The sequence below is a fragment of the Leptidea sinapis genome, chromosome 2 (genome assembly GCF_905404315.1).
Source record: "Leptidea sinapis chromosome 2, ilLepSina1.1, whole genome shotgun sequence".
Classification (NCBI taxonomy): Eukaryota; Metazoa; Arthropoda; class Insecta; order Lepidoptera; family Pieridae; genus Leptidea; species Leptidea sinapis.
In genome coordinates, this window is record NC_066266.1 from 23291908 (window position 1) to 23580265 (window position 288358).

Here is a 288358-nt window from a genome sequence, read left to right on the forward strand (position 1 = left end):
AGCCATTGTATATATCGTGTGTCTTTTTTGTTTTAGATACAACTACAGTGTTCTTTGCGGTAAATGATCTCAGCCGTTAAAAATGCTTAGTTTTTGATCAAGGCATTGTTCATTCACGAAATCCGCTTAAATAAAAGTGTTGATTAATATACACTCGTAATTGGTGAAATCTAAAAACGCCATCAAGCAAATAACAATGACAACAAGCCTCAAATCAATACTGTGCAATGCCAAAGAAAAAAAAAATATCAATTCTCAAAAGTCAACTGTCAAAGTCAATAGTTAGCTTGTAATAGGGTGGAATGTTGTTTATTGCGTTATGTGATAACTAAATAATTAATTTTAACGTGATTACAATATCCTGTACATCACCATAATCAATCAAACAAAATATAAATCCAAAGCTAGTGTGATGCTAACAAATACGAGATTGCTCGTATAATACTGTTACTGTTTACTTATTTGGGTGTGTTCTTGTGAGACTTGAATCATGTCTGTGAGTGAAAAGGTGTCTCTTTCCGATGCTTTGAGCAATGTGGATGTTCTGGATGAGTTGACTTTACCAGGTAACCAATATATAACTTACAACATTCTTGATAGATGATAATATATACTCTCCATGGGAAATAGTTTATGACAGGTACATCCTGTAAGCTAATTGTGGACGGAAAAAAGTAGAAACTGGTGATTCAGTATTGGTGAATTGAAAAATGAAAAAAAAAAAAACTTAATATTTAGACAGAACCACCAGAACTTGCAATTGACACAACTTGTTTTTTTTTGGAATTGAAAATGACCAACTGGTCAATAAGTATCTATATTATATGGTAATGCAATTAGCAAATTGTTTAAATATATTTACTAACCATATTGCCATAATTTCTCAGAACTTTTTTAAGTTATTGAACCAGACAAATATCACCATTTTAGCGAAATTTTATTGAAAAATTTAGTAAAATTATCCACTTATATTCAATATCTATCTTGTTTAGTACATAATTAAATTTTCCTTTTTAACCTTCTTGTTATGGTAACACTCAGGAGGTGCCTTGCAAGTACAAGTTCTGTCAATGTGTATTATTTTACATGTATTGATTATAATTAGGATGATTTGAGTGAATGAACACATAGTTCAACGGACAGATGCCGACCACATACCGGAAGGCACAGTGTTAGTAGGCGGACCACAAGATGGACCAACGATCTGGTCAAGATTGTCGTGGAAATCTTTGGGGGAAGTCTTTGTCCAGCTGTGGACATCTTGATGATGATGATGAGAAAAAGTAATGATGATGAGAAAAAGTATCAGAAAGCTAATGATATAAGCTATAAGACCATGCAAATAAAACATTTTAAAAATGTAATAACGGTCAGAACTTGATGAGGGAGTAGGGTGCCATACGGCACACTTGGTTTTCGTGTATCTGAAAAATATAATGCTCTGGGGCACTGCCAATTTCGGAAGGTTAATAATTATCATTGGAACTTTAATTTACACTAAAGTATAAAACTCTTATTTAATATAATATATTGGTAAATCCTGTGTATTTCTATAGACTTGTTAACATTTATAAAAATTACAATGTATTCTGTTGAATTTCCTATTAAATAAGTAAATAATGATAATTAACCAGTGGGAGGCTCTTTTGCACAGGATGCCGGCTAGATTATGGGTACCACAACGGCACCTATTTCTGCCGTGAAGCAGTAATGTGTAAGCATTACTGTGTTTCGGTCTGAAGGGCGCCATAGCTAGTGAAATTACTGGGCAAATGAGACTTAACATCTTGTCTCAAGGTGACGAGCGCAGTTGTAGTGCCACTCAGAATTTTTGGGGGTTTCAAGAATCCTGAGCGGCACTGCATTGTAATGGGCAGGGCGTATCAATTACCATCAGTTGAACCTCCTGTTAGTCTTGTCCCTTATTTTCATAAAAAAAAATATCTTTCTGTGATCATTTTCAAATGAAACTGCATTTTGTTCTCTAGAACACCACAAATTACATGTTTTGAACACCACATAAATATGTTTAAATTTAAAATCAGATATAAACTATTAGAATATTCTGTATGTAAAAGGCAAATAAACTCTATTCAGTTAGGCTTAAACTAAGCACTTTTGAATAATCACTATATATTTCATTTAAAATTACTGAATCTACCACATTTCCAGAAAAGAAGAGCTAGTAAGAAGAACATACATACTCAATAGCCATTATTAATCAATAGAGTATTTTACTTACTGCTGTAATATACATAAGAAATTAGTTTGTGAGGTGCTGCATCCAATGTATGAATCATGTTTACAGTTTAAAGTGTTTTACGGCCATTCCCAATATACTATCTACAGATAGAGATAAATTACTACCTTCTACTGCCAGTAATAAGCTGTCAATAATGTGAAGTTGTCCCAATATACCTGATAAGTCATTCTTATCGCCTTATATTAGGACGCGTGAATTGCAATTCCCATACAGACTTCTATCGCTGGTAAGCTATATGTTCTCCTATGGACAGATAGTGTGTACTGATAAGGTGAGTTACAGTCAATAAGTTTATTGGGACAGAAAAGTCAATGATAGTTACGATTTTTACGTTTACGATTTCTTAGGCCACAACCAGAGAAAGAATATTGGGAACAGCCGTTAACCTTCAAATATTATATATATTCAAAGAATTAACTGTATAAATATAAATTATTGTTTGTGTAAGAATGCTTTGTGAACATGATGGTCGTTAACTGACTGACATAATTAGTAATGGCACCCAACAAATAGGTACAATGATTTATCTAAACTAATATCATTAGATGAATTATTATAAACAGGAGATATTTGTGGTTTTGTAATAATTTGTATTGTTTTCACACAAAAAAACTACTAAATTGATTTCATAAATGCTTCCACCATATAAAAACTGCATCTACACTGAGTGACATAGGCTATATAAATAGGGATCCCTATTAAAAATGCAATAATATAACTCAAGGTGTGAAATTTTTGTCATAAAAAATCTGTCATCTCGTGCACTGCAGAAACTATTGATGATAGAACCAAAAAAATGTTCAACAATATAGAGCATATCAATATCTATATATATGGATGTGAGACATGGGCACTCAACAATGAGCACCGAGACAGGCTTAAGTACTGCCAAAGATCTATGGAACGAATTATGACGGGAGCACATAGTCAGAGAGTCAAGAGGTAGCACACGGAGCCAGAGTAGACCTCGAACAAGATGGGAGGATGAACTGAAACTCACAGCGGGCCCAAACTGGATTAGAGTGACCCATGACAGACTTCAATGGAAAGAGCTAGAGGAGGCCTTTGCCAAGCGGCACACTGAGTTAAGAGACATACTCTAACTCTGAATAAAAACGGCTTAATAGATAATAATAATATTGACACACTTTCTACACAAATTATCTTGCCCCATTCTCTCTAGTTAAGCATATATAGCCTGTGTTTGTGTGTGTCATGTAACCCATTTACATGACAGTGATATATTTAATACAATATACTTACTTAAACATACATATATTCATATAAACATACATATATACATTTGAACATCCATGACTCGGAAACAAACATTTATATTCATCATATAAATGCTTGCACCTACCCGGATTCGAACCTGGGACTTCTAGCTTAGAAGATAGGATCGCTAACCACTCGGCTATACAGGTTGTCATAGATAATAGATAGATATCAATATCTACAATAAAGTCCCCTATACCATATGTCCAACTACTGTAGTTATGCCACTATAACTATTTTTTTACATTTGAAAAGTTGGTGCGGAAATTATTGATGATCAAACAAAAAAATGTTCTACAGTATTAAGGTGCATATCGATATCTACAATAAAGTCCGCCATACCATAATTTGTCCAACTACTGTAGTTATGCCACTATAACAATTTTTTTACATTTTAAAAGTTGATGAAAGTGACAACAAAGAATAAACCATATTATTCATACCTTTGTATTAATCCTTATAGCATTATATGATATTTTTTAAAGATTGTTTTGAAACCTGTGAAATAATTTTTAAATTATTAAAATTGGAAATGTCAATTCTGTTCTATTCTATTCTTCCCACTGTGGCTTCTGTGGAAGTTATACGACAAGTGTGCCAATGTCAGTTTAAGGTAGACCACCAAGCTTAGAGTATTAAAATAATGACTACGTGAACTAAAACTTTTAATTTAACAAACAAAATAATACATATAAATATAATGCAATAATATAAATAGATTAATATAAAATAACTAGCTGACCCGGCAGACTTCGTACTGCCTGAATGGATAAATAAAAGACCTAAACTGTTGTATAAAATAAACAAAAACAAACAAAACGAATCCTTTTCTTATTATTTCAGTCCGAGCATTTTCAAATTTATTCACTTTTTAAACCTTCTCTGGACTTCCACAATTAATTTTAGACCAAAATTAGCCAAATCGGTCCAGCCGTTCTCGAGTTTTAGCGAGACTAACGAACAGCAATTCATTTTTATATATATAGAAAATAATATGTAATGTTATTGTCAGTCCCTATAATAAATAATAGATAAGTAATCATTTTTCGTACTTTTAAATTAACATAATGAAAAGATACGACAAACCTTCTATTCTATTCTTTTAAGTGTGGCTTTTGTGGAAAGGTCGCCACAATTGAGCCAATGTCAGGTTGTGGTAGGCTACCAAGTAACCAGTAAAGGTACAGTGTTGAAGAGCATTCCAGTTTTAATGGTAATAAACAAAAACAAAATGGCACGTAACCGAAAATTGTGAGGATTTGCTATAAAATTCTCTCAAGCTACGATAAAGAAGTTTCACTTCAATAAATCTATAGTCTGACTTAGTAGACTTTCCTCCGTGAAACCGTGGGACACTGGTAGTTCACAGAGTCATAAATTTGATTGTAATTGAAGCCATCATCATCAGCCGGAAGTCGTCAACTGCTGGACAAAAGCCTCCCCCAAAGATTTCCACGACGATCGGTGCTGAGCTGCCCTCATCCAACGTATTCCGTCGATCTTCACCAGATCGTCGGTCCATCTTGTGAGGGGCCTACCAACAATGCGTCTTCCAGTACGTGGTCGCCATTCGAGGACTTTACTGCCCCAACGGCCATCTGTACGTGGAACTATGTGCCATGCCCACTGCCACTTCAGTTTCGCAATCATTTGGACTATTTCGGTAACTTTGGTTCTTCTACGGATCTCCTCATTTCTGATTCAATCTCGCAGGGAAACTCCGAGCCTATAAATATATAATTGAAGCCTTATAAGCGAAATAAATAACTTAATTATATTTCCAGATGAACAGCCCTGTATTGAGGCAGCACCCTGCTCTATCCTATACCAAGCGAACTTTGACACCAATTTTGAGGATCGCAATGGCTTTGTAACTGGTATTGCCAAATATATCGAGGAAGCTACAATCCATGCTAATCTGGTTAGTACTGGCTAGAATTAGTTTGTTACGTATCATTTACTAAGGTTTTTTTTATCTGCTTAATGACTACTCTCACAGAGGGACTTCACAGGTCTTGGATGGTTAGCACACCTATGAACCGAGAACACCCTATCGCACACGTGGTTGCATATTCACACACTCTCCATGTAGTTTAGTAGACATATGAGTTACACGATGTTTAGTGTAGCTGAAGTATGATATAAATAGTTTTGTTGACCAGCTAACGTCAGGGTGTCGAATTTGCGTGAATGAATTTGCGGCGAGCGCGCGCATCTTCCAGAGTAAAGATTTCGTTTGAGATTTGCGTCAATACGTCTTACAGAACGAACTGCTGGAAGAGGGCAACGCTCATGCAGTGATGCTGTACACCTGGCGGTGCTGCAGTCGCGCTATTCCTCAGCCCAGGTCCAATGAGCAGCCTGACAGAGTCCACATATATGAACGGACAGTCCAAGTGCTGGCTCCGGAGGTGGATAAGTTGCTGCAATTCATGTACTTTCAGGTATGTGCTTTTATATCTTTACGTTACTTACCAGTGGGAGGCTCTCTTGCACAGGATGCCGGCTAGATTATGGGTACCACAATGGCGCCTATCTCTGCCGTGAAACAGTAATGTGTAAGCATTACTTTGTTTCGGTCTGGAGGGCGCCGTAGCTACTGAAATTACTGGGCAAATGAGACTTAACATCTTACGTCTCAAGGTGACGAGCGCAATTGTAGTTTCGCTCAGAATTTAGGGTAGGGCATATCAATATCCATCAATTGAACGTCCTGCCCGTCTCGTCCCTTATTATCATTAAAAAAAAACCTATATCGCATGTATACCTGTTGGTCGGTATTTATATGGCAGAGATTTATTTTATTTTTTTATTTAGTAGGAAGCCAACGTTGTATTCAACTCATAAATATAATATATTATTATCTAACATCGTATACCCCATTTAATTTTTTAACCGACTTCAAAAAAGGAGGACGTTCTCAATTCGTCGGTATTTTTTTTATGTTTGTTACCTTAAAACTTTCGAATGGTTGAACCGATTTTGATAATTCTTTTTTTATTTGAAAGCTGGTGCTTCCCGTGTGGTCCAGATCTGACAATGGCATCCATGAGAAAACCATAAAAGTCATAAATTTGCTATACATTCGTATGTAGTGGATGATAAATTTACGAATAACTCAATATCGCGCCAACCGATTTCGATGATTCTTTTTTTATTGGAAAGGATATACTTCAAAGATAGTTTGGTGAGAGTACCTACTATAACATGCCACAGATTGGAAATGGAGCGACCGCCCTCAGGCTATTAAATAATAAGTTTAATTGTACAATATTACTTTGTAAACATTTTTTTTTGATTAAAAAAAAGCACGCTGAGTTTGTTGCGCCCGTTCTTCTCAGGCCATAGGCATTCATTTTGGAATGAGTCGTAGTTTTTTTTTTTGACTTTCAATAAGTGATGTCACATCCTGTTTTGAATGAAAATATTTGAATTTGGAAATTTCTCGTGTTTTAGCGTAAAGCTATAGAGCGCTTCTGTGGTGAAGTTCGTCGTCTGTGCCACGCAGAGAAGCGAAGAGACTTCGTGTCAGAAGCATATCTCCTGACACTCGGCAAGTTTGTGAACATGTTCGCTGTACTCGACGAGCTAAAGAATATGAAGAGTTCTGTCAAAAACGATTACTCTACGTACAGAAGGTGAGATGATAATATTGACACGAGAGTGGGTCTGGGATTGGAATAATAACTGTGGGAGGGAGGTGGAAGGCTCCTTTGCACAGGACGCCGGCTAGATTATGGGTACCACAACGGTCCCTTTTTCTGCCGTGAAGCAGTAATGTGTAAGCATTACTGTGCATCGGTCTGTAGGGTGCCGTAGCTAGTGAAATTACTAGGCAAATGAGACTTAACATCTTATGTCTCAAGGTGAAGAGCGCAGTTGTAGTGCCGCTCAGAATATTTGGGGTTTTTCAAGAAAGAAAGAAGGGCGTTTCAATTACCATCAGCTGAACGTCCCGCTCGTCTTGTCCCTTATTTTTATAATAAAAACTACGCTTACGGCCCCTCCCAATATTCAGTCTATCTCGGGCTGTGACCTACTTGAGATAAAATTTGTAACTATCATTGACTTTTATGGCCCAATAAACTTATCGACGGTAGCTCACCTTATCCGTACACGCTGCCTGTCAATATGAGGACGTTTAGCTTACCAGCGATAGAAGTTTGTATGGAAATTGCAATTCACGCGTCCCAATATAATCCGATAAGAATGACTTATCGGATATATTGTCAGTAATTTATCTCTATCTGTATTTATAGTATATTGGGAAAACCCAAAAAATTCCATACACTGGTTGGTATATCGAACCCGGGTCTACAGCGTCTGAAGTAAACACTTTTCCGCTGAGCTACGAGTATTATTTATTATTATATAGTACAGAGTATTTTTAATACAGTGTATAATCTAATATTTTTATTTATTTATTTTTTATAACCCATACATTGTTAGGTTCAATTCAGTTCAGTTGTTTGTTTGGCCGCTCACAGGGTAAAAGACTGCTCCAAAATTTACCATTTTTCTATATCCTAAGCAATATTGAAACAGTTTTTTCCTGCTGATCTTTTCTAGAGTTGCATCTCTTTCAGATTGGCCCAGTCCATTTTGTTCTTCCTAATGTCCATCTTTTATCTCGTAATCTTGCTAAATGACCTGCCTTTATTTTCATTTAAGTTTAAGACAGTGTTTTAGTGCATCTGTGAGTTTTGTTTTGTGTATCAATATTTTTTAACCGACTTCAAAGAAGGGGAGGTTCTCAATTCGACTGTATTTTTGTTTGTTTGTTACCTCAGAATATTCGACTTGGGTGAACCGATTTTGATGATTCTTTTTTATTTGCAAGCTGATGCTTCCCGTGTGGTCCAAATAAAATTTGGTCCAGTTCTGACAATGAAATCTATAAATAACCATAATTGTAACTAGAATTAGATTGTTTTTTACTTTTTAGTGCATATTATATCTATTTCTTTAAGTCGGTTGTTTTTTTTGTTCTTCTTAGTTTCAGGATACTTCTTGCGATTGCATCAAATATTTACATATTGTTTTTACACAGGGCTGCCCAATTTCTGAAGGTGATGTCTGATAGCCAGAGTCTCCAAGAGTCGCAGAATCTGTCCATGTTTCTGGCCACCCAGAACAAGATCAGAGACACAGTCAAGGATGCTTTGGAGAAGATTAATGGTGAGATCCCCAATTTTTTTGAAAACTTAAAAAAAAAGATCATCGGTACCACAACGGCGCCTATTTGTGCCGTGAAGCAGTAATGCGTAAACATTACTGTATTTCGGTCTGGGCGCCGTAGCGAGAGCAATGAGACTTAACATCTTATGTCTCAAGGTGACGAGCGCAGTTGTAGTGCCGCTCAGAATTTTTGGCGTTTTTAAGAATCCTGAGCGGCACTGCATTGTAATGGGCAGGGCATATAAATAACCATCAGCTGAACGTCCTGCTCGTCACGTCCCTTATTTTCATAAAAAAAGTACTCGCTTTGCTCACGATTAAGCCCTTTAACATTTATTTATCACAATAAAGTTATGCTACAGTATTTCCCGCAAGTTGTTACTGGGATGTGCAGCCATCTTAGCAAGTGTTCGCGATGAAATAAGAAAGATTTGGATATCTTCTCAAAGATGTTCTATTAACAAAGGTAATATTGTATTGTCATCGGCACTTGATATGTGGAAAATTTTCAAGAAAATTAAATTTATTAAAATAATAGTTTAAAAAAACTAAAAAACACGCTTTTTATAGAAAACCGAACTATAACATAGAAAATAATTTTTTTTATTTTAAAAAAAGCGTGGGGTGCATGGTGTTAATAGTTATAAATATTTTATTGACAGATATGAGTAGAGTGATTATCATTTTGATAATATTTTAAACAGCACCCCACGCTTTTTTTTTAAATAAAAAAAAAATATTTTCTATTTTTTAGTTCGGTTTTCTATAAAAAGCGTGTTTTTTAGTTTTTTTAAACTATTATTTTTTTATCAAATTAGTGTAATGTCATCGGTCCTCGATAAATCTAAAAATTTTGAACGAAATCTAGCCGTTTAAAGTGGGTCAAAATCGCGCCCAAAGAAGTCGGTTACAAACATACAGGTGAAGCTAATAAAAAGCGTATAATGAGAGTAGAGTATTAAATCTGTAGATCATAAAGTTTAAATGTATACCTATCATAATATGATTCAGAAGACGTCCACTGCTGGACAAAGGCCAAAAATCTCCACAACGATCGGTCCTGCGCTGCTCTCATCCAACGTATTCCGGCGATCTTGACCAGATCATCTGTACATCTTGTCTGCCTATCAACAAAATCAAATATTTTTATTCAAAATAGGATTCAAATTCACTTATTGAACATCAAAAACTACCACCCATTCAAAATAGACTGCCTCAGACCTGAGAAGAATAGGCGCAAGAAACTCGGCGGGCTATTTTCAATACTTCGTCTCCCGGTACGTGGTCGCCATTTGAGGACTTTACTACCCACCGGCTTTTGTCTGTTAAGCTATGTGCCTTGTCCACTGCCACTTCAGTTTAGCAATCATTTAGGCTGCGTCGGTGACTTTGGTTCTCCTACGGATCTCCTCATTTCTAATTCGATCTCACAGGGAAACTCCGAGCATAGCCCTGTCCATTGCCCTCTGAGCGACCATGAGCTTTCTCATCAGGTCCCATAGTTTGCGACCACGTCTGAGTACAGTGAACCTTCGTCTTCAGACACTGGGGTATTTACATATAGAATATTTTACGGAGATTCCCGAACGCTGCCCTGAATATAAATATACCTATCTCTACATATAATAATATAGCCTTTATTCTTAACTAACATAGATAACTAACAATACTCTAAAACAAACATGAAACACTAGAAACAAAATAACTTATTCTAGTATTTGTATTTTTTTATAGTTTGTGGATCTGTTTGCCAATCGGCAAAGGCCTCCTCCAACCGTTTCCATTCGTGTCTTTCTTGAGCGACTTTGTTCCAAGTTATTCCTGCCACTTCCCTGATATCGTCCTCCTATCTTTCTGGGGTCTACCTCTTTTCCTTTTCCCTTCCCTGGGATATCGTCTTGTCATTTTCTTACGTAGTTAGTCGGATCCAAGAACTTGGCTGAACGACAAGGGCTGACTGACATAAATAGAGGAATACACCTTTTTAGGATATTGAAGGATTGGCGAATAGGCTTAGTTCTGCAGCATATGCCTATAAAAGAAAATTACACAGTTAACTGACATAGATACGGTGCGACTAGTTAAGACTAGACTTAAGATATTTTCATAGTATTATGTCCAATGGTATATTGGTATGGGGCAGTGCGGCCGATATTAATATTTATTCTTTGTGCTGCAGAAGAGGGCTATTCGCTTACTCCATTTGTCATGTTCTCTTACCATGTGCCCAGCCCATCTCCATTTGAGTCTTCTTATTTCGGATTTATACATATATAATTACTTAATTCTTCAACAGGTTACGAAGATCTGCTGGCAGATGTCGTGAACATATGTGTCCAAATGTTCGAGACGAAGATGTATCTAACGCCATCTGAGAAGCATATGTTGGTTAAGGTATCATTTTCTATTTGCTTTAGATGTCAATCATTGAGATAACTATGTCCTGGCCTGAGGAGGTTTAGATGTTATTTTTTAATGAAAATAAGGGATGAGACGAGCAGGACGTTCAGGTGAATGTGGGCCAGCTTGAAGTATTGCCGTGCTCTATTTTGACAATCCAATTTGGCTTTACCCTCCAGATGACCGCGGAATGGGCAATCGCTCGAAATTTCGAGACCCAGTATTCCGATACTAGGGGAGACTGTAATAGAGCATGAGCCCATGAACCCCAGACCTACGTTATTTTATAAAAGCTTAAAGTTTGTCAGCGCGTGCTCACAACACAGGTAAGAATGGTGGACCTTTATTGAGTTTGGGTTACAGTACCTTTGGCAGGTAAACGGTAGTAAAGGTGTGTAAAATACCGATTTAAATATATCAAATAATAACGGTAAATTTTCGGTATTAACTTCAGAATATTATTAAAAATCAGGTTATTCATTGCCAGACACTTAACATAGTGGCAACCCCTTGCCAGACACCGTTAATGTTTATGAAATTATATATTACGTCATAAAAGCTGATTTTATTATATATAATACTTGGGTAATAAGTAGACGATGTTTCCTCATTAGCCTGACACTTTTGATAGTTCCAACCCCTTGCCAGACAAGCATTGTAAATCGTATGAAGAGATTCGTGATTAGAATGACTTGTCAATAAACTTTTTGGCGCAGACTTATATAACTGATAGTCTATGTAAATTTTGAAAACATTCTAAGAAAAGACATTCGCTGCTACAACTACCTTAAATTTTTTATTTATTCTGTCAATAACAGCTTTAAAAAAAATATAATATAATTAATGAAAAATTAAAAATGTGTTTATATTACAAGTTATTATTATTATAAAGGATAAAAAAATAGATTGATGACATTACATATTATTTTAAAATTAATTCACATTTTTTCAATGTCTCGTCAGAAAATAATGTTATTTTATAACTACTTTCGTTGCAAATAATATAAATTAATGTATCATTCATTATACTTGTTTTTTAAAACAAACTCACTTTTATTTACAAAGTCACAGAAACAAATTGAAAAACATATAATCTACGTATCATACAACATTTATATTGAATTTATATTATAGTCTTTATATATTCGAAATATTTTATATTGTTAACTTATAATGAATATTTGAACTTGAAGTAACACAGTAGAAATAACAACTGGGCAGTGAGGGACCGCGGTAGACTTTACTCGCCATCTCACTCGCACTCACCCATATGCATACTGCCTCGCGCTCTCATACCCTACATGCTTGTCTGGCAAGGGGTTGGAACTATCAAAAGTGTCAGGCTAAAGAGGCAACATCATCTACTTATTACCCAAGTATTATATATAAAAATCAGCTTTTATACTATGACGTAAGTGAAATTATAATTTCATGAACATTAAGGGTGTTTGACAAGGGGTTGCCACGATGTTAAGTGTCTGACAATGAATAACGTGATTTTTAATAATATTCTGAAGGTGCTACCGAAAAATCGCACGTTATTATTTAATGTATTTAGATCGGTATTTTACACACCTTTAGTGCCGTTTACCTGCCAAAGCCACTGTAACCCAAACTCCATAATGGTCCACCATTCTTACCTGTGTTGGGAGCATGCGCTGACAAACTTTCAGCTTTTATAATATACCGTAGGTCTGGGGTCCACGGTCTCTTAGACCATAAAGGAAGTGTTATAGACGTGAGGGCTGTCTAGAGAGCCTTACATAAAGTGTCTTTGAGAGTTCTTAAATAAAATGTATTTTTATTAGGTGATGGGTTTCGGACTGTTCCTGATGGACTCCGAAGCCTGCAACATCAACAGGTTGGATCAGAAGAAAAAGATCAAATTGGACCGTATTGACAGGATATTTAAGGTTAGTTTTGTTTCGATAATCAAAATTATCTATAATAATAGCCTTTAATAACAATCTTTACAAAGTTTAATATTTGCATTTAGTTTGCAGTAGACATCGGCACAGATTGTTTGCTTTCGCATAGGCCTCCCCCAGGCTCTTCCAGTGTTCTCGGTCATGAAATGATCTGCTCCACGTCATACCAGCGGCATCTTTTAAATCGTCGCTCCATATACGACTTGGTCTTCCAAAATTATCTATACTCCAATATAATTCTGTGTCTCTTATTACATTTATTTGTAAAATTTTGTAATAAATAAACGTTTACGGCTGACTGACACCCATTGTACCATTTATGTTTGTCTGTATGTCCTTGCACGATCTTCGAAATAGGTGTCTAGAGAGAGATGATTTGACTGATTAATAGGTTATCTGTTACCCGCTACTCCATCCGTTTAATTATCACAATCCCGCATTTTCGGGAAACTGTAACTATTTCGAGATATCATATACCCTATGCCATTTCCTACCCATTCCAGGGCTTTTGCTAATCATAAAAATTAAAAAATATCAGAGAAATCAAACAATATTCAAAAGTCAAAATTTTAGTGTTATAATAATTTATTTCAGAATTTGGAAGTTGTGCCGTTGTTCGGTGATATGCAGATTGCGCCATTTAACTACATCAAGAGATCTAAACACTACGATCCTAGCAAGTAAGTGCTTAATCCCACTTCTGATACATAATGTTGTTAATTTGTATAACTTTTTGTTTTGTGGTTAATATCGCTACCTTTTAACTAAAAGTGTTGTATAATATTTGGAAACTTCACTGGTGAATGTGCTAGTTTTAAGTTCTGTTAATATAATAATTATTCTTGTAATACTATTTGTTTCCTATACATAAATAAATAATAAAATTTTAATCGCGATGTGGTGATGGCTATGTACCACAAATACCTTTCGTATTTACAATTGAAGGCCATTTGTAATACGGCCGGTGGCTTATCACTTTTCATCAATTATTGAGCTAATTTAAAAACCCATCCCACTTCTGATGAAAGCACTCACTATCCATTTTTAAGAACATTACCAGCATTGAGAATCCTATTTATTGAACAATCTCAATCCAAATATAAAAGTTATGCGGTATATTATGCTCTCTGTTAAGTAAATTTAAATAATCATTACATATTATGCATGCCCTGTTATTTTTTTTTTCGGAATAATTGCAATATATTGTAAATTATCTCTACTGGCTACTATGAATTCGTAAGCGCGCTTTTCACTCGCGGTGCAAAGGCCGCGAATACACGAAAAAGCTCCCGATTAGTGTCGGTTTTAGACCCGCGACAAAGGAATTGCGCTTGACTCATAGCGCGTGAACGCATCTACACTAGATATGATGAATATAACCATCAACAAATAAATTGAACTGATATTTAAAATCAACCATTATATTCAATAAATAAATTTAACATTATGGAATAAAAATATCATATCAACTTCAATCAATTCAAACTGGGTTTCCGAATTAACTAAATTTAATGTTTGGAAATTTAACCATTAATATCTTAATGTTAAGCATCATTTTCGTACGTTCATATAATATTTTGCTACCCGACCGAAGTATACCTATTAATTATGTTAGTTTCATTCCATTGTCGTCCTTACTATAGTCACTATAGTGTTTGAATTGCTGATTTGCTGTATGCGATATTTATACTCGAAGCAAAATGAAATGATATTGTTAACAAATAACTATACTGCGATTAGTGATTTGCTGTATGCGATATTTTTAATCGAAACAAAGTGAAGTGATATTTTAAACAAATAACTATTGTGCTATTAGTGATTTCCTGTATGCGATATTTATATTGGAAACAAAATGAAGTGATATTTTAAACAAATAACTATTGTGCTATTAGTGATTTCCTGTATGCGATATTTATATTGGAAACAAAATGAAGTGATATTTTAAACAAATAACTATTGTGCTATTAGTGATTTCCTGTATGCGATATTTATATTGGAAACAAAATGAAGTGATATTTTAAACAAATAACTATTGTGCTATTAGTGATTTGCTGTATGCGATATTTATATTGGAAACAAAATGAAGTGATATTTTAAACAAATAACTATTGTGCTATTAGTGATTTCCTGTATGCGATATTTATATTGGAAACAAAATGAAGTGATATTTTTAACAAATAACTATTGTGCTATTAGTGATTTGCTGTATGCGATATTTATATTGGAAACAAAATGAAGTGATATTTTTAACAAATAACTATTGTGCTATTAGTGATTTGCTGTATGCGATATTTATATTGGAAACAAAATGAAGTGATATTTTTAACAAATAACTATTGTGCTATTAGTGATTTGCTGTATGCGATATTTATATTGGAAACAAAATGAAGTGATATTTTAAACAAATAACTATTGTGCTATTAGTGATTTGCTGTATGCGATATTTATATTGGAAACAAAATGAAGTGATATTTTTAACAAATAACTATTGTGCTATTAGTGATTTGCTGTATGCGATATTTATATTGGAAACAAAATGAATGATATTTTTAACAAATAACTATTGTGCTATTCATGTATTCCTGTATGCGATATTTATATTGGAAACAAAATGAAGTGATATTTTTAACAAATAACTATTGTGCTATTAGTTATTTGCTGTATGCGATATTTATATTGGAAACAAATTGAAGTGATATTTTTAACAAATAACTATACTGTGATTAGTGATTTGCTGTATGCGATATTTATGCCGCCGAATTCCACCTTCGCACGACACGCCACAAGTTAGGACGTCATCCCCACCATTTGGATGTGTGGCGGTCCTCCACAGTGCGGTTTTCAAGGAGCTTTCTTCCTCGTACTACAAAGCTGTAGAATGAGCTTCCTTGTGCGGTGTTTCCGGGACGATACGACATGGGTACCTTCAAAAAACCGCGTACACCTTCCTTAAAGGCCGGCAACGCTCTTGTGATTCCTCTGGTGTTGCAAGAGAATGTAGGCGGCGGTGATCACTTAACACCTGGTGACCCGTACGCTCGTTTGTCCTCCTATTCCATAAAAAAATTATATTGGAAACAAAATAAAATAAGTGATATTTTAAACAAATAACTATTGTGCGATTAGTGATTAATTGCTGTACGCGATATTTATATTCGAAACAAAATGAAGTGATATTTTTTACACATAAATAAACTGCGATTAGTGTTTTGCTGTTTGCGATATTTATATTCTAAACAAAATGAAGCGATATTTTAAACAAATAACTATTGTGCCATTAGTTAATTGCCGTATGCGATATTTTTAATCGAAACAAAATGAAGCGATATTTTTAACAAATAACTATTGTGCTATTAATGTATTCTTGTATGCGATATTTATATTCGAAACAAAATGAAGCGATATTTTAAACAAATAACTATTGTGCCATTAGTTAATTGCTGTTTGCGATATTTATATTCTAAACAAAATGAAGCGATATTTTAAACAAATAACTATTGTGCCATTAGTTAATTGCCGTATGCGATATTTATATTCGAAACAAAATGAAGCGATATTTTAAACAAATAACTATAGTGCGATTAGTAAGTGACTTGTTATTGTTAATTTTTTTTTCAAGTCGTTGTTTAAAAAGGAAGGTAATCGTAAAGCAAGTGTATCTTATAAAGTGTTCAAGTATGAAGAAAAAATCGTTAAATTTTATCTAATAACATTTATATTATGTGATTTAATTTGATAATATATTAAACTTCATCAACATTCACATCAACCATTAACCAAATGTTGTAATTGTCAAATAATAATGTGTAATATTTACAACCAATAAAATAGCGTTATTTTTTATCAATTAACTGTTAATTAATATGAAATATTCAACATTTACCCCCGAGGTGCGAAGCTGCCACACCGCGCGTGGCGCACGTGCCAATCGTGTCTTACCGACGCCAAGGTCAACGGGCTCGGGTTACAAAATAAAATGTATTGCTCTTGAAGTGTTTGGGCTTGGTTATAAAAACGAAAGTCGACGCTTTTGTTTTTAAACAAGCTAGCGGTTTGTTAGATAACATAAAGCTTAACCAAATGTTATAACTGACAAATAATATGAACTAATATTTTCAACCAATAAAAATATCAGTTAACTATTAGCTAATATAAAATTTCAACCATAATTGACATCTGTGATGTACACTTGCAGCTTTTCGCAGTAGCGTAAAATACGCCCTCGCGAGTGGTTGTGCGTAGGTTTGTTTATTAAATAGGTACGAATAATTAACTTGAGCTAACACTGGTTGAGTGCTATGGCAGGCTAAACGCCACAAAATTCCACCTTCGCACGACACGCCACAAGTTAGGATATCATCCCCACCAACTGATGTGTTGCGGTCCTCCACAGTGCGGTTTTCAAGGAACTTTCTTCCATGTACTACAAAGCTGTGGAATGAGATTCGATACGGCATGGATACCTTCAAAAAAGCGCGTACACCTTCCTTAAAGATCGGCAACGCTCCTGTGATTCCTCGGGTGTTGCAAGAGTTTGTGGGCAACGGTTATCACGTTACAGTACCCTCGTTTGTCCTCCTTTTCCATAAAAGCACCATAATAATAATAAAAATAATATATATATATATATATAATGACTATATATATAGATAGTAGATAGTATATAGATAATGAATATATATATATAGATAGATATAAGATATATATATATATATATATCTTTTTTTAAATAAAGATAATTATATACACACAGCGTCACATTAGCACAAGCAATCATGTCGTCATTCATTTTCTTTGAAGTCCCGGACGAGACTGCGAATGTTTGTGGTACTAAAAATGTGGTACTAAATTCTTTACTCGGTATCAAAGATGTAAATATCTGGCTCTGTGTAACTGTCTTTTGAAATTCAGGTGGCCATTGTCGTCCAGTCCAAATCCACCATCTCCCCAGGCCGACCTGATGGTGCACCTGCCTCAGATCAGGGAGGAACACCAGAATTATATATCAGAACTGTCGAGGTACAGCAATGAGGTAAGCATAAATCGCAGTGAATTCAAAGTGTGTATTGTTTTTAATGAAAATAATGGACGAGACGAGCAGGACGTCTAGCTGATGGTAATTGATACGCCCTGCCCATTACAATGCAGTGCCGCTCAAGATTCTTGAAAATTGCCAAAAATTCTGAGCGGCACTACAATTGCGCTCGCCACCTTGACACATAAGATATTAAGTCTCAATTGCTCAGTAATTTCAGTAGCTACGGTGCCCTTCAGACCAAAACACAGTAATGCTTACACATTACTGCTTCTCGACAGAAATAGGCGCCGTTGTGGTACTCATAACCTAGCCGGCATCCTGTACAAAGAATCTCCCAATGATAAGCGGGAGGCTCCTTAGCTGTTTGTCTAAACCATAGTTTCTCAACCTTATTTTACTCACCGCCCACTTTGAGAATATGTTTTTTTCTAGAGTATTTTCGTGTTATTTTTGTCTTTTTAGACTATATTTTTTAATCTACCCATGCCCCATCTGCGCCATCTCAATGTCCTCTAATTTTCTCTGGGTCATCTACGGGGGGCCACCCCGAAAATCTCAAACGCCCACAAGGGGGCGTTATCGCCCACGTTGAGAACCTATGGTCTAAACTAATATTATATAAAGCAATCATTTGTATATTTGTATGTATCTTTGTAATGTTTAAACAAAAAACTACTGGACCGATTTAAAAAAATCAGAAAGCTGCATCTTCATTGAGTGACTATATTCCATTTAATAAGAATAGGAATCCTTAATAAAAATTCAATAATATAACCCAAGTAATGAAAAAATCTGTCATCGCCTGCGCTGCGGAAACTATTGATGATAGAACAAAAAAATGTTCTACAGTATTATAGAAGCTATTGGGCTGTCTCTGCGATAATCTCAGCTGTCAAATGACTATAAATATTTATCCAATGATTGTTTTAAGCTTAAACTTAACTAAGCAATAATATAATAGTAATATTGACACACTTTTACACATATTATCTTGTCCGAAATAAGGCATAACCTGTACTATGGGTACAAGACAACAATATATTTAATACAATATACTTACTTAAACATTCATAAATACATTTAAACATCCATGACTGGGAAACAAACATCCATATTCATCATATAAATGATTGCACCTACCGGGATTCGAACCCGGGACCTATCTAGCTTAGTAGTCAAGGTCACTAACCATTCGGTGGGTCGTCAAGTTTTACGATAGTAGTAGGTATCTTATACCAGTTCCCAATATACTATCTACAGATAGAGATAAATTACTACTTCCTACTGTCAATAATTAGCTGTCAGTAATCTGAAGTTGTCAATATACTCGATAAGTCATTCATATCACCTTATATTGGGACGCGTGAATTGCAATTTCGACAGACAGCGTGTACGGTGAGTTACCGTCGATTAGTTTATTGGGACAGAAAAGTCAACAATAGTTACGATTTTCATCTCAAGTAAAAGATAGACTGAATATTGGGAAGGGCCGTTAGTGCGCTTGAAAGATCTCAGTCTGAGTTTAATGAATTAGAAGTCTGTTGGGAGTATGTAACAGTTGTATTCATTCGCAGTACTTAACAAATATGTATTCATATGGTATTTTAGGTGACCACAACATTCAAAGAAGCCGGTTCAGATTCAGAAAACAAGGCCGTAACAGAGCTGTGCCTTCGAGGACTCCATCTGCTCTCTTCCTGGTGCTCAGTCCTCACAGAGCTGTGCTCGTGGAAGCTGCTACATCCCACAGACCATACCACCAACCCGAGGTGCCCTCCCGAGGCGGAGGAGTATGAGAGAGTGAGTTGTCCAGATACATGTAATATCATATTAATATTTTTTAAATGAGAAATCAGCACGATTCTTGAGAACAGATGCTCGGAGAGAACTGACAGAAACAGTCGGAGAGAGGAAGTGAACTGGATGCTAATTAAGATGAAAGAGGATTGCACTCTAAGTAAACAGATAAAACATTTTAAACTACCATTTCGTAAACATAACAGCATATATATTTCTTTTTTTTAATATTTTATGTACACACACGGCACGCTAACAATTTTATTATATGCTGTCATCGACCCTACTCCCAATACTTATATATTCGCAATGCAAATAATTCTGTCAAACAAAATGGTGAGCGGGTGCGGGGGGAATGCTCATTGGTTGCTCATTGCTTCTGTGGATTTATATAACATTTATTAACTTTTTCTTATTTTTAAGATTTGGTATCTTATAGATCGCAGTATCTGAAACCGGTTACCTTATTATTAAGTGTCTATGGCTTCTAATGTCGGTCTATGTAAAACATATTATTGGTCCTTCGAGCCTGAAATTGTTCTACATGAAACATTTTTATTTTACTTCCCAGGCAACACGATACAACTACTCATCTGAAGAGAAGTTCGCTATGATCGAGGTGATAGCCATGATCAAGGGTCTGCAGGTGCTCATGTCTCGGATGGAGACAGTCTTCACGGATGCAGCGCGCCGGTCCATTTACGCTGAGCTGCAAGATTTCGTTCAGTTGATACTGAGAGAACCGCTCCGAAAAGCAATTAAGAATAAGAAGGATTTGATACGGAGGTTAGATTTGCATTTTTTTTTTTCACTGATGAATACTGCAATAAATGTTGTCAGTAACAAAATTTTCCTCAAAATTGTTTAGACGATATAAACTTTCGTTGTTACACACTGCGGTAACTTCCATTGAATTATTTTGTAGGCTTGAACGTGTCTGTAACTCATCAATATGTTATGTTTTTAAAGTGATAACCTCACTTTTAGGATTAATACACAAATAAAATTTGAAAAACATAATTTTATGATCGATGCGGGATTCGAACCCACGACCTCCGGCGTTCCGTGCCGGTGCTCTAACCAAACGAGCTAATCGTTCACGTCACGTTAAATCGGCACGGAACGCAGGAGGTCGTGGGTTCGAATCCCGCATCGTTCATAAAATTTAGTTTTTCAAATTTTATTTGTGTGTAAACTCATCAATTATTGTCTCCGTGCGTAGAAATTTTGTATGTTGCCGTTTAGACTTGACTCTTGATTTATTTATTTATTTTATTAATTATTAACGCCTATCTTGAGCATGTCGGTGACGTGAACCCATAAGATTGTCCCTTATCAAAAAGAGCCCATTACGGCTAAAGAAATTTCCACTTCAAACATAAAGCAGCAATGTATCGTTTACAGTATAATAGTGTCAGTGCGAGAGACATGTGGTGACTGGGCGAGAGGTTGCGAACCCCAACAGGATCCAGCTTTACGGGGCAAGAAGGACGCAGAAGCGAGCTTCACCATCAAAGTGCCCCGAAGGAACGTGGGTGAGTTGTAACAAGGAATTACTTAACAATTTATAATTTTAACTCTGTAATGCCAACAAGTCCCGCGCGCCTGCAGAAACCATATTCTGCGCTGTTTTGGCGCGAACCCCGGTGAAAACCGGCAAACAAAAATCATAAAAATCCCTTGATAGCAAATATTTGTAAAACAAAAATCATTGATTTACCACCTACCCCACTGCCACCCAAAAAAGTATGCCCCAGACCTAAGAAGAACTCAGCGGCCTTTTTTTTCTCATAAAATATCGTTACAATGTAATATTTTAATAAAATTTATTATTTATTAGCCCACGGGCAGTCGCTCTACTCCCAATATATGGTTTTATTAAGAAAATCATTTATGTTATGGCAACCTTTAGCACACAAACGGTTTTCAACAATTCTTTTGAATTTCGTAACACATTTGTTTTGTAAATTTTCTGGGATCATGTTGTAAAATTAAAAGCATGAATTTTGCGTTGATTAAAGCTATTCTCAAACAGACAGCGAACCGAAAGCGTGGCGAAGCGTTTTCATTTTGTTATGTATAGTATCGTTTGAATATAGTCACATAGACACGCGAAAGCGAACCGAATTCGTGGCGAACAGGACAAGCTAAACGCGAGCGCGCAAAGCGAGGCGTGACCGAGATAGTTGTATTAGCTGGCGTCGTATGACCGACGTCAAACAGAGAGCGAATGCGAGACACGAAGCAAGAGCGACGGTTATTTATATACAAAACATTGAAACGAGTGGTGTCCCGCAACGCTTCGCTTTCGTCTCGCTGTGCCTACTGTGTAGTTTGACGTCTCAGCTTCGGTTCGCATTCTCCATTCTTTCAGATTGGTTCTGTTCGCATTTATGTTTGACAATAGCTTAACTGAGCCAGGCTTATCTCACTCCCCGTGTAGGTATCGAAATCGTAAGTACGTACGGCGGCCTCTACAGAGTAGGCCAGTCAGTAGGGACTCACGAGCGATACACACGCGCATACTTATTTGTCACCTACTTCACAGATCTGACCGATATTTTATAAATGGAGAAACATAAATGAAGCAAAGCATGTTAAAGGTCATTGCGTTCCAAATTTTAATTTTTTAAGCTTCGCTGAAACAATCTAATTTAAAGTTATTACTATGACATAGATATTACCGTTCATGATAGCTACCTATTTATTTCCTTTAAATTAAGGAGGCTTGATAACGAAAGAATATTGACTTAAAATTACCTATACCTATTTATATTACAGAAAAATTTTTTTACTATTTTTATAAGATGACCTTATACTAGGTAAGGTACATTAATAGGTAAAGAAGTCAACTCTAATATATGGAAGAGGTAAAAGTCATGCGATAGAAAGAGAGGCAACCTCTAGGTGATTCTGTGCGATCTGAATTACACCTTATTGTGTGACCATAAGAGTCCCTATTTATTTAATTGATTTTGCAGAGTGAGACTTCCATACTTTGTACTATCATAATATATTCTGTCACTGAGCTACGAATATAGCAATTTTAGTCAGTCATAGTTTAAAATATTTGTGATTTTAATTTTTTTAGGTCCATCGTCCACCCAGCTGTATATGGTGAGGACGCAGTTGGAAGCGTTGATATCTGACAAGTCGGGAGGTCGACGAACTCTACGCAAAGACCTGGATGCTACCACACTGCAGCAAATTGAGGCTTTCCATCGGCAGAGTTTCTACTGGACTTACCTTCTGAATTTGGCCGGTGAGATTGCATAGAAACAAATAAAACTTTTCTTTAAAAAACCACGATTAAATTTTCTTTGTTCAAACGAACTTGGACTTAAATGTTTTTTATTCGAAAGTAATTAATTTACATGTCCCTCGTTCGTATACGTATGGGACAAAATTTATTTATTTGTTGCATAAAATCATTTTTAATTCAATAATGTATATATACCCATATGTAGGCGCGAGGTTTCGTCCACGCGGCGTTTAAATGAACGATCCCTGTTGCCCTCTTCACCACGTTGCATACTTAAGGTTAATTTCAAGTAATAACACGAAATGAGTCTTGTCGGCTATTTAAAGGTATACTTAGTTTGAATAATTAGACTCAATAATAGCACACTATAGGTACGGAGGGAAATAGATAAAACTTGCATTGAGTTCAGCGTGCGACTTCGCCGAAGGCCTTAACACGACTAACTCAAGTTCCAACCTGTTGACTAGGTCTGTCATCAATTATAAACGTCACTTTTGACGTCTTTAACTTAGCGTCATTGTCAAACGACATGACACATGACGTATTGTGCGGAACCGGACACAGACCTTCCTCCAACGTTATTTCTGAAGGAAACAGCTTTGACGCCCTTTAAGTATCGACATCTATCGGGTATTATTTATGTTATCGGGACCTTCACTCTCTCGTCGGTGGATCACGCGCTCACACGCTTGCACAGCGCTCCGCGACCCGCGTCTTCAAGTAATGTAATGGCGGACGCGCCACCTTACTTACCTCATCAGTGACTAAGTGACCTAAACACCAAACACGAACTAAACGAAGAAAAAAGGATTTATATACCGCTTTGATTCCCCCGGTGGCTGCAGAGGAGTACCAGCATTCACCACGTCAGTTCCCTCTATCCCTGTATATCTTTCCTCACCAGTACATCTAGCTTACAATATCTAACATGAAACGAGTGTTTATATTTTGTAGAAATAATGCTTTTGCGAAGAATATTTATTAAAATACACTCGACATTATTCATTTAAAAAAGTAAATACCTTTTTTTTATTAAATTTAATTTAATAATGAAATTTTATTCCAGATTTTCTCTCCAAATGCTGCGATCTGTCTCAACTGTGGTATCGGGAGTTTTATTTGGAGATGACAATGGGGCGAAAAGTTAACGTAAGTAATAGCGTGTCCTAGATGGAACAACTGAAGTAAAATAAATGTGATATATCAAATTCTCGTGTCGCGGTGTTTGTAGTTAAACTCCTCCGAAACGGCTTGACCGATTCTCATGAAATTTTGTGGTCTGAGAATCAAACATCTTTTTTTCATCACCCTAAATGTTGAAGGTAGTCCACCCCATTATACTTTTTTTATTTTTATTTTATTATGGTTCAGAATTGAAAAATACGTACAAATTCAAATTTTTGCCCTTCTACGATCGACAACTATTTTTATATTATTCCGTTCCATCCACAAAACCGATATAGGGTTGCAAGATGGCAATCGAATACAATAATTGTAGTACGATATATATGGTAGGTCTGAGAATCGGTCGTCATTTATTTCTTATACCCCAAAAATTTTAATTATTGATTTGTTTTTATTACTTTATATGCCAATACAACGTTTGCTGGGACACAAAAAATTTATCTTCTTTTTAAATCGTTTTTTTAATGTTGTTCAGAAATGCACAGTGAGACACAACCATAACGAGGAATGCAACGACCTGATCACCATGGAGAAACGGATCCAGTTTCCGATCGAGATGTCCATGCCCTGGATCCTCACCGATCATATACTGAAGAGCAAAGAGCCAGCCATGATGGAGTAAGTTGCCTTAGATATAGTACCGAAATATACAGCCACAAGTCATCTGCTAACGACGACGCTAGTTGTTTGGTAAGTTGTCGCTAGATGTCGCCATGTCATAAGATGGCGTGCATTAGTAAGGTGTTCTTTCTAAATTTCACTTAGGGGGGAGGGGGGTATTGGAAAATATCACCTTATTATTATTTTTCTAGCAGAAACCGGTAATCAAATGTGAACGAGTCTGTATAGACTGAATTTGAATTATTATTTTCCTATTTTTTGTTAAGGGACGAGGCGAGCAGGTCGTTCAGCTGATGGCAACTGATATGCCCTACCCATTACAATGCAGTGCCGCCCAGAAATCTTGATAAACCCAAAATATCTGAGCGGCACTACAACTCTCGTCACCTTGAGACATAAGATATCAAGTCTCATTTGCCCAGTAATTTCACTCTTTACGAGACCGTCCAGACCGAAACACTGGTAGGCTTACACATTACTGCTTAGCGGCAGAAATAGGCGCCGTTGTGGTACTCATAATCTAGCCGGCATCCTGTGCAAACCAGCCACTGGTAGGAACGAACTTATCATAAAACGGTTAATATTTTAAAGCCATTTTTTTGGAATGGGTGATAGTTTTTGACTTTCAATGAACAACTTTTGGGATGTCATATCCTATTTTGAATAAACTCGAGCGAGGGGAAACTCTAGCGAGGCTAATAGGGCTTTCATAGCCCAAAAGAGATGCTTAAGAGCTATGACAGGAGCTTTTTACTTAGATTCGTGTGAACCACTGTTTAAAGAATTACGTATTCTTCCATTTCCCTGTATGTATACATATATACGAAATATGTATCTATGTCAAACAAAATGACCATTTATTTACAATAGCAAGAGATATTTATCCGAGAAATACAAGAAACGGTGACAGACTGGTGATTGCACACAAACTTCATAATGCATCCTACGGAAAATGTAGCTATGTCATGTGTATTACCAGACCTAGTAGTAACCTAATATCATTCATTACTGATTATATACAAATAAACTAAGTATTAATGAAACAATTATTTATTTTAGTAGTAATTTACATTTTGTATAGTGCAATAATTAAAATTTACTCGAATATTCACTTTTTAAAATGAATCGCTCATTTTTTGTAAACAAAACAATAAAAATATCGAAGAAAAATGGCGGGGATCGAATAACCTACTTTTTTTTTACGGCGCGCGGCGTTCTGGTAGTGTGGAACGCGCGTAAACGGAAATGTTCTTTTTTTGAAATTCATACAGATACCACGCATCGAGCAATAAGAATGTGGCTGTTTGTTAAACCTCTTTGCGCATGAAGGAATCGAAAAAAAAACATAGGAGTGTTGTTATGAAATTCAGTACAACATTACAACACTCGTTTGGATGATGTAATGGTTATTAGAACATTGGGTGTTATAATGTTGGCAATAAGCTAACTATTTCAGAATCTTTAATAGAGGATTTAAAGCATGGGTGTACATAAAACTATTTACACCCATTGTTACATGTTTTGTAGCAAAATAAAGGATTTATTTATTTAAAAATATTTAAATTTGAAAGTGGTTCTGTTGCGTAGCGCAATTGCCCGTGTAAGATTCGCGTAAAAAATATCGTGAAGAATAACTAAAACCATTCATTTTTCAGATATGTGCTGTATCCGTTGGACTTATACAACGACTCGGCGCAGTACGCACTTACTGTGTTCAAAAAGCAGTTCCTCTACGATGAAGTCGAAGCTGAAGTCAATCTGTGCTTCGACCAGTTTGTCTACAAGCTGTCGGAGCTGGTCTACGCGCATTACAAGCAGTTGGCTTCCAGGTGAGGTTCTCGGAACTAATTGCAGTAGAACTAATTATGTGTGTGTATTAAGCACCAGGGGGAGGACTAAGGGAAAGCCAAATGGGCTTCGAAGAAACTGGGTTCTTTTTACAGGAAGGGACGTGACGAGCAGGGCTTTCAGCTGATGGTAATTGATTCAGGATTCTTGAAAAACCTAAAAATTCTGAGCTCTACATAAGGTATTAAGTCTCATTTGCCCAGTAATTACACGGCAGAAATTGGCGCCGTTGTGGTACCCATAATCTAGCCGGCATCCTGTGCAAAGGAGCCTCCCACTGGTAACTGTGATAAGGGAGCCGAGAGTGTTATGGTTAATACACACACTCGAGAGGAAAAGGCCTATTATAATGTGAAAGTTTATTTGAATGATAACTATATAGTTGGAATTAATGTTTCTAACTTTTATTAATGATCATTGTTTTATCCACATTTGAATATTATTGTAACTTTTGTAATTCATTCTGACTTGCACTAAATCTTATATATAAAATTGTCGTGTCACAATGTTAGTTACCTTACTCCTCCGAAACGGCTTTACTGATTTTTACCAAATATTATATACATATTCAGTAAGTCTGAGAATAGGCTACTATCTATTTTTCATACCCCTAAGATTTAATATTTTATAATTATGATTCGGCAAAAAAAATACGTACAACTTCAAATTTTCACCCATCTACGATCAACACCTATTTTTGTATCGCGATTTTTATATTATTCTGTTCCATCCACAGATCAGCAATAGGGTTGCAAGATGGCAACTGAATATAATAATTATTGTAGTACGATAAATTCTATGTACGATATATTTGGTAGGTCTGAGAATCTATTTTTTATGCCGCAAAAATTTTATTTATTACATTTTTTTATTACTTTATTTGGCAATACAACGTTTGCTGGGTCAGCTAGTTACTTATAAAGTTTTATTTTATTTTGGTATCAAACAGTCGCAAAATTACAATTTTAAAGTTATGTACAATAATGTTATAACAGTGAATAAAGATTTTTTTTTTTAATTTTAATATACAGTATGCTACTTGACAAACGTTACCGGGCCGAGTGCGCGGCTCGTGGGGCGAGTACTGGATGCGGGGCGGGGAGGTATGCATCCCTGCTAAGGCAACGACACGTGGCTCTACTGGGGCGACACGTCGACCTGTGCGCACTCGTGAGTATAGCACATATAGTACAGTATAGTACTGTTGGGTTTGTAGGTACACATTCTTATTGATAATTTACTATGTTTGAATTATGTACGTGTGTGCATGCGGAAACGCTGCACTTCATATTATGTGTGTGCGTATTGCACGGAGGCCCGGTTAATTTTTATGATTAATAAATTCAAATTCAAATTTCTTTATTGGTACCAAATTGAGACCTTCTTTTAGGTGACAAAACCTGTGTCAGAAGATCCCGCTCTTCCATACCTATAATCACTAACGGCCGTTCCCAATATTCAGTCTATCTCTTACTTAAGATAAAAATCGTTACTATCGTTGAATTTTCTGTCCCAATAAACTTATCGACGGTAACTCACCTTATCGGTACACGCTGTCTGTCAATGGGACGACGTATAGCTTTCCAGCGATAGAAGTTTATATGGAAATTGCAATTCTCTCGTCCCAATATAAGGCGATAAGAATGACTTATCGGGTATATTGGGACAGCTGCAGATCATTGACAGCTTATTACTAACAGTAGAAGGTAGTAATTTATCTCTATCTGTAGATAGTATATTGGGAACGGCGGTAAGTAGGTACCTACTTAACACTATTAAGGTGTGGGTGTGTGTGTATGGGTGCATTTGTGTGATTAAGTGTGTATGTGAATGTGTATTGTGTAATAAGTTTTATAAATAAATAAAGAATAAAGTTCTTAAGAATTTATTTTGTCAATTTTTTTGTTACAAATAATAAGAGTTAATGTAGTCATTAATACATACTATAGAGTAGGCAGATGTAAACTATTTTTTTTGTTGCTTTAAAATACATAAAAGGGAGCTCCGTCCCCTCATATTTTTAGGTCATTATCCATCTTGTTTAATTTTTTTCACAGTCATAATAATTTTTTTGTGTGTTTATTAATGTTGTAAAGTCATAAAGTAATAAAAAACCCATAAAGGCCTTAACCTCCAAAGGTTTATTGCCGATTCACCTTAATACTTTGAAAATCTCTAGAATTACCTCACTAATTACAACACCAACTTACAAAATAGTATCTTATTAACAGGTAGACATATTTGGACGCTATCTATATATATATAAAATGATAATTGTCTGCTTGAGGCTCAATCACGCCTAAACCACTGATCGTTTCGACGAAACTACCACCATTCGATGCGAAATTTATCCTAGATGGCCACTTATTTTACGAATTCCAACGTTCCTTCATTTTATATTGCTGTTTTACTTTTAAGAACATATTCAAAGGAAAATAATAAAAATATCAGTATGAATAAAAAAATAAAAATTATGAATATGATTTAATTTATTTCCTTTTAAATGTCCCCCAGCCAAGCGGGCGGGAACGGCTAGTGTTAGAATATTAAATAATTAACGATTGCATCGAATCCGACAAACATTAGAAAAAACAATGAATTAAATCAATTCATGTCAGAATCTGTCCCGCTCACACAGTGGCAACATTGCCGTGAGTGCAAGAAAACCTTAATTGACTTAAGGTATAACTTTATGTACTGTATGATACACGGCTCCAAGGACCATATTTCTTATTACAAATCAGCGAGACAAAAGAAAAGAATTAAAATAATCTACCAGGTGATGATTACATTTCACAGTCTCGCTCACACAGTTGTGAACATTGTCGTGTGCGCTAAAAATATTGATTGACTAAAGTTACAATTTTACTCACTGTATTAAAAGTCGAAACGGCTCGAAGGACCATATTACTAAATACAAATCAGCGAGACAAAATAAAGAATTAAAATAATCGAACAGGAGGTGATAACATAGATAAACTACATATTTTTAATTTTTAAGATTATATTTTTATAATAAAATTCCGTATTCTTTCGTCTCACTCTCTTACTGTGGTTTAAATAATAGCTGAATTATTACTCTTAATCATTTCTAAAGTAAACTTTACATTCAGAATGGGGAATAAAAGTTGAAGGCGATGTTTTGTAATAAGGTTTTCTGTTTTAGGTTGCGCAACGGATTAACTCGGATATGCATCGCGCCCTCGACGCAGCGGTCGCAAAGTTTGAAGCCGGCGATATCACTGGAGTTGTGGTAAGTAATGATATATTTTTGTAGTTTATTGGAGGCGCCCGGTATGAGAATAATATGGAGAGTAAAACCTACTCATCAAATGGCATAGTAACGTTTTTGGTGCGCATCATTTCTCGCGCGTCTTTCACTTTCTTGTATTTTGAAGCTTATTCATATACTTTCATAAAGTTAAGTGAAAATTCTATAAATTATGGGAGAAAGTTGTGTAAATAATAGTGCCGGAATATCTGATAAGCACGTGGGTACTAAGTATGTCACAATTCATACATTAATATGACATGTATTGTATATATAAACATGTGTGCTTTGTATTTATTAAATACTAGGTGACCCGACAGACGTTGTTCTGTATATTATAATAAATAAAATAAAGTTTTTATATGAATTTGTCAATAATATATCATAACATCAAAAATTACTTCGTAAAATATGCACCCTGCTGTCGTAATAAAATTGTTTCACAGCAGAACTGTCAAACCGTGCGTCAATAAATTCTCTCATAGAAATTATGTATGGACACATCAAAGGAAAAACAAATTTGTTGTTTTTTTTTAAGCAGCATTTTCCTATTTATTCACCTTTTAAACCTTCTCTGGACTTCCACAAATTTTTCAAGACCAAAATTAGCCAAATCGGTCCAGCCGTTCTCGAGTTTTAGCGAGACTAACGAACAACAATTCATTTTTATATATTTAAATATTGAATTATCAATATAGTTCATATACATTTATATATGATGTCGATCTTTTTTAATTAATACGCTTTTATTAGCTTCTGCTGTATGTCTGCTGTATGTCTATGTCTGTTTATAACCGAGTCCATTGGACTTGTTTCTGTTTAGTACCTGTTCAAAGACATTCGTTCTTGAGGAGTAAACTCCAGTCGTGCGTCGGAGCTGACACACACCTTTATTTGTTATTTCATAACCATATTCTAAAGGAGGATGGCGAGAATACATGTATTTTGGAACCCACTGAAAAAAGTGGCGTACATCATGGAAACCTATAAATAATTATAGAACGTAGCAAAACTAAGAAAAAGGCAAATCATAAGTGAGTCTAATAAAGTGGGAGAAAAAAGATATACCTAAAAACAAAATATAACTTAAAATTATTAATCATTATCTATTGTTCAATCAATAATTTGTATCTTATATCTATGCCTAATTACTGTCTGATAAAAGATAATATAATATATATTATGTGGAAGGTTGCCATAAGCTAATAATTGAGGTATCGAATCTTTTAACGATACCTACTGATTTTAGTATCAATAACGATAATAACCTTATTGTGAATTACTACTGAATTAAACCGACTCAAATCGGTAATTAATAATTAATATTATCATTAACTATCTAGTTTGATGGTGTCGGAACATCCTAAAAATGATCCTGTCATATCAATTGCGCAAAACGTTCCGTTAGTACAAGATGACTTATTTTTTAATATATTATAATAACTTCCTTCTTTTGACCCCCGATCTTAGCGCCTCAATAATTTTTGTATAAACTTAATATAAACTTATACTTGTACGATGCTTTCTTAATTTTTAAATTATGTGGGTCCATTCTTGTCATACTCCTTTAGTGGACTGTTTGTTTTATATGTTCTCCAAAAGAAATTTAAGGGGATGAGACCGATAGTACAAACAGTTACTATGAAGTCTGCGTTATTTTGCGGGAGATATGGGCGTGGCGTTCATTATACAATAACGAATCACATAGCTTCCCGCCAAAAGCGATGTGTCCCATTGGCGCAATTTATATTATACTACTAATTTCTATGATAATTGTCTTGTGGATATGCCCAGAAGCAGCGACTGTTATGATTTTATAGTATTAAACACAATAAAGTAAGTATGATGACTTACGGTACACAGACGTGGTCGCTAACTATGGGCCTTATGAGAAAGATTATGGTCGCTCAGAGGGCAATGGAGAGGGCTATGCTCGGAGTTTCCCTGCGAGATGAAATCAGATATGAGGAGATCCGTAGGAGAACCAATGTCACTGACGCAGCCTAAATGATTGCGAAACTGAAGCGGTACTGGGCAGGGCATATAGTTCGACGAACAGATGGCCGTTGGGGCAGTAAAGTCCTCGAATGGCGACCACGTACCGGAAGACGCAGTGTTGGTAGGTCCCCCACAAGATGGACCGACGATCTGGTCAAGATCGCCGGAATACGTTGGATGAGGGCAGCGCAGGACCGATCAAATCAAATCAAATCAAAATCAGTTTATTCAAGTAGGTCACGAAAATGACACTTATGAATGTCAAAAAAAAAAATAAAAAAAAAATATTTTTCTTATTGAATCTACCGCTACTTCGTAAAGGGTTGAGCTAATGAGAAGAAGTAGCAAGAAACTCATTGCCACTATTTTATATCAAGATTTACAGATCATTTCAATTACAATGTAAAATGATGCAACAAACACACTCAAACGTCAAATAGTCATTGTCTTACATGAGTAAGTCAAAAAAATAAATGTAAATTAATACAAAAGTTATTGAGTACAGTAGCTGTATCATCCACATACACAATAAATCAATAAAGGTATTCTGTGAGCATTTTATAAGCGATTATAAATAAATAAACATGTATATATCCATACATATATATATATATATATATATATATATATATATATATATGTACAAAATAACTTTTAAGAATCTGAAACCGAGTCCCCGGCAACAGGTTCATCCCGCCACCACAAGCAGCGCCCGTTCACGAGCATGAAGCATGAGCCAGCCATCGCCTCCCTCAACCATATTTTAGGGAAGGGGACGACCCGTCCCATGTCGCCGCCACAAGCAGTGACATTTAAGCGAGCATGATGAAACCTGTTACGACAACTCAGCAAACAACAATAAAATAATCCTAATACATCCATATAATCCTACATATCATGCAATACTCACCAAATACCTCTACTTACAATTTGACAATTCTGCTTAAACTTGTAATTAATATTATATTTTTAGTAACAGTAATCAAAAGCTCAATCCTTTAGGGTAATCTAATCAAAATCACCTTATTCAGGCAGATCAAGGAAATGACTTTTCTTTTTATATCCACCTCCTTTGAGGGTTGAGCTTTAATAAGAAGTGGCAAGAAACTCTTTGTGGCAATCACTCACAAATCATTTCAGTTACAATATATGTAAAGTGATGCAGCAATAATACTCAAACTACAAATAATCAAAAAAAAATGTAAATTAATACGTAAAAAACAAGAGCTATTGAGTACATTCACGGCCGACTACTACTGTATCAACAATAATACCAGGCCATGGTACAGTAGATGCATCAACTCACACATACCGTAAATAAATAAAGGGATTTAGCGACCATTTTATTAGAAATAATGAAAAATATAAAAATTTTAATTTTAAAACCATGAGGTGGAGTTTCCGGCTACAGTATCATCCTGCACATAACACAGGCTATATATGCTTAACTTGGGGCAAGATAATTTCTGTCAAAAAGTGTGTCAATATTATAAATGTTTTTTTTTTCAGGAATTAGAAGGTCTGATCGCGGTTAACAGACTTTGCCACAAACTGTTAAGCCGCTACTTGACCCTGGATGAGTTCGAGGCTATTCTACGGGAGTCGGATCACGGGGTACTGGCTCCGTACGGCAGGGTTACTCTCCATGTCTTCTGGGAGTTAAACTATGACTTCTTGCCAAATTATTGCTACAACGCCGCTACCGATAGGTAACTAATTACCGTACTTATTATAACACTAGAAATATGGGATTGCTTGTAACTAATTCTAGCAGGCTACATAAGATACATAATAGCTTTAAGGGTAGATGTATACACTTTTATAATAAAGTCCCAGCCACTGTTCAGGAATTAAAAATAAATTTAAATGTTTTATTAAAAAATCTCTGTCGTAACTCCTACTACTCCACAGCTGAATATCTAAGTGATCGGACAGCCTGGGACTAGATTATGCTTATTTTATAGCAATAGCAATGACAGTATAATATTGTATATTTTTATTGAAAAGAGCGCAAAGAAAGAATACTGGGAGAGTTTCTTTCTCCGCTTCTTCTCTCTCAGAGCGCCATTTCTTTCGGAAGCAGTAATGGTATCTAGTATATTAGAAATGACATCAAAAACAATTCTAAAGGAATCAATTTTGAGAAAATAAATGCCTTTTATGCCTTTTTAACATTATTAATAAATTGTTTAGTTTTTGTATATATCTACCAGTGGGAGGCTCCTTTGCACAGGAAGCCGGCAAGATTATACGGCGCCTATTTCTGCCGTGAAGCAGTAATGTGTAAACATTACTGTGTTTCGGTCTGAAGGGCGCCGTAACTAGTGAAATTACTTGGCAAATGAGACTTCACATCTCATGTCTCAAGGTGACGAGCGCACTTGTAGTGCCGCTCAGAAGTTTTGAGTTTATCAAGAATAAATTACCATCAGCTGAACGTCCTGCTCATCTCGTCCCTTATTTTCATAAAAAAAAAACCTTTGTATAAATTAATGATATTTGTTGGAGGTGTCGGAAAATAAGCTGTCTGGGAGCTTTCAAGGAAAACGCTATCTGAGCCCTTTGAGATATAACAAAATAATTTATGGTGGAATTGTGCATCTTATATAGGACTACAGATAGACATATGACATTACATCACATATCACTATATCCATTGTTCCCATCCAAAAACGATAACATATTTTCGATGGCTTTAGACTGCTATATTCCCGAATTCTTACATCATATTTTATTTCTTTTGACAGAACAGCGACTCGGGTCAGCTAGTAATAAATATTTCATTTCATTTCCAATTTTTACCCACCAGATTTGTGAAGTGTCGCGGCATCCAGTTTGCGGCTGGAGTCCAACGGGAGAAGCCTCAGCAGTATGGGCATGCGATGCTGTGGGGTTCCAAGCAGCTCAGCCTCGCTTACTCCGCGCAATATGCCCAGTACAACGGTAGGTATACCTTCATAATATAATAATAATAATTATATTTTTAACCGACTTCAAAAAAGGAGGAGGCTCTCAATTCGTATATTCTTTTTTTTATGTTTGTTACCTCGAAACTATGGACTGGGTGAACCGATTTTGACAATTCTTTTTTTATTTGAAAGCTGGTGCTTCCCGTGTTGTCCCATTGTAGTTTGGTCCAGATCTGACAGTGGCATCCATGAGAAAACCATATAAGTCTTAAAATCCAAAAATAACAATAATCGTAACTAGAATTAGACAATTTAATTATATTGTATAAAAATACGCAATTATTTTTATACTATTCTGTATATCTATCCCCTTATTCATAATAGTCTGCTAACTTAAAGCATTGCTAATTCTCGCTCTGTCTTCTTCTATTGACCTAAGTCAGAATGAGAGAAAACACTCCTAAGCGGCTGTTTAAAGTTAGCGGACCATTATGAATAAGGGGGCTATTGTTTTAGAATTATATCGATCAATTGAATATTTGTTTTCATTTTTATTCAGGTTTTGTGGGCCCTCAGCATCTGCACGCTTTGGTGCGTCTGCTTGGCTATCAGGGTGTCGCTGTGGTGGTTTCCGAACTCCTGGGGGTGGCAAGGGGCTTGCTCCACGGAACCCTGGCACAGTTCACACGGGCCCTCGCGGCTGCAATGCCCAGGCACTGCAAACTGCCGAGATACGACTACGGTTCCAATGGTAAGATGTAAAATCGACTGTTAGGCGGGGTTGCAAAAACTAACTTTAGAAACAGGGATTAGTAAAAAAATAAAGACTCCGTGTCACCTAACATTGTTATGTAACACTGTTGTGTAGCACCAAAACAAGCCGATTAACGTGTAAATACATAGCCCCACGCACACACTTACACTACTACAGGCCGATAGGCGGCCATTATGACAATTGTCATCGTCTGTGACAGATCAGTTTGCGTCTCAATAAAATATTTTAAAAATGCCGTCGTGCGTTGTGAAAAAATGTAAAAAACGATACTATATAAGTATTTGTGGATATATGATTATTTAAGGGAGAAAAAATTGTGTAACTAGTATCCCCCGTAACCGCACACACACTAGCATAACGGTGCTTCACTTGCTAATATCACGGCGTGGAGTCCTACTTTTTTTACTCGTCCGTGTTTAGCAATAACAATCATGTGAAAGTACAGATGATGGACTGATGAGTTGCACCAATTGTAATTTTTTTAGATGACGTCTCAACTTTAACTGCGAACCGTAACCGTTCAATCTTCGCCGGTTAAAGCTATCATTATCATCATCAGCCGGAAGATGTCCACCGCTGGACAAATGCCTCCCCCAAAGATCTCCACAATGATCGGTACTGCGCTGCCCTCATCCAACGTATTCCGGCGATCTTGACCAGATCGTCGGTCCAATCCGGTCGGTCGATCTGCGAGATCGAATCAGAAATGAGATCTGTAGGAGAACCAAAGTTACCGAAATAGTCCAAATGTTTGCGAGACTGAAGTGGCAGTAGGCAGGGCACATAGTTCGACAGACAGATGGCCGTTGGGGCAGTAAAGTCCTCTAATCACGGCCACGTACCGGAAGACGCAGTGTTGGTAGAACCCCACAAAATGGACCGACGATCTGGTTAAAGCTATATCTATACTAATATTATAAAGCTGCAGTGTTTGTTTGTTTGTTTGTTTGTTTGAACGCGCTAATCTCTGGTACTACTGGTCCGATTTGAATGATTCTTTCAGTGTTGGGTAGTCCATTTATCGAGGAAGGCTATAGGCTATGTTTTTTTTTTCAAAATTAGGGATCCGTAATAAAATTGCTATTTTGTAACACAAGGTGTAAAATCGAAAACCTATTTTTGCGTGCGCTGCAAAAACTATTGACAATAGAACAAAATGATGTACAGGCTATAATATAGGCAATATTTTATTACTTATAAAACTATCGCGTGAATTATACTTTATATTGCAAAACAACGTTTGCCGGGTCAGCTAGTAACTAATAAATATTCGATATTAACTTTATATTTCACTTTTTAATTTTAACTATCCCAAGGAATACGGTGGCGCAACACATTCCTCAGTCTATGTTCACCAGTGGGAGGCTTCTTTGCACAGCAAGCCTGCTAGATTATGGGTACCACAACGGCGTCTATTTCTGCCGTGAAGCAGTAATGTGTAACCATTGCTGTGTTTAGGTCTGAAGGGCGCCGTAGCTAGTGAAATTATTGGGCAAATGAGACATAACATATTATGTCTCAAGGTGACGAGCGCAGTTGTAGTGCCGCTCAGAATTTTTGAGTTTTTCATGAATCCTGAACGGCACTGCATTGTAATGGGTAGGGCGTATGAATTTTCATCAGCTGATCGTCTTGCTCGTCCCTTATTTTCATAAAAAAGTTATTACTGTTATTATTTTACAGTGGCCTTCGAAGAGATTTTACCACTCTGTGTAGTCCCTTTCGAGCCAACGCTCCTGTGATTTCTCTAATGTTGCAGGAGAATGTGAGCGGTGGTGATTATTTTTCATCGGATGATCCTTACGTTCGATGGTCCTTCGAATCCGATTTTTAAAAAAAACATGCATGTTTGTTTTGAACACCTCTATGACTTGGTGACATACTCTTGTTTTCTAGCTCAATATACTCTGCAAAAACCCTGATTGTCCATTTTAGTCTGTGTCAAAATTCTTATTAGTGTTGGCATCGTTGCTTGTAAAATCCACTGTAATTACATTATGTAGAAAAAAAATTGCGTGCGTACAAAGTACACATGTCAGAAGTGAAACGTGCATTGTGAATGAACCTCTGTACTGCATATGAAGTCCTGGTATCTGTTGCTAGGATGATACAGGATTTCAACCGCTATGAAAGACATTACTATCACCGCTACCTTATTTATGTTGTTTTGGTGTCTATGTAGTAATACGCCGTGCGCATGACCTCGGAATATATTAAGGTATACTCTCGTCATACATAAGACAATCTCTTCTCCAACTATGATCGCCTGGTACCAAAACACTGTATAATGCTTTCCATCCTATTTTGTTCCACCTTAAATCTTATGAATTTATGAGTCTGTCTCGCTTCATCGACTTTCAAATCATAACTATGCTAAAGAAGCTTTCACGTCAATAATTTATTTAAAAGTCAAGTTCATCTATTGATGAAACAAACTCTCTCCTGGGTCTTCCGTGTAGGCCCTCACGGGCATCTGGGTTACTGTACTATCACCGCTACCTTATTTATGTTGTTTTGGTGTCTATGTAGTAATACGCCGTGCGCATGACCTCGGAATATATTAAGGTATACTCTCGTCATACATAAGACAATCTCTTCTCCAACTATGATCGCCTGGTACCAAAACACTGTATAATCTTTCCATCTCATTTTGTTCCACCTTAAATCTTATGAATTTATGAGTCTGTCTCGCTTCATCGACTTTCAAATCATAACTATGCTAAAGAAGCTTTCACGTCAATAATTTATTTAAAAGTCAAGTTCATCTATTGATGAAACAAACTCTCTCCTGGGTCTTCCGTGTAGGCCCTCACGGGCATCTGGGTTACTGTACTATCACCGCTACCTTATTTATGTTGTTTTGGTGTCTATGTAGTAATACGCCGTGCGCATGACCTCGGAATATATTAAGGTATACTCTCGTCATACATAAGACAATCTCTTCTCCAACTATGATCGCCTGGTACCAAAACACTGTATAATCTTTCCATCTCATTTTGTTCCACCTTAAATCTTATGAATTTATGAGTCTGTCTCGCTTCATCGACTTTCAAATCATAACTATGCTAAAGAAGCTTTCACGTCAATAATTTATTTAAAAGTCAAGTTCATCTATTGATGAAACAAACTCTCTCCTGGGTCTTCCGTGTAGGCCCTCACGGGCATCTGGGTTACTGTACTATCACCGCTACCTTATTTATGTTGTTTTGGTGTCTATGTAGTAATACGCCGTGCGCATGACCTCGGAATATATTAAGGTATACTCTCGTCATACATAAGACAATCTCTTCTCCAACTATGATCGCCTGGTACCAAAACACTGTATAATCTTTCCATCTCATTTTGTTCCACCTTAAATCTTATGAATTTATGAGTCTGTCTCGCTTCATCGACTTTCAAATCATAACTATGCTAAAGAAGCTTTCACGTCAATAATTTATTTAAAAGTCAAGTTCATCTATTGATGAAACAAACTCTCTCCTGGGTCTTCCGTGTAGGCCCTCACGGGCATCTGGGTTACTGTACTATCACCGCTACCTTATTTATGTTGTTTTGGTGTCTATGTAGTAATACGCCGTGCGCATGACCTCGGAATATATTAAGGTATACTCTCGTCATACATAAGACAATCTCTTCTCCAACTATGATCGCCTGGTACCAAAACACTGTATAATGCTTTCCATCCTATTTTGCTCCACCTTAAATCTTATGAATTTAAGAGTCTGTCTCGCTTCATCGACTTTCAAATCATAGCTATGCTAAAGAAGCTTTCACGTCAATAATTTATTTAAAACTCAAGTTCATCTATTGATGAAACAAACTCTCTTCTGGGTCTTCCGTGTAGGCCCTCACGGGCATCTGGGTTACTGTTCGGGGCGATGTCAGTGATATAATAATAATCGCCGCCTGCAACTACAGGTGGGGCTCTGGGTGGGACCAGTTGGTCCGTAGTGTCCTATCCGTGATGTCATATCCGGTTGTATACTGCTGCAGCAAGGTCGAGCCCGCCTATAATGTACAGGTGAGGGCCCATCAGCCAGCGGCGAGGAAGCAGTCGTGTCCTAGGAGACTAGGTCACGTGGTAGCCCTCCTATGTCCGCCGGTCGTCGATGGTATGGCGCGATGCCACGCAAATGCTGGGATCACGCACGATGAATCAAATTTCGACAGCTCGTTGCTTATTTAAACAATTTATTCACTTTGGTAGCGTGTTTTAAATACATACATGGTCCGCCATCTAGTAGCGGACACCGAAACTACGTGAACAATCATACATTACCTTCAAAATTTCAGGTGTCCTGGGCTATTACCACGCGCAGCTGACGGACATTGTGCAGTACCCGGACGCGAGGACGGAGCTGTTCCATGCCTTCCGAGAACTCGGCAATATCATCCTCTTCTGCATGCTGATTGAGCAGGTAAATGAAAATGTTGATCATATCAACGTGTGGCAATTATACAAGTATATTTATTTTTTTAATTATTAATTTATCGCGTGCACCGGTAAGATTTTCCCCTGCCAAACTGGATACGCCGCTAAACTTGTCATATTTAATTTTATATAGCCATACTGGCATAGCAGTAATAATTAAAAAATCAATAAATATATACATACATACACATGCAGTCCATCATTTTATTAAATATGTACTTAGCTTAAAATTCGAAACGGAACGTGCTGCTCTCAAGCAAGTTATTACAAATAATAAAAGTAATATTTGTCGTAAATTATTAGAAAAACACAAAATGTACCAAAAGAAGCTTACACATTAATTAAAAAAAATTATGAAATTCGTGTGAATAATGAGGTTCGTGAAATCAAATGTAATATCAGGTACCTACACTCGCCACGCGTGACTTTGAGTGGTATAGCTTCGTCTGGGACCTAACAATCCAAGCGGGCAGGCACCGACTTAAACCCTATCAATAGGTAGCACATACAAATAATAGTACCTTATTAAAAGTTATAGTTTATACTTTTGAGTTTTAGAAGTCGGTTTTTTTAAACGTTGTTTTTTTTACTGAAACTATTAACTCGCCTCTCAGATTGTCAAAACTTGCAGAATTTTCAGCGAGGGACTGAGAAGTCAACTCAATCTATTAATTCACATCAATTTCATCTCATTACATTTGGGCCCAATTAAGTATGCTTAAATTAAGGATTGGTCTCCGCTGCGCTCTCACTAGATACCGCAGTACCTAAGAATTATAGCTTTTCTATTATTGTAACTTTATATTGCAGTATTGTCTATTTTATCTATATCTATATTGGCTATTTGTAAAGATATTGAGGCTTGTGTGCATGACATCTTGACACTCAACCTTTAAAGTTTTGTAACTTATATACGCTTTTATGAAATTAACAAAATACAAAATACTTACTGATGATATGTGATCCCAGTGTCTTTCTCATTTCTTGTAGTATTATTTTTACAAAGTTTTACTACGCAACCCGGCATTTTAGTTACAATTATAAGCAAAGTTAAACAGAACATGTGGCACGCCAACGCCACACATTGTTCGGGACTGGCTCGAGTGCGCCCAGTTGGGCGTAGTATTAGTTGCTGCACTTTGCGACTACGCCTGCGGTATCTAGTTGGAGCATAGCGAAGACCAACACATAATCTAAGATTGTAACCCTGATCCCAGGAAATGTTCAAAACAAAAGTATTACGTTATTCAAATGAATTGTTAAAAATCGTTTGTGTGGTAAAGATTACTATAACATAAATTACTTTCTTAATGATACCACAGATTGGGAATGGAGTGACCGCCCTCAGGCTATTAAATAATAAGTTTAATTGTACAATGTCACTTTGTAAACATATTTTTTGTTGAAAAAAAAAATAGCCCGCTGAGTTTGTTGCGCCCATTCTTCTCAGGCCTGAGGCATTCATTTTGGAATTGGTGGTAGTTTTCTGACTTTCAATAAGTGATGTCACATCCTATTTTGAATAAAAATATTTGAGTTTGAATCGTTTCCGTCTCGTTTGTAGTATTTGATGCATGTGTAGTATGAATTGAAGTCTGGAGTTTTAAACGATACTATTTCTCCTCAGGCCCTCAGTCAGGAAGAGGTGACTGATCTCCTCCACGCTGCGCCCTTCCAGAACATTCTACCGCGTCCATATACAGCTGGTAATGTTATCATATTAACCTAAAACCTTAGCTTTTATTTACGAAAATACGAGATGAGCAGGACGTTCAGCTGATGGTAATTGATACGCCCTACCCATTACAATGCAGTGCCGTTACGAGTAGGAGGCTACTTTGCACAGGATGCCGGCTAGTTTTATGGGTACCACAACGGCGCCTATTTCTGCCATGAAGCACTTATGTGTAAACATTACTGTGTTTCGGTCTGAAGGGTTCTGTAGCTAGTGAAATTACTGGGCAAATGAGGCTTAACATCTTATGTCTCAAGGTGACGAGCGCAGTAGTAATGCCGCACAGAATTTTTGGAGTTTTTCAAGTATTCAGAGTGGTATTGCATTGTAATGGGCAGGGCGTATCAATTACCATCAGCTGAACGTCGTGCTCGTCTCGTCCCTTATTTTCATAAAAAAATGTACCGCTCAGGATTCTTGAAAATCCCCAAAAATCCCCATTCTGAGCGGCACTACCACTGCGCTCGTCACCTTGAGACATTAGATGTTAAGTCTCATTTGCCCAGTTATTTCACTAGCTACGGCGCTCTTCAGACCGAAACACAGTAATTGTTATACATTATTTGTTCATGGCAAAAATAGGCGCCGTTGTGGTACCCATAATCTAGCCGGCTTCATGTGCAAAGGAACCTCCCACTGGCTGCTGCTAGATAACCGATGAAAACAGGCCACGTTTATTATTTTAGTGTGCGTGCATTGCTCAAAATATAGGTTAACAGTAAACCTCAAGTTTTCACAGATGTCTGCCTAGACGTATGAATGATCTTAGCATGAGCGTTATAAATATCTGAGCCGCCATCTTTGATGTCGGCCATATTGGATTTAAAATGGCTTCCCCTAAGCATAAAACCTAACTTTTCGATACTTCTTTAAAATTTATTTTCCAATAGTTGTATATTATATCGATTGCCAATTCCGCGGCCATCTGGAGATCAAAGCCAAATTAACTTCAAAGAAACTGGTCGTCATAAATAGAGCACGGCAATACTCCAAGCCGGCCCACATTCTAGCGCTCTACAAAGCGCAGGTCCGGCCACACATGGAGTATTGCTGTCATCTCTGGTCTGGCGCACCCCAGTATCAGCTCGATCCAATTGACCGCGTGCAAGGCAGAGCAGCTCGAATTGTCGGGGACCCAGTGCTCCGTGAACGGCTGGACCACTTGGCGTTGCGTAGAGACGTCGCTTCATTGTGTGTCTTCTACCGCATTTATCACGGGGAGTGTTCCGAAGAGCTGTTCTACCTGATTCCTGCCGCCGAATTCCACACGCCACAAGTTAGGATGTCATCCCCACCATCTGGATGTGTGGCGGTCCTCCACAGTGCGGTTTTCAAGGAGCTTTCTTCCACATACTACAAAGCTGTGGAATGAGCTTCCTTGTGTGGTGTTTTCGCGACGATACGACATTGGTACCTTCAATGTTACTTGTTGCTACGGAACCCTTCGTGGGCGAGTCGGACTCGACTCGCACTTGGCCGCTTTTTTGCTTACACAAATCACATATTGAACACCAAAAACTGCTACTGTATATTTTGTTAAAAAGAGCGGAAAAAAGTATGCTGGAAGAGTTTCTTCATTCATTCATTCATATGTCCACAGAAGGAGAAAAGCCGGAGACGAAACAGAAGCGACTCGAGGCCAAGTACTCCGCACTGCAAATAGTTCAAAATGTGGAAAAGTACGGAACTGCCAAGGTAAGATTTACTATTGAGTTCTTTTGACGTACTATAGACAATATGTTATTTTTTTAAAGTGATAACCCTCACTTTTTTATGATAATAAGGGACGACACGAGCAGGACGTTCAGCTGATAGTAACTGATACGCCCTGCGCATTACTATGCAGTGCCGCTCAGGATTATTGAAAAACTTAAAAAATTCTACAATATTTGTACTACAATAATTGCGCTCGTCACTTTGAGATGTCGATACCTTTGCACAGGATGCCGGCTAGATTATGGGTACCAAAACGGCGCCTATTTCAAATGACAGGGATGAAATGACAGGGCAAATGAGACTTAACATCATAATTCAATCACTCAGAATTTTTGGGGTTTTTCAAGAATCCTGAGTGGCACTGCATTGTAATGGGCAGGGCGTTACAATTACCATCAGCTGAACGCCCAGCTCGTCTCGTCCCTTATGTATATATATAAAAATGAATTGCTGTTTGTAGTCTCGCTAAAACTCGAGAACGGCTGGACCGATTTGGCTAATTTTGGTCTTGAATTCAAATTCAAATATTTTTATTCAAAATAGGATTTATAATCACTTATTGAACGTCAAAATCTACCACCCCTTCAAAAGAGACTGCCTCAGACCTGAGAAGAATGGGCGCAAGAAACTCAGCGGGCTTTTTTTTTATATAAAATATGGATTACAATGTAATATCGTACAATAAACATTTATAATTAAAGAGCCTGAGGGTGTTCGCTTTAATCCCAGTCCGTGGTGTCATTAAGAAAATCGTTTATGCTATAATAACCTTTCCCACACAAACGTTTTTTAAGAATTCTTTTAAATTTCGTAACACATTTGTTTTGTACATTTTCTGGGATCATATTGTAGAAGCATATACATCGCTCAACAAAAGACTTACTAACACGACCCAACCGAGTAGTAGGCATAACAAGTTTATGTTTGTTCCTCGTGTTAACATTATGAATGTCACAGTTTCTAGAAAATTCCTCAATGTGCTTATGAACATACAAAACATTATCAAAAATGTATTGAGAAGCAACAGTGAAAATGTTTATTTCTTTAAATTTTTCTCTTAATGATTCTTTAGGACCTAGGTTATAAATCGCGCGAATAGCCCTCTTCTGCAGCACAAAGATAGTATTAATATCGGCCGCACTGCCCCATAACAATATACCATAGGACATAATACTATGAAAATAACTAAAGTATACTAATCTCGCCGTATCTATGTCAGTTAACCGTCTGATTTTCTTAACCGCATATGCTGCAGAACTAAGCCTATTCGCCAATCCTTTAATATGGGGGCCCCACTGCAATTATTTGTGGAAGTCCAGAGAAGGTTTAAAAGGTGAATAAATAGGAAAATGGTGCTAAATTAAATAAAAACAACAAATTTATATTTCCTTTCATGTGTCCATACATATTTTCTATGAGAGAATTTATTGACGCACGGTTTGACAGTTCTGCTGTGAAACAATTTCATTAAGACAGCTGGGTGCATATTTTACGAAGTAATTGTTAATGTTATGATATATTATTGACAAATTCATATAAAAACATTATTTTATTTATTATATACAGTACAACGTCTGTCGAGTCAGCTAGTTTTCAATAAAAAAAAACTTTTTTACAGCACATAGTTTAACTTTAAAAATTTTGTTTCAGCAAAGCCAGTTGTCTCGCGAAGGTGACCTGCTGACTCGAGAGCGGCTCTGCTGCGGTCTCTCTCTGTTCTCCGTGGTGCTGAGGAGACTTCGCGCTTGTCTGGTGGCGCCCCAGTGGCCGGCACCTCCCACTTCACACCACGCGCCTCTGCATACTGACGACACAACTGAGTTCCACAGGTGATCACCCAGAAATAAACTAGGTCAAAAAGACTAAAAAAAAATATTGAAGTAGGCGTTACTTTGCGGAAATCCATTATTATCCAAATATAATAATAATATTGACACACTGTTTACACAAATTATCTTGCCCCAAGTTAAGCATATATAGCCTGTGTTATGTGTTACAAGACAATGATATATTTAATACAATAAACTTACTTTAACATACATAAATACATTGAAACATCCATGACTCGGATACAAACATCCATATTCATCATACAAATGCTTGCACCTACCGGGATTCGAACCCGGGACCTCTAGCTTAGTAGGTAGGATCGCTAACCACTCGGCTATACAGGTCGCCAAATGTTTTGAGTTTTTCTTTAGTGTTAATTCCGCCAATATATGTCTTTTAAACAATTCAACACGTGTTTCGCCTCTACACGAGGCATCCTCAGGACATGTTGACTCGCCAAAATCTGGCACGAGACAGACAACATAGTTTATTTGACATCGTGTTTTATAAACGGCTTAAAATGCATTTATTTTTTCAAAATTGATTCCCTTAGAATTCTTTAGCATGTCATTTCGAATCTACTAGATACTATCAGTGGAGGCTCCTTTGCACAGGATGCCGGCTAGATAATGTGTACCTATTTCTGCCGTGAAGCAGTAATGTGTAAACATTATTGTGTTTTTTGATCTTAATTCGCTGGATTATGACTTATGGTCAGTTTTAGAGAGTACGGCTTGCACTAAACGCCATGATAATTTGGAGTCCCTGATACCATCCGAACGATTCGCAATGAAGAATTTTCCCATGGAAAGAGTGCGTGCCTCAACGTTTAAAGGACTGTATTGCAGCCAATGGAGACCAACTCGAATAAGCTTTTTATATATTAAATTGTTTTATATTTATTTATAACTCTAACACACTGTAAAAGTAATAAATGTTATTTTTTTATGGAATAGGAGGACAAACAAGCGTACGTGTCACCTGGTGTTAAGTGATCACCGCCGCCCACATTCTCTTGCAACACCAGAGGAATCACAAGAGCGTTGCCGGCCTTTAAGGAAGGTGTACGCGCTTTTTTTGAAGGTACCCATGTCGTATCGTTCCGGAAACACCGCACAACGAAGCTCATTCCACAGCTTTGTAGTACGTGGAAGAAAGCTCCTTGAAAACCGCACTGTGGAGGACCGCCACACATCCAGATGGTGGGATATCCTAACTTGTGGCGTGTCGTGTGAAGGTGGGATACCCCAGAAAAGGAGCGACGGGCAGCCCGAGCGAAAATGCTCGGGGAGGGATTAGAGCCGGTACCCTCCCGGGATAATATCTTTTGTAGGACCGCTCCCATATTTTGTTTGAGGGGGAAGGGATGGCCTCTGCTCCTCGACTCTAACCTATGCGAAACATAACGGCACTAGGCCGCTACTTCACGCCGGTATTCTGTGCGAGTGTGGTAAGTAACCCGGACGAGTCCTATTTGCAATAGAAAATTGTTTTTTTTTCTTTGTTTCAGTATTTATGGCAAGACAAGGTAATTATCTTAACATGTTTTGTATCTTTCAGGCTCTGGTCCGCTCTGCAGTTTCTGTACTGTATCCCGGTCGGCGACACTCAGTTCACCGTTGAGTAAGTACTGAGCTTTATCACGGACTAGTAAAAAAATAAGGACTCCGTGTCACCTTACATAACAGTGTAGCACCAAAACAAGCCGATTAACGTGTAAATACATAGCCCCACGCACACACTTCCACTACTACACTACAGGCCGATAGGCGGCCATTATGAGAATTGTCATCGTCTGTGACAGATCAGTTTGCGTCTCAATAAAATATTTTTAAAATGCGTCGTGCGTTGTGAAAAAGTGTAAAAACGATACTATATAAGTATTTGTGGCCATATATGATTATTTAAGGAAGAAAAAATTGTGTAACTAGTATCCCCCGTAACCACACACACACTAGCATAACGGTGCTTCACTTGCTAATATCACGAGGCGGAGTCTTTCTTTACTCGTCCGTTAGCTGTATATTATAATATGTTGCCAATGATATAGGAAAATCAACGCGTAGGCAGATGTGTTTCGACCGCGCTTTGAATACAACGCCACGCATTGACAAAGTGTTCAGTGATATACTGTCCTAATAACAGCGTATCCACACTTAAATAGGATATAGTGTTGTATTTCAATTAGGGTGCTTCTTTAAATTAACAAAATAACTTAACTAACATGACATCTTTAATCAGTTTGCTAAATGCTAAAACTAAATACGTCGCCGACGAAATGTGACTTTGAACATTACTGCCACGAAATAAGGTGGTAATTTGAATGAATATTTAAGTATTATCTGTATAAGTTATTATGTATATACAACGCCGCTTGGACATTTTTTGACGACCTTTTAATAGGAGTTTTGTATCTTCTACAGCATTTATCACGGGGGGTGGTCAATTTATTTCTTACATGTTCCTAATAGTTAATATTATGGCCGGTACGATATTATCTAATATAAAACAATCTAGAAATATTATGATCTCTATTTAACTAACTTCACTGTTTTTCAATTTCTTTATAAGATACTAACTGACCTGGCAAACGTTGTTTTGCCATATAAATTATATATGTAAACCTTCCTTGAGCTTCAAGGAATCTATTACAAAAGATATCATTGAGATCGGTCGAATAGTTTTGGAGTTAGTAGGGAACATACAAACATATATTCACTTTTATATATATAGATAGATTCTATGTTAGATTATATTATGACCGGTACGATATTAAATAATATATAACAAACTAGAAATATAATCTCTATTAAACTTTCTGTTTGTTTTTCAATAGGGAGCTGTTTGGCGAAGGTTTGCACTGGGCTGGGTGCACCATCATCGCTCTTCTGGGCCAGCAGAGACGATTCGAGGCTCTGGACTTCTGTTATCACATCCTGAGAGTTCAACGGGTCGATGGGAAGGATGAACTTGTTAAAGGGATCGTAAGTAGTTATTTAATTAACCAGTGGGAGGCTCCTGTGCACAGGATGCCGGGTAGATTATGGGTATGTGGTACGCATAACGGGCGCCCTTTTCTACCGTGAATCAGTAATGTGTAAGTATTATTGTGTTAAGGGCGCTGTAGCTAGTGAAATTACTGAATAAAATCAAAAAAACATTGAGGAATTTGCTAGGTTCCGTAACGTTCATAATGTTAACACGAGGAACAAACAAACTTGTTATGCCTACTACTCGGTTAAGTCGAGTTAATAAGTCTTTTTTTGGGCGATGGTTAAAAAAACGTTTGTGTGGGAAAGGTTACTATACCATAAACGATTTTCTTAATGATTCCACAGACTGGGAATGAAGCGAACACCCTCAGGCTCTTTAATTATAAATGTTTATTGTACGATAAAACATTGTAATCAATATTTTTATATATAAAAAAAGCCCGCTGAGTTTCTTGCGCCCGTTCTTCTCAGGGCTGAGGCAGTCTATTTTGAATGGGTGAAAAATAATTGAATTTTGCAATTTAGAATTTTTATGTCTCTAGGTGACGAGCTCTATTATATTGGGTTTTTCAAGAATCCTAAGCGGCATTGCATTGTAATGGGCAGGGCGTATTAATTACCATCAGCTGAACGTCCTGCTCGTTTCTCATAATAAAGGATTATTGTTATAAAAAATATGATTTGTGCCACTTTCAGCCCCTGAAACGCATGGTGGACCGCATTCGTCGTTTCCAAGTTCTCAACTCGCAGATCTTCAGCGTCCTAGCGCGCCATCTGGCTGCTGTGGATGAAGACCGCGGCGGCGTGGAACATGTCCGGTGCTTCCCGCCGCCTTCCACCACCCAGCATGTTGGTTAGACGGCGGAGATTACCCTTGAACCGCTTGTCAGAACCGGCAACCAGATTCCAGAGCAATTAAAGTAAACAGGCCGGTTTTATGCATGAATCTGTCAATCATATGGATGTAGTTCCTTAAAAACGTTCCAAGCCACAAACATCACATTTTATGTCATTCGTGTTTAAAGTTTAATAAATATTAGTGAATTCCATACATGTGGGTTGAGCTGCTAAGTCATGATGCCATTTAAAGAGTGACAGTAGGACTGACATTTTTTGTCAGTCAAGTTATTTACATAATTCTGTTAATTTTTCTGGAACGATAATAATTATACAAATCCGACCCATATATACCATAGTAATAGTAAACTACTATTTCTATGGTATGTATAAAGAATTTGTAGCTGCGCCCGTCACAGATACAATGACACATAACAAGGAGTCTCTTCTTTAGGTTTATATAATAAATCATTTAAATATCACTTTTCACTTAAAAATAATAAATCGTACGATTTATAATATAAACTTCACTTCTGGGATTAAATATGCAAATTTCAATATTTTAAATTAAATATGAGAACGTACCAAGATTTATGGATCTTTTGTCATAATGGACGGTTGGCTTAAATGGTAAGAGCGCTGAAACATATCCCAAGAGGCGTGGCTACGAATGTCGCATCTTCCATAAATTTTGTTACAAATTACAGATGTGAGGAATATCGCTGAATAATAATAAATTGTTTTATCTGCTACGTCGTCATGTACAGAAAAGACAATTTATCGCCCGTCGCGTTATACTCGAAGGACAAAACTATCGGAATTAAACTCGCTAGCTCATATCTATTTTCTATCTCAACTCGCTTCGCGTTGATCGCCAGCGGTGACATTATAATGTATGTTAGTAAATACATTGGCAATATTTATAGACAACTAGACTCCCAATTGCTAATTAAAAGGTCGTCAAAAAGTGTCCGTGCGGCGTTGTATATACATATACATTAACATATACAGATAACATTAAAACATTCATTCAAATTAACACCTTATTACGTGGTAGTAATGTTCAAAGTCTATTGTATACGCTCATTATAAGCTCGGACGCGAACACGAGTCAAGAACATTTTGTTTTAGCAATTGAAATTTATTTTTTTTTTGCAAATTGATTAAAATTGTCAAGTTATTTACATAATTTTGTTAATTTAAAGGGACACTTAACTGAAATACGACACTCCATCCTTTTTTAGTTTGGATATTCACACTTTGTTATTCCGCGGCGTTGTATTCAAAGGGCGGTCGTAACATAACTGAACGAAATCTCTGCCTGATAGACTATATAGGCTATATAATAACAACAGTTTAATTAAATATTTTACATGTTTGAGGAAAATTATTATTCATAGAAATAATGCATTTATTGGATATATTTTTAAGAAGACTTAGTATTATGTTATAATAATAATTCTTTGTAGTGATAGTTTTTAATGTATGACGTATTGAATATGACATGAATGAAGTAGTTTTAAGATTTTTAAGGACATTCCCATAGCAGTTGCTTTTCTAGATTTAGCTCTCAACTAACTATTAAATTAATAACTGTCTCCCAAAATGGTTCTTACACTGAACATACAAGCTTTCTCTCTTATTTGTACTTCTTCATAGAGACACTTGCTGCTAGACAACCGATCAAAACAGTCCAGGTTTATAACTTCAGTGTACGAGACAAACTACGTCTTACACTCGCAATTTGTATGTCACTTTGTGTAAGTGTGCGTTGTTAAAAATAGAGGCCAACTGTCAACCTCAATTTTATTCGACGTTTTGACAGCTGTCACTATCTAGAGGTAGTAATGATCTAAGTTATCTCTAATACTCTTGACGTCCACTCATCTGACAGTGACCTTTGTCGTATCAGCTGATATGACAGAATTTCAAAATGGTGGATTATTTGCTTTAACAGTTTTTCTGCTATAATATGAACACTAAGGGTGTGTTCCGATATGCACTGCTGCATATTTGACGCAGCATTAAAATGAGTGTGTGAAAGTTTTCTAGTTCATTAAAAAAAACTGTTGTTGGGGTACAGTCAAATTAAAATTATTTGGGATTAAACTGTATGTATTGTTAATTAAACGTAAAGCGCTCGGAGTGGTTTTGACTGATCACGTGATCAAGTGCTCGCAGTGCATATCGGAACATACCCTAAATATGTAATGTGATTTGGCTCTAGATGTATAACAAATATTAACCGTTTTAGACAATTAGTTGCATCGTATTAGCTGTTATAGTGAAGGTTTAAGTCAAATTTAACGTTAAATGTAACGCTGACTTTAACATAGACTGCGGAATGTGTTGCACCATCGTATTACTTGGCATAGTTAAAAAAGTGAAATAAAAGTGAATATCGAATATTTATTTGAAAGTATTGCCGGCCGTTTTCAATTACCTATCTATCCTTAGTTTAAATTAGTAGAGGTAAACAAATCTATCTTTTTACGCTTACTTACATTTCAATAACCTATCGACATATAGCATTGGACTGTAAGTATATTGAACATAATTATGGATAGATAAGATCTTCTTTAAACGGTGACAACAATGTATCCGTAACTAGAAATACGTTATTGTAAGCCACCGTAAATCGGTGTTATTTGAACAGTTACAGGTAAACAGCTAAAGTTATGATGTCATCTAAAAATTGTCAATTGGTGCAACACATCATTTACTTAACCGGTATTTTAACATGTTTGTTATTGCTAAAGTTAGTTGATGCAGCCTTAAACAATTAGAGTCGATATTAACAGATTTAAATTAGTTTGAAGAAGTACAGGTACTGTAACTTCAACTTGAAGAAATTCATTTTTAAGGTCATAAAGATGTTTTGTGTCAACTTTTTTCTGGTCTATTTAGACCAGAAAAAACACTTTTGTGTATTTAAATACGAATATAATATAACTAAATCATTGATTATTATAAGGTGTAACTTATATTTACAATTTAATTATGTAATCTATTATGACATGTATTTTTTATTGCAATAAAATCATAGATGATATTTTTACTTTTATTTTGTAATAGGAAGCTGACTTTCCTTTAAATTATTATTGTAAATAAACTTATCGACTACAGTATTGAGTTAGTCTAATAACAACATGGCGTGTGACAGAAAATGGAATGAATGAAGAATTTTTTTAATTTATTAATAATGAAATAAAACCCAACCCCATCATTTTTTTTAAAGATATTCAGTAGTAGTAGGGTGGCTGTTATAAGTGGGATTGTTTCCAAATCCCGAAAGTGTATTGAGAAAATGTGCTTATATAAAAAGTATCTATGATTCAGCCTATATATTCTTTGTGAAAATCCTTGGTTGAATGGATTTTTTAAATCAACTGAATCGCTTTTTTTCAAGTTGTAGTTTTACCAGTGGTAAGCTCATTTGCACGGATGCCGACTAGATTATGGGTACCACAACGGCGCGTATTTGTGCCATTAACAAATAATGAAATAACCATTACTGTGTTTCTGCTTAAAAGGCGCCGTAGCTAGTGAAATTACTGGGCAAATGAGACTTAACATCGTATGTCTCAAGGTGACGAGCGCAATTGTAGCGCCGCTCACAATTTTTGGATTTCACAAGAATCCTTAGCGGTACTGAATTGTAATGTGTAGGGCGTATCAGTTACCATCAGCTGAACGTACTGCTCGTCTCGTCCCTTACTGTCATAAAAAAAGGGAAATTGGCCCCGAATTTCTAAATATTGCCACATTTAATGTCTCCGAACTCCACTCTCTCTAGTTGACAATGTCTTTCGGGATTTTATAGAATTTCATGTGTGTCGTTTCCTTCCATATCCTAGCTCCATTAATTATATATCGCTTTTCACTTATATGACGAGGTCTTGAATACTTCTCCCGATTAAATCTACACTTGGGTCTTATTGAGCCTTAGGTATATTCTTGTCTAGCCTGTCGCTGCCAGTTTTTGTTCACTAAGAGTCACCACTGTTATATGTCTCTTTTAAAGTAAAAAACCTTTAGAGTAAGAAAGAATATCTATGGACCTAGGTTTTCTACCAGTACTGTTATACCCAAGCTTTAGGGCTACTTATGAAATTGTTAATTTTTTTATTTTATGTAAGAGGAGGATAAAGGACCGTACGTGTCATATGGTGATAAATAATCACCGCCGCCCACATTCTCTTATAATACCAGAGGTATCACAGGAGCGTTGCCGCCCTTTAAGGAAGGTGTACGCGCTTTTTTTCAAGGTACCCATGTCGTATCGTCCCGGAAACACTGATCATTCCACAGCTTGATTGTACGTGGAAGAGAGTTTCTTGAAAACCGCACTGTGGAGGACCGCCACACACAAATGGTGGGGATGATATTAACTTGTGGCGTGTCGTGCGAAGGTGGAATTTAGCGGCAGGAATCACATGAAACAGCTCTTCGGAACACTCCCCGTGATAAAAGCGCTAGAAGACACACAATGAAGCTCTTAAGTAGAACGTGCCAAAAGCGTATCTGGTCTAGCCAAGGTTTTTCCAACCACCCATTCCTTTCACATATTCAAAGCTCATGAGTTTTCACAGAAAATGAAACAAATAATATGTCACGCTAAGCCTTTATTAAAAAACTTATTTAAAATGCTTTACCCGTCGCCTATATTACTTAACGATAAGTTCATACTTGCAAAGCGAACTAAGTATTCTATGTTAAATATGCACCACAATTTAAAAACATTTCCAAAGACAAACTTTTGACATGACCATTATTGCCTGTGCAGAAAAAATTTGTCCTTGAAAAATTATTGCCGACAAAAGTGACATTATCTATGGCTTACGGTAAATATTCCTTAAATCTAAAAGATCTATAAAATAAAAAAGACCTTTTAAATTATAACATACTTAATAAGATCTGTTGTGTATAAAATTTACAATTATAAATTTGTACTTGTTTGCTATTTTGCAAGAAGGCGACTGAAATTTTCCAAAAAAAATCACTACAACAGATTTTTTTAACAATTACTCTACAATATACATAAATAAAACGCCTACAGAAAATATATTACATTAAAAATATTGCAACGACAGTGTTGCCCGACGCGTAACACATGTTATTTAACACTGGCAACACTAAACTCTTATGAGAACTAAATAAACTAAATCGAAAATGGAATAGTTTTCTATCACATAGACATTCAACCAGATAATGTTGTCCGCCATTTTGATTTCGAATTGGTAATTTTGACAGCGCGTTTTAACCTCACAATCATAAAGGCGTATACATACAAAGAAATTATATCACGATTACTTTTTTTTGTTATTTTTGTTTAATTAAAAATAAAGGTTTAACAAATAGGCGCCCGGTTATGTCTAAGGCACCGTATTATTGTTAAATTGAAGCATGAATTTGATAAATATTAAATAAAAGGGGCGCGTACTCGAAACCTAGATTAAATAAAAAACCTTAATGATAAGTTATACGTCTTGACTTTAGATAGGATGTAATCCTGCTGTTAGGCAAAGCAAGACAACAGGTCGGGTTTATTACTTTAGTGTGCATGACAAGCTACGTTTTACACTCGCACTATGTAAGTCACTTTGTTGTAGTGTGCGTGCGTTGTTGAAAATAGAGGCTAACAGTTGGCCGCTATTTTTTTTTATGTATTCACAGCTATCGATCTAGACGAATAAATTATCTAAGTAAAAAAGCATTCTAAAATCTTAAAGCAGATAAGAAGTAATTGCTTTATCTACTTAAGTACAAGGTCAATATAATATGTTGTGTTATTTATTCTTATTGGTTATCTAAATGTAGTAACAAGTCGTAAGCCACGGGAACAACAATTTTAAAACATGTTCTTTCTTGACAGTAACTTGATTTTTTTAAAGTGGAATAAATGAGGAATTAATAACAATATTTCCAGCTTCCACAATAGTTTTATAATATCAATGAACGGTCGTGGCATGACAAATATAGTGAGCGGTATTACCGATGTTGTCTTCTCTCTCGCACTCACTCCTAAACGAAAGACGAGTGACCGCTGTGGCATAGCGCAGTAATCTAGATCTGTTTTTGCAGCTTGTATGAATTGAAAATGGAAATAGAGATTTTTGATTAAAAAAAACATATTTGCATCAAAAGTTGCTTACATTCTCATTTAAACAATATGTTTAATTTCTGGTCGGCTGTGAAACTTCACATTGAGATCAAAAAGTTTGCGGCAAAAATCATTTGTGACAAAAAAAAAATTTACAATAATGGATGTCACAGAAATTTATTTATTTCACAAAATTTGCAACATTTTCTATAAGGTATGGTTGACCACCGGGGCTAATGCGGTACATTACTTTGAATAGCATATTTATCCGATTATAAAAAAAGTATAATGTATAAACATACATAAGCACATACAGTGTAGGGTATTTCATCTAATTTCATATTTTAATACCAATTAGTGGTATTTTACATAACTTTTACATGTATATGTTTTTTCTATGAAAAATAGGACTTTTAGGTGCAATAGACGTAGGGCAAAGGCGTCTTTTGTTAGTATTTAAGAAAAGAAGACCTTTCACGCCATCTATTGATGATTTTTGGTACTTTATGTGCCAAAAACAGAAAACAGATGGCGTGAAAAAGTATAACATACGCACCTAGCAATATAATTAAAATAGATTCCTTAGTCCCAGTTGACCTTAATAGAAAACAGATGGAGCATGACAATCAATTAATTTACAACGATATAATAATAAATAAAAATAGGTTAAACTTTTTAAAATTTAAATAATGAACTTTCTATCAATCGATTAAAGTAAACAATATATGGATAATAATAACTGGATTCGGCAAGACTCTTGAGCGGTTAGCGACATTAATTGCGCATGTTTTATAATAATCTTTGAAAACTTCACCAAGCGAACTGAGCACTTTATTGTATGGGTATTGAACAAGAGTTAGCCGTCAATGTTACACTCGGTCGAATAAAGTGGCTCAATATATTAAGGGACCGCGATCATTAAGAATAAGTAAATAAAAATGTAATTTATATACAATTACAATAATTTTATATAAATGTATTTCGGATTTATGATGATGTTTTCGCTCGTAGATAATTTATACATCTAGACAGAGCAGGCCAGGTTTATAACTTTAGTATGCGTGACAAGTTACGTCTTACACTCGCGATTTGTGTTAGTGTGCGTGCATTGCTCAAAATAGGGGTTAACTGTCAACCTCTATTTTATTATTCGACGTTGTGAGCTGTCACAGTCTATCTAGACACATAAATGATCTGAGTTTTGTTTTTGAAAATAAATAATTTGCAGGGTGGAAGACCCGCTTGGTACCATTTCCATATAGCATAATATGGTCCTTCGAGAAATGCAAACAATCTAAAATTAAAACAGTAATTTTATTTTATTTATTTTCTTCAATATATTTCTTACAATATATTTCTTATTACATTTGTTAGCTCCGTCTACAGTTTAAAGAAGTTACGACTACAGTTTAAAGAAGACTATTCACGTTTCAAAGTCGAGCCCAAAATCAAAAAACACTGAAGAAAAAAGCTTGTTTTAATTTTTTCCTTTTAGTAAACCCTCTGATTACCATAACATGAGCACTTAGATAATATATACGTCTCTTTCTGTGCGTGCATTGCTCGAAACAGAGGTCCACGGTCAACCTCAAGTTTTTTGGACGTTTCCACAGCTGTCACAGTCTATTTAGAGGTATGAATAATCTATCTATCATTAGCGTTATAAATAACTAATCCGCCATCTTTGATGTCGGCCATATTGGATTTAAAATGTCTTCCCCTATGTATGCAACTTAACTTTTCGACTGACGAATAGTCTTCTTTAAAATTAATCTTCCAATAGTTGTGTATTTAACACATGGTTGCTATTTTTAAGCCTACATTAGCCGCTAACGCACGTAGCAGTAGTTACGGTATCGCAAACACCTGCGTTTATCGCTTTATAAGAGGACGTAGTGACGCGATTTGACCATACATACATAAATTACGTCACACATATTTTAGGGACCGTCGCCCCCGCTTGTCACATTTGTGAAAACTGCTGTGACGTCACTTTTTTTTCAATTTTATTTTAAAGCTATTTTTAAACTTTTTCTATAGATAGGACAGCGAAAACCTACACAAAACTTAAATAGGTTGCATCATTTTACATATAATATTGTAATTGAAATGATTTGTAAAACCATGAAAATGTAAAAATTTTATTTAAAAGATTGGCGATGAGTTTCTTGGTACTTCTTTTCATTAGCTCAACCCTTTACGAAATACCAGTATATTTAAGTTAGTAATATATGAAAAATTCTGTAAATGAACTACATGAATAAATTGATTATGATTTAATTTGAATATTTCTTAAAAAATATTGGTTTACTTTCGAATTCCAATATTTTTCATTTTATGTGACGTCACAAAGCTATTCATACCCCCTACTTTTTTTTAATTTTATTTTTATAAGTAATAAACTGAATAAAGGTATTTTTAATCTTTTTCTATAGATAGGACAGCGAAAACCTACAAAAACCTTAAAGATTGAGTTAGTAATATTTAACTTGTCACACTATGTCACATTTGGTGAGCGCGATAAATGTGACGTAATTTACGGATGGCCGCTTCTATTTTAATAAAGATTTAATGGAAAATGATCACTATTATTACGTTTGATAGTTATAAGAGATTCTACATCGTTTACTCATCATTCGACATACGGGTGCGTGATGTTTAGATACCGTACCGGCGTGCCACGAGCGTTGTCGGCTAGTGAGTGGTTCAGACGGTACTTATATAACGTGTCGCAGGTTACTCCTGGTACCAGCGCGGCAGGAGATGTCACTCATAATGCTTCTTCCTCTCCATATCCTCGTCTGTAGTTCGATTCATGCCGTGATCTGAGGATATAAAATATCTAATTATTATAATAATAATATTTAGTAATTACATTGTGTTCGCGATGAACAAAATAATGATTGGATATCTTCTCAAAGATGTATATTTTGTCTGTCTGGGTGGGTGTCGTGTGTAAGTAGTTGAAGTAGAATAGAGTGAATGAACGTTGTATTTCACAGTTACATATGGTTATTGATACGCCCTGCCAATTACAATGCAATGCCGTTCAGGAATTTTGAAAAACCCAAAAATTCTGAGCGGCACTACAATTGCCTTGGTCACCTTGAGACATAAGATGTTAAGTCTCCTTTGTGTGGACGGAGGAGAGAGTGGGAGGCGCCTTTACACAGGAAGCCGGTACCACAACGGCGCCTATTTCTGCCGTGAAGTAGTAATGTGTAAACATTACTGTGTTTCGGTCCGAAGGGCGCCGTAGCTAGTGAAATTACTGGGCAAACGAGACTTAACATCTTATGTTTCAAGGTGACGAGCGCAATTGTATTGCCGCTCAGAATTTTTGGGTTTTTCAAGAATCCTGAGCGGCACTGCATTGTAATGGGTAGATCGTATCAATTACCATTAGCTGAACGTTCTGCTCGTCTCGTCTCTTTTTTTCATAAATAATCAAATAAAAAAGATATTAATTTTGATTAAGCATCCCTCTTCTGATTGTATATTCAAATTCTGAACGTGCTATCTACTTTAAACCAATATTCCATTAAAATTGTGTATAATACTAATAACTAAGTAAAATGAATAATTCTGAGTGCGCATTACAATTCTGCTTGCAGGGATTCCCTGCAGTGAATTAAGAATGATTTAAAAAAATCTTTCTATTAGAAAATAATATAGTATTTCTGAATAGTAAGATTTGAGTGTATACCATAATTTCTAATTAATACTTTAATATCAAATTTCACAAATATAAATTCAGCTGACGACAAACGATACGACAAAACGCTATTTAGATCGGATGTGTTGTAGCTGGTTCTATAGGTGCTTCACTTAAAATGGCGAATGGCTCCATTTTTCAAATAAATGTATTTTGAGAAAAATATTAAACATTTTTCATGCATTGTTTTTGACTTGATTAATAAAATGCCTATTCTAATCACTACCATTCAAATGGAGACTTTAATGTTCCAGAGTCGAATACAATTTCGATAGTATCTAATCAAGAATGCGCATCCCATTTCTGATTCTGATCAATAATGCCATTTTGATGGTATAATCCAATTCTAATCCCACTTCTGACCCAAAAAAAAATCTGTGCGCAGATGCAAATTCAATCATAATCGCCTACAGATACCCACTTAGAAGTGAGACAGTAAACTTAATATTATGTTATAAGTGTCGAATGACTGTATAGCGATATCTCACCTGAATGTTGTGGCATCTTCGGCACCAGTACCACATTGCCGTCCGCTGCTTGTTGAAGACTGTACTGCGCTGATGACATCGGCCTGCCTTCAGGATCTCGGAGGTTCTGTCACAACAACACCATTTATTTAAATCAAATCAAAATCACTTTATTACTCTTCAATTCAAGAAAATGACTGAATGTTAATAGTTATTTATGCAACTGTTGTGTAATAAGGGGTATTAAAACACGAATGTGGGTTTCATCACACGAGGCGAAGCCGAATGTGATAATAATATCATATCGAAGTTTTTGACGTTCAATAAGTGATTACTGCTAACATTAAAAAAGTCAGTCCTAGTAACCATTACATCATCCAAACGAGTGTTGTAATGAAAAAGATAAAAAAAGATTTTTGTTTAAAGGTAAAGTGATAGAACAAAAAAACTTCAAACAAATAAATTTCAGTATGTGGAATGTGGCAATATTACTTAAATAAGCTAAAGTATTATTTATTTTATTAATGTTTTTGTTCTCTGCCATTATGTAAATATTATGATTGTTGCAAATAAATATCTATATATATAAAAATGAATTGCTGTTCGACTCTTCTGTTCTGACTCGAGAACGGCTGGACCGGTTTGGCTTATTTTGGTGTTAAATTATTTGTGGAAGTCCAGGGACGGTTTAAAAGGTGAATAAATATGAAAATTCTCGGAAAAAAATTAATATAAACAAAAATTTTGTTTTTCCTTTGATGTGTCCCCCGTCGTTCAGAAATCAAATTGAAAGAATAGTTTAAAATGAATAACTAATTAGAATCCTTATATCTTTCTAACCTTCTCAGGAGGTAAAAACAAACTTTAATATTTATTATTGATTTTTTCTTATTTATATGGCAATACAACGTAAGCTGGGTCAGCTAGTACATCTATAAAAAACGATCTCCGCAAATTACTCACTTGAAATACGTGCCGATAGAGTGCTGCAAAGTGTTCCTTCAGCCTCTGCCGTTCAGCTAACAGCGACGAATGATCGCGTTGCGTACGAATTTTGCGATCCCGTACTGTACGTACTTCGTCCGCAAGGGATGTGATCTGGTCCAATTTGCGTTTGCGGCAGTTTTGCGCAGCGACCTGTTTACCGCAAAAACCGTTATTTTATATTAGGTGCGACCAACGTGAATATAATAATGCAATCTTTTGTAGGAAAAAGTAGAGTTTGAATCAGAAAGGTTAAATAGAGAATACAGATTGATAAAAATGTATATAATGAAACTCTACCAGCATTATTTTTTGCGCTACTTTTAAATAAAATATACAATATTGTACTGTCATTGTTATAAAATAATCATACTAAAGTCCCAGGCTATCCGATCACTTAGATATTCACCTGTGGAGTAGTAGGTTTTACGACAGAGCAATATTTTTAATAACATATTTAAATTTATTTATAGGTAATGCCTGAACAGTGGCTGGGACTTTATTAAAAAAGTGTATACATATACCCTTAAAGCTATTATGTATCTTATGAAGCCTGCTAGAAATAGTTACAAGCAATTCCGTATTTCTAGTGTCTTAAAATATCCAAGTATAGTCCATGGTCGGACCATCGAACGATCTGGTGGGCATGGGTAGGCGCCTGGTACCAATTGGTCCGGACGGTAATAATAATAATTCTCTGCTATAGACAATGCGACATCTATCGAATATTTATTTATTTATACTTTAATAAAACGGCGTAAGCCAATTACAATATTAAAGTAAGAATTAATTACAAACTAAACATATTACACAAATAATAGTTAATAAATACAAAGTTTACTGTAAATAACTAACAATTAATTAACATCCAAATACCGTTCATCCATTCATTTCACAAAAACGCAAGCACTCTGTTAAAATCTTCTGCCATCCATCCGCAAATAAATCACAAGCAGGGTTGGCTTCGAGAAGAGCGTTGAGAGCAGAGAGAGACCTCGGTATAGGTGAGTTGGTAAATGGATAATAATATTAATATAATTTGTAATATTAATAATTTTTAATATGGTCAGGTCCGGACCGCGTCCAACGGTATGTCCAGTCCAAATCCGACCATATGTTTAAAATATTATATTGATATTCGATAAACGAAAAAGACAGATCTTTTATATAATAATATCGGATGTACTAGTCACCTTATTCTTCCCTCTACGCCGAATGTCTCTTATGAGCGACAGCTGGGTCTCGCTCAAGTCGTGTTTCGACAGTCTCTCGTTAAACTCGTCCATGGGCAGATTGATAATGTCGTGCACTTCCATGGGAATACCTGTAAACAAGCAACCAATAATCAAAGTGGTGAGGAAAATTAGTTCCCGCCCGCTTCGGTGGGCGAATTTTAAAAGTAAGGAACATTGGAATTCGAAAAATAACCCTTTCACCCTTAAAACTATTATGTATCTTATGAAGCCTACTAGAACAATTCGTTATCTTTTAAGTAATAAAAATAAATTTATGAACGATGTGGGACTCTGACCCGCGACCTCTCGGGTTGTTGCAACCAACAGCCTCGTGTATGATGAGCAACTTGGCTCACTTGCATCATAATATACTATTACTACATATATATGTATATAGGCATACGACTCTTTAAGTCTACAATTAATTACTTAGTAAGTAACTAAGCACTCGGTTTAAAAAGCCGAGCGTGAAAAAACATTTTCACTCTCCGTTTAAACATTAAAATAAAATAAACTAATTCTGTTCACTATTCGCCGAGAGTTGATAAGTATTACGAAACAGAGCGGATTAGAATCCGTCGCAAAATTATCGCAATCTGTATGACGACTGTCGCTTATCGCTGCGCGCTATGCGGTTTGTGGTACGGGGGCGCAGCTGTAGTCAAGCGCAAGACTGGCGTCAGCATCATCCAATTAATATTATTACCGTAAATTGAAATGAGTCTATCTTATTTTTATCAATTCTAGGCGAATAGAGTTTCAGAGATTAATAATTCAAGAGCTTAATAGACATCTGAAATAATAAAAGACAATATTGTCAAGTATTGAATAAAACCGCCCAAAGCCCATAATTACAAAAGAAAAATAAATAAATGACGTACCGAGTGCTTTAGCCCTTTTCTCGTCCCTAGTCAAGTGGTGATTCGTCCCGCCGTCCGGGTTACTGCTTTCCGTAAGTCGACGCGCTACGAAATTATTATAGACTGTTAAATGAGGGTATATTTAAATATATATAAATATGTGGGTAAGATTGAAATTGCATAAAAGGTTTTTATTTTCTCAAAATTGATCAATTTAGAATTCTGTTTGTTATCACTTGAAACACTACAATCGCTTCGGAAACAAATGGCGCTCTGAGAGAGAAGAAGCGGCACTAAAACTAAAAATATACAATATAGTACTGTCATTGTTATTTCTATAAAATAATTTTAAACTAGTCCCAGGCTGTCCGATCACTTAGATATTTAGCTGTGATTTAGGAATAATTAGTTAGAACTAAGTTGATATCACAGCTTACATTAATTTATTATTACGTTAATATCAAGCATATTGATATGGACAAATGTGAGGGTAGGCAGAATTTTTTTTTACGATACTATTATTATATTTTTGTGTAAGTAAACTAAATGAATAAAAGCTAATTTTTTACACGAAATTAGATCATTTTTAATTATATATTATATGTATTTTTAAAAAATAATGCAAAGCTAAAAATCAGATTATATAATTCAGTTTCAAAGTACAGAGGTTTCATTATACAAACACACATTATTTATACGTTTAGATAGAGCTGTTATACAACCGATAATAACTGGCCAGGCATACTTAAGTGTGTGTGACAAGCTATGTCTTACACTCGCGATTTGTATAACAGTTTGTATCAGTGAGCAATTCATGCAATTGCTCAAAATAGAGGTTAACTCTAAACTCTTATTTTTTTTCGACATTTTCACAGCTGTCATAGTCTATCTAGACATATAAATGATCTAAGGATGAAAATTTGATAAATATACAGAACAGTGAGATATGAGAGGTTTGTGTAGTACTTAGATTTTGACCCGCCCGGCTTTGCTGTAAAAGCCTTCAGGGCATCAGCACAGAGGTTTTTAGTCGGTACCCGAGCCCGACATATTGGCCCCGTTTCGGGGTCTTCAATACGTAAATGTATTTTACTCCTCCCGAAAAAAAAACTTAGATTTTTGAGAAGCAGTGTAAGAAGAGAGTGATGGAGTTGCTTTTAATATGAGAAAGGGCCAGTGACGAAGTAGCTCAAAAGCAGTGGTATCTTTGAGGTGACGGATCGTTCAGGAGAGTCGAAAGAGTGCAAAAAGATTCTAGAATGGCAACCTTGGGGGGAGAAAAATCTAAGAAGATCGCAAATGCGTTGGAAAGGTGAGATATAATTGGGGCTGATTGGATGCATATTGTCCTAGATACATGGCACCAGCTATAGGAGGCTTTCACTATTGGGGTGAAAAAGGCTAAAAAGAAGAAAAGTGTAAAATAAGTCAGGTAAGAAAGTCAGAACCATGGAAGATGTGGCAAAACTCTCTATTGTACACGGTCACATGGTTCGAGTATCAGACTGGGACGTACTAGATGAGAGCAATAAACGCTTGAAAGGCGTTTATTATCTCAAAATTGATTCCTTTAGAATTCTTTTTGATATGACATATTATGTGACCTGCCGGGAGGCTTGAGGTATTAATGTTCCTTCAAGTAAACTGGCTTTAAAAAAAAATGGCTCTGTCGGAAATCCTATTACACCACTGCAGGATATCTAAATGATCGGACAGCCTGGGACTAGATTATGATTATTTTATAGTGATAGAAATGATTGTATATTTTTATTGAAAAGAGCGCAAAAAAAGAATGCTGGGAGAGTTTCTTGTGCCGCTTCATCTCTCTCAGAGCGCCATTTGTTTCCTAAGCGGTAGTAGTATCTAGTAGTTATTAGAAATGACATCAAAAAGAATTCTATAGGAATCAATTTTGAGAAAATAAATGCCTTTTATGCCTTTTTTATGCCTTGCATTCCAGATGACCACAGAATTGCCAATGTCAATGTCAAAATTTCAAAAAGACCGCAAATTCGCTGGAGACACAAAACGGGGGCTAATTTAATACACATAGCCCAATATATATGGCACCTATAGGAGGCCGTCACTTTTGTGGCAGAAAAAGGCTAAAAAGAAGATAGTATAAAAAAAGTCAGGTGGCAAAAACTCTCCATTGAAAGTGTTCTGATGGTTCTAGTATGAGACTAGGGTTAGTGTTTGGCTTACCTTATAGAGCGATAAACTGTGGTCTGGCTTGAGGTATTAAAGTTTCTACAAGTAATTTTGGATTTGCCTCCCATATGACACACCAGAATTAGAAATTGATTTAAATTGCAAGGCTCAAAGAAAGATTCAAATTCAAATATTTTTATTCAAAACAGGATTTAAAATCACTTATTGAACGTCAAAATCTACCACCCATTCAAAAGAGACTGCCTCAGACCTGAGAAGAATGGGCGCAAGAAACTCAGCGGGCTTTTTTTTTAATATAAAATATGGATTACAATGTAATATCGTGCAATAAACATTTATAATTAAAGAGCTTGAGGGTGTTCGATTTATTCCCAGTCCGTGGTGTCATTAAGAAAATCGTTTATGTTATAATAACCTTTTTTAACAATTCTTTTAAATTTCGTAACACATTTGTTTTGTACATTTTCTGGGATCATATTGTAGAAGCATATACATCGCTCAACAAAAGACTTACTAACTCGACCCAACCGAGTAGTAGGCATAACAAGTTTATGTTTGTTCCTCGTGTTAACATTATGAATGTCACAGTTTCTAGAAAATTCCTCAATGTGCTTATGAACATATAAAACATTATCAAAAATGTATTGAGAAGCAACAGTCAAAATGTTTATTTCTTTAAATTTTTCTCTTAATGATTCTTTAGGACCTAGGTTATAAATCGCGCGAATAGCCCTCTTCTGCAGCACAAAGATAGTATTAATATCGGCCGCACTGCCCCATAACAATATGATATGATGTGGTGGAAGAGCGGTGATACGACTATATTTTTTTTTTAATTTTGTGTGTATTCAAAATATATATACCTCGTTTGTCCCTTATTGGTTGTCTTTGATCTGCCGGCGGTAAGGGTGCGCTGTAGGTATGGTTGTGTCTCACTCTATCGCCCGCGACGAACCCGAAACGATTCGCGTTTGGACTTGGAATTGTACCCTGGGAACAAAATTATTAATGTTACTAATTTTACGTATTTACCAATGAATACATAAAAGAATACAGGCTGATAAACTAAATAAACCGTAAATGACAGAGTTGTCAGTCAGTATTGTGAAAATAAAAAAAAACAACATATATAAAATTCTCTCATAACATATACGCCGATGAAGAAGTTTCACTTAAAAAAAGTACTCTAATTTATGTCGAGCAAGAATGTCGAGCTTTTTAAATTTGCAAAAAGAAACAAAATGTCAAAAACGACACCATTGGTCAGAGCGAAAATAAGAACTATGACGTCATAGTACATGCGCTCCAAAATCGCCAAAATGGCTGCCGTTTAGTGCCCGTGTCGGTTGTCTATTGTAACAATTTCTCTAAATACTAGTACTATATCGATTTAAAATATATTTTTAGTAATAAAATAGCGACAAAAACTAAAAATATTTAAATAAATTATGTTTTGGGTCTTACCTGTAGTAGGGAATGGCTGGCATGTGCCGTGTTGAGATCTAACGCGGGCTGGAGTGACGTCACATGGGGAGGGGCTAGTTGAGCCCGTCCGTAGTCAACTGCAAATGTACAGACATGCATTACCCATCTGATTTTTAAGCAGTTAAAATTATTATAAAAAAGGCATCAAAGGAATTTATTATCTCAAAATTTGTTCCTTAAGAATTATTTTTGATGTCACTTCTAATACTACAAACGCTTCGGAAATAAATTCAATCCTAAGAGAAAGCGGCGCAAGAAACTCTCCCAGCATCTTTTATGCGCTCTTTTTAATAAAATATACAATAATGTACTGTAATTGTTATTGCTTTAAACTAATCATAATCCAGTCCCAGGCTGGCCGATCACTTAGATATTCAGTTGTAGAGGATTTACGACAGAGCAATTTTTACTAAAACATTTAAGATTATTTATAGATAATGCCTGAACAGTGACTGGGGCTTTATCATTAAAGTGTATACATTTACCCTTATAGTGATTATGTAGCCAGTAACAGTTAGGCTATTGCCAACAATAAAACACCCAATGTCCTAATAACTATTTCATCGTCCGAACGAGTGTTGTAATAAAATTACAACACTCGTTTGGATGATGTAATGGTTACTAGGACTGGCTTTTTAAATGTAAGCTATGTTTTTTAAAATCTTTTATAGAGTATTCATATTTAATAATTAACAATTATTTATATGATTAGATATTAAAACACTCATGCGATACTATTATCACCAACATTCGTGCTTTAATACCCCTTATTTCACAACAGTTGCATAAATAACTAACTAATAACAAATAAACAATATACTTACTGTTGTTGAGATGCATCGGCTCATGATGGTAGGGTTGCTCGCATTCGTATTTGACGATGCCTTGAGGCCGGGGCAGGACCGGCTCTATGGGAGTAGGTGGCTCCTGGAATAAAACACTTATGTCTTGAGAAGTGAAACGATGCGAATAAGACATCTTAACATTCAATATGCGTTAGGGTAAAATCATCAGAGTTAAGCGCACCGTCACGCAAATTCGACACCCTGACGTTAGCTGGTCAACTAGACCATTTGTATCATACTTCAGCTACCAATTGTAACTTAAATGTCTACTGAACCACAACCAATGGACAGTAATTAAAATAAATGAAATTTCAATTTATATAAGTTACTGGCTGACCCAGCAAACGTTGTATTGCTGATATTAAAATCGCGATACAAAAGTAACTGTAACTTGAAAAACTACACTACAATTGCGCTCGTCACATTGAGGCATAAGATGTTAAGTCTCATTTTCTCAAAAATTTCACTAGTTACGGCGCCCTTGAGATCGAAACACAATAATGTTTATACATTACTGCTTCACGGCAGAAAAAGGCAGCGTTTTGGTGGTAAAGGCTATTCCCACTGAATACTTTTCGTATTATTATTATCTTTCGTACCTGGAAGCATCTCTTGCCGAACATGTGGTGTTTCTTCTGCGGCGCGTGGGCCCCTCTGTCGCGAGGATAGGCGCCCTCGTAAGGCCGGAACTTGGAACTGGCGAGAAAATGTTTCATTAGATTCGCTACTCCAATTATAAATATAATTTGACTTGTAACTTGACATCAGAAGCAGAACCCGATCACGAGCTAACATCGAGGGTATATTATGCGAGGAACTGGCATAGATACGGCGCGACTAGTATTATGTCCTATGATATTTTACTATGGGGCAACGCTGCCGATATTAATACAATATTTGTGCTGCAGCAAAGGGCTATTTATAACCTAGGTCCTAAAGAATCATTGAGAGCAAAATACAAAGAAATTAACATCTTGACTGTTGCATCTCAATATATTCTCGAATAATGTTATGTATGTTCATAGGCACATAAGTGAATTTGCAAGAAACTGTCATAACCATAATGTTAACACCACGAACAGACATAAGCTTATAATGCCTACGACTCGGCTAAGTCGAGTTAGTAAGTCTTTTGTGGTGCGATGTATATGCTTTTACAACAAGATCCCCGAAAATGTTTAAAACAAAAGTATTATGTTATTCAAAATTGTTAGAAAACGTTTGTGTGGTAAGGGTTACTATAACATAAATTACTTTCTTAATGAAACCACAGATTGGGAATGGGGCGACCGCCCTCAGGCTATTAAATATTAAGTTTAAATGTACAATATTACTTTGTAAACATATGTTTGATGAAAGAAAGAAAGCCCGCTGAGTTTGTTGCGCCCATTCTTCTAAGGCCTGAGGCATTCATTTTGGAATGAATGATAGTTTTTTGACTTTCAATAAGTGATGTCACATCCTATTTTGCATAAAAGTATTTGAATTTCGTCGTTCAACGAACTGTATAGCCGAGTGGTTAGCGATCCTACCTACTAAGCTAGAGGTTCCACGCTCGAATCCCGGTAGGTGCAATCATTTATATGATGAATATGGATGTTTGTTTCCGAGTCATGGATGTTTAAATGTATTTATGTATGTTTATATGAATTTATGTATGTTTAAGTAAGTACATTGTATTAAATATATCATTGTCTTGTAACCCATAACACAGGCTATATATGCTTAACTTGGGGCTAGATAATTTGTGTAGAAAGTGTGTCAATATTATTATTATAAAAATTTGAATGAACGCGTTCAGTCCAGCAATGATGAATTCCTACGTCGCCCTCACGTGAATCGTATGTCCGACGTACGCGCTATGACGCTAAATTTATACGACGCCGACTAAGCAACTGACCGTACGCGCGTGTTTAACAACGTAATCAAAAATAGCAGCCTATTAGACCAGCCATCTGTTTTTTTAATGAAAATAAGGGACGAGACGAGCAGGACGTTCAGCTGATGGTAATTGATACGCCTTACAATGCAGTGCCGCTCAGGAATCTTAAAAAATCAAATAATTCTGAGCGGCACTACAATTGCGCTCGTCACCTTGAGACATAAGATGTTCAGTCTCATTTGCCCAGTAATTTCACTAGCTACGGCGCCCTCAGACCGAAAATACAGTAATGTTTACTGTTGTGGTACCCATACTAATCTTCCCGTCGTAGATATTTGAGGGAAGGCGACCGGTACTTGACGCCGCCGCAAATCTGAAATCGGTTACGCAGTTTCTTACCTGTGGTATTCTTGAGCAGAATCACTGCCGTCGCACCATTCGCCATCAGACAGAGATGGGACTCTCTCCGATCCCATTGAGGAGACTGCGCTGTCTGACGCTGAGTCTCTTTCTGAAAAGCCAAACTAAAATAAGTACCACGTTTACTTACATATCTCACGAATTCCATTTCAATCAATATATTCACAAACATATCACGGACGAGTAAAGTAAGAAGGACTCCGTGTCACCTTACATAACAGTGAGGCATCAAAACAAGCCGGTAAACGTAAATACATATACATAGCCCCACGCATACACTTACACTAATACAAGCCGATCGGCCGCCATTATGAGATTTGCCATCGTTTTTTTTTTTATGAAAATAAGGGACATGACGAGCAGGGCGTTCAGCTGATGGTAATTGATACGCCCTGCCCATTACAATGCAGTGCCGCTCAGGATTCTTGAAACCCCCGAAAATTCTGAGCGGCACTACAACTGCGCCTATCACCTTGAGACAAGATATTAAGTCTGATTTGCCCAGTAATTTCACTAGCTACGGCGCCCTTCAGACCGAAACACAGTAATGCTTACACATTACTGCCTCACGGCAGAAATAGGCCCCGTTGTGGTACCCATAATCTAGCCGGCATCCTGTACAAAGGAGGTCCCACTGGTAAATATCGTCTGTGACAGATCAGTTTGCGTCGCAATAAAATATTTTAAAAATGCCGATGTGCGTTGTGAAAAAGTGTAAAAACAATACTGTATAAGTATTTATGGATATATGATTATTTAAGGGAGAAAAAATTGTGTAACTGGTATACCCCGTAACCGCACACACACTAGCATAAAGGTGCATCACTTGCTAATATCACGGCGCGGGGTCCTTCTTTTTTTACTAGTCCGTGATAATAGTATATTAGGACACAAATGAGTTAAGTTTTTTTTATGACGCGCAGTTTTCAAGAAACTGTGGAATGAGCTTCCTTGTGCGGTGTTTCCGATACGAAATGGTTACCTTCAAAAAAAATAGCGCGTACACCTTCCTTAAAGGCCGGCCACGCTCCTGCGATTCCTCTGGTGTTGCAAGAGAATTTGGGCAGGGGTTATCACTTAACACCAGGTGACCCGTACGCTCGTATGTCCTTTCTTTTCCATAATTATAAAATCGTAACAGACAAGGTGAGCAGGACGTTCAGCTGATTGTAATTGATACGCCCTGCCATTACAATGCAGTGCCGCTCGGGATTCTTGAAAATGCCCAAGGTTTTAATTACACACGAGGCTGTGGGTTGCAGTATTCGTAAATCACCCGAGTGTCTACTGAGCGATAATTAGAAAATAGAAAAATATTGCCGTGAAAAAAAAACCACAAAAAGTAATAAAACACCTCAATGCACCTCATACAAAATCAAAGTCGAAACATATGCCATAGCATATGCCACAAATTACTTCGACTGCTATGTCTACACATTTCTGATTCTGTCCTTTCATCTGTCCCATTCTGACAAGCGGGTCTTGTCTGGGGACTTGTCAATAATATTGTACCATATTTAATGAAATAAATATTCGTTTTATTAAATTGCTTCCGCTTTTTGCATATCAATATTATATAAATAAAATAACCTTACCGATGATAAGTCACACCATCTTTTTTTGAGTCATTAATGTATTATTTAAGCACTTTTTATAGCACACTTATGCTTGTTGATTGACACACACTTGACACACTACTAAGAAGAAAAGTATGCTTACATTGGCTTTAAGCACACTTTTGCCGTTCCGTTATCATACTGCGAATGATATGTCCATATGTATAGAACGTTATTGTATAGAACTAATCAATTGGATTTATAACTACGCTTCTTGTAAGTCCTATGATTGAGACGTGCGAACTTTAACACGCGGGCACCGAGCCTTTGACATTATTATATTATCTAATTAGTCTCGTGCCAGATTTTGGCGAGACAACACGTCCTGAGGATGCCTCGTGTAGAGGCGAAACACGTGTCGAATTTTTTTAAAAACAAATATTGGCGGAATTAACACTGAAGAAAACTTAAATCATTTGTATAATTATGGATTTCCGCAAAGTAACGCCTAATTCAATAAATTTTAATGTAAGTAAGTGTAAATGTTACGTACCAGTCGCCATGGGCATGTGCGGTTGTGATTGGGGCACATGGGAAGATGCACCCTCCAGCATTCGCATGGTATACATGCCTGAAAACAAAACAATAATTTATTATACCTGCATGATATATGTAGAATAGTAATTGTTCGCCGATGGGAGGAATTGTAGCGATTCCTGCAAGTTTAATTTATTGTTTCGCAAGCCTGTTACGCTTCATCAAAAAACTGCTAGTGTAGATAACGTTTGAGTCAAGCGCGTGAGAGAATAAGTATGTGTATATCATATCCCCCTTATTCATAATGGTCCGCTAACTTAAAACAGCCGCTAAGGAGTGTTTCTTCTCATTCTGACTTAAGTCAATAGAAGAAGACAGAGTGAGAATTAGCAATGCTTTAAGTTAGCAGACTATTATGAATAAGGGGGTAAATCTTTAAGCGAGCAATTCTTGTGTATATAATCTTAATATATATAAATTACGTGACAAGGCGATCCTCCACAGTGCGGTTTACAAGGAGCTTTCTTCCACGTACTACAAAGCTGTGGAATGAACTTCCTTGTGCGGTGTTTCCGGGACGATACGACATGGGTACCTTCAAAAAAAGCGCGTACACCTTCCTTAACTAATGAACGGATTTAAATGGGGATTACTTCATGGTGTGCAGTTAGGTCCAACTTGAGAGATAGGATAGTTTTTATTTCGATTTGGGACCCATAATTATTTTTTATTCCAATATTTGTTTCGTATGGACATTTTTGCTATGAGAGAATTTATTGACACACGGTTTGACAGTTCTACTGTGAAACAATTTGATTATAACAACTGGGAGCATATTTTACAATATTGTTCTTGATGTTATGAAATATTATTGACAAATGACGACTGCTATTAGAATTTCGAATCCATAATTTGTATTAATTTTTTTCAAATAAAAATCTCGTCTCGAAGGCCTTACTTATATATAGATAGGTATAATTATGTATACGAGTACAAGGATGTAAATTTTTTTATAACCTTAGCTCTAAAACTTAAGTTTAGTTTTAAAACTTTTCGGAACTGCTCGGCTAACTTCGTATCCAGACGTGTGCGTTTTCGAGTCGCGTCGTAAAACTAACAAGCTTGTGCGAACTTTGCCGAACCTGGCCGATCTGTTCCGAATCCACACTGTGTTAAGCTTTTGACAAACAGAGCGCGTTCTTAGCGCGCGTTAGAGCGCTAACCTGTCGCGGCGCTATGGCCGGTCCTACATTGGAAGCGGACTCTCTCCGAGGACCAGACTGTCTGGTCGGGACTGAACAATACAAGCATTACACAGTGCCCCCTCCTACACTGAAGCCAGTGCTCGCTCCGGGGAGGGGGAACAAGTCTGAACTGGTTTGTCAACAACCAACCAGGTTTGTTTTTCGTCTAGTCCAGACTCCAGATAATATCAACACCTTTCCTCGTCGAGAGTTCACACAGTACTGACTCTGGATTCTGACTGGTGAGTCCGCTCCTATCTAGCTGCAGTGTAGGAGCGCCGAGTCTGGCCTGGTCTGGTCTGGCCGGGCCGCTTCCAATGTAGGACCGGATTATGACACCTAGATGTGTTGTACTATGCGGTAAATGTACTTACAAACAGAGCCCGCCCGTCGCGGCGCTAGGACGCTTCAACTTCGAGAGTTATATTTTACAAATTTTTTTTTAGCGTCCGACTGAATTCGTGTTAAGTTTTGCATAATGACAAAGGATAATTCTAATAAAAACATTATAACAATTAAGTCAAAATTGAGGAAAAATTCAGAAAATAAATAAATTTTATTATAATATGTAGATTATTGTTCAGATTTACAAGAGGTACATCTCAAGTCAATTTCCTAGTATGCAAATATTGGGGTTGAGCGGGTTATCAACTGTGAAGTAGATCCTGTTGATGAAGCCACAACCTGAGAGTTGAAAATTGTTTAGTATAATTTTTAGTAGTAGACATACTCTTTTTTCTGTGACCATGATAAAGCATAATATAAAAGTAATAATTCGTCCACATCTGAATCACTCGACATCTTAATAATGAACAAACTCACAAACACTCCCGCAGCGGGTCTCTAGTCAATTGGTACCTAAGACATGAAAAGGACGCGACGTTAAAACTCGACGTTATAACGTACTGTTTGACAAGGCCTTTAAGAAAGTGTGACGCGCCAGTATCACGCGCCGAGCCCCACACGCCTCGTGTGTTTTCGCGTAGTAAGGCCTCGTCTTTTCGTCACAGTAAACATAATACAGGAATCCGTTATCAGCGAAAAGTGCTGTTTCACTTATCACAGTGGCAAAGGTTGGTATCATTGCGATTGTCGAATGATAAGCCGGAGGTTATGAAATGACTGACGATTTTTATAAATCTTGTCTAGAGTTTTTATTTTATTATGAAAATAAGGCATGAGACAAGCAGGACGTTCAGCTGATGATACGCCCAGGATTCTTGAAATACCCAAAAGTTCTGAGCGGCACCACAATTGCACTCATCACCTTTAGACATAAGATGTTAAGTCTCATTTGCCCAGTAATTTCACTAGCTACAGCACCCTTCAGACCGAAACACAGTAATGCTTACACATTACTGCTTCACGGCAGAAATAGGCGCCGTTGTGGTACCCATAATCTAGCTGGGATCCTGTGCAAAGGAGCCTCCCACTGGTAAAATGAGTGAGGAGTTTAAGTGTCTGTTTTTAAATCATGGAGACCATGTCAAACTAGTGAAAAACATACGGCTATGTGGTTGGGAATACCCAGCACGAGTATGGTTGAGCTAGCAGAAGATAGGACTGGAAAAAGCAAAGTTTGTTGCCTTTTGGAGCTTCTAGTAATTTTTTGAAATTCAATTCATAATTGTCACTAATGACTTCTCACTGGAGGAGGAGTCTGAGCCTTTACTCGGACTCATTTATATAGCTGGAGGGTTGGACACGCCGAGGGGAAGTACCTTAGCACCAGGAGTTCCTAGAGGATTAGCGGGGGCGCCTCAGAATCTCAGGTATGTCGGCCTATTGTTTAGCCATAACTGATTTTGTAATTCTAATAACATAATATTATGTTTTCCTACGCACGCGCGAATACATATATATAATCAAAGATCCGGTCAAACAGCTTGTCGAAATACTCCAAATTGTGTAAAAATATACGACAAAGAATGACTTTCGAGAATGAAATGAATTACAATACATCAAGCCAACTGAGCATGTGTGTTTACTTAAAATTTCGATAAGCGAACCAAAATCGACATAATGACACGATGATATAACTAAAACTTAGAATGACTCGCATATTCATAATACAATTATCATAATAAAATATAATTAATTACCGTTATCAATTTTAACATAACGCGCGACATTGCGAATGTACTTCGCATGGTAACAAACATGGTTTTTTAATTAGAAATACCACAATATGCAGTTAAACAAGATAATCTTAAAGACAAGATAGTCTCGGTGAAAGTATTGACTGCACAAATTTATGGAGGGACCATTGTTTAGATCGGTGATGTATTTGAATACTTATAAAAATATGAGTATATCTCTATTATCTCTAACATATATTTTCTAAATATTTTTGTTGAGGAACAATTATTCCCTAATTGCAAGAAAGCGTGATGTGTTCTTATCCGCTTCTTTGTCCAGTGTTTGAAAATAAACTCTATAGAAGTTTTTTTTATGCAAAACGAGGACAAACTAGCGGTCGGGTCATCTGGTGTTAAGTGATCACCGCCACCCACACTCTACTGCAACACCAGAGGAATTACAGCAGCGTTTCCAGCATTAAAGGAAGGTGTACGCGCTTTTTTTGATGTCCCATGTCATTTCACAAGGGAGTACTTTCCGCAGCATTGTAATACGTAAGAAACTTCCTTGAAAACATTCAGATGGTGGGTGATGATATACTAATTAGTGGCGAGTCGTGCGAAGGTGGAATTCGGCGGCAGGAATCGGGTTAAACAGCTTTCGTGTCGCCACTCCCCGTGATATATGCGGTAGAAGACACACAATAAAGCGACGTCTCTACGCAACTTTGGGATTTCTTACAATCATAGAGAATCGCAACCCAAAGAGTTTGTACATCTTAAAGAGTGTGGGTAAACGATTGCTGAAACTGATTCGAAAGCAGTACCAAACTTTGCGATGGGACCACACGGATAACTGTCTCACGGACCAAAGACAATCAACATTGAACTGCAACTGCAGACTTTACGAATCGGTGGTAATAACGCAAGCAAAAATAATTGCCCTGTAAAATTCTAATAAGACCTTATCTAAGGTTTCATAGCAATCTGTTGTAGACAACAATATGACACATGTCCGCCCGATAAATTCGATCTGGTTGAGGGATTTGACGTGGCGAGAGAATTCTAAATTAGTCTTCTTAAGTCCTGACGTATCTATCCATTAGTGTTGTAGTGGAATACTATGTCTTATCAATCGCTTATAGCGTAGACTTTTGTCTCCACGAAGTCGGAATGCAAGCTAATTTTAATAGTTTGCAAGACTTTAAAATTGTACTTGAAAAACCCCTGTACTGGAATTTTCATCAGGCGGAAAGTTTTCGATGAAGCTTGAGAATAATGCTTTCAGAGCAATATAATACAAATTTGTGCAGTTGTTTTTAGCTGTCAAATCAAAATAATCTATTCCTTGTTTGTATTTTGGAACTTACCATCGTATATCTTGTAGTAGTTAAATAGTTCTCGATCCGGGTAAAGGGCGTATGGCCGATTGTAATACGGCAATGAGTAAAATGGCGGATACGTGTAGTGTAGAATAGACATGTTCATTTCAATCTGAGATTATCTGAATAATCCTTCAATACTTCTGATGTATCATACAATAAAATTATCACGAACTATATGCATATGTTGTTCGTAACTATATTACGGTTATCGGTATATCTAAAGCACTGTGACAAGCCAAAAATGACTCTAATATCATTGTCCGAAAGTGATATTGTATCATTCGATAACGAATCGCTATCGTTTAGATCTTCATCAACAATATATTCACGTAGTTATACACACATATGCTTCTCTCCAAGTTTTTAGAGACGCAATTAAGTACGTTTATTTGTCTTTCAAATCCCTCCGCAGTCGGTAAGGTGACTTTGTTAAGACGTCAGTTATCGCCTCACAGCGATTGTAATGAGACATAGCCTTACTGACGGGCGCATTGCTTCAATCTCTAAACTTGAACGACCACAGACAAAAGTTGTATGTTTTCAGCACAAAAACAGGAACCTTAATCAGGGAATCACAGGTTGTCCTAGGCCTCCTTAGGGCGCAACAGTAAACGCACAGACACAGGCAATTATCGTTAGAATGCACCTTTCTACTCTTCGTGCGTACAAACAAAAAGAATGGCATAAGTAGGCTTTTCGAACAACGAAACACAAAATCCCACAGCACTGGAGCGAGCGCTTAAAAAGTTACACAAACACACGAGCGAACAGTCAAAATACAATCACTTCTTTACGAATAATCTGTAGACGTAGGTGAAAACTCCCATTTTGTAGAAAAAAATACGCTTGCAACAAATATTTTGCCAATGGATTCCACCAAAGCGTCTGACAACGTTGGCTTCGCGCGATTAAATCATGAAAACATCAAACTTATCGCCACAGATAAGATATAACATGTACTCTTATCTGTAGTCACTAGTGTTGACACATGGCAGCAAAACATTTATTAATTATTTATGCTAATTTTTGCCTAAGCGTACGCGGGCGTCCATGTTTATCGGTTCGCGATTTTGGCATGACTAGTGTTATGTCAGTGGGTCAGTCAGAGGCGATAAGATAAGTTTTAAGCGATAGTGTTATTAATTTTGCGTCGGCCAAAAGTGGAGGGGGGACCTTATCGAGAACTGGAATGATAATAGCACGACGCGTTACTAAGAAATCGAATCACAATGTGATACATTTTTACAAATAATAAGAGGGATTGTGGATTCAAGTTTGGGTCTCGCACATAACCAGCCTATGGCAAGGAGACATTATGGATCGAATCGAGGAAGCTCGAGGAAACTCATTGTCGCTCAAAGGGCAATGGAGATTGTTAACCAAAGTCACACAAAATAGCCCAGTTGGTTGCAAAACTAAAGTGGCAGTGGGCAGGGCACCTGATGGCCATTGGGGCAGTAAAGTCCTCGAATGGCGACCACGTACCGGAACACGTAGTGTTGGTAGGCCCCTCACAAGATGGACCGACGATCTGGTCAAGATCGCCGGAACACCTTCGATAAGGGCAGCGCAGGACCGATCGTCATGTCGATCTTTGGGGGAGGCCTTCGTCCAGCAGTGGACGTCTTCCGGTTTAAATAACGATGATGATGGATCGAATAAGTATCCTCACACAAACAAATGAAATACAATCAAAATCCAATCGCTTCTTTATTAATAATCTGAAGACCTACGTGAAACCTCCCACGTTGTCTAATAAAAAGCCTTAAAAACAATATACAATAGCACTATACAAAACAAGATATTTGAACAAAACTTTTATATTTATTTTTCCGAAACGACCCGATACCGATATGCTACCTGTATACCTATATACTATTTACTGTACATCTAATAAAACTGTCTATGAAGAATAAGATAACACAACAAAATTCATTTATTTGAAGTACAGTAAAGTTATTAAAAACGTATTTTTTTAAGCTTCGTAATGTTTTGCCAACAAATTGGAAATTTTTTGGGTATTTATTTTAAGCGCCTGATAGCTGTACTATTAGACACTCCAGGATATCCATTCTTTCTAGGACATCCTGTATATACCGTGTAACGGTCCTAAATCTGACACTCTCGTGTATCGCTAAAATCTGACGCTTGGCTCACTTAGAGAGCCAGCACAGCGTACTGCCCAAAGTCTGTATAAAAAGTTCGCGCCTTGTTCATACATGCATACAAGATTTATAAACGTGCCGTCGCTCGAACGGTTGGCTCAGTTGCAAGAGGGCTCGCGCGGAACGCGAGAGGTCACGGGTTCGAGTGCCGCACCGTTCATAAATTTTATTTGTGTAAAATAGTTGATAGTCGTATTAAATATTGATGTTGAGGTTAATTTCTCGATTTTCTCGCAGGTGACAGCCCTACTCAAGGCCACGCGTACTGCGTATCGCTATATTTGCATAAACGACAGTTAAACAATGTATACATTATTTGCACTGCATTTTATAGATATAATAAGATAGCTTGACATTAGCCCGTCTTTGTTTACCACTTGAGAGGCTGATAGTAGTATCAACGATGATAGTAATAATAAAGAATATAAAAGATTTACAATTGTGATAACCCTCACTTCTGGGATTAAATTTCTTAAAACAAAATTTTATCAACGATGCGGGACTCGAACCCGCGACCTTTCGCGGTCCGTGCGAGCGCTCTTTCCAACTGAGCCGACTGTTCGAGTGACGTATCGTTTAATAATCTTGTAATCTAATCTCAGGTTGTGGCTTCATCTACAGGATCTATTTTACAATTGATAACCTGCCCAATATTTGACTATTAGGAAACTGACTTGAGATGTCGCTCTTGCAAATCTAAACAATTTGTTATGTTTTAAAGTGATAACCTTACTTCTGGGATTAATTACGGAAATAAAACTTAAAACAAAATTTTATGAGCGATGCGGGAATCGAACCAACGACCTCCGGCGTTCCGTGCCGGTGCTCTAACCAACTGAGCCAACCGTTCGAGTAACGTATCGTTTATAAAATCTAAATATTGGGGTTGACCAGGTTTATCATATCATTTAGCAAATCGTAGGTTAGATAAATTTTAATATTTATAATTCAAAATAATTTCATTTCTATCTAATTATATAGTATCTAATAATTTAATGATATTTAAATAAACATTATTTAACTAAATTATTTTTTTATTTTTATTTTATTCGGGAAACAAACAGTACAACTTAAAACACTTAAAAATAAAACTTAAAATATAAATCACTGACCAATAAAAGATTCCACAACTAAATAGTACATAGAAAAATGCGAGCAAATTAATTACAATTTAAAAGTACCTATTTGTAATGAAAATAATAAATATTAATTAATTATATTGAATTTTTGCGTTATTATAATATTTTAATGGTTGAATTTAATACCTTATTTATTACAATATTGTTTTTACCCACCAGGAATAATTTTCTTATTCAATAATAATTTCTTGCGTGGGTACACACACTCACTTCATTTTCTGTTCTTTCACAGGCTAGGGGCTCGCAGACATTTAGAAACTTTAACAAAAGCGAATATTGATACACAAGTTTGAGAAGTCTAGTGCGCGGTACCTACCTTCGTTCATTGCCATATCCATGAGCTGCAAATCCTCATCGTTCAGAATCGACTGCAGGAAGCCGTCTTGATTCGGCGGCACTTCCGATGTCGTGTTCTGCAAATGAAGCGATTATTTACAACTAGATCTTACCCGTGACGAATACGCATCAAATACTTAGTTTTTATTTTTTAGGTTAATTTTAGAATAATACACATACAAACTCGTCTTTCCGCTGCTGGCAGGGCTCTTCTATGATACAGTGCGTATCCCTTGTCATTGTGGACAGTTTACGGCCGTTTTCGATAAAGTATCTCTAGTTACGGATACATTGCTGTCACCGTTTAATGAAAAGTTTCATGGTTTTATCTTCGATAGTGCAGAATTTCCATACAAATTGCCATCCCCTTTTTTAACCCATAGCATTTAGATTTTTGCAATAAAAGGTAGCCTATGTCCTTCTTCAAGCTCTAGTGTATCTCTGTACTAAATTTTATCAAAATCGGTTCTGTGGTTTAGGCGTGGAAGCGTAACAAACATACATTCACATTTATAATATAAGTAGGGATTGCAGTTCTCAGTTTTATCAAATAATTGCATATTGCATAATTGCATAACAAACATGTTAAAGTACTGGTTAAGGAAAAAATGTGTTGCACTATTTGACAATTTTTATACGACGCTATAACTTTAACTGTTCACCGTAACCGTGCAATCTTCGCCGGTTAAAGCTATTGTTAATGTTTAACAGCTATATAGCGATCTTTCAAGTTTCAAATAAATATTCGATATTGACTTGATACTCCACAAACGTTAAAATTGACTTAAACCATAACTTTTACAGCTAATACGATGTAACGTACTTTTGTAAGAAAATGTAACTTTTAAATGGATTAAAAGGTGTGTCATTGTAACTATATTTTACATTAGGTTTTACGCTTAAAAGTTCATCTGTGGGAGTTACATTTTTTTTATTACAATAAGGGACGAGACGATCAGGACGTTCAGCTGATGGTAATTGTTCAGCCCTGCCCATTACAAAGCACTGCCGATCGGGATTCTTGAAAAACCCAAAACTTCTGAGCGGCACTACAATTGCGCTCGTCTCCGTGAGACATAAGATGTTAAGTCTCATTTGCCCAGTAATTTCACTAGCTACGGCGCCCTTCAGACCGAAACACTGTAATTTTCACACATTACTGTTTCACGGCAGAAATAGCCGCGCTTGTGGCACACATAATCTAGCCGGCATCATGTGCAAAGGAGCCTCCCACTGAAATAATCAATCACAGGTACATCTGTGGAAGTTTCCTATGCACACTTGAAAATATAAAATAAATGATACTCTTTTATGTTTGTCCGTACTCTTTAATTGCCTCCTTTGAAATCAGATATACCTACTCTGACCAGTAGGAGGCTCCTTTGCACAGAAAGCCGGCTAGATTATGGGTACCACAATGGCGCCTATTTCTGCCGTGAAGCAGTAATGTGTAAGCATTACTGTGTTTCGGTCTGAAGGGCGCCGTAGCTAGTGAAATTACTGGGCAAATGAGTCTTAACATCTTATGTCTCACGGTGGCGAGCGCAATTGTAGTGCCACTCAGAATTTGTGGGCTTTTCAATAATCCTGAGCGGCACTGCATTGTAATGGGCAAGGCGTATCAATTACCATCAGCTGAACGTCTTGCTCGTCTCGTCCCATATTTTCATAAAAATAAAAAATACATAAAAATCATAAAATATTTCTTGTAATGAAATTTCGCTACCCTAAGCATAACTGTTACATGGAGACACTGGGACATGAAGGGAAAGTACCTTAAATACCGTAGATAGGGTATTTTACTGAAAGAAGACTTTATCTTATTTTTAAAATTTACTAATTCTGCATTCAAAGATTTTCTAAAACTTACTTGCCTCGTCTGGGAATCGAACCGACTTAAATGTAAAAAATAAAAGCACCCCTACTTTTATGATGCCAATCGAAAGAATAGCCAAAAACTAATAACTCTTCTTATGTAACATAGTATTTTAAAACAAAGGAGCAACGTAAAATGTTTGAGTCAAATTTCAAGAAAGTTATTTACTGCTGACGCCGACGTTCACGAAAAGTAACGATATTATCATTGATTTTTTTTAAATCCTGGAATGCAGAATTAGTAAATTTTAAAAATAACATAAAGTCTTCTTTCAGTAAAATACGCTATCTACGATATTTAAGGCACTATCCCTTCATTTCCCATAATTTTGGGACGCCCTGTATAACAGCGAAAAGCTGGTGAATTACCTGGTAGTATATGGCATCGTGTTGCTGTGGATGATGAGCAGACTCCACCTTGTAGGAGCTCTCCAGGGGCGCTGCTGCAGCACCTGTTCATCATCAATAACTTAAGTGAATTTTCGGTGATTAATAACAAACTATTTATCTACTAGTGAATTATTGGTGATTTGTTTTAGTATTCACTATTATATTAATAATAAGACTAAGCAATTTTATTATTAGTTTCAAATTCAAATATTTTAATTCAAAATAGAATTCAAAATCACTTAATGAACGTCAAAAACTACCACCAATTCAAAATAGACTGCCTCAGACCTGAGAAGAACGGGCAAGAAACTCAGCGGGCTTTTGTTTTAGTAAAAATATCGTACAATAAACATTTATAATTAAAGAGCCTGAGGGTGTGTAAAAATACACGAGTAGGTAAATTAAAAAAAAAGTTTATGCAAATTATAAAGTACAAATAAGAGTTATTGAGCACAGCAAAAAGATATAATAAAATGCGTAAAAGGCACACAGCAATAAGAGACGCGACTGCTTAAGTAAAAATTGAAATTAAGTTTACAATGAACCGTGCAGTGACTTAATATAAGTTTGAAATAATAGTTATTACAATATTATTGCCAAAGGAATATAATACGGCTAAGTTTGAAAGCGCACACTTGCTTAAAACGTAGTGGACTTCGGCTCTCTCCGTTTTTCTACAAGATTACAGCCGTCATCTGTCAATCTATCAATGACTGCACGTTTCATACAATCGCTTTGTTTCTTAGAGAATTTCGCTAGGCTGCAGTAAAATAGACGCATTAATAGAAAAACACCGTAGATAAATAATACATTACAAATTATAAACAATAATTTTCAAAAGAGAAGTTTAGCAATTATAAAATTAGGTGAGACACAAAAAACAGCATTTAAATAATTTTGTCAGCATACAAATAGTTTGTTTGCAATAAAAAACATCAGACAGCAATCCGCAAATAATTTAGAAAATGGTCAAAAATTCAATTGTAAATAGTCGGCGTACAATATCATGAGTTTTCATAATAAACATTCATCCCCTTATTCATAATTTAAACAGCCGCTTAGGAGTGTTTTTTCTCATTCTGACTTAGGTCAATAGAAGAAGACAGAGTGAGAATTAGCAATGGTTTAAGTTAGCAGACTATTTTGAATAAGGGGGTTAGTCTTCAAGATTTCTGAATATGTTTATAAAAATTGGTTAGGTTAGGTTAGGTTATGTTAGAAAAGTTAAAACAACGCACGAGCCGAGCGTAGCGGGCCGCGGCAGTAGCCGGCGAGTGCCAGTAACGAATTCTAGGCGTTAAAATGAACGCTTATGAATGAGAGCTTACCAAAATTTTATTTAGCTCATTGAAACTATTAAAATTAATATGCTGTACAAAAATTATTACTGAGCTTATAAACACTTACCGTAGGGTTCCGCGTGTTTTTCAGGTACAGATAGGGACGGGTGGTAGTTTGTTGCGTAGCCCGCCGCACCGTGCGCACTAACAAACATAGAAATAAATACTTTAAACTTATACCCAAATTGAAAAGAATACGTTCCAGCATTAAAAGGCATAAAAGGCATTTATTTTCTCAAAATTGATTCCTTTAGAATTCTTTTTGGTGCCATTTCTAATATACTAGATACTACTACCGCTTCGGAAACAAATGGTGCTCTAAGAGATAAGAAGCGGCTCAGAAACTCTCCCAGCATTTTTTTTGCGCTCCTTTTAATCAAATATAGAATATTGTGCTGTCATCGCTATTGCTACAAAATAATCATAATCGAGTCCCAGGCTGTCCGATCACTTAGATATTTAGCTGTGTTTTTAATAAAACATTTAAATTTATTTATAGATAATGCCTGAACAGTGACTGGGACTCTATTATAAAAGTGTATACATTTACCCTTTAAGCTATTATGAATCTTAAAACTAAGCATTCAAATAAATTCACAAAATTCGCATTCGCAATGACAAAACCAATTCAACACGTGTTTTGAATCAACGAGAGGCATCTTCAGGAGCATTGGCTCAGCAAACGCTGGAACTAGAGAAATGACTTGCGTAGAGGCGGAACCCGTGTCGAAGTGATTTTGTGAAATTTAGCGCAATTAAATATTATTATTAAAGTTAATGCCTTATTCTATCCATAATCAATTTTTATTAACATCTTCGCAGTGCCGCTCAGGAAAACTCAGGCTCTTGAAAAACACAAAAAATTCTGAGCGGCGCTCGTCACTTTGAGACATAAGATGTTAAGTCTCATTTGCCCGGTAATTTCACTAGCTACGGCGCCCTTCAGACCGTAACACAATAATGCTTACACATTACTGCTTCACGGCAGAAAAAGAGGCCGTTGTTGTGCCCATAATCTAGCCGGCATCCTGTGTAAGGCAGCCTCCCACTGGTAGGTAAATGCCCAAGACGTGTCATCATCACCCTTGGTCCTGGGACTTCACCATATGTTTTTTTATATACAGTGTTAACCCTGGCCTAAATGCTAACATACCTGATGTTGTGCGGATGGGAATGCGGATGCGGATGCTGATGCTGATGCTGATGATGGTAATGCGGATACTGCTCCGGGGGCGGCGGGATCGTCAGCAACGACGCCAGGTCCTGCCAGCGCTGTTCCCCGGACAAAGATCGCATCAGTGACTGAAATGCACCGTCGGGATTATTTATTCACAACATATTATACAAATTAAATTTTTAACCAAGATTTTCGATACATGCGTCACTCGAACAGTTACAGGGGCGTGCATTGGTTTTCTACTAAGGTAGGCACTGTGGATCTAACTTTTCATAGTTGAACTTTGGAATATGAAAAGATTTCTTACCGTAGGTATTTAGTATCTAGTGTAAGGAAAAGATTTATGAGTAAATGTTAAATAGAAGTGTAGTTATAAAATAAACTAAATTAACTTTAACACTAGTGCTGTATTTATATAGGTTCGTAACAAGTTAGGCACTGCCTGCCTGCACCTCTGCTCAGTTGGTAAGCACTCGGACGTAACCCGAAAGGTCGAGGGTTCGAGTACCGCATCATTCATAAATTTTGGTTATAATTTAAATTTGTATAACTAATCACAGAAGTGAGCGATATCAGTTTCAAAATAACAAAATACAACAGAAATCTGTACAATCCGCGTGCTACCGCGAAGATATAATTTGAAAATTACCTACAGTTTATAGGAAGCGTCGGCAAAATAATCGAACAAACCAATCGAAAGCTTCCAGACCATTTTTTATTTTGTTGGCTAACATTCTGGAGTTAGGCATCTTTTTTTATATATTTACTAGCTGCCCCGACAGACGTTGTTCTGTAGATAATAAAAAAAATACTGTTTTATAGGAAATTGCCAATAATATTTCAAAACATCAAAAATTATTTCGTAAAAATGCTCCCTGTTGTTATAAAGCAATTGTTTCACAGCGGAACTGTCAAACCATGCGTCACCAAATTCTCTCATAGAAAATATGTCCATACAAAACAAATATTTAAAATAAAAATAATTATGGGTCCCAAATCGAAATAAAAACTATCCTATCTCTCAAGTTGGACCAAACTGCACTCCATGAAGTAATCCCTTTAAAATCCGTTAATCAGTTTAGGAGTCCATTGCGGACAAACAACGTGTCACGTAATTTATATATATTAAGATGTGAAGATAAATTGGTTTATTAGGATTTATTGCTTGAGCGCATCATATATTTACTGTAGGAATAGATATTGATACTCTCAATCATCAATCAAGTATCAATATCTATTTATAGGCATTTTACTTCAGCAGCAATAATTATTCCTACAGTTAGTGGCGTTCATCGAGTAAGTCAAAATTGCCGAAGAAAACATAAAATTTTTTGGAGATGCTTTCGCGAACTGATCTAAGCGACCACCGCCGTCTTAAATACTCAACAACTGGCCTTTCAAGTTTTACAAAAAATATCATCCGTGAAACTAGGCATAATCTCTGCTAGACAATATACTTACTTAAATATATATAAATATCTATGACTGGGAAACAAACATACATATTTATCATATAAATGTTTACACCTACCGGGATTCGAACTACCGTAACTCTAGCTCAGAAAGGAGTAAAACCAACTTAATTAGACAAAATTAATTGTTCTTGTTTAAGAGCGAGACAGAAGTACAATATGAAAAATTCATATGCATTTAAGATAGCTGATATTTTCAAACACAAATTGTATTAATATGTGTAGATGCAATATTGGCACCAACTAACTATTGAACCCAGTAACGCGACCATCGAAAAATAGAACTTCACACTCGTAAAAGCTTTCACCGCCTACTACATGAGCTACCGGTAAGTTCGTTATAATCTATGGCAGTTTTCTAGACGCGCTTTCTAGGTGGTCGCTATGTTAAGGCGCGATCCTCACCGCTGAATTGTTTTTTTCTTCTAATTCAAATATTTTTATTAAAAATAATAAAATAATGAAAGCATTCGAAAAAGTCATGCCCGCTTATGTATTGTATGACAGCTTATGTCAAATTATAAACATGGCTAATTGGACTTTTGTATGTGTCAAAATACGCAACTTAAACTGAAAAAGTGTTTACATTGCTGCCCATCCATTAATAATATTTTAAACTACTGGAGTAAATGCAGAGATGTATAGACACAGCAGTCAAAGATTATTATGGTGTCATTTGTAGCGTGTGTGATATTTGATTTCGTATGACGTGCATTGTCTATATGTATAGAACGTCATTAACCTTAAAGAAACTTAAAAAAAAGCGTGTAAACCTAATATACTAACATCTCTGTTATTCCTCTATTGTCTTTTAGAATGGTATTCCATTACTAAATCGTAAGATATATGAAATAATAGATTTATTATGCGTTGCCCAACGCCTTTACTTATCTTATTGTTTGTTTGTTTGGATTGAATAGGCTCCGAAACTACTGAACCGATTTGAACAATTTCTTTCATTGTTGGGAAGCTACACTATCCCCAGGTGACATAGGCTATGTTATAGTATAAAGGCCGGGGTATTCTGCTAGTCAACAAAAAAAAGGTAGTCGCGAAATTTAAGCGCGTACAAAATCGCATAACGGTCTGGCACGCGCCTTAAGAAAGCACAAACGACGACCAACGTAAACATACGTACACGTAAATATTGACGCGGTAACGGTGCGCGTTGCCGGTAATCCGGTTTTACGGTTTTTTACCGATTACGGTTTTCACGAGCATGTGTGATCTACTACTGTTTTACTGTAGCCGTGAGAGGGCGAACATACTATAGAACTGTGTCCAACACATCGTAATACCTACTATGACCGTGTAAGAAACAAACTCGCACTAAATAATCTTATTTTAAGTAGTAATATGTATTACTTACAGAGATTTTTTTATGAAAATACAGTAAGAGACGAGCAGGACGTTCAGCTGATGGTAATTGATACGCCCGCCCATTACAATGCAGTGCCGCTCAGGATTCTTGAAAGGAAAGTCCAAAATTTCTGAGCTGCACTACAATTGCGCTCGTCACCTTGCAAATTTCACTAACCACCGCGCGGTACCCATAATCTAGCCGGCATCCTGTGAAAAGGAGCCTCCCACTGGTAAAAGTATCTATTTTCTTTTTTATTGGGCTCGAACAGGTTTTAACCTGTACAGTAGATACTGTAGATGAGGCCACAACCTGAGAGTTGAACAAGTCATACTAAGAATTTTGAACGATACATCACTCGAACGGTTGTCTCGGTGGAAGAGCGCACACAACGCGGGTGGTCGCGGGTTCGAGTCCATATCATTGTCATTGTTTATAAATTTAATTTGTGTAATTTTGGCAAGAGTTAGTGTCTCCCTTTAAAAAAAATAATAATAATTTCTGTGTATGAATGTTTCATTTATTGTTGAAATAAAGAGTATATCCCAAAACCCGTAAATTTAAAGTAAGTCCAACCTGAGCCAACCGTTCGAGTGACGTATCGTTGATAAATCTTGTATGCTTTGTTCAACTCTCAGGTTGTGGCTTCATCTACAGGATCTACTTTACAGTTGATAACCTGCTCAACCCCAATATTTGCATATTAGGAAATTGACTTGAGATGTCGCTCTTTCAAATCTAAACAATTATGGATACAAATTTAATTTGTATGACTAATCTCAGAAGTGAGGAATATCAATTTTAAAATGACAAATTATTAATTGGTTCATACACGACGGACTTCTAAAGTAGGTGTTAAAAAAATACACACTACGACTTACGGCCGTTCCCAACATACTATCTACAGATAGAGATAAATTACTACCTTCTACTGTCAGTAATTAGCTGTCAGTAATCTGAAGCTGTCCCAATATACCCGATAAGACATTCTTATCGCCTTATATTGGGACGCGTGAATTGCAATTTCGATACAAACTTCTATCGCTGGTAAGCAATACGTCGTCCCATTGACAGACAGCGTATATGGATAAGGTGAGTTACGGTTGATAAGTTTATTGGGACACAAAAGTCAACAATAGTTACGATTTTTATCTCAAGTAAGAGATAGACTGAAGACTGGCAACGGCCATTAATAAGCACATCTTTTTATAAAGTCGGTTAAAAACTATCGAAATTTATAATCTTTTGACCTTATAACGGAACTCCTAAATTTTCGCCAGATCACGCAACACTCAAGCATTTCGTTTTCACACAAAAACAACTCAAATGAAAACATGCAACATATTAGAAAACAACTTGGCTGTACCGTATATATACCTTCGGCTTGTTGGTGTTACACTTGAAAAAAAAAAACTTGTCTATATTTACTCTGTGGCACGCGCAAACGAGAGCGCAGCTACCGTTCGGATGTTTGATTTTTTCCAATTTCGAATGTTTACTGCTGTCAAACACTGAGGATGCGTTATGTCAAGTGTTTTATGTTTGTCTATGGTCGATTTACTTTTCAATCCGTTGATTACTTGCTTATTTTGTAGCTTCTACATAATTTTCTACAGAAATGAATTGAGGAATTTTCTAGAAACTGTGACATTCATAATGTTAACTTGTTATGCCTAGTTGGGTCGAGTGAGTAAGTCTTTTGTTGGGCCATGTATATGCTTCTACAATATCATCCCAGAAAATGTACAAAACAAATGTGTTACGAAATTTAAAAGAATTGTTAAAAAACGTTTGTGTGGGAAAGGTTACTATAGCATAAACGATTTTCTTAATGACACCACAGACTGGGAATGAAGCGGCTCTTTAATTATAAATGTATACTATATTACATTGTAGTCCATATTTTAATATAAAAAATAAGCCCGCTGAGTTTCTTGCGCCCATTCTTCTCAGGTCTGAGGCAGTCTTTTTTTGAATGGGTGGTAGATTTTGACGTTCTATAAGTGATTTTGAATCCTATTTTGAATTAAAATATTTGAATTTGATAGCTTACGCAAGAAATTATTCTTCTTTAGCGCAATAAAACGAAAAATTCTTAAACCAAATTACCCCTACTGCTATTTTTATTTTACGTTTGTAGTAAAAAATATATTGTAATAAAGAAGGTATAATAATATTTTCATTGGTTCTAATACTACTGAAAATATTATCATACCGTACAATTTAGTTAAATAGCGTCCATTTAAATATAATAATAATAATATTGACACACTTTTCACACAAATTATCTTGCCCCAAGTTAAGCATATATAGCCTGTGTTATGGGTTACAAGACAATGATATATTTAATACAATATACTTACTTAAACATCCATAAATTCATATAAACATACATAAACACATTTAAACATCCATGACTCGGAAACAAACATCCATATTCATCATGTCAATTCTTGCACTTACCAGGATTCGAACCCGGGACCTTAGTAGGTAGGATCGCTAACCACTCGGCTATACAGGTCGTCTATATAAATAAATATAATACCACTTTGGAAGTGTCTCTCGCGAAAACTATTCAGTTTAGAAAAAAAAATATATTAGAAACCTCAATAAAATTTTTGAAGACATTTTTTGAGTTTCAGTTCTATGTAACTAATAGAGTCAACAATCTAAATTTAAATCTATTTAACACTGTCTCCTCTCTAATTTCTTTTGGTAATTTATTCAATATTTCTACACACAGCATGACAGATTTTCGTTACAAAGTGGAATCCTAAAAATCACAAGAGTTACCGATTACTGTCAGTAAATTTATTTACAGTGTGTTGTGTCTATCAAATCCAAATAAGCGGTACTTTTAATTGTTTGTTTTGGACGTGACCTAACCGAGATGTCATCCTGTGCCTACTGCCTATCTGATATCGCTCGGCGATAGTAAACTAATTAATATCACGCACAATTAATAGTACATAAATTAACTTTCGTTTATTAGCACTCGATTGAGGAATGTCACACCGTGCTACGAATTAATAGCGGTAAACATCAATAATTCTATCGCACAATTTGTACCTACGTGGAAGAAAGTTCCTTGAAAATCACACTGTGGAGGACATCATATGTGCCACACATCCAATTAGTGGGAAGATAAACTTAGTACACCAGTGGGAGGCTCCTTTGCACAGGATGTCGGCTAGATTATGGGTACCACTACGGCGCCTATTTCTGCCGTGAAGCAGAAATGTGTTTCGGAGTGAAGGGCGCCGTAGGTAGTGAAATTACTAGGCAAATGAGACTTAACATCTTATGTCTCAAGGTGACGAGCGCAATTGTAGTGCCGCTCAGAACTTTTGGGTATTTCAAGAATCCTGGGCGTATCAATCACCATCAGCTGAACGTCTTGATCGTCTCGTCCATTACAAAAATTTGGTTTCGTTTTCCAGAAAACCACGGAATTAGCAATCGCTCGAAACTTAGGATACCTAAACCAGGCGAGGTATTAAGGGAATGTTTTCGTGAAGCGATGATACAAAAAATTTTTTTTAGGGCTAAAAGGCGCAACTTGAGTCTTCTTGGGGTAAAATTGGACATGGTTAGAATCGAGTGATTTTTAAATACAATTGTGAATCCATAATACTTGCTCAAGTTGCTACCGAAGCCTCTAACTATCCATATCGTCTAAGAGGCACCTAAGCACACAATAAGCGACACTTAACTAAGCACGCATTCCGTATCGCGTGCACGAAATTGCTATGAACCTGTATGTTATAATTTTCCACCACCTTGAGTCGATTTCAAGGCTGTATATATATTGTTATGTGTGACATTAATATTTGTATCTCGTTTTAAAATATCACTCTATATATTTTTTTATATACGAGGGGGTAAAGGGGCAAAGGCTCATGCGATGGGGAGAGGTGAGATAACCCGCCATTGACATCCGCAACAATAGGGATCAATGTGTTGCCGGCAACCGGCTTTTAAGATGGGAGTATGCTTTTTTCTTGAAGTCGTATCGATTCGGGAAAACAGCAGCCGGTAATTTATTCCACAAAGTGACTATGAGAAGCAAGCAATCACTCTGAGCACTCACCGTGTTAAATAGAGTAGAAGATACAGAGATAAACCCACATGTCTACGCAACAACGGTCGGAGTTTTTACTATATGGAAAAAGACGGACAAACGAGCGTACGGGTCACCTGGTATTAAGTGATCACCGCCGCCCACATTCTCTTGCAACACCAAAGGAATCACAGGAGCGTTGCCGGCCTTTGTGGAAGTTGTACGGAGATGACTTAATCGATCCACTCTTCATTGTATGCCGTCATTTTGTATGTGGTATTTACTAAAAAAAAATCAAATGATACTTTTGCAAGGCCGCCATTTTGATATAACTGCAAATCTTAATATAATATATAAATCCAGTGTACCGATGTTTGTTTCCAGTGAACTCCTAAATTAATGAAGGGATTTTAATTGGGATTACTTCGTGGAGTGCAACATAGTCCAACTTAAGATATTGGATAGTTTTTATTTCGATTTGAGACCCATCATTATTTTCATTCCCAATATTTGTTTCCCAATATTTTCTGTGAGAGAATTTATTGACGCACGGTTTGACAGTTCCGTTGTGAAACAATTTCATTATAACAACAGGGAGCATATTTTTTCGAAATTATTCTTAATTTTATGAAAAATTATTGACAAATTAATAAAAAAGAATATTTTATTTATTATCTACAGAACAACGTCAAGCTGGAGACCCCGGTTCGAATCCAGATGTCCTATTAGTTTTTTTGCTCAAGTTCTGTACATTCTTAAAAATCCGAGCAAGGCTCGATCGTCCGGATATTACATATAACACGTCTTATTGAATCCGCGCTCGACGAAACGTATAATCAATACACACTATACGACAATAATGCGGTCAGGTAATCTTTACGCTAGTATACGCTAAGTATATGGTCAGGTCTGTGGCTAACGGAAGTTCGTAAATCACAAACAATTTTTTCCTCCCAGCCTTGATAAATGCGGAACATCTGAATACGTTGCGAAAAACAAAAAGCGTAAAGCTCGGACCGCATTAGAGCGGCGTTGCGCGGCGCGTAGCTTTACGTCGCCCGACGGTACTTATCGCATTACAACTAGGAATTGGTCATTATTTCTTTATTGTGTGCAGAAAAAGAAGCAATTTCGGAAAAGATAGAGAATAAGAAGAAATGGAACGCTCACACACCAGGGTCGCGCTATCTAGAAGGCAAATATTACTATTTATTTCGTCGCCTTTTTAAAAACTATGCACAATTTCACAGTTACTTACAGAATGTCTAAGAAAAAATTCTATAAACCTAACAATAAACAGTAGTTGGTAGGCCCCCACACAAGATGGACCGACGATCTGGTCAAGATCGCCGGAATACGTTGGATGAGGGCAGCGCAGGAACGATCGTCATGATCTTTGGGGGAGGCCTTTGTCCAGCAGTGGACGTCTTCCGGATGATGATGAATGAATGAATGAAGTACTAAAGCGATGCGCCGCTTGCTGTATCGTTCCAATGCGCTTTAAAATATCAACGATGCGTATCAACGCACAGTGCAGCACCGCTCTAGTGCGACATGCACTATACGATTGATATACTATAAAATTGAAATAATATTTCGCCGCGCAGTGACGCTGTAATGCGGTCCGGCCTTAATTCTCAAACAACCACGCTGTAGCTAATTGAGCGATTATCTAAAAGCGAGATTATAGACGCAGCCGGGATTCGAACCGGTGACCTTGGAACGACCGCAGCAATTGTGAACGTGTACTAAGTAATTGTCGGTTGATTTTTTTTCGGCAGTCCGTAGTTTATTTATAATTTACACTTCTGTTTGACCCGGAGTCAATAATTACTTTAACATTTTGTGAATCATCAATCATTTATTGATTAACGTCTGGGATTCGGTAGTTTCATTACTAAGACTTGGTATTAAAATGTAGCTGAGAGTAAACCAAGACTATGTAAAATATTTACAAATAGACATTTTGTTTAGGATTGTTTTATTATTTTATTTAATTTTTTTTATATATTAATTTTGTTTTTCAATTTTTATTTGTGAATTAATCCTAGAAGTGAGGGTTATCACTTTGAAAACATAACAAATTGTTTAGATTTGCAAGAGCGACATCTCAAGTCATTTTCCTAATATGCAAATATTGGGGTTGAGCAGGTTATCAATTGTAAAGTAGATCCTGTAGATGAAGCCACAACCAGAGAGTTGAACAAAGTATACAAGATTTTATGACGATACGTCGCTCGAACGGTTAGCTCAGTTGGTTAGAGCCCTGGCACGGAACGCCAGAGGTCGTGGGCTCGAGTCCCGCATCGTTCATAAAATTTTGTTTTTAAATTTTATTTGTGTATTAATCCTAGAAGTGAGGGTTACCACTTTTAAAAACATAACAAATTGTTTATGATTGATTTTTGCGGTCGTATAACGTTACCTGCGTTTATTGCATTTATGTACTGTATTGAATGCATTATATTGATATTCTATTAGTATTGTTATATTTGCATATTCTTGGTTTATTATCAGGTATAACTTTATACCAAGTTTATTTGTAAACTGTATAGCTTAAAATAAGAAAGCCTTATACATATTTCCTTTTTTAGAGTTCGGTATCTCAGACGGTCGTAGTCCGTCCGTCTGTCTATCAAGACCTATTATCTCGTGAAAGCGTGGAGGTATCGAGTTGAAATTTAAAAATGCTATACTTAGGTCCACCGTCTCTTGAAGCTGTGAAAATACTAATAGTGTAAGTTAACTTGAAAAAAAGATACGGCCGTTTACGCCACAAAAATACGTATATTTCGACACTCTTAAGTGAATCAATCAATCAAATTTATAGAGTATTTTCCGTTGATCTAGAACTATGAAATTGGGCTTGCAAATCCGTTTTAGAACTATAGGGAAAAATTTGAAAATATATAAATTCTAATAAGAGAAAAATCTGAAAATAATATGTAGTTTTAATTTAATTAAAAATAAAATCCAGACAAGTTATAGAGCCGGACAAAATCCGAACTAGAGTCTAAAAGTCCGGACATATCCGGATTAATCCGAACGGATCGTAACCCTACTCGCGTTCTTATTTAAAATTTTAAATATGAAAAAAATACTCACTTGGTATTCGTGGAAATCCATTTCTTACTCAATAACTTAAACTTAACTACACTAATATTGCACTTAAAACGACTGTCCACAACCGTGGTAATATTGCACAAAAATTGCCAAGATCAGGTACTGTGGCGAGATTTATTTAAAAAAAAAAACAATCACATCGTCCACGCCTAACTACTCTACGTTTTCAAAACAGCGGGCTGTCAACGTCACATTTTCGCGGCGATCTCGCGTTCCATTTTCGAAACGCGTGTGCGCGGGCCGCCGGACATTTCGAACTACGCGGTATTGCAAAAAGCGGCCAGTGTCAATATGGCCGACGCTTACCGCTAACGGTACGCTGGCTTTCTTTAGCTTTTGAGACCGTAATTAGAAACGAGTGTGTATGTCAAAATTGAACGTCAAAAGTGTTACGCCGCGCATTACCGTGTATTTAAAATGGCCGTACGGCATAGAGGCTTTGCTGTGATGATTTCGATTGGGCTCTACGTATGTATTGATATATGAATTCATAGACAGATCGACTAAACATTAATTACAACGTTACGTCAACTCCGAATGTAATTTGATATGGATTATTTAAATAATAAAAAAAACAATATGTTATGTTTTTAAAGTGATAACCCTCACTTCTAGGATTAATACACAAATAAAATTTGAAAAACAAAATTTTATGAACGATGCGAACCCACGACCTCCGGCGTTCCGTGCCATGAAGCCACAACCTGAGAGTTGAACAAAGCAAACAGGATTTTATAGCAAGGCGTTAATCAACATTACATTGACATGGAGTGAAAGAAGAAGTGATATGGAACTCTCAGACCATCTTTTAAACATGTTATATAACAACTTAGCCTACTTAATATAATATTTTACAATTTTAAGTGGCCTGCGCAGAACCAGACAAGAACCATGCATTAGTATCCTCTATACAGGGTGGTTTTTTGAGCAGGGCGGTGATGGCCAAGTCAAAAATTACGACTCAGAGAAAAGTCATAACAATTTTAGTGATACATTTCATTGCAAAGATTTCATATATAGATACAGGTGATTTCCGTCAAAAGTTCAAGAAATTTAAAAAAAAACTAAATATGCAGTTATTGGTTACTTATAAATCGAGGGCATGACTCCTGTCACGACTTTTCTCTGAGTCTCGTAATATCGGATTTGGCCATCACCGCCCTTCTCAAAAAACCATCCTGTATAATCTACTATTAAAGTATAGTATAGTAAGCCTTATAAGAAATAACATGTAAATAAAACGAGTACACCGGTCGTCCGCTCCGTCTATGCGCTGCTAGGTCTATGTTCATACAGTTACCTTGCTCTTGTCGTATCGCTATACAACCTATCATTACCCATCCGAAATGTTATTTAACATAACATTTTCTATAATTCCCGCGACCATTTTAAACATGTACCCACCGATTTTATTTACTGTTATTTTATTACTGCTATTTACTTCATTATTCTTTTTTTTTATGGAATAGGAGGACAAACGAGCGTACGGGTCACCTGTTGTTAAGTGATCACCGCCGCCCACAATCTCTTGCAACACCAGAGGAATCACAGGAGCGTTGCCGGCCTTTAAGGAAGGTGTACGCGCTTTTTTTGAAAGTACCCATGTCGTATCGTCCCTGAAACACCGCACAAGGAAGCTCATTCCACAGCTTTGTAGTACGTGGAAGGAAGCTCCTTGAAAACCGCACTGTGGAGGACCGCCACACATCCAGATGGTGGGGATGATATCCTAACTTGTGGCGTGTCGTGCGAAGGTGGAATTACGGCGGCAGGAATGATTATCATTATCTATGACTTATTTGAAATATTTATTAAAAATCTATAAAGTTCATGTTTGGCATTTATTTTCTCTAACTTGATTCCTTTACAATTCTTTTTGATGTCAATTCTAATATACTAGATACTACTACCGCTTCGGAAACAAAAGGTGCTCGGAGAGAGAAGAAGCAGCGCAAGAAACTATCCCAGCATTCTTTTTTTGCGCTTTTTTTAAAAATTATACAATATTGTACTGCTTTCCGATCACTTAAATATTCAGCTGTGGAGTAGTAGGATTTACGACAGAGGCATTTTGTAATAAAACATTTAAATTGATTTCTAGATAATGCCTTAACAGTGACTAGGACTTTAATTTAAAAGTGTATACATATACCCCCTTATTCATAATGGTCCGCACTTTAAACAGCCGCTTAGGAGTGTTTTTTCTCATTCTGACTTAGGTCAATAGAAGAAGACAGAGTGAGAATTAGCAAAGCTTTAAGTTAGCAGACTATTATGAATAAGGGGGTTACTCTTAAAGCTATTATTATGTATCTTATATGAAGCCTACTAGAATTAGTTACAAGCAATCCCTTATATCTAGTGTTATAATAATGGAATACACTATTAAGAAGAAAAACATTACAGAGGGCTAAAGAGTATCGAATAAATGCCTCAATCAATAATTGGTTAACTAGTGACAACTCCTCCTACCCGTTTATGCATGCCTGGTAACGCATATGCTATAGAAATAGAAATAAATTTATTTATTTACCATAGGGAGTGACAATAACATAACATATTGCAAAAACACTTAGTAAAAGAGATGAAGCTACACCAGTTCGTAGAGGGGCTTTGACATGAGAGAACTAAAAAACTCCCAGCTTAGCTTATTCAATATCTTAATACATATTAATTGGGGTCGTGATTTTTTTTTTATGAAAATAAGGGACAAGACGAGCAGGACGTTCAGCTGATGGTAATTGATACGCCGTGCCCATTACAATGCAGTGCCGCACAGGATTCTTGAAAAATCCCAAAAATTCTGAATGGTACTACAACTGCGCTGGTCACCTTAGGACATAAGATGTTAAGTCTCATTTGCCCAGTAATTTCACTAGTGACCGAAACACAGTAATGCTTATACATTACTGCTACACGGCAGAAATAGGCGCCGTTGTGGTACCCATAAGCTAGCCTGCATCCTGCGCTGATGTGCCTCCCACTGGTGAACTGGTGTTTGTTTCCAGTGAACTCATAAACTAATGAACGGATTTTAATGGAGTTCACTTCATCGAATGCAGTTCAGTCCAACTTGAGAGATTTTATTTCCCACATTTGTTTTTTATGGAAATGTTTTCTATGAGCCTAACGCCTCTGTGATTCCTCTGGTGTTTGAAGAGAATGTGGGCGGCGGTGATCACTTAATATCAGATGACACGTACGCTCGTTTTCGTCATCATCCATAAAAAAAAACCATCCAGGCCGAAAAGTATCACACTGTCTCTGACAACAGGGTAAAAGACATAAAAGGTAGGTATTTATTTCCTCAAAATTGATTCCTTTAGAATTCTTTTTGATGTCTTTTCTAATATACTAGATACTACTACCGCTTCGGAAACAAATGGCGCTGACCTTCGATCAACAATAGGGACTGTTGATCGAAAGCTCTGAGAGAGAAGAAGAGGCGCAAGTAAAAAAAAAAAACGAACTTCCGCGGAGGTGTGGTGTAAAAATAATTTTCACTTTTCGTTCTAAGTAGGCACCACAGCTCATCTGTACGGCTTTCATTTCGCGCTAGCAACACATAGACAGCGCCGAATTAATATGATATATTATGAGTTATAGCGGTTATTAGTCACCAATACCAATTTAGAAACATGACTGCGTGACAATTTCCTAATAAATTGTACTTTCTAATGTCGGTGATGGATTCCGTAGGTACATTGGGCGCAGGTTTCGATTTCGAATCGGAGGAATTTCTACATTCCTGTGTGAGTAAATGAGAGTGACGCGTCACGCTCGGCATGTAACGCTAATTTGACTAAGATAATTTATTGTTCTAGGCGTTATTTATTATTTAAAGTGTTATAAATGATTTTCTTGAGCTCTCTCTCGTTTCAGCTCTAAACCGCGTTTAGTGTTGCCAGCACAACAATGCGTTTACTTAGATAATTTATACGTCTAGATAGACTGTGACAGCAATGAAAAAGGCGAAACAAAATAGAGGTGAACTGTTAGCCTCTATTTTCAGAAACGCACACACTAAAACAATGCGTAAAAAATCTGTAAATTTTAAGTCACTTAAAATAAATATATATACACAATTTATTTAACTGGCATTAATGTTCTGTAGTTAACGTACCTACCTAGATTTAACTCTTTGTTAGCATATATTACAAACCCGTGTGCTTTTCTGATGTAAACTTTAAGTATTTTCTTATGTAAACTTTAATGTAAATAAATAAATAAAAATAAAAAAATAAATGAGGAGATGTGATCACCCACCATTAAGTAAGACCCCACGCTTGTCTGTAAATGACTGTCGCAAGACAACTAATAAATTGTACTTTCTAATGTTAGTGATGGATTCCGTACCTACCTTGGGCGCAGGATTCGATTTCAAATTACTACATTCCTGACCAATTTTTTTATGGGTGCGCTAAATGAGAGTGACGCGTCACGCTTGGCATGTAACGCTCATGTAGACTAAGAGAATTAAATATTCTTGGCATTATTTACTGTCAACTGAAATATCATTACAACTACACCGTAAGTATTATACTAGTTGTACCGACAGCAAAAAATATATATATATATATATATATATATATATAATTTCCTCGTATAAACACCTCATTGTCTCGCTAATGGCAAACGATCCATGCATTATTACAATCGATCTTTTTGCCGGACATTCTTATCTGCCACGCGACTTAATGACTTTGTCAACCCGATCCGACCATAGATAGACATACTTACAGACGGAGCTCTGAATTTTATTGTATTAGAAATGGTTGCCTGGAAGAGATCACCGTATAGTGATAAGGTCCCGGGTTCAAATCCCGGTAGGTGCAAGCATTTATATGATGAATATGGATGTTTGTTTCCGAGTCATGGATGTTTATATGTATTTATGTATGTTTAAGTAAGTATATTGTGTTAAATATATCGTTGTCTTGCAACCCATAACACAGGCTATATATGCCTAATTTGGGGCAAGATAATTTGTGTAAAAAAAGTGTGTCAATATTATTATTATTATTATGTTATTATAAGGTCGCCATTTGCACCATATTATATTATTATGTATGTCAGTATTTAAGTTTATTTTGTTAACTTGTGGTATCAAAAGAGTGTAATAAATGATTGGCAGCAGGATATGGCGCCGCTGATACCCGAGAAACCGACATCCTGTAATAAGGATCATTCCAATAGTAAACTGAGTATTAAAAACGTTAAATTTTTCTAACGTTTAAGAGCTTAAAAAAGTAAGTTGGATTGCATGAGTTATATTTCTTTTCGTTGATAGCGAGCGATGTGATTAATTTTAATTAAAAAAATAATCAATCAATAATTCATATAAATTGCAAATAAATCCACGGGTAAATTGATTCTAAAATATTAAGTAATTCATTTTAAAGAATTTTTCCAGTAGGAGACTTCTTAGTACAGGAAACTGGCTAAGGCAAGTACTAGCCCCCCACAAACTAACTAAATAAAAATATTTAAAATATTATTTAATATCACTCTTTGCGTAATGCACAGAGCGAGACAAAGTCTATGGCTTTATTGGTCTATGGTAAATCATATGGAGTAACGGAACCCATTCTTGTTATAATACTGTAGTCTAATTCATATCGGACATATAAAGCAGCAAAAATACTATGCCTACATCTAGTATGAATATAATATTATGTAGCCTATATACAACATCAACCTTAAAACGCGCGGGTAGGGTAACGTAACCGAACATAATTAAAAAAACACGTGTGGCACTCGGGGACTGCCGCGGTAAAGCTATTGCATAGCATTTTTTATCAACTTATGCAATTATAATTATTTATCTATTTTATTTATGCAGTATTTTTTTTTAATAAAATTAATTTAAAAAAAAAGCAAACGGGAAGTGAGTAAATATTTACTTGCAAGATTTGATTACAGACAGACAACGGGACAGGAGAAACTAAATAAACATGCTTGTCATAATAATAAATAACAAAAAAAAGTGATAAAAGAAAGTAAAGAAATTAAATAAAAATCAAGACGTACCCCAGGCTCGAACCTAGGACCTTCTCTGCACAAAAAGCATACGTGATAACCGCTGTTCCACGGCAACTGTAATGACCGTGGCAAAATATCTATATAGATCTAGTAAGTACGTGTTAGGTTATTTACGTTACGGAATTTCTGGATTCGGTCTCCACACTCAAGGCCCGCGATAGAAGCTATGCAATAGCTTAAAAAAACATTGGTACTTGTAGACTGCCGATAGAAGTGAAAATTTAGATATGTTATGTTTTTTTTTAAAGTGATAACCCCCACTTCTAGGATTAATACACAAATAAAATTTGAAAAGCAATTTTTATGAATGATGCGGGACTAGAACGGTTGGCTCAGTTGGTTGTAACGCCGGCACGGAACGCCGGAGGTCGTGGGTTCGAGTCCCGCATCGTATTTGTAAAAATTTAGATCTTTTAGTATTCAAATATGAAATTAGATGATGTTTAAAAACAATTAAATTATTAATTTCAATTGATTTTAAAAACTTTACTTTCGATAATATATAAATTAAAAAAACACACACACACAATTTCTACAACACTAATGTTACACAATACGTCAGCTGTATAGCTACAGATACACTGCTATAAGCATTTCGGTGACGCGAACTCACAACATTTCACCTATCCAAAAAGTATCTAACTATAAATATATATATTATTTAATTATTTATTTATCGCGTGCGTAGTGAAGAGCATGTCGGTGACGCGATCCCATAAGATTTTCCCCTACAAAAATATCAATTCGGAATAACTGTAACTGATGTAGAAGAAGTACGCTAGTGTAGACAATGCCTACTTGCCCCCACGCTGAGCCGTAGCAGTTCAGAAATCGTAGGTTGTATCGTAGTAGATATAAAAAAAAATGTTTTTTAAATATGTTCAAATTCAAAATACAAATAATTTTATCGAAAATAGGATGTGGACATCACTTATTGAAAGTCAAAAAACTACCACCCATTCCAAAATGAATGTCTCAGGCCTGAGAAGAATGGGCGCAACAAACTCAGCGGGCTTTTTTTATTCAAAAAATATGTTTACAAAGTAACATTGTACAATTAAACTAATTATTTAATAGGCTGAGGGCGGTCGCTCCATTCCCAATTTGTGGTATCATTAAAAAAGTCATTTATGTTATAGTAACCTACAACACAAACGTTTATTAACAATTCTTTTGAATAACGTAATACTTTTGTTTTGAACATTTTCAGGGATCCTGTTGTAAATGCATATATATCGCACCACAAAAGACTTGCTAACTCGACTTAGCCGAGTAGCAGGCATTTTAAGCTTATGTCTGTTCCTGGTGTTAACATTATGGTTATGACAGTTTCTAGCAAATTCACTTATGTGCCTATGTACATACCTACATGGGTGTACTACTCGGCTAAGTCGAGTTTGTAAGTCTTTTGTGGGGCGATGTATAATAACCTTTTACAACAATATCCCAGAAAACTGTGGACTTTGTTGGTTTGCAGTAATGTAGTATGTAGTAGTTGTTAGCGAGATTAATATTCAAAATACTAATTAGCATTTGCCAAGCGTGGCTGACTGTTTACGACCTGTCAATCAAAAACGGTTACAGTAACAAAATTCGCTTTTCTTTTCTATCTTGTTGTTTCCCTCTCACATTCTTCGTTATATTGCAATACTATGATTATCCTCTAACGGCCGTTCCCAATATTCAGTCTATCTCTTACTTGAGATAAAAATCGTAACTATCGTTGAATTTTCTGTCCAAAATAAACTTATCGACGGTAACTCACCTTATCCGCACACGCTGTCTGTCAATGGGACGACGCATAGCTTACTAGCGACATAAAGTTTGTATGGAAATTTCAATTCACGCGTCCCAATATAAGGCGATAAGAATGACTTATCGGGTATATTGGGACAGCTTCAGATTACTGACAGTAGAAGATAGTAATTTGTCTCTATCCATAGATAGTTTGTGAACGGCCGTAATTCGATTTATCTCTCGACCAACGGTACAGTCAAGAGTCTAGAGATCGAGGCAACAAAAAATTGCACAAATACATACACGAAATAATTACACGAAAGTTAAATATAATAAGAATACAGGCAAAAATCGCCGTTAAATGTCTGATGTAAATATAGATAGCGCTTTGTATTGAAACATTCGTGTAAAACTATAAACAGTTAAAAGAAAGTCTACAAGTGGACAGAGAGACGGTGTTGCGGTCATTGCTGCACGTCAAGGCAAATTGCGAAGTGCCTAATTACATCAACATTACTTTTAAAAAAAGCTGTTTGATTTATATATACTTCTCATTAGCCAGTCAGGTGACATAAATGGTGTTTTGAAATACATCTACAATTGTTGACTTTTTTTTTAAATATTACAAACACCAAGTCACGATTTAAAAAAAAACTTCGATACTACTTTGTTTTAGTATAGAAAAAAGCAATAACTTGAAGTAAACATATATTTCACAATCTTGTACTATTCTACTAAGTTGACGAGGAAATATTTTCATTAATTGAAAAAATGCTGTATTATAAGCACTCATATAAATGTGGAAACTTTTAAGTAGCCTTCATTAGTTTTAATTATTTCATAAGTTACAATTGTAAGCAAGCTGTAAGTCTCCCAAATATTAATAAGTAAAAAAATAAAAAATAAATACAAATTACTTTTGGCATTAAATCTCTTTTACCTCAACATAGTCATGGGCATGTATTTTTTTATGTCATTCATTAACACTTTCAACAACTTTTAACATTTTATTTCAAGAGACATTCACTAAATAACTGCACTTCACAGGCCCATAAACTCGTGAATTAATAATATATTTAAAAAAAAAAGGCAAAAAAAGGTATAAATTCGCTTTTAAATCGCACTGCAAGAAAGGCTTCACAGCAACACACAATAGTAACACTATGTAATTGTTTTAAAACTTTTGCAAAAAAGGGGGCTTTAGAACAATATGTAAAAAATTTAAAAAATTGTATTCGCCACAGTGTTCATTAATATTTTTTATGATTGCAGCAATAACAGTAAACATTGTCAAAATTTCAGAATTTAATTTAAGCTTGCCTTCACCACCACAACAATAACAAAATAAGTATCGAAGGATTTTTACTATTATAATACCAAAAGTGATTTTGAATAACACATCGCTTCAAGTGATGATTGTTGGCACATGGGTTTCGATGTACTTCAAGAGGTAGCATAATACTTTACAACATGCTATCTATAACTTGGACCAACAAATCACATTGGTATAAAATAATATATATCATAATGTATATTTAATACTAATTTTATAAAATATAATAATTTCAAATACTACGAGTATGTAGTTATTAATAATGCACCAGTATGGGAGGCTAGATTATTAGTACCACAACGGCGCCTATGTCTGCAGTGAAGCAGTAGTGTGTAAGCATTACTGTGTTTCGGTCTGAAGGGCGTAGTAGCTAGTGAAATTACTGGGCAAATGAGACTTGACATCTTATGTCTCAAGGTGACGAGCGCAATTGTGGTGCCGATCAGAATTTTTGGGTTTTTCAGGAATCCTGAGCAGCACTGCATTGTACTGAGCAGGGCGTATCAATTACCATCAGCTGAACGTCCTGCTCTTCTTCTTGTCCCTAATTTTCATAAAATAAATCGTAGAGTATTTCCGTACAGAGATTCAACACTAAACCAATTCTAGTCGCTTATTTTCATAAAAAAAAACCTAAGCACATTAGACTTTTTGATAGCTTTCAATTCTATTTATAACTTTCTTACAAAAAATTTCCTTGACATATAAATTTGACACGAATATTACTGTATTAATAAAAAAAATTTGCAAATTTTGTATTGCTTAGTTTATAATATATACTTATTCGTTAGGTTGAATATCGAATAAAATAAAATTTTATACTACTTACATGTATTTGCATGCCTTGTTAGTAGAATAAGAGAAACTTTAATCTAAAATAAGAGCGATTGTAAAACTGACCTCATTAAAATGCAAATAAAGATTATTATTCATTATTATTTATCAAAGATCAGTCATGCCACAGAGACTGGCATAGACTTCTAAAGCCCTTAATTGAAGTAGACACATCTCAAACAAGCCGGAACCGCATTGTGACCGCAACATCGACTCAATGGCACCGTAATTGGCGCGGGTGACCCCACGAACCACGGAGATCTATAGATCCATCGATCGATAATTGATATGAAAGTTACATTCGTATCTGTATTGAATTATTATTGTATGTCTTGTAATTACGTTGACGTCGTCACAGTGGTATTGCGTGGGTTATTTTAAGACTCCATTTGCTATATTTCGTGGCATTAATTTTCAAAATATATTGTTTATGCCCATAAGAAGCTCGGACGCGAAAACGAGACAAACACATTTAGTAAGAGCAATTAAAATATAATTATTTAGAAAAATGATTAACACTTTTTCATTATTGCGCGGCATTGTAATTAAAGCGCGGTCGAAACAGGCAATTTCTCATCACGTGATGTCTCAGTAATTTAACCCACACTCAAAAACACGAGAACAATTTTTATTATTTAATTTTCAAAAGAAAATGAGCGTTTAAATACATGGAGATTACAGTTCGGTTTTGATCTCTATTTAACCAATATATTACAGCTTTTGGTTATTTCATTTCGGCCGTTTTCAATAACCTATCTATCCTTAGTTTAACTTACTAGAGGTAGACAAATATATCCAAAAATATGTCCAATATTGGACATATTTTTGGCCAACTATGGATAGATAAGATCTTGTCATTAAACGGTGAAAACAATTTATCCGTAACTAGAGATACGTTATTGAAAACGCCACTAAAAAGTTATACCATCTATCTACATCACCGAGTAATTTGACACGATTTTCAAATCTAGTACATTTTGAGCGAAGCCTGCTAAAAACTTGACAATATTACGTACCGTCAATAGGAAACCTAAATTAGCAAAAATGAGACTTAACAACTTATGTATGGTATGTTATGTTCGGTATGTTAGTATTTAAAAAGAATAGGCAATTCCCAGAACCAAGGGTGTCGTAAGAGGCGACTAAGGTCTTTTACCAATGTGAGGCTTCTTTGCACAGGATGCGAGTTAGATTATGGGTACCGTAACGGCACTTTTACTGCCGTGAAGCAGTAATGTGTAAGCATTATTGTGTTTCGGTCAGAAGGGCGCCGTGGCTAGTGAAATTACTGTGCAAATGAGACTTAACATCTTATGCATCAAGGTGACGAGCGCAATTGGACGTATTTCCTGAAAAACGTTCCAAGCCACAAACATTAGATTTGTGTTTAAAGTTCAATAAATATAAGTGTATTCCGTACATGTGGGTTGGGCTACTAAGTCATGTTGTCATTTATAGAGTGACAGTAGGGCTGCCATATATTGTAAGTCCGTTAATATAAATCACGTGACCAGTTTTGTGTTCTTAACTCAATTTCGCCATGATTGTGGTTTGGAACGTTTTTCTGGAATAAAGTCTAATTGTAGTGCGCTTAGAATTTATGAGGTTTTCGAATCCTGCGCGGCACTGCATTGTAATAGGCAGGGCGTATCGATTACCATCAACTGAACGTCCTGCTCTTCTTGTCCCTAATTTTCATAAAATAAATCGTAGAGTATTTACGTACAGAGATTCAACGCTAAACCAATTCCCCAAAAACCGTTCCCCAGAGGCTCGAGTCCCACAAAAAAGCGGCGCGTCTCACCATCAAACCATTTGTCAAAACGTTTCAATATGTCGAATTTCGTCATAATTCCTACCAAAGGACACCGACACTGGGGGATGACTGGACACAAATTTGAAGACAACTATAGAAATATTGGAATGAAACCTCTTTAGTTCTAAAGAGCCCGCTTTTGTTTTTTTTTTTTCATCACGCGACTAGCGGGTGAAAACCGCCGTTTGTAGAGCTCGGTGCGATTATTGAGTTTCAAATATTAACGTACAATAACTAGCTAGACTCCCAATCGCCTATTAAAAGGTCGTCAGAAAATGTCCGAGCGTCGTTGTATATACATATACATTTTTTTTTATGTGAATAAAGGGCGAGACGAGCAGGACGTCCAGCTAATGGTAATTGATACGTCCTGCCCATTACAATGCAGTGCCACTCAGGATTCTTGAAAAAACCCAAAAACTCTGAGCTCGTCACCTTGACATAGGATGTTAAGTCTCATTTGCCCAATAATTTCACTAGCTACGACGCCCTTCCGACCTAAACACATTAATACTTATACATTACTGCTTCGCGGCAGAAATAGGCGCCGTTGTAGTACCCATAATCTAGCCGGCATCCTGTGCACAGGTGCCTCCCACTGGTACATTAACATATACATTAACTGATACAGATTACATTAAAATATTCATTCAAATTAATACTTATTTCATTGCCGTAATTTCGAACATCTTCTTATTAGCTTTACAAATTCAACTTTATATTCTTCCCCATGCGATTCCTGTCCGCTCTCGGATGTTGCGCAGCCAAGACTTGTTCCTACCGACACCTCATCTTCCGGACACCAATGCTGAACAAGTCTAGAGTTACCATATGTCCGGATTAATCCGGATATGTCCGCACTTTTCAAATTACTAAATGGCAAACATTAAACAGACTCTCATCCATCTGCCTCCATAGAATCTCAGAGTTCTTGGACTTATCGCCAGAAAAGATGCCCACAACCTCAAGGTTCAAACAACTGATGGTTATTGGGAATGTAGACGGACGACGCCCCATAGGTCGCAGCCCTATAAGATGACCAATATAATACTACAAGAAATAAGAAAGACACTGGGATCACATATCATCAGTAAGTATTTTGTATTTTATTAATTTCAATGTAAAATAACACGAAGCGTATCTTACAAAATTTGAGAGATGCCAGTGAGAGTCAAGATGCCACGCACACAAGGCATCTAATAGTTGCCGTAATAGAAAAGCTACTGTTCTTAGGTACTGCGGTATCTGTACTGGAGCGCAGCGGATACCAATCCTTAATCTAAGGCTACGCTACTAAGTGTCGCGATAACAAAATATTATGTTAAAAGTGTTATTTAAAAAGAAATGTAATGTCACGTCTCTCTACTGCATGCTGTTCTGTGTGTATGCGGACGAAGTCGCGGGGTTATCAGCCAGTGTAATAATATTTTGGCTAGGAACGGATAAAGGTTTGGTAAATGTAACTTAATGTTTTATATAATTCAGGGAGTTCGGTCTTAATCGTCAGGTTCGCTTATCGCTGAAGATTTTAATCTAACACTTGCTTGGTATATAAACAGCCACATTGTATTTCAAGCCAATCGAGTAATTCCTTCTATCGATGTCTGATTTGCTGTTCATTTCGCGTCTCAGTGCTTCATTCAAACAAATGTGGTAAGAAATTTTTCGCTTATATCTTTTTGTGCGATTTGTATAACTGACAGCACGGGTCTGTCATTTTTTTTTATGTTTAACCGTCTTGAAAGGAGTTTTTAAGTAGTATTTATGTTTTCTTTTAAATAAATCGCTTTTAAAGGTTTAAAACGTGACAGACAAGTACCACCTCCGAGGAAATAGATGGCGCTAAACTTCATAATGACAACTATGACAAAAACTATTGCGACTCATTTCATCTGCAGTCCCCCTGGAAACGAGATGAAAGGTCTTGTAACGTCGTAAAAGTCTAAAATAAAAATGTAACGTTTCAATCCTTAAAAAGTGTTTAATTTAATTATTTAAATGTGTTACCACTCGCGTTAATCCTTCTATCGGTGTCTGATTTGCTGTTCTTCTCGCGTTTCTACTAAAGTTTAATTAAAGAAATAGGCCATAGGCGTTTAATAACTTATATTTAACTTAGTAACAATTAATTATGTTTTGGCTAGACACATTTTTTTCCCCATTACCCCCGCGGTGTGGTGACAAATTATGCGTTGACAAGCGGCGGTTTGAGACGCAGGTGGTTCATTGTCTGGCGGGACCATTCGGGATTGTGTTTACTGATGGCTTTTGTATGGGAAAACAAATTGCTTTTTATTTATATCTTACATTTTATTGGACAAACGATTATTAGAGTTGTTACTTGATGGTAAGTGATCACCACGTAGGTTACAATACAGAGGAATAACAGGCGTTTGTAACTCCGCGCTTTATTGTACAAAAAATACCTACCGGCGAGCGGAAACCTCGAGGCAGTCATTCAGTAGGTTGCTAAACGAGCTATAAATCATTCAACTATAATCTGCATCGCACAACAAATTTATATTTTTTCTTAGTTGACCCGACAGACGTTGTTCTGTATATTATAATAAATAAAATAATGTTTTTATATGAATTTGTCAATAATATATCATAACATTAAAAATTACTCCGTAAAATATGCACCCTGCTGTCGTAATAAAATTGTTTCACAGCAGAACTGTCAAACCGTGCGTCAGTAAATTCTCTCATAGAAATTATGTATGGACACATCAAAGGAAAAACAAAAAATCGATCTACGAATTTCGTAGGCTGATTCCGATTGGTTCAGTAATTTTGCGTATTTGCGCCTCAAAAAAACAAGTCATTTTCAATTTATTACACTAAGTCACATAGGATTATCGTAAATCAACTAGCTATTAAATTAAAATATATCGTGGTAGCCCTATCCAGCCAATCAGCTCACAGCCCGCATCGCTTCAAATAGCGGCGACATGAAACGAACAGATGACACGATTGTAATTATTAGACCAATCTCGATCTACTCGGCTAGGGCTGTCAATGGAGGAAATTAGAAAATTTTTCCTATTTTTTTTTTTCTTTTTTGTCCTATGACACATCGTGTGAGAATATCAGCATGTTTCTTCGACTCATTAGTCGAAGCCCCGTCTACCGTATAAACTACCAGCATCATTAGCGGACCAAAAGTAAAATATTAACTCTTTTAAAAAAAGGGTTGTGTGGTTTTATGAAACCACTGTAAAAGAGAAACTTTTTATCACATTATAGACATTTAACTCGAAATTTTAAAACATTATTTTTGCATAGACATGTAAAACGACGAATGACAGACGATCTGCCGGGTAGACACCCGGCAGATCGCTAGCAACTATAATTATAATGTACCCACTCAATCAATGCAAATAAACGACTTTTGATTTGAAGGATCTACTTCACAGTTCAAAGCCTGTTGAACCCCAAAAATTTTATATTTGGAAATTGAAAATTCATTCTTCGTCAAAAGTTATGTCAGAAACAACCGGATATTTTATTCGCAGGAGCGCGAGAAATTACTCAAATAAAAATCGAATAAGCATTACTGTTTGGAGGTGTTTATTTTTGAAGAAAACACTAATCAGTCACCTAATCTATCAAAACAATATTTTGTTCAGACAAAAAACATATTTACAAGAATAGTACGAGTGACAACCCTAACAAGTTCGTCATGTATAAAGGAATGCCATTGTCTCTCTGTTCGTACATGATTGTATCTTGTTACGGTTAGAATTTTCGGTAAAATCAAAAATATATATTCATAATGTGACGACCTGTATAGCCGAGTGGTTAGCGATCCTACCTACTAAGCTAGAGGTCCCGGGTCCGAATCCCGGTAGGTGCAAGCAATTATATGATGAATATGGATGTTTGTTTCCGATTCATGGATGTTTAAATGTATTTATGTATGTTTATATGAATTTATGTATGTTAAAGTAAGTATATTGTATTAAATATATCATTATCATGTAACCCATAACACAGGCTATATATGCTTAACTTGGGGCAAGATAATTTGTGTAAAAAGTGCGACAATATTATATTATATTATTACAATGCAGTGCCGCTCAGGTTTATTGGAAAACCCAAAAATTCAGAGCGGCACTACAACTGCGCTCGTCACCTTGTGACATAAGATGTTAAGTCCCATTTGCCCAGTAATTTCACTAGCTACGGCGCCCTTCAGACCGATATACAGTAATTCTTACGCATTACTGATGTAATAGGCACCGTTGTGGTACCCATAAGATCTAGCCGGCATCAAAGGGGCCTCCCACTGGAAAAATATATATATCTATACTAATCTATACTAATATTATATAGTTGCAGTGTTTGTTTGTTTGTTTGTTTGTTTGAACGCGCTAATCTCTGGTACTACTTGTCCGATTTGAATGATTCTTTCAGAGTTGGGTAGTCCATTTATCGAAGAAGGCTATGTTTTTTTTTTTTTTCAAAATTAGGGATCTGTAATAAAATTGCTATTTTGTAACACAAGGTGTAAAATCGAAAACCTATTTTTGCGTGCGCTGCAAAAACTATTGACAATAGAACAAAATGATGTACAGGCTATAATATAGGCAATATTTTATTACTTATAAAACTATCGCGTGAATTATACTTTATATGGCAAAACAACGTTTGCCGGGTCAGCTAGTAGTGTATATATTTAAAGTAAGTATCATTTTCCTTTTTCAACTGTACTGCAATCGCTCGCGTCTTTGTTGATTATATTTGAAATCGGCGAGTGGATTGCAACTCGTGTGGGGCGTGTCTATACTCTGAAATACGCCGCGTCATTCGAGTCAGGACCTGCCGGATTGACAGGCAATTAACCGAACGAGCCTCGCGCATGAAGGGCCAAGATGCCGGAGATATAACCTCCTTTGTGTGCAGGTTTACATACATACAAAACCTAAATATGTTTTTTTTTAATGACAATTGGAAATAAAAATAATTATGGGTCTCAAATCGAGTGTCTCAAGTTGGACTACACTGCACTCCATGAAGTAATTAATCCCAATTAAAATCCGTACATTAGTTTAAGATTACACTGGAAACAAACATCAGGACACTGGATTTATATATACTTAGATATCAATAGGGTACGAGACGAGCAGGACGCTCAGCTGATGTTATACATATAACTCTCATTTGCCGAGTAATTTTAGTAGCTACGGCGCCCTTCAGACCAAAACACAGTAATGTTAACACATTACTGCTTCACGGAAGAAATAGGCGCCGTAGTGGTACCCATAATCTAGCCGACGTCCTGTGCAGCTGTGTAACTGATTAAAAATGATTTACAAACCGTTCACATGTTTACGTATGGACGAGCGTTCGTCTCCATCGCACATTTTTCGCTGTCGACCCGCAAAAAATTACATTTTTACGACCATGTCGATATTTTAATCAAATATGCAAACGCATATTTGATTAAAATATCGTTCACCGACCATCATAACAGATGTAAAGTACCAGTTGAGTCACAATTTAAATTAAAACTTGGAAGCAACATTCCTTTCACCGTCGTCAAAGTGAACCCCACTCGAGACACGAACGCCTGGTCTCAAGTGCGGCCTAAGTCAACATGACATTCCAACGCGGAGGTGGGTACGGTGACATCACTAGTGATGCGGTAACTATAATACCGATATCGATAACTCCATCTTCTTATCTAAATACAAAGGGCGTTGTGTAATGAGTCATCGTAGTCAAATCGGGTAGCCTACAACAAGGTCATTATGTGACTTTTAAGGTTTTACCCGAAGTAAAACCAATGGGTAAACTGTTACCGAGGCTCCGCTCTCAGTCCATCCGTGTCAGTTGGCGGTATCCCCCAAACAAAATTATATAAAAGTGACCATTATGAAATTAGCCATCATGGGTTAAATTATTCGTTGCTACAGCAGCAATCTAAAAACACACATACAAATAACATCTGTCTCTCTATTTCAGCTAGTGAGATAGAGCCCAGAGACAAATGGAACGACGGGCAGCTCTTATTAATAGGATACTCGTTGGTTATACGAAATTAAATTATATTTCTTTCGTGTGCAGGTGTGAGTCGCACTTGGCCGTTTTTTTCATTCGATGAGATGAACATTGACCGTAACACATGACGGTAACAATTATATGTTGACTATTACATTTCAGATGGCGCAAGTGATACCGTTTAACATCTTGCGGTGATAAATACATGTACGCAGTCATTAAGACCCTTAAAAAAAATTACCAGACTTCTTGTGGTTCTCATAAGAGACTTTTATAGTCTCTCATGTGATATTATCCCCCGGTTTACAGAACACCAATACACTTTTAAATAAGGCTTTTTTATCGCGAATTATAAGAAATCGCAATGATATATAATATAGGAGTTAAACTGAACAATAGCAACTAAATTGAATATGTACTCTCAAACTTATTTGCTTATTTAAGTTTGATTTACCTGAAGCAATTCTCCAATATTAATATTGCTACATACCTACACGTCTATCTTAAGGAGAAGAGGGGTAAGCTGATCTGTTTCACTGGCTTCGTACATAAAAAGCTCTATTTCATTCTTTTTCTGTATCTCCACGATCTAGTCGTGGAATGCTCGACCTATCACAACATTTCCATTCACAACGTTCTATAAAATTGTGTTGTCAGTCTAAATATTTCCTTTTCAATAAATGCTGATAGATTCTTTAGCTCCAAGGATATAGATATCGGGAATAACCACATAAATATTATATGTAGATATGTCTTTAATACTTGGTTCTTAACCTATTATTATATTTTAATCTACTCATAGCAGCTTTAGTTAAAATATTTTTAACGCAGACGTCGGAGATTGTGTTACGGCGTTGTACGCGGCTATTTAAGTAAAAAATACTGCACACATTAAAGATTCTAAGTAACACCCCCGCAGATTGTTCACACCTCACAGAAAAATGTTAATGAATAAATCTACATAATTAGTTATCTTGCATACTGATTCCTACGCAACAATATATCGAGAATTGGAATAACTAGTCATTGTTTGAAGAATAAATTTATACAAATATATTCATACGCGCAGAGTTCGGTTATAGCACGCTCCCTAGAGAGCTTAAACAATTTCTGGACAAAAAATTGTATCTAAGGGTGATAGAGATCATGAGATCATGCCGCTTGCATCACCAGAGGATACCTATGATAATCAGAACATAATTTTTTTGGAAAATTGCCATTTGTCACGAGATAAGGACATTCAAGCGTTAGATACTCAAACTTCATATTTACACATTTTCATCGAGATATTTCATCGATATATGTAATCTTACATTCACACCCCTACACTGCAGCTACCGTATTGAAACATATTTATCACTAAAACCATTTCAATCACAACCAAAGTAAACACAATTGACAGATTCCGGATTATCGCTACAATAATGTTATTTTAAAATATTCATAATTTTTATGTTTCATTGTCATGTTTAATTTATCGCCGGTCATTATTACGTGAAACGATATTTTCGATACATAATTCACGTGGTGGCACTTGTAGTAAAATGTATACAGCTTAAGACACGGACGAGTAAAGAAAGAAGGACTCCGCACCGTGATATTAGCAAGTGAAGCACCGTTATGCTAGTGTGTGTGCGGTTACGGGGGATACTAGTTTCGCAATTATTTCTCCCTTAAATAATCATATATAGCCACAATTTTTCATTATAGTATCGTTGTTACACATTTTCACAACGCACGACGGCATTTTTAAAATATTTTATTGCGACGCAAACTGATCTGTCACAGACGATGGCAAATCTCATAATCGGGGCTGATCGAATATATAACATCTAAGAAATAAATTGACCACCCCCTTGATAAATGCTGTAGAAGATACAAAACTCTTATTAAAAGGTCGCCAAAAAATGTCCAAGCGGCGTTGTATATACATAATAACTTATACAGATAATACTAAAATATTCATTCAAATTAACACCTTATTTCTTGGCAGTAATGTTCAAAGTCACATTTCGTCGTCGACGTATTTAGTTTTAGCATTTAGCAAACATCTTTATGTCATGTTAGTTAAGTTATTTTGTTAATTTAAAGAAGCACCTAATTGAAATACAACACTATATCCTATTTAAGTGTGGATACGCTGTTATTAGGACAGTATATCACTGAACACTTTGTCAATGCGTGGCGTTGTATTCAAAGCGCGGTCGAAACACATCTGCCTACGTGTTGATTTTCCTATATCATTGGCAACATATTATAATATATAGCTAACGGAGGAGTAAAGAAAGACTCCGCCCCGTGATATTAGCAAGTGAAGCACCGTTATGCTAGTGTGTGTGTGGTTACGGGGGATAGTATCCCCCGTAACCAAACCAACCCCGTTACACAATTTTTTCTCGCTTAAATAATCATATATGGCCACAAATACGTTTTTAGACTTTTTCACAACGTACGACGGCATTTTTTAAATATTTTATTGAGACACCAACTGATCTGTCACAGACGATGACAATTCTCATAATGGCCGCCTATCGGCCTGTAGTAGTGTAAGTGTGTGCGTGGGGCTATGTATTTACACGTTAATCGGCTTGTTTTGGTGCTACACTGTTATGTAAGGTGGCACGGAGTCCTTATTTTTTTACTAGTCCATGAGCTTAAGACTGCAACTTTGTATTAACTTGATTTCACTTGATGTATGCTTTGCATGCTACGCGATTTAAAAATACCAGAATGTGCCTGCGTGACGTGCTTCTAGTCTAAGCTAGATTTATATTTATAACTAGGTGACCCGACAGACGTTGGTCTGTTAAACATCTTATATCTTTAGACGAGCAATTCTTATATATATATAAACTGAATCTCGGAAATGGCTCCAACGATTTTCATAAAATTTAGTATACAGGGGATTTCAGCGGCTATAAATGGATCTAGCTAGGTTTCAATTAAAAAAAAAATAGTTTTATTCGTGTTTTAATGAGAAACACCTATAATAACATTAGAATACAAAGGTAAATTTCGCCACTATATACAAGACTGTAATAGCTCAGATGGGATATTGGGTGATCAGAAAAGCAGAACCCCGGTTATTAGTTTTTTTTTTGTTCAAGTTTTGTACATTCTTAAAAAACCGAGCAAGGCTTGGTCCTCCGGATATTATTAATAATGATAACAGTAAGCTATGTGACGATAAGAGAAATGTAACAAAATTGTTCAAGCGTTTCTAAAGTTATAGAACAGACATACAGACAATCGAACTAAATTATAAAATACTAGAATTTGTATCAGTAAATTGTTAATCTCAAATTTGGCAACATAAAAAATTACATAATACACATAAAGCACATACAAATAAAAGTATTTTATTAATATTAAAGGTAAAGGTTTGCATAAGAGGCGTATTAAATTAAATTTTTAGTTATTTGATACTTTTCAGTTTTTGAAATCGGTGTTTTTGAACGTAGTTTATTTTTATTTTTTTACGTTTTAATGTCATTTAATAATAAAAGATAATTAACCTGAATGAAAACTCCAAAAAAAAGCCGTACACAGAAAGCAGGTAGACGAAAATTTACATATAAATGTTCATAAAATGAAAACTACTGGGCCAAACTATGTAAATTTTTATGGGACCAAATGGCATCTATTTCGCATCAAACAAAAGAAGAATTACATAAATCGGAACATAAATCCCAGAGAAATCCTAATATACATAAAAAAAATACCGATCGAATTGACCTTTAGAATTACATGTTCAACCATATTTTATTCCAAATTAATAAATCTGAAACAATGTATCGTTTTTGATTTATATGTACTGTGCTCGAGGAAAAATACAACAATCATAGAATCTTAATGTTCATCGCATTGTGCCGTTATTTGATTACCAAGATAACATTTCCCACAATGGTTGTCATACAAATAAATTTACAACAGTATTTAAAAAGTACACAGTGTGTTATCTTGTACGCTGGTACTAAAACCTTCGTGTATGAGTTTGACTTACACTTTACCGGTTCTATTAATTGCTATCTGTCGCCCGGGGCCTTGGAAGGGCAAACTTAAATCTACTTTATTGATAAGAAGTGACAAGACTAACAAAACGTTTACTCGATAAAAAGGCTTTAAATTCTGAATGGTTTTTCCTTTAGAATTCTATTTTAAGTCATTCAAAACTCTACCATCGCTTTAGTGAATGAAACGGTACAGGTATTCACCAGAGGGAGGCTCCTTTGCACATGATTCCGGCTAGATTATGGGTACCACAACGGCGCCTATTTCTGCCGTGAAACAGTAATGTGTAAGCATTACTGTGTTTCAGTCTGAAGGGCGCCGTATCTAGTGAAATTACTGGGCAAATGAGACTTAACATCTTATGTCTCAAGGTGACGAGCACAATTATAGTGCTGCTCAGAATTATTGGGTGTTTCAAGAATCCCGAGCGGCACTGCATTGTAATGGGCAGGGCGTATTAATTACTATCAGCTGTACGGCCTGCTCGTCTCGTCGCTTACTGCCATAAAAAAGAAATCTCTTTCACAGTATGTCATTGCTATTGTTATAAAAACATAAATCAGAAATTAATAAGCCTTGTTCACTACAACAGTTGGTATCGATTAAAGAATTTTTTATGCTTGGAAGACAAACGAGCGTACGGGTCCGTACGCGATGCTAAGTGATCACCGCCTCCTATATACTCGTGCATCATCAGGAGAAATCACTGAAGCGATGACAGCCCTTAGTCTTGGATGCATCGTCAGCTCGTGCCAGTTTGGTTGTACGCGAAAAATGGAACACTCAAAAATTTAACCACCACCTAAGACATAAGATGGTATGTCTAAACGCATAGTCAACTCGTAGCTGGCAAACCCAAAAGACACAACACACGCAAATTTCCACCATGTTTCGATATCGATAAAGTCCACAGTTCCTCATCACTATTAACCCGTCGCGGTGTGTGGCCAGAAATAACCCGTGTGACACCCAATTCATTAATCAATATTAATTCCTCCATAGCTTCCAGATACAGATAGGTGTTTGATACTGCCCCGCCGACGAGTTTTTTCTGAACATCTGATCCTTGAGTGATCGTTGTCGCTTGGTACGTTGTAAATCATTTTGTTTAACAAAATAAACTATTAAATGCCACTTTGGTACAAATTTAAGTGAATCAGAAAACCGAACATGTTTTTTAGGTTTTGATACAAAATTGTGATATAAAAAATAGCTGATACAACAAATTAAGTAACCCGCGCCTGCTCATAGTATGAATTATCAGTGACTGAATCATTTGTATTGCGAATATATTACCTATATATATATATATCTAAGTTAAAGAAATGCATATTGTAAGCCTGTTAAGAATATTATATTGAATTTGTTGATTAGTTTAATAAACTTTTATTTACCCACGCGTCGACAAGGTTATACAAATTAATTTTCTAACATCAACATTTTGTTGCATCATTTTAGATTTTACATATTATATTGTAATTGAAATGATTTGTAAATCGATGTAAATGTAAATCTTGATATAAAAGAGTGGCAACGAGTTTCTTGCTACTTCTACTCATTAGCTCAAGCCTTTACGAAGTAACGGTAGATTTTTTTTACATTCATAAGTGTCATTTCCGTGACCTACGTGAATAAACTGATTTTGATTTGATTTAACATAATAAGACCTAAATTGTTTATTGCATCTTTTTATCACATAGTAAGTTATTATGTTGTATGTGTGCAACTGTGTTGGGGTATTAAAACACGAATGTGGGTGATGATAGTATCACATGAGTGTTTTAATACCTAATTATCAACAGTTGCATACAAGACTTTATCTTCACCCATAATATGACTCCTCTATAAAAGATTCTGAAACAGTTAGCTTACTGCTAAAGTTAAAAAAAAGCCAGTCCTAGTAACCATTGCATCATCCAAACGATTGCTGTAATGTTGGACTGAATTTCATTTGGATGATGTAATGGTTATTAGGACATTGGGTGTTTTAATGTTGGCAATAAGCTAACTGTTTCAGAATCTTTAATAGAGGATTTAATGCATGGGTGTAGATAAATTTTATTTTGTATCGTCAATCAACAATACAGCTTCGAAGTGGTATAAAGTATGTAACCCAATTACAGATGAATCACAACGAGTGGCCTAATAGACCCAGGTGTACAGTTGGGGGTTAAAATCATAGTAAGTGCAAATGTTTATAATTAATAAGGACGCTTGTTTTCGAGTCATACATTTATATTGGCTGAGCTCCAGTTATTATAGCCAATAGCTTTGCCTGGTTTGGGGCTTGAACATTAACGTTGTGCATTTTTGAATATTTTGGAATGTTTAGGGAAGAAATTTTGCGTGAATTGCATTATTTATTTGTATAAAAGTACAAACATTTGTGTGGATAAATACAATATTCATTTATTGCGCTATCGTACACAAAAATGACAATGAATGATATATATTACATAAAAAATTTAACACTTCAGAACTATTACAATTACTTTACATTAAAAAATTTATCTCTCTTTCATCCATAATAAACTGTAAAAATATTTCACGGCTGAGATTCGATCCCTCGACCTCGCGGTGTTTCGGCTTCGCAATCACAATGATTCAACCACTGGTCCAATGACCGTATGATCATTTAGTTGAAATAGCCGAACTATGATCAGTTAGAAGTATAAATCTTTCATTCATGATTTCAACGACTGTCTTACGATTTTTTTTATGAAAATAAAGGACGATACGAGCAGGACGTTCAGCTGATGTTTATTGATACGCCCTGCCCATTACAATATAGTACCGCTCAGGATTCTTGAAAATCCCCAAAAATTCTGAGCGGCATTACAACTGCGCTCGTCACCTTGAGACATAAGATGTTAAGTCTCATTTGCCCAGTAATTTCACTAGCTACGGCGCCCTTCAGACCGAAACACAGTAATGCTTACACATTACTGCTTCACGGCAGAAATAGGCGCCGTTGTGGTACCCATAATCTAGCCGGCATCCTTTGCAAAGGAGCCTCCCACTGGTAAGTAAATTATCGTTCAGGTTACGTGTCCTGACGCGAGTTTAACATTTTATACCTTTCCCAATAAAAGTGCTCAACGCCGATAAGGAAGTTTCACTTCAACAATAGAGTATCTAGGGTTCCTCAAGACTTACGGCCGTTCCCAATATTCAGTCTATCTCCGATAGTGGCCTATTTGTGATAAAAAATCGTAACTATCGTTGACTTTTCTGTCCCTATAAACTTATCGACGGTGACTCACCTTATCCGTACACGCTGTCTGTCAATGGGTAATGGTAATGTATGGAAATTGCAATTCACGCGTCCCAATATAAGGCGATAAGAGAGACGTATCGGGTTAAAGTATATTGGGAACGGTCGTTAGTAGCTATGGAGCTCACCTGGTTGTGGTAGTGCGCCAGGGGGTGATGCGGCATGTGCCGCATTGCCGGATGCAACATGTTGCCCCCACCGCTACTGCTGCCCTCTACCGCCTGCGGACAAAAAGACTTACAGACAATAAGCAACTAAATTCTATACTCACAATCAACCTTTCCGTTCCGGGAAACTCTGATCGCGCGGTATGCCTGGTAGACGAGATTTTGGAGGTTCTATCAATGTGTATTATTTTACGTGTTTTAAAAGATTGCTTTTAATTATGATGATTTGAGTGAACGTATCAGAAAGATATTTAAACAAAGTATAAGACAATGCAATATAAACCATCTTATAAACAAAACACGGGTCAGAACTTGATGAGCGAGTAGGGTGCCGTAGGGCACACTTGGTTTTGGTGTAACTGAAAAATGTAGGCCAATTCTTTAAAGACCGGTGATTCCTCTGGTGTTGCAAGAGAATGTAGGCGGCGGTGAGAACTTAACAAATATACTGTCGTCTCCTTTTTTATATAAAAAAATAGATGTACGAGTACATTAATTCCCTGCTTTCTTCAAGAGCATCTCACCTCAGGCTGTTCATCCTTGGTCTCAGCCTCGTCACCAAGTTCCACCAGTTGCAGCGCCTCCTCGAGCAGGTCAAATCGGGACTCTTCGGTGCTCACCAGGTCGCCAGGCAACTCTCCTTGGATAACGTATTCACCTGGAACAAGGAGATAGATAAACACATGAAAAGTCACAAACAAAAGCAGTCTCCGCTGCGCTCCAACTAGATACCGGAGGCGTAGTCGCAAAGTGCGGCAACTAATACTACGCCCAGCTCTCGAGCGAGTCTCGAACAATGTGTGACGTTGACGTGCCACGTGTTCTGTTAATTTTTGCTAATAATTGAAACCAAAATGCCGGGTTGCGTAGTAAAAATAATACTACAAGAAATAAGAAAGACACTGGGATCACATATCATCAGTAAGTATTTTGTATTTTATTAATTTCAATGTAAAATAACACGAAGCGTATGTTACAAAATTTGAAAGATGCCACTGAGTGTCAAGATGCCACGCACACAAGCATCTAATAATTGCCGTAATAAAAAAGCTATTGTTCTTAGGTAGTGCGGTATCTAGTTGCAGCGCAGCGGAGACCAGTCCTTAATCTAAGTGTAAAATTATGTTAAGTTATTATTAAAAGCATTGAAATGTTTAAGCCAAATTATTTCAATGTCTTCCGATTGTAAATCATTTAAAACCGCTACCAGTTAAACAAAAACCCAAAACCCCTTTGGACACGTCAATCAGCCTTATGGCTTCTGTTTTGATGACTACAGAGAACCCAGTGGTCGTTCAATCCGAGATGAATGCCCAAACAGATTAACACTTAGACTTACCATTGTGGGTTTTTGTATTCAGACAACTATTGTAATACTGTTATAGGCTTTGCATATGGTCAAACCAGGGAACTAATTATTTGAGTATCGAGCGCTCGAAATGTAAGACAACCAGAGTTGACAATAATTATTGTCAGAATATTATATCATAGGATTATTCACCATCATCATCATCAGTCAGAAGGGGTCTACTGCTGGACAAAGGCCTCCCCCAAAGATTTCCACGTCGATCGGTCCTGCGCTGCCCTCATCCAACGTATTCCGGCGATCTTGACCAGATAGTAGGTCCATCTTGTGGGGGGCCTACCAACACTACGTCTTCGGGTACGTGGTCGCCATTCGAAGACTTTACTGCCCCAACGGCCATCAGGTGCCCTGCCCACTGCCACTTTAGTTTTGCAACCAACTGGGCTATTATGTGTGACTTTGGTTAACAATCTCCATTGCCCTTTGAGCGACAATGAGTTTCCTCGAGCTTCCTCGATTCGATCCATATCCATAGGTCGCCATTCGAAGTACTTTACTGTCCCAACGGCCATCTGTGCGTCGAACTATGTGCCCTGCCCACTGCCACTTCAGTTTCTCAATCATTCGGGCTATGCCAGTGACCTTAGTTCTCCTACGGATCTCCTTATTCTTATTAGATCTTGCAGGGAAACTCCGAGTAAAGCCTTCTCCATTGCCCTCTGAGTGACAATGAGCTTAGAGGATTATTCATGCAGAAATAAAATTTGAAATTAATAAATATTAAAGGTCGCGAATCGAAACTAAAAGCATCCAATCTTTTAAGTTGGATCAAACTGTCCGCAGTGTGCTCAATTTGATTAGAATCGATTCAATAGTTTAGGAGTTCATCGCGGGCAATATGAAACGAAATTTCTATATAAAATCACTAGCTGACCCGACAGACGTTGTTCTGTAGATAGTTAAAAAAAAATACTGTTTTAAAGGAAATTGTCAATAATATTTCAAAACATCAATAATTATTTCATAAAAATATCCCTGTTGTTATAATGAAATTGTTTCACAGCGGAACTGTCAAACCGTGCGTAACTAAATTCTCTCATAGAAAATATGTCCATACAAAACAAATATTGAAAATAAAAATAATTATGGGTCCCAAATCGAAATAAAAACTATCCTATCTCTCAAGTTGGACTAAACTGCACACCATGAAGTAATCCCCATTAAAATCCGTTCATTAGTTTAGGAGTCCATTGAGGAAAAACATTGTGGCACGAGATTTATATATATTAAGATTATGAACGAATTCATTATTTAGATACGTTAGTTAGCCATTACGCCATTTCGTTAAGTAATTATTTATATTAGATAGATCCTCTTCGTCAAAAAAATTGAGGTTAACATAATATATTTTGGGCAATTCACGCACACTAACACAAAGTGTGATACAAATCGCGAGCGACATAGCTTGTCGCGCACACTTAACTAATATTCCTGTCCTGTTTTTATCAGTAGTCTAAAAGCGAGAGAATCTAGACGTAATTACCTAAGATTTTCAAGCTTAATCATGAAACAAAAACACAATTCTTATATTAATGTTATTTATTAAATATAATTTAATCTTTGTATAAAAAAAAGAGTGCGTGTACTTATGTACCTATGCACGCAAGAAGTTATACTTCTTTGGCCTAACAAAGCAAAAATCCTTAAAATTATTAATTCCTCGTGCTATTCTACGTTTGCAGAAAGAAAGAATAATATTGTAAAAATCTTGCAACGATGGCTTTAAAAAGTAATTATTAAATAACTAATACGGCCGTACGGGCTTGAACCCTTTGCCTACCCTAATTATGGATGACCAAACAAGAAAAACAACGAATGTCGCGAATGTCGAAAATTTTAATTACCGACTTAGGTCAGGTTAGTAGAGGTCAGCTAAGAAACCGATTTTCCAAAATTCCATCCGCAAGATTTATTTTATTATGAACAGAACAAAGTCTCTCGCGTCAGCTAGTTATATATAAGTGTTTTATTTAAATGTGTAACACTCGCGTTAATCAAAGAGCGAATGACGCAAACGTCTGATTATTTTAAGAACCAACTTCAACCTGTTACTTTTGTGTTACAGTGATGCGCGCGCATCTTAAAAGTTCACTCTGGCATTTTTTCATAACGCGCCAAAAGAAGTATAACTTCAAAACTTCTAATCTAAACGACAATATTTTATTTCTAACCACAATATAACAGAAACAATAAAACCAAACACCTCCGTAACCGCAGAAAGAGACAAATCCCAAAATTGCTTCACAATAGTTTAATCCCCGCGACAAAAACTCCGACTACCCGCATAACGGCAGTTCACAAAAGGGTTTCACAAAGGGACACTTTGTGGCTGCCAACTGACTGACCGACTACCGTTCCTGTTGTTTTATCAGCCCTAATGGGATTAGCCCACGGGACTCTCACGCCGGGCTTTTAAAACGTTTCGAACGGTTAAGTATTGTTGAGTAATTTATGACAGGTCGTTGCAAAGATAATCATCAAACGGTTAAGGACATATTTTTTGTCATGTATTACATTCTGAATATTATGAGCTTAGATAACTTAAAGATGTGAACACGTCGAAAAAAATTGCGGCGAACTGTTAGCCTCTAGTTTCAGCGTAGTTAAGAATAGTGACGTCCCAGGCTCAAGGGTGTCGTAAGAGGCGACTTAGGGCACACAGGATGCCGTTTAGATTATGGGTATCACAACGGCGCCTATTTCTGCCGTTAAACAGTAATGTGTAAGCATTATTGTGTTTCGGTTTGAAGGGCGCCGTAGCTAGTCAAATGAGACTTCTTATGTCTCTACAAATTAGGATATCATCCCCATCATCCGGATGTGTGGCAGTCCACCACAGTGCGGTTTTCAAGGAACCGTCTTTCACGTACTACAAAGCTGTGAAATGTGCTTCCTTGTGCGGTGTTTCCGGGACGATACGACATGGGTACCTTCAAAAAAAGCGCGTACACTTGCCTTCAAGTCCGGCAACGCTCCTGTGATTTCTCGGGTGTTGCAAGAGAGGGCGGCGGTGATCACTTAACATCAGTGGAACAATCGTATGTTACATAAAAATAAAGTAGAAGACAAACAATGAAGTAACTTCAAATTGGTATATAAACCTTTCAAAATTCCAAAAAAAAAACCAGCAACTTTGCCTTCAACCAACCATCAGATGGACACCATTTTCGATGTCTGCCACAAAAAACCACATTAATTACAACCTAAGTGTCCAAAAAGGGATGCAATCAGCAAAAAACGTCGAAACAAAACGACACACCGAGCCCTGCGATTGGTCGGCCGTGAAGGACGCGGCAAGATGGCCGCCGACAGAGGAAAAAACAATCTAATTCGGGCACCGGACGGCCCGTGGTAATCAAATTGGTTTCGTTGTTTTTTAGCCGAGCGGACGATGAGGAAAATACATGGGTTTTTGAGTCACGTGCGGTTTGAGGATGGTTGTACAATGTACATACATACCTATATGGTAACATATATATATATATATACTAGCTGACCCGACAGACGTTGTTCTGTACATAAGAACCAAGATTATTTTGTAAAATGCCCTGCCTGTTAATGACGTTCTATATTATGTATAGAACGTTATTCCTGTTGTTAACTATAATCAAATTGTTTCATAGCAGAACTGTCAAACCGTGCGTCAATAAATTCTCTGATGAAATAGATGTCCTATGGGTCCCAAATCGAAATAAAAACTATCCTATCTCTCAAGTTGGACTAAACTGCACTCCATGAAGTAATTCCCATTTAAATCCGTTCATTAGTTTAGGAGTCCATTGCGGACAAACAACGTGTCACGTTATTTATATATATTAAGATATATATGTTTATATATAACGTACTGAATCTGATAGGTAGTTTGGCCATGTACTTAAACAATAAAAACATAATCGGATTTGGTACGGCCGAACCATCGAACGCGCTATGGTAGCGGACCATACGAATATGATACGTCGCGTTGACCATCTCACAAAATTATTATTATTATTAGCGTCCGGGCCGTACCGATACCGCACCGGATGCCGGCTAGATTATGGGTGAAGCAGTAATGTGTAAGCATTATAGTGGTTATGCCTGAAGGGCGCCGTAGTTAGTCAAATTACTGGGTAAATGAGACTTAACATCTTATGTCTCATGTTGACGAGCACAATTGTACTGCCGGTCAGAATTTTAGGGTTTTTGAAGAATCCTGAGAGGGATTGCATTGTAATGAGCAGGGCGTATCAATTACCATCAGCTGAACGTCCTGCTCGTCTCGCCCCTTATTATCATTAAAAAGTTCGACGGGTTCGACTATGTGTTTAGGCTATTAGAATAAAATTAGATTGAAGACACAGACACATACCTACTAGAGAATATGGATGAACGTATTAGGATAGGTCATCGAGTTGATTTTAAAGTTCTGAGCGATCGAGTTCAGAGACGACAAAGAGAAGCCGAGATGGATTGTAACTCACGACATTAAGTCACGATTTTTTTTCTTTATAATATTTTTTTCTATAACAATAAGGAACGAGACGAGCAGGACGTTCAGCCGATGGTAAGTTATGTGTTCTGCCCATTACAATGCAGTGCCGCTCAGGATTCTTGAAAAACACAAAAATTCTGAACGGCGCTTCAATTGTGCTCGTAACACATAAGATGTTAGTCTCAATTGGCCGGTATTTTTACTAGACGCTGCCCTACAGACGGAAACACAATAATGTTTACACATTATTGCTTCAGGGCAGAAAAAGGCATCGTTGTATTACCCATAATCTCGCCGGTATCCTTTGCAAAGAAGCCTTTCACTGGTAGATGCCCTTAATCGCCTCTTACGACACCCTTGGGCCTGGGACTTCCCTATTATTTTTATGGCCCCGGGAAGCACAGGGGTTTTCGAGCGATCAGCATACCAGGAGGATCTTAGTCAATAGAGGGTAGTCCGACATATGGGCCCCTTTTCGGGGTTTAAATACGTAAATGTATTTTCCTCCTCTCAAAAAGAAATGGGGATTGACCACTAGACAGTTTTGACCCATTTGAAAAAGGTATAACAAATAAGATCATATATTTGGGTGCCACAAGATTTCACTGAAATTTCCTTAAGGAACGTGGATTCATTTGAGACTCCTTATCGAGACGTTAGTTTTTCGATTATTGAAGTGTTTTATAACTGGTGATGAAAAGTGGATCGCGAAGGACAAGGTTGTGGTCGTAGGTCAGGCAGAGCTCACAGCTTGTGCCAAGACACGGGCTGACTCGCAATAAGCTAATGCTGTGTGTATTGGAAGGTTAATTTTGAGGGCTATGCTCATTCCGAGGATCTCTGCGAACAACTGATGAGATAAAAGGAAGAAATTGAAAGAAAGCCGACAGAATTGTAGAATAGACAGGATCTTATCGTTCATCAAGAAAGCTCACATCTTTAGCGAATCAGTCACTCGCTTTCCGCCGGGAAGTAAATCGAAACAGATCTTTGCGAACAACTAATGAGGTAAAAGAAAGAAATTGAAAGAAAACCGACAGAATTTTAGAATAGACAGGATCTTATCGTTCATCAAGAAAGCTCAAATCTTTAGCGAATCAGTCACTCGCTTTCCGCCGGGCTGAAAATCCAATCGGATCTCTGCGAACAACTGATGAGATAAAAGCAAGAAATGGAGAGAAAGCCGACAGAATTTTAGAATAGACAGGATCTGATCGTTCATCAAGATAGCTCACATCTTTAGCGAATCAGTCACTCACTTTTCACCTCTTTCGCTCACTTCAGACTTCAAGCAGTACCAGTTTAACACCAAGAGCGTACTGCCAAAACTATGTATTGACTTTATTTGCATCAGAAACCGCAAAATTTCTTCAACAACGGAATCATGTTCCCTACCGAAAAGATGATCAAAAGTCATCGAACAAAATGGCACATATTAACTGTAATTAAATGTAAAAGGTTAAAAAAAATGCTCGATTGCACAATCACGCATAAAAACGTGTACTTATTTTCTTTTAGTTTTCTTATTTGTACTATTTTTCAAACCGTTGGAATTATTTTAGTTTACTTCAACTGTTATCTATATAAGTCGTTAGCCACATCCACTCTTTCTTCTGCCGTATAAATATAAAATACTAATTGACCCGACAGACGTTGTTCTGTTCATAGTAAAAAGAAACTCTTGCGGATGGAATTTTGGAAAATCCGTTCGTAGCTGACCCCTAAGTACTCGGTGAAAAGAATATTCCTACTAGATTTCAAGTCTTTAGCTCTAATGGTTCCAGAGATATCGTGATGAGTGACTATATACGTTGAAATCTCTTATATATATATAGATATTAATGTTGTTTCGTTGAGCAATTTTTATGTACCCTCATTTTTTGTAATTGTTCACTTTGTTTCTTTTGCATGCTTAGTCATTGAAACCTAAAGTAAAATTATATTGTATATTTATGTACAATTCTCATGTAAGTGATTTTATGTTAAATTTTATGGGAATAAATATACTTAAACCAAAATAGACTTGAGTTTTCATATAAAACACAAAGAGCCTTTTTGCCCAAATGCGATGTACCCGCAGTTCCGGTGCGACTCCGGTATGGTGTACAAGTACCTTTATAGTGTACTTGATGATAATAAGATGATATTACTTTTAAAACTGATAGAAATAAATAATCCAATGCCAAGGTGTGTTAGATAACTCTTTTACTCACGGCCTTGTTCGCATTCAATACCACCGGTGGCGAAACAAGCACAATTGCGGTCATTGAACTTGAGTTATTGTTATTCTTTTTTTTATAACATTACATTCTTAATACTTTTTACATTGACAAATATTAAAACATCTTGGTTACGTCACATACGTTTTATGGATTTTTAAAACTACCGTGCTTTTCACATGTATTCAATTTAATTTAATATTATATAACTAAATAATCGATTATAGAAAGATCTATAGATCGGACATCGAGCTGACACTCACCGATGACTTAAGCCTAATCTTTCTAATATATAAAATTCTCGTGTCATGGTGTTAAACATTGAACTCCTCCGAAACGGCTTGAGCGATTCTCATGAAATTTTGAGTGCATATTGGGTAAGTCTGAAAATCGGACAACATTCATTTTTTATCCCCCTAAATGTTAAGGTGGTCCACACGAATTCTTTTTTTAAATTTGTTTGATTATGAGTCAGCATTAAAAAATACATACAAATTTAAATTTTCACCCATCTACGATCAACAACTATTTATGTATAACGATTTTTATATTATTCTGTTCCATCAATGTTTAGTTGTAAGTCCTAATAGTTTAGATTAAAGTAAGTAGTAGTTAAGTATGTACACATAATTAAATGTTTTTTAAGCGCATTAACTTGCCAACAAACTGTTAAAGTTTGGCAAGACATATTAATAAGTTAAATGTGTACTTATTTAATTTAAAATGAATAATAAAAAGAATCCACCAAACCGATATAGGGTTGCAAGATGGCAGTCGAATACAATAAAATGCATCATTAATAATTGATTTTTTTAATATGTTATATGGCAATACGACGTTTGCTGGTCAGCTAGTAGGCATATAAAAAAATAAGGACATTTATTATTAATGAGCCTGAGGGCGATCGCTCCATTCCCAATTTGTGGTATGATTAAAAAAGGTATTTACGTTGTAGCAACCTAATTGCGCCCGTTATTAAAAAATTCTTCAAATCAAATCAAAATCACTTTATTCACAGTGGGAAATGACGCTTGTGTCAATAGTATTCTTTTCTTTCTAGGTATATATTTACCGCCACTTCGGAAAGGATTGAAGAAGTGCCAACTAACTCGATGCCACTTTATTAAATCAACATTTAAATCTTCATCTTTATACAAATCATTTCATAAAATATTAATCTTTTATATAGCTGATTAATTGTTTTGTATATTTTCGGGGATCATGTTGTAAAATCATATTTATGTATATATATATATAATGTTTATTTATTTTCGTGGTGTTAACATTATAACTATCACTAGGAAATTCGATAATTTGCTTTTAAAACACATAACATTATCAAGAATATACTTAGATGCAAAAGTTAAAATGTTTATTTCGTTTAAATATTTCTTTACAAATCTTAATTCAATTCGTTTTAAATATGTTGAACGTCCATAACAAAAAGCCAATGTAGCTGCGTTCATGAAGGTAGATGAAAGAAGTGTATGTATTTGATTGATCTCCGCTGCGCTCCAACAAGATACGCGCAGGCGTAGTCGCAAAGTGCGGCAACTAATACTACGCCCAGCTCTCGAGCGAGTCTCGAACAATGTGTGACGTTGACGTGCCACGTGTTCTGTTAAACTTTGCTAATAATTGAAACCAAAAAGCCGGGTTGCGTAGTAAAAATAATACTACAAGAAATGAGAAAGACACTGGGATCACATATCATCAGTAAGTATTTTCTATTTTATCAATTTCAATGTAAAATAACACGAAGCGTATGTTACAAAATTTGAAAGCTGCCATTGAGTGTCAAGATGTCACGCACACAAGCATCTAATAGTTGCCGTAATAAAAAAGCTATTGTTCTTAGGCAGTGCGGTGTCTAGCTGGAGCGCAGGTGAGACCATCCCTAATCTAAGTACTTATACACGCAAGATGTTATACTCCTTTGGAGTAAGAAAACAAAAATCCTTATAAAAATTTATTCCTCCGCATATTTATTTTACGTTTGTAGAAAGAACAATATTGTAATAAAAAAGGTGTTAATTATAAATTAAAATAATAATATTATACCGCGTAATTTATTTAATAAATAAAATTAATTTAATTCTCGTCCATTGGTTGTGGTTTAGTAGACATATGAGTTACAAGAGGCTTATGATAGACGACACAAATTGTCTAGTTGACCAGCTAACGTCATGGTGTCGAATTTGCGTGACGGTGTGCGCGCGCATCGTAAATTTCATTTTAAAAATACGTATAGTTTTGAGCGAGATCCCAATGGAATTAAAATAAGTATAGACTGCCGTTCCATAGAGCACACACAAGAGTATTCAAGATAGAAATCGCAAACAGATCGGGTTCATTTTGACAGCGTCGCGTCAAACTTTGATCGATCGGTGCCTCGTGACATTTGTGTGCATAATCTGTGTGATATCGTCTGTCAAAGCGTGGCAATCGAATTCAAAATATCGATTAGTAACAGGCTTACAGTGATATTTTTTTTTATATTTTACCAGTGCGCTGCTTTACACATGATACCGGCTAGATTATGAGTATTACAAATGACGTGAAGGAGTAATGTGTAAGCATTACTGTACATTATTATTACTGTACATCGGACGCCGTAGCTAGTGTAATCACTGGGCAAATGAGACTTAACATCTTACGTCTTAAGGTGGCGAGCGCAATTTTAGTGCCGCTCAGAAAATTTGGGTCTTTCAGGAATTCTAAGCGGCATTGCATTGTAATAGGCAGGGGCTACAAATTCAGAATACTAAGCTAGTATACTAATTTTATGATTAATATCGGCTGCATAAATGCTGCTTATATAAAAGTAAAATAACCTTCAACATAAACCGGGTCCTAACATAACACACCTTCGTCGGTATTTCCATACCAACATAATATCGAATACAAATGCAATCGTTGTCAGAGACTAATAAAAAAAAAACAAGTGCCTCGACACTTCACGTCTGTCCGTTTTTGTTGAGAATACTTTTGTCCGACGCATTGTTTGTACGGAATGTTTTAATAAGCGAACATCAACTAAATTCAAATTAAAAATTTAATTCGTATACCTACTAATATTACAGAGGTAAAGTTGTAGGGGGTAATATCTGGATTTACTGAACCGATTTTGAAAATTCTGTTACCAATAGAACGCCATATTATTTGTGAGTTTTATTTTATGGAAAAGGACAACTAACGAGCGTCAACACCTGGTGTTTAGTGATCACCGCCGCCCACATTCTGGTGCAACACCAGAGGAATCACAGGAGCGTTGCCGGCCGTTGTTGTACGTGGAAGAAAGCTCCTTAAAAACCGCACTGTGGAGGACCGCCACATATCCAGATGGTGGGAATGATATCCTAAAATGTTGCGTATCGTGCGAAGCTGGAATTCGGCGGCAGGAATCAGTCGAAACAGTTCTTCGGAACACTCGCCGTGATAAATGCGGTAGAAGACACACAATGAAGCGACGTTCTACGCAACGCTAAGTGATCCAGCCGTTCACAGAGCACTGGGTCCCGACAATTCAACGAGAGCTGCTCTGCGTCGCACGCGGTCAAATGGATGGAGCTGATACTGGGGTGGACCAGACCAGAGATGACAGCAACTCCACGTGTGGCCGGACCTGCGCTTTGTAGAGCGCTAGAATGTAGGCCGGCTTGAAGTATTGCCGTGCTCTATTTATAAGCCCAACTTCTTCGAAGCCAATTTGGCTATACCCTCCAGATGACCTCAAAATTCGCAATCGCTCGAGACTTCCGTGAGTAGGTATTTCGATACTAGGCGAGGCTTTAAGGGAGTTGTTGCCGAAGAGCGGTGATAAGACGTCTCTAGACCTCAATAATAAAGGCTATTTTTGATTATTTTTATTATTTAGAAGAATAGATTTCTGAATAGAGCTTGCAGGACACACTATTAATGTTAAAATGATAGGCTTTTTTTGATGTACCTATCGGGTAGGGACAATTTTTTTATCTTCTGTTTTAAAGCATAATTTTATGTCTTGAGCATACCTACCTATACTAATAGGCATAAATTACTTTATATTATTATTATACACCAGCAATCGCGTAGTGCTTATAAAAATTGTTGTTTCTTAAAACTGTATACCAATTAAATGAATATATCGCAATTTTTTTTTAAATAAATTAATAAATTTTTAAGGAATAAATTAGAAGACTTAATTGATATCTATCCAGAAGATTTCCCTCGATGCGCGCACAAATGGACATTCTGTTATTTCATTTATAAAACTCTGACTGACCCGACAGACGTTGTTCTGTAGATAATAAAACACAACATATGCTCCTTGTTGTTATAATGAAATTGTTTCACAGCAGAACTGTCAAACCGTGCATCAATAAATTCTCTCACGGAAAATATGTCCATACAAAACAAATAATGGCAATAAAAATAATTATGGGTCCCCCGATCGAAATAAAAACTATCCTATCTCTCAAGTTGGACTAAACTGCACTCCACGAAGTAATCCCCATTAAAATCCGTTCATTTGTTTAGGAGTCCATCGCGGACAAACAACGTGACACGTAATTTATATATATTAAGGTTTATCATATGTATATAATACCTATGTTGTACCAATAGCTGTAAGTTATTATTATTATAACCACCATCTGGATGTGTGGCGGTCCTCCACAGCGCAGTTTTCAAGGAACTTTCTTCTATGCACAGACTGTGGAATGAGCTTCCTTGTGCTGTGTTTAAGGAACGATACGACATGATACCTGTAGAAAAAGCGCGAACACAGTCCTTAAATGCCGGCAACGCTCCTGTGATTACTCTGGTGTTGCACGAGAATGTGGGCGGCGGTGATCACTTAACACCAGGTGTTTACGCTCGTTAGTTGTCTTTTTCCACGGAAAAACGTTTATTTTGACAAGAAAATAAATCAAATGGTCTTTTTTTAGGAATTTAATAAAACTGTACATTTCTCTGTTTCTCTTAACTTGAAATATTAAATGGCGTTATGTCATCAATTTAACGTATTAATGACGGTAATACATAGTTTTTCTTTATCAAAACGCACTCATTTTCTTCCTGTGTTTCCCCGGGGCATAAAAAGAATAGGGAAGTCGCAGGCCTAAGGGTATCCGTAAGAGGCGACTTAGGGCATTTGCTAGTGGGAGGCTTCTCGAGGATGCCAGCTAGGTTATCCACACCACAACGGCGCCTATTTCTGCCGTGAAGCAGTAATGTGTAAACATTATTGCGTTTCGGTCTGAAGGACGCCGTAGCTAGTGAAAATACCGGGTAAATGAGAGTTAACATCTTATGTCTCGAGATGAGCACAATTGTAGCGCCACTCATTGTTTTTGGGTTTTTCAAGAATCTTCAGCAGCACTGTAACATTGTAATAGGCAGGGGCTACAAATTCAGAATATTTGTTTTTTTTAAGAATCCTGAGCGGCACTGCATTGTATTGGGCAGGGTGTATCAATTACCATCAGCTGCACGTCATGCTCGTCTCATCCCTTATTGTCATAAAAAAACTAAAAGCGGACTATGCACTTCTATTTGCGTAATCAACATATTGTTCACATAAAAGACATCAACGCGCTGTGCCGCCGTCGCGCGGCGGCTAAAAATCGCCTAACGGCCGTTCCCAATATTCAGTCTATCTCTTACTTGAGATAAATATCGTATCGTTGACTTTTCTGTCCCGATAAACTTATCGACGGTAACTCACCTTATCCGCACACACTGTCTGTCAATGGGACGACGTATAGCTTACCAGCGATAGAAGTTTTTATGGAAATTGCAATTTACTCGTCCCTATATAAGGCGATAAGAATGACTTATCGGGTTTATTGGGACAGCTTCTGATTATTGACAGCTAATTACTGACAGTAGAAGGTAGTAATTTATCTCTATGTGTAGATAGTATATTGGGAACGGCCGTAAATTAATTTAATACTAGGTAGCTGTTACCCCCGACTTATCAAGTTTAAAATAGACAATTGCTTGTTTCATTTTTAGCTCTCATACATTGAACCGGTGACTCTCACCATGGAGCCACACAGCAGAACTGTCAAACCGCCAATAAGTTCTCTTATAGAAAATATGTCTATACAATACAAATATTGAAAATAAAAATAAATATGTGTCCCAAATCGAAATAAAAACTATCCTATCTCTCAAGTTGGACTACACTGCACTCCATGAAGTAATCCCCATTTAAATCCGTTCATTAGTTTAGGAGTTCACTGGAAACAAACATAAGAACACTGGATTTATACATATCAAGATTTCAATAAGGGACAAGACAAGCAGGACGTTCACCTAGTGGTAATTGATACGCCCTGCCCAATACAATGCAGTTCCGTTCAGGATTCTTGAAAAACCAAACATTCTGAACGGCACTACAATTGCGCTCGTCATCTTGAGACATAAGATGTTAAGTGTCATTTGCCCAGTAATTTCACTCGCTACGGCGCATTCAGACTGAAACACAATAATGCTTACACATTACTGCTTCACGGAAGAAAGAGGCGCCGTTGTGGTACCCATAATCTAGCCGACACATTGCGCAATTTGCCTCCCACTGTTAAATGCCCTAAGTCAATGTTTAATATTTAATAATATAAATAATTTTATTTGTGTGTGTCCTTTATAGTCTTAACAGTATCTAGGTATATTTGTTTCAGGTATAAAATAAGAAACAAAAAACATGTTTCAATATTTAGCACCGATCAATACCTATATAATAAAAAAATACTCTATATATATAGAGTATTTTTGGTCTACTGTAACGTGATATTGGCTCACCTGGCATAGAAGGAAAGAATAGAATAGAATAGAACCTACAAAGCCTTAAACATAAAATACATACCCGCTCAAAACACACACAACAAAATGACACACACACTTAATATCCTCAAGTCCAGATACGCGGAGCACTCAAAAACAGGACTTAACCACGCTAAAGTCAGGAATATAACTGGCTGGTGTTCCCTATAACCGGTTCAAACCGGCCCCTTTGAGGCGTGGCTCTTGTTGAGACATATAGCGCGCTCGCTCTAACTGAGGCGATATCGGCCGCGCGATAGAGACGGCGGTAGTGCGTCAGGACTATTCCATTCCCGGTGTTTGTTGCGAGGCAGGTTTTACTCGCGGGTAAAAAATGCGATCTCGCTGCGAGGAAACTGTACGTCTATATGTTTTGTTGTATATATTTGTGCTTTCATGTGCTTTGATCATGTAGAGACGATGGATACCAGTTGATGGTAGAGATTTAATTATGTTTTTTGGTAGAGTAGGACAAAGTAATAATTTGGTAAGGAGGAAAATTAAAAAAAATATTATGAATGTTCATTGTCAGTAGGTACATTAATGAAAATTCACTACGCCAAATAGTGATTTTCATTATTATAACACTAGAAATAAGGGATTGTTTGTAACTATCTAAATCTAGTAGGCTTCATAAGATACATAATAGATTTAAGGGTAAATGTATACACTTTTATAATAAAGTCAAAAAGAATATCTAAGTGATCGGACATGACAATGGCAGTACAATATTATATATTTCATTAAAAGGAGCGCAAAAAATAATGCTGGGAGAGTTACTTGCGCCGATTCTGACATCAAAAAGGATAAAAAAAACATTCTAAAGAAATCGTGTTTGAGAAAATAAATGCCTTTCATGCCTTTAAAGGAGGTTTGATGTTAAGTGATCACCAAAGTTACGCCATGGCGTTTTATGGGCTTTTTTGGAGGCATCCATTTCGTATTGACCTGACAACACAATGAAAGATATCTGATTCCACAGTTTGCTTATAGGGAATAGATTATAACTGAAATATTAAATTCTTTTTTTTTATAATAAGTTATATATATATATAAATATGTATGTTAGATTATAAGGTATTTATTTTATGGGCCCTGTAGCCTGAAATAAAATGATTCATTTATTATTATTATAAAATAACACAAAATGTAATCTAAAAAACACAGTTAATTTTGATATAAGTGTGTGATTTAAATGAAATATTTTTGTTCACAAAAAGGATATGAAATGTTTTATTGAACATCAAAAACAAACACATCAATTCTAAAATATTATGTGCCTCAGACTTGAGAAGAACGGGCGCAAGCATCTCAGCTGGCTTCGTTTTTAACTTCTCGCTTTAAAATATATAAAAATCGGTAAGTTACTCGTTTTACCCCGTTGGAATAGTTTTAAAACGGGTTTACCGATCGACTGAAAACTGCGTGAAAATCGGTTTATTCACTCAGAAGTAATTGTTGTTTAATTTATTTTTTAAAATAAGGTATGTAGGATATATCATATACACACATGCACACAACACTCACAAAAACACACAGTATCGCACGCACACACACACTCACACATAGGTACATAGATACATTTACCATTTATGTTTATAATAATAAAAAATACCTTACATGTTCTTTAGGAATTAAAAATTGTAATTGTAAATATATGTCGCTGTAATTGTAAAGGTGTTCAATAAATAACTTTACTAATATTTAAATTGTGAATTTATATTTTATTATTTCACCACCATGCCAATAAAACTTTAGTTAAAAATAACACATTACTGAAATGGAAGAGCGGTGACACCTGGTGCAGGCATTATTTGCCTAAAAGGTAACTCCGGCCACAAGCTGCTGTAAAACCTTTGTTTTTAAGAGAAATAAATTATAATTATTATATTATTATTATTGTTTTATCAGAATCGTCATAAGTACAATTTGCAGGGATGGCTTTTAAGGTCAACCGTTTTCCTAATTTAATAATATAAAATTCGTTGTAGGTACTATAATATGGTTGTCAGACTTGGTCGCCTACGCAAAGACAGATTAAAAAACTAGAGACTTGCCAAAGAGCCATAGAGAGGAGTATGCTGAATATTTATAAAACACATAAAGTTCGAAACACAGACTTAAGGCGAAGAGTAAGCAGAAAACACGCAAACATGGTGTATTTGAACTACCACTTTTCTTTGAAGTTAAACAAGTTTTTTGGCATGGCGTGACGCATTTTTTGGTATTTCTCTCAGAAAAGTTATTCTTATAGCTTGTACTTTTTTGTGTAGGTCCATATATTCAGATTAGTGCACAGAGTACTGCACTGTGGAGGACCGCCACTCATCCAGATGGTGGGGATGATATCCTAATTCATGGTGTGTCAGGAATCAGGTGAAACAGTTCTTCGGAACACTCCCCGTGATAAATGCAGTAAAAAACACACAATAAAGCGACGTCTCTACGCAACGCCTTAGCTTAAAAAACAGGCGCATTGTTGAAAAATTGGAAAATATTTCTTTCAGATACAAAAATGGTCCAAACATAGTACTGGCTGTGATCGTCTATTACTTGAGGAACACTAGTGGCAGAGGGTACACTCTTCCATTTCAATTAATATTAATAGTACCTAAAACTGGTTTCACAATTTAAGTCTAAAATATTACTATAGGAACAGGATATCTGTGTGTGTGTGTGAGTGAGTGATTGTCATTTTCTTGTGGCACAATTTATTGTTTTATTTTATACCCACTTGAAGTTTTAAGAAGGTTTTAAAATTGGCATAAAGTTATAACTAATCATAAACCAAGAAAATGCAAAATGTTTACAAATAGACATTTTTTGCTTACGATTGGTTTGTTCGGACGTATAACGTTTCCCGCGTTTATTTGCAAGGCAGCTTGTCATTCGGAAAACTTCAGAATTATTATTAGTATTGACAGAGTTGTCAACAATATTGTAAACATTTTGCATATTCTTTGTTTATGCTTAGTTATAACTTTATACCAAAGTTAAACATGCGTTGAACACTTATTTAAATAAAGTTCTATTATAAATCTGTGTCTTTCTGTTGTTTAGCGCTAAACAATGTCTGGACGTTGCTAATGTTTAAACACGAGTCGAAGCTTGTCTAACGCATAGATCATATTCATATGGAAGATTTAGATTATATAATGACAGATGACAGATGTTAAAAATTGCGTTCAGTTTCTTTAATTGTTCATGCACAACTCAGTTTATGTTCTCTTTAACAACGTTTTCGATAAACGACAACCAAACACTGTTTTGTACCTAATAGAAAAAGATAAACTCCATTTTAGACGTCGTTATAGTTAGGTCACTGTTTAACAAAACACGTGTCTAAGCCATGTTTAAATTTATTTTTTTGTAATATTCCGGTTCCCTAATCTGTATAGTTAAATAGCTCTTCCGTTTCAACATAATTCATTGATTTCAACCAGCTAGTAATACATCGTCTACATTCCATTTTGTTTAGCATAATATTGTATAGATTTCGAGGAATGCGATATATAACTCTTTGAGTGACTTTAAAAAAGCCTAACATACCTGCTGTCTGTCACAAAACGTATTGGGCGGTAGCAAAACCGTCAGATGATCCCCTTAAAATAAACTTTAACCTTTCGAAAGTATGGCTTCAGTGCTGGCCACTCACGTACACGCCCACAAATTTGAATAACACAAATCATGTTCGGCTGAATAATTAAAAACAAAATCCGAATCTGTCACAAGAGCATTCCAATTTCGAACTTTCAAATTTTCGCGCGGTTTTCACTTTCGCCGGACGCGGCGACATCTCGACTCACGGTGACACAACAAGATGGCCGCCGCGTCATCATCGATCAGCGTTTTGCGTTACAATGGCCCCGTGTGTCTAGTGTTTGCCGAATGAAAGTGTTTACGTTGATTTGGTGGATCAACAATTACATTTAAAAGTGGTGTTCATTCCGCAGACATAAGAAACAGACTAGAAAATTACTTTCTACCACAATAATTACAGTTTATCACTAAATGTCATTTTTAATGGAAGAAAATGTCAAATTTGCGTACACCTGGTGTTAAGTGATCACCGCCACCCACATTCTCCTCGCTTTTCTTGAAGTACCCATTTCGTATCGTCCCGGAAACACCGTACAAGGAAGCTCATTCCACAGCTTGATTGTACGTGGAAGACGCAACACATCCAGATGGTGGGGATGATATTCTAATAAGCGGCGTATCGTGCGAAGGTTGAATTCGGGGGTAGGAATTAAGTCAATTAGCTCGTCGGAACACTCCCCGTGATAAATGCGGTAGAAGACATAATGAAGCGACATCTCTTCGCAACGCCAGGTAATCGAGCCGATCACAGAGAACTGGAACCCCGACAATTCGAGCAGATACTGAAACTGGGGTACGCTTGACCAGAGATGACAGCAATATTCCACATATGTCCGTATATGTCTTCTACGGTCTTTATGACCAGCAATGTTTTAAAGAGTAGTCTGACCTGAATCTTTGCCACTAAATTCCACCCCCGCAGCACGTCTCACAAATTTAATTGTCATCCTCATCATCTGAATGAATGGCGTTCCTCCACAGTAAGGATTGGTATTTGCGCGGTATTTCCTGGGCGATTATGAGTGTAGGCAGTTTTGATCAGGTTCCATCAGATAAGCCGTATTTCTGCCCCTCTATTTCAAGGAAAAAGTATGCGTAGTAAACAAGCCGCAAGACCTTCTGATGTGTGAAGGTATGTTGTCAACTTATCACTTTTAGTTATGTTCTTTTGCAGCGTGGGTTGTCCTTTACTTATGTAGGATTGCGACAGAAGACGGACCAGAGGCTGGAGCTCTTTCAAACTGACTGCAGATAACGAAGAGCGGCTAGAATCATCGACGATCCAGTCATCTCCGATCTACTCGGACCGTTAGCGTGGCGTGGATATATATATGGGCACGGTTCGTAGTTGTTCAGGTTAAAATCCGCATCTAAATTCCAACACCGGATCCTTGTCAAAATGCGAAATTGTTTCGTTTGGTATACCAAAGCCACTTATTTCGCATGAAACATTGCCTCGTACAGTAAATTTTGAGGTAGGTAATCTACTGGATACGGTTTTTCCCGAACCAATATGACTGTCATTATGCGACTGATTTCGGAGCAGGTTGGGCAACTAGTTTTGATGTTCCATTTGGTTTCGGTTCGTCCATTTGCCCTTTCTAATATAACAATGCGCAAGCACTTACGGTAAAAAAGGCGAAAGAAGTATAAAAAAAAGTAAATCCATTCGGACTGTGACTTCATATGTGACCAGCCCTAGACGGCCAATAGGCTTTCACTTATTGAGGTAATTCGCTAGCCTGTTTGACACACATATAAGCTATATGGGGCTGAAGTTTTGTAAAAAACACTGAACTAAGTTACCAGTGGGAGGCTCCTTTGCACAGGATGCCGGCTAGATTATGGGTACCACAACGGCTCCTATATATGCCGTGAAACAGTAATGTGTAAGCATTATTGTGTTTCGGTAGCTTGTGAAATTTCTGGGCAGATGAGACTAAAATCTTTTGTCTCAAGGTGACGAGCACGGTTATTGTAGTGTCGCTCATAATTTTTGGGTTTTTCAACAATCCTGAGCGGCACAGCATTGTAATGGGCAGGGCGGATAAATTACCATCAGCTGAACATCCTGCTCGTCTCGTCCCTTATTTTCATTAAAAAAAATGTCGTCCAAGTAATCACATACTTACAACAAAAACAACCCGACGTTAACAGAGATGAATTCTACGACCAAACATAAAATGGAAACCGCTGATAGTCGATGACGCGGCGGCCATGTTGTGACGTCAGCGTGACGTAGGCGCGGCCAAAACTACAAAGCGGCATGATTTTGTGGATCTAACCACCTGGACTTTTTATATTATAAATAAATGAAAAGCATCACTGTGAGTTAACCTATTTACATAGGTATTTCACTTTCAGAAAGCTAAAGAAAACGAATTCACACTACGCGGTAAGTACCACAAGTAAGTACTGAAAATTCAACTTATATATACCGCTTTGACACACAAGGATTCGATAATTCATGAATACTTTTATACGCTTCATTATTTAAGGCTGTATTTTTGATCGTTAATGTAATAATTAATATAGTCAGCCCCATTTTTCTTATCAGCTAAGCGATTTTTTTTATATCCAAAACCCGGTATAATTTTTGTGCCAAAGACTAGAGTCGTACTATACTACTGACTATAGTTAGGTTCAAATAACTTTATTCTCATCAAGACCTATTGTCACTTACATGAGAAATAAACATTTTAACAATTACTGTAGGTACTTACAAATGACATTGGTTAGTACAGAATGCAATACAATGTTAGGCACATAGATAAGAGCATAAAACAACCCACTTATGTTATTGCAAAAAAAATTGAGTATATGCCTTTGAAGGCTCGCCTTAAAATAAGGCATTTATTATTTCTGACGGCAGGTTGCTATATAAATGAACTCCCTTAAAGGATATTGTCTATTTTAAATAGAAATAGAATAGAAACACACTTTATTAGCAATAAAAAACACTCACACAAAAAAACAATAATTTACAATATGAATTAAAATATTAAAATACTAAATTATATAACGTAACAAATATTATAAAAAATTAATAATATTCGTGATTCCCTGCTAAAAGGAGCTTACTCAGTATATTGTTGTGTCAGTGCAGAAGACACCAACACAACACTGGTTTTCAGCAGCCCCTCGTGACATTTGAAGTAGAAAGTTCCTTTAGTCTTCCCATTGCAAATTAATTTGCGTAGGTATCAAAGTAAGTAGTGTAATAAAATAATTTCCATAATTTTTTCCATAATTACTTCTCACCATTGGCTGCTCGATGTGACTAGCTCTCCGTGTAACAATTCTGGTTGAATCCTTTTTTTTTAAGGAAGGATGTGTTAGTGTGAATTATAGTTTACGCGTGCTAATTCGTTACTAACGAGATTATCATCGTTCTGACACGAAAAGAGTAAATTACTCCGAAATTTCTAGATCAATCAATTCAAACATAAGCAAAGATAATGACGCTGCGTCGAATGCCGTCACAAACAAAAATTCTCAAAGAAACAGTCAGTCACTCAGTCACAGTCAGTCAGAAAAATTTAAAGAAATAAATATTATGACTGTTCATTGTCAGTACATTTATGAAAATTTAATATACGTACACAAAAATCGTCACCTTTTTGTTCTTAATAGTGATTTTCATTATTATAACACTAGGAATAAGGGATTGCTTGTAATAAGTTTAATTTTAAACATCTACGTAACAAAATATTATTTAATTACTTAAGTAGTACCAGTCCCTCTGAAAACGTGATCTGGAAAGGTCTTGAATCGTCGGATCAACTAAAATAAAAATGTAAAACTTTTACGCAAAAATCTAATGTAAAAACAGTTACACATTTTACGATATTATCGGTCCTAACCTTACTCTTAGTTGAAAATGTCAAAAACGAATATTCGAATTTCACAAATAGTCAAACATCACTTTTAGGACAATCTCAACGACACCTCCTAGGCTGTCGTTGCTATTATCGTTTCAAGTTGTATAGATATATTTGCCATACAATATACATACTTAATAAAATAACACACGTTTTAATCCCTTTAAAAGTGTTTTATTTAAATACTTTAATTCATCTTTTTTAATGTTATTTATCTAATTGTGTTTTATTTGGTGAAGGAAAATTTAGAAATGCTGGTTTTTCTAATAGGTTTAGTTATTGTTAGTAAGGCTTTGTAGACGACTAATCTAAAGGCAGGCGAAGTCAATTTTAGTTCTCTGTTTTTCCACTGGGCGCTAGTAGTCAAATCAAAATGGCGTCAGCAGCTAAAACCGCGGATATTTTAATGTTTATATATTTTTAGTTAGGTAACTAGTTTTTACGGTTAAAATAACCTAACTCAACGAAATATGTAATTTATCCCTTTTTTAAGACAATAAGCGGCGAGACGAGCAGGACGTTCAGCTGATGGTAATTGATACGCCCTACCCATTACATTGCAGTGCCATTCAGGACTCTTGAAAAACCCCAATAATTCTTAGCGGCACTTCAACTGCGCTCGACGTCACCTTGAGACATAAGATGTTAAGCCTCATTTGCCCAGTAATTTCATTAGCAACGGAGCCCTTCAAACAGAAACACAGTAATGCTTACACATTTCTGCTTCACAGCAGAAATAGGCGCCGTTGTGTACCCATAATCTAGCCGGCTTCCTGTGCAAAGGAGCCTCCTACCGGTAAACTGCGTGAATATCAGTTTATTAATTTAAAACTAATTGCGGTTTCAAAATTTATAAAATAGTAATCTATTTAACTTTTAACGTGCAAAATGTGGGTTGCAATTAAATAGGCCATTTTACGACTGCAAAAGCCAAACACACAAAAGCGTCCTAATCCGATGTCTAGATAAAAAAAAACCCGCAACTTCACGGAGATCTTGTTCGACTCATTAAGATTGAGGACCATTATGTCGACAGGTAGTTATACTCGAGTGTCACAAAGGCTTGTAATTATTGTGGTTAGAGGTTCTAATGACTTTCGGGAGCCATGGACGAACAAAAAAAGAAGGACTCCGCTCCTAGATATTAGCAAGTGAAGCACTTTTACGCTAGTGTTGTTTTTATGAAAATAAGGGACGAGACGAGCAGTGCCGCTCAGGATTCTCGAAAAACCCCAAAAATTCTGAGCGGCACTACGATTGCGCTCGTCACCTTGAGACATAGGATTTTAAGTCTCATTTGCCCAGTAATTTCACTAGCTACGGCGCCCTCCAGACCGAAACACAGTAATGTTTACACATTACTGCTTCACGGCATAAATAAGTGCCTTTGTACGAAGTTTTGTACATACTTACTATATTAAGCGATTAGTTACCAATATAAATGTACAGGTACGTGATATTTACACCATTCTTTAAATCATATAAATGATTGGTTCATGGTACAGAATTACTCTGTAGGTACTTAGATACCCACCATAGATAGTAAAGTTCATGCAAACGAGTGTTACCTTCTTAACAAACTAATCTAACATTACTTAAAAATTATTTTTGAAGTAAAACTTCTTTAGGCGTGACTTGAGGGTAACTCGAAATATTTTTCTGACGGAAGTAACGTTAGTACTTCCGTCAAAAAGTCAATTGAAACAATTTTTAACCATTATAATTTAGTGGGCTCTGAAATCTGCAACGATGGTTCTTGCAAGGGAGAGATTCGTCGTAGGATCGGCATGGCAAAAGGCGCCATGTCACATTAGAGAAAATATGGAAGAGTAGAACCATCAGCATAAAAACCAAGACCAATCTTGTGCGTTCACTGGTGTTTTCCATTTTCATATATGGCGCTGAAACATGGACTTTAAAGAAAGCCGACCGAAAACGAATCGATGCCTTCGAAATGTGGTGCTGGAGAAGGATGTTGGGCATACCTTGGACAGCACACCGAACTAATGTGTCGATCCTGAAACAGCTGGGCATTGTGACTAGGCTCTCTACCATCTGCTTGCGTAGGGTCCTAGAATACTTCGGTCACATCGCCAGAAGGGATGAAGACAACCTGGAGACTGATGGTAACAGGGAAGGTGGAGGGAAGAAGACCAAGAGGAAGGAGCCCCATGCGATGGACCGATCAGATTCGCACTGCCCTTGAAACCACTGTCCACGACGCTTTACACTCTGCTTCCGACAGGGGCAGAAGGCGGCAAATAATACGCAAAAAAGTACTCTGTCGAGATGATCACGACCCTCAGCACTGAGGAAACCGACGCGATGAGGAGGATAGTTTAGTGGTTTAAAAAATTGTTTCAAATTACTCACTAATATCTTCTGAAAATCTCCAAGTGTATTTGTACATGACTAACTACTTCGTAATAAATAATAAATAAAAATTCTTAGTCTGACATTTGCAACATTCGATAATTTTTCTTCGTCCATTGGACAGGCAAAAGGTCCGAGCCCATAGAGCCATATTCGTCAATATACAATAACAACGTTATATTGACATGTGTGATATTAATTATTTAATTATTTTTATTCAATTTAATTAATGTAAGTACATAGGTATTTAATGGTATAAATGAAATCTTCTTGTCTTTCAACTTTTGAAGAATATTAGTTATATACCTACTGGATGTCCTAGAATAGGTGGGACAAACAAGGGCAAACTAAAATAACATATTCCCGGGTTCGAATACCGGTAGGTGCAATCATTTATATGATGAATATGAATGTTTGTTTCCGAGTCATGGATGTTTAGTTGTACCTATTTATGTATGTTTAAGTAAGTATATTGTATTAAATATATCGATATCTTGTTTATACCCATAGTACAGGCTATGCCTAGTTTGGTTCAAGATTTTTAATTGTGTAAGAGTGTGTCAATACTATCTATATCTTATTATATTAGGTATGTATGTATGTACGAGTATTTACGCAATTAGCCTACTTTTAAATATGAACTTAATAAACTTAGGTAAGTCAATATTACGCTTTTTATATACAGCATTTTCACATATTATTTTACAAAGGCGTTGCGTGGAGACGTTGCTTCATTGGGTCTTCTACCGCATTTATCACGGGGAGTGTTCCGAAGAGCTGTTCCACCTGATTCCTGCCGCCGAATTCCACCTTCACACGACACCACCATTTGGATGTGCTCCATTTGGATGGATCCTCCACAGTGCGGTTTTCAAGGAGCTTTCTTCCACTTCCGCTTTGTAAGCTGTGGAATGAGCTTCCTTGTGCGGTGTTTCCGGGACGATACGACATAGGTACCTTAAAAAAAAGCGCGTACACCTTCCATAAACACCGGCAACGCTCCTGTGATTCCTCTGGTTTTGCAAGAGTGTGTACCACCGCCCGGTGATAACTTAACACCAATTGACCCCCAATTCCATAAAAAAAAGGAAACTTAATTTCTTCCGCCATGTTTTATATAAATTACCAGTTAGTTTAGTTAGTCTTATATGGCAACAATTGATATGGCTGTAAAGAAAGGTCAAAGACACATATTATGAAGATGGACAATAAACCATTGCCTATTCTAATAATTAAAAAAAATACCAACGACTATAATTGCCTTGCCTCGCTACGGCCGGAACATTAAATAATCATCTCTCAAGACAAAATGCAACTTAAAATTCAATCCATAAAGCCAAAAATTGCGTAGCGTACATATTTGAATGTATTTTAAAACAAAGGAACGCGAACACAAACGAAACACACGCGTACATATTACACAATAAAGTCGACTATTGTACAAATGATAAATATAATTTCTCCGTGCGCATTAGAATTCGTAATTCGAACGCCTTTTCGCGCTTACAATGAAAGACACTTTATATTCAAGAGCTTAGAGCTCAGAATTGCAATAACAGAGTTAGTATGTTAAAGCTTTTGGGTATTCAGTTTGAAATTATTGATTAGTTACGAACGGGCCAATGGGAGGCGGGCGAAAAGATGGCGGCAAAGGGTCCACAGATAACTTATACCCACTAATTTATTACGTATTGTGAGGCACCGACATTAATCTTTTCCCTTTTATTAATGGTGCCTGTTTTATTTTAGCGCGGGAAACGCTCGTCCGCCATTTTGTTCCATGGTATTGATTTTGCTTTTTACGAATCCGGGGCCCGCTGCGATTCCATTATCGCTAATGTAATGGAAAACTAAAAAAGGATATTGTTGTGTATTCAAAACAATGTTCCGTTGAGATTTTTTTCATAATTAATTTTCAAAATGGCATCCAGATGAAATTACTTTATACCTTAGATAACTTATACATTTATATATAGCCTCTTGTTTCTAGACAACCGATGAAAACAGTTTTATTAGGTAATTTAGTGTGCGTTACAAGCTATGTCTTGCACTATGTGTTAGTGTATTGCTCAAAATAGAGGTTAGCTGTTAGCTTAAATATTTTTTCGACGTTTTCACAGCTGTCACAATAGATCTAGACGCATAAATGATCTAACGCGAATATATGAATTCAAATATTTACAGAACTAGCTGACCCGGCAAACGTTGTTTTGTCATATAAAGTATAATTCACGCGATAGTTTTATAAGTAATAAAATATTGCCTATATTATAGCCTGTACATCATTTTGTTCTATTGTCAATAGTTTTTGCAGCGCACGCAAAAATAGGTTTTCGATTTTACACCTTGTGTTACAAAATAGCAATTTTATTACGGATCCCTAATTTTGAAAAAAAAACATAGCCTACAGCCTTCCTCGATAAATGGACTACCCAACACTGAAAGAATCATTCAAATCGGACCAGTAGTACCAGAGATTAGCGCGTTCAAACAAACAAACACTGCAGCTTTATAATATTATATATAGTATAGATTATCCTAGTATACAGAATTATCCTAGTTTTCCCAATTTTTATAATAAATATAAAGTAAATGGGCAGTGTCTGATGGAAAGTAAATCAAATCAAATGAAAATCACTATATTCGTGCAGATCAAGGGAGGCTCCTTAGTACAGGAAATGACTGTAGGTACAATATTGTATATTTTTATTGAAAAGAGCGCAAAAAAAAAGAATGCTGGGAGAGTTTCTTGCGCCGCTTCTTTTCTCGCAGAGCACCATTTGTTTGTCGAAGCGGTAGTAGTATCTAGTAGTTATTAGAAATGACATCAAAAAGAATTATAAATGAATCAATTTTGAGAAAATAAATGCCTTTTATGCCTTTTAAAGGCCATCCCTACAGCTTCCCGCTAATTTCTAACCTTATGACGACTTTGAGCTCAAAAATATATCTTGTGTTATTTTGAGCTATTCGAGCTCAAATGTCTGATTGAAATTAAATAAAGCCTTATTTTATACGTTTTTAAACCGAAATTACTTTTGAATGAATAAACCGATTTTCACGCAGTTTTCAGTCGATCGATGAAGCCGTTTTAAAACTTTTCTAAAACAACCACATGCCAACCGCGTAGAAATTGGACGAAAATTATAATAGGTTTACATCCATACACACACACACACACACACACACACATCCTAGTTTCGACCTGTTACGCAATACCTGGGTTGAGGTCCTTACGAAGAAAATTAAGGCAGAGTATTGGCGACTAGAGTTTTTGCGACGGAAGTTCTGCAGGAACTCTGTCGGTTGGAAAGAAAGCAGTCGGAAAACAAACCCCGTGACATTAGCACGACGGAAGAGCAGGGGAGAAGAAGAGGTTGACGACAGAGGAGGTTTTTTAGTCAGTATGGGTGTAGTCATAACATCGTGTCCGACTGGGCCCTGATGACACGTAAGAGTATTTTTTGTCTAAGCCTCTGGGGAAACAAACACAGACACAGACACATACACGCACACAAACATACAGACAGGGAAGCTTACTTGGAACTTAAAACGTTGAAATCGGATGAAAACTCTATATTCGAAAAACGGGGTAAAACCAATAACTTCCCGATTTTTGTAAATTATCGCAGTAATTTGGAAAAATCATTCTGAAATCATGTCTGATAAAAATTAATAAAAGGCTTATGTTTTGTATTTTAAAACGGCAATAACTTTTGTATAAATGAACCTATTTTCACTTTGTGGCGGCATTCGACGCATTATCAGAAAGAATCCCAACTTGTAATGAGTAATATCAGGATCTACTGGTTCCAATAGAAAGCCAGATTATTTGCGAGTTTCATAGCCTATATATTAACCCGAAAAATGAAATAGTAGATTGTTAACTGAGGGTCGAAAGAATCAATTCCCGAGGTATTTAGACGCCCGAGCGCAGCGAGTGCGGCTGTAGTCCGAGTAGGAATTGATTCTTTTACCCGAGTTAAACACTCTACTTTTCATTTCGAATATGAGGAAAATAAAACTAGTTATTTATCAAAACACAGATACGTATCCCGCCTATTTATGTCGACTTTTTAAATTTCAAATATGGAACCTACCGCGTAATCGTTGCGGCTTGTTTCGCTCAAAGAAGTTTGCGCTAAGTTCACACTGGCTGTTTAGAAAGTCACATGGCCGCAGTATTTTTTTAAATAGTTCTTTTTTACATAAAACTCTTCACAGCAGTTCTATTTTTAAAGTTCATTCCGGCCCTTAGGTGGGAAGAAATTTGTATGAGTTTTACCCTCTCTATGGAGGGAAGCAGCATTTTCCACCCAATAATCAGGTCAACAATACTTTCCGAGTATGAGAAATGAAAAGACTTTTTCGTGGTAGTCGAATTCGAAAAGTCGGAGACACACGATCGAACGAAAATAATATTTTTAAGAACACTGCTATAGTAATGATGCCAGACTCAAAAGGCTCGCAAAATACATTTATTTATTTACATGCTTTTTATTAGCTTCACCTGTATGTATGTTTGTTTGTAACCGACTCATTTAGGCGCGATGTAGATCCACTTTAAACGGCCAAATTTCATTCAAACTTCGTACATTTATCGAGTACCTACTGATGACAATACGAGTACATTATTTTAATCAAATTATTCCATTTTTGAACGTGCAAATTAAGATTTTCGTTAATTTATATAAATTTCGTCTATAAGGCAGGAGTTGATGTTAATTCTAAATTTCAACCATTATCTTTGACCGATTTATCTATTATTAGGAAATTTTCGAATACCAAAGAGGATTTTTAATTTAACAATGCAAATAATAAATATATAAAAAGTAGGGAATATTTTCAACGTTTTAGTTCGGTTTTTAGTTTTAGTTTTTTTTTAACTACTATTTGTTTTACAGTATTAATTTACATTTACTTTTTTGACTTACTCGTGTAAGACATTCGACGTTTGAGTAGCTAGGTATGTTATGTTGCATCTCTTTACATATACTACCTATTTGAATGATTTAAATGATTTGTAAAACGATGGAAATATTATGTAATCTTCATTTAAAAGAGTGGCAATGAGTTTCTTGCTACTTCCTCTTATCAGCTCAACCCTTTACGAAGTACCGCTAGTTTCAATACGAAATTATTTTTGTTTTGATTCATAAATGTCATTTCCGCGATCGACACGAATAAAGTGATTTTGATTTGATTTAAGATATATGATTGCTTTGTATACTAATACAACATCTATAATGGTTACACTAAATGCGGATTATGTCGCGTGTAAGAAGCCAGTATAGTATACGTAGGTACTAAACCCTTCCTGTGATAGTATTCCACCTTCGCACGACACGCCACAAGTTAGGATATCATCCCCACCATCTGGATGTGTGGCGGTCCTCCACAGTGCGGTTTTCAAGGAGCTTTCTTCCACGTACTACAAAGCTGTGGAATGATCTTCGATGAGATACGACATGGGTACCTTCAAAATAAGTGCGTACACCTTCCTTAAAGGCCGGCAACACTCCTGTGATTCCTCTGGTGTTGCAAGAGATTGTGGAAGGCGGTGATCACTTAACAACAGGTGACCCGTACGCTCGTTTGTCCTCCTATTCCATAAAAAAAAAAGTACGACCCAAACTTGACCGGTTTTCTACTCAACGAGGTACCTACGGAACCCTGAAAGACAATCGAGTGAGCCCTATTCTCGTGTTAACGTACACCGCCGTGTTTAGATGACATATCAGATTATTTCACCGAGTCACCTAGAATTAGAAGCATCATGCTTTCGAAGCGCTATTCAAGGACTTGTGTGCTTTTTTCAGAGTTCAAAGTGCAACTACCTCGTGGGTAAACAGCTGTATGATTTTTGACGAGACGAGCAGGACGTTCAGCTGATGGTTATTGATACGCCCAGCCCGTAACAATACAGTGCCGCTCAGGATTCTTGAAAAATTTTGAGCGGTACTACAATTGCGCTCGCCACCTTGAGACATTAGATGTTAAGTCTCGTTTGCCAAGTAATATCACTAGCGAATAGCGATAATTTTATGACAATAAGGGACGAGACGAGCAAGACGTTCAGCTGATGGTAATTGATACGCCCTGCCCATAACAATACAGTGCCGCTCAGGATTCTTGAAAAACCCAAAAATTCTGAGCGGCACTACAATTGCGCTCGTCACCTTGAGACATTAGATGTTAATTCTCGTTTGCCAAGTAATATCACTAGCGAATAGCGATAATTTTATGAGAATAAGGGACGAGACGAGCAAGACGTTCAGCTGATGGTAATTGATACGCACTGCCATCTTATGTCTTATGTCACCTTGAGACATAAGATGTTAAGTCTCATTTGCCCAGTAATTTCACCCAGGCACCCTTCAGTACGAAACACAGTAATGCTTACATTACTGCTTCACGGCAGAAATAGGCGCCGTTGTGGTACCCATAATCTAGCCGGCATCCTGTGCATAGAAGCCTCCCACTCGTAAGTGGTTTATGTGTCTATTATTGAAGCAAATATAATCAAAATCAAATTCGAAGTTAGGTATGAATGATGACTTTGTTTGGATTTCCATACGAACTTTCATCTCCACACATATCAAATATTTCTAAAACGCTAGACAAAATATTTATTTATACCTTATCAAGTGCCTTATTACAAAGTTTCATGGTGTCATCCTCCATAATGTCGAACTTCCATACAAACTGCCATAACCTTCATAATAATTGCACATTCGCACGACACGCCACAAGTTAGGATATCATCCCCACCATCTGATGGCGGTCCTCCACAGTGCGGTTTTCAAGGAGCTTTCTTCCACGTTCTACAAAGCTGTGGAATGAACTTCCTTGAGCGATGATTCCGGGACAATACGACTTGGGTGCCTTCAAAAAAAAGAGCGTACACCTTCCTTAAAGGCCGGCAACGCTCTTGTGATTCCTCTGGTGTTGCAAGAGAATGTGTGCAGCGGTAATCACTTAGCACCAGGTGACCCGTACGCTAAAAAAAACCTTCCATACAACCTTTAATTTCCACACATGTTAAAAATTTCTAAAACGCTGAAAAAATATTTATTTATATCTTATCAAGTGCCTTATTACAAAGTTTCATGGTGTCATCTTCCATACAAACTTCCATAACCTATTTCGACGCCTCAAAGCCTATTTTCGCGATATAAGGTAAGCTATATCTTTTCCCAAGCCATAGTCTATCTATTAACCTACTGAATTTCATCAAAATTGGCTCAATGGTGGCGTAAAAGCATAACCAACAAACTTACATTCACATTTATAATATCTGTAGAGATATACAGTGATATGTAGTGATAAGCCTCAATAGGTGTTAACGGCCATTTTCAATAACGTATCTCTAGTTACGGATACATTGCTATCACCGTTTAATGACAAGATCTTATCTATCCATAGTTATGTCCAATATATTTTGTTATTATTTACGGCCGTTCCCAATATTCAGTCTATCTCCTACTTGTGATAAAAATCGTAACTATCGTTGACTTTTCTGTTCCAATAAACTTATCGACGGTAACTCACCTTATCCGAGCACGCTGTCTGTCAATGGGACGACGGATAGCTTACCAGCGATATAAAGTTTGTATGGAAATTCACTCGTCCCAATATAAGGCGAGTATAAGAATGACTTATCAGGTATATTGGGACAGCTTTAGCTAATTGACAGCTATTTACTGACAGTAGAAGGTAGTAATTTATCTCTATCTGTAGATAGTATATTGGGAACGGCCGTTATAGTCCAACGCTATCTGTCGATAGGTTATTGAAATGTAACTAAACATATAAATATAAACGTATATCTATATATATAAAAATGAATTGCTGTTCGTTAGTCTCGCTAAAACTCGAGAACGGCTGGACCGATTTGGCTAATTTTGGTCTTGAATTATTTGTGGAACTCCAGAGAAGGTTTAAAAGGTGAATAAATAGGAAAATGCTGCTAAATTAAATAAAAACAACAAATTTGTTTTTCCTTTGATGTGTCCTTCCTTTTTTTCTATGAGAGAATTTATTGACGCACGGTTTGACAGTTCTGCTGTGAAACAATTTCATTACGACAGCAGGGTGCATATTTTACGAAGTAATATTTGATGTTATGATATATTATTGACAAATTCAGATGAAAACATTATTTTATTTATTATATACAGAACAACGTCTGTCGGGTCAACTAGTAAAGGATAAGTTTGTCTACCTCTAGTAAGTTAAACTAAGGTAAGATAGGTTATTGAAAACGGCTGTTAGAGACCGAATGTTATGACCCGCGGGCGAACCAGCGGGTCATACATAGTATGTACGTATATAAACAGGGCCCCCAAATGCATTGGCAGTGATTAATAGTCGTATGGGACGTCTCAATCCCGGGGGAACGCGATCATTAATAAGGCTTTGTTGCATCGAAATCAATTCAGCTATTGTGTAGGTATGTGCTTAGTATGTGCAGCTTTTGAATGGGACATCACAAGCTGTTTCTGTCTGATATCATTTTATTGAAGTTATAATTCTTTAGGTGCGTTATGAAAAAATGCAAGAGTGAAATTTTAAGATGCGCGCGCATCACTATAACACATGAGTAACAGGGTAAAGTTGTTTCCTAAAATTTTCTGACGTTTGCGAGATTCGCTATTTATTATTTTCTTTGATTAACACGAGTGTTACACATTTAAATAAAACACTTATATATAACTAGCTGACCCGACAGACGTTGTTCTGTTCATAATAAAAAAAAACTCTTGCGGATGGAATTTTGGAAAATCCGTTTCTTAGCTGACCTCTACTCGGTGAAAAGAATATTCTTACCAAATTTCAAGTCTTTAGCTCTAGTGGTTCCAGAGATATCGTGATGAGTGACTATATACGTGGAAATCTCTTATATATATTAAAATTATTAAACAGCGTGTAATTGTAACTGTTTTTACCTATTTTGACCTTTCCAGATCTCGTTTTCAGAGGGACTGCAGATTAAATGAGTCAAAGATAGTATTTATCATAGTTGTCATTATGAAGTTTAGCGCCATTTATTTCCTCGGAGGTGGTATTTGCTGTAGACAGATGGTTTTTGGCAAAATTTACTGGCAGTGTCCTCTTCATTTTTGGTATGTGTAGTTATGAGTTTTAATTTAGAGATTATTGGATCCCAGGTGTTAGATAGATTTTAGACCATCTTCTCTATTGAAATTTGGTCAATCCCCATGATAAATGCGGTAGAGGACACACAATGAAGCGATGTATCTACGCAACGCCAAGTGACCCAGCCGTTCACTGAGCATTGGGTCCCCGACTGTGCTTATAATGTTGTTATGCACATAATAAATAAAATACAATTTTTTTATTAATTTGTCAATAATATTTCATAACATCAAGAATTATTTCACACAATATGTTGTTATTATGTTATGTTGCGTCAATAAATTCTCTCATAGAGAATATGTCCATACAAAACAAATATTACAATTTCGGAGCTAGAATTAAACGGGTTAAATACTTTAAAAAGTATTTTATTGAAATAAAAATGTATATTCGCGGACAAAGCCGCAGGGCGGATATTTTGTGTAAAAAATTTAATTAATAAATTGAACACGTTTCATACTCTATTAGGGCCGATATTTTAAAACCTGAATAATTGTAATACCCTCACTGACATCTCCATAAGGCATAGAAAAGGCATTGGTATTGACAAATACCGAATCCATTATTAGGAAACACAATTGCATTAATATATACAGAGCGATCGATTCCCGGCGGAAAGGAGAGTATTAATCATAGGGAACGTCGCATGACTGGCACGAAACGGACCTAAACTATTATTTTTGAATTTCGAACGCGCTGTCACTGCGCGGCCATTATAAGTCGAGCCGCCGCCGCGCGCGGACGCGTATGTAACCGCTCTGCGGCAACGTGAGGGTATTTCCATCAGGTGTCACGTTTAAATGGTCGTTTCCGATCTCATTATTGGATAGACGCCGCCGAAAACGTGTCCCACTCGACGTATCGAAGATAATCGACTTTATTATTACGTTTTTTTGTATTTCCCTTTGTTGGGCCCGGGATTATAAGTCGGAGTTTTAACGTTAAAAGTTATTGGATTGCTGTTGACGCGGCCTCTATATAACAAGGGCTTCTTAATTGACTTAAAAATTGTTTTAACTTCCTAAAACTTACATAATCCCGCCTGTTAACATGTACTTTATAAAATTTTACATTTCATATGAAAAAAATAAAATTTGGTGGTTTCTTCGTAAAGATAGTTTTGTTTAATATCAATGACAAATTCAAATTTCGATAAATTTAAATACACATATAATATGTCTATATACCCACATATATATGTATGCATACAATAAAGCCCATCCCCTAAAAGACATTTATATTCTGAAATTTGATTCCTTTTCAATATTTTTTGATGTCGTTTCTAATATTCTATATACTTTTTCCGAACATATGGTTGATTCAGTAATTTAAAAGAAATATTTGTAGTGACCATTCAAAAGCGCTTAGTTTAAGCCTAATTGAATAAAAAAAAAATGTATTTTATTGTAAAAAGCATGTGAAGCATGTGATAACAGATTATATATATATATATAATCTGAATCTCGGAAACTGCTCCAACGATTTTCATAAAATTTAGTATATAGTATTTAAGGGACCGATAAATCGATCTAGCTTGGTTTCAATTTACAAAAATGTAGTTTTATCCGTGCTACAATACAACAGCTACAATAACATTAGAATACAAAAGTAAATTTCACCACTATATATAGCTGAGATGGGACATTGGGTGATCCGGAAAGGAGAAGACCCCGGTTCGAATTCAGATGTCCTATTAGTTTTTTTTTGTTCGAGTTTTGTACATTCCTTAAAACCCGAGCAAGCTTCGGTCGTCCGGATATTTATATTGATAAACGTAGAGTAATTTTGAAGACAACTTAGAATTAAAGATATCTCTTTACGCGCACACTCACGTACTTCTGTTTTGGCACAAACACACTACTGGGTATAAAAATAATGGGACAGCTCTTCAAAATTACTGGATTTACATCAATCCTTGACCAGTGTGCGAAGTTTCAAATTCAACTGGACGTTTAGCAGGGCAGATAAAGAAAATCCTAGATTATGTTGTTCGAGTCGTAGTTGAGTGTGAGTATCTCACATTTTCGTTATAATGGAGATGTGGTAAAATTTTTAAACAAAATAGAACAAATTATAAAGTCTGTTTTTGTTATTAAATAATGGTTCATCATAATCATCATCAGCTGGAAGACGTCCACTGCTGGACAAAGGCCTCCCCCAAAGATATCCACGACGATCGGTCCTGCGCTGCCCTCATCCAACGTATTCCGGCGATCTTGATCAGATCGTCAGTCCATATTGTGGAGGGCCTACCAACACAACGTCTTCCGGTACGTGGTCTTCATTCGACGACTTTACTACCCCAACGGCCATCTGTCCATCGAGCTATATGCCCTGCCCACCGCCACTTCAGTTTCACAATTACTTGGGCTATATAGGTAGCTTTGCTTAATTATAAATATTTGTTTTTACTATCTAATGATGAATATCAAGGAAGAGAAATTTGTAATTTTATTTATTTCTAAGTCAATTCAATTTGGAACAATGTTTTGCAAACGACGTATACTTAAGAAATATCTCATCAGGCTTGTTCAACAAAAAAGCGGTCTCTATTCCAATGTACCATTCCATTGCAATACCCAGTCGAAAAGAGGTTTTATAGTCTAGGGAAATTCAGAAAATTTTCTGTAGAAATCCTTGTAAGCGATAACGGCCTCAAAGTCGATTATCGCTTCACCTGGGAACTTCATGTATGGGTTACAAATAATTAAGAGCTATTCTAAATAAATTGTATATTCCTAAATACAAATTTCCTTACAGGACGCTAAGATTACTTTACTTGAACACTGACAGATTCGATAATTGACTACGGATTAGGCAGTTATTGAAAACTTATCGACGGTCACCTTATCCGTACACGCTGTCTGTCAATGGGACGACGTAAAGCTTACCAGCGATAGAAGTTTGTGTGGAAATTGTAATTGACGCGTCCCAATATAATGACTTATCGGGTCTGACAGTAGAATGTAGTAATGTATCTCTATCTGTAGATAGTATATTGGGAACGGCCGTTAGTCTTTTATTGGCCGTAAAATCTTCTTTTACAACATGCTCCCAGAAAATGTACAAACCAAATGTGTTACGAAATTCAAAAGAATTAGTAAGAAACGATTGTTTGGTAAAGGTTACTAAAACATTATGTATATCTTAATGATACCACAGATTGGGAATGGAGTGACCGCCCTCGGGTTTTGTGGAAGCTTTTTGACGTTGAAAAAGTGATTTTGAACCCTATTGTGGATAACAGTATTAGAATTTAAACATTATGTTATGTTTTTAAAGTGATAACCCTCACTTCTAGGATTAAAACACAAATCATTTTTTTATGAACGATGCTGGTCTCGAACCCACGACCTCTGGCTCTACAGAGCTAACCGTTCGAGTGACGTATCGTCATAAAATCTTGTATGCTTTGTTCAACTCTCAGGTTGTGGCTTCATCTACCGGATCTACTTTACAGTTGATAACCTGCTCAACCCCAATATTTGCATATTAGGAAATTGACTTGAGATGTCGCTCTTGTAAATGTAAACAATATGTTATGTTTTTAAAGTGATAACCCTCACTTCTAGGATTAATACACAAATAAAATTTAAAAAACAAAATTTTATGAACGATGCGGGATTCGATCCCACGACCTCCGGCGTTCCGTGCCGGTGCTCTAATCAACTGAGCTAACCGTTCGATTACCGCCTCGTTATAAAATTCTGTTTGGTTTGTTCAACTCTCAGGTTGTGGCTTCATCTACAGGATCTACTTTACAGTTGATAACGTGCTCAACCCCAATATTTGCATATTAGGAAATTAACTTGAGATGTCGTTCTTGTAAATCTAAGCAATATTTGAATTTGAACATGATGAAAGTGAAATTAGGCTCCTGGTATTAAACCGAACAGGACGTTGATGGTAGGACAGCACATCCGAATTATTATCACATGTTAATAAGTCCCAGGCCCAAGGGTGTCGTAAGAGGCGACTAAGAGCATTTACCAGTGGAAGGTTTCATTGTACAGGATGCCGACTAGATTATGGGTACCACAACGGCGCCTATTTCTGCCGTGAAGCAGTAATGTGTAAGCATTACTGTGTTACGGTCTGAAATGGTCTATGTCTCACGGTGACGAGCGCAGTTGTAGTGCCGTTCAGAAGTTTTGGGTTTTTCAAGAATTCTGAACGTCCTTCTCGTCTTGTGCCTTATTTTCATTAAAAAAAATCGCTCTCCATTCCTACGAGTAATCTGATAATAAGTGTTTTATCCCGCTCACGATAACAACTCCAAGGGAATTATAAAAATCGTAAATTTTTAGCCTTTTCTCTCGCCCTTACTCCCGCAACATTTAACAATAAGGTATATATTTCGCCGAGTCATCCTGCCCGCTGGGTTGTGGAGGTATATTTAAATTCAAAGTAGAAAAACGCGCGGGGAATGCGGCTTCGTTGTCAGGGTCGTGGGTTCGATTCCTGCTGTGGTCTGTTGAATTTTTTTAATTGGATTTATTTTGGTTTGAATACCAATGACGTTTATATACACGTTTAAGGACGTATCATTCGCAGTCTGATAACGGAACGGCAAAAGTGTTTTTAAAGACAATTACGGCCGTTTTCAATATACTATCTACAGATAGAGATAAATTAATACCTTATGCTGTCAGTAATTAGCTTTCAATAATCGGAGGCTGTCCAAATAAACCCGATAAGTCATTCTTATCGCCTTATATTGGGACGCGTGAATTGCAATTTCCATACAAACTTCTATCGCTGGTAAGCTATACGTCGTCCCATTGACAAACAGCGTGTACGGATAAGGTTAGTTACCGTCGATAAGTTTATTGGGACAGAAAAGTCAACAATTGTTACGATTTTTATCTCAAGTAGGAGATAGACTGAATATTGGGAACGGCCGTTAGTGGTAGCTTTAAATACAGTGCCTCCAAATGATGGAATGATTTGCCGCCACCTATTAAAGATCAAAGAAGTTTGTTCTTCTCTATTAGAGAAACAAAAGTGTTAAGAGGCATAAAATCCAAAAATAATAGCATAAAAAACATGTCCTATTTAATAAAATTAAAATAAAATAGAAACTCGCTTTCGAATTCAATCTGACCGTGTAGTGTATAAGACTATTACTCATTCCAATTTTCCAAGTATAAAATATGATAAAGCGATTTTTATACCCTTAATGGAATATTATTCCAAAAAATTTTAACTAAATGTCTATAATGTGAAAGAATGTTTCACTTTTACCGTGGTATCATAAAACCACACAATCCTTTTTTCTATTATTTTAGACGGTCACTTTTAAGACCTACAACAATAGGAACCGTGTTGTCTACAGCTGAGGTCGACTTGGTCCTACGACAGGTAGTACCTACTGAAAATCAGTATTGGAAATCAATTCCAAAAATGCTGAGTGGGTGTCCTTTTCACGACGTCGTATTTTTTATTTGTAAATTTTACTATGAAATCATGTGTCATCCTAGGAACATGTACCAGGACTTCATATGCAGTGAAGAGGTTCATACAAAATTCCAAAAATGCTGAGTGGGTGTCCTTTTCATGACGTCGTATTTTTTATTTGTAAATTTTACTATGAAATCATGTGTCAACCTAGTAACATGTACCAGGACTTCATATGCAGTGAAGAGGTTCATACAAAATGCAGGTTTCACTTCAGGCGTTTTATGTACTTTGTACGCACGCAATTTTTTTAGATGACGTCATTGCTATACCTTACTTGCTATTTGTAACTGCTCTAGACTTTTTATCTGTTTGTACGTCCGGGCAAAACACAATACAACTATCATATAGGTATACTATACACATTGTATTCCTATATCATTCACCGAATTCAAACAATTTACATTTCAAACAGAAATACATGTTTAAATTGTGTTGCGTACAATTCAAGGGCCCTTTATGTATAGTGTTGTCATGAATAAATGTATACTTACTTACTTACTTCCTTACTTATATAAGCACACTTTTCTCCTTAGCCGTGTGTCAACTGCCAATGTCCGAACAATCAAATTTAAACTGAATAAGTGCAAGTTTTACATTGCTGCTTATTAACCAAGAATATTTTAAACAACTGGAGTAAATGCGGCAATGTATAGATATAGCAGTCGAAGTTTATTATGGTTTAGTTTGTGGCGTGTTCCATATTCCGACTTTGTTGAAGTGACAACTTGTTACGGATCGTTGTAATTTCAAAGATACGATGAAACGAAAAAGCGAGACAGTAAAAAGAGACAGACACGATTTAGCGTGGGAGAAAATGAGATAGGAAGCATTTTTTTTCTATGAAAATAAGGGACGAGACGAGCAGAACGTTCAGCTGATGTTACTTGATACGCCCTACGCATTACAGTGCAGTGCCGCTTAGGATTCTTGAAATACCCCCAAAAATTCTGAGCGGCACTACAATTGCGCTCTTCACCTTGAGACATAAGATGTTAAGTCTCATTTGCCCAGTAATTGCACTAGCTACGGCGCCTTTCAGACCGAAACACAGTAATGTTTACATTACTGCTTCACGGCAGAAATAGGCGCCGTTGTGGTACCGAAGTAATAAATGTGGTTATTACATTACCTATATTATACAGTGTATATATTATATTATTATTGTATTATACAGTTCTTTTGTAGGTACCAGGCGATCATAGTTTAAGAAGGGATTGACTTATATATAATGCGAGTATACCTTAATATGTCCTGACGTCATTAGACACCAGCAGAACACAAATGCAGTGATAGTAATGTATAGCGGTTAAAATCATGTGTCATCCTAACAACATGTACCAGGACTTCATAAGTAGTTAAGAGGTTCATACAAAATGCAGGTTTCACTTCTGTCATGTGTACTTTGTACGCACGCAATTTTTTTATATGACGTCATTGCTATACCTTAAACGCTATTTGTAACTTCTTTTGACTGCTTATCTGTATGTTCATCCGGACAAAACACAATACAACTATCATATAGGTATACTATACACATTGTATTCCTATATCATTCACCGAATTCAAACAATTTACATTTCAAACAGAAATACATGTTTAAATTGTGTTGCGTACAATTCAAGGGCCCTTTATGTCCCCTCCGAGTAAATAACGCCGCCCCTGTATATGGGTAATGGATAGTCGCAATTGTATACGGCCAATGCTGGTACGGGGGATTGGTAATTTAGATCTACCCTCGTTTTGACGATCTCACAGAACGATGTACTTTGTTAGTGTATTTCATTTTATATTTATTTGGTTAATTTTCAGCTCATAACAGATACAAATAAATACATGTCAGTGTCCCTTTACGAACTGATGTAGCTTAATTTAAAGAAATAAACATCCTGACTGTTGCTTCTCAATATATTATTGATAATGTTATGTATGTACATAGGCACATAAGTGAATTTTGCTAGAATATGTCATAACCATAATGTTAACACCAGGGACAGGCATAAACTTATAATAACTACTAGGTTCACGGCTAATTCGAGTTGCGGCCGTTCCCAATATACTATCTACAGATAGAGATAAATTACTACCTTCTCCTGTCAGTAATTAGAGCTGTCAATAATCTGAAGCTGTGCCAATATACCCGATAAGTCATTCTTATCGCCTTATCTTTGGGACGAGTGAATTAAAATGTTCATATAAACTTCTATCGCTGGTAAGCTATACGTCGTCCCATTGTCAGACAGCGTGTACGGATAAGGTGAGCTACCGTCGATAAGTTTATTGGGACAGAGAAGTCAACGATAGTTACGATTTTTGGTGGTATAATTTGCAACCACTTATTTAAAGTTGACGTCGAACCATGTCATAAAATAACATAGTTTAACTGTGTATGCTATTTAATTACACATAATAAATCACTTAAAATGACTGTACATACCTGTTTCAGTATCAACCGTGTACGAGAGGCCGGCCCACGGGTCATCCTGCAATAAAACGAGAAACTTAAACCCTTTTTTTTTAATACATATAATATTATGTCGTAGTCCAGAACGCCGTGCCAAGGAGCTAGTGCGAAGATGATTCGGTATTCGTATTAGTTGGGGTGTAATCGGTGTGCGGTGTGAGTGCGGGCGCCGTTATTGATACATTGACAGATTTCGGTTATAATCTTATAAAAAAACGGAGATAGTCGAAATCGACTACGTTTTAAACAACTGTTCGCTTTCAAACTTGGCCGGATTATACTACGTCGCCATATTATAATTACTATTTCTACTTATGTCAAATGACTGCAGGTTTCATATTAAACTAAATTAAAATTTTATAGGCAATCCCGCCTCTAATTACATAGTATTTACATCCTCTTTGGTCAGTGAAGGAAGAACTTTACATCCTCTTTGGTCAGTGAAGGATGAACTGTCGAGCGCGGCGGTTGTGTCGCGCGCGCATTCCGGGACCATGTTCTTATTATGTAATCGTAATTGCTTATTTAAAAACTTACGATTCACTAATTATAATGCTTTAATTAAAGTGTGATTATAATACCGGCAAGAGGCGCCTCTTAGGGGGAGTTATGATGCAAAATCAAGATCAAGCAGCGTTGCCGGCCTTTAAGGCGGAAGTATCCTGTGGCTGTATGCTTGAGGGTCCCTAAGACATGTCGGTTCCGGATAACTGAAGCCGGTTATTAATTCCACAATGTGCAGGGCAAGAAATTTCATGCAAAACGCGCGGTTGTGGAATTCCAGACGACAACGTGATCCGGGTTACGGAATTAAAACTTGAAATTTGCAAAAAAAAAGGCAATAAATAGATATATAAGCACAGTATTAGAGTGATTAATTAAAGGTTTCTGAAACACATTTCCACAATGATATATTTTTATCTATACTAATATATAAAGCTGCAGTGTTTGTTTGTTTGAACGCGCTAATCTCTGGTACTACTGGTCTGATTTGAATGATTCTTTCAGTGTTGGGTAGTCCATTTATCGAGGAAGGCTATAGGCTATGTTTTTTTTTTTTTCAAAATTAGGGATCCGTAATAAAATTGCTATTTTTGTAAAATCGAAAACCTATTATTGCGTGCGCTGCAAAAACTATTGACAATAGAACAAAATGATGTACAGGCTATAATATAGGCAATATTTTATTACTTATACAACTATCGCGTGAATTATACTTTATATGGCAAAACAACGTTTGCCGGGTCAGCTAGTATTAAACATAAATATGGTATTCGGTAATATTGGAGGAATGCGCCATCTATTTGTACTATACGTAAACACGTTGTCATTATATGTAACGACAGAGACGTGATGCATAAAATCTACCACAGATGGCGCTTATCTCAGATTCCAACATAGAATATACTACCGTTTAGACAACCTGACAGCCCGATAATGCTTGAAGAATTATTTTGGTATTTCAAAGTCTGCACTTGCTAGTGTTGCTGTATCTTCGTTAGTGATGCTCTTTTCATTTCTAAAGTGGTAAATAATTTCTGGTTTTAAGTGATCACCGCCGCCCACTTTCTATTGCAACACCAGAGGAATCACAGGAGCATTGCCGGCCTTAGATTAATGTGTACGCGTTTTTTTGAAGGTAACCATGTCGTATAGTCCCAGAAACACCGCACAAGGAAGCTCATTCCACAGCTTTGTGGTACGTGGAAGAAAGCTCCTTGAAAACCGCCACACATCCAGATGGTGGGGATGATATCCCTACTTGTGGCGTGTCGTGCGAAGGTGGTAATCGGCGGCAGGTATCATGTGAAACAGCTCATCGGAACACTCCCGTGATAAATGCGGTACAAGACACACAATGAAGCGACGTCTCTACACAAAACCAAGTGATCCAGCCGTTCACGGCGCACTGTGTCCCCGACAATTCGAGCTGCTCTGATACTGGGGTGCGCCAGACCAGAGGAGACAGCAATACTCCATAGAATGTGGGCCGGCTTGAAGTATTGCCGTGCTCAATTAACGACGCCCAGCTTCTTAATTAATAATAAATTAATAAAAATCTTCACTTACCGCATTGTTGCTGGTTTCGAGAAGGGACGCCTTCACCTTCTCAATTTTCTCATTCTCTTCTAGAATCTTCTTCTCGTCGTGTTTTGGGTCTATGTCACCCTTCGCGGCGGTAACTTTCGTCGCTTGAGGTCCCTCCTGAAAAATATAATGGGAAACTATAATCAAATTTATTGCATCAGAGTTTTTACACTTGGTAGCAGTTGGGAGTCTAAATCTTCATTATCTCTGGACCTCGCTGGAACACGAAGCCCACTCCCGTTTCCCTTTCAGCCCCGGGACGAGCATGACGTTCAGCTGATGGTAATTGATAGGCCCTGCCCATTACAATGCAGTGCCACTCAGGATTCTTGAAAAACCCCAAAAATTCTGAGCGGCACTACAACTGCGATAGTCACCTTGAGTCATAAAATGTTTAGTGTCATTTTCCCAGTAAATTCACTAGCTACGGCACCCTTCAGACCGAAACACAGTAATGCGTACACATTACTGCTTCACGACAGAAATAGGCGCCTTTGTGGCACCCATAATCTAGCCGGCATCCTGTGCAAAAGAGCCTCCCAGTGGCTTCTTTCGAATGTCTTCAGCTTGAGGCATTTATCCGAGGGTTGTGCAGGTTATTTGGTGAAGTAGCGGCAATATACAAAATAAAAGATAATTACCGGCTGCAGTGGATCATCCAAAGAGTAGCCCATGTCCACATCCTGCTTCCAGAGTACTTCTATCAGGTCCATATCCTGGAAAAAAGAGAGATTGTTTAAGCACATAAATAAAATACAACCAACCCACAAGCAGTGGATTAAATATGGAGAGCTTTCATAAGCCCCAATTATAAATATAAAAAAAGTTGTTTTCAAATAATCTTCTTTAGTTTAATGCACTTTTTAACCGACTTCAAAAACGATGAGGCTCTCAATTCGAGGGTATTTTTAAGTTTGTTGCCTCAGAACTTTCAACTGGGTGAACGGATTTTGATGATTCCTTTTTATTTTCAAAACTACACAGCAAAAATGTTACTACATTATATGGTCGTAACATTTTGATTGACTTTTAGGTATTTTAATATTTTTCATTGAATTTTATCTAGGAGAACTCAAAAATAAGCCGATCATTGAGTTTTAGAATAATACGCAATTATTTAGTGCATATAATAATGTTTTGGAATAGTTTTTTTGTTAATTATTTTTATTTTTATCGATGATGTATGTTTTAATAATTGTTATTTATTTTATTTATTTAAAAAAATCAACCAATTGCTTTTGCTTTTCAACAATAGATGGCGATCAAATCAACAATGTCGCTAGTCACCTACTCATTAGATATTATTATAATACCTATTAATTTTTGTTAATGAATATTCGTAGCAATTCTATTTAATGCGCGTCATTTATAGTGTAATTAGTGATCGTAGATCAAATACTAAATTTGACTCATAGAAACTTAACGGTGATGTTAGTTATTAGCGCCATCTATCCATCAACACTAATACTAAATTAATGAAGCTACTCATTACTAGATGCCGCTCACCAGACTGGCATCCTGTTAGATGTAGATACAATATGCTGGTTGATAATAATGATAAGATAAATACTAAAAACAATTTATATGGATATATCTTACACGAATAAGTCGTGACGTTTGAGTAGGTATTTTGTTGCATCCCTAGTACAAATTTCAAAGGATGTCCAAATTCCGAGTTTGATCAATTGAAACTCAATGATTTTCAATGGGGCTCAAAACACTACGTCGAATGCCAAATAATAATCTAACCTAATCTTATCACGAAAATCGGTTCATGTATTCAAAAGTTTTTACCAGAATTTTGAGTTAGATGAGCTCAAAAACAGAACAGCTAACTCTATTCGCCATAAGTAGGTACAATTTGAAACGGTTAGGTATTTTTATAGAATAACAAAAAATGTTTATTTAGAACATGAAATATAATAAATAACATTGTAATATATTATACCAATTATGTAAATGATCAAAACACCGAAGTATTTATAGGCAATACAATTATCCAACTACTTTGTGGTGTGAAAATGCAACGTTTCGCCTGACGCCAACAGATGGCGTTATAACAAAACGACCCATAGAACGATGTTCTATTAGTACGATTTTGACAAGGTCGCGAACGGTCAAGGCGACGCGAGGTTATTGACGCAACGAGCGAAAATATATCTTCAGATTTCAATATTTACATAGATGAGTGAACACTGGTTTCGAGCGATATTTACGACGCGGTGTAAATGCACCCACAAATACAATAAAATCTTCTTTGGGAAGGTCATTTCTTTAATATTTTCATGTAAACCAGTTTTATCAACATTAATTACTTCTTTATGTGCATTGTGCGGCCGGAGTATTGCCAACAAACATATTTGATACCGAGATTGGCTGCGTAATATACCTATCGTATATTATTGTAGATTACGTAGGCCAATGAAATATAATTCATATTTTTTTTAAATACAGTCCATTATAGAATATTTCATGTGATTTGTTCAAAAGAGTCGGCAGCCCAATATGTTGAACCGTTGACTGTCACCACATAGCACCCGGTTCGATCCCTGCCCGCCACGAACCAATGTGCTGTCAGTTTAATAATTCATACAAACTTTTACCCGCAACTTTGTCCACGTTCAATAGTTACTTTGGACAGCCTTAATACACTCGCTTTGCAAATAATACGCATACAAACAGCTGTGGTTAATAATGTTTTATAAGATACTAACTATAGAACTATGATCCCCATTTTCATCACCACACAGGTCTAAATTTTAAAAACCCATTCCAAAAATATATTAATTAACTTTTAGTTTAGTGCCTAAATACAAAGTTTCATGGTGTTATCTTCGATAATGACGAACTTTCATACAAACTTCCACCCCCTATTTCAACTCAGCCAAGCCTTTTATTAAAGTTATCCTATGTCCTTTCCCAAGCTCTAGTCTATCGCTGTACCAAATTTCATTAAAATCAGTTCAGTAGCTCTCGCGTAAAAGCGTAACAAACAAACTGACATTCGCATTTATAATATTAGTTGGGATTATGTACAACACAAGGCCAGCAACGCTCCTGTGGTTCCTCTGGTGTTATAAGACAGTAAGGGCCGCAGTGAATTTAGGAGACCTAAAGAAGGCACGGCATTCGTTTCTCATTCGCCTCGCAGAGTTGGGTCTCATACAAAAAAATCTTTTTTCTACTAACGTGTAAAACTAAGATTTTTATGAACAATGCGGGAGTCCAACCCGTGACCTCTCGCGTACCGACTGTTCTGAAGCCACAACCTGAGAGTTGAACAAAGACATCCAAGATTTTATCAACGGCACGTCACTCGAACGGTTGGCTCAGTTGGGAGAGCACTCGCACGGAACGCGAGAGGTCGCGGGTTCGAGTGCCGCATCGTTCATAAAATTTTCAGTTTTCAGTTTTATTTGTGTAATTAATACGAGAAGTGAGAGTTATCACTTTAAAAACATAAAAACAAATAATTCAATGTTTGTTAAATCGGACCTTAAAACAAAGAATATGACGTAATAGTACAAGATTCAGAATAACACAAATAATTTTAAAAATGGAAAAGATATTTTTTTAATGTTAATTAGGGACGAGACACCTAATTAATACACCTTGCCCATTACAATGCAGTTTAGTGGTAGTTTATTTTTATAAAAATAAGGGAAGAGACGAGCAGGACGTTCAGCTGATTAATTGATACGCCCTGCCCATTACAGTGCAGTGCCGCTGAGGATTCTTGAAATACCCAAAAATTCTAAGCGGCACTACAACTGCGCTCGTCACCTTGAGACATCAGATCTCAAGTCTCATGTGCCCAGTAATTTCACTCTCTTCGGACCGAAACACAGTAATGTTTACACATTACTGCTTCACGGCAGAAATAGGCCTATAATCTAGCCGGCCTCCTGTCCAAAAGATCATCGCACTGTTAAAATTTTTAGTCTGTGGCGCATCAGCCGTCAAAGTCGATCTCGCCCGCCTGATATATTGATATTGAGCGTACAATAAATGATCCACGTATCCGACTATATACATAATATTACACTCTATATATAGTAGTGCATGTGCCACTTTCGCTTGCACGTGTTAGATAGCTGTTTACGAACGACTCCGAACAGCTATAAATTTGTCGCCGACTGCTCTTAATTACTAAGTAAATACGCACTACATAGTAATAAGCAGAATTACATCAATACATAATTAAATATATGTACTTATATATAAATTACGTGACACGTTGTTTGTCCGCGATGGCGACTAATGAACGGATTTTAATGGGGATTACTTCATGGAGTGCAGTCTAGTCCAACTTGAGAGATAGGATAGTGTTTATTTCGATTTGGGACCCATAAAATTTAATTTTATTTCCAATGTTTGTTTAGTATGGACATATTTTGTAATATGTATAACAACATGAAGCATATTTTACGAAATAATTCTTCATGTTATAAAATATTATTGACAAATTCATAATAATAAAACAGTATTTTATTTATTACGTACAGAACCACTTTTTTCCGAAACTATAAGAACTACACTGTTGAAACTTGGTAAGTAGATGTATTCTGTGAACCGCATTAAGATTTTCACATGAAAATTAAAAAAAAAAAGAAAACAATAAATTTTGGGGGTTCCCCATACTTAGAACTGAAACTCAAAAGTATCTTTTCATCAAACCCGTGTAAGTATTTATGGATAGGTCTACAAATTTTATTCAGGTTTTAATATCATTGTTTTCTAAATAGTTTTCGGGGGAGACACTTCCAATGTGGTAAAATGTGTCCCCCCTCTAACATCTAAGAGAATGATAAAACTAAAACAAATATAGGTATTCTGATGTACATTACCAGGCAAACTTCCACCAAAAATTGCTTTGAAGGAGATCTAGTAAGTAGGATTTTTTTTTAAAACATCGATCAAAGTTACAACGAACTCCAAGAACATTTATATTATGTTACTTGCTGCTACGGAACCCTTCATGGGCGAGTACGACTCGCACTTGGCCGCGTTTTTAAAGTCCGTAATCTTTATATACCTCCTTTGAAATCAGATACACTGTATTTCTTCTAATAATAGTAAAAAAAAACCTAATTGGAACACCAACTAGGTACCTAATATGGTAACACTGAAAAAACAGACAAAGTCGCTGGTAATAGTTAATTTCCATTGGGTAGGTAGCTCGTTAGTAGAAATACTTTTTCAAATTCAAATAGTTTTATTCAAAATAGGACATGACATCACTTATTGAAAGTCAAAAACTACCACCCATTCCAAAATGAATGCCTCAGGCCTGAGAAGAACGGGCGCAACAAACTCAGCTGGCTTTTTTGTATCGAAAAAAAATGTTTACAAAGTTATATTGTACAATTAAACTTATTATTTAATAGACTGAGGGCGGTCACTCCATTCCCAATCTGTGGTATCATTAAGAAAGTCATTTATGTTATAGTAACATTTACCATACAAACGTTTTTTAGCAATTCTTTTGAATAACGTAATACTTTTGTTCTGAACATTTTCTGGGATCTTATTGTAAAAGCATATACATCTACTTATGTAGGTATATCTGTGTCTAGACACTGACGAATTAGTGCATCCAATGTCTGACTGGAGTGGAGTGGAGCTGGAGTGCATTGACCTTGTCTTCGGGAAGAAGCGAAACATTAATAAGATAAATAATACTTAAGGAAAAACCTTATAGATATGACCTTGAATACAATGTAAAGATTAAACATAGAATCGTTTTTACACGCTTTCTATGAGCTTCACCTGAATGTATGTTTGTATGTAACCGACTCGTTTGGGTGCGATTTTGACCCACTTTTAATTCAAATTTAAATATTTTTTATTCAAAATAGGATGTGACATCACTTATTGAAAGTCAAAAAACTATCACCCATTCCAAAATGAATGCCTCAGGTCTAAGAAGAACGGGCGCAATAAACTCAGCGGGTTTTTTTTCATCGAATAAATATGTTTACAAAGTAATATTGTACAATTAAACTTATTATTTAATAGCCTGAGGGCGGTCACTCCATTCCCAATCTGTGGTATCATTAAGAAAGTCATTTATGTTATAGTAACCTTTACCACACAAACGTTTTTTAACAATTCTTTTGAATAACGTAATACTTTTGTTTTGAACATTTTCTGGGATCTTGTTGTAAAAGCATATACATCACCCCACAAAAGACTTGCTAACTCGACTTAGCCGAGTAGTAGGCATAATAAGTTTATGTCTGTTCCTGGTGTTAACATTATGGTTAACACTTATGTGCCTATGATATAAACGGCCAGATTTCGTTCAAACTTCGTAGATTTATCGAGGACCGATGACAATACGTTAATTTGATAAAATTATTCTATTTTTCAATTTGCAAAATAAGATTTTTGTTAATTATATAAATATCAAAACATATTTAAATTTTTTAGTTCGGTTTTCTATAAAATGCGTGTTTTTGTGCATAGCTAGCTAGGGTTAAGAACTCCATCTTACTCTTTTTCTTGAAGTTTATGGCCTTTAATTACCTTCTTTGAAATAAGATATACTCTATTGCCTCTAATAAATTATATAGCTGTGGTATTAATTATATTTAAATCAAGTATAAATAGACAGGGCTAATTCAAGTATTAACATTTTGCGTAAAGAGTCGAAGGTTAATTTGCCAACTGTTAAATTTTTTTTTTTTCATTGTTCGAAATGTTGTCTATGTATTGGATCACCGGCCATCGAACCGCTGCTAATGAATCAAATAGAGCTCAACAAATGGGAATACTACTTTGAAGCAGCAATGTGTAAACATTACTGTGTTTCACTCTGAAGGGCGCCGTAGCTAGTGAAATTACTGGACAAATGAGAGTTAACATCTTATGTCTCAAAGTGACAAGCGCAATTGTAGTGCCGCTCAGAACTTTTTCATTTTTCAAGAACCCTGAGTGGCACTGCATTGTAATGGGCAAGGCTTATCAATTTCCATCAGCCGAACGTCTTGATTGTCTCGTCCCTTGTTTAATTAAAATGCTCTGCTATCCATATCACGGACGGTATAGTACAGTAAAACCCGCTTAAGGCTGCTTTTCCACCAGAGATGTGCGTGGATGCGTAGCGAGGAATGTGTTTATAAAGGACCAATACTATCGCAGCTCTGAACGGCTCAGCGGAGCTAGATTTTTGCGCATACAAAACAAGCGAGAGATGTGTTGCGAGGTGTTTTTTTTTTATGAAAATAAGGGACGAGACTAGCAGGACGTTCAGCTGATGGTAATTGATACGCCCTGCCCATAACAATGCAGTGCCACTCAGGATTCTTGAAAAACCTTAGAAATTCTGAGCGGCATTACAACTGCGCTCGTCACCTTGAGACATAAGATGTTAAGTCTCATTTGCACAGTAATTTCACTAGCTACGGCGCCCTTCAGACCGTAACACAGTAATGCTTACACATTACTGCTTCGCGGCAGAAAAAGGCGCCGTTGTGGTGCCCATAATCTAGCCGGCATCCTATGCAAAGGAGCCTCCCACTGGCTTGTAACATACTGTACCTACCAGCCAATCCATAGAGGGAGTTTGTTGGAAGTAAAAGTGCGCAAAATAGATATGGATAATTGGAAAAAGAAGGTACTTTGATAATTAACCATTTGCAATGAAGAAATGGAAGCAGAAGATACAGAGTTTATTAGATCTATAATTTCACACCTTCGTAACACATCTTCACAATACATTTTCCTCGCACAGCTTTGGTGGAAACCTGCTCACATTTTCCCAGAACAGCTAGACATCCTCGCAGTACACATTTCCCTCTCCATTTCACTTTACATCTCTGGTAGAAACGCAGACTTAGGCTGGGGACGGAGCCAACGGCCTTGAGGATACGAGCGGAGCTAGGTTGCCTCTCTCGCATAAGATCGCCATTGTTTTAATTCAGAATTAGAAGCATTTTTAATTTATAACAAACATAATACAATTATCTACACAAAACTATGTCAAGTTAAATAGTATTGGTGTACAATTAATAAATTTTCGTACAATTTTTATCTACATTGAATGATTAGTATGGCCCCAACTGTAAAAGTTGATATTTTTCGCACTGCCTATAAAATATTGAAATGTTACGAAACAATAAATTATCTTCTCATATTGTGAAGATAATATATACACGGACTAGTAAAAAAATAAGGACTCCGTGTCACCTTACATAACAGTGTAGCACCAAAACAAGCCGATTAACGTGTAAATACATAGCCCCACGCACACACTTACACTACTATAGGCCAATAGTATCTAAATAATATATAAAAGAGATTTCCACGTATATAGTCACTCATCACGATATCTCTGGAACCTATTAGAGCTAAAGACTTGAAATTTGGTAGGAATATTCTTATCACCAAGTTCCAAGAAATTCCAAGTTTTTTTTTTTATTATGAACAGAACAACGTCTGTCGGGTCAGCTAGTATTTTATAATATGGTAATACAACGTGTTCTCGGTCAGCTAGTACTTATATAACAAAACATTTACCTTTGAATATATATTTTGTTGAAATCATTTAAATTTATTGAGTAAGGCGTTATTTTGCGGAAATCCATAATTAGATAAATGATTCGACTTTCCTTGAGTGTTAATTCCGCCAATATTTGTCTTCAAACAATTCGACACGTGTTTCGCCTCTACACGAGGCATCCTCAGGAGATGTTGACTCGCCAAACTCTGGCACGAGACACGAGAGTTTGGCGAGTCAAATAATGGCAGAATTAACACTCGGGAAACTCAAAACATTTATATTGTGTAAATATCACAAAATTTGTTTTTTACACACTGAAAAAACAGGGTGTGGCAATTCACTAACCTCCTGCGTCAGCTCGTCTCCCGTGTGATGCCCTTCATCCGGCTCCATCTTCACATCGGGCACATCGGTCACAGACGACGCGTCCATCTCACTCACACCACTAGAGCTCGCCGATGTGAAGCTAGTGCTGGCTCGCTCCCTCTTCACGTTCAGCACCAACTCCTCCTCGAAGATCGGCGCGAGCTCATACACCTCGGCATCAAGAGGTGTATTCTCCAGCAGATACTTCTCGAGGTCCTCCTGTTGTTGCTTCACGTCCAAACCCTCCAGGTCGTTCTTCAGCTCCTTGCCAAAAACGTCACCGTATTCTTCCAAGTCTGCCAGATTCTGGTGGAACACCGAATTAGGCTCTGCAAGCTCGAACTCCTCGGCTTTCGCGGTGAAGTAGGGCACGTAATCGTCAAAAGCATTATCACTGTACAAGTCATCTTCTCGCTTTAGCCTCACGTCCAGCAAATTCTGCTCAGCCTCCTGTTTTATCTGCATATCAGGCGGAACCAGGAACTCATTGACATCGAAAGACCTACTCGCTATTTCAGCGAACACATCAGACTCTGTTCTGTTCTCGAAGAAATCAGCGGACAGAGTTATGACAGCATCGGGCTGACTGTTTTCGCTGCCCTCCTCGGCTACCTTGACTTCCTGGGCGACATTATCGTCTGCGGACACCGGGTCTTCGCTTTGCCCGCTCGCCTCATCGGGAGTTACAGACACTACTGTGCTAGTAGCCACGTCGTTCAATACATATGCATGAACAGCCCGATTATTCCATATCCGGTCATTGTTCTCCAAGTAATTATTATAGCGACCAAGAGAATTGAGCTCCTCAAACAACTGGCTTTCATAATTGATCAAAATGTTGTCCAGAGATTTCGGGTGGACAAACCTTGGCCGTATCAGGGTCCTGGCTTCCTGCTCCAGCGACCAATCAGATCCGTTCGATATATTCAAGCCAGATAGCATCTGGGTCTCGTTCTCTAGATACTCGGGATGAGATTTGAGCAGGCTTAAAACTAACGCGAGGCGTAAAAGCTCGTCGCCGTATAACTTCTTCAGTGCGATCATTTTCAGTCTTTATTTGAGCACTAGAATACTGAGATCAAAAACTGCTTCTAATTACAAGTCCTAGGTTTGAAAACGTTGAGGTTCCTCCGTTTCCGTTTGCTGTGAGGCATCATTGTGAACCCTCAAGACCGTCGCCAATTCACTTTCATACACACGTAGTGAAACATTGTCACAATTTGGTCAATCGCCAACTATAACTGTTTATGATATTTACCAGGCAGTCTTGAACAAAGAAAAAAACAATAAGAAATTGCGTACAAAACGACTAAATTTAAATACAAATGAATGCCTCCGCGTGAATTTAATTAACACATGACTTTTTAAATGTATAATTAATTAAGCGTACACGATTGAAAACAGTTTTGGCGTTGTAAATTTAAATGTTTACCCAACCGTCGATTGTGAACTGTTCGAAATTAAATTGTAAATAAATTATAATATAAACAGTCAATTTATATTCTTCTAAAAATTATTATATTGCGCACGTAAATACGGTGCGACGTTATATATGTGGGAGCGACCGCGTCGGGCCGCGCGTCTACACTCAACGACGGCCCAAATAACACTGCGAAATTTAGCTTTGCCAACCGCGAGCGGCGACTTGCGTTCATTGACCACTCGTGCATCACCTCAACGCGAGAAACTCCAATACGATAAGATTATTATACAAAGGCGCAGTTTTCGTTGTTATTCCGCAGCTAAATAGGAAAATATTACTTTGTTTATGTATACTAGTGATTATTTAAGTAAACTGAGACAGAAAAGGAGTACGATGGTTAATAATAATGTATTGTATTTTGTAACTTATTGTAATAATAGAGTATGTTTCATTTTAGAGAGCGTAATTTATATATTTATGTACCCCCTTATTCATAATGGTCCGCTAACTTTAAACAGCCGCTAAGGAGTGTTTTTTCTCATTCTGACTGATGCTTAAAGTTAGCAGACTATTATGAATAAAGGGTTAATGTGTACAAATTGGCATTAAGTTAGGTGAATAGTGTCTTTTCGTGTTAATTATAGATATGGTTCGTATGTAGCCTAAATGTAAGTTTATATTAATAGTTGTTTAGTGAAATTTTATAAATTTAGAGCACCCCTGTTGCTTTTATGCAACTTATATCCTAAGTTAAGTCCATTTTGCGTGCAGGATTGCTTACAAAACCGTTTCGAGTTCGTCGAGGCAGAATATACAGATTATATGTATACGCCCTGCCCATTACAATGGAGTGCCGCTCAATATTCTTTAAAACTATAACCTAACAATTCTGAGCGGCAATACACTTATTGCCCTCGTCTCTTTGAGACATAAGATGTTAAGTCTCATTCGCCCAGTAATTTCACTAGATACGGCGCGCCCTTCAGACCGAAACACATTACTGCTTCACGGCAGATATAGGCGCCGTTGTGGTACCCATAATCTAGCCGGCATCCTGTGCTAAGGAGCCTCCTACTGGAACACTGTCTGTATACGTTGGGACTTGGGATTATGCTCTGTGCTCGAAGGACCCTAAAGGCTAAGCCGTATCAGTTCGGGAAAACTGCAGCGGGTAATTGCTTCCACAGTGTCTGAGGCAAGAGGTTCCTCGCAAAACACGCGGTTATGGATTGCCAGATGTCAATATAATGCATGTGAAATTTCTCTTTTTGACGTAGGTAATGTCCGGTGGTTGAACTTGCCTGCTAGTCTATATCTTAATATATATAAATTACGTGACACGTGGATTGTCCGCGATGGACTCCCTAAACTAATGAACGGAATTTAAATGGGGACTACTTCATGGAGTGCAGTTTGGTCCAACTTGAGAGATAGGATAGTTTTTATTTCGATTTGGGACCCATAATTATTTTTATTTTCAACATTTGTTTTGTATGGACATATTTTCTGTGAGAGAATTTAGTGACGCACGGTTTGACAGTTCCGCTGTGAAACAATGTCATTATAACAGGGAGCATTTTTTACGAAATAATTCTTGATTTTTTGAAATATTATTGGCAGATTCCTATAAAACAGTATATTTTTTTTGTATAATCTACAGAACAACGTCTGTCGGGGCAGCTAGTATATATATATATATATATATATATATATATATATAATGAAAATGGTCTTTTTTTGATCGTATCGACATGAAACTACCACCATTCGATACCAAATTTATCCTAGATGGTTTACGGCTACTTATTTTTTTATTGTATTTGAAATAAGATTTATAAAATTTAATTTATTTCCTACTTACTTTACTTCGCCAAGCGAAGCGGGCGGGAACTAGTATATATAATGAAAATGGTCTGTGTTTGAGGCTCTTTCAAGCCTAAACCACTGATCTTATCGACATGAAACTACCACCATTCGATGCGAAATTTATCCTAGATAGTTTATGGCTACTTATTTTTCGAATTCCTTTTTTAAAATACGCCCAGCGTGGGCGGGAACGGCTAGAATAGTTATAAACCCAAAGAACTCCTCTTACAAAGTAAAGCATGAAAATCAAACATTTGGCATAATATTGCGCTGTTCATTACAATAGATGCCTTCAAAACTGTGGTGCATTATTTTATAATAATTATCAACCACACAAATAAAACTGAAAACAAAATTTTATCTCGATCCCGCGACCACTCGCGTTCCGTGCGAGCGCTCTTCCATTAAATCTTAAAAACTTTAAAAAACATAACAAATTGTTTAGATTTGCAAGAGCGACATCTCAAGTCAATTTCCTAATATGCAAATATTGGGGTTGAGCACGTTATCAACTGTAAAGTAGATCCTGTAGATGAAGCCACAACCTGAGAGTTGAACAAAGCAAACAAGATTTTATGACTATACGTCACTCGAACGGCTAGCTCAGTTGGCAGAGCACTGGCACGGAACTCGAGAGGTTGTTGGTTCGATTCCCGCTTAGTTAATAAAATTTTCTTTTCAGTTTTATTTGCGTAATCAACCCCAAAAGTGAGGGTTATCACTTTAAAAACGTAACAAATTGCAGGTATTATTATAAACCCAAACAACTCCTCTTACAAAGTAAAGAATGAAAATCAAACATTTGGCATAATATTGCGCTGTTCATTGCAAATGATGCCTTCAAACTGTTGTGCATTATTTTATAATAATTATTATCAACAAACCAGTAAGAACTAGAATCGAACGCATGTCATATCTACATATTATTATGAATCACATTGAGTTCCATTTGCCTTATGATATCACAGTAATAGTACAAAGGGTATCAACATATCAGTGAAGCATCAAACACAAGCCGGTAAACGAGTAAATACATAGACCCACGCACACACTCACACTAATACAAGCCGATCGGCCGCCATTATGATATTTGCCATCGTCTGTGATAGATCAGTTTGTGTCGCAATAAAATATTTAAAAAATGCCGTCGTGCGTTGTGAAAAAGTGTAAAAACAATACTATAATGAAAATATATGGCTATATCTGATTATTTAAGGGAGAAAAAATTGTGAAACTAGTATCCCCCGTAACCGCACACACACTAGCATAACGGTGCTTCACTTCCTAATATCACGGCGCGGAGTACTTTTATTAACTCGTCCGTGCTGCATATTAAATGGGTGATTCTTAAATAGTACCTAAGCATAGTATTGGTATTTTTATGAGCGGAAAAATATAATCTGTGAGCAGAAATAGCTAATTGATCAGCAACCCATGGCAGCAAACAAATCTTTTATTACTGTAAAAGATTTTGATTGGTAAGCTAGTGAAATTACTGGGCAAATGAGACTTAACATCTTATGTCTCAAGGTGACGAGCGCAATGGTAGTGCCGCTCAGAATTTTTGGGGATTTTTAAGAATCATGAGCAGTACCTTTTTTATGAAAATAAGGGACGAGACAATCAGGACGTTCAGCTGATGGTAATTGATAAGCCTTGCCCATTACAATGCAGTGCCGTTTAGGATTCTTGAAAAACCCCAAAAATTCTGAGCGGCACTACAACTGCGCTCGTCACCTTGAGACATAAGAAAAGTTAAGCCTCATTCGCCCAGTAATTTCACTAGCTACGGCGCCCTTCAGACCAAAACACAGTAATTGCCATTACTGCTTCACGGCAGAAATAGGCGTCGTTGTGGTACCTATAATCTAAGCCGGCATCATGCACCTTCCACATGAGTATCAGGCCTTATAATGATGTTTTTTTATGGAATAGGAGGACAAACGAGCGTACGGGTAACCTAGCGTTAAGTTATTACCGCCGCCCACAATCTCTTGCAACACCAGAGGAATCACCGGCCTTTAAGGAAGGTGTACGCGCTTATTTTGAAGGTACCCATGTCGTATCGTCCCGGAAACACCGCACAAGGAAGCTCATTCCACAGCTTTGTAGTACGTGGAAGAAAGCTCCTTGAAAACCGCCACACATCCAGATGGTGGGGATGATATCCTAACTTGTGGCGTGTCGTGCAAACGTGGAATTCGGCGGCAGGAATCAGGTGAAACAGCTCTTCGGAACACTCCCCTTGATAAATGCGGTAGAAATGATCGCAAGAAACTCGAACAAAGCGAGAGATAGCCAAGTCCAAAATGAGAAAGAACATTATCTTTGTTGATCCATCATCGAACAATCATGAAGAACTCGTAAACAAACCAGACACACGGAATGCACTCATTTACACCGCTTCACCTTGAAGGTACAAACGATGACTAAACACCAAAAATACATTTACATATCTCAAATCAAAGTGCATTTATTTTATTAAGATTATTTTAGCGAAACGAGTCCAGCAAGACTATCTCCTGACAGTGAGTGATACGCCCTGCCTATTATAATGCAGTGCTAAGAATTCTTAATTGAAGACAAAACTGTGGATGGGAACGCAATTTTATTTATGATAGTATTAGAAGAGACGAGCAGGACGTTCAGCTGATGGTAATTGATACGCCCTGCCCATTACAATGCACTGCCGCCCTTGTCTTTCTTTATTAAGATTATTTTTTATGTGAAATGAGTCCAGTAAGATTCTCTCCTGACAGTGTGTGATACGCCCTGCTTATTATAATGCAGTGCTAAAGATTCTTAATTGATGACAAAACTGTGGATGGGAACGCAATTATAATTATGATAGTAAGGGAAGAGACGAGCAGGACGTTCAGCTGATGGTAATTGATACGCCCTGCCCATTACAATGCACTGCCGCTCTTTTCTTTCTTTATTAAGATTATTTTTTATGTGAAATGAGTCCAGTAAGACTATCTCCTGACAGTGAGTGATACGCCCTGCCTATTATAATGCAGTGCTAAAGATTCTTAATTGATGACAAAACTGTGGATGGGAGCGCAATTTTATTTATGATAGTATTAGAAGAGACGAGCAGGACGTTCAGCTGATGGTAATTGATACGCCCTGCCCATTACAATGCACTGCCGCTCTTTTCTTTCTTTATTAAGATTATTTTTTATGTGAAATGAGTCCAGTAAGACTATCTCCTGACAGTTTGTGATACGCCCTGCCTATTATAATGCAGTGCTAAAGATTCCTAATTGATGACAAAACTGTGGATGGGAACGCAATTATAATTATGATAGTAAGGGAAGAGACGAGCAGGACGTTCAGCTGATGGTAATTGATACGCCCTGCCCATTACAATGCAGTGCTAAAGATTCTTAATTGAAGACAAAATTTTGAGCAAGAACGCACTTTTTTTATAGTAAGGGAAGAGACGAGCAGGACGTTCAGCTCTGATTGTAATTGATACGCCCTGCCCATTACAATGCACTGCCGCTCAGGATAATTAAAAAAACCCAAAAATTCTGAGCGGCACTACAATTGCGCTCGTCTCCTTGAGACGTAAGATGTTAAATCTCATTTGATTTATTATATTTAATTAATATTGCTTCATTTATTATTAATACCTACTTAATTAAAATATTGTTCTTTTATAAGGATATTTATTTTATTACGTCAAATAAGTAGGTATCTATAATTTCTTGCGTGCGTACATAACATACACACACACACACACACACCTTTTTTATATTTCAGACGGGTTCGAGCACCCGGTTGATAAATTGTGATTTTCAAAAAACCTGTGAATACATTCTTTCATATTTGAAACAAGGACTAGTAAAAAAAGAAGGACTCCGCGCCGTGATATTAGCAAGTGAAGCACCGTTATGCTAGTGTGTGTGCAGTTACGGGGGATACTAATTTTTTATCCCTTAAATAATCGTATATGGCCACAAATACTATTATATTATTGTTTTTACACTTTAACACAACGCACGACGACATTTTTAAAATATTTTATTGTGACACAAACTGATCTCGAACGATGGCAAATCTCATAATGGCGGCCGATCGGCTTGTATTAGTGTAAGTGTATGCGTGGGGCTATGAATTTACACGTTTACCGGCTTGTTTTGGTGCCTCACTGTTAAGTAAGGTGACACGGAGTCCTTCTTTTTTTTACTCGTCCGTGATTTTAAAGATGAAATTTTTCAGCGAAAAGTAACAGCCACACTTTAAATACTGAATATATATATATTATAGCCGAAGGACACCCTGTATAATAAAGAGAGAAAGTGTTATTAACGCAATATACAGTTAAAGTTAAAATATTATTCGCATTTTTGTGTCATGGCTGATTCACAAGAAGGTCGCAAAATTTCATATGGAACGTATAATTAGAAAATTATTGAGGGTACTTGTAAAATATTTTTGATGTAGTGCGTAGCGTAACGGTTATTTTTTTATGGAAAAAGGAGGACAAACGAGCGTACTCTTGCAGCACCAGAGGAATCACAGGAACGATGAAGGTCTATACGGAAGGTGTACGCGCTTTTTTGAAAGTAACTATGTCTGTAAGTAAATATGTATCGTCCCGGAAACACCGCACAAGGAAGCTCATTCCAGATCTTTGTAGTACGAGGAAGAAAGCTCCTTGAAAAGCGCACTATGACGCACATCCAGATGGTGGGGATGATATCCTAACTTGTGGCGTGTCGTGTGAAGGTGGAATTCTGCGGCAGGAATCAAGTGAAACAGCTCGTCGGAACACTCCCCGTGATAAATTCGGTAGAAGACACACAGCACTGGGACCCCGACAATTCGAGCTGCTCTGCGTTGCACGCGGTCAAATGGAACGAGTTGATACTGGGGTGCGCCAGACCAGAGATGACAGCAATACTCCATGTGTGCGCTAGAATGTGGGCCGGCTTGAAGTAGGTATTGCCGTGCTCTATTTATGAAGCCCAGCTTCTTCGAAGCCAATTTGGCTTTGCCCTCCTGATCACCACGGAATTGGCATTTGTATTGTAGCGGGATAGCTATATTACATTAGAACCTAGGGTCAACATTTTTATGAAAATAAGGGACGAGATGAGTAGGACGTATGATACGCGCTACCCATTACAATGCAGTGCCGCTCAGGATTCTTGAAAAATCTAAAAATTGTGAGCGGCACAACAATTGCGCTCGTCACCTTGAGACATAAGGTGTTAAGTCTCATTTGCCCAGTAATTTCACTGGCTACTGAGCAAAGGAGCCTCCTACTGCAAGGTAGTGGTATCTCTGGGTTTCTATTGAGGTTCTATTCACGTAATTTCAAAATTGTTGACGTTAAATTTCGATCCTATCTACATCTTGCTCAATATTCGTATTCTACTATCACTTTCCTAGAACGTTAAAGCTCTGTTCAAACTGAGACGAATAAATCGCTCGCTCGCTTACGGCCGTTCCCAATATACTATCTACAGAAAGAGATAAAATACTACCTTCTACTGTCAGTAATTAGCTGTCAACAATCTGAAGCTGTCCCAATATACCCGATAAGTCATTCTTATCGCCTTATATCGCGTGAATTGCAATAATTTCCATACAAACTTTATAGACAGACACCGTGCACGGATAAGGTAGTTATTATTATTTTTTCTTCCTTATTTATTTACACACATACGTTTTTTATTATTTTTATTATTGACATTATTTATTTTTAGTAACATTTTTTTGTTAATCAATTTTTTTTTATAATAATTATTTTAGTGCCACAATTAATTGTATTCTGCTTTTAAAATATGTCAGTTCAGATCCAAACTTCACACAATGGGGTCACTGAAAATCAGTGTTGTGCTCATAATGTATGGACACAACTATAACTGAGTGGACTCCAGTTTTGGAAGAACACTGCCACATTAAGTTTTGCTTTTGTTTCTTTTGTATTAAGTTAAGTAACTTTAAGTATTAGATTAAGCATATATTTTGTTCTCATTAAGTTTTTTGTGTGAATGTGTCAGTTTTTCTTCCAAAATAAATTCATTTTCATTTTCGTTGATAAGTTTATTGGGACAGAAAAGTCAACGACAGTTACGATTTTTATCTCAAGTAAGAGATTGACTGAATATTAGGAACGGCCGATAAATATCGTCAATGTTTAATTTGTATAATAAAACATAATGCGATATAATATATAATATACTAACAGGTTGTTATCACCGAGTAATTAAAGAAAAAACTAATGAAGCGATGTTAATGACTCGTAATTTGTACATTAATATAGTTTTTTGTGGAGCCAAAAAACTTATCGGCGTTGGTTACATTGAGACATAATAACAGACACTGTCTTACGGCCGTTCCCAATATTCAGTCTATCTCCGGTTGTGGCCTACTTGAGATAAAAAATCGTAACTATCGTTGACTTCTCTGTCTCAATAAACTTATCGACTGTCTGTCAATGGGACAACGTATATCTTACCAGCGATAGAAGTTTGTATGGAAATTGCAATTCACGCGTCCCAATATAAGGCGATAAGAATGACTTATCGGGTATATTGGGACAGCTTCAGATTATTGACAGCTAATTACTGTCAGTAGAAGGTAGTAATTTATCTCTATGTGTAGATAGTATAATGGGAACGGCCGTTAGCCTCTCAAACTGACGCGACTTCCCGCGTGTCATTTTTGGTTCTTCAGTGGAGACACATCATGCATTGTGAGATCAAACAATCCCGCCGGGCGTCTCGCTCTTCGTCTCCGAACTATGACTACTTGAGACATAAGGCACTGTCCAAATTGGTCTACGATCGTACGATCACAATGCGTTCTCGTGATCGTACGATCATTGAACAGTTATGACAAAAACACCATATTTTATCTAAAATAGGACAAACATCAGAGAAATTACAAGAGCGTTGTCGGCCCTTTAAAAAAATGCACGCGATTTTTTAAAGGTACCCATGTCGTATCGTCCTGGGAACAGCGTACAAGGACGCTCATTCCACAGCTTGGTCGTATGTTGGATTGGTCTCCGCTGCGCTCCAACTAGATACGCTTAACAACTAGATAAGAACAATAGCTTTTTATTACGGCAACTATTAAGATGCTTGTGTACGTGGCATCTTTCAAATTTTGTAATATACGCTTTTCACATTGAAATTAATAAAATACAAAATACTTACTTATGATATGTGATCCCAGTGTCTTTCTTTTTTCTTGTAGTATTGTAAAAAAAATATCTACACCCAGGCTTTAAATCCTCTATTAAAGATTCTGAAACAGTTAGCTTATTGCCAACATTAAAACCATTACATCATCCAAAAGAGTGTTGTAATGTTGTACTGAATTTCATAACAACACTCCTATTTTTTTTTTGCATTCCCTTCATGCTCAAAGAGTTTTAACAACCAGCCACATTCATATTGCTCGATGCGTGGTATCTGTATGAATTTCAAAAAAAGAACATTTTGGTTTACGCGCGTTCCACGCCACCTGGACGTCGCGATCCGTAAAAAAAGTAGGTTATTCGAATCCCCGCCATTTTTCTTCGATATTTTTATTGTTTTGTTTACAAAAAATGAGCGATTCATTTTAAACGCTGCAAAAGAACATTATATTCGAGGGAATTTTAATTAATGCACTATACAAAATATAAATTACTACTAAAATAAATAATTGTTTCATTAATACTTACTTTATTTGTATATAATCAGTAATGGATGATATTAGGCTACTACTAGGACTGGCTGTTTTAATGTTGGCAGTAAGCTAACTGTTTCAGAATCTTTAAGAGGATTCATATTCTGGGTGTAGATAAAGTCTTGTATGCAACTGTTGATAATAAGGTATTAAAACACTCATGTGATACTATTATCACACTCGGCTTCGCCTCGTGAGATAAATCCACATTCGTGTTTTAATACCCCTTATTACACAACAGTTGCATAAATAACTATTACTATGCAACCCGGCATTTTAGTTTGAATTATTATTAGCAAAGTTTGACAGAACATGTGGCCCGTCAACGTCACACATTGTTCGAGACTGACTGGAGTACGCCCACTTGGTCGTAGTATTAGTTGCCGTACTTTGCGACTACGCCTGCGGTATCTAGTTAGAGCGCAGCGGAGACCAATCCTTAATCTATGTTATATCATAATATTCACAAACAATATAAAAATCTAATGAGTGACGCAAATAGAATATTATACGAGTTATGTACTAGCTGACCCAGCAAACGTTGTATTGCCATATAAAGAAATAAAAAAAAAATTTTAGGGTATAAAAATACATGACGACCAATTCTAAGACCTACCAAATATATTGTACTACAAATAATAATGACATCAAAAAGAATTCTAAAGGAATCAATTTTGAGAAAATAAATGCCTTTTATGCCTTTTTATGCCTTTTAAATTCGACTAAAATATTGCAACTCTATTGCGTGTCTGTGGATTGATTAGAATAATATTAAAATCGCGATACAAAAGTAAATGTTAATCGTAGATGGGGGAAAATTTTAAGTTGTATGTATTTTTTAATGCTGAATCATAATTAAACAAATTTTAAAAATAATCTCAAAAAAATTAGGGGTGGGCCTACCCTTAACATTAAGGGGGATGAAACATAGATGTTGTTCGAATCTCAGACCTACCCAATATGCACACAATATTTCATGAGAATCTGTCAAGCCGTTTCGGAGGAGTTTAACTATAAACACAGCGACACGAGAATTTTATATAATAGACTTACAAACATTCGGACATTTGTCGAATAATAAAACTTTCATTGTCTCAGCTATATAATATAATAATAATAATATTGACACACTTTTACACAAATTATCTTGCCCCAAACTAGGCATAGCCTGTACTATGGGTACAAGACAACGATATACTTAATACAATATACTTCCTTAAACATACATAATTACATATTTAAACATCCATGACTCGGAAACAAACATCCATATTCATCATATAAATGATTGCACCTACCGGGAGTCGAACCCGGGACCTCTAGCATAGTAGTCAGGGTCACTAACCATTCGGCTATATAGGTATATGTACCTACTTAATCTTTAACCCTCAACTATACACGTGGGTTCAACGCACCTTTACGCATTACCAAATTAAACTTTGGCCGGTTGGAAGTTTGAAACATATACATACAATATACTAGCGCAAAGACAAACGAAGCAAGCAAGATAGAAAAGGTAGGGGAATCTTTTATACCTGTAAAAGATTTTGATTGATAAGCTAGTGAAATTACTGGGCAAATGAGACTTAACATCTTATGTCTCAAGGTGACGAGCGCAATTGTAGTGCCGCTCAGAATTTTTGGGGGTTTTTCAAGAATCCTGAGCGGCACTGCATTGTAATTGGCACGGCGTATCAATTACCATCCTGCTCGTCTCGTCCCTTATTATATAAATTATTTGAGTTTCTTTTAGTGTTAATTCCGCCAATATTTGTCTTTAAACAATCCGACACGTGTTTCGCCTCTACACGAGGCATCCTCAGGACGTGTTGTCTCGCCAAAATCTGACACGAGACACGTGTCGAATTGTTTAAAGGCGGAATTAACACTAAAGAAAACTCAAATCATTTATATAATTATGGATTTCCGCAAAGTAACGCCTACTTCAATAAATGTTCGTCCCTTATTTTCATAAAAAAAATCGTTAACTGTCAGCCAATTTTGACACTCTTTAGTAGTTTGAATATTAAACCATTAGCTAACATTGAATAATCAAATTTTGTCGCGTGTTATCAGGCTGTCAGATCGTCCATACGCTAATACACAAGTCTATGGTCGCTAGGGATGCCAACTTTTATTAGAAGTTATAGAGATTATTCTGTAGATGAAGCCACAACCTGAGAGTTGAACAAGACATTTCAAGATTTATCAGCGATACATCAATCGAACGGTTGGCTCAGTGGAAGAGCGCTCGCACGGAACGCGCGAGGAATCGGGTTCGAATACCGCATTGTTCATAACTTTTGTTTTCAAATTTAATTTGTGCAATTAATCCCAGAAGTGAGGGTTATCACTTTAAAATAATAACATCTTGTTATGAGAATTTTAACAAATTAATGCATTGTCGTAATGTAAAATCGATATTCGATATATCGTGGCATTAGTCGTGTCGAATCCTACTCTTAGTTACATAGTATTCAATGTCGAAACGATGATTGAACGAACGAAACATGATTCGATATTATCGGTCCTAACCCTACTCTTAGTTGAAAATGTCAGAGACGAATATTCAAATTTGACAAACAATCAAACGTCACTTTTACGATAATCTCTCCGACAACTTCTAAGCTGTCGTTGCTATTATCGTTTCAAGTTGTATAGATATATTTGCCATACAATAAACATACATAATAAATATTATTAAAATAATTATATGTGATTTACTATTCAACAGGATTTTTATACTACCAAGTAATTTAAGCCAAATGGCCGCCTGAGAAATAGAAAGTCGACGAGAAGGGTTGAGTTACTTCTTTTTACATTTTATTATCCGCAAGTTTGATATTATTGATTCAATTTAAAATAGTCATATTATATTCATTGCATAATTTTTGAATATTTACATTTTGCGAAAATGATGCAAATTGGTGGGGCAGAGTCTGGCATGGCATAGCGCCTAAGCTATGTTTTCACTTTTGACACTTAACAGCGACATAGCACAGATAATATTTAGTTTTAATAGGTTTGCGCATAATTCATTCACTCGAACATCGTAAAAAAAACAAAGTATTCGTCTATGGTTACGATGTTGTTACGATAAACGATATGGAATACGAACATTTGTTAGAGTAGGGTAAGTGCGATATATTCGGAGTATTATCGTATCGTTCCGAATATATCGTTGTGGATTTTGCGAGTAGACCTCCTGGCCGTTTAAAGTGGGTCAAAATGGCGCCCAAATGAGTCGGTTACAAACAAACATACATACATACAGGTGAAGCTAATAAGAAGCTTGTAAAAAACCATCGAACACGCACTCAGCTTTTCCTTTTAACATTACAAGGTCAACGAACCGACGCTACGCTTAAATTTGAATTTCGAATCACGATAGCAGCGCTTCGCGCGCTTATTTACGTCAGCGTCGTGTTTTTTATCGCCAAGTTCAAGGTGAAACACTATCCATTTAGAAACATTAAAACAACGTCCTTACAACGTTAGTAAAAGAAAAACCATTGGTTATTTAGCGAAAATATTCTTATAGAGTATAATATTAGGTCTCTTCGGATTAGATACTGGGGTGATTGTTAAAAGTGGACCTTCGCAATCTGTTGTCTAAAAAAAGATTAAAATCAAATCAAAACTCATTAACCGACTTCAAAAAGGAGTAGGTTATCAATTCGATCGGTATTTTTTTATGTATGCACACCGATTACTCTGAAATTTATTATCCGATTTACGTAATTGTTATTTAGTTCGATGCAGAATAGATGCCATTTGGTCCCATAAAAATTTTACATAGTTTGGCCCAGCAGTTTTCATCGTATAAACGTTTTTTATGAAAATTTTTGTTTACCTCGATGATATAGTTGTTTTTTGTTTGTACGGCTTTCTTAGGAGTTTTCATTCAGGTTGATTGTATATTATAATTATTAACTGACACTAAAAAGTAAAAAATAAAAAAAACTACGTTTAAAAAGCACATATAATTATTAATAGCATTTTATTAATATTAAAGGTAAAGGTGTATTAAATAAAACTTTTAGTTATTTGATACTTATCAGTTTTTGAAGTCGTTTTTTTTTTAATATACTTCACTCATAAATGTTATAGTTAAGACTGGGGACCGAGCCAACGGCCTTGAGAAATCGAGCGAAGGTAGGTTACCTCTCTCGCACAAGATCGCCATTGTTTTAATTCAGAATTAGAAGCATTTTTAATTTATAACAAACATAATACAATTATCTACACAAAACTATGTCATGTTAAATAGTATTGGTGTACAATTAATAAATTTTCGTACAATTTTTATCTAGACTGAATGATTAGCATAGCTCAAACTGTAAAAGTATTTATGTGGTGATTTTTTTTTCGCAATGTCTATTAAAAATGTAAATATAAAATGAATTATCTTCTCATATTCTGTACATATATAATATAACTATTTTACCTGAAAATATTAGCTTAATATAAACCGTTAAGAAATGGTTTCAATTATGCGCTATTTTGGCTATTTCTTGTGATAGTAGCCTTAACGTATAAACTTTTTTACTACTTCACTATCAGCACTTCGAAAAAGTTTAGCTTTTAGGGACGAATTGGTCTATAATCTGAGTTTAATGCGTTTTGATAAAAATTCTGAGCTCTAGCCGAGTCCGCCATTTTGTTTTCCCTATCGCCCGTGTTGTACAACCTTGTTACAATTATAAAACGACGTAACAATCTTCTAATGGCGATTAACCTTACAATGTCTAAGGTAATTGTGTCTTTTAGCATCATTGAGGCCATTCTATAAACAAGATACATAACATTGCGGAATTGTCCTTTAGCGAGCACGACTTTCATGATCAATTTAAGATTCCTTCATTTTCGCATCTGTCCTCTAAGAATTTGCTCATACTTAGTTGTGTAAAACTTAACTGAGTGTAAGCTTAGCATTATCTTTGATTTCTTTTAAATAGATAATATCTGGACGACCGAGCCTTGCTCGGATTTTTGTGAACGTACAAACTATTAACAAAAAAAAAACTAATAGGATATCTGTATTAGAACCGGAGTCTTCTGCTTTCCGGATCATCAATGGCCCATCTGAGCTATTATAGTCTTGTTTTTTACGTCTCAGCCTAAGGCTGTGATCTATAGGAAATGAGGATTTAAATCTGCAGACCTACATGCGCCCGGAAATATGCCCTAGTGATGACTACGCTCGTTGTGATGATGTAGTTGGGAAAAGATTTGCTCTTGCATAATCGGAGTTCATATTTCTACTGGGAATAAAGCGAACACCCTCAGGCTCTTTAATTATAAATGTTTATTGTGCGATATTACAATGTAATCCATATTTTATATTTAAAACAAAAGCCCACTGAGTTTCTTGCGCCCATTCTTCTCAGGTCTGAGGCAGTCTCTTTTGAATGGGTGGTAGATTTTGACGTTCAATAGGTGATTTTAAATTCTATTTTGAAAAAAAATATTTGAATTTGAATATCTAAAACACATCCTCCAGGCCAGACCTTTAGGAAGCGCAAATTTGAGGCAACCCGCCCTCATTGCGGAGATGGACTCATATTCCAGAAGGATGTAGGATTTTCGAAGGCCTTAGGAGTGTATGCTTAGGATAATCTTTCATTTCGTTTTTATAGCCACTTGACAGCTGAAATTTTGCTGAGCTTAAACTAAGACAGTCCAATGCAAAAGTAAAATTCGCGTTTTTCACACTCAGTTAAGTTTTACGTAAGTCAAGACATCCAGGCGGACGTGATCTCCAGAGAACCTGTGTCAGTGACTGAGAGATGTTTAAGTGATGTTGCGTGTCAACGGTTGTCCAGGACTCGTACATCCTGCACACTTATCAGTAATCAGCCCGTTTTCAATTACTTTAACTTAACTTAACCTACCTGGGAGATTTGAGGTAACAAACGTTACCGTTTACTAATTTGTAAAAAGAAATGCACTTTGAATTAAGATATAAATGTTTCTAGCTTGTTTACGAGTTCTACACGATTGTACCATGATGTATCAACAAAGAAATTATATTTTGGACTTGGCTAACGCTCCCATTGTTAAAGCTTTTTGCAATTATTCTAAGGCCTGGTGTACATATGGAAGGTGCATGATGCCGGCTAGATTATGGGTACCACAACAGCGCCTATTTCTGCCGTGAAGCAGTAATGTGTAAGCATTATTATGTTTCGGTCTAAAGGGCGGCGTAGCTAATGAAATTACGTGGCAAATGAGAGATCTTATGTCTCAAGGTGACAAGCGCAATTGTAGTTCCTCTCAGAACTTTTGGGTTTTACAAGAATCCTAAACGACACTGCATTGTAATGGGCAGGGCGTATGCTGAACGCTCTGCTCGTCTCGTCCCTCATTGTCATAAAAAAACATACAATAAAATCGACAAACTCCGTTTTTTGAAACAGTAAGTCTTTATCCAACTTAAATACACGTAAGAATTGTAAAAATCAAAACTATTCGGGTCACAATAGATCTCAATTTTCAATAAAACTATTGCTATTCTCAGAAAATGCTATACTAATTATTACCCACTCAATTTGGACGCATAGTTATAATAGTAATATGTATCCAGCACTTAAGTTACTTCTTTATGTACAATGATTAATATCTAGGCGTTTAATAGAATATAAATAAAACATGTCTTAGTTATCGACGACGGCGCTACAACACCAATTTTGTAAAAGGACTTCCCAAGGTATTCTACTAGGGCCTGTTTCTTATATGGTCTTCATTTGTAGGTCACATAGACGTAATATGGTGTTCAATACCTGATTTGAACACAGAATTTGTCAATGCGAATATTGACTAGTCCGATGGAAGTATAATAATATAGTATATATAAACAATATAAGCTATACATGATGTTTTTTCAGATAATTTTAAACTACCTTCGTAAAATGAAGCTTGTATATTCTGCTAAGTCCTTAAAACAGCTTTTAATTATGCAGTTCCGACATTCCACAACATTTTCCAATAACTTGATAGTGAGTAGCACAACTAAATAATTATTTGCCGCTTTGATAGAACAATAATTTGAAGTAATTATTGTATATACATCGCGTCATTTAATAAACACACGGCTAGAACTACTTAACCAAAATCATAAATAAAATACTGAATACTAAATGAATACATAATTCACCTAATTTTCTAAATCGATTTCCCATACTTAAAAAAGCCGAAAATTTAAATTAGTGTGTATGGAAAGAACTTCCCATAAATAAATATTTTTCATTATTCAATCATAACATAACATTTGCAACTGACACATTGGCACAAACTTATACAAAACACACACTCACGCTCACAAAAACACTCATAAATACAGAGATTGATACATTTCTGCTGTGAAGCAGTAATGTGTAAACATTGCTGCGGTCTGAACGGCGGTATAGCGAGTGAAATTACTGGGCAAATGAGACTTAACATCTTATGTCTCAAGGTGACTAGCGCAATTGTAGTGCTGCACAGAATTTTTGGGTTTATCAAGAATCCTAAGCGGCACTGCATTGTTATGGGTAGGGCATATCAATAACCACCAGCTGAACGTCCTGCTCGTCGATAAATTTCGATTCCTTTATCTGCATTGTAATAGTTATTAGTTTACCTTAGGGAGAGTTTGTTTGAAAATTTCAATTATTTGCATGAAATTTTAGATTTATTTTTTACGATTAAGGTTAGATAGCTTTACCCGTGTGTTAATTTAATGTCGCCATCAGCGTAATATAGGGCAACAAGCAAATGTAAATACATAATACCTAATTTTATACACAGGAAGAAAATGAATAAACACGAAATCGCGCCAAGTTTCTTATCAAATTGCTACCATATGGAATGTACAATATCCTTGGATATATCGTACAAATATATAAATATTTATGACCCAAAAACGCACCGATCTACACAATGAGGGTTATTTTTTTAAGGGTGTTTTTGGTAAGGATGACCTGATCTAAAGTGACGTTCACCTGCAACATCAGAGGAATCACAGGAGCGCTTTCGGCCTTTTAGAAAGGTGTACGCGCTTTTTTTGAAGATATCATCGACCCAGAAACACTGTATTATCTATACTAATATATAAAGCTGCAGTGTTTGTTTGTTTGCTTGTTTGTTTGTTTGAACGCGCTAATCTCTGGTACTACTGGTCCGATTTGAATGATTCTTTCAGTGTTGGGTAGTCCATTTATCGAGGAAGGCTTATAGGCTATGTTCAAAATTAGGGATCCGTAATAAAATTGCTATGTTGTAACACAAGGTGTAAAATCGAAAACCTATTTTTGTGTGCGCTGCAAAAACTATTGACAATAGAACAAAATGATGAAAATCGCGTGAATTATACTTTATATGGAAAAACAACGTTTGCCGGGTCAGCTAGTATCTAAATATCAGCTAGTATCTATATATATATATATCGGTTATTTTTCATGTTTAAATTTCAATATTAACAAAATAAGTAAAGTGAAAAGTGGTTTGTACTTTTTATTAACATAAAAACAGTAAATAGTCGACTTTTTTGACCGATTTCAAAAATGAGGAGGTTATCCATTCGATCGGTATATTTTGTATGTATGTACACCTGTTACTCTGACATTTATGATCCGATTTACGTAATATTTCTATAGTTCCATGCAGAATAGATGCCATTTTGTCCCATACATATTTACATAGTTTGGCCCAGTAGTTTTCATTTTATGAACATTTTTGTTTACCTCGATGATATAATTGTTTTTTGTGTACGGCATTTTTAGGAGTTTTCATTCAGGTTGATTATATTTTATAATTATTAACTGACATTAAAAAGTAAAAAATAAAAAAATCCTACCTACCTACGGTTAAAAAAACCGTATTCACAAACTCAAAAACTGAAATGTATAAAATAACTAAAAATTTAATTTAATACACCTCTTATTGAACCTTTACCATTCATATTAATAAAATACTTTTAATTGTATGTGCTACCTATTGATAGGTTTTAATTTGGGATTTTTTATTTATTTTTACTTTTTAGTGTCAGTTAATAATAATATATAATGAATGAAAACTCCTAAAAAAGCCGTACACAAAAGCAATTATATCATCAACGTACACCAACGTTTTCATAAAAAATGTTCATAAAATGTAAGCTACACGGCCAAAGTATGAAAATATGTATGGGACAAAATGGCATCTATTCTGCATCGAACTATAGAAAAATTACGTAAATCGGATCATAAATCTCAGAGTAATCGGTGTACATACATAAAAAAAAATACCAATCGAATTGAGAACTTACTCCTTTTTGAAGCCAGATTAATCACTACATAGTATAAAACAAAATCGCTTTCTCTGTCCCTATATCCCTATGTATGCTTAAATCTTTAAAACTACGCAACGGATTTTGATACGTTTTTTTTAATAGATAGAGTGATTGAAGAGGAAGGTTTATATGTATAATAACATCCCTTAAATAGTGGAGAAACACTGTTATTTTTGAGGTTTCTAATGTGATGTCGTAAATAATTACATTTTTTCCGCTTACATTTCAAACGCAGGCTGAACCCTACGAGATTTATCAAAATAATGTATCTAGTATTGTACACATTGAAAAGGTCTACAGAAAACTCCGCTATGGTATATGTCTGTCTCTTATGGATATCCCACAATAACATTATTTTGTCATTTACTTTTTACGACACATAATAGCTAATTTTCGAAGCGATTTTAACTAATACAGCAATAATCCTTACCTAATTAAATACCTTAAATACATTGTTGATATAATATAGATCTATATGGCCCTTTACAGCATATGATTTAAATGAATATTTTCGAAGATATTACAGATTTAAAAATTGCGGGACGTAACGCTTGCGGCGGTTCCGGCAGGAAAATAATCTAATAGGAAATCAGAAATTATGCGCGGACGAAATCTCGGACAAATGCTAGTTAAATATAATCTCCGAAGCGCACACAGCGTGTACTAAGCGTACGCCCGTATTATTATAACCTCGTGTAAATAATTAAAACAACACACAAATAGATATTATTTCAGAGGAGTCAAGAAAATATTGCCTGTCCTCGCCTTGGCATATCAACCTCAAAACATCTGGCGGTTTGAGGTCGCCCGTAATTCTGTTAAGGGATTGCTGTTTTATTGCGAAATAACTTTATTACACGCACTAGATATGAGACGCGACTTTGTCGCTTTACGATTTAATTCTGTTAAACGGCCGTTCACAATATTCAGTCTATCTCTTACATGAGATAAACATCGTAACTATAAACTGTCCCAATAAACTAATCGACGGTAGCCCATCTTATCCGTACACGCTGTCTGTCAATGGGACGACGTTTAGCTTACCAGCGATAGAAATTTGTATGGAAATTGTAATTCACGCGTTCCAATATAAGGCGATAAGAATGACTTATCGGGTATATTGGAACAGCTTCAGATTATTGACAGCTAGTTACTGACAGTAGAAGGTAGTAATTTATCTCTATCTGTAGATAGTATATTGGGAACGGCCGTTCGTCAACAAATAAAAAAGGATTGCTTGTAACTAATTCTAGTAGGCTTCATAAGATACATCATAGTTTTAAGGGTAAATGTATACACTTCTATAATAATGTCCCAGCCACTCTTCAGGCATTACCTATAAATATATTTAAATATGTTATTTAAAAAATTGCTCTGTCGTAAATCCTACTACTCCACAGCTGAATATCTATGTGATCGGACGGCTTAGGACTAGATTATCATTAGTTTATAGCAATAGCAATTATAGTACAATATTGCACATTTTATTAAAAAAAGAGTACTGGGAGAGTTTCTTGTACCACTTCTCTATCAGAGCGCCATTTGTAACGAATTTTTGTAAGAGTGTGTATATTATTAGATCGTACGCGATCTTCTCTCCTTCACACAAGCTCGAATTTTCGGGACCCAGTGCTCTGCGAACGGCTGGATCACTTGGCGTTGCGTAGAGACGTCGCTTCATTGTGTCTTCTACCGCATTTATCACGGGGAGTGTTCCGAAGAGCTGTTTAACCTGATTCCTGCCGCCGAATTCTACCTTCCAACGACACGCCACAAGTGCGGTTTTCAAGGAGCTTCTTTCCTCGTACTACAACGCTGTGGAATGAGCTTCCTTATGCGATGTTTCCGGGACGATACGACATGGGTACCTTCAAAAAAAGCGCGTACACCTTCCTTAAGTCTCCTAAAGAGGCGCCCCGAGACTGTTGCTGCGTGTATTGGCAGCCTCCACGGCCCACGTCCTATGTCGCTGTACAAGCCTTTAGGACAGGACAGCACAGAGGAGGTTTTTAGTGGGTAGGGGGTGTTTACACCCAAGCCGGACATATGGGCCACGTTCAGGGTCTTTAATATGTAATGTTTTATCGTGCTATCCAAAAAAAAAGTGTATCCTACCATTGATGTCAAGTTTTAGTGAACCACCCTCATTTTCAATGTAACTCTATGGGATGGGTACTCTATGTTTTAACCTAAATAGCTTCTGAGCCCGACCACCTAAGAATCGGAGAAACTATTTGTGATTAGTGAAAACTTCTCTAGCGGAGTTGAGCACTTTCGTTGGGACGGGTAAAAATGTTAAACTCGCGTCAGGACACGTGGCCTGATTGAAAATTCGTAAGACAGTTGTTTACATTATGTAAGAAAGATTTTTACTTCTAATAATAATAAATATAGTTCGGCTATTTCAACTTAATGATCATACGGTCATAGGACCAGTGGTTGAATCATTGTGATTGCGAAGCCGAAACACTGCGAGGTCGTGGGATCGAATCTCAGCCGTGAAATATTTTTACAGTTATTTGGTTTTTAATCTTTATCATCAGCGAAGACTCCTCGTAAGGCGATAGTTATACTTGTATTTCTTTGTTCAAGTTTTCACTTCCTCCCGGAGTGCAACCGTATTTTTTATGAAATTTGTGTCCTATGTGTGACAGCCTTAACGACACGACACACACACTTCGTGTTAAAGTTGCCATAACAAAGAAACAAGGTTACGTATATTTCGGTGCATTGGAACAAAGAGTAATATAGTTTATTACAGGAACACCCGTGTCCTTTGCCTGACCGTTCAGCCCACGCGTTACGACCTCAGTGCAACGAACGATGTTCGAAATTCGAATTGAAAATAACCATAGGCGAAATGTTAATGGCTGTGTTGATGTACCATTGCCTCATTTCAAGGTCGTAATTTAAAAAAAAACATTACTGTTTAAAGACGAAAATATTGTGGGTAATTCATATTAAAGCGATATAATCCAATTAGAAGATACTGTTCTGATTACGAAAAACTATATTTTGTGCTGCAGAAGAGGGCTATTCGCGCTATTTATTACCTAGGTCCTAAAGAATCATTGAGAGAAAAAATTAAATAATAAACATTTTTAAAACGTCTCTCTAAGACTGGGTTGCATTATATTAGCTGTTATAGTAACGGTTAGGAACGTTTAACAGTAAGGGCGCGTTCACACTGTGTCGTACCGATTAATTTATCGTTGGACGACTGTCGTCTCTAGCTGTTCCCATTAATACCTACGATTGTTTGTCGTCAAATTTTTTTTATCGTTTAGCGACTATCGTATCTAGCTGTTCCCATTGGATCACGACTACATTTTATCGTTTCACGGCAGTCGCTTTGTCGTTTACACATCATTATCATTAGCAAGCTACAAATCTACTGTCGCCTCTACGTTTTCTTGGAGATCAATAGTGCGTTTAGGCTCCTGAATTTAATGGACGAATACGAAATTATAATAATGTAATACTCTTTGAAAAGAAGGAAGATGAAGCAGCCAAAGAAAATATTGGGTACATCCAATATTATTGAAAAGAATTCCATTAGGATTACGCCAGAGTTATATAGACGAATTAAAAAGTGATGATGGAAAGTTTTGTGACTATTTAAGAATGGCTGTCGCCACCTATGATAGTCTACTGGCACGACTTTAGATTTAGTCGTAATGATTTTTTATCGTTTTACAACTGTCGTGCTAGCCGTTCCCACTGTCATAATGTAATAAAATGTTGTAGACGACAGTAAATCGTGCCGTTATATATGTGAACACCTCCAATTAAACATATAGGCCACGACACTTAAAACTATACGATTATCTGTCGTCACGACAAAGTGGGAACGCGCCCTTACGCTCAATTTGACATAGACTGCGAAATATGTAGTACCACCGTATTACTTGGCATAGTTAATGATTAAGTCAAAAGTGACATATCATAGATCCACTGACCTCTACTATATACAGGGTGTCCCGTAATCAGTGGACCAACGGGATACCCGTGATAGGGGTGGTCATCATCTCTCGAAAACACCAAATTTTACTGTTCTAGGGCCAGTAGTTCAAAAGATATGATTTTTTAAGCATTATTTTGAAAATTCTACCCTTATCAACACAAAAGTTGAAAAAAAATATTTTTTATTTTTATTTTGCCCTGTTTCTTAACTTAAGGTGGCTGAGGAAACATGTGTCTTCACAATTAAATCCATTTTTGTGAATAAATATTGCCAAATTAAAAATTAAAAACCAAAACATGCGCAAATATCAAATAACTAAATTTGCAACGTGATGTTTGAAGCAAGCTAGTGCAAAAAAAATGTATGACAGCCTTGCGGACCATTATTTAAAAAACATCTGCAGTTCATACTGATTCCAAAAAGGTATAACAATATTACATTTTACAAAAAAAATAACTTAATAACCAATTTTAGACTCCAATTGCGAGAAACATTTAAGCGCTATCTATTCTGAGAATTATTTTGTTATCGAGAGAGAGATAACACAATATGCTATCTCTTTCTCGCTCAGGTACCTTTTTCGTTTACGGGGTCCTATTGGCCGACGCCTATGATCCCCACACCCTAATTTTTCAAATTATTCTTAGTTTCATCAGAGACTTGCTCATAGCTCGTAGCTGCACACGTGTTTTTTACTTCGCTACCATTACGACTCTTTTTTTTGGTGACTGACGCTTGAATTGGACCTTGTTTGTCTTTGTGATTTGGATACTGTTTGCCCGGATTTTATAAAATGCCTAATACCTATACTCCTCGTGAATATGCTGAGATGTATTTTATTTACGGTCTGTGTAATGCAAACGCTCGGCAAGCAGCCCGTACGTATCGTGAGCGCTATCCTAATCGCGACCGCTATCCGGATCATCGAATTTTTCTCCGTGTAAATAACGCGTATTTAGAAGGCAGAATTCCCGGAGCTGCAAACAACGTGGGAAGACCTAGAAGAGTCGATGAACTTCAAATACTGGCCGAAGTGACAGAAGAACCTTCTACGAGTGTTCGTCGTATTTCAAGACGTACTGGTATAGCAAAAACAACAGTACATCGCATTTTAAAAAGAAACAGTTTATACCCTTATCATATTCAACGAGTGCAGGCACTATTACCTGCTGATTATCAACGGAGGATAGATTTTTGTGCAGAGATGCTTCGCCGATGCCGACAAGATCCACTATTTTTCAATTCAATATTATGGAGCGATGAATCGTGTTTTAAAAGAGTTGGAGTGTTTAACATTCATAATTTACATGAATGGGCTGTTGTGAATCCACGTATTGTACGAGAAGATAGATTCCAGCACCAGTTTGGAGTCAATTTGTGGGCTGGAATCTTAGATGGTAAACTTATTGGTCCATTTGAGCTCCCACCGAGGCTTAATGGTGCTCGGTACTTGCAATTTTTAAGAAATGACTTAAGTAATTTATTAGCAAATGTACCACAGGAGGTATGTGAGAGGATGTGGTTACAGCATGATGGCGCACCCGCTCATTATTGCAGACAAGTGAGGGAATATTTAAACGAGTCTTACCCAAGTAGGTGGATTGGACGAGGAGGTACAATCCCATGGCCAGCTCGATCACCTGATCTTAATCCATTGGATTATTTTTTATGGGGATATTTTAAAGAATCCGTATATGAAACCGTTAACGATAACGAAAGACAGCTAAGACAAAAACTGAATGTGGTGAGTGAAAAAGTCAAAAATAATGAAAGGGCGTTAAAAAGTTTAAAAAGAAATTTTATAAGAAGATGCCGGCTATGCCTTAGAGTAAGAGGAAGACATTTCGAACATTTATTATAAGAAATAAATAAAAAAATTCTAACTATTTACTTTTGTTTTATTGTAAATTCCGCCAAGAAATTGCTATCTAATGTTGATTTAAAATAATTATTGTCTTTTATTGTTTCACAATAATGATTAATTATACCTTTTTGGAATCAGTATGAACTGCAGATGTTTTTTAAATAATGGTCCGCAAGGCTGTCATACATTTTTTTTGCACTAGCTTGCTTCAAACATCACGTTGCAAATTTAGTTATTTGATATTTGCGCATGTTTTGGTTTTTAATTTTTAATTTGGCAATATTTATTCACAAAAATGGATTTAATTGTGAAGACACATGTTTCCTCAGCCACCTTAAGTTAAGAAACAGGGCAAAATAAAAATAAAAATATTTTTTTTCAACTTTTGTGTTGATAAGGGTAGAATTTTCAAAATAATGCTTAAAAAATCATATCTTTTGAACTACTGGCCCTAGAACAGTAAAATTTGGTGTTTTCGATAGATGATGACCACCCCTATCACGGGTATCCCGTTGGTCCACTGATTACGGGACACCCTGTATACCACTGGACTGGCGGCGGTCAAAGTACTTTTGTGCCTGTTTGACATTCGCCATTTTGCCGCTGTTGGCCATGTAGCGAGAGTCTGCGGTACTAAAACTAGTGATCACAACCTCAGCAAACATCTTTAGATGGTGGGGAACTACTTACAAAAAAATAATTGTAGGTTGATTCTTGAAGTATACTTAAATAGCACGGAAAACGAACGAAATTATTTCAAAATGCAAAAATACTCCCGAGTATTTCGCAGCCATTTGTATTATACGTCAAAATTAGTTCTCTAGACGCTCGCGAGTGGCGCTTCAAATAGGCACAAATAAGTTGCTGTCAAACATATGGAACAGCCTGTCCAGTGGTATTTATGCAGGTCAGTGCAAAGATCCCGCACTACTCGATTCTTCTGGTACGTGTTTTTTTGATAAAACTAATTTGAAATGAACGTTGAGTAAGTATGCAATGTATTAAAGATAGGTTGCCTATAAAAAATAGGCCTGTAATTAACTTTAGTATGATTTTTACCAATGGGAGGCTCCTTTGCACAGGATGCCGGCTTATGAGTACCACAACCGCGTCTATTTCTACCGTGAAGTATAAATGTGTAAGCATTACTGTGTTTCTGTCTGAAGGGCGCCGCGCCGTAGCTAGTGAAAGTAGCAAATGAGAGATCTTATGTCTCAAGGTGACGAGCGCAATTATAGTGCTCAGAATTTTTGGACTTTTCAAGAATCCCGAGCGGCGCTGCATTGTAATGTGTAGCTTATCAATCACCATCAGCTGAACGACATGCTCGTCTCGTCCCTTAATTTCTATTTAAAAAAAAAATAAGTAATTGAATATTATATTTAGGATTATAATTTTTTTTGAACTTGATTTACAATACGGATTTATTAAGAGTAACCATTATTCACGGAACGCCAAAATAAAGAAACAATAATGTAAAGTAATAACAAAATTCGACTCCTACACAATTAACAATGCTAATAAGGTGACGGTATGGGGTTAATGTCCGAGCACAATGAATTATTGCATATGGCAATATTTCGATGATGTTATGACATTGTTAGTATGACGTCAGCGACACAGAGAAATTAATATTATTGCTTAGTTTGAGAATTCGATAACCGCCATTAACTCTTCTTATTAACGTAATAAATCATTTAACAATAATATAGTCACCAGTCAATCGGGGATCATTGAGCATGATAGAGATAAATTACTACCTTCTACTGTCAGTAATTAGCTCTCCAAATATACACGATAAGTCATTCTTATCGCCTTATGTTGGGACGCGTGTATTGCAATTTCCATACAAACTTCTATCGCTGGTAAGCTATACGTCGTCCCATTGACAGGCAGCCTGTACGGATAAGGTGAATTACCGTCGATAAGTTTATTGGGACAGAAAAATCAACGATACTTTATCTCAAGTAAGCGATAGACTGAATATTGGGAACGGCCGTATGACAGCTGTAAAACGTCGAAATAAAAAAGACTTAAGATCTAACCTCTATTTTGAGTAATTCACGCACACTAACACAAAGTGTCATACAAATCGCGAGTGTAAGACTTAGTCTTGCCACGCACACTGAACTAATATTCCTGGCCTGTTTTATCGGTTGTCTAAGACCAAGAGACTCTATCTAGACGTATAACTTATCTAACTATTTCATACACTTACCCCCTTATTCATAATAGTCTGCTAACTTAAAGCATTGCTAATTCTCACTCTGTCTTCTTCTATTGACCTGAGTCAGAATGAGAAAAAACACTCCTAAGCGGCTGTTTAAAGTTAGCGGACCATTATGAATAAGGGGGTTATTATTTAAAACATAAAATGGAATGTATAGTCTTATGTCATAAGAGTTAAGTATTCTTGAATTGTTTAATACGTTTATGTTGACTTGTTTCGTAGATTTTGTTAATTTCCTAATTTCATCACATCATACACATGGTTGTTTTATAACTTATACTTATTTTATATAACTACTAGCTGAGCCGACAGACGTTGTTCTGTAGATAATAAAAAAAAAATACTATTTTATAGGAATTTGCCAATAATATTTCTATATAACATCAATAATTATTTCGTAAAAAATGCTCCCTGTTGTTATAATGAAATTGTTTCACAGCGGAACTGTCAAACCGTGCGTCACTAAATCTCTCATAGAAAATATGTCCATACAAAACAAAAGTTGGAAATAAAAATAATTATGGATCCCAAATCGAAATAAAAACTATCATATCTCTCAAGTTGGACTAAACTGCACTCCATGAAGTAATCCCCATTAAAATCCGTTCATTAGTTTAGGAGTCCATCGCGGACAAACAACGTGTCGCGTAATTTATATATATTATTAAGATTACACACATAATTTAGCATGCGGTATTCACTTTAAAAGGTAATGCATTTAGTAATAAGACCCTTGTAAATTAGCATAATTATAAATGTATTATTGTAATTACCACTGGTGAATCTAAATAAATAAATTAAATAAAAATATTTTTTTAGATAAAACACCTTTAATGAAATTCGTAATGCAGCTACGAAATGTCAATCTTCAATCTCATGTGAGTTAAAGCTCCCGCCAAAAGTCGGCCATTGTTCCCGTTTCTTTTTTAATAGAACGTCCTTGTCAAGGCAACGGTCGAACGCGGTCGACGCCCCGATCAGTGCTGCAACTATTAATGTTTATGACGTGTTTACATAGACAAAAAAGGTTTGTGAAAAAAGTTTCAAATGCGTAATATAATGTTGGCGTTTATGTAATCTATGATTAGGTGGCGCAATACCTTACGCACAGTTTATTTATTTATTCAATTAATATTAGATCAGGGGCGTAGCTGCTGTATCAATTATACGGGGCCCCTAAAGTAAGCAAAATTTGAATTGTTTGGAAAAAGTGACATAAACATAATTATTATGATGAATAAATATTTCTTTAAATATTATGCAAACATTATTTTTTCTTTAAAAAAGGAGGTAGTTCTCAATTCATCGGTATGTTGTTTTTTTATGTTTGTTACCGTTTATTAGGTGACCGTTTTTATAGGTGAGATGTGCTTGAGTCGTACGCGCGACGTGTCGGAAAGACATTCCAAAGAGAACAGTAATCGTTTCTAGAATTAAATAAATACACGCAATTATTTTTATACTTTTAAATGCATATTATATGTATTGTTTTGTATTCGTTTTTTTATTGAATAGGTGGACAAACGAGCGTGGGTCACCTGGTGTTAAGTCATAACCGCCGCCCACATTCTCTTGCAACACCAGAGGAATCACGTTGCCGGCCTTTAAGGAAGGTGTACGCGCTTTTTTTGAAGGTACCCATGTCTTATCGTCCCGGAAACACCGCACAAGGAAGCTCATTCCACAGCTTTGTAGTACGAGGAAGAAAGCTCCTTGAAAACCGCACTGTACAGGACCGCGACACATCCAGATGGTGGAGATGATATTCTAACTTGTGGCGTGTCGTGTGAAGGTGAAATTCGGTCTTTGAAGCTGGTTATTTTTTTGTATTATAAAAACGTGTTTAAAGCTTCAATGTCTATTAGAAAGCTTTTGATTTTGTATTTGATTCACGAATAAATCTATATATATATATATAAATGAATTGCTGTTCGTTAGTCTCGCTAAAACTCGAGAACGGCTGGACCGATTTGGCTAATTTTGGTCTTGAATTATTTGTGGAAGTCCAGAAAAGGTTTAAAAGGTGAATAAATATGTAAATGCTGCTAAACTAAATAAAAACAACAAATTTATTTTTCCTTTGATGTGTCCATACAAAATTTCTATGAGAAAATTTATTGACGCACGGTTTGACAGTTCTGCTGTGAAACAATTCCATTACAACAACAGGGTGCATATTTTACGAAGTAATTTTTGATGTTATGATATATTATTGACAATTTCATATAAAAACATTATTTTATTAATTATATACAGAACAACGTTTGTCGGGTCAGCTAGTAAATAGTAAAATTTGTATCGGCAGATGTTATGTGCAGATACATTTGTATACGCAGACAATAATCTCAGCATATTTCTCATTCTTTATTGGATAATACATAATAACAGTAAATTCAAATTTGGAATGATTTTCAATGTCAGCTAAAGAAAATGCACGTACAAAATAACTTCGTCTTCATGGCAAAATGAGAACACAAGTTGACTCACAGCTGCAATAAATAGTAGGCATTTTACTATTATCTGATATTATGTCACATCTACGTTATTTATCTGTTTCAGGTCAAAGAGAGTTCAGAAACACTGCTGATAAGGGTTGCGGGATGCATTTATTTGCGAAAACTTATCACTTCAAGTATTGTATTAATATATAATGCAAATCCATTTCTGACCTTACATAGCCATTAATCCGACGACTGTATAGCCGAGTGGTTAGCGAAACTACACAGTTTTTTTTTATATATAATAATATGGATTACAATGTGATATCGTACAATAAACATTTATAATTAAAGAGCCTGAGCGTGTTCTCTTTATTCCCAGTACGTGGTGTCATTAAGAAAATCGTTTATGCTATAATAACCTTTCCCACACAAACGTTTTTTAAGCAATTCTTTTAAATTTCGTAACACATTTGTTTTGTACATTTTCTGGGATCATATTGTAGAAGCATATACATCGCCCAACAAAAGACTTTGATGAAGACGAACGGACAATCATATAGGGCGGAGTGTTAGTAATACAGAGTTCTAATCAGGGCTGCGTCCACAGTATCACAGAATAGAGTACAGAAGGTTCACACAGTTATACTAAATTTATTTATGGAATAGCAGGACAATCGAGCGTACGGGTAATCCGTTATCAAGTGGTCACCAGAGGAATTACAGGAAAATTGCCGGCCTTTAAGGCGACACTAAATGCCGGCGACCTTGAACGATATGACTTCACGGCTCCTATGTAACAAAGCCAATATTTTCAAAATTCTTGCGTCGAAAATGCAACATTTTAACAGGCGCAAACAGCTTAATTGCTTACAATCCTCATTATTGATTACTAATCTGAATAAATGTTCCTACTCAAAAAAAGTAAAACCTATAAGAAAAACTTTTATGAGAGTAGTATACTAGAAAAATGCACCATTCCGAGAAAAAACTTGTTTAACTGCAAAGAAAACTGGTATTTCATATTAGCTCTGGCGTATTAACTTAAACCAACAGCAAGCATTAGCAACCTACAAGTAAGATTTAAGGGTATGTGTAACAGGATTAAGTAGTGTTCATAGCTCCAAATGCTATATTTTCACCACCAAACTTGTCTAAAAACACTATTTTTGCGTGTTTTCTGCTTACCCTTCGCCTTAAGCAAGGTGTACGGAACCCATCTAGTATCGAAACCCACAGCTTGTTTGTACGTGGAAGAAATTTCATTGAAAACCGCATTGTAGTGTCTCGAGCGAAGGTGGGATTCGGAGTTAAATCTATTAACACTTAAGCACTTCGACAAGAAATATATCAAACAATTTATTTACTTAAGTAAACAGTGAATGACGTAAAACCCATTTATTATTACCATAGATAAACAAATTTTAATTTCATAATCATTAGCTTATGGCCTTGGATTCAAGGCGGATTGAAAAGCATTCCCAACTCGTGGTCACACCAGTGTGACTACGAGGATTTTTTTTTCCTCAAGTTCAAATATTTTTATTCAAAATAAAAACGGAAAGTCAAAAAAGTACCACCCATTCCAAAATGAATGCCTCAGGCCTGAGAAGAACGGGCGCAACAAACTCAGGTTTTTTTTTCATCAAAAAATATGTTTACAAAGTAATATTGTACAATTAAACTTATTATTTAATAGCCTGTGGGGGGTCACTCCATTCCCAATTTGTGGTGTCATTAAGAAAGTCATTAATGTTATAGTAACCTTTACCACACAAACGTTTTTTAACAATTCTTTTTGAAAATCTTGTTGAAAAGCATATACATCGCTCCACAAAAGACTTACTAACTCGACATAGCCGAGTAGTAGGCTATGCTTAATAAGCTTATGTCTGTTCCTGGTGTTAACATAATAGTTACGACACTTATATATTTACTTAAAACACCACTAGCGTTAAGATATAAAATAGAATATTTAAACCCGTGGTGTGAAGACGAGGAAAAACACAATCTCTCACTTCGCAAAATGAATTAAAGAAATTGGGACTCTTTCGGCCAATGTGTAATTCAGATCACACAGCGCTATCAACATAGATTTTTATTCACCAAGAACAGTGGTTCCTAGCCAGTGGTCATAATGTGGTGCCCGGACCGCGAACCAATTTCAATACGTGCGCACTGCACATTGTGAAGAATTATTGATTTCACGAGAACTGGAAACAAGTTTAAAAGGTATCGACGTCATGAACACGATATCGGAATATTTTCAGAAACATTTTCTTTTATGAAAATACGGGACGAGACGAGCAGGACGTTCAGATGATGGTAATTGCTAATAATACTCACTGCCCGTTGCAATGCAGTGCCGCTCAGGATTCTTGAAAAACCCAAAAATTCTGAGCGGCACTACAATTGCGCTCATCACCTTGAGACATAAGATGTTAAGTCTCCTTTGCCCAGTAATTTCACTAGCTATGGCGCCCTTCAGACCTAAACACAGTAATGTTTACACATTACTGCTTCACGGAAACAGGTGCCTTTGTGGTACCCATAATATAGTCGGCTTCTTGTGCAAAGGAGCCTCCCACTGGTAAAAAAGTTTACCCGCTTGTTTGTAAGATTAAATCAAATCAAATCAAAATCCCTTAATTCATCAATCGTATTCTATCAAGGAAATAACACTTATAAAAGTCAAAAGTATTCTTTTTTTTTACATTTACCACCACTTCGGAAAAGATTGAACTTTAATGAAAAGAAGTGGCGAGAAACTCATTGCCATTGTATTAAATCAATATTTGCAGGTTCATCATTTGCAAGTTATTTCAATTACAATATACGTAAAGTGATGCAAGGCAGAAATAGGCGCCGTTGTAGTACCTATAATCTAGCCGGCTTCCTGTGCAAAGGAGCTTCCCAGCTAGTAGACCTTAATTCAAATAAATAAATACTTAATACTGTGCATGCACACCTAATGTAATGAATGTAAACCACACAAGTAGGTTGTGTAAGAAAGTGGTACAAAGTAATGTCAGCAATATTATAATATTGATTACGAGCTACCAACGTCATGAACTACCATAAGACATTCCAATTAATAATAACATTTATTTAAATACTCTCTGCATAATGTTATTTTATATAATTATCGGTATAATTAGAAATAACTGAATATTATATATATACAATATAATATTCAGATCTTTAGTTAACTTGATTCGAATAAGTCAGTTGGCAGTTGGCTGTAGTGCCAACTGACAGTTGTTAGCATCATATGGTAGATGGTCGTGCCCTATATAAGCCAGAGAGCTAAGTTCGAGTGGGCTTCACTATGCCCATCACTATAATAATTTTAAGTGGAAAATTTAAAATACAGAGATTCTACAGCAATGTTCCAAAAGTAAATTCTAATTAGAAAATAATGCAGCCTGACCAGATCACACAGGGGCAAAATACTATAAATTGCACTTGTGATTGAATACGCTGGAATAGACTGGCTAATATCGGGCAGAGACTGTATAGTGTGGAAAAAAATGGAGGAGGCCTTCACCCAAAGAGAGGCCCATACTACTAATTAAACATTAATTATTAAGAAATAGAAAAAAAAAATACTAACATAACATTCTCTTTTTAAGTTCTTATAATATTAGGCTTAAGTTAAGTTTACTAACAATAATTATAAGTTTGTTTTAATTTTTAAATTTAGTTTAACTTAATTATGTAATTTAGTATGGGGATAAAAGGCTTTTTTATTTTTATTTTATTTTATTTATAGGTGTTCCTCCATGCAGAGGATGTATGGAGGTAGAAGGAACGCCAGAACAGATACTCATAGACTGCAGGAGTGTGACCGAACAACATGCCCACCAATCTCCAGCATCGCTTACTGATGCTTGTATCAATAGAAAAAGGCTGGTAAATTTCTAAGTTGTATTACTAAGCTAGAGGTCTCGGGTTCGAATCCCGGTAGGTGCAAGTATTTATATGATGAATATGGATGTTTGTTTCCGAGTCATGGATGTTTATATGTATTTATGTATGTTTAAGTAAGTATATTGTATTAAATATATTGTTGTGTTGTATCCATAGTACATGCTACATATGCCTAATTTGGGGCAAGATAATTTGTGTAAAAAGTGTGTCAATAATATTATTATTATTTCTGGGATCAGGGTTGGTTGACATAAGAAAACGTACAGGCATGGACCATGGTCCAAGCAAGAATCTAAGTGCATTATTAGCTTAGCTAAGTTAACTAAGATCCCCTATCTTCTCATGCTTGAACTGCTGGCGATCTACCTCAAAATTGTTAGACTATGATCGATCAACTCTGAGACAAGTATGTGTGATGAAGGATTGTCGTCTAGATAGAGTATCATGATGACATAGATATTAGTTTTGCGCACAATAATATGCATTTTTTAGTCAACGTAAGTTTAGTTCTGCTCTAAAATGCCAAAGAATAAAGTCATAATTATTCAAAATTGCAAGTTTATTTATTCTTACTTAAAACAAACGCGTTCTAGTGTCAAAAGTTCTAAACTAAACTAAAGAGTGACCTTTGGATGTTGAATCAAATCAAAATCACTTTATTCATGTAGGTCAAGGAAATGACACTTATGAATGTCAAACAAAAATTTTTTTCTTATTGAATCTACCGTTACTTCGTAATGGGTTGAGCTAATGAGAAGAAGCAGCAAGAAACTCATTGCCACTCTTTTAAATCAAGATTTACAATTTCATTGTTTTAAAACACATTCTAGTGTCTAAAGTTCTAAACTTAACTAAAGAGTGACATTTGGATATTGAATCTGCATGTCCTGACCATACTTTTCATAAGATGGTACGTCATTACTGACTTTAGTTACCTAAAACAAAATTTGTGAATAGGGGATTTATATTTCTCAGGATCAACTCAAAGAGCACTCAATCAAGATCAACCGTTTGAGCACCCCTGAACTAAGACAATAATAATGAATTGCCCAAAAACTAAGCAAAGGCATACATACTAACACACCTGTTTTAGATTCGGGTTGGCAGATTTTCCTCACTCCATAAATTTGGATCTAATCCACACCATCAAGACATCTGGCGTTCCTCTAAAGAGCAGTTTTCAAAGATTTTTCTTCCATTAAAAAAAAAGTATGGAATAAATTGAAGAAGGCTGGCAACATGTTTGTTGCCATGTTAAAACCATTAATAATTTTCTATTAATATTTGATTAATTTCAAATCAATATAATATACAATGTGAGTGCAAAAAAAGAATGCTGGGAGAGTTTCTTGCGCCGCTTCGTCTCTCTCTTAAAGCACCATTTGTTTCCAAAGTGGTAGTAATATCTAGTATATTAGAAATGACATCAAAAAGAACTCTAAAGGAATCAATTTTGAGAAATTAAATGCCTCTTATGGCTTTTAATACATGAACTCATATATCTATCATAAAACTTATCTAGCAGACACTAGGCCCATATTCAACCAAGGTTCCTGCTCCGAAAGTATTAGAAATAATTGGAGCAGGTCTATGTCAATGACACTTTGAAGTCAGGGATGTCATATTAATTCTAGCTGTCTTACTATTAAACACAATGAAAAGTTACTCCAAGTTTAAACTTACTTCTATCTGTCATGTAATTCTGTAGTGACAAAGGCAAGATGAAGACAAATTGTGTTAAATTTGGAATAACTTTACTTCGTATTTATTGATAGTAGTATTTTATTATGTTAGCTTGGTTAATTAAAGTAATTTGAAAATAATTAAAGTAATTTATAAATGTGAAGTAAAGTTATACCAAGTTTGAAACTTTTGGTCATTACCTTACCTTTGTCACTAAAAAATTACATGACACAGAGAATTGATTATAAACTTGGAGTAACTATAAACTGTGTTAAGCCGTCTTGTCTAAAGACAGTGTAAAACATCACATTTATTAATAACACAGAAGGTGTTTAATTCAAAATAGGCACATAGTTTGCATTAAGTTGTGACAATACATAGCATAATTGACGACCTGTATAGCCGAGTGGTTAGCGATCCTACCAGTTGGTAGGATCGCTAACTCGAAACTCGAAACCGGGACTTCTAGCTTAGTAAAGCTAGAGGTCCCGGTTTCGAATCCCGGTAGGTGCAAGCATTTATATGATGAATATGGATGTTTGTTTACACCTAGACTTCTATAATGAAACCTTTATTGGAGAAAAAAAAAACAACGAATGTGCCTTGAGCATATGAAGGGGCTCTAATGAAATAATAGGTATGCATTAGAAATTGACATCCTTTATTAAGGTTTGAGGTGTGGAGGAGGGGGAAGTGATACATGTACTAGGTGGCCGAGAAGTTGACATCCAAAGCTAAAATTTGAATTTGGCTCATTTTCTTGGCCAATGTTCTGGGAAGTTTAAAAAAATTGTTAGAAGTCATAGGTGGAGCAGTTATCTTGAACTTACGACTCAATTCTAAACTAGTTCCGCATCGTCTAAACTATTCATAGTTTCTTATGTGGTTATTGCAACTGTAGTTAATAATTATCAACAATAAAATTAACTAAAAGTGTTCAAAAAATTAGAAAAAAGTCCTAAACCACAATGAGGTGAAAAAAGCAGATAAAAGGAGAAAAACTACTATCTCCTATACGATGCAAAATCATAGAACATACATAGGGGTGATTCGGATACTCATCACCATGAGGCTTTCGGATTAGTACGGAAAGGAGTAGTTTTGTTTTTATTGAACTATTTTTAATTTGAGGCTATGTTCAAGTTACTTGTGGATTGCATTTGAACAATGGTAGTATACAACAAGTTTTTGAGACTCATTCAGGTCTTCACATTTACGGTGCTCCGGGAAGGGCAGCCCCTCCTCCCTTGCGTAACTAGGCACCTATTTAGAGCTCAAGTGCAAGTCAGACTAACAAGTTAGAATAAGTTTTCACTCTAGTTAAGTACATAGGAAATAAGGAATGTAAGTCGCTCTAATTCTAAACAAATATAAAGTACTAGCTGACCCGACAGACGTTATTCTGTTCATAATAAAAAAAAACTCTTGCGGATGGATTTTGGAAAATCCGTTCTAAGCCTCTACTTGGTGAAAAGAATATTCCAATCAAATTTCAAGTCTTTAGCTCTAATGGTTCCAGAGATATTGTGATGACTTAATATGTGGAAATCTCTTATGTATAGATTTCTGCTTGACGAGACTGTTTGGTGTAAATAATAAGGTAATGGTATGAGATATTCATTAGAAATCAACTTCGTCAAGTTTCATAACAATATGACAGAGAAATAAAATTACATATAGGAATATTATTGCTAAATTCTAACAAGATTCTTATAATAAAAATTATTAGGGTTATTCGATATAACGTATTAAAATAATAATATTAGTTATTCACGAGCGCAATACTAATCGATAGCTTTATCTTGTTTCCTAAAGATTTTGATATAAAATAATGTTGTTTCAGATGTATTATATGTATAAGTATATTTTAAATGTTAACCTCAATAATTATTGAATTGCGGTGTTCCTACTTTCTGTATCTACAATATTTGTTCAAGACATGCCTGGATATAACGAGTTTCATAAGGAAAATCTATGTTACCTTCAATAATTAACGCAAGAAACACACAAAAGAGCTGAAACACACAGAAAAAGCGAGTGAACTTGCACGATCACTAAATCACTATTTTATAGTCTTAAAACAATTAAACCACTAGCACTTTAGGTACAGTTAGCTATTATACTACTTGTTATACACTTTTTGTTATGGTTTTAAGTTTTTTTTAATTTAATTTCACGATAATTACAGATCTAAATTATAGAAGAGATGTTTTTAGTCTTTCAACGACAACTTGTGACTAAGTTCGGATTGATCATCAAACCGACAAGCCTTCATGAATCATGCCGTTATGACATTTGACAGAACAATGTCCGTTCCGGGTGACGTCATCCGCAATATGTAGTTAATTTCATTCAATAGTATTATTATATTTGTAAAGTAAAAAAACGATAGCTAATACTTTTTTAGTACACACATAATTAAATAGGTATAAATTTTGAGTCTAAGCTAGAACAACCAGAAAACAATTAGGTATAAGAAAATTATTATGACGAATACCTCAGCAGACCCATCTATTGGTGACTAGGCGAAGTACGTCGAAGTTTAAAGTCGATTTTAATCCACAGTCGACACGATGTAGACTGTACAGTTTGATCTATTCAATATTATTATGACTAGATGGTGTTGTATACATCATTGATACTGGTTTACTTCAAAATTATTTAGAACTCCGCGATTATATTGATAGATTATAATTAATTATCTTTAAATTATTACTATAGCTAGTAACATTAAATGCATATCGTTCAACGGCTATTAATAAATATGATAGAAAATTGTAAAATAAATTCATGCACAGCGGTCCGTAGGTACTGTCAGAGCAGGTCAATTGAAATTTCTATATTTTTGGCTCTAGTAAGCAATAATTATCAAAAAGCATAAGACGAGTGAGTATAATATAAGTAACGCTATCAAATGCCAAACTGTTTATATAGTTCATAGTTTAGTTCACTGTACATACCTACGAGTTTTAGTATGAATAATATGATCATCAGTAGGGACCTACTGTTATTTATTCAATGTTTTGATAGACAAAATATATTACACATTGCATATAAGTAATATTTTCCTGGTACAAGCGGAAAATATCAATGAAAATATAGTTTAATTTAATCATAATGTTTATTCTCTGACGTACGTTTAAACGTACTTACGGCCGTTCCCAATATTCAGTCTATCTCCTACTTGAGACAAAACTCGTAACTATTGTTGACTTTTCTGTCCCAATAAACTTATCGTCGGTAACTTACCTTATTTTATATCCTTACCTTATTTATTATATATCGGACGACGTATTATTAAAGAAATTTTTGATAGGACCAGGAAAGGATATAAAATAATATATAATGGAATACTTATACTAAGTACTTATTTACAGTTTAATATAATTTAATAGGATAAATGAGGAAGGAACTTTATAAACATAAGGTTTGTCAGAGTATAATAGGATGTCAACAGAGGTGTATCACCTCAACAGAGGTGATATGACACTAATGTCAAAGTCAAGCCACAAACGTATTGAGTAGTGTGGCATCTATAAAAAAAAAATGAATGAGACTTTTTTAAAAGTCCCTAAGTACTATTTATTTACCTCCTTTGAAATATCATATACGTTATTTCTCCTAGTAAAAGTTTTCAATCCTAACTAAATAATAATATGTATCTAGTAATAACCGAATAATTTTATTATATACACATAATTATGTACGTACTTACAAATATACGAATAGATAAACTAACCGTACGAAAGAGAAGAATGTCTCTATACAATATAAATAATATCTAATGTGTCTCACAGCTCAATTTCAATTTTAGTGTTATTAATCTTACCACTACATCAGTTCGTATAGGGGCTTTGACATGAGAAGATCTGATAAGAAAGTCCCGGTCTGATAAGAAAGTAGTGAGAAGTAATACGTAAATAACTTAATTAAGATTTACCGGTGGGAGGCTCCTTTTCACAGGATGCCGGCTAGATTATGGGTACCACAACAGCGCCTATTTCTGCCGTGAATCAGTAAATGTGTAAGTATTGTTTTACGGTTTGAAGGTCGCCGTAGCTAGTGAAATTATTGTGCAAATGAGACTACATCTTATGTCTCAAGGTGACGAGCGCAATTATTGTAGTGCCGCACACAATTTTTGGGGTATTTCAAGAATCCTGAGCGGTACTACATTGTAATGTACAGGGCATATTAATTACCACCAGCTGAACGTGTTGCTCGTCTCGACCCTTATTGTCATAAAAAAAAAACAATATTCGTTGAATTAATGACTCTTGCAGAATAAGTCGGTTCATATGAGTTCAAATCAAATCAAAATAACTTTTGTTCGTGTAGGTAGATACACCACTTCGGAAATGGTTAAACTTTAACGAGAAAAAGAGGTAAGAAACTCATTGCCACTCTTTTAAATCAACATTTACAGCTTCAACGTTTTATAAATTATATTATTAATTTTATACTCAAACGCCAATTTCTTAAGTAAAAAAAATGAATGTCAGTAAATTAAAAAAGTGTGTGCGTGAAATAAAAGTAAAACGTCACGAAGAAGTGAAGTTCGAGTATGGTGTCGAACAAGCGCCATCTAGTGACAGTAGAGGAAAACATCATGGACGCCATACAAATCGTAGTTACCTAAAATTATATTCGCTTTATATATAGAACGGGGAGGCAACTGCCCGTGAACTTGCACAACAACAGATGTCAGGTGATGCATTGCCGGCCTTTAAGTTGGAGCATGTACTTTTCTTGAAGGTCCCTAGGACCCTAAGTCGTATCAGTTCGAAAAATTGTAGCATTTTATATCACGTTGATTGTAATTGATGTGTTACTACATCCACATCTTTATCAAAATCAAATCAATGGAACCATTAACTATATCTTCGCCAACCTTGAATAACATTCATTGAAAAGTAACGGTAGTTATTTAGTGGTCTTCTTCATAAATTCTACTACCACAATTGATACTTTTCACACACAAATCAAAAATTCTATCTAAAGGAACCAACCTAGAAATGTACCTTTTAAACAACAAGGAAAAAAAAATATTGTGGTATTTTCTTTGATCAACGCGAGTGGTAACACATTTAAATAATTAAATAAAACACTTTTAAAGGATTAAAACGTTACAATTAAAGTTACATTCTTATTATTATTATTTTAGACTTTTATGACGTTTCAAGACCTTTCATCTGGTTTCCAGGGGGACTGCAGATGAATTGAGTCAAAATAGTATTTGTTATAGTTGTCATTACGAAGTTTAGCGCCATCTATTGGCTCGGAGGTGGTACTTGTCTGTCACGTTATAAACCTTTAAAAGTCAGTCACCTTTAAATCAAAAGAAATCATAAATACTCAGACTTAAAAACTCCTTTCAAGACGGTTAAAATAGAAAAAAAAAATGACAGACCCGTGCTGTTATACAAATCGCACAAAAAATAAGCGAAAAATTTCTTACCACATTTGTTTGAATGCAGCACCGAGACGCGAAATGAACAGCAAATCAGACACCGATAGAAGGAATTACTCGATTGGCTTGAAATACAATGTGGCTGTTTATATACCAAGCAAGTGTTAGATTAAAATCTTCAGCGATAAGCGAACCTGACGATTAAGACCGAACTCCCTGAATTATATAAAACATTAAGTTACATTTACCAAACTTTTATCCGTTCCTAGTAAAAATATTATTACACTAGCTGATAACCCCGCGACTTCGTCCGCATACACAAAGAACAGCATGCAGTAGAGAGACGTGACATTTCATTTTTTTTAAATAAATTAACACTTAACATAATATGTTGTCGCGATACTTAGTAGCGTAGTCTTAGATTAAGGATTGGTCTTCGCTGCGCTCCAACTAGATACCGCACTCTATTACTATTAGATTATTGTGTGCGTGGCATCTTAACTCAATGGCATCTTTCAAATTTTGTTTCGAAAGCTAAGATTAATAAAACACAAAATACTTACTGATGATATGTGATCCCAGTGTCTTTCTTATTTCTTGTTGTATTATTATTAGCAAAGTTTAACATAACATGTGGCACGTCAACGTCACACATTGCTCGGGACTGGCTCGAGTACATCCACTAGTGCGTAGTATTAGTTGACACACTTTGCGACTACGCTTTTTTTTTATGGAATAGGAGGACAAACGAGCGTACAGGTCACCTGGTGTTAAGTGATCACCGCCGCCCACACTCTCCTGCAACACCAGAGGAATCACAAGAGCGTTGCCGGCCTTTAAGGAAGGTGTACGCGCTTTTTTGAAGGTACCCATGTCGTATCGTCCCGGAAACACCGCACAAGGAAGCTCATTCCACAGCTTCGTAGTACGAGGAAGAAAGCTCCTTGAAAACCGCACTGTGGAGGACCGCTACACATCCAGATGGTGGGGATGATATCGTAACTTGTGGCGTGTCGTGCGAAGGTGAAATTCGGCGGCAGGAATCAGGTTGAACAGCTCTTCGGAACACTCCCCGTGATAAATGCGGTAGAAGACACACAATGAAGCGACGTCTCTACGCAACGCCAAGTGATCCAGCCGTTCACAGAGTACTGGGTCCCCGACAATTCGAGCTGCTCTGCGTTGCAGAACGCTTGCGGTATCTAGTTGGAGCACAGCGGAAACCAACTATAAGGCTTAAATTTTATTCTATCATCAATAGTCTTCGCACATAGAATATTTTTTACTCCTTGGGTTATATCATTGAAGTTTTATTAAGGCTTTATATATAATATCACCCGGGGATAGTTCAGCTTCTCAACAGTGAAAGAATTGTTCAAATCGGTTCAGTAATGTCGGAGCCTATGCAAACAAACAATCAAATATTTCCTGTTTATAATATTATTTTAAACTTAATTATTATATTATTAGTATATAGATAATGACTGAATAGCGACTGGTACTTTATTATTAGTGTATATATATTTAACAAAACCCTTTTCCGTTCTGAACGATGAAATATTTTTACACTACGCATCACTGACCTATTATGTACCTATTTGAAGCGCCACTCGCGAGCGTCCAGAGAACTAATTTTGACGTATAATACAAATGGCTGCGAAGGAACGTACAATACTCGGAAGTATATTTGCGTTTTGAATTAATTTAGTTAGTTTTCTGTGTTATTTATACTTCAAGATTCAACGTAATAAAGTAGACAATTTTTTTGTAAATAGTTTCCCACCATCTATCGATGATTGCCGAGGTTGTCATCACTAGTTTTAGTACGGCAGACTCTCGGCCAACAGCGCCAAAATGGCAAATATCAAACAGGCACAAAAGCACTTTGACAGCCGTCAGTCCAGTGGTATATACTTATAATAATGACACTAAATATTTAAACCAACTAACGGACAAACAAGTGTTAAGTAAAATCTTACAATAATAATAAAATGGTGAAAACATCCCGTAATGTAATCTCTTCCCATACAGAAAAGGATCATAAAAATATGTGCGATCGTCAACCGGTTATAACCAGTTTCGCCGCGTACGCAACATGAACAAGCGGCCAGTGGACACTCACACATGCCCCGGATCATTGTAGAAGTGCAACTGTCTCGCGTGGTTGTATGAAGCTTAGTTTCTGTACATTTTTTACTCATGTGTCGATCTAGTCGGTAAAATACTATTTTAAGTTTTCTTCTTGTTTTATTCTCAAGTATACCTTTATACCACGTATATTGGTAAGGCCGTAATATAGTAGAGGTCAGTGCTATGCATAGATACCCAAAAGACTCTGATTTTGGGGGTCGACGACGCTTAGAAATCGATCTAACTATTTAAGACAAGTTCTTGTTTGAAACAACTAAGACACTGTACATGTTGTGGTTGAACTAACATGTTGTAAGAATCACTAATATTTAAGTAGGAAATATAATTGTATTATAAAAAAAACTCAAGCCGATAAGTGTGCATAAGTCCGTACAAGATGATAAACTCGATAAATTAAGTTAATATAAAAAAGTGTGTGTGTACTAATGTGGGCAAGCAAGAAGTTACCCACGACCTCCGGCGTTCCGTGCCGGTGCTTTAACCAACTGAGATAACCGTTCGAGTAATGCCTCGTTATAAAATCTTGTTTGCTTTGTTCAACTCTCAGGTTGTGGCTTCATCTACAGGATCTACTTTACAGTTGATAACCTGCTCAACCCCAATATTTGCATATTAGGAAATTGACTTGAGATGTCGTGGGTTCGAGTCCCGTATCGTTCATAAAATTTTGTTTTTCAAATTTTATTTGTGTATTAATCCTAGAAGTGAGGGTCATCACTTTAAAAACATAACATATTGTTTATTACAAATACAGGTAATTAATATATTTTCATTGAAGTGGAGGACAAACAAACCATAGAAATCACAGGAGCGTTGTCAATCTTTTAGCGAGGTTCTTATCTTCTTCTAAATAATAGTAGTTCCTTTCTGTGCGTCACCAAAATACTACTTATCACGCGATAGTGTATTACATAACACACATGCTTCATTCATCTATTATTTATGGCAAAAAAGATATAAATTTATATTACTAAATACGATATAATTATATTATATAACTAAAATAAACATTCTATTAGGTAACTACCACGTGATTACTTACTACTTGCTCGTCTGCCCTGAAACATCGTCATCCATGAAAAAAGGTCTCCACTTTTGTTCTATGTATTTCTTAATTTTTTTTTGTATGTATTTAATTATATGCCACCATAATACAGATTGTGTGAAAGCGGCTATATAGCGTAATTATCATCATCATCAACAGCCGGAAGACGTCCACTGCTGCACAAAATTTCCACGATGATCGATCCTGCGCTGCCCTCATCCAACGTATTCCGGCGATCTTGACGAGATCGTCGGTCCATTTTGTGGGGGTCCTACCAACACTGCGTCTTCCGGTACGTGGTCGCCATTCGAGGACTTTACTGTCACTACAGTTTCGCAAATATTTGGGCTATGTCAGTGACTTTGCTTCTCCTTCGGATCTCCTCATTTCTGATCTCGCAGCGAAGCCTTCTGAGCGACCATGAGCTTTCTCATTAGGCCTATAGAGCGTAAGAAAGGCTTCAAAGTATTTGCACCAGATTTGTCTAATCGGCAGAGCCAACTGACGAAGCTCAAGACTGGTGACGGCAGGGTCGTTTCGTCGAGAAGTTACAGTAGCAGTTATACACGACCGAACGGGCACCTGTTACCAACAAGGCTGAAGTATCAAGAGCCAAACCAACCCGACACTATACCGAAGATATCCCAGACGTCAGTCTGTACGAGATTAGTATGGCCCTAAAACAGCTTAATAACAACAAGGCGCCGGATGATGATAGAAATACCTATCTATGAAGCCGAGCTTCTGAGATCTGGTGTGAAACTATTAAATTCCGTCATCCTCGAGGAAAATGCCGCAAGCATGGCACAGAAGTATAGTGGTGCTATTCTTCAAATAGGGCGATAAAATGTTTATAAAGAAGTTAAGGCCCATATGACTTCTGAGCCATGTATATAAGCTATTTTCCACAGCTATCACGGATCGTTTTGACGACTTCCAGCCTCCCGAACAAGCCGGATTCTAAAATGGCTTTAGCACCATAGACCACATACATACGCTGCGGAAAGTTTTGCAGAAGACGGAGGAGTATAAGCAAGCGATATGCTTGATGTTCGTGGACTATGATAAAGCCTTTGATTCGATCTAGACCTAGGCGGAGCTTCGGTCTCTCCAGAGGTGCCACATTGATTATTGATATATCGAGGCGTTGAAGTGTTTGTATGGAAATACTACCATGTCCGACTGCAGCGGGGAGTCAGATAAGGCGATGTCACCAAGCTGTTCACTTCTGTGTTGGAAGATGTCTTTAAGGTTCTGGACTGGAACGGACTGGGCGTCAATATCATCGGCCAATACTCACTCACCTTCGATTCGCAGGCGATATCGTAATAATGCCAGAGACCATGGAAGACTTAAATTATATGCTCGCGTCAATACAGCTTCCCAAGGAGTAGATCTCAAGAAGAAGGACATGTTAAATGTCCACATGCAGTATTGGTAGACCCCGAACAAGATGGACTGACAACTGATCAAGATCGCCGGAATATGTTGGATGAGGGCAGCGTAGGACTGATCGCCGTGGAGATCTTTGGGGGAGGCCTTTGTCCAGCAGTGGACGCCTTCCGGCTGATGATGATGATGACCTACTTGTATTAGCCAGGTTTCACTTCGCTATAGCCAAAGATATGAAAGTAGGTAAACTTACAAATACATATCGTTTATGTATGTCTATTCCAACAAGACATACCAAGATTTGCGTTGGATGCGTCACTCGGACGGATGGCTCAGTTGGTAAGAGCGCTCGGATAGAACCCCAGAGGCGCAGGTTAGAGTCTGCCCCATAAATTTTGGTTACAAATTTAATTTGAATAATAAATCTCAGAAGTGAGGCACGAGATCACTAATAAGTAATTGAAAAATAGTTAAATTTTGTATGCGTATAGTATTCAAGAAATTTTTTGAAGTAGTCGTTACTTTGCGGAAATCCATAATTATTACCCAAATGTTTTGAGATTTCTTTAGTGTTAATTCCGCCAATATTGTTTCTCTTAGAGTTAATTCCTGAGGATGCCTCGTGTAGAGGCGAAACACGTGTCGAATTGTTTCAAGACAAACATTGGCGGAATTAACACTAAAGAAAACTCAAAATATTTGAATAGAGTATTCAATATCAATTTTTTAAGATCATCAAAGACCACTTCATCCATGCTACAAAATAATAATAGCATAAGGAAAATATGGACTTTAGCAGTGGAAAACTTACCGTTATACATTTCTTATTGACAGCAATTAGATCTTCGGGATCCGGGCTGAGACTCCTCATTTTGGGCATTTCTTCGTCCTTCATCATTCTGAAACAATATAAAATTAGATCTACATTTAATACACAAATAAAATTTGAAAACAAAAATTTTTGAACGGCGCGGGACCCGAACCCGCGACCTCTCGCGTTCCGTGCGAGCGCTCTTACCAACTGATCTGGTACGGCCGAACTATAGGAAGCATCTGATACCATATTCGTTGGTATGTCGCATTGTACGTCGGACAAAATTAATATTATTACTGACATATCTGCATAGCGAATTATTTCGATAGACTGCGATACTGGGCAATTACAATTTACATGCAAACTTTATATCGATGTATCTATACAAATGTTTTAAAGTGATAACCCTCACTTCTAGGATTAATACATAAATAAAATTTGAAAACAAAAATACATGAACGATGCGGGACTCGATCCCTCTCGCGTTCCGTGCGAGAAAGTTCTTCCAACTGAGCTAACCGTTCGAGTGACGTATGGTTGATAAAATCTTGTATGCTTTGTTCAACTCTCAGGTTATAGCTTCATCTACAGGATCTACTTTACAGTTGATAACCTGTTCAACCCCAATATTTGCATATTAGGAAATTGACTTGAGATGTCGCTCTTGCAAATGTAAACAATTTGTTATGTTTCAAAGTGATATAACCCTCACTTCTGGGATTCAATTTAGGTACTACACAAATAAAATTTGAAAACAAAAAGTCAAGAGTCCCGCATCGTTCATAAAATTGTAATGTTGTGTAATAAATTTAATCCCAGAAGTGAGTTTTCTCACTTTGAAACATAATTTGTTAAGATTTAAATTTTTCCGAGTCCCCCTAAAAGATCTCTCTGATCAAAAACATTACTCTGCGACGAAAATGAACTTCAGACATTATTATCTATTAAAGTTGTCCATTAAAGTTGACTTATTAAAATATTGATCTAACCTACATCAAGAGATTGTTTTGCCCATAACGGGGGTTTTTCTTGTTATTGACCATATTGAAAAATTATTTAAATATTCTTCTTTTATTGTATGTTCCCACGGATAAGAATGCTAGCATATATTTTAACAAAAAACATGAAATACGTAAATAATCTAATCTTAAAATTGATAAACAATAGACAAATAGACTCACAATCACGCTCAAAAACTCTGCCTATGTGTCTATTATGAGTAGTTTTCTTTCAGTTGTGTTTCAACCGCGCTTTGAATACAACGCCACGCAATGAAAAAGTGTTTAGTGAAAAACTGTCCAAATAACAGAATTTCAGCTTCAATTTTAAAATTAATTAAAAAAATAAACCTGTCTCCACTGTCGTATTCTGTTTCCCCAAAATTTTTTCAGTGAAATTGTTTATAAGAACGAGAATAGTTAAATAATTAAATTTAACAACAGAGCTTTTACAACTTGTCGCAATAGACGCAATTATTTTTCTATTACTAATTTATAATATAATGTAGGTTTGACAATGAAAGAATATTGATTTAAAATTACGATTACATGCCTATTTATATTATACAAAAAACTGAGCTTTTTTTATAAGATGGCTTTAGGTACGTACACTTTAAGGTAAAGAAGTTAACCCTCTCATCTTCCCATAACACAAGACGGCATTTTAATGTTACACCTATATCAAATTAAAAGTAATTCTGTGAACAAAAAGCGTGGGTACCGTTTTCGTATCGAGAGAGCGACTACGACCGAAAGGGCCAATTGCCTCCATTTAGGCGATTCATTTTCGGCGCGCTAGTGACATATCTACCTCTTTTAATACTATAATATCATTTCCCTAATGTCGTAATTTCTTTAGTTGATTTTGCGGAGTGAGACCTCCCTATTTGTACTATTATAATATATTCGTTGGTTTAACTAAAAGTACTCTGTGATTACTGTATTGTGATTTGTGACATTGCGGTGTCATGACCTTTTTAATTTAAATCACTGACCTCTACTGTTTACCACTGGACTGCCGGCTGTCAAAGTGGTTTTGTGCCTGTTTGATATACGCCATTTTGGTGCTGTTGACCGTGCGAGAGTCTGCGGTACTAAAACTAGTGATGACAACCTCAGAAAACATCGATAGATGGTGGGAAACTATTTACAAAACAAATTGTGTACTTTATTACGTTGATTCCTGAAGTATAAATAACACGGAAAACGAATGAAATTAATTCAAAATGCAATAATACTTCAGAGTACTATACGCTTCTCTCGCAGCCATTTGTATTATACGTCAAAATTAGTTCTGTGGACTCTCGCGAGTGGCGCTTCAAATAGGCACAAAATATTTGCTGTCAAACATATGGAACAGCCTGTCCAGTGGTATTTATACAAGTCAGTGCTTATAATACTTAACAGGTGCGTTTTCGATCCCTGCTGGGGGTATATTATTTACGGCCGTTCCCAATATTCAGTCTATCTCTTACTTGAGATAAAAATCGTATCTATCGTTGACTTTTCTGTCCCAATAAACTTATCGACGGTAACTCACCTTAACCGTACACGCTGCCCGTCAATGGGACGACGTATAGCTTAGCAGCGATAGAAGTTTGTATGGAAATTGCAATTCACACGTCCCAATATAAGGCGATAAGAATGATTTATCGGGTATACTGGGACAGCTTCAGATTATTGACAGCTAATTACTGACAGTAGAGGGTAGTAAATTATCTCTATCTGTAGATAGTATATTGGGAACGACCGTTAATTGCACGTCTATCCATTGATGACATATCTAAAAATATATTTATAGAAAGATAATAGTATCTATCATCGTTTCGGACATAAATATTTAATATTTTACAATTACAACTGATGTATTTGAAGGTCGCGCAATTCGGGGCTAACGATAAGAAAGCAGATAAGATAATACATGACTTAAAGAGTTAATTTTCCATATGATGGAATAATATTAGGTATCTATTGAACACGGACGAGTTAAAAAATAAGGACTCCGTGTCACCTTACATAACAGTGAGGCACCATAACAAGCCGGTAAACGTGTAAATACATAGCCCCACGCATACACTCACACTATTACAAGCAGATAAACCGCCATTATGAAATTTGTCATCGTCTGTGACAGATCAGTTTGCGTCGTAATAAAATATTTTGAAAATGCCGTCGTGCGTTGTGAAAAAGTGTAAAAACAATAATATAAAAGTATTTGTGGATATATGATTACCTAATGGAGAAAATATTGTGTAACTGGTTTACCCCGTAACCGCACACACACTAGCATAAAGGTGCTTCACTTGCTAATATCACGGCGCGGAGTCCTTCTTTTAATACTAGTCCGTGATATTGAAAGGCTTTTTCGAAAAAAAAGACCGACTGTAGAGATGAATTATTACAACATATTATAAAACAATATCCTCCGCCGCGTCTGTCTATCTGTTCGCGATAAACTCAAAAACAACTTCACTGTTTTTCCTGCTGTTGTCACGGATAGCGTGATTCTGGAGGAAGGTCTAAGTATGTATTTTTGTATACAAAAACTTTGACACCGACACCTCCAACAAATATTATTAACTAGCTGACCCAGCAAACGGTTTATTGCCTTCATAGTATCATCATCAACTATAGTTAATCTATCAACTATAGGTAGCTAAAATTAAACAAATGATTTAAGTTTTCTTTAGTGTTAATTCCGCCAATATTTGATTTTAAAACAATTCGACACGTGTTTCGCCTCTACACAAGGCATCCTCATGACGTGTTGTCTCGCCAAAATCTGGCACGAGACTGGCCGGGTAGAGGCGAGGCACGTGTCGAATTGTTTTAAAAACAAATATTGGCGTAATTAACACTAAAGAAAACTTAAATCATTTGTATAATTATGGATTTCCGCAAAGTAACGCCTAATTCAATAAATTTTCTTAAGCTAAAATTATGTTTGTTTTTTTAACTCCTGAGAAAGTTACACAGATACGATTCTAAGATTCTAATTAGTAATTCATTTTAAACTATTCTTTCAATTTGTTTTCTGAACGACGGGGGACTCATCAAAGGAAGAACAAAATTGTTATTTTTATTTAAATTCCGAACATTTTCATATTTATTCACCTTTTAAACCTTCTCTGGACTTACACAAATAACTCAAGACCAAAATTAGCCAAATCGGTCCAGCCGTTCTCGAGTTTTAGCGAGACTAACGAACAGCAATTCATTTTTATATATAAGATTATTTGTTGGAGGTGGGTAAACCGAAAGAATTAATATATATAATATAATAATTCAAGGAACTCTCTTCCACATACACATGGGTACCTTCAATATATTGATAACATTTCCACAAAAAAAAGCCTGTAATCACGCGGTGTTCCCAAGCGGTCACCCAACTAAGTACTGACCGCGCCCGACGTTGCTTAACTTCGGTGATCGGACGAGAACCGGTGTATTCAACGTGGTATGGACGTTGGCAATTATATGGATGAAAAGATGTAATAGCACTCTAGCTATTAATAATGTAATATAATTTATCTACATCTATGCTTTAAGTCCTCTATAAAAGATTCTGAAACAGTTAGCTTATTGCCAACATTAAAACACCCAATGTTCTAATAACCATTACATCATCCAAAAGAGTGTTGTAATGTTGTACTGAATTTCATAACAACACTCCTATTTTTTTTTTTCATTCCCTTCATGCTCAGAGTTTTAACAGACAGCCACATTCTTATTGCTCGATGCGTGGCATCTGTATGAATTTCAAAAAAAGAACATTTTGGTTTACGCGCGTTTTACACCACCAGATCGTCGCGCGCCGTAAAAAGAAGTAGGTTATTCGAATCCCCGCTATTTTTCTTCGATATTTTTACTGTTTTTGTGGGTTAATTTGAATTTGAATTTTAATTATGATATAACAAAATAATGTATGGTGTATGGGTCTACAGAAAAGTCTGGCATAATATGTCTATCTCTTAAGGATAACATACTACATATATCCATTTTAATACTTAAAAAAGTTGGCAATCTGTTTACACAAATACGATATTAATCCTTATCATTCTATTACTACATAATTTATTATAAAATCATTCAGAAATACGTTTTTCTTTTAATTTTAACTCATTAAACTTTTATTGCACATTTCTGATGGCTTGATCCCGAATTATTATTATTATTTATTTATACTATTAATCATTTACAGAAAGAATCTTAAAAGCTAACATAGTCCCGCAAAACTGTTTGGACAGTTTGTCTGCAGGATCAAGTCTCTTGTAATACATTAGTGCTTATTAGAACATTGATTTTATACAAGTGTAATTAACAAATATTGATAAAAAATATAATAAAAAATCTAATTTTAATTTTAAGACAGTGTTGACAGTAAATATTTCTTAAGTTTAGTTTTAAATTTCCTTTTACTGGTTTCTAGTCGGATGTCTATATCATTTTATTTCTTTTGACAGAACAGTGTTTGTCGGTTAAAATATAAATATATTTGTATTACTCATGCGGGAAAAGTAGTATCTTAGCGCTCGGTGTTACGGTTGAAAAGGAGCCGTTTGCCTATTTTAAAATTACGTGCGTGCATTGAGTGCGAAGAGTTAATTATCGCACGCAAATGTTGTTTGAGTGCGAAAAGTTTACTTGTAGCACGCAAATTCTACCTACCTACTTGGCACCATTGATATTTTAAAGTATAGATAGGTTACCTACACAACATTCGGTGTTAGAAAATGGTACACTAACGCACACATGAATAATTTAACATTGCAATAGCACACTACATTACGTTACACGTCAAAGAAGGATAGTAAATGTAATTATCGCAAGCGTAAAAGAGACATATCTAATTTGCTAATTGCTTCGTATTTAAAATACAGAATAATTCACCAGATATGATTTTTTACTGTACACCATTATTTATGTCTAAAATACGATTCATTCATGAGTTCATGTAGTAAAAGCTATAAAGTAGTAAAACTGCATTGAAATTAGGTAAATAAAGAGACATAGATCTTATATAAAAAAACATTTATTTGAACATAAAATAATAAAAAGCATACAGACATAACAAAACAAAAACGAAATGTATCTACAGTAAGGGTCACATTTCTAGAAGTTTATTTACGACGGCTTCCAAAAGGCTTCAAGCTTACAATTATTATTTTTTGTATCTTATATTATTTATGAATGTCTTTTTGTTGAGGGTTTATTACAATAAGGTAATACTTAGGAGAAGAAGAAAATGTTCCATTGATTCTGCAGTTAGCAAGGGATAATATACCAAAGGGACAGTGTTACTGAAAAAACTCCTACGTAAGCAAATAGCACTCACTGTCGACGTCCGCTACCTGCCCTAAAACTGGTTTTTGTAGTTTGATAGTTCAGCTACCTATATATATATAAGCACTTGTTTATTTAAAAAAAATATATAAACGCCCCCCGACCGTTACGCCACATGCAACACACATACGAAAAAGTTTGAGACGATGTAATAAAAGTTTCACTTTAAAATTTTAATTTAAATATCAGTAATATAACTACATAATCTAATATATAAAATTCTACATAATCTAATATATAAAATTCTCATGTCGCGGTGTTTGTAGTTAAACTCCTTCGAAATGGCTTGAGAATCGGTCTCATGAAATTTTGAGTGCATTTTGGGTAGGTCTGAGAATCGGACAACATCTATTTTTCATCCCCCTAAATGTTCAATTTGTTTGATTATGAGCCAGCATTAAAAAATACATACAACTTCAAATTTTCACCCATCTACGATCAACAGTTACTTTTGTATCGCGATTTTAATATCGGCAATACAACGTTTGCTGGGTCAGCTAGTATACTATATTATAGTAAGCCTTCTTTGTCAAATATATTTCTTTAATTTGTGATGAGTCTGAGACATGAAACTACACACACACACACACAAAATCACGTCTTGTTCCCGTCGGGGTAGGCAGAGACAACAGAATGCCACTTGATTCTATCCTTACAAACCTCACGCGCTTCCTCTACATTACTACATTACTCTTTTTATAGATGCTCGCCGGTTGCAGGTGCTTCGGGCATTTCCTTTTCTCAAAACGTCCCTAATTTGGTCGACGAATGTTCTACGAGGTCTTCATACTTGCCGTATACATTTACGTGTCCAAACCATTTCAGCATTTCTTTCTCAGTCCTTGTCACGACATCTTTCAGACCACTGCGCGCTCGTATTACCGCATTCGGAATTCTATCAATCCATCTGACCCCACCCATTGATCGCATTTCAACTGCGCTAATTCTGCTTTTATCCTTCTTCTGCCATACCCAACTCTCACTATCGTACCATAACGTGGCGACAAGCATTCCATTATGGACAGCCATTCGCGCTTCTTTTGGCACAGTCCGGCCGTTCATAAAGGCATACAGCGCTCCATTCACACAGTTTCTCGCAGTCACTCTCCTTTCAATATCTCCTTCATATCTTCAGTCACTTGTAAACATGCTACTCAAATATACGAATTCTGTAACTTGTTCTACCCTTTCGTCTTCAATCGCAATATTACATTCAATCAACCTTTCATCCTTCTCAAATACCATCACTTTCGTCTTTCTTGCATTCGCTTTCAAACCTCTCGCTTTAAAGCTCCCGTTCAAGCATTCAATCATTTGTTGCAACTCATTCGCCGATGATGCAAAAATGACTTGATCGTCGGTGATAAACAAAAATGAAACTAAATATTTAAAAATAATTCGCTAAAACATTGTTTATTCGCAGTTAGCGGGAATTTTAAAAACAACACCATTTAATACCTAATTAGTTGGAATATTTTAATTAGGAATGGATTTTCGCAAAATTACGCCATATTCATAGTTTTCAAAACACTTTTGTACCTTCAATTACATTTGCAACAATACCACGTATTCGCAAAGCATATTATGTTGATAAAAATTGGCGCAAAACTAGATCCAATCATGTGTTTTATCTCTAATAGCGTAAACACATGATCAGAGGGCCTACCATCAACTTTTAGTAAGCGATACGATTCCGATGCAGTTTAGTTTAGGTACCTAAACTGAATCACTAAAATTCGTACCATGAAGTGCCTTTTCTAAATGGCGTTTGGATCGCTTATGAAGAATCAACGAAATAAATTTGTCTGTGGTCCGCGGTGTGAGAAAGAAATGACGCTATACAGTCGTTGCATAAGTTTGTCTCTCTTACTCGAACCATATGCGTTGCGTTTTGAAACCTAAAATGATATGATATTAGCGTTTTTTTTGCGTAGAAAATACTTGAAATACATTTTAAAATTGCGCTTTATAGCGTCAAATTATAAGCCATTAAGTCCTTTTTTGTACTTATTAAATAATAGTAATATAAATAAGTATAGTTCTTTGAATTACAAATTAAATGTTTGCATAAAAATAACGAGTTTTCGTAAAAATAACGAATTTTCGTAAAAATAACGAGCTATGAGCGCACCTCCATTGATGTTTGATTTGACAGGACCACAGAGTATTTTTTTTTATTCGTTCTTGCGAACAGGCTATATCCGGGCCCTTACTGCCTCGTCTTTAGTATTTTCATTTTTGGTATTTATTTTCAGTTTTTTTTTTTACAAAAAAGTCCGATAAAGTATTCTCACCTCATCTTTCATCAATAAAATTTTACTTTTCTGTATGTTCTCTCTATTTTAAAAAGTTATTAACAACACCATCTGGTACGGCCGAACTATAGGAAGCATCTGATACCATATTCGTTGGTATGTCGCATTGTACGTCGGACAAAATTAATATTATTACTGACATATCTGCATAGCGAATTATTTCGATAGACTGCGATACTGGGCAATTACAATTTACATGCAAACTTTATATCGATGTATCTATACAAACAATATGTTATGTTTTTAAAGTGATAACCCTCACTTCTAGGATTAATACATAAATAAAATTTGAAAACAAAAATACATGAACGATGCGGGACTCGATCCCTCTCGCGTTCCGTGCGAGAAAGTTCTTCCAACTGAGCTAACCGTTCGAGTGACGTATCGTCATAAAATCTTGTATGCTTTGTTCAACTCTCAGGTTGTGGCTTCATCTACAGTATCTTTAACATTACAGTTGATAATGCTCAACCCCAATATTAGCATATTAGGAAATTGACTTGAGATGTCGCTCTTGCAAATCTAAACATATACATACAAGAATCTCTGTGGCAAATTTTCAAAATTCATCATCAAAAGACCAGATCTATATTTATGACTCGTTCTATTGGAGGAAGGCAAATAGCAGCTAGCTGCACCAATATTGTGTAAATGATGAAATAGCTGATGTTAATCTTATAGCTAAGTGGAAAAAGATTCCAATTCGTCGTACTCGGTACGGTCCGGACGGTACGAAAGATTGTTCGATGATGTCCGATATATATATGTACTTAATGTTTTACTTTGGACACGTGGAGCGAATGAGTGAAGAAAGAATGACGCATCAAATATATAAGGCAAGTGTGTGTGGGCAAGTCGGTCGCGGGAGACCTCGTAGAACATTCGTCGACCAAATTGGGGACGTTTTGAGAAAAGGAGAGGTCTGAAGCACCCGCAACCGGCGAGCATGTATGAAAAGAGTAATGAATGTGGAGGAAGCGCGTGAGGTTTGTAAGGATAGAAGCAAATGGCATTCTATTGTCTCTGCCTACCCCGACGGGAACAAGGCGTGAGTGGTATGTATTAATGTTTTAATTTTTTAGTAATTTATTTAAAATTTCAACTCTCATAACAAGAGAAAATTCTAGTACATATTGGATGTACATAATTCACAGTATTATGTGATAACTTAAAAACCCAAAATGCAGTAGGTTAAACAACACCTCAACTGCAGACACCTAAGTTTTCTGAACAGAATTATCCAAACCAGCCTTCACATCCACGCATTTTCTTCCAATTTATTCTTAGGGACTCAACAGATGCAATTTGTTGCAAAATTTGTGTCTCTTGTCTGTTTGCACTTTAAACAACAAAGATTTTCATATCCTGTCTTTTTCCACTTAACTACAAGATTACCGTCAGCTATTTTCTCATTTAGACAATAGGTATTGATACAGGTATCTGCTAATTGCTTTCCTCCTATAGAACGAGTCATAAATATATCTGGTCTTTTTAATTTTGAAAATTGGCCACAGAGATAAAATATACAAACAAAGACCATTTCAATTATATATATATATATATATATAGCTGACCCGACAGACGTTGTACTGTACATACTAAATAAAATTCTGTTTTTTATGTATTTGTCAATAATTTTTCATAACATCAAGAATTATTTCGTAACGTATGCTCCCTGTTATTATAATGAAATTGTTTCACAGCAGAACTGTGAAACAGCGCATCAATAAATTCTCTCACAGAAAATATGTTTATTCTAAACAAATATTGGAAATAAAAATAATTATGGGTCCAAAATTGAAATAAAAACTATCCTATCTTTCGAGTTGGACCTAACCGCACTCCATGAAGTAATCCCCATTTAAATCCGTTCATTAGTTTAGGAGTCCATCGCGGACAAACAACGTGTCACGTAATTTTTATATATATTGAAATATATAGAAAATTAATTAATGAAGGAACATCAACAATCTGAGGATAAATTTCCCATCGAATGATTGTAGTTTCATGTCGATACGATCAGTGGTTTAAGCGTGATTGAGTCTCAAACAAAGACCATTTACTTTATATGTAGAAGATAAATAGTTTGTTATTGCGCAGTATCGAAGTCTATCGAAATAATTCGTTATGTAAATATGACGTACGGTATTTAGTGGGGTCATGCTGCTGACATTGATAGTGTTTGCGCTGCAAAAGAGAGTTGTTCGTGCTATATATATAGCTTGGTTATTGGTTACTCAAAGAAAAAAATAATGAAATAAATATAATGGCTTTTCATTGTCAGTACATTTATGAAAATTTAATATACTTTCGTTCACAAAAATCATCACGTTTTTGCTCTAACTAGTGATTTTCATTATTATAACTAGGAATAAGGTAAGTATTGCTCATAACTAATTCTAGTATGCTTCATATAAGACGCATAATAGCTTTCAGGGTAAATGTTATTAAAAAAAATAAAGTACCAGCCACTGTTCAGGCATTATTAATAAATAAATTTAAATGTTTTATTAAAAAAATGGCTCTGTCGTAAATCCTACTACTCCACAGCTGAATATCGAAAAGATCGGACAGGCAGGGACTAGATTATGATTATTTTATAGCAATAACAATGATAGTACAATATTGTACCCATATTTTATTAAAAAGAGCAGCATAAAAGAAAGGGAGATTTTCTTGCTCCGTTTCTTTTCTCCTAAAGCGCCATTTGTTGAAATAACATCAAAAATAGTTGTAATTAATTAATTTTGATAAATAAATGCCTTTTAATAAAAACAACACGTTAGTAATGGAGTATCCTCCAACGTTTTTGCCAGCATATTCGTAATTATTCAATTTAATGACGCCATTTCGACCCAGTTGTCACATTCAGTACAAAAATACGACGATACGACATGGGTACCTTCAAAAAAAGCGCGTACACCTTCATTAAAGGGCGGCAACGCTCCCGTGATACCTCTGGTGTTGCAAGAGATTGTGGGCGGCGATGATCACTTAACAACAGGTGAGGTACGCTCGTTTGTCCTCCTATACCATAAAAAAAGCACTTTCGGTGAAGTTGTATTTATATATATACTGGCTGACCAGACAGATGTAGTTCTGTACATAATAAATAAAATACTGTTTTTATCAATTTGTCAATAATATTTCATAACATCAAGAATTATTTCGTATAAATGCTCCCTGTTGTTATAATGAAATTGTTTCACAGCGGAACTGTCAAACGGTGCGTCAATAAATTCTCTCACAGAAAATATGTAATTATAAAACATATATTGGAAATAAAAATATGTGTCACAGAAATAAAAACTATCCTATCTCTCAAGTTGGACTAAAGTGCGCTCCATGAAGTAATTAATCCCCATTAAAATCCGTTCATTAGTTTAGGAGTTCAATGTAAACAAACATAAAGATAGTGGATTTATAGATATTACTAGCTGACACGGCAAACGTTGTTATGCTATATAAATTATTTTTAGAGTTAAACCGTTTCTTGGAAAATGCAACATAACTTAATTTTTCTAAAATAAAAGATTTTTTCTAAAATAAACAACCTAAGTTACTCCTTATTACATCAGCTAGCTGCCAATAAAAGTGCCGTCAAAATCGGTCCAGCCATTTCAGATATTAGCCGGAACAAACAGACAGACAAAAATTGTACAAAATGTTATTTTAGTATATGTACCGTACCTATATATATTCATTTACATGTAATAAAAAACGGTTATTTCAATATTACAAACAAACACTCCAATTTTATTTATATGTATATATGATATACATACTTATTATCGTTTTGGGCAACAGACAACAGTAGGTATTCAATATATTTTACCACCTACAGCTTACAGTACTCGAAGGTCGTTCAATTTGCGACTACATGATAATAACTAAGATAAGATAAAACACGACTTATAGAGTATTCTGCCGTAGATGTGGTAATAGATAGGTGTTGATAGAATGGCCAAATATTTTCCTTGACAGCCTCCTTTGCTTTAATAGGAAGAAATATCGGAACGGGGGTATTTCTTACTAAACAAAATCAAGTCCAATGGAGTCGGTTACAAACAGACATACAGCAGAAACTAATAAAAGCGTATTAATTAAAAATCAAATTAATCCTTCACGCTGAAAATATGTCAGGAAATGCCCAAACACAACTCCTGTTAAAAGCGGAACTCAAAATTCCAATTTTAAAAGGTCCATCAAGGAAGTTACATTTTGGCACACCCTAATAGGTATATTATACTATATTTGTAAGCTATCACGCAGTATATTGTGTATGCTAGTTACACACAAGTATATACACACACACACACAACTGAAAAGTGAAAGGTGCGCGAGAAATGATGCGCACCAAAAACGTTACTATACCATATGATGAGTAGGTTTTACTCTCCATATTTTTCTCATACTTATATGAGAATCGATTCTATAGGAGTAAACTCCAAAAGTTGAGACAAGCGATACGATGGGAAGATGATTTCAAAAAGATTTCTGGACCGGAGAAGAACAACTTACGACAGGAAGATGTGGAAAGATCTGGAGGAGGCCTATGCTGGCGGACAAGCGAGCAATGATTAACATAAGATATAACATATATTAGGTGGAATAAAATTATAGTAATTTAGTATATTAAGTTGTAGCATAAGTTTTGCCCTGTGCTTCCCCGGGGCGTAAAAAGAATAGGGTAGTCCCAGGCCCAAGGGTGTCGTAAGAGGCGACTACGGCCTTATTGAAAGTGGGAGAGCCACGCTGCCGTCTTATGACGTCAGCACATTCGGGCCAGACTCGTCCGGGTTACTTACCACACTCGCACAGAATACCGGCGTGAAGTAGCGGCCTAGCGCCGCTATGTTTCGCATAGGCTAGTGTCGAGGACCGGAGGCCATCCCCCCCCTTCCCCCCAACAAAATATGAGAGCGGTACACCTTCCTTAAAGGCCGGCAACGCTCTTGTGATTCCTCTGGTGTTGCAAGAGAATGGGGGCGGCGGTGATCACTTAACACCAGGTGACCCGTACGCTCGTTTGTCCTCCTATTCCATAAAAAAAAAGTTAAAAGTGTACCTTTTTAGTTTGCTTGCAATAAAGGCTTCATTCATTCATTCATGTAATTGAACCTGTTATTCCTTGTTACAAACAAAAAACCTTTTCGATACAGGTGTACCTTCAGAGGCATTAATTTAAATGATTCGAAAATTAAGTCTTTTGAATTTATTTCAAGGTCGTGAGTTAACTTTGAGAGCTCAATCCTTAGATTACGGATTGCTCTCCGCTGTGCCCCAACTAGATACCACAAGCGTAGTGCAACTATTACTATGCCCAAGTGGGCGTACTCGAGCCATTCTCGAACAATGTGTGACGTTGACGTGCTAATAATTGAAACAAAAATTCCCATATATTACACCTGGTTAAAATGATGAAAATATTATTTTATTAATTGTTTCATCATTTTAACCCAATAATTATAGGTTTTGTACTTCTTCAACCCTCTAAAACGTGCTGGTCAATGAATAAGGACTCGATGAAGAAGAGATCGCAAATTATTATAATCGCAGTATCATAATAAGAGTATGTATGTAAGTATGATAACACGGTAAGCGTACCATACCAGCACAGCACTACACTGCAGGCGTGCGGACAGAGGGGGGAGATGCACCCGGTCTTTACCTCAGGCCCCCACTGCATTCAACTCGCGCGATTCATATATCTATACATACGAATATTTGAGAATATACACTCAAAAACAAGCAACGAGAGAGAAGTTCGGTATAGAAAGAGGCGACAGACAGGTCGATCCAATTTCATCCAAGTTATTTTCGGCTGCCTTAGAGATGATATTCAAAAACCTAGATGGGAATAAAAATGCACTCAACATAAACGGCGAAAAACGTGAATCATTTACGCTTCGCAGATGAATAAATTCTATTGAAAATGTCAAAAACCCTAGAAAAGATAATACTACAACTATCAGATCGAATCATACAGGACTCACAATGAATACAACAAAACCGAAATTATACAGACTGCGAGAAGAAACAGAATACGTGGATGAGTATGTATGTCTGGGACAGCTAATGGGCAAAAGAGAAAATATGCATAAATAAATTGATAGAAGAAAAGCCAACACATGCAAAAGATTCTGGTCTCTTAACAAAGTTATGAAAAACAAAGACTTGCCAATTACAGGTAAAAGAAAAGAGATAGAGCTAACTTGTCTTGCTTATGATGAAGTTGAAAATCTTCTAATCAGACTGACATGACAAGGACACGCTTTCTATAGATGGACCCAATTAAAGGTCCAATCTCAAACCCATGCACACACTCACTCAAACATTCACACACAGTTTTCAGACTTGTTTTCATTATAAAATTTGGTTTTTAATCATTTCTGTTAAGTCTGTCTAAGTGCTAAGGAAGTTGCGAGATATTCCCAATACAAGTGTTCCTAAGACAATTTACTGGGAAGTCTCAACCACTAAAAATGTATATGTAATCTTTGAAATAAAAGAAATTTATTATTAAAAGAAAAGCTGATTATATCGTGCGCAATATGCCATGTTAAACTTACGGCAGTCATAAATGGGCTCGAACAAAATTACCTGACATATCAAAATGGAATAGAGAGAAGTGTAGTCTTCACCGTGAGCTGCAGCTGCAGACAGCGCTGTCTCCTCACGAGAGAACTCCTCAACGGCTAGTAATATGAACATTGTACCTACTTTAAATATTTGGTAAGGCTTAAGTAAAAAAAGAGTTTCAATCAAAGGTTATCATCAATACACTGTTCTTATTTCTAGCTTTCTAGTCGGTCTGTCTTTAAATGAAATAGATATTTAAAAGTACATCGAGACATATTTGGCCCAAAAGTGATATCGAAAAGAGGGGACATTAACTGGCCGCCTCGTAGCCCGGATCTATTGGTAGGTAAGGGCTCCTGTTTCCGCAATTAGACCGCTTAATTGGGTCCATTTTGCGTGCAGTGTTGGCCAGTCATTCCAACCAGCCCAGCTCCTTCCAGAAGTTCAGAACACTCCTGGGGTGTTCGCAGACTTCCTGGAGCGACCTTGTATTTACTAAGGTTTGTGCCCGTTGGTTGGCCACCCCAGCACATTCCAGGATTACGTGAGTGACCGTTTCATCTTCGGTTAGACAGCCCCTGCACTTAGGACTGTCCGTAACGCCGATTGTAAATAGGTGTTTGTTCAGTGATGTGTGACCTGTTAGGGTGCCGACCATAATTCGGATGTCGTGTCTGTTTAGGCTAATAAGTCGACGTGTCAGTTTGGGCGATAGTGCAGGAATCGCCTCTTTCGACTGTCTGCAGTCTGAGACATTTGTCCATCGGGTTCTATGTAGGTTGTTGGTGAGAGAGCGTATCCATGACCGCATTTGGCTGAAGGGTAGCGGCAGGACTGGCCCTGGCCCTAGCCCGGATCTATCACCAATGGATTTTTTTCTTTGGGGATATCTTAAGGCTAAGGTTTACGACACCAACCCAGTAACTCTTGATGAATTAAAGGATCGTATTCGCACAGAAATCCAAAACATCTCAACAGAAACATGTAAAGCTGTTATCGAAAATTTCCGGTCGAGATTGCAGCAATGCCAGAATAATGAAGGATTGCATATGGATGATGTGATTTTTAAGAAATAAATTACCCTTTTGTTTACTATTGAAAACAATTAACAATTTTGATCTACTGTAATTAGTTTTTTTTTAATCATCATTCCAATTATAACCGGACTTTTGGTCCAACCTGTCAAATTCAAATTAAAATATTTTTATTCAAATAGGATGTGACCTCACTTATTGAAAGTCAAAAAACTACCAGCTATTCCAAAATGAATGCCTCAGGCCTGAGAAGAACGGGCGCAACAAACTCAGCCGGCTTTTTTTTTCATCAAAAAGTATGTTTACAAAGTAACATTGTACAATTAAACTTATTATTTAATAGCCTGAGGGCGGTTGCTCCATTCCCAATATGTGGTTTCATTAAGAAAGTCATTTATGTTATAGTAACCACACAAACGATTTTTAACAATTCTTTTGAATAACGTAATACTTTTGTTTTGAACATTTTCTGGGATCTTGTTGGAAAGGCATATACATCGCCCCAAAAAAGACTTACTAACTCCACTTAGCCGAGTAGTAGGTATTATAAGCTTATGTCTGTTCCTGGTGTTAACATTATCATTATGACAGTTTCTAGCAAATTCACTTATGTGCCTATGAACATACATTACATTATCAAGAATATATTGAGAAGCAACAGTCAAGATGTTAATTTCTTTGAATTTTGCAGCACTATTAATATTGTATTAGGGCATATGTTTCAAATACCTTAACTAGATGTATGATATAATTTATATTAATAGATGTTTATAATTTTAATGCAGATGCACCTTTAACTGTAACTTATGTATGTAAATTTAGGGTTATTTTATATCGATATCGATCTTTTGTGACAACCCTACCAAAATAGGTTACAATTTTGCCCGCTCTTATAGCCTGAATACATGATCGGATTTGTTACGGCCGATCCATGGGACGCGTTTTGGTAGCGGACTATATTCTAGACCTGTATAGCCGAGTGGTTAGCGATCCTACCTACTAAGCTAGAGGTCCCGGGTTCGAATCCCGGTAGGTGCAAGCATTTATATGATGAATATGGATGTTTGTTTCCGAGCCATGGATGTTTAAATGTATTTATGTATGTTTAAGTAAGTATATTGTATTAAATATATCATTGTCTTGTAACCCATAACACATGCTATATATACTTAACTTGGGGCAAATAATTTGTGTGAAAAGTGTGTCAATATTATTATTATATTATTAATATCGTATTCGATATTATTATTGCCGAGCGACTGGTGCGAGGCGTCAACTGGATAGTTCGATGGTCCAGCCGTACCAAATCCGACCATGTGTTTTGGCTATAAAGAATTGTTTGTCTCTGCTAACCATTTAGTTACCTACTCATGGTGCTCATCAAACGTAGTGTTTAAATTCTCTTTGGTGCTCATGTGGCCACCCGCGTAATGCCTTTATCCAAGTGCAGATATACAAGGGTTATCACATATTAAAAATAAAATTATTATGATTATACTGAAACTGTATTTACAATTATTTTATTAAACTTAAACATTTGTGTCTATAAAGATATATGTAATGAATGTTGCTAAAAACAAAGCGTCCTATTTTTAGAGCAACATTAGATTTTGATACTAAAGAGTGGCTTTTACGACAAAAACAATCAAATAACAGCCGTTCCCAATATTCAGTCTATCTCTTACTTGAGATAAAAATTGTAACTATAGTTGACTTTTCTGTCCCAATAAACTTATCGACGGTAACTCATCTTATGCGTACACGCTGTCTGTCAATGGGACGAAAAATAGCTTACCAGCGATAGAAGTTTGTATATAAATTGCAATTCACGCGTCCCAATATAAGGCAATAAGAATGACTTATTGAATATATTGGACAGCTAATTACTGACAGTGGAAGGTAGTAATATACCTCTATCTGTGGATAGATCTATTATCCCTTGTTTCCTCCAGATATTATTTGGCGAAAATTTTCAAAATAAATATTCGTAAACTTGTGAAACTAGTAAATATATATTGATACAATATGTAGATGGAATGACTTACAAAACAAACAAATCGTTTAAAGCAGCCATTTTCCTGTTTATGAAGTCATTACAGGTTTGCAATCTACATTATATATAAGTATTGCTCAGAAAATACTAGCACGTTCACATATTATGTGAACGTAAAGGATTAAAGGCCGATTTCAATAGCGTATCTCTAGTTATAGCTAGAATATAACTATATTTGACATAACTATGGATAGATAAGATCTTGTCATTAAACGGTGACAGCAATGTATCCGTAAATTAAACTAAGGATAGATAGGTTATTGAAAACGGCTGTAAGTTAAACTAAGGATAGATAGGTTATTGAAATCGGCCGTAAGGGAAGTGGTGAGTTAAGATACGACCAGTTATGTGGATGATCATTATCATCATAATTTCAGCCGGAAGACGTCCACTGCTGGACAAAGGCCTGCCCCAAAGATCGCCACGACCATCAGTCCTGCGCTGCCCTCATCCAACCTATTCCGGCGATCTTGACCAGATCGTCGGTCCATCTTGTGCGGGGCCTACTAACACTTCGCCTCTCCGTACGTGGTCGCCATTCGAGGACTTTCTGCTTTTTATCCGTCGAGCTATTGGCCGTGCCCACTGCCACTTCAGTTTTGCAACCATGGCTATGTCAGACATCGGTCTCCTAATTTCTGATTCAATCTCGCAGGTAAACTCTGAGCATAGCCCTCTCCAGTGCCCTCTGAGTGACCATGAGCTTTCTCATCAGGCCCAAACTTAGCGACCACGTCTGCGTATGTCATCACTGGCAATACACACTGGTTAAAAACCTTAGTCTTCAGACACAGTGGTATTTGCGACGAGAAGATTTATACTAAACGCTTTTATTATGATAAACGCTATATTGAAAGTGTTCACCTTCAGAACGCACTCTCGGGTAGCCATTAATATTGATTTCTGTGAAGTAAGCTCTCCCGAACTGCTGGGGTAAAATAGAGAATAGAAATATATTTCTTTACCATAGTGACAATAACATATCATTATGCAACGACACTGGATAAACTTAATGAAGTTACATCAGTTCGTAAAGGAGCGACATGGGGGAGGAACTGAAAAGAAACTCCCAGCCCATCTTTTAAAAGGGGGTGAGCAGTAATACGTAAATAAATTTATGTGTTTTGAAGACTATTCTTAGAAACACAAGAGAATTTCCAAGACTTGACGTCACCTCTCCCCACTAGCAGCCGACAGACCTCTATATAAGCGGTAGCAGAACAGTTGGTGGGCATTAAGTCGCGGGTCGAAGAAGAGCAGGAGTGACGACGTGCTCGTCCCACCGCTCAGCTGATGGCGACGATCGCCACACCACCGGACTTGACGTAGCGCCCAATTGTTCTTACATTGGGCGCAAAAACCTAAAGATGACCGCATGGGGAGCATCCGCTCCCCTACCAACTCAAGAAAAAGATGACCTCAAAGGGGAACATCCGCTCCCCCACCATCTCAAGAAGAAGATGACCACAAAGGGGTGCACCCGCACCCCCACCCAACGACCTGGGCATATTCATGCCCAGCGCTTGAATCTTGATTCAGGAGGCAAATAAGTCCCGAAAATCATTCCCCTACGGGTGCGCGTGAGAAGACATCACGTGTGTGTGGTGGGCATTACTTCGTTTGTCGTCGGACTCTGAACATCTCACCGAAACTCTGTCCGTTTTCGTATTGATTGTTTGTAGTGAGTAATTATTTAAATTGTGTTGACAGTGACAGGGTGAAGACGTCTATAAAAGGCGACGTCTCCCTAGCGTCGACACATTTTCGCTGCAACCGTTGACTAGTTAGGACGTTACTCTGCCCGATTTCTATTCGAATATTAGTCATTGTGTTGTTTGAAATTTATTCTTAGAAGCTTAAAAACCCTTTTTCGATCCTATTTCCTAATTCTATAGTAATTCACGTGCTTATACATTTTAACGGAATGTGACATTGTATGTATAATACGGGGCATTTAAAGCTTAAAATAGTTAAACTTGAAAGTAAACCGAAATTTTGAAAAATATTACCTACAAAGAGGATGTAAATATTACATACCAAAAAAAGAAATTTAGTTTATACATTGAAGAAATATAATCCGGGTAAGTTTGAAAGCGAACAGTTGCTTAAAACTCCTTATCTGCTTCGGCTATCTCCGTTTTTTACAAGATTATAGCCGTCTTCTGTCTATCTGTCAGTCACTGTACGTTTCATACAATCGAGTTTTTCTTAGAGAGTTTCGCTAGGCTGCTTATTGGCAATAACATCGATTTAATTCTTTATTTTACAATGAAATCCGAAGTTCGGATTCCGAACACGATATGCTCACTGCGAAGTGTGATTTTTAATAGTTAATGAACACAGGAGCTTACAATCCATTAAATTTGTGTACGGTTATTTATGAAGTGCCCAAACACACACAAAAAAATAGCTAGTAATTTATTAAATATAACGTAAAGTAGATAGGTACGCGGCATTTTGAAAAACAACGATATCTCGCTCAATATTTTAAGATAAACAAGTTTGTGTAAACATGAATGCGGAAATGATAATGCTTTATGTTTTTGTACTACACGTCTTGGTGTGATAAATTATCATCACCACAGATTAATAAAATATACTACGATGTATCATAGAGCAATCAAACAACGCGAGGACGCGTCTCAGTACTTGTATTATGTAATCTTTGGTTATGTGTACGTGATGACATGTAGCGACACGTGTTCATGTTTGTTTTTTTTTAATTTATTTAGTGGCACGGGATGCAAGTCCATAGGCCACGTTCATCTTTGTGTGAACTGTTGTTTTGTATTTCGACATAATAGTGGAATTTATAATAATAATAATATCACAACACTATTATCCATCAGCAACTTGTACCTCGATACAATCTTGTGCATTTTGAAGTCCTGTATTATAAGTATACTCCGGAGCCATGCTCGGGAAAACAGCCGTGCTCTACTGGGACCGATCTCTCATCACGGACAGAACTATCATTGCTAATAAGCCGGATATTGTGGTGGTAGATCGGTTAGTAAATGTAGTAGTCAATATTTCAAATTTAAAATAAAATATTCTTTTACTTTACGGCCAACCATTGAACAATGATTGAAATGAGTTCTTATATGCGGATAAGAACTCCTTGTTACAATATACATATCTTAACACCAAATAAGGTATGAGTACTTGATTAGGTGTTTGTTTCATTTAGGTCAATTTAACAAACAAAACACTTGTCAATGTACCAGTAGTAGATTATGCTAGATAATATTAATGGCTACATAAAAGTTTCCATTAAAATAGATTGCGATTCAAAATCACTTAGGTATGCAATATTTACTAGATGACTTATCTGGCGTGTCGGTTTGGCAACCGCGCACTCAATAGTTCCGTTTGACGAAATGAAAATATTAAAAAAAACGTGTGCGTCTCGGGACGCCCGACAGAAGTGATCACTTAAGGATTGATCAGTATTTGCGATAAAAAAAATTAGGCAGCTGACAGATGTTGAAACGGCTAGACTTGTATATATCAGCTATTTTCATAGTGTCATGTCTTACGTAATTATACTGTGGGGTAGGGCTGCAGATATTGAAAAAATATTTGTGTTGCAGAAAAGAGCAATTCGAGCAGTCTATAAAATGCGTTCAAGGGATTCATTGAGTGAAATAAATATTATGACAGTACACTGCCAGTACATATACGAGAACCTCCTATACACTCATAAAAATATTAGCCAATTTAACAAGAATAGTGATGTACACAGTGTCAATACTCGAAACAATATAATGTGAAAGATTATTTGAATGATAAAGATAGTTGGAATTAATGTTCTAAATTTTGTTAATGAATATTGTTATACTCATTTGAATGCTATTGTTACTTTTGTACTTCAACCTGACTTGCACTAAATAACTTATAAAGTTTTACAGTGAATAAAGATTTTTTGACTATGACTTTGACTTTGATAGGGACCGATCCAACGGCCTTGAGAATTCGAGCCGAGCTAGATTATCTCACCCGTACAAGATCGCATAGTTTTAATTCGGATTAGAAGCATTTTTAATTTATTACAAACTTAATGAAATTTTCTTTTCAAAACTAACAAAACTATGTCAGGTCAAATAGTATTGGTGTATAATTACTAAATTTTCGTACAATTTTTATCTAGATTAAATGTTTGGGGTATTTTGGTGATTTTTTTTAGCACTATCTATAAAATCTAGAAATGTTATGAATAAATAAATTATCTTCTCATATTGTGTAGATATATAATTATTTTTTGTAAAAATATTAGCTTTATATAAGCCGTCAAGAAATAGTTTCAATAATGCGCTTTTTTGTCGATATCTTGGGATAGCGAATTTAAACTAATCTATGTTGAACTATTTAATATTGAAATTGTTTAACTTGAGAAAAGCTTAGGTTATGACTTAAATTTCATGTAAGTATTTAAGTATAAGTGTGTTGCTAATGATGACATACGGAACACAGATGGCTGTTGGGGCAGTAAGGTCCTCCAATGGCGACCACGTACCGGAAGACGTAGTGTTGGTAGGCCCCCCACAAGATGGACGGACGATCTGGTCAAGATCGCCGGAGTAGGATGAATGAGGGCAGTGCAGGACCGATAATCATGCCGATATTTGGGGGAGGCCTTTGTCCAGCAGTGGACGTCTTCCGGTTGAAATGATGATATAAGCATATGTTATTCATTAATAAAATCTTTTATTGATTATAAAAAATGTTTCATTCTTAGTTAGAATTCTTGAATATTATATGCATTATATTATATTGGAATTTGGTGTTTGTAAATTTTTAGTATTATATATTACTAGCTGACACAGCAAACGTTGTATTGCCGATATTAAAATCGCGATACAAAAGTACTGTTGATCGTAGATGGGTGAAAATTTGATGTTTTATGTAATATCTAATGTTTTTTAATACTGGCCCATAATCAAACAAATTAAAAAAAAATGGCGTGGACCACCCTTAACATTTAGGGGGATGAAAAATAGATGTTGTCCGATTCTCAGACCTACCCAATAAGCACTCAAAATTTCATCAGAATCGGTCAAGCCGTTTCGAAGGAGTTTAACTACAAACACCGCGACATGAGAATTTTATATATTAGATATTAATAAGGCTACTGGAAACCCAAGCGCTGGCAGCTATCTCGGTCGACGGATCAGCCTAGCTATCCAACGCGGTAATGCTGCCAGTATTCTTGGTACGCTTCCACATAATGATAGTTTTAATTTTATGAAGTCGTAGTATTGTAAATATAGTTATAAGATTTGTTTTGTTTGAATAATATATATATTTTTTTATGTTTTTTTATTTATCCTATTACATATACAGCTATCTAGGTCAACGGATCAGCCTAGCTATCCAACGCGGTAATGCTGCCAGTATTCTTGGTACGCTTCCACATAATGATAGTTTTAATTGTATGAAGTCGTAGTATTGTAAATATAGTTATAAGATGTGTTTTGTTTGAATAATATATATGTATATATTTTTTTGTTTTTTTATTTACCCTATTACATATACAGATATAAAACTAGGTCATATCAGCATCTAAAAAAACCACAAAGGTTAACAACTAATGCTAATAACTCTTAATAATACGTCACAACTCACAACTTATGCTATAAATTATATGAACACATAATATATTATTACTTAAGCCTTTAAAAGTAACAATTACCGGTAGCAACGATATTTTTACATTGTATGTCATCTAAAAATCTTGTAAATACGGCATGACAATTAATAAATACAATATATGATGGTTGTAAAGGTTAAACCCTTTGCCTCTCCTAATAACGGACGAATGAATAAAAACAATGTCGGAAAATATCTGAAAAGTTTTATTTATACAATATATTTATTACAAAACTAGTTGATAGTAAGTAGACAAATACACTTGGAGTTTTGAAACAATTTTTTTGAAACCATTTTAAATTGTAACGGTTAAAAATTATTTCAATAGATTTTTGTTGTGAAGGAAGCAATGACGTAATACATAAGGACAATTCACGCCATACAAAAACATAACCGAAATATGGCACATGCTACCAATATAAGCTTTACAATTGACACCTAACCTTTGACTGCTATGTCTATACATTTCTGCGTTTACTCCAGTAGTTTAAGATATTATTGGTCAATAGGCAGCAATGTAAACTTTTTTCAGTTTAAGCTTCGTATTTTGAAATTAGAACCCGATTTGGACAGTGACATCAGTGGAGTGCTACTCCAAGTAAGTCAAGTATTTTTTTTTAAACCCTGACGTGAACGAGTGTTGCTATAAGTTTTAAGTCAGTCTGTCCCTATTTTCTGATCAAGATCTGCTCAGTCGGAGGTTTTTTATGTTTTATATAAAAAGTTTGTAATGTTTATTTATTGTTTTATGCGTATATTTCTTACTCATTCAAATTCAAATATTTTTATTCAAAATAGGATGTGACGTCACTTATTGAAAGTCAAAAACTACCACCCATTCCAAAATGAATGCCTCAGACCTGAGAAGAATGGGCGCAATAAACTGCGGGCTTTTTAATTTTTTCCTTAATTTTTTTTCTTAATTCTCAGTATCACAAGGAAGTATACCAAGAAGGCTGGCAGCATTTCCGCGTTGAATAGCTAGGTTGATCCGTTGACCGAGATAGCTGCCAGCGCTTGGGTTTCCAGTAGCCTTATTGAGACGCGAAGATAGTATTTTGAACATTCTGGGCCCCACGGGCCAAGTGTCTCGACACCACGTTTGGTGACACCTTTTGTGCCGTTGCACAAAAGGTGTAAACCCTCATCTCCACTAATGGCGATGATCGTTACTTGTATCATTGATCATCGTGTCAGCACGATCGTCGGTGATGATATGGACGTGGAGAAGATTGACAGTGGCAGTATCACCTCAGCCCCAGGAATATATAAGTATGTGTGTGTGTGTGTGTGTATGTATGTATGGATGTACGTTAACCTCTTATATTCTTTGAAGGGCTGGATCGATTTCATCGCGTTTGGTGCCATTCAAAAGGACTTGAAGAAACTTACATTTTGAATAGATTTTGAATACAATTCGTATAGATACGAACCAGATAGTTTTTTAATGAATCTAAAAAAACAAAAAAAAATGTTTATTCATGTGTTTTTTTTTTTGGAATAAGTTTTAAACTACTCTACCGATCGATTCGTAAAACTAATCAACTCTTAAAATCAAAAAACCACGTCCATTGCCACCAAGCCGGTCAAATTCGTTCATGAGTAATTTTTCACGAAAGAAAACCGAATAACCGAATACCGGAATTACTTCGAAATTCCGAGTTAAATCAATTGAATCTCATTTTTGAGGCTCTCGCCAATAGCGTGAAAATCGGTTCATTCATTCAAAAGTTATAACCGTTTGAAAATTAAAAAAATTGTGTTTTATTAAATTTATACCAGACATTTACCAGTGGGAGGCTCCTTTGCACAGGATGCCGGCTAGATTATGGGTACCACAACGGCGCCTATTTCTGTCGTGAAGCAGTAATGTGTAAGCATTACTGTGTTTCGGTCTGAAGGGCGCCGTAGCTAGTGAAATTACTGGGCAAATGAGACTTAACATCTTATGTCTCAAGGTGACGAGCGCAATTGTAGTGCCGCTCAGAATTTTTGGGCTTTACAAGAATGTCCTATGGAATTATGTTGTAGGGTAGGGCCGCAGATATTGACAATTTATTTGTGCTGCAGAAGAGATCAATTCGAACTGTCTATAAAATATGTTCAAGGGATTCATTGAGAGAAAAGTTTAGTGAAATGAATATTAAATAAATGAAAATAAATCTAAATCCCCTGTATACTAAATTTTATGAAAATCAGAGGAGCCGTTTCCGAAACAGATTCTGAATAAATATATACTAGCTGACCCGACAGACGTTGTTCTGTAGATAATAAAAAGAAAATACTGTTTTAAAGCAATTTGCCAATAATATTTCAAAAGATCAAGAATTATTTCATAACGTATGCTCCATGTTGTTATAATGAAATTGTTTCACAGCGAAACTGTCAAACCGTGCGTCATTAAATTCTCTCATAGAAAATATGTCCATGCAAAACAAATATTGGAATTAAAAATAATTATGGGTATCAAATCGAAATAAAAACTATCCAATCTCTCAAGTTGGACTAAACTGCTCCATGAAGTAATCCCCATTAAAATCCGTTCATTAGTTTAGGAGTCCATCGCGGACAAACAACGTGTCACGTAATTTATATTATAATATATTAAGATAATCTGAATGTTGCCGAGTTTCCGACATTTAAAAAAAAATTGATTTATATAAATATACTAGCTGACCCAGCAAACGTTGTATTGCCATATAAAGTAATAAATAAAGAAATCCATTGCCATCTCGCAACCCTATTGCGGATCTGTGGATGTAACAGAATAATATAAAAATCGCGATAGAAAAATCGCTGTTTATCGTAGACGGGTGAAAATTTGAAGTTGTTTGTATTTTTTAAAGTTGTATCATAAAACAATAAATAATTTATCCAAAAATAAAAATTAAAAATTTAGGGGTGGACTACCCTTAACATTTAGGGGGATGAAAAATAGATGTTGTTCGATTCTCAGACCTACCAAGCCGTTTCGGAGGAGATTAACTACAAACACCGCGACACGTGAATTTTATATATTAGATAACAAGTAAAGTTTAAAGATATAAGATTAAGGCATCTTCTATACATTCCTAAGTCTATCCGCAGTAAATTACTTCTCAGAATTTGTAGTAATCAACTTCTGTACTTATCATCGTGTATTCTCAAGTGTATAATACATAGGTAGTATTGAATATAATTGATCATTGGAAGATCACAAGGTCAAATGTTGCATAACAAAAAATATCACTCTTAGATTGTAGTGTTGACTATATTCATTTATAAACAAAATTATTTTACGCGAATATCAGCTGAAAGAGATTTTAATGTCAACTTGATATTAATGTAATTCTTTTGTTTTGAAAATTTTCTGGGATCTTGTTTTTAACAAGTTATATGTTTTTGCCTCGTGTTAACATTATGAATGTCACGGTCTCTAGCAAATTCCTCAATGTGCTTATGAACATATAGAACACTAGCTGACCCGGCAAACGTTGTTTTGCCATATAAAGTATAATTCACGCGATAGTTTTATAAGTAATAAAATATTGCCTATATTATAGCCTGTACATCATTTTGTTCTATTGTCAATAGTTTTTGCAGCGCACGCAAAAATAGGTTTCCGATTTTACACTTTGTGTTACAAAATAGCAATTTTATTACGGATCCCTAATTTTGAAAAAAAAAAAAACATAGTTTATAGCCTTACTCGATAAATGGACTACCCAACACTGAAAGAATCATTCAAATCGGACCAGTAGTACCTCTGGTACTACGAACGCGCTAATCTCTGGATTAGCGCGTTCAAACAAACAAACAAACAAACACTGCAGCTTTATATATTAAGAATATATTGAGAAGTAACTATAAGAAAAAGACACCAACCGTAGTTGAGACTCGGTCGGGTTGAACAGCTGACCGGAGCTCCCACCGAGTGACTCCGATTGATTTCTGTGTTTAAATTGTTTCTCGGCCATTTCTTGGCCGATTTAAAAAAAAATTGAACTCATAGAAAGCTTTCGAATTCTCTAGGTTATTGTCGAGACAGAATTTTGCATTCCATCTTGATTCAATTATTATAGTTAAAAACAAACATGATTTACAAATTATTCAAAATTAACACGCGCTATTTATATTTATTAAGATCTTGTTTGATTAATTTTGTTTTATTTTTATACACAGACTTAGTCTACCTCGCTTCGCTCAAATATACGCCTCAGCGAAGGGGCACGACGAGCCACTGCGGCTTCATAGTCAAATTAGCACTTTCCACTTTAAATATGCTAACCACCTGTGATGACAATGGCTGTGCAATCTTTTAGAAAGTTTTGTGACAACCTATGCATATATTTTATTGCGTCTGGAAGTCAAGATAGTGTTTTAGGAATATATCGTCTTAAAAAGAACTCTTTTTTATGAAATTAAGGGGCGAGACGAGCAGGACGTTCAGCTGCTGGTAATTGATGCGTCCTACCCATTACAATGCAGTGCCGCTCAGGATTCTTGAAAAACCTAAAAACTCTGAGTGGCACTACAATTGCGTTCGTCATCTTGAGACATAAGATATCAAGTCTCATTTTCTCAGTAATTTCACTAGCCACGGCGCGCTTCAGACTGAAACACAGTAATGCTTACACATTACTGCTTCACGGAAACAGGAGCCTTTGTGGTACCCATAATATAGTCGGCTTCTTGTGCAAATGAGCCTCCCACTGGTAAAAAAGTTTACCCGCTTGTTTGTAAGTTTAAATCAAATCAAATCATAATCCCTTAATTCATGTCTTCTTCTTCTCAAAAGATTGAGATTTAATGAAAAGAAGTGGCAAGAAACTCATTGCCATTGTTTTAATTCAATATTTACAGCTCCATCATTTGCAATTTATTTCAATTACAATATATGTAAAGTGATGCAACAAAAATACTCAAATGCGTTTAAAATTTAAATCATATAAAGTATCGAGAATCATATGCTAGCTAGCTTTAACTCGCGAACTCATCCGCGTGGGATTGTAGCATTTTTTATTTGTTAGTATACTTTGCAAATTACGGCGCGGCTCTCTTCTTCGATAAAGCGGATATCTCTTTGTATTGTGGACAGTCTCTTTTATAGTATTTCGCTGCGAACTTTAATCATCTATTTCATACCATGTAGGTTTAAGTTTAAAAATACTTGAACAAACGTTTATAAATTATTTCTTTCATCATCATCATCAGCCGAAAGATGTCCACTGCTGGACAAAGGCCCTCCCAACAATTTCCACGACGATCGGTCATCTTGTGGGGGGCCTACCAACACTGCGTCTTCCGGTACATGCTCGCCATTCTAGGACTTTACTGCTCCAACGGCCATCTGTGCGTCGAACTATGTGCCCTGCCCACTGCCAGTTCAGTTTCGCAGTCATTTGGTCTACATCGGTAACTTTGGTTGTCGATGGATCTCCTCATTTCTGATTCGATCTCACAGGGAATCTACGAGCATAGCCCTCTCCATTGCCCTCTGAGCGACTATGAGCTCTAATAAGGCCCATAGTTAGCGATCTCGTCTGCGTACCGTAAGTCATCACTGGCAACACACACTAGATGAAAACCTTCGTCTTCAGACACTGCACTATTTGGGACGAGAAGATTTAAAGGAGCTTCTCGAACGCTGCCCATCCGAGTTGGATTCGACGAGTGACCTCTTTCGCCAAATTGGACCTGCCTAACTGGATTGTTTGTTCGAGGTAGACGTATTCGACGACAATTTCGAGAGTACAGTTCGTAATTGTTATGGTCGCACACCACTACTCAGGACTAATGATACCTTCTCTCTCGCCACGTTCGCCGAGGAATCCCGCTGGTTGAAAGCGAGTTTTGAAGGCACTAATGGAAAGGTAGACGCTGGACACTGGTTGATTCTATTTTAATGGATTATACTGAGATGGAAGAACTGCTTGGCAAGAAAATCTAATGAGCGCAATTAAGAAAAATTAAACACTAACCTCTAAAGGATAAATCTAAATCTTTCCATGGGAAACGTGCATTTTTTCCGGGATAAAAAGCCTAGACATCAGTAAATAACGATTACGAAGAATTAGCCCAAAATTATTCTTATCATAGATAAGGCGACAATTATTTTCAAATTTTTATCAGATTGGTGTTCTTTTTATACTGATAATTCACTATAAATTCAATCCTGAAGTTAAATTGCTATCTAATCTTTAATTTAATCTTCTTTAGGTTGCTAAATAATCACACTTGTTGTTAAGGATTACGATCTCTGCTTATTCTGGAGCAGATATCTCCGGTTTTTACCGCTTTTCACAAGATAGCCGATACGCAAATAAAGAAAAAGATAATCGTGCCAGTGGGAGGCTCCTTTGCACAGGATGCCGGCTAGATTATGGGTACCACAACGGCGCCTATTTCTGCCGTGAAGCAGTAATGTGTAAGCATTACTGTGTTTCGGTCTGAAGGGCGCCGTAGCTACTGAAATTACTGGGCAAATGAGACTTAACATCTTGTCTCAAGGTGACGAGCGCAGTTGTAGTGCCGCTCAGAATTTTTAGGGGTTTCAAGAATCCTGAGTGGCACTGCATTGTAATGTGCAGGGCGAATCAATTACCTGAACAGTTGACTGTATCAGCTGAACGTCCTGCTCGTCTTGTCCCTTATTTTCATAAAAAAAAAAGTTTGTGAGCAAATTCCGAGCAGGGGCGTGCATATCATATAGGCAATTAGGCAGTGCCTACCCTCGTTATAAACCTTAATTAATAGAACACTAGTGGTAAAGTTAATATAGTTTAATTTGGTTCCGTTATTTTATAACCAAACTTCTATTGAACACCCACTCATAAAATTTTTCCTTACGCTAGTTACTAAATACCTACGGTAAGTAATCTTTTCATATTCCAAAGCTCAACTATGACTAGTTAGATCTACAGTGCCTACTTTGCTAGAAAAACAATGCACGCCTCTGCTTCCGAGCTTATTTTATGCAAGAGGGGGCAAACGGGCAAGTGGAACGCCTGAAAGTAAAAACCAGCAGGCTATGGACATCCGCAATACCAGAGCTAAAGGGCCGTTGAGGTGGGGATATGCTCTAAGGTTGAAGGTTTCAAATTCAAATATTTTTATTCAAAATTGGATTCAATATCACTTACCTATTAGACCTGAGAAGAACGGGCAAGAAACTCAGCGGGGTTTTATATATCTATACTAATATTATAAAGCTGCAGTGTTTGTTTGTTTGTTTTATTGTTTGAACGCGCTAATCTGTGGTACTACTGGTCCGATTTGAATGATTCTTTCAGTGTTGGGTAGTCCATTTATCGAGGAAGGCTATAGGCTATGTTTTTTTTTTTCAAAATTAGGGAACCGTATTAAAATTGCTATTTTGTAACACAAGGTGTAAAATCGAAAACCTATTTTTGCGTGCGCTGCAAAAACTATTGACAATAGAACAAAATGATGTACAATATATATATAGGCAATATTTTATTACTTATAAAACTATCGCGTGAATTATACTTTATATGGCAAAACAACGTTTGCCGGGTCAGCTAGTATATATATAAATATGGATAACAATGTGATATTGTATAATAAACATTTATAACTAAAGAGCCTGAAGGTGCTCGCTTATTTCCCAGTCTGTGATGTCATTAAGAAAATCGTTTATACTAGTAAAACTTTCCCTCACAAACGTTTTTTAACAATTATTTTAAATTTCGCAACATATTTGTTCTGTACATTTTCTGGAATCATATTATAGAAGCATCAACATAGCCCAACACTAACTCGACTTAACCGAGTAGTAGGCATAAAAAGTTTATGTTTGTTCCTCGTTTTAACATTATGGTTATTACAGTTACTACCAAAATCACTTATATGAACATACATTACATTATCAAGAATATATTGAGAAGCAACAGTCATGTTTATTTCTTTAAATTTTTCCTCAATGATTCTTTAGGACCTAGGTTATAAATAGCGCGAATAGCCCTCTTCTGCAGCACAAATATTGTATTTATATCGGCAGCGTTGCCCCATAGCAATGTACCATAGGACATAATGCTATCAAAATAACTATAGTATACCTACTAGTCGCGCCGTTTCTAAGTCTTATCGGTTCGGGCAAACTGTAGGCGGTAATTGATTCCACAAAGTGGCTGTGCGAGGCAAGAGTTTCCTCGCAAACCGCTTTAGTCATATCCGCCATCTTGGATCTCAAAATAACCTGATCTAACTCTTCTGCACACCCCACACTTCTTTCACTGCAACCACGGACTAGTAAAAAAAGAAGGACTCCGCGCCGTGATTTTAGCAAGTGAAGCACCTTTATGCTAGTGTGTGTGCGGTTACGGGGTTTACCAGTTACACAATTTTTTCTCCCTTAAATAATCATATATCCACAAATACTTTTATATTATTGTTTTTACACTTTATCACAACGCACGACGGCATTTTCAAAATATTTTATTGCGACGCAAACTAATCTGTTACAGACGATGGCAAATCGAAGAAATTGGAAGTCAAAAACAAAACCCATTCGAAAAAGTATGCCCGCAGATCTGAGAAGAACGGGCGCAACAAACTCAGTGGTCTTCTTTTTAACCGACTTCAAAAAGGAGACGATCGATATTCTTTTATGTATATACTCCGATTACTCTGAGATTTATGATTCAATTTACGTAATTAGAAGACATATAAATAATAGCATTTTATTAATATTAAAGGTAAAGGTGTATTAAATTTTTTTTTTGTTATTTGTTTTTTTTTTTTTTTTTAATTTTTTTTTTATTGATACGCCCTGCCCATTACAATGCAGTGCCGCTCAGGATTCTTGAAAAACTCAAAAATTCTGAGCGGCACCACAATTGCGCTCGTCACCTTGAGACTAAGATGTTAAGTCTCATTTACCCAGTAATTTCACTAGCTACGGCGCTCTTCAGACCGAAACACAGTAATGCTTACACATTACTGCTTCACGGCAGAAACAGGCGCCGTTGTGGTACCCATAATCTAGCCGGCATCCTGTGCAAAGGAGCCTCCCACTGGTAAAAATCGATATTTTTCAGTTTTTGAAGTCGGGTTTTTAAACATAGTTTTTATATTGTTTTAAATTTAATCGCAATATAATATAATACAATAATAGTTATTTATGCAACTGTTGTGTAATAAAGGGTATTAAAACACGAATGTGGATTTATCACATATAATAATATCACATGAGTGTGCAGACGAAATCTAAGGGTGAGCCCTTTAACGATCTGTTGTTAGCTCTCTCATATCAAGATTTAACAATGCTAATATTCGGATAACTAATTTAATAATAATTGTTTTTCTTATTATTATTATTATTAATATTACTACCTGACCCAGCAAACATTGTATTGCGGATATTAAAATCGCGATACAAAAGTAACTTTTGATCGTATATGGGTGAAAATTTGAAGTTGTATTTTTAATGCTGACTCGTAATCAAACAAATTAAAAAAAAATGTCATAAAAATTAAAAAAAAATGGCATGGACCACCCTTAACATTTAGGGGGATGAAAAAAATATGTTTTCCGATTCTCAGACCTACCCAATATGCACTCAAGATTTCATGAGAAACGGTCAAGCCGTTTCGGAGGAGTTCAATGTTTAACGCCATGACACAAGAATTTTATATATTAGATATAATTACTAATATATATAAATTACGTGACACGTTGTTTGTCCGCGATGGACTAATGTAATCTACGGATTTAATGGGGATTACTTTATGGAGTACATTTTGTCCAACTTGAGAGATAGGATAGTTTTTATTTCGATTTGGGACCCATAATTATTTTTATTTTCAAAATTTGATTTGTATGCATAGTTTCTATGTGGGAATTTAGTAACGAATGGTTTGACAGTTCCACTGTGAAACAATTTCATTATAACAATGGAGCATTTTTTACGAAATAATTCTTTATGTTTAGAAATATTAATGGAAAATTCATTGTATAAAATAAAATAATTAATACGGAAATAACACAGTATATCAATTGTCATAAATAGTAGATAATGATATTTATATAACTAGATTTCTGATAAAATCTTATCTACTAGCTGATCCGACATACATTCTGTACATAATAAATAAAATACTGTTTCTTTTATGAAATTGTCAATAATATTTCATAACACCAAAAATTTTTTCGTAAGATATGCTCCCTGTTGTTATAATCGTCTCCTTCGTAAGGGTCGTCGCCTTCCCTCAAATATGTGCGAGGGTAACGACGGCTGGTCCACGCGCCAACTCGTGAACGGTGCTGCTTTTTCACGAAGCATCCTTATACAAACAATGAATTCAAGCTCTAAAGGTTGATGCATCCAATACACGATTATTTATATTTATACAGTTAATTCTTTCTTACTTTTATTAAATAGTTTATATTATTTATACACGACTCATATATTGGATGCAGCACCATATAAAGTGGCCGTTGAGTATCTTAATAAATTATGTTCTTCTCTCGAGCTCAACTATTTACGAACATATGATAAATTCAGTAATTTAAAAGAAATATTTGTAGTGAAAATTCAAAAGCGCTTAGTTTTAGCCTAATTGACTTCACTTTAACAAGAATGAAATTGTTTCACAGCAGAACGTGGCTTTGATATTTTTTTTCTAGCAAGGCGCCAAAAGAAGTATAACCATAGAGTATGTAACAGTACAAGTGTGTAACGTATAGTAATACCAACTTATCTGTCAAGTGGCAAAAATAGGAACTACGGTCGCCATTTTGAAATGTCATTCGACTGCCAGTTTCTACTACTTTCGAGTGTTCCGTTTTATTTATTATCTTAATATATATAAATTACGTGACACGTTGTTTGTCCGCGATGGACTCCTAAACTAAGGAACGGATTTAATGGGGATTACTTTATGGAGTACATTTTGTCCAACTTGAGAGATAGGATAGTTTTTATTTCGATTTGGGACCCATAATTATTTTTATTTTCAAAATTTGATTTGTATGCATAGTTTCTATGTGGGAATTTAGTAACGAATGGTTTGACAGTTCCACTGAGAAACAATTTCATTATAACAAGGGAGCATTATTTACGAAATAATTCTTTATGTTTAGAAATATTAATGGCAATTTCATTGTATAAAATAAAATAATTAATACGGAAATAACACAGTAACTATATCAATTGTCATAAAAAGTAGATAATGATATTTATATAACTAGATTTCTGATAAAATCTTATCTACTAGCTGATCCGACATACATTCTGTACATAATAAATAAAATACTGTTTCTTTTATGAAATTGTCAATTATATTTCATAACACCAAAAATTTTTTCGTAAGATATGCTCCCTGTTGTTATAATCGTCTCCTTCGTAAGGGTCGTCGCCTTCCCTCAAATATGTGCGAGGGTAACGACGGCTGGTCCACGCGCCAACTCGTGAACGGTGCTGCTTTTTCACGAAGCATCCTTATACAAACAATGAATTCAAGCTCTAAAGGTTGATGCATCCAATACACGATTATTTATATTTATACAGTTAATTCTTTCTTACTTTTTATGAAATAGTTTATATTATTTATACACGACTCATATATTAGATGCAGCACCATACAAAGTGGCCGTTGAGTATCTTAATAAATTATGTTCTTCTCTCGAGCTCAACTATTTACGAACATATGATAAATTCAGTAATTTAAAAGAAATATTTGTAGTGAAAATTCAAAAGCGCTTAGTTTTAGCCTAATTGACTTCACTTTAACAAGAATGAAATTGTTTCACAGCAGAACGTGGCTTTGATATTCTTTTTCTAGCAACGCGCCAAAAGAAGTATAACCATAGAGTATGTAACAGTACAAGTGTGTAACGTATAGTAATACCAACTTATCTGTCAAGTGGCAAAAATAGGAACTACGGTCGCCATTTTGAAATGTCATTCGACTGCCAGTTTCTACTACTTTCGAGTGTTCCGTTTTATTTATTATCTTAATATATATAAATTACGTGACACGTTGTTTGTCCGCGATGGACTCCTAAACTAATGAACGGATTTTAATGGGGATAACTTCATGGAGTGCAGTTTAGTCGAATTTGAGAGATTGGATAGTTTTTATTTCGATTTGGAACCCATAATTATTTTTGTTTTCAATATTTGTTTTGTATGAACATATTTTCTGTGAGAGAATTTATTGACGCACGGTTTGACAGTTTTGCTGTGAAACAATTTCATCATAACAACAAGGAGCATATTTTATGAAATAATTCTTGATGTTTTAAAATATTATTGACAGATTCATAAAAAATAGTATTTTATTATTATATTATACAGAACAAAGTCTATCGAGTCATCTAGTTATTATATAAATAAAAATGTGTCGACTTTCCCGACTTGGAATTAATTAGCAACACTGAAACGAAGATGGCGACACCCAGTTCACAGATAAGTTGGTAACACTGTAAACTCCACGGTAGTCGCCAATTTTAACTAAAATGTGAATGACGTAATGTTTCAATTATTATTACTGCGCTGGAAGATTTAGTTGTTCTATAAGTGTTATCATTTATTTCTGCGTCGCGATAACTAGTATCATAATCAGTCAACGAAGCACCCTTGAGTGGCACCATGATTAATTTGCGTTACAAATTATGTATACTTAGTCCTTACAATTGCCGGCAATCATTGTTATTTCATATGTAAGTACTTTGTACTCATTGTACGAATTGTAATATCTAATGAAATGTCATTGACTGATTATTTGTTGTTTGAAACCACTGACCTGTATAAATAGCACTGGACAAGCTGAAGCTGACGCTGTGAAGCGCCACTTGCGAGCGTCTAGAGAACTAATTTTAACTTATAATGCAAATGGCTGCGAATGAACGTACAATACTCTGAAGTATTTTTGAATTTTGATATAATTTCGGTCGTTTTTTGTGTTATTCATACTTCAGGAATCAACATAATAAAGTACAATTTTTTTTGTAAATATTTTTAAATTTATGTTAGTTTAGCTACGGTTGTCATCACTAGTTTTAGTACCGCAGACTCTCGCTACACAGCGCCAAAATGGCGAATATCAAACAGGCACAAAAGCACTTTGAAAGCAGCCAGTCCAGTGGTATATAGAAGAGGTCAGTGTTTGAAATATAGGCTTTAATAATAATACGTAGCTTATCACTAACATATTATTTACCTTAGATCATTTATATACCTAGATAAAGTATGACAGCTGTGGAAATGTAAATACGAATTTACTTTAGAACTAATCTCTATTTCGAGCAATTCACGCACACTAACACAAAGTGTCATACAAATCGCGAGTTTAAGACGTAGCTTGTCACGCACACTAAGTCCGAAGAGCTGTTTCACCTGATTTCTGCCCACGAATTCCACCTTCGCACGACACGCCACAAATTAGGATATCATCCCCACCATCTGGATGTGTTGTGGTCCTCCTCAGTGCGCTTTTCAAGGAGCTTTCTTCCACGTACTACAAAGCTGTGGAATGAGCTTCCTTGTGCGGTGTTTCCGGTACGATACGACATGGGTACCTTCAAAAAAAGCGCGTACACCTTCCTTAAAGGACGGCAATCCTGTGATTCCTCTGGTATTGCAAGAGAATGTGGGCGGCGGTGATCACTTAACACCAGGTGTTTACGCTCGTTAGTTGTCCTTTTCCATAAAAAAAACCTAAACTAATATTCCTAGCCTGTTTTTATCGGTTGTCTAACGGCAGTTCCCAATATTCAGTCTTTCTCCAGTTGTGGCCTACTTGAGATAAAAATCGTAACTATCGTTGACTTTTCTGTCCCAATAAACTTATCGACGGTAACTCACCTTATCCGTACAGGCTGTCTGTCAATGGGACGACGTATAGCTTACCAGTGATAAAAGTTTGTACGGAAATTGCAATTAACGCGTCCCAATATAAGGCGATTAGAATGACTTATTGGGTATATTGGGACAGCTTCAGATTATTGACAGCTAATTACTGACAGTAGAAGGTAGTAATTTATCTCTATCTATAGATAGTATATTAGGAACGGCCGTAACAGCAAGAGAGTTATTGAGTACAGTAGATGCATCAATAATCGGAACACCGGAAGTAAATAGTTAAATATATTATTATGCGAGTATTTTATTAGTGATTAAAAAATAAATATTAATTTTAATTTTAAAAATATTAAGAAGAGTTTCTGATAACTGTATCATCCTGTTACAAAAAACTAGCACAAGTAGTTCCCGTTCACGAGCATGATGCATGGACGAGCTATCGGCTCCCATGTCCACATTTTAGGAAAGTGAACTACCCGCCCCACGTCGCCGCCACAAGCAGTGACTTATATTATTTTTATAAGCGAGCATGACGAAGCCTCTCATGAGAACTCAACCAAATAACATAAAAGAATGACGAATTATTTTTAATTTATATTTTTGGCGGTTTTTTTTCTTATGTCCGTTTATTATCTACATTTTCATCTATCCAATAAGGCCCTATTTATATTTACAGAATTCCTTAATAATGTTAATATAGCTAAAATAACCCACGCGCCCAGCATCCATGAGTATTTTCACTTTTATTGCGTCATAAAGCTTAAAAAAGACAAGGCTGTATGGCTTGGTTCCTTTGCCTGCTCTCTCGAGCGAATGATAAAAAATAAACAAAATATTGCGTCTTATATGATCATTTGAAATCGAAGACAAAACCACAGTATAATAAATTCAAGAGAACGCATGCGACTCTTATCCTGTAGATTTCAGTATATTATCCCGATTAAATTATATACAGTTAAAATATAGAAGGTATAACGGGGTGCATCAGTGAAAACCGCACAAACAAACTATATTTTTGAACTCTGACTTGAAAATGACATAGCACGAATGTGGATTTTATTATATGTATGCACATTTTATATATATATAGAAGGATATGGAAATACTTCTCTCAAAATAAGTCGGATAACAAAGTAGGTACATTATATTAACGGAACTATAAAAAAATCAGTCTACAGTGCTGTTTCGCAGAGCTAGAATTGAGCTAGACTAGATTGATATAGGAAAATAGTAAACACAAGCATTAACCAAGATACCGTACCCAGCGAATTGATAAAATATCTACCTACCTAGATTATATTTTACAATGATAAATATTACACCATAATTATTTGGTACCTACCTACCTAAACGTATTTATTTAACCGTTTGGGGAGACGTAGTTTAATAAAATATTTGTATAGATTATTGTACTACCAAATATTAGTAGACATTACAATATATATAATGTAATCAAATAAAATAATTAATTTATTAGTCATAGACATATATATCTATATACAGCACCATATAAGCATTCATTCATACAAATTACGCACTTACACTATTAACTAACATCTTTATATAATTACATACATCATACGAATACAAAACAAACTCACGTTTTCGCAACAGGAAAAAAACAGAAATCCGTAATAAAAGATATATCTGCGCACGCACTTTATACACTGTAATAAATTAAATTTAGCGAACACTTCACACTCAAAGTTTTAAAACATATAGAAATCCGTACAAGTTAACTATGTGTATTATATTTTAACAATACTCATACGGATGCGGTACAGCTTGCAAAAACATAAAATTACGTTAATTATTAAAACTATTAGTTTAAACGCGTAGGTAGTTTGTATTATTGGTTTTCTTTCCTTGCATGTTGTGTTGACAGTTTAATTATTTTTTGTTGTAACATCTGTGATGACGAAGCTCTGAACGCTGGTGTTACATTCTGTGTTGCAACCTAATATTAATTTTAAATTTCCTTAAGTGTTTATTATACACCTACCGCCGCACAAGTTAATTTTACAGCTTGGCCCAAAATATGATAAAGGATATCTGTATTTTTTGTCAGCTTATTAATATTTTTTTTTCCATAACTAAATATTATAACCACCGCATGTTTTATGCTGTCGGTACTGCACAGTCGAGCCGAAAGATAAGCGCCGCGCGGAGTTGAAGGAGGGGTTCTGATAACCAGCAAAGTGGACAGTTAATTCGGCCGTATTATAACTACGCATTACATTTTACTCTGCGTGGTCTCTACACTACTTGGGAAGTTGAAAAGTGAATAGTGTAGCGGTGTACTTCACATCGTTTCTTACAACCTCGGGTAACTTCGGGGTTCGCAGAACAGCGTGCCAACAGATTTATGCACGTAGTTGTGAAATTATAATTTTACGCATACCATAAGTAATAACTTTTGCAATTTTGGACTCAAGTGACAGATTTGTGCGATGGTACAGAGCCTATTAATAATATATATAATAGCCCAGTTCAGCTCAGATCTAAGTTAATGTGAAACAAAATGTGAGTACCTAAATGCATAAATTTTAACGAAATAGGCATAGAAAAAAATTAATAAATACAGGCAATTAAAATTAAAATTTGGTATTTTTGTACACTAAATTGCGAGTTATTTATTGGGGTATTATTTAATTAAGTATATCGATCCTTATTTTAATTTAAATTCCACCTGAACAGGACATGTTCAATGACAGTGCTGTTTCAATTAAATTTTTCGATAAAATAGTTTTAATTTCTTATGTTTACCAATAATTATAAATTTGTTGTACCAACAAGGTAATTTTAAACTGTATGAGAAAAATAACAACCGAATCTTTTATCAAAATTCTTTGAAATTTTAAATTACCTATTGAATAAAATTTAACATAAATTAAGTTAATTGAAAGTAAGTTAATTGAAGTTTCCATTTTAGTCATGTGGTCAAAAGTACACCGTTATCTTTTTTCTTTACCTAAAAACATTAACACGCACGCGCCCTTTCGCAAGTTCGCGAGCCTATTTTGCTTTAGGATGGTCCGCCAAACTGCCCAAAACGATGAACGAAGTCTTCGTCGAAACATTTCCGAATTCCGTGAGTAGTGTAGAGGCCGCTTTACACTCGATCATGTTATTTGTTTACTTTACCTAATAATTGTAAAGATAGAACTCTAATAATAAATTATGCCTTTTTGACTCGTTCAAGAAGACTGAAGAGCTGACTCATACTCTTTCAAAACTACAAATAAAATTTAGGATAGATAGTAGTGTTTAGAACAGTTAAAATATTTTGTGATAATGTCAAAAAATTTAAGTCTTGGGTTTCGAAATATTTTGCTTCGATATTGATGAAGTTTACTGTGATTTGGATTTTGGATTCTGTGTACCGTAATCTCCTAAGAAGTAGTAGCATCAATCATTGACAAAAAAAAATAGGTATTCTGCTATTTATAAGAATGTTTAGCGATTACTTTGTAAACCTTTTTCGGAGCTTTGTGATTATTTAATAATTAAACGCCATTTATCTGTAGGTATGTTGGACGTTAAAATAATTGATCCTATTCAAATTATTTTTACTGCTATAGTTGTCTGTTTAAATCTTTTAACATACTTGATTCATTGGCATTTACATATTATGAGGTATTTGATTATTTGTGTTAGAATCATTGAGGACCTAAATACTAGATTATGTCTCAGTCTGCAGTCTCTAGGACTAATTATGGATTGTGATGGTGATTAATGAAATTGAATACACTTCATATATTCAGAGATCATACTACTATTAGGTCTAGCAAGATATATCATAATGGGATGTTATTCCAGAAAAACGTTCCAAACCACAATCATGTAGTAGTTAAGAACACATTCACATATGATTCATATTAACGGACTGACAAGAAATGGCAGCCCTACTTTAAATGATTTATTAAAATGTAAACACAAATTCCTTAAAATGTGTTGTTTGTGGCTTGGAACGTTTTTCCGGAACTATGTCTTAATTAAAAGTCCCAGAATGTCAGTTTGAGTGATAGTGCATGTATCTCTTCTATTATTGTCTGAAGCTTGAGACCATCAAGTATTGTATATATTGTTACTTAACACATTTGCTGAATGGTTGTGGCATGAATGGCAACGCCCTGGCTTGCAAGTTCATCCACTGCATACCATCTATGAACTGCTGTGTCCCATGATCCATTCCGACGACCTGTATAGCCGAGTGGTTAGCGATCTTACCTACTAAGCTAGAGGTCCCGGATGGAATTCTACTGTGGGGTTCGGCAAGTGATTCCAATATCAGTATTATACAAAGATGTCAGAACTACATTCTGAAACAAATCTTATATGCAGCATGGTTTTTAAGAGTTTCTGAAATCCATAGCAAACTAAATATCAACACAGTAAAAGAGGAAATAAGGAACACCAATATTAAACAAACCAACTTGTTGTGCAATTAACTCTTCCTGAGGCAATGTGCAGGCTGAAAAGACGGCATATAATGGCCATGATTAAATATAGAGGAATTCCTAATGAGTAAATTACTCTGATCGCCAATAATCTCAGAGCACATCTGTTCATAGTCTCTTGTCTGATTGCATGATAAAACTATTAAAAAGCAAAAATCTCAAAATTTATTCCCTTAGAATTGTTTATGATGTCACTTTGAACATTACCACCATTTTGGAAACAAATGGCGCTCTAAAAGAGAGAAGAAATGGCGCAAGAATCTCCCTGGATTCTTTCTAGTGTTCTTTTTTATTAAAATATACAATTATTATAAAAGTTATTGCTATAAACTAATCATTATCTATACCCAGGATATCTGATCGCTTGGATATTCCGCTGTGGAGTATAAGGATGTAAGACAGCCATTTTTTTTATTAAATATTTAAATTTTGTTATACATAATGCCTAACTATAGACTGAAACTTATAAAAGTGTTATCATACTATCAAAATTGAAAATCAATAATTTTTTACAAGTCTACAACAAGGCTGGATGTTACAAATATGTCCCGAACCAATGAGACACTGTGTGAGGCCACAGCAACTTGTGGGCTTATGATTACATTCATTAATATCTAAATTTATCATTATAAATATATACATTTAAACAATATTAATTTTATTGTAAAAGTACATTTTATCCTATATTAGCCAGAACTGTTGAATCAGTCCACTCTTACCAACTGAGCCAACTGTCCAAGTGACACATCGAATGTATGCCTATATGTATGTATTCTGCCATGAATCAGTAATGTGTAGACATTACTGTGTTTCGGTCCGAAGGACCGCCATAGCTAGTGAAATTACTGGGCAAATGAGACTTAACTTCTTGTCTCAAGGTGCTGAGCTCAATTGTAGTGCCACTCAGAAGTTTTGGGTTTTTCAACAGTGGCACTGCATTGTAATGGGTAGGGCGTATATAAAGAGATATATTTAATGGTATTCTAATGACATAATAAATAATTGGTGTATTTTAATTCATAATTGAATATTTTAAACCTTTTCACTAGTATTTTTCTACTTTGCAAATGTTGTGGGAAATATCTCTGCAGCATTTGACTAATATTCCACCTGAATAAATTAGAGCAGCATCAAGGAAGTTTTGTTGTGGGTTGGAAGATGTCAGATGCCAAACTAGAGCAATCCTGCATGCAATCTTAATATATATAAATTACGTGACACGTTGTTTGTCCGTGGACATAAACTAATGAACGGATTTTTATAGGGATTACTTCATGGAGTGCAGTTTGGCCCAACTTGAGAAATAGGAATAGTTTTTATTTCGATTATCGGATTCATAATTATTTTTATTATCAACTAGCTGACCCGACAGACGTTGTTCTGTATATAATAAATTATAATGTTTTTATGAATTTGTCAATGATATATCATAACATCAAGAATTAAGTACTTCGTATAATATGCATCCTGTTGTCGTAATGAAATTGTTTCACAGCAGAACTGTCAAACCGTGCGTCAATAAATTCTCTCATAGAAATTATGTATGGACACATCAAAGGAAAAACAAATTTGTTGTTTTTATTTAATTCCGAGCATTTTCCTATTACTATATAGATATTTGGTTTATATGCACAAATTCTATGAGAGAATTTAGTGACGCACGGTTTGACAGTTCCGCTGTGAAACAATTTCATTATAACAACAAGGAGCATTTTTACGAAATAATTCTTAATGGTTTGAAATATTATTGGTAAATTCCTATAAAACAGTATTTTTTTTATTATCTATAGAACAACGTCTGTCGGGTCAGCTAGTATATATGCATATAAAGCATAAAGTTGGCATTGGAAATTTTAATTCTCAGCAACCACATTACACAGTTTTTTTACCAGTGGGAGGCTCCTTTGCACAGGAAGCGGGCTAGATTATGGGTACCACAACGGCGCCTATTTCTGCCGTGAAGCAGTAATGTGTTTCAGTCTGAAGGGCGGCGTAGCTAGTGAAATTACTGGGCAAATGAGGCTTAACATCTTATGTCTCAAGGTGACGAGCGCAATTGTAGTGCCGCTCAGAATTTTTGTTTTTTTTTGAGAATGCTGAGCGGCACTGCATTGTAATGGGCATGGCGTATCAATTACCATCAGCTGAACGTCCTGCTCGTCTCGTCCCTTATTATAATAAAAAAAAACACAGGGGCACAGAATAGACCCCCATAGTTTATAATTGGAAAGGTCTTGATAAGATGAGGTCTTTACTCGGCAGGTGGCACTACCGAGTAGTTACGACAAAGTTCTTAAATTCGTAAATATTTATTTTTGGGGTTCCGTAGCCAAATGGCTAAAACGGAACCCGCATGCATTCGTCATGTCTGTCTGTCGGTCCATCCGTATATCACAGCCACTTTTTTCCGAAACTATAAGAACTATACTGTTAAAACTGGTAACTACCGCATCAATTTTCACACAAAAATAGAAAAAAAATTATATATTTTGGGGGTTCCCCATACTCAGAACTGAAACTCAAACATTTGTTTCATCAAACCTATACGTGTGGGGTATCTATGAATAGGTCTTCAAAAATGATATTGAGGTTAATATCATTTTTTTCTAAGCTGCAAACTACACTTCCAAAGTGGTAAAATGTGCCCCCCCTCCCCTCCTGTAACTTCTGAAATAAGGGATTGATTAAATACATAGACTTACAGACTAAAAAAATACATGATGTAGGTACATTACCATGCAAAGTTCCACCATGAATTGGTTTGAACGAGATCTAGTAAATAGTTTTTTTAATACGTCATATATCGTTACAACGAAGTACAAGAACTTTTTATGTTACTTGCAGGTACGGAACCCTTCATGGGGGAGTTCGACTCGCACTTGGCCGCTTTTTTTAACTTAGGGTTCATACGCACTATGCGGTTACCCGCAATGCGGCTAGCCGTGCGGCTGACCGCAAGCACAAATATGTACGTAATATTCATTTCTATGCGCACTGCGATGCGGCCGCTCCGGTCGCTCGGAGGGCTGCGGCCCGAGTGACGGCTACCCGGACGGTTGCTATACGCACTGTGCGGCTCAGTCTGCGGCTGCCCGCCATTGAGTGAGTGTGTGCACGTGGTTACGTTTGGTAAAATGGATTTCGATACCGAAAAATTTATCATCGAAATCCAGAGTCGGCCAGCAATTTGGAACACCAAATTACCAGAGTATTCTGATAGAATATTAAAACAAAGAGCATGGGAAGAGTTAGTGCATATTTATCACGGTACGGAATTGACAAAGGAGGAAAAACAAAAACTAGGTAATTATCAAAATTTTATTTAAATGTAATTATCCTGCCATTCTACCCTCCCTTCATGCATAAAATATTCTGCAAATAATTCTCGATATCCGAAAGCAGTTCTATTGTTTCTTCGCACGTTATCTCGAGTAATAGTTTCAGGTAGTGGATTACTTAATGAGTCTCTAAAAGAATATCCGTCTCTGTCTCTTACAAAGTTGTGTAAAATGCAAGCAGATTTAATAATATCACTAACTAAATCGATGTGAACATTAATTGGTCTGTGAAAAATGCGCCACTTATTCGCAAGTATGCCAAAAGTACATTCAATGTAACGTCTAGCCACACACAGTCTATAATTGAATGTTCTTTTTGTAATATTTAAATTATTTCTCGGATAAGGGCGCATCATACTCGTACTTAAAGCAAATGCCTCGTCTCCTACAAAAACGAAGGGAAAACAAGTTGCATTGTTTCCTGGTTCAGGAATGTTCAAGCGGTTCTCTTGAATTTTTTTATAAAAGTTTGAGTTTTGAAATATTGCTGAGTCACCGAATCTTCCATATGCTCCAACATCAATCATCACAAATTTGTAGCTGCTGTCACAAATTGCTGGCAATACCAAAGAAAAATATCCTTTATAATTGAAGCACATTGATCCACTATTGTTAGGTGCTATAATTCTAATATGTTTTCCGTCACAAGCACCTATACAGTTCGGAAAATGTGCTCTAGTAGAGAAACCATTTGCAATTTGAAGCCACATATCTTTGGTTGGTTGTGGTAGGCATATATTTTTTAAGCAAAACCATATAGCTGCACATACTTCTCGAACTATTTCGGCGATAGTACTAATTCCAATCTTAAACATATAATGCAATTCTGCGAATGAAGAGCCTGACGCCAAATATCTGAAACAATGTTTTTTTTTTAGGTTTGAGTATTAAAAAAAATGGAGAAATATTCGCGACTGTTTTGTAAAGGCCCATAAAGCGAAAGAGACTAAGAGCGGATCAGCGGCAAAAAAAAAGACTTCATATGTTTCCTACGGTAGTTTGTTATTTTTAAAAGATACTGTAACTGTCAATAGCACAACGGGCAATGTAACTACAGAAAATGAAGATGGTAACACAGCTATGCAAAATGAAGAAACACTTCCATCAAATACTTCATGGGCACCAAAGAGAAGCAAGAAAATAATAGTGATGATCTTATCGGTAGAGAGTTAGTCGGGGCCTTGAATAGAAATTTAGAAAGAAAGAGTGTTGAAGATGACGAGGATCGCCTGTTTTTCTTGTCTCTAGTAAAAGAATTTAAAAAAATTCCAGAACATATGCAAATGCAAAGTAAATTAGATATTTTAAAGGTAATTAAAGTTGCGCAAATTTTCAATTATTCGAACATTGATTATCCAAGACCTAATTCTTACCGGGGATATCAAACGTCACATTATTCTGGTAATAGGGACTATTACCAGCTCTCTCACCGTACAAACTTCTCGGAGGTTGGACGAGGGAATACCCATCATGGATATCAAACGGCACAGTATTCAGGAAGTAATGTCTACATGCAGCCTGTGCAGTCTTCGGAGTTTGGACGAGACACGTCTCAAGAAATTGTGAGGAGTCCGACGAATGCACAATCGCCAATTTCAACTCAAAGCGAAAAATCTCAGGATAGTGATTATCTGGAACTTTTTAATTCCATCACTGACGATGATGCTTGAAATGTGTACTTACCTTCATTATTTGAATAAAAATTGAATTATAAATATGTATTTTACTTACCGTAGCACTATTATTAACTTTGCTTCCGGTTTAATACTATTGCGAAATTGTGTGTCTTGCTTCGTTATAAATGTTTTTAGAATGTTCAATAATTCTTCAAACGTTTTTATGCTCATTCTAGTAAATCCGAAAAACTTATCTTCATATTTTTTTATTTCTTCGAAAAATATTGCAAAATGCTTGCTCTCATCCCGTGTTTGCAAATAAGGATGCACCCAGTACTTCTTTCTTTGTTTTTTCTTCTTTACGTAACGTGTGTAAATGTAGTAAATAGCTGCAACTTCGTCCGCGTCCATCTTTGAAATGGATCGACATGACCGCAAATCGCAACGGTTCTTCAACCGCACGTTGCGGTTGCGAATGCGGCTGCCCGCGATCCGGCTGGCCGCATTCGCAACCGCATCCTGCGGTCAGCCGGACGGCTAGCCGCATTGCGGGTAACCGCATAGTGCGTATGAACCCTTAGTCGCGTACCGAAGTCATTGCGATTGAATATTTTTGTTGCATCCCTTCACTTATCTTAATATATATTATATTTCTTTTGTGCGTCTGTTGTAACTGAACTCCTGAACAGCCGGACCGATTTTAATGAAACTTTCTGTGTGTCTTCAGGTGGATTTGGGAATGGCTTAGATTCACAATTGAACTACCTCCTAAACTGCTGGACCGATTTTGATGATGTTTTTGTGTGTTCAAGTAGATTCTTAAATCCATATAATATAATTCTCCTGCTCATGTGTATGTCAGTGAACTCCTCCTACCGGCTGGACCGATTTTTCTGTCGGGTCCACTTGTATTCTAACAAAATAATTTGTTAAATTATAAAATTGTAAATAATGATTTAAATGAGTGGCTTAGAGCTTCTTGCTACTTCTCATCATTCACTCGGGGGCAGCTTTATAGTAGTCCTCACCGCTCCATAGATTCCTCCGGTGACAAGAAACAGGTGGAATGAAAGGGCGGCGGTTATCACTTAACATATTTTTTATATATTAAGTTATTTTTTTTATGAAAATCAGGGACGAGCAGGACGTTCAGTTGGATTCTGGAAAAACCCCAAAGATTCTGATACAATTGCGCTCGTCACCTTGAGATATAAGATGTTAAGTCTCATTTACCTAGTAATTTCACTAGCTACGGCGCCCTTTCGACCGAAACACAGTAATGCTTACACATTACTGCTTCAAGGCAGTAATAGGCGCCGTTGTGGTAACCACAAGCCGGCAAAGGAGCCCCACACTTTTTTATACCAATAAATTTATAAAAATTTAAATTACTTTAATTGATCTCATAATCATTTACACTTTTATTGAATTTAAATTTTACTAAGGACCAAATTGAGTTATGTGTAAGTACATCTATAATAGTCATACGTAAGTCTTTATTCCTTAATTCGGTCAAGCGGGGAAGGCAACAATTGTCGCACAGAGACAATTGCAGTAAATAAAAAATAAAACGAAAAAATTAAAAATAAACATTAGTTTAATAAAATACACTTTTATACAAAATCCCACTAAAAATAGAAAATAAATCTTAATAAATTTGAATTAAAAATAGTGTAAGAAAAAATGATTTTTTATTGTAAAAAAGAGCGGGGTGCATGGTATTAATAGTTATAAATATTTTATGATTAGATATGAGTAAAAGAGTTATTTTGATAATATCCTGAAATACCCCACGCTTTTTTACAATTAAATTATTTTATTACACTATTTTAAACTAAATTTATTATTACTATTTTGAATTGTCATCGGTCCTTAATAAGTATGCCAAGTTTCTAGTTAATCCGACGTTTTGAAGGGGGTCAAAATCATGTTCAAAGATTCCATTACATACTAACATACGTAAGAAGGTAATAAAAGCGTATTAAAAAAAGTGTGGCCGCTCGGTTTTGTTTTTATTTTATTTAATCACAACATTTTTGAACGCCAGAACAGCTAATGAACCACTGACCTACACTATATGCCACTGGACTGGCGTGTTAAAGTGCCTGTTTGACATTCGCCATTTTAGCGCTGTTGGCAATGTAGCGAGAGTCTGCGGTACTAAAACTAGTGATGACAACCTCAGCGAAACAAACATCAATAGAAAAACTATTTAAAAAAAAAAGTGTACTCTATTACGTTGATTCTTGAAGTATATATAACACGGAAAACGAATGAAATTAATTGAAAATGTAATAATACTTCAGAGTATTGTACGTTTCTCTCGCAGCCATTATTTGTATTATACGTCAAAATTAGTTCTCTGGACGCTCGCGAGTGGCGCTTCAAATAGGCACAAAAAATTTGCTTGCAAACTTATGGGACAGCCTGTCCGGTGGTATTTATACAGGTCAGTGTAATGAACGAACTAAACCAAACCAACAAATGAAATTAATCTGTGAAAAATCATTAGTTATCAATAAATGTTTGTATATTCTTTGATTTAAGAGGAAACATGAGGAGCCTTATTAACTAATACTAATTGTTATATATCCGTATAAACAAATAAAATAAAAAACATTATGTGACCCGTATGTTAGTCCTTCTATTCCATAAAAAAGTGTCTGTACTTATGTACGTACGCAAGAAGTTATAATTCTTTCTAGTGTTGTTTTATGTTTGTAGAAAGAACAATATTGTAATAAAAAAAGATATTCAATACAACAAACCGCATTATTTAGTCTGAAGTATGAAACAAATGGTCTAGCTGACCAGCTGACGTTAGGGTGTACAATTTGCGTGACGGTATGCGCGCGCATCGTAAAAATTCACTCTAATAACTTCTCGCACCAAAAGAATTAGTACCTATAACTTCAATAAGAATTCTGGCGTATTAAAGTGGATCAGAAAGCATTATGGTACTAAAGCAGGTCACCGCCTCCCATCAGCCGGACATCTGTGACATGTCGCATACATCCCCCCCCCTCTTTCCCCACGCTACTACTAGCTTAACGTGTTATTATTACCATACTCATTAGATTGTAAGATAATCAGTCCGGTATCAGTTTTACAGCGTTACTTACGATAACATTATCAATAATTGACACTTACTTTTATAACCTTATTATGTGGAAAACTTGTTTTTTATGAAAATAAGGGATCAGACGAGCAGGACGTTCAACTGATGTTAAATGATACGCCCTGATGATTAGAATGCTTGAAAAACACAAACATTCTGAGTGGCACTACAATTGCTCTCGTCACCTTGAGACATAAGATGCTAACTCTCATTTCACCGGTAATTTCATTAGCTACGACGCCCTTCAGACCGAAACACAAGAATGCTTACACATTACTGCTTCACGGCAGAAAAAGGCGGCGAAGTAGTACCCATAATCTAGCTGGCATCATGTGCAAATAGTAATTTGGTCTTAATGAGGTATGGTCTTAAAATCGCTGAGTTTGGGTTTCAAGGTGGCCGGGATCAAATCTATTCAGATTCAAACATTACCCATAGTTACATTGAAAATGAGGTTTGTTCTCTACAGGAGACACGCGAAGGACGAGGTCGTCAATAGTAATATATCCTCTAAAATTGCTTTTATTTCAATCTATTATATATTAATTTCCTTAGCCCAATGTAACCACCATATTAATAGTCCTTAAGAAGCCTCCCACTGGTAAATGACCTAACGGCCGTTCCCAATATACTATCTATAGATAGAGATAAATTACTAATACTTCAATAACCTATCTATCCTTAGTTTAACTTACTAGAGGTAGACAAATCTATCCTTTTACCGCTTACTTACATTTCAATAACCTATCGAGATACGGCCGTTCCCAATATACTGTCTACAGATAGAGATAAATTATAACCTTCTACTGTCAGTAATTAGCTGTCAATAATCTGAAGCTGTCCCAATATACCCGAAAAGTCATTCTTATCGCCATATTTTGGGACACGTGAATTGCAATTTCCATACAAACTTCTATCGCTGGTAAGCTATACGTCGTCCCATTGACAGACATCGTGTACGGATAAGGTGAGTTACCGACGATATTTATTGGGACAGAAAAGTCACCGATAGTTACGATTTTTATCTCAAGTAAGAGATAGACTGAATATTGGGAACAGCCGTAAGTCGCCTCTTACGACACCCTTGGACCTGGGATTTCCCTATTCTTTTTATGCCCCGGGAAAGCACAGGGCATTGCATATAAGGTTTTAAATAAAATAAAACAAATTTATGCAGTTCAATATTGTATTAACGCCATTGTTCAATGGACCAGCCATAATGCAGAGGAAAGTCACTGAAACATATTAATCTAATTTAAATCCATGCCTAATCACTTCTAAAGGTATTCAAATATTAATTAAAATTACTTAAATGGTATGTATCTCAAGGAATATAAATGTAACGAGTCAAGTGAAGTGAGCAGCGGGTAGACACCGAGACGCTCTCAGACGAGAGGTGGCGCTAGTCTAGCGGTGTGAAGTGTGAAGCGAGTCGTGGAGGGGTGAGGAGAGGTGTGGCGAAGGGTATGCATATAATGCCTTGCTCCTTACTCGGGATTAAACTGGTCTGCCGTGTTATAATGTTGTTAAATAATTCCGAAATATACACTATATTTGAAAGTTAAAAGTTATAATTGTAAAATCTGTACATAAAACAGTGGTTTGTGTTGGAATTCTGTTTTTATTTTCCCTGACTGTTTACAGAAGTTTCTGGAGTCCGACCAAGTACCGGAAGATGCAGGGTATCATTTGTATTCTAGTGTATTTATCTCAGGGAGTGTCCCGAAGAGCAGTTTGACTCGATTACCGTCGCCGAATCCGTATCATTCTAACCACAGAGTTCAAGGTTCCACTGTCGATCTAAAGGGGATTAAGGATCAATTTGTTATGTTTTTTAAAGTGATAACCCTCACTTCTAGGATTAATACACAAATTAAATTTGAAAACAAAATTTTATGAACGATGCTGGACTCGAACCCGAACAAGAGCGACATCAGTCAAGTCAATTTCCTTATATGCAAATATTGGGGTTGAGCAGGCTATCAACTGTAAAGTAGATCCTGTAGATGAAGCCATAACCTGAGAGTTTAACAAAGTATACCAGATTTTATGACGATACATCACTCGAACGGTTAGCTCAGTTGGTTAGAGCACTGGCACGGAACGCCAGAGATCGTGGGTTCGAGTCCCGCATCGTTCATAAAATTTTGTTTTCAATTTTTATTTGTGGGATTAAGGAGCGTTCTTCAACATACAAAGTAATAAGAATTGAAATTTATTGAGCACGGGCAGTGTTTCTAAAATGACATGACATTGGTACCTCCCAAAAATTCCCAACAAGTACCCTTCTCATATCTTTCTGCAAACACCGTACAAGAAAGCTCATTCCTCAGCTTCGTTGTACATGAAAGAAAGTTCCTTGAAAACCGCACTTGGGAGGAATGCCACACATCCAGATAATGCGAAAAAAACATTTTGCCGTAGTACTTAAAAACATTTTAAAACCTCCATAAGTTTTGTCCACTACTGTTGTGGTGGCCACACACCTTTTTTTACATTAATTGTTATAGAAGACATCTTACTCTGTGGCACAGTCTCATAAATTTTTGGTCTCTTCTCTCTTGTATAAATGGGGTTGTGTCTTGTGATATCTAGAAGAAGATAATGGAACGGAGGTACTCTTATCTGCCCAGCCCTTAGTAAATAGACAGTGACCTACCTTTTTTTTGTTGTAAGAAAATGAGCTGGTGTCGTGACTCCGAATTTCATGAACTGTTTTCTCTGTTTTTTCCGTTCTCTCTCCCGCTTTTTCTGTTCTTTCAACTGACGTTGAAGGAATTTTTCGTGTGCATCCTGGGCATTTAAGGCAGGCATCGGGTCATAGGGAGCCTGTGATGATTCAACTAAAACAAATTTGGACTTACGAGACACATTATGCTATATGACCGCAGATTGATGAAGAGAAGGAATATTGTTATATGAACGTCTACGAAAAGCCAGCAGACACTAATAAGTACAGTCAGCAACTCAAATTTTTGGCATATAATTATGAATGACGCTGGTAGCTTGGGCACGCGGAAGGGCGCTGGTGTGGGACGCTACTTGCGTCGACACTCTGGCTCCTTCTCATGTCCAAGTTACGTCAGTTGGTGCTGGGGCTGCTGCTTCGACTGCCGAAGACAGCAAGCGTCGCAAATATGTTGGTCTCAGTGAGTCATACATCTTTGTGCCGTTTGGTGTCGAGACACTTGGCCCGTGGGGGCCAGAGGCGCGGAGAATGTTCAAAATACAATCTTCGCGCCTCAATAAGGCTACTGGAAACCCAAGCGCTGGCAGCTATTTCGGTCAACGGATCAGCCTTGCTATCCATCGCGGTAATGCTGCCAGTATTCTTGGTACGCTTCCACGTAATGATAGTTTTAATTTTATGTAGTCGTAGTATTGTAAATATAGTTATAAGATTTGTTTTGATTAAATAAGAATTAATATAATAAAATTGCAATTATAGTAAACAAAAAATAAAACGAATTATCTGTTTCGAGTTCCATAAAAAGCATAGTATGTTCATTGATTTGTTTTTAATAATTATTAGAAAAATAATATGTTATTTAGACAAAACTTTTTTATGTTATTATTGTAAAGGCAATCCTAGATTGTATATTTTTCCCAGGCTTAAAATACCCGCACAACTACCTGGAGTGCACTGGAAGACCAGCGCTGACGTGCTGCGTGTCGAGTCATTTGGCCCGTGGGGTCTAGAGACGCGGAGATTATACAAAGTACTATCTACGTGCCTCAATAGATGTCTTCTTGTAAATGATAATTAGATGGGAATATTTATTTAATATTTACACATAAATTAAGTACCGCCATAAAAAGCTAAACCTGACCTAACTAATTATAGTGAATCCTTGACTAAACACAAATAGGTAGCCATATTTTTGCACGCTCGGTTTAAAGAACTTCAATTTCTCATTAAGACTGTCGTCACTTACATGAGGACATAAATCAGTGAGTGAGAGGCGAATTTGCTCATTGCTGCTTTCCGGTTTATAAGGCGGTGGTCCAAGTTACAAGATATAGTTTATTGTTATTATGATAAGATGTTTTTATTCATTGCTTTGTAAATGAAATAGCAGCCTTTTTTTGAAGATATTGAGCGAAGTCGCTTCTCTAATAGTTTTCGGAAGCTTATTGTATAGCTGTGCTCCTGCAAATGATTTTAACCATAGTTGGTTCTAATACTAGGTAATACAAGGTGTCTGGCGCTACGTAATACATATTTGTTGGTATTGTGTTTTGTTGTGAATGTTGTATTTGACTGAATGAGTCTATGAGCTATCTTATATATAAGTATGCACGCTAATGGTGCATGCTCACTGAATGGCATTGCTTGCGGCAGCGTCGTGTGCCGGGTCGTCTCCTTCCCTCAAATATGTGCGAGGGGATCGATGGCTGGTCCATGCGTCGACTCTTGAACGGGTGCTGCTTGTGGTGCCAGGTCGACCTGTTATAGTTTGTAAATCATTGTATTTGTTGGATGTAATTACTAATTATGACAGTAATCACGACCATCATGTTCACAAAGCATCCTTACACAAACAATGAATTTAAGCTCTAAAGGTTGATGCATCTGATATACGATAATTTATATATTTTATACAGTTAATTCTTTATTAATTTTTATTACAAACTAATTTGTTATGTTATTACAGACATTGTAAAATACTCTATTTAGATAAAAAGAGTGGCTGTTGAGTTTCTTATATTATGTTCTTCTCGCGAGCTCAACTTTTTACGAACATATGGTAGATTCCGTAATTTAAACGAAATATTTGTAGTGACGTTTCAAAAGCGCTTAATTTAAGCCTAATTGAATAAAGTTTATTTGACTTTGACTTATTTGTACGCCTATTTCTTTTACAGTTTTCCGAAGCTCGTCCATTTCGTAGACTGACTTACCTTGATCGTTATGGAATATATTGTCGACCTTAGAAAGGGGGTTAAGGTTATATTTTCTCTTGACCTCGTGCAGCATATTACACAAATGAATAATAACTTTACACTCCTCTACAATGTTGATATAGAAATAGTACATGAGACTAGTTGGTGCAAAATTTCGGTGCTCCAGCTAAAATAAAACCATTAATAAATCATATACGACATACTATTTTCTTGTTCATGCAACAAGAAAACTTCATTCCATCTTTTAATATATAATATGCTATAATAACCCTTCCCACACAAACGTTTTTTAACAATTATTTTAAATTTCGCATTTGTTTTGTACATTTTCTGGGATCATATTGTAGAAGCATTGATGTTTGTTCCTCGTGTTAACATTATGAATGTCACAGTTTCTAGAAAATACCTCAATGTGCTTATGAACAAGTTTATTTCTTCCTCCTGCGTTGAAGAAGAATTCTTCAACTCCTCCTTATCATCTGGCCCAAGAAGTCTCAAAGTCATAACACGACGAATTACACCAAAACTCGTTATCTCCTGGAAATAAGGCGCTTATGCGACCAATACGCCATTTTGGAGGAGGCACGTTTTCTTCCTTCAACACTAAAACTATTACAATAAATGTTTAAGAAAATACTATTACAATAAATGATTATTTTTCTCTTTTATTTTAAGTCTGCTACAGTTTTAACGCGGAAAATATTTAAGACTTTGGGGGGCTATCCTCTCATTGTGCATGATTTCTGCATTGGGGGGATGTGTAGGGTCGTGGTTCTCGTTAGCTAATATTCTTCGGATACGGGACTCTTATAAAAAACAATGTACAATGCAATTTACACTTGGTAGAAGTGAAACCTACAAAAATTTTAGCTTCAAGATGGTTACCACTTGTATAATAATTTTAAGATGTGCATTGTACGTGAACCTCTAAACTGCATATGAGGACCTGGTATATGTCGCTAGGATGAAACGTGATTTCAACCGGTATGAAAGCCAATATGTATTAAACACATACCTTCCCATTATCAAAGCGCTTATCAATTATGTTAAAGAGCTCCACGACGATTTGATAATGAAATATTATCTCGTGGCAAAGATAGCCGATTTCCAGTTCCAAATTTTCAATATATAACGCACGGATTTTGAAATATTGTTGTATATCTGTACGTCTGGAAATAAAAGCAAAAACCGCTCAAATACAAGAAGAGTTTTGAGTTGAATGCAGTCAGGGCTTGTGGTACGTATATAACCGGAGCATCTCCCTCCGCTGTCCGCATGCCTCGCGCGTCTACGGTTTAGTGTCGCTTTTTATCGTTAATACTAAATTTGCAATCCGGTATAATTTTTTTGATTTTAATAATGACTGATTCGAGTCGAGAATAACGAGTTTTTATTTTTCGCCAATCACGAGTAATGGCGAAAAATGTTTTCGACGAATGAACTTGTTGAAGAATGGCAGAACAAAAATACAATTTTATTATTTATTATGTTAAAATGGTACACTCATCATTATTGCCATCAACTATAATTAGCTCACAGCACTATCGCATTTCTGAACTCTGCATTCAATTCCGCCTTATCTACTTCATTTATTGCAGCCATTTTGAATTACGGCCATCTTGTTTTTAATGTATATATTTTGTTCCTATAGCCACCATGAAATCCACGTGCTTTTTGGGGCTTAATTCAAAGTAGATTCGAAAACTATTGATGGGCATGACAGATTATATTATTGCTGACATAAATAGATGTCCAACGACATAATACATGAGATAATAATAAACAATATGAAAAAAGTTATCTAAATAATTACGAATCTACATTAAGAATCAAAGAAAAAACTAAAGTAAGGCTTATTCTATATCAACATAATAAGGTGGTGTTTGCAGTGTTTTGTCCCAAAAAGGTTTGCTAATCAGCATATTGGTATACCCAACACTGATTTTTAGTTGCTAGAAGGCGGCCGACGCGATTACAACCACAAGTGTAAACTCATTATCACAAACAAAAACGTCAACTATTTACTGTTTTATGTAAACAAAAAATACTATTTTAAAAATATAAAATAAATGATACTCTTTTATGGTACTTCCTCAGGGTACTTCATACTCTTTATTAAACTCCTTTGAAATCAGTTAAACTCTATTTCTTCTATTAAAAGTTGACAACTCAAGACTTACAAGTTACAAGCTAGTGTTTTCTGTTCCGTGGTTGCAAGTCTTATCGTACCTGAAGTATGATACAAATGGTCTAGTTGACCAACTAACTTCAGGGTGTCGAATATAGGGTTCGGTATGTGTGCTTGTATTAAAAATATTATTAATTATGGTTAGTAAATTCAAAATAGGATGTGAGATCACTTATTGAAAGTAAAAAACTACCACCCATTCCAAAACGAATGCCTCAGAACTGAGAAGAACGGGCGCAACAAACTCAGCGGGCTTTTTTTTCATCGAAAAAATATGTTTACAAAGTAATATTGTACAATTCAAGTTATTATTTAATAGTCTGAGGGCGGTCGCTCCACTCTCAATTTGTGGTATCATTAAGAAAGTCATTTATGTTATAGTAACCTTCACCACACAAACGTTTTTTAACAATTCTTTTGAATAACGTAATACTTTTGTTTTGAACATTTTCTGGGATCTTGTTGTAAAAACATATACATCGCCCCACAAAAGGCTAGGCCGAGTAGTATGCATTATAAGTTCCTGGTGTTAACATTATTGTTATGACAGTTTCTAGCAAATTATCAAGAATATATTAAAAAGCAAACTACCTTGATGTGTGGCGGTCCTCCACAGTGCGGTTTACAAGGAGCTTTCTTCCGCGTACTACATAGCTGTGGAATGAACTTCCTTGTGCGGTGTTTCCGGGACGATACGACATGGGTACCTTCAAAAAAAGCGCGTACACCTTCCTTAAAGGCCGGCAACGCTCTTGTGATTCCTCTGGTGTTGCAAGAGAATGTGGGCGGCGGTGATCACTTAACACCAGGTGACCCACGTTAGTTTGTCCACCTATTCAATAAAAAACGAATACAAAACAATTTGCTCTCAAAGATTCTTTAGGACCTAGGTTATAAATACCGCGTATAGCCCTCTTCTTCAGCACAAATATTGTATTAATATCGGCAGCGTTGCCCCATAGCAATATACCATAGGACATAATACTATGAAAGTAACTAAAGTATATTAGTCGCGCCGTAATTATGTCAGTTAATTGTCTAATCCTTTTAACCGCGTAGGCTGCAGAACTAAGTCTGTTCGCCAATCCTTCAATATGGGGGCCCCATTGTTATTTCGGAATGTAAGTAGTAAGAAGTAACGCCAAGAAGTAACCATCGAATCTCGATTTTAGGATTAGGCCCTAATCCTAAAATCGATATTCGATATATCGTTGCATTAGTCGTGTCGAATCCTACTCTTAGTTACATAGTATTCAATGACGAAACGATGATTGAACGAGCGAAGCATTTTTCGATAATATCGGTCCTAACCCTACTCTTAAATGAAAATGTCAGAGACGAATATTCGAATTTGACAAATAATCAAACGTCACTTTTAGGACAATCTCAACGACACCTTCTAGGCTGTCGTTGCTATTATCGTTTCAAGTTGTATAGATATATTTGCCATACAATAAACATACTTAATAAATATTATTAAAATAATTAAATGTCATTTACTATTCCACAGGATTATTTTACTACCAAGTAAATTAAGTCATTTGTAAATTGTTTATGCGTAAAAAGTAATGCAAATGGCCGCCTCAGAAATAGGAAATCGACGTGAAGGGTTCAGTCTATTTTAAATGGTCTTATAATATTCATAACATAATTTTTGATGATGCAAATTTGGTGGTGCAGAGTCTGGCATGGTCCTTAGCGTCTAAACTATGTTTTGACTTTTGACACTTAACAGCGACATAGCACAGATAATATTTAGTTTTTCAAGGTTTGCGCATAATTCATTCACTCTAACATCGTAAAAAAAAAATATTAGTCTATGGTTACGATGTTGTTACGATAAACGATATGGAATACAAATATTTGTTAGAGTAGGGTAGGTGCGATATATTCGGAGTATTATCGTATCGTTCCGAATATATCGTTGTCGATTTTACGAGTAGACCTCCTGACTTCTAGTAGTAATGGATATGAATTGTGATATGAACTTACGCGTTTTTATATGTAGTAGCCATTGTAAAGCAAATCTCTGCTCTTAGCCCTTTATTGTCGTAAGGATAATTATTGTATGGTTTGGTATACCAACGCCTGGTTATTTTTAACACATCATTCATATCATATTGCCCTGAAAAACAAACAATTATCATATGTGTATAATAACATATAGTAGGTGCAATCATTTATATGATGAATATGAATGTTTGTTTCCGAGTCACTAATGTTTATATGTAATTATGTATGTTTAAGGAAGTATATTGTATTAAGTATATCGTTGTCTTGTACCCATAGTACAGGCTATGCCTAGTTTGGGGCAAGATAATTTGTGTAAGAGTGTGTCAATATTATATTATTTACACCTCGATAATATATCACTGTAGGACAGCAATAAAGGCATATTTAAACAACATTGGTTACATAAGAACTGAAGAAATAATAAAGAAATAGAAATTTAATAATGTATATAATGTGTAAGGATACAACAAGTTTTCATATTTTCACTTAACACAGACATTCACACACGGGAATGCGCGCATAATCACACACCGCACACACCTACGCGCTTAAACGCACACAAACACATACATTAATTTTAAATCAATAAATTAAGTTGCATCATATAACCAACACTGTGGTCGCCATTGGAGGACAAAACTGCCCCAACGGCCATCTGTCCTTCGAGCTATGTGCCCTGACAACTGCCACTTTAGACTCGCAATCATCCGGGCTATTTTAGTGACTTCAGTTCTCTTACGGATCAACACATTTCTGATTCGATCTCGCAGGGAAACTCCGAGCATAACACTCTCCATATCACTCTCTCTCTGAGCGACCATGAGATTTAGATCTCTCAGGCCAGGTCAGGCTAGTTGGCTGCAAGATTACACCCGTTTTACCTACCACTAGTTTCGCCTTGCAAAGCTAAGGAAGCTTCAGGAGATATTTCACTGTCATTCAGATGAAATGTCATCGGCGGAGACTGTCCCGATGTCTTGGATACAAAAACTAAAAAGTATTAAAATATTATTAATATTTTGTACTTACATAAAAATTATATGTAGATAGAGTCACTTGCTCTTACTGAGAGTGATATATTCATAAACTTAGCATACTATCGTAATAGAGAAACACTCTCCTCTCGTTCTCCTCTCCTCTCCTCTCCTGCTGTTATCAGCAAGACTAAAAATATTCATGTGTGCTAGTTTTATACATGTGTTACTGAGTTGCAGTGGTTTTCAATAACTTATTAATACCTATTAGTTTAACTTACTAGAGGTAAGACAAATCTATCCTTTTACGCTTACTTACATTTCAATAACCTATCGACATATAGCATTGGACTATAACTATATTGGACATAACTATGGATAGATAAGACCTTGTCATTATCGACCGTCTTCAATAACCTATCTATCCTTAATTTAACTTACTAGAGGTAGACGAATCTATCCTTTTACGCTTAATTACATTTCAATAAACTATCGACATAAAGCATTGGACTATAACTATATTGGACATATCTATGGATAGATAAGATCTTGTCGTTAACAGCCGTTTTCAATAACCTATCTATCCTTAGTTTAACTTACTAGAGGTAGACGAATCTATCCTTTTACGCTTAATTACATTTCAATAACCTATCGAAATAAAGCATTGGACTATAACTATATTGGACATATCTATGGATAGATAAGATCTTGTCGTTAACGGCCGTTTTCAATAACCTATCTATCCTTAGTTTAAATTACTAGAGGTAGACGAATCTATCCTTTTGCGCTTAATTACATTTCAATAACCTATCGACATAAAGCATTGGACTATAACTATATTGGACATAACTATGGATAGATAAGATCTTGTCATTAACGGCCGTTTTCAATAACCTATCTATCCTTAGTTTAACATACTAGAGGTAGACAAATCTATCCTTTTACGCTTAATTACATTTCAATAACTTATCGACATATAGCATTGCACTATAACTATATTGGACATAACTATGGATGGATAAGATCTTGTCATTAAACGGTGACAACAATATATCCGTAACTAGATATACGTTATTGAAAATGGCCGTTAGTCAATCCCTATGACAAATATTGATAAACGGCGTCGTATTCACGTATTCAATGTTTTTTCACCTGAGGGGAGGGAAATTAACGCATAATTTGTTAGCATTCACTGGATGAAGACGATTCTATCATTCGTAGCTAGTAATAATTCTATTTGGTTTGTTTGTGGTTGAGTGGATAACAGAATTACCGGTTCATTGGGATGTTACGTTGGTAGATCATAAAAATAAATACAAAAAGCTGTATACACTTCGCCGGAACTGATTTTTGAAATGAACCAAAAACAGGTGTAGCGGTCTGTTTTGCTAATATGTTTTGTTAAAAAATTGCCGCAGCAAACCGCGGGTATGACGTCAGCGACGTCCAAAATTATGTAACCGGGAAGTAAATGTTCCTCACCCCAGAGCAAGAAAATCCAAGTCTTCATTGTTCCACGACCATATTGACAGTAATTAATCATAAACTTTATCGCGGTAATGTAAGACGTCATTAAAATTTAATTAAAACTTTAACAATTCGTTAACTCATATCTTTTTATACTATTACCTGTGTTGGCATGCTATGATCCGTTAACTAACAGTTTCTACCCGCAGCAGAACAAGTCCTCAGACAATCACCCTAATCCCATGACTAAGGAGGCCGCTACCAAGTCCGGAAGCCTAGGAACACCCTCACCGATCTCCCTAACAAACTATCGTGTGATCTGGACCGAGTCACCGCTTTGTGATAATCCTTCCGATGACACTAGTCCCAATTAGATAGTACCTTATGTGCCGCAAGCGCCTCTCTCTTCTCTCCGCCTCCGATGAAGGCTTAGAGGGCACTTGCCCAAAGCCAACCTCAGGTGGTGTGTAGTAAGTAGGCATGTAGGCTCTTGTGAGTCTCACATAAGTTGGTATGAACGAGCATTCACCACCTCCCTCCCATCGTTTTCCTGGAGGGTAGCCTTTTCTCCTTTGTCTGTGAGCAAAAAAAATGTCGTCAGCCTACTTCTACTTCAACCGAGTTAAAGCGTAACTCTATCCGATTCTTAGAATCTTTGCAAATTAATTCGCTTAGTTTTGTAACAGTTTTCTATTTAATTTTACAATTAACTGTTTAGATGTTAGCTTGTTATAGAAATTATTTGGTAGCTAATATTAAAATATGTTATAATAAAACCCTTTTGATATTATTTATAATAATAATAAAGCCTTTATTCACAACAGTTCTAGGTTAAAATTTGTTTTAGGAAGCCGGTGTAAGAAAAGAAGAGAGGAGGGCTTCCCAGAGCAGCAGTGATTCTTCCACCACGTGCCGGATCGCGAATTTCCCTCTTTAGTTTGTAGGCGTTTTATTTAAGTGGCCACTCTTTCTTCCCGAATTCAATCATAGTAAAACTAGAGATCACAAGACACTTGATCACGAGATTACACGTAAGCAGACAAATTAATGGGTCACGGAACGCAACGATGAGCTGCGCTCGCGCTACTCCGTAAGTGGGAGGGACAGGGTGCAGGTAAGAAAGAGAAGGAATTAGTGCAACTCTTTGTGTACCCACAACATTTAATTTAATAATCAATTCAAATTCAAATATTTTCATTCAAAATAGGATGTGAAATCACTTATTGAAAGTCAAAAAAAAACTACCACCCATTCCAAAATGAATGCCTCAGGCCTGAGAAGAATGGGCGAAACAAACTCAGCGGGCTTTTTTTTTCATCAAAAATATGTTTTACAATTAAAGTAACATTTACAAAGTAGCAAAGTAACATTGTACAATTAAACTTATTATTTAATAGCCTGAGGGCGGTCGCTCCATTCCCAATCGGTGGTATCATTAAGAAAGTCATTTATGTTATAGTAACCTTTACCACACAAACGTTTTTTAACAATTCTTTTGAATAACGTAATACTTTTGTTTTGAACGCTATTTGGGATCTTGTTGTAAAAGCATATACATCGCCCCACAAAAGACTTACTAACTCGACTTAGCCGAGTAGTAGGCATCATCAGTTTATGTCTATTCCTGGTGTTAACATTATGGTTATGACAGTTTCTGGCAAATTCACTTATGTGCCTATGAACATACATTACATTATCAAGAATATATTGAGAAGCAACAGTCAAGATGTTAATTTCTTTGAATTTTGCTCTCAATGATTCTCTAGGATCTAGGTTATATATAGCGCAAATAGCCCTTTTCTGCAGCACAAATATTGTATTAATATCGGCAGCGTTGCCCCATAGCAATATACCATAGGACATAATACTATGGAAATAACTAAAGTATACTAGTCGCGCCGTATCTATGTCAGTTAATTGTCTAATCTTTTTAACCGCGTATGCTGCAGAACTAAGTCTGTTCGCCAATCCTTCAATATGGGGGCCCCATTGTAATTTGGAATCTAGAGTTATGCCAAGAAATATAGCAGATTCCACCGGTTCTATCAGCTCTCCGTTTAACAAAACAAAACAAAACTAAACAAATGAATTAGTTAATTCGGTGACTGTTTTTCTCTTTTCATTAAATCCCTTTATTTGGCCTAAACAATACTACTACTATTATCAAACATGTTTTCTTAAATATTAAGGTTAAGAAAGCACTGTGTTGATCAGGTTGTCTTTCGACATAGGCTTCCACCAGTTTCTTCCACTTATCTTCTATCTCGAGCTAACCTTCTCCATCCTGTTAGTAAATCGTCCTCCTATCTTTAAATTTGACGTCCTCTCTGTCTTTACCCATTTCTAGGGTACCACTCTAATACATCCTTTGTCCAACCTAATTATATGTCCAGTCCAATTAGATTATTTACTAGAATATAATAACTATTATTCAGATCAGATTGTTAAGATGTGATTCCACCAGTGTGTTTCCTTGTGCGGTAATGTAACGCTCAGTGTACGACACAAATGTTTCTTCTGGGTGACTCACGTAAACAAACAATATTAAGCCGGTTGCAGACCGAAAACTAAGTTATGCCAAGGCTAAACTAAGCTATGCCAAGCAAGCTAGGCTAAGCTAAGCAAGAAATAAATAGCATGCACACCAACAGCTAAGCCAAAGCTCATTCAGTGTTGCGTAGTTGCTGGCGAAGGATGTGCAAAGGGTGTGCGGGGTAGCGGGAGGGGCTTAGCTTAGCTCGTGTAGCTGCGCATTGGCATAAACAACTAACTTAGCTTCGCATATTTTAGGTAGCTCACATAGCTTAGATCGCATAGTTTGCGGTCTGCACACAAGTATGGAAAACTGCGTCAGCTATGCGAGCTAAACTAAACTAACTTAGCTTAACTCTTAGTCTGCAACCCGTATTATACGCGAACATTCTAGAAATGCTCGCGAGAACTGCAATATGAGGGTGTCCATAAACTGGACTGTCACTGTGGCCCATCTTACTTTGGGCAAACCAAACGAAACATCTCAAGCAGACTTAAAGATCACATTGCGGATAATCAACACATTCGTCACTCCAAGTTGCAAAAGAGAATAGATATCTCCCAAGACTGGTATGTAAACCCATTGAAATTAAAAAAACATCTAAATTTCAATAGAGAAGACAGGCTATACTTATCTAGCACCTGGATTCCAAATAAAAACACAAAACTACTTATACCGACATAGAAGAGGACACTGTCGATAAATTTTGCCAAAAACCATCTGTCTACAGCAAATACCACCTCCGAGGCGTAGGCGAGGTAGTTCAATTGTGAATCTAAACCATCCTCGAATCCCCTTGAACTCACACAATAAACTTCATTAAAATCGGTCCAGCCGTCTAGTTCAGTGACATACACAGGCACACAAGAAATATATAAAATGCTCACAGAATACCTTTATTTATTTACGGTGTGTGTGGATGATGCAGCTACTGTACTCAATAACTTTTGTATTAATTTACATTTACTTTTTTGACTTACTCGTGTAAGACATTGACTATTTGACGTTTGAGTGTGTTTGTTGCATCATTTTACATATTATATTGTAATTGAAATGATTTGTAAATCGATGGAAATGTAAATCTCGATATAAAAGAGTGTCAATGTGTTTCTTGCTACTTCTTCTCATTAGCTCAACCCTTTACGAAGTAGGAAGAAAAATATTTTTTGACATTCATAAGTGTCATTTCCGTGACCTACGAGTACATGAATAAAGTGATTTTGATTTGATTTGACACAAGCCACAGTAGGAAGAATAGAATAGAATGTGTTCTGAAAAGATGACGAAACGACGGGTTAAATAAAATAATAAGAGAAATGTAATATTTACCCAAAATTTAATGTAAAAACACGTGTTTTAATCATTTTAAAGTGTTTTATTTAAATATAGACATTGAATTCATTGATTAGAATGAACAAGAGTAAGTTGGGGCCTTAGATTAAGGATTAGATACAGATACGCAGGCGTAGGCGCAAAGTGCGGCAACTAGGTAATTCTACGCCAAAGTTGGCGTACTCGAACATTGTGTGACGCTGACGTGCCTCCTAATCTGTTAAACTTTGCTAATAATTCAAAGTCAAAGTCAAAAAAATCTTTATTCACTGTAATACTTTATAAGTTATTTAGTGCAAGTCAGGTTGAAGTACAAAAGTTACAATAGCATTCAAATGAGTATAACAATATTCATTAACAAAATTTAGAACATTAATTCCAACTATCTTTATCATTCAAATAATCTTTCACATTATAATAGGCCTTAGATGTTAATTTATTTTTTACGACACATTTAAATTTTTTAATTGGTAATATTTTAATTTCATTTGGGAGTTTATTATAAAATATAACACAATCCACTTTAAAAGATTTAGCAATTTTACGGAGCCTAGTAGATAGAATTGCGAGTTTATGTTTCTTTCGAGTATTGAAATTTTGAAATTGAAATATAAATGCCGGGTTGGGCAGTAAAACTTTGTAAAAATAATACTTCAAAAAATAAGAAAGACACTGTGATCACATATCATCAGTAAGTATTTTGTATTTTATTAATTTCATTGTCAAATAACACGAAGCGTATGTTACAAAATTTGAAAGTTGCCATTGAGTGTCAAGATGCCACGCACACAAGCATCAAATCTTTTTCTTCTTCGCGTGCCTCTCCGACTAGCGAAGGTTGGCGGTCAGCTTTGTAGTTTCAATTGTTTGTCCTTCGCGAGGCGAAATAGTTCTGCCGCACTCGCGATGCCAGTCCACTCTCGGATGATGCGCAGCTAAGACTTTTTTCTGCGACCTACGCCTCTTCTTCCGGCAACTTTTCCCATAATGATGAGTTGTAGGAGTTTGTACCTTTCGTGCCTAAGCACGTGCCCCAAATATGCGACTTTCCTCATCTTGATAGTTTGCATGAGTTCGCGTTTTGATTGACGCGGATCAGAACTTCCACATTTGTGACCTTGTGAGTCCCACTTTTGGCCAACATACGTCTATATGCCCACATTTCAAAAGCTTCTATACGTTTTCTGAGGTCTTCTATTATAGTCCACGCCTCACATCCGTATGAAGAATGGCAAGTAAGCATCAAATAGTTGCCGTAATAAAAAAGCTATTGCTCTTAGGTAGTGCGGTATCTAACTGTAGCGAAGTGGAGACCAATCCTTAATCTAAGACCGAGTTTAGTTAGTAAGATCATGTCATAATGTCTTCAAAATCGAAATCGGTTTTGGGCTTCTTCCATTTCTTTCGCCCCTGGATGTTTTGTCCTTGTCTGCGGACTATTTGCGGTCCATAAACTGCTTGCGCTAGTCCTCTGTACCTGGGTATTAGATAAATAATATATATATAGAAGTATGTCACCATCGACTTTTATTGTAAAAAATAATGTAAAGAAACGCTTTAAGAATATATTCAAGGCACCGCCATAAAAAAAACATCCGTGTAAATTTTTTTCAGCTGATAAGCTCTGCTATGCAGAGCCGCTCAGGATTCTTGAAAAACCCAAAATCTCTTAGCGGTTCTACAATTGCGCTTGTCACCATGAGACATAAGATGTTAAGTCTCATTTGCGCAATAATTTCATTAGATATGGCACCCTTCAGAACGAAATACAATAACGCTAACACATTACTGCTTCACTGTAGAAATAGGCGCCGTTGTGGTACCAATAATCTAGCCGGCATCTTGTGCAAAGAAGCCTCCCATTGGTAAATGCCCTTAACCGCCTCTTACGACACCCTTGGGCCTGGGACTTCCCTATTCTTGTTTAATTATTGTATGCCAGGCTTTCAACAAAATCTTCAACCACCATAATAGTCAAGATCCCGGTTTATTATACTACTATATAGGACCTCTCAGTCGCACTTATTCACTCGGAGCAGTTTTTAAACTTTTAAAATTCGGCAACCGGTATTCAGGACTGATTTTTCGCAGGCAACCCTATATGACCCTGTTTGTAAGGAAATAAAATTAATTTTTTTATTTAAGTTTCATTCAATAACCAGACCGGTGCAAGTTACTAGTATCGATTAACCTGCTCAGACCTGGCAACCCATGAGTTGTGACAAGAAAAGAATAGGCAACTTAACGTTTGCATATACTGGTGGATATGGTAGGTGGTATATTTCGATTAGAATTTGTGCATTAAACAAACCGGTGAAATATTTAAAAAAAAATTATAATTAACCGTATCCTGGACTGAAATTTGCTAGGCAATACATTTATTGAAATATTAAATTTTATAAAAAATATATTTCATCCCGTAACCAGCTCAGTGAAAGTCGTTCTATATCGGGATCCTATACTATAAGTGAATGACTAAAAAAGGTCAGTGAAATAAGTATTTAACTTTAAGAGTTTGCCGCATAAAGATTTTTAATTATTAAATTACTTGTCCAAAGTCATTTGTTTCTTTGTAGTCCGATTATGATTTTGTAAAATGAAGAAAAACATTCCCTTTTCGTGATTTATTTCGTTGTAAGCGCCCTCTGTAAAATAAATGCAAATTTTTAGTACAGAAATGGTAACTATAGGCTGCAAACCAGCATTCGGTTTCTGTCTTAACTGGCAAGCGACCAGCATCGGGTCTCTCCA

The 288358-nt window shown here is 36.2% G+C and overlaps 2 protein-coding genes and 2 pseudogenes across 2 annotated transcripts; 2 read left to right on the forward strand and 2 right to left on the reverse strand.

Moving 5' to 3' along the window:
* Positions 1-289: 289 nt before the first annotated feature.
* LOC126977732 (cytoplasmic FMR1-interacting protein) lies at positions 290-45467 on the forward strand. The gene is made up of 25 exons (XM_050826414.1): positions 290-566; positions 5326-5462; positions 5806-5985; positions 6998-7179; positions 8592-8719; positions 11016-11113; positions 12928-13032; positions 13642-13727; positions 17959-18079; positions 19694-19885; positions 20454-20668; positions 21287-21417; positions 22974-23144; positions 24211-24293; positions 24805-24947; positions 26606-26779; positions 27830-27968; positions 29965-30051; positions 33577-33776; positions 34877-35010; positions 35536-35727; positions 40045-40169; positions 41811-41889; positions 43519-43613; positions 45285-45467. Exons 1-25 carry the CDS (start codon positions 491-493, stop codon positions 45465-45467), a joined length of 3456 nt encoding a protein of 1151 aa, XP_050682371.1. The 5' UTR covers positions 290-490.
* Positions 45468-53904: 8437 nt separating this feature from the next.
* On the reverse strand, positions 53905-219969 carry LOC126974834 (segmentation protein cap'n'collar-like). Its single transcript, XM_050822506.1, has 23 exons — positions 219891-219969; positions 198089-198094; positions 196256-196263; positions 164443-164517; positions 163784-163918; positions 161687-161732; positions 120441-120574; positions 119878-119970; positions 84661-84809; positions 83575-83651; positions 82147-82229; positions 79883-79979; positions 71572-71649; positions 69442-69553; positions 67760-67856; positions 67140-67242; positions 66295-66392; positions 65694-65820; positions 62680-62763; positions 61757-61887; positions 60543-60716; positions 59601-59706; positions 53905-58222 (listed from the first exon to the last, which is right to left on the reverse strand). The coding sequence occupies exons 1-23, from the start codon at positions 219967-219969 to the stop codon at positions 58164-58166; spliced, it is 2151 nt and encodes a 716-aa protein (XP_050678463.1). The 3' UTR covers positions 53905-58163.
* Positions 219970-224234: 4265 nt separating this feature from the next.
* LOC126978202 (5S ribosomal RNA) lies at positions 224235-224354 on the reverse strand (annotated as a pseudogene).
* Positions 224355-265361: 41007 nt separating this feature from the next.
* LOC126973841 (uncharacterized) lies at positions 265362-267176 on the forward strand (annotated as a pseudogene).
* The last annotated feature ends 21182 nt before the right edge of the window (positions 267177-288358 follow it).

Excerpts from the sequence above, each read along its gene's own strand:
- LOC126977732 (XM_050826414.1), top strand. The coding sequence starts at position 491 with ATGTCTGTGAGTGAAAAGGTGTCTCTTTCCGATGCTTTGAGCAATGTG. Across the intron at positions 8,720-11,015 it reads TGCTTTGGAGAAGATTAATG|GTTACGAAGATCTGCTGGCA; the intron begins GTGAGATCCCCA and ends ATTCTTCAACAG. Across the intron at positions 11,114-12,927 it reads AGAAGCATATGTTGGTTAAG|GTGATGGGTTTCGGACTGTT; the intron begins GTATCATTTTCT and ends TATTTTTATTAG.
- LOC126974834 (XM_050822506.1), bottom strand. The coding sequence starts at position 219,969 with ATGATGAAGGACGAAGAAATGCCCAAAATGAGGAGTCTCAGCCCGGAT. Across the intron at positions 83,652-84,660 it reads TCCCATCCGCACAACATCAG|TGCGCACGGTGCGGCGGGCT; the intron begins GTATGTTAGCAT and ends TATGTTTGTTAG. Across the intron at positions 58,223-59,600 it reads GAAGATGCCACAACATTCAG|ATCACGGCATGAATCGAACT; the intron begins GTGAGATATCGC and ends TTATATCCTCAG.